The sequence below is a fragment of the Vulpes vulpes genome, chromosome 3 (assembly GCF_048418805.1).
Source record: "Vulpes vulpes isolate BD-2025 chromosome 3, VulVul3, whole genome shotgun sequence".
NCBI lineage: Eukaryota > Metazoa > Chordata > Mammalia > Carnivora > Canidae > Vulpes > Vulpes vulpes.
The window spans coordinates 111,306,321-111,550,709 of NC_132782.1; the positions used below are offsets into that span (position 1 = coordinate 111,306,321).

Genomic DNA, 244,389 nt, shown 5'->3' on the forward strand with positions numbered 1-244,389 from the left:
GAAATGGCAGGATACCTGCACCCCAATGTTTATAGCAGCAATGTCCACAATAGCCAAACTGTGGAAGGGGACTTGGTGTCCATCGAAAGACGAATGGATAAAGAAGATGTGGTTTATGTATACAATGGAATATTACTCAGCCATTAGAAACGACAAATACCCACCATTTGCTTCCACGTGGCTGGAACTGGAGGGTATTATGCTGAGTGAAATAAATCAATCGGAGAAGGACAAACATTATATCGTCTCATTCATTTGGGGAATATAAAAAATAGTGAAAGGGAATAAAGAGGAAAGGAGAGAAAATGAGTGGGAAATATCAGAGAGGGTGACGGGATGTGAGAGACTCCTAATTGTAGCAAGGTATTAACATGAAGACAGTTGGGAACTTCCTGGAGGAACTTATCCTCTGCCTGCCTAGGTCCTGGTCAATGGGCTGCAGGTTATAGGGACATTCAATTTTTTTAAAAGATTTTTTATTTATTTATGAAAGAGAGAGAGAGAGAGGCAGAGACACAGGCAAAGGGAGAAGCAGGCCCCATGCAGGGAGCCCGACTTGGGACTGGATCCCAGGTCTCCAGGATCAGGCCCTGGGCTGAAGGCGGCGCTAAACGGCTGAGCCACCCGGGCTGCCCCTAGGGATATTTAATTTTATCTACAGTTCATTCTGCCTTTGTTCCCCACATCACTTCCAGATTTGCCTTTTCCAGACATTTGATATAAATGGAGCTGATGACGGAACAGAAGTATAGCTGAGGACAATGCACAAGCTGAAACCTTGCAAACTACCCCCCACCCCCACCCCAAAGTGTGTGACGTTCCTCAGCAGCTTCTGGCTGCCCTAAAGCTAAGGAAAGGGAATACAAATAGTTAACTGATGGAGATCGCAGTCCCCCAAGACCGGAGCCTCCCTCAGTTTACAAATGTCTTAGTAATTTACAAGAACAAAGCAAGGAAGCTTCCAGAAGGAAATGCAGATAGGATTTAACTTTCTTATAACCTGCAGCCCATTGACAGATACTTAAAACAGGCAGAGTGAGTGTAAAGTTCCTCCAGGAATCTCCCAATTATCTTAATGTTAATGCTTTGCTAGAAGGCAAAATAACCTCAACCTGACAATCTGACAATCGCAAGGCCTCCAGTATCCTGTGAGTCTTTAACAGATGAAAACCCTTTTGAAACCTTCGTTTTCCTTACCTCCCCCAACTCCGAAGTACATAATCAGCCACCCCTCACCCCTCACAACCCAGGGCAGCCAGTAGCTCTTCCTGCCCAAGGGTCTCTGTGCTTTAATAAAATGACTATTTTGCACCAAAGACCTCTCGATAATCCTTTCTTCTTGGTGGTCGGCTCCAGACCTCATCCCGCCAAACCTCACTTCTATTCCACAACTACATCAGAGCCATATAACAGAACTTTTGAGGGTGACAGAAATGTCCTAGAAGTGGACGAATGTATGCTGAGATATCTCTGTATTGTAGTACTAAAAATCATTGATTTGTACACTTAAGACAGGTAAATCTTATGGTATGTAGATTATACCTCAATAAAACCATTGAACAAAAACCAAGACCTTCCAGTGGCTTCATTTCCACTTTGGCTGAAATCCAAATGAATTTTCCAGATCTCCCACCTTGGCCTCTCCCCACGCTCTGCTCCTCACCAGCTCAGGGATCTATCAGGCCCACCACCTGTGAGGCTCTGGTCCCTGATCCTCCCTCCACAGCTGTCCTCCTATCCCTTACGTCTCAGCCTAAATGGGTTTAGAGAGGCCTTCCCTGCCACTCCCAGTTCTTTCTAGGTCCTGCTTCTTCCCACCACATTTGAGTTGTTTGGTGTCTGTCTTCACAAGGACAGGACTGGTCTGTTTGATCAGCATCTAGCACAAAGGAGGAGCTCAATCTGTTGAATCCACAAGTGACTGTGGAACCCAGATGAGGAAGCTGATAGAAGACAAAGATACCTAATGAAGGGTAAATGTGAGCAGAGGAGAAAGCCCTCAGTTAGTCACCTGGCATGGCTAGAACTGTGGGTTTGGGCTTAAAAAGATACACTGCGGGGGGGCAGCCGGGTGGGTCAGCGGTTTGGCTCCGCCTTCAGCCCAGGCCTGATCCTGGAGTGCCACATCGGGCTCCCTGCATGGAGCCTGCTGCTCCCTCTGCCTGTGTCTCTGCTTCTCTCTGTATCTCTCATGAATAAATAAATTCTTTAAAAAAAAAAAAAAAGATACACTGGGACATATCAAAAATGTTAAGAGCTTATTTGAGCAAAAATTGATTTGAATCGGGGAGTACCAAATTGAAGTGGACATGAGCCAGGGGAAAGACCTCTACTGAGAAAGTAGGAAAGCGAAGAAAGGAAATTGATTGCCTATAGCTTAATGCCTGTTGGCTGTTAGTTAAAGCTGTTTGCAATTGCTGTTGAAGCTGTTTGCAATTGCAAAACTGTTAGCATTTTGATTTCATATCCTTGAGGCATTTACAGGCTTAGGCTTTTACAGTCTTAGGCTTCTTTTTTTCTTAATTCTTTATTTAAATTCAATTTAGTTAACATATACTGTATTATTAGTTTCAGGAAGATTTAAGGGTCAAAATTCAGGGGGGAAATGATGAGGGAACGTAAGGCCAGCTGCACAAGCTGGTGATACTTGGTAGCCCTCCCACACCTCCTAGGTGGGATATGTGTGACATTCCTCAGGCACTCCTGGGTGCCCCAAGCATTTTTATCAATAACATAGCTTCCAGAAGGAAAAGTAGATACAATTAAATGTCCTTACAACTTGCAGCCCATTGACAGATACTTGAAGTGGGCAGAATATAATGTTCCTTCAGGAAGCTCCCAACTATCCTAATGTTTTTTTTTTTTTTTAAGATTGTATTTGTTTATTCATAAGAGACAGAAAGAGAGAGAGAGAGAGAGAGAGGCAGGCTCCATGCAGGAACCCAGATGTGGGACTCTGGAATCATGCCCTGGGCCAAAGGCAGACACTCAACCACTGTCCCCACAACTATCTTAATGTTAATGCGTTGCTAGAAGGCAAAATAACCTCAGCTTGACAAATTGCATGGCTTCCAGTATCTTTTTTTTTTTTTAACTTATTTTAGTCACAGAGAGAGAGAGAGAGAGAGAGAGAGGCAGAGACACAGGCAGAGGGAGAAGCAGGCTCCATGCACCGGGAGCCCAATGTGGGATTCGATCCCGAGTCTCCAGGATCCCCAAGCTTCTGGTATCTTGTAGGTCCTTCTGGTATCTTGTAGGTCCTCTTTAACATATGAAAATCCTTTGAAACCTTACTTTTTCTTATCTCCCCCAACTCCCAAGTATACAATCAGGCATTCCTCAACCCCGGGGCAGCCAGCAACTCTTACTGCTAAAGAGTCCTGTCCCTACACTTTAATAAAACCACCATTTCGCACCAGAGACGTTTCAAGAATTCTTTCTGGGTCGTCAGCTCCAGATCTCATCCCACCAACCTCACCTATATTCCAAAACTACACCAAGGAGTAGAATTCAGTGATGTATCATTTGCATATAACACCCAGTCCTCATTACATCAAGTTAATGCCCATCTTGGTTTGCTTTTGTAGGCAGTGTTTTTTTTTCCCCCCAAAGATTTTATTTATTTATGAGAGAGAGGCAGAGACAGAGGCAGAGGGAGAAACAGGCTCCATGCAGGAAGCCTGACGCGGGACTTGATCCTGGGTCTCCAGGATCACACCCTGGACTGAAGGTGGCGCTAAACCACTGAGCCACCCAGGCTACCCTTGTAGGCAGTGTTAAAATAAGTGGGGATCCCTGGGTGGTGCAGCGATTTAGCGCCTGCCTTTGGCCCAGGGTGCGATCCTGGAGACCTAGGATCGAATCCCACGTCAGGTTCCCGGTGCATGGAGCCTGCTTGTCTCTCTCTCTCTCTCTCTCTCTCTCTCTCTCTCTCTCTCTCTGACTATCATAAGTTAAAAAAAAAAAAAAAGTGGGGGGATCCCTGGGTGGCTCAGTGGTTGAGTGGTTCAGTGGAGCCTGCTTCTCCCTCTGCCTGTGACTCTGCCTCTCTCTCTGTCTCTCATGAATGAATAAATAAATAAAGTCTGTAAAGAGAGAGAGAGGTGCCTGACTGGCTTGGTTGTAGAGCATGCAACTCTTGATCTCGGGGTCACGAGTTGGAGTCCCATATTGTGTGCAGAGATTAGTTTTTTAAAAAACAAAAAAGAGAGACAACAGGCGTAAAACGGAGTAACATATGCCAAGTCCCATGTCAGCCAACCAAGGCTTAATACTTGATTTAACTACAGTTTCAGCCTCTTCCAGTAGTGACACCTTTAACCAGCTCCCGGAAGTCATCTGCATGGTGGGCCCCAGCCCTTCCCTCAAAGGAAGGTGACTTTGCTTGAAACAACCCATTCTTTGTCTCATTCCCTTTCTGCCTATTAAAAGGGTTTCATTTTGTACAGTTCTTCAGAGTTCCTTCCTATTTGCTAGATCAGAGGCTGCCTAATCCTTGAGTCATCAAATAAAGTCAATTTGATCTTTACTCAGTTGCATTTTGTTTTTTTAACAGCAGCCATGCCATAAAGTCACATCGATCTAGATGGCCTCCTTGTTTAATTAAGGTTATAGGCTGCTCAGCAAATGGGGAATTTCCATGGCACTTACGTGCTTAGATATTATGTGCTTGTTACGTGTTTGGCAAAGGAGTGACAAAGTTGGGAGGAGACCGCCTGTGCCTACGTCTCCCCATTGACATAGAGAAGAGAGGACTCCCGGGGGCAGGGAAGCTGGTGGCAGGTCTGGGCTTGTTTGCTAAAGACTTTTGGGAGCCTGGATGTAAAGATTAAAAATACATAATTCCTTTACATCAATATGATGAGGAAGCAGAAGGCAAGCTGAGGATAAAGCACAAATTGACACCCTGCAACCACCTGACTCCAGGAGGGAAAAGCGTGACCTTATTTCAGGAAACTCCCAACTGTCTCAATGTTAAAGCTTTGCTACAGGGAAAGACAACCTTAGCTTGACAACAGCCAGGTCTCCAGTATCCCAAAAGTCTCCTTTAGCAGATGAAAGTCCTTTTTAAAAAATCAATTAATTAATTTAAAGATTTTATTTACTTATTCATGAGAGACACACAGAGAGAGGCAGAGACGCAGGCAGAGAGAGAAGCAGCCTCCCTGCGGGGAGCCCGATGTGGGACCCGATCCCAGGATCACGATCTGAGCCAAAGGCAGACACTCAACCACAGAGCCACCCAGGTGCCCCTGAAAGTCCTTTTAGACACCTCCCTTTGTCCTTACCTCCCCAGCTCCTAAGTATGTAATCAGTCATTCCTCACAACCCCAGTGCAGCACCTCTTTCTGCCCAGGGGTCCTGTCCTTATGCTTTAATAAAGCCACCGTTTTTGCACCAAAGACATCTCAAGACTCTTTTCTTGGCCATCGGCTCCAAACCTCACCTATGTTCAAAACTACATCAAAGGTCCTAAGAGATCAAGGCTGAGGGCAGCCCCGGTGGCTCAGTGGTTTAGCACACCTTGGGCCGGGGGCCTGATCCTGGAGACCTGGGATCGAGTCCCACGTCTGGCTCCCTGCATGGAGCCTGTTTGTCCCTCTCTCTCTCTCTCTCTCTCTCTCTCTCTCTGTGTGTGTGTCTCATGAATAAATAAATAAAATCTTAAAAAAGAGAGAGAGAGAGAGAGACCAAGGCTGAGAAACTGTTCCAGAATCAGTAAGACCAAAAAGGCAGGACAAAAAAAAAAAAAAAAGCAACTCCTGGATTAGACCCTGGATGTGGGAAAAATAGCTCAAAAGGACATTATACAGAAAACTGACAAATTTGGGGCACCCAGGTGGCCCAGTGGTTGAGCGCCTCCCTTGGGCCCAGGTCATGACCCCGGGTCACAGGATCAAGTCCCACATGGGGCTCCCTGCAGGGAGCCTGCTTCTCCCTCTGCCTGTGTCTCTCATGAATAAATAAATAAAATCTTTAAAGAGAAAAAAAAATTCGCAAATTTGAGTGCGAGCTGTGGATCAATTAATAAACTCCATCAACATAAAACGTCCTGCTTTTACTTAGCCTGTGGTTATGCAGGAAGGTGTCCTCGTTCCTAAAAGAGACACCCAGTACTACCGGGAAGGATCCGGATGCCTGCATCTCGGTTGCAATTGGTGGGGGGGGGAGGAGACCATGCGAATGAAGTTGAAATGATCAACTAAATAGGACAAAAATTAACAACTAGTAAGGGCAGGAAGAAGATATTTGAGAGTCCTTTGCCATTATTCTTGGAACGTGCGATAGGTTTGAAATTACATATGCAGGAAAAGCTCTCAGCACCACCCCAGCTCCATGAACTTTCAGAAATTAAAAAAAAGAAAGAAAAGAAAAAAAGAGAAGAAAAAGAAAAGAAAAGAAAAGAAAAGAAAAGAAAAGAAAAGAAAAGAAAAGAAAAGAAAAGAAAAGAAAAGAAAAGAAAAAAGAAAAGAAAGAAAAGATCCATAGTAAATTATAGGACAAGATCTCGCGATATCCAAAGGAGCCCGAGTTCGGCCGGGGTGCTACTAAGAGCTTGAGTCACGCGGGGCGGTGCCACGTGATCCGAGGCCCGGTTCCAACATGGCGGCCTCCATGGGTCGCTGGCTCTTCCTCCTTGCGCTGCTCGGCTTTCTCCAGGAGGCGGCCAGCAGCCTCGGCTCGGGGTGAGTAAAGGTCTCCAGGGGTGAGCCTGGCTTCGGGGGAGGGGGACACAGTCCTCCGAGCTCACGCCCGCCCTATCCCCGCAGGGCCTCCCGCGACGACGACCTGCTGCTGCCCTACTCCCGGGCGCGCGCGCGCCTCGCCCGGGACTGCTCAAGGGTGCGCGCGGGCAGCCGCGAGCACGAGAGCTGGCCCCCCGCCCCGGCGGCCCCCGGCGCTCGCGGTCCGGCGGTGCGCACCTTCGTTTCGCACTTCGGGAGCCGCGCGGTACCCGGCCACCTGACGCGGGCGGCAGAGCCCCTGCGCACCTTCTCGGTGCTGGAGCCCGGTGGGTCCGGGGGCTGCGCTTCCAGGCGCCGCGCCACCGTGGAGGAGACGGCGCGGGCCGCCGGCTGCAGAGTCGCCCAGAACGGTGGCTTCTTCCGCATGGAGACGGGCGAGTGCCTGGGGAACGTGGTGAGCGACGGGCGCCGGGTGAGCAGCTCCGGGGGGCTGCAGAACGCGCAGTTCGGGATTCGCCGCGACGGGACCCTGGTCACCGGGTGAGGAGGCCGGGAGCCTCGTGACTGTCGAGGGCGGAGGACCTGAGATTGGGGTTGTAGCCGTGGTGCTGGGCTCAAGGTGCCTAACGAAGCTGGGCCTCCGTTTCCATTCTGCAGACTGAGGGGAGTAATACTTTTCCAGCGCTCGGTCAACTCCCGGTGTCGCTGAGCGCTCGCAGTGCGTGAACATGCAGCGCGGTGAACACGCAGACAGCCCTTGTCTTCACGGAGCTCTCTCTCTCTCTCGTTACTTGGACGAGTAAATAAAAGGCAGGGAAAATAATGATAAATCTAGATTAAATACAAGTAAAGAAGCAAGGAACAGGGTGAACCAATGTAAGTGCAGTGTGGGTTTTAGGGAGGGTCAACAGGAAAGGCCTGAGAAGGTGAACTCTGGGATGAGACTGAACATTAGTCGCAAGTTTAGCCAAGGTCAGAACTGGACAAGGAGCACTACGGTCAGAAGGAACAGCAAATGCTAAGGCTCAGAGTTGCATAGGGGTTTTGTGTGTGTGTGTGTGTGTGTGTGTGTGTGTGTGAGGGGTGGAAGGAGCAGAGTATCCGAGGATGGCAGGACTGACTGGTTATTTAAAAACATGCCTAGGGGCTCCTGGGTGGTTCAGTGGGTTAAGTGACTACCTTCCTTCAGGCTCAGGTCATGATCTCAGAGTCCGGGGATCAAGCCACATGTCTGTCTCCTTGCTCAATGGGGAGTCTGCTGGTCCCTCTCCCTCTACCCCTCCTCCCACTTGTGCTCTCTTTCTGAAATACATGGGTAAAATCTTTAAAAAACAAACAAACAAACAAAACAGCATGCTCTATTCCTGGCTGGAGACTAGGTTGGAGGGACCAAAGTAGAAGCAAGGAGACCAATTAAGACTCGTCAGCAAGGGCAGCCTGGGTGGCTCAGCGGTTTAGCACTGGCTTTCGCCCCGGGGTGTGATCCTGGAGGCCCGGGATCCGGATCAAGTCCTGTGTCGGGCTCCTTGCAGGGAGCCTGCTTCTCCCTCTGCCTGTGTCTCTGCCTCTCTCTCTCTCTCTCTCTCTCTCTCATAAGTAAATAAATAAAATGTTAAAAAAAAAAAAAAAAAGTCTTCAGGCCTCAGGTGGTAGTTTGGCTAGAGTGATGGCCTAGGAGGTTGAGGGCCAGTGATGAACTTGAAATCTGTTGAGAATCGTGGTTTAAATTACTTTTTAAAAAGATTTTATTTAAAAAAAAAAAAAAGATTTTATTTATTTATTCATGAGAGACACAGAGAGAGACGCAGAGACACAGGCAGAGGGAGAAGCAGGTCCCATGCAGGGAGCCCGATGCAGAACTCCATCCCGGGACCCCAGGATCATGCCCTGGGCCTAAGGCAGGCACTGAACCACTGAGCCACCCAGGTGTCCTTCGTGGTTTAAATTAGATGAGGTAAAAGTACCTAGGTGGCTCAGCGGTTGAGCATCTGCCTTTGGCTCAGAGCATGATCCCTGGGATGGAGTCCCACATCGGGCTCCCCCGATGGAGCCTGCTTCTCCTTCTGCCTATGTCTCTGCCTCTCTCTGTGTGTCTGTCGTGAATAAATAAATAAAATCTTAAAAAATAATAAATTAGATAAGGTATTAACTGGGATGCATAGACTGTTTACAAAGGCTACACTCAGGATCAGGATGGTTCCTGGGACACCAAGAGGAATCAAGCAGCCAACCTGAGGAGGGGGGGTAGGAGGGAGCCCTACTACCTGCAAATGTCCCTGCTGGTAAGTGAATGTCATGCCTTTTCTTTGTCCAGGTACTTGTCTGAAGAAGAGGTGCTGGACACTGAGAATCCATTTGTGCAGCTGCTGAGTGGGGTCGTGTGGTTGATCCGCAATGGAAGTGTGTACATCAACGACAGCCAGGCGGCTGAGTGCGATGAGACACAGGAGACAGGTCTGGGGGCTGGGTGTGGCATAGTCTCGATGAGAACCAAGATCGATGGGCTGGTGGGGAAAGCTGTTCTTAAGTCTTTGAGCAAGTACTAATTTAGGTACAGGGGACCCATGGGAATTATAGCAAATAAGGTCCTTGCTCTCAGGGAATACCTAAGAGAGAATGGGTATGTAATTTGCTGGAAGTGGTAAGTGCTAAGAAAGAAAAAGTTGTGGGAGAGGGACTAGGTAGAGGAAAGGAACTGTGAATAGAATCCCGAATCCCTGAGGGTAAGGCCCAAACCTGTATGTTTTAACAAATCTTTTGGGTAATTCAGTTTGAGAACCACTGGGATGTGGAATACTGGGATGGGAAGGGATACTATGGCCCTGATGTGGAAATGGCTGCTTTAGACTGGGCAGTCAGAGAGGTCTCACTGAGGAGGTGCCCTAGATTGGAAAGAGCACACCACAGGAGGAGCTGAGGAGAAGCACAGTCCCAACCCGAGGGAACAGAAGGTGTAGGAGCCCTAAAGCAGAAAGTGGCTACAGGGTAGTGAGAGAGGAGCCCCTGGAGATGAGGTAAGAGAAGCCGATGAGGGTGGCCATGGTGGGCCTTGGATTTTGTGCTGAGAACAGTGGAAACCATTAGAGAGTTTTCCTCAGGAGGCTGATGTCACTTAATTTACACCTAAGGGGGGCCATCTGGCTACTGTGGGGAGGCTGAGTGGGACGGGGCAGAGAGGAGGCAGGACGACATGTCTAAGCAAGACGCTGGATGGCGTGGACCAGGAGGTGGAGAGTGGCATTGGACTGGCCAAAAATAGGCAGAGCCCAGGAAGCTTCCCACAGAGCCAGGTGATCAGCCAGGCTTCTTCTCTTTTAGGTTCCTTTAGCAAATTTGTGAATGTGATGTCAGCCAGGACAGCTGTGGGACATGACCGGAAAGGGCAGCTGGTGCTCTTCCACGCAGACGGGCAGACGGAGCAACGGGGGTGAGTGCCAGGAACTGGGAATGCCAGGCCTGGGCTGAGTCCTGCTTTGAAGAACTTCAGCCCACGGACAGCTGAATACATAAGAGGAGACAAAGAAGACCCCTTTGCCAGGCCTAAGTCCCGGTCCTACCTAAGAGCCCTTTGGACTCCCACCTGTTCCCTGGGGATGTTCATTGTCTATCTGTCCTCTGCCTTCCCACCCAAAAGGGTCCCTAGGTCTCTCTCACTTCTGAGAACTCCTTGTCCTCTACACGCTTCTTCTCATTCTCTCCAACTTTTGGCCTCTGCTCTCCTGAGCCCCAGATAGGAAGTAATTACAAAGTTAGCAGGAGAAGAGCTCTGTTACGGTCGCAGCTCTGCCATTTGCTAGCTCTGTGGCCACAGATAAGTCACTTAACTTCCCTGAGCCACAGTTTTTTTTCTGTGAAGAGTGTGTTAGTTTGCTATTGCTGTGTGACAGACAAGCACGAACAGCACCCATTCGTTAATCACAGTTCTATAGGTCGGAAATCTGGGGGGCTCTCCTGGGCCTTCCGTGTTCCAGGTATCCCATGCACGAAATCAAGCCATTTACCAGGCAGGACTCTACTCTGGAGCTTCATAAAAGAATCCTCTTCTCCGCAACTTCGGGTTGTTGGCAGAAGGCGCTTCTTTGTGGTTGTTAGGACTAAAGTCTGTGTTTCCTTGCTGGTCGTTGGCCGGGAGACCCTCAGCTCCTTCAGGCTGCCCACATTCCTTCCCATGCGTGTTACCTGCCCCCATCGCCAAGCCAGCAAACATGTCCAGTCCCTTCATCCCCTTTGCATTTCCAGTCTCTCACTTCACATTCTGCCAGCAGCCAGGGAAAGGTCTGCTTGTAAGAGCTCTTGTGACTCCATCGGGCCCACCCCGATAACCCAGGACAGTGTCTCCCCACTTGCAAACAGTTGAGCCATTTAAACACAGTCATGGGAGTGATCTTTCATTATATTCACAGCTTCCGAAGGTGAGGACGGAACATTTTGGGGGGAAGCTCATTTAGAAATTTGTCTGCCACGGTGGGTGGCGTAATACTGTCCACCACGGAAAGTAAGACCAGTTAAAGTGGAAATGGGGGTTGGACATAGTCAGCATTAATGCTCTTGTGCTACAGCATTAACCTGTGGGAGATGGCTGAGTTCTTGCTGAAACAGGACGTGGTCAACGCCATCAATCTGGATGGGGGGGGCTCTGCCACCTTCGTGCTCAACGGGACCTTGGCCAGTTACCCGTCAGATCACTGGTAAGCATGCCAGAGCCCCATTCTTCAGGTCGAAATCCCAGCCGGTCCTCAGCTGTCTCGTTTAAATGTTGAGCACCTACTGTGTGCCAGGCTTGAGGATTCAGCAGTGAGCAAGAAGAGCCAAGATCCCTGCCTCTCACTAATTAAAGGAGTGTTGGTTCTATGTAGTGTAGCAGTACCACCCACACCAATGAAAGGGGGTTGATAGGTCAGAGCATAATGGAACCTGAGACCTGAAGGTGGAAGAGGTGGCAAGGCTGGGCCAGGAGAACCTTCTGGGCTGTGAGAACAGCATGGGTAAAGGCCCTGTGATTGGAAGAGATTGTCAGGGTGAGAAGAACCTATAAAAGGCTGGAGAAGGGGCAGTGGAGAGCAGCAGTCCTCCGGGGCTATAGGACGGGGGAAGGGGGCGTTAGCTGGGGATGGCCAGAGCCTTGGCCTCTCTTCACACACCATGTCCCCCTGCAGCCAGGACAACATGTGGCGCTGTCCACGCCGCGTGTCAACTGTGGTGTGTGTGCACGAGCCCCACTGCCAGCCGCCTGACTGCAGCGGCCATGGGACCTGTGTGGAGGGGCGCTGCCAGTGCACGGGGCACTTCTGGCAGGGCGCTGCCTGCAACAAGCTGGACTGCGGCCCCTCCAACTGCAGCCAGCATGGGCTTTGCACAGAGAGTGAGTGGGGTCTCTGGGGAGGCAGCTGTAACTGGGGCTCCCAGCTCTCATGGCCCTGGCCCCGCCTGGGCCCTCACCTGGCCGTCTCGGTCTTGTCTTGGCAGCTGGCTGCCGCTGTGAAGCTGGATGGACGGGGTCCAACTGCAGCGAAGGTAAAAGCCACCAGGCCAGCTGCCTCCCCACCCCAGGCTGCATGGGGAGAGGGGGAGCGGGGCAGCCGCCTTTATCTCCCTCCCTTTATCTCCTGTTTCTTGCTCTCACCTGACTGTGAATCACTGCATCAGTGTTCTGCAGCAGCCACAACAAATTCCCCAGACTGCATGGCTTAAAACAACAGAAATTTATTCTTTCACAGTTCAGGAGGCCCAAACTGCAAAATCAAGGTGTCTGCACTTGGGAGGGCCCACACTCCCTCTGAAGGGTCTAGGGGAGGCTCCTTCCTGCCCCTTCCAACTCCAGGTGGCTCCAGGCTCCCTGGCCTTGTGGCTACGTCACTCCAGTCTCCGTCCTCACACGGCCTTCCCCCGTGTCTCTCCGTTCCCTTACACGTTGCCCAGGTCATTGGATTTAGGGCCCACTCTAAACCCAGGACGCTTTTATCTCTTAGGATCTTAATTGTATTTGCAAAGACTCTGTGTCCAAACATAGTCATGTTCAGATTCCAAGAATTAGGACATAACTTTTTGAAGAGACACATTTCAACCCACTGCAACCATCCAGAGTTTCAAATCCTTCAGGATTTTTTTTTTTTTTTTCTTTAATAAGTGAGAGAAATGAGCCCCTCAGCCTGACCTGCCCAGGTGCTCCTGCTGCTCCCGGACTCACTGACAGCTCTGCTCCTCCACACCGCAGCGTAAAGGCCCTGTCCTCAGGGCCCTGCCTGCTCCACCCCATCCAGGAGTCTGCTGCTGCTGCCCACTTGCTCACATCCCTCCTGCACTTGTACATCCACGTCTGTTCTGTGGCTCACCGGCCACCTGCCCATCTGGACAGGAAGCTGCAGGAGGGCAGAGCCTCAGGGCCTGCCATAACCTTCTGTTGGAAGAATGAGTGAACCTGCAGGGCCACTTGGGGTGACTGATGTGTTTTCAGTCCTGTTGGCCCTAGCCTAGGAGGGGCCGGGCTGCATGTTGAGAAGACACCTCTTTCCCCTGCTAGCTTGCAGCAATGGCTCCTTCGGGGAGGACTGCGCCATGAAGTGCCGGTGTCAGAATGGAGCTGCCTGTGACCCAGTCCGGGGGACTTGCACTTGTACTTCCGGCTTCACTGGAGACACCTGTGAGCAGGGTACGCTAGGTGGGCCCCATGTCTGCCAGGAGGAAGCACCACCCAGGGGCACACCTGGGGCACATCCTGTCAGTGCAGAGTGAGGCCCTGCCACTGAGACCTCCACATCTGCCTCCCCTCCACAGAGTGTCCCCTCGGCTGGCACGGGCCAGGCTGTCAGAGGCCTTGCGAGTGTGAGCACCAGTGTCCCTGTGACCCCCAGACTGGTAACTGCAGCCTGGCCCAGGCGCCAGCCCTTAACAGCATCCTCTCCCAAGGTATGGCTTTTCCCGAACCCCCGGGGGCAGGAGCAGGAGGAGGGCACACTCTTCTCCCTGCATGTCAGCCTCTCTGTGGTGTTTTTTTTTTTTTTTTTCTCTGTGGTGTCTTACAGTGAAGCAATGTCTCCGGCCATCCCAGACCACCCTGAGACCAGGAGAACTCTCCCTTCTTACTGGGTAGGAGATTCAGTGGGACTTGGGGCGGGGATGGGAGCAATCCCCCCTCCCTCCACCTGTGAGGTATGGCCTCTGCTCAGGGACTAGGCAAGGCCAGGGGGTGGCAGAGGGGCACCCAGGTGACATTTCTCCCAATGTAAGAGCAGAAAGAGTGACAGCTGATGCTCACAGTCACCAAAGTCATCCTGGGAGATGGTGAGAAGGACCCTGGTCTCCACCCCAGTGGGAGTCCAGAGGGCAGGGCATCGGGTTCCTTTCCCTGGACATAAGACTTAGGACTTATTTTCTCAGTAGCTGGCACAGAAGTGTCCCAAGGAGCTCACGTCATTTCTCAAGCACCTCTGTGTGCTCCTTGTGCTCTTTAGCTCTGTTTTCTGGTGAGTTGGTCTCCAACTTGACCTCTGGGAGTGTGTACTGGAAAGAGACTGCCGGGTTCCAGCTCTAGAGTTTCTGCTTCAGTAGGGCTGGGCTGGAGCCTGAGAATCTGCATTGCCAGTGCTACCCCAGGTGGTGCTGATGCTGCCCATATGGGGACCTTGCTTTGAGAACTTCTTTTCTTGTGGTTCTCACCTCATGGCCCAACCCTGGGTACCAGCCCAGCCCCACCCTCGTTGAAGGTGGCAATCAGATGTGGGTATGAATGAAAAGCTCCTGGCATCCTAGGGGACAGTCTCATTACTAACGCAGATCCCAGGTCCCTCCTGGAGGTCTTGACTTGTGACCCTGGGGTGAGGCTCCAAAGGCCCAGCACCACATGTGAAGAAAACCCCTGGAAACGTACTTTGAGAATGCACCCAGAGCAGTGGCAGTGGCTCCCAGGAGCACTCTGCTCCCAGTCTTAAGTTCAGTCTCTTTGGGTGTGAGACTGTGAGCCCCTCCTCCCCGGGGCAGACCGGGAACCTATTGACAGCTGCTGGCAAGGGAAGCGGAGCTCGGAGGGGCTGACGAGCATGCCTCCCAACAATGTGCTTGTGTCTGCTTTTGCGTTGAGGGCTTCAGCCAGAGTGTCACATGGAGAAGGAAAACAGGATTATTGAAGGACCCCGCCAGCTCCACAGGAAGGAGGAGGGGGTGCAGTTCTCTCTGCTATTTCTGCCTTGAGGTTTCTGGAACAGAGACCAACAATTGTGATCAACATGCCCTGGAGCACAGGATGCAAACTTATACCTCTTGTGGTGTCATCATAAGATCCCCAACTGTATTTTATTTGGCCTGCATAATTTAAAAAATTTAAGATAGATGTAGCAACATCTGAAAATCGGTAACAGTCATGTGAAAATTTTTTTCGTGGTTTCTCTTGAAATGTCAAGAGATGTGGCAGGGCTGGTCTGCCATCCCACGTGGTGACCATCACTCCTGCTCTCCAAACATGGCCCTGCCAGGTCCACTTTGCTCCTGGACAGTCTTTGTGTTTTCCCTGGAGGCCCCTGACTCTGCCTCTGTTCTGGCAGAGGGAAGAAAGGGAAATCCTTCCAGCACTTCCCCAAAACCCCCTCTTTAGGCTTTCTCTTCTGCACACAGGACCAGCTGGCTGGCCCTCACCCTGGGCCTGGTTTTCCTTCTGCTGATCAGCATGGTGGCAAACGTATCCTTGCTCCTTGGCTCAAAAGCAGAGCGAAGCCGGCACCTGGACGGAGCCTATGTTTACCACCCACTGCAGGAAATGAATGGGGAGCTCCTGGCTGCAGAGAAGGAACAGCCGGCTGATGCCCACAACCCCTTTAAAGACTGAAGCTGCCAGCTGCCCATCATGGCCTGCTCTGAAAGCTGTTTTTGACACGGTCGTGATTTCTGCAAGGGGAATTTCAAGGCCACTGACCATCTATCTGGGTGATCTCAGCCGTGGTACCAAGCCAAGCTTCTGATAGCACCTGTGCCTCTACCCCTCACGTGGCCCGGGGCCCTCACCTGGTTGCCTGCCGTGACACGTGCAACCCCAGCAACGCAGTGCTCCCCAGAGAGAGACTGCCTCCTTCCCTGCCTGCCTGTGTCTGCTGCCTATGAGGCCTGTCCCCCGAGGGCCTGCTCCGCTGCCAGAGAGACTCCAGCCTCCTGAGGCTGGGGCTGCTAGCGATGGAACTCAACCAGGACCATGCCATGACCGGGGCAAGGTCCGGCCAGCCCCATTGGACAGGGATGGACTAAAGAGACGATGGCCACGTCACGGGACCCTTTTCTACAGACTTCATCACAGAATTTGCCAATTAAAATTTTATTTCCTATCATGGAACGCTCCTTGGAAGAGAGAGAGGATGAAATCATGTTTACAAGCTTTCTATTTTGGCATCCTGCTGCAGAGAGAATTTTTTTCTATCACTTGAATAAATCAGTGTAATAAAAGGAGCCCCCCGGGTGGCACCTAAAGCCTGAATTGTGGATTTCTGGATGTGCATAGGTCTTTTTTTTTTTTTTTTTTTTTTTAGATTTTATTTTATTTATTCATGATAGACACAGAGAGAGGTCGAGACACAACACAGGCAGAGGGAGAAGTAGGCTCCATGCAGGAAGCCCGATGTGGGACTCAGTCCTGGGATCTGGGGATCACACCCTGAGCCAAAGACAGACACTCAATCACTGTGCCACCCAGGCATCCTGGGATGTGCCTAGGTCTTAACAGGTGGGGTTACTTCACCTGGATCTGGGGTCATAGACAAGCAGCCCAAAGCACTTCCAGCTCCCTGATCTGTTTGTTTAATCCAGGGCTTCTCACTTTATGGTGCACACGAGTCACTTGGAGATCCTGTTAAAATGAAGATTCTGGCCCCGGGGTCGGGTACGGGACCCTGACTTTCTAATAAGCTCCCAGGTGAAGCCGAGACTGGGTGTCTGGACAAATGTTTTGAACGGAAGTGGTTTATTTTTTTATTTTTTTAAAGATTTTATTTATTCATAGAGAGAGGCAGAGACACAGGCAGAGGGAGAGGGAGACGCAGGCTCCATGCAGGGAGCCCGATGTGGGACTCGATCCTGGGTCTCCAGGATCACACCCCAGGCTGCAGGCCGTGCCAAACCGCTGCGCCACCGGGGCTGCCCCGGAAGTGGTTTAGTCTGCACCATTACTTAATAGAGTTTTAGTTAGTTACCAGCATTTTAAAAGTCAGGATATAAACAACTTCAGATTTCTGATTTTTTTTTAAGAGGGTGAGCCAGCAGCCCTTGCCAACGCCCTTCTAGGGCAACGAGATGCTAGAGATGAGAACCCCTGGTCCCCTCCTGGGCCTGCCTTCTCCAGGTCATCATAGCCCCAGCGATCTGTGGCCTGCCACCCTGTATCTGAGGTTAAAAACCTGTTAAAAACCTGTGGCCAGGAAGGGTCTTCAGGAAATGTCTGGCAGCCCCTTCTCCCCCCACCCCCCATGACTGCATATTACACTGCTCAGCAGATCTTTTGGGATGAGTGATGAGGGAGGTACTGTAAGCTCTCGGCAGGTCCTCAAAGAGATGCACATTATGAACTGAATGTGTCCCCGCAAGATTCCTATGTGGGAGCCCTAACGCTCTGCTCTCTGCCCTCCCCCATCATGTGCTAGTATGAGGAGGTGGGGCCTTTGGTTTAATTAGTTTTCCCTGAGGTTGTGAGGGTGGTCCCCTCGTGATAGGATTAGTGCTTTCACAAGAGGAAGAGACAGGAGACCACCCTCTCCACACGCACAAAAGAGGTCATGTGAACGCACAGCAAGCTGGCAGCTACAAGCCAATAAGTGGGCCCTCACCAAAAATTAAATTTGTTGGCACCTTGATTTTGGACTTCGAGCCTCCCGAACTGTGAGATTTAAAAAAAAAAAAAAGATTTTATTTATCCATTCATGAGAGACACACAGAGAGAGGCAGAGACACAGGCAGAGGGAGAAGCAGGCTCCATGCAGGGAGCCCGATGCGGGACTCAATCCCAGGGCTCCAGGATCACCCCCTGGGCTGAACGCGGCCCTAAACCGCCGAGCCACCAGGGCTGTGGAAAGAGATGTTTATAAGCCGCCCAGTGTATGGTATTTGTCATAGCAACTTGAGCAGGCTAAGACACGGAATAACTAGTACTTACCTGGTACTGCATAACCAGTCCAAAACTTGGGCAGCTTAAAACAACCACCAGTTACTCCTTCTGAAAAAATAATAATCTTTCACGATTCTAGGGTCAAACTAGGTGATATTGTTGATGTGGGCTGAGGTCAGTGATCTCAGCTGGGCTCATTGGTAAGTCTGCAACAGCTAATGGGCCCACTGGGGTCTGGTCTGGGATGGCCACAGCTGATGACGGCTTCACCTGGTGCCTCCTCCTCCCGGAGGCTGGATCAGGCTCAGGATCCAGATGTGGATGGGGATCCTGGAAGGGCCTTTTGAAGCTTTCGCTCAGAACTGGCATGACCTCCTTTCCACCATGTTCTGTTAGCTGGTGCCCAAGACCCCCAGAGTCAGCCCCCACTCACCTCTTAGTAAGGGGAGCTTCAAAGAGACATGAGTCCAAGAGCCTAATTGAGCCCATCCTATATCCATGGACTGTACTGCTGGTCTGGTTTCACCTCAGGAAGAATTTGATTCAGAGAAGTGAAATAGCTCAGGCCAGTTTCCCAGACTCCATGTAGAGTTTGCATGACTTCCCGTCTTGTTGGGCTGGCAGGATCAAGGGGGATTGGGAGGCACCAACACAATGGCGGCGGACCCCCCACCTTGTGGCCCCACCTCAGAACGTTCCTGTTGTGCCCAAGATTGCGAATCCGAGAAACCACCAAGGAGTCGACACGGATGAAAGCACACGAGGGTTTATTAGCAAGCTCGAGCTGGGTCCAAGTATACCCATCGCAGCGGAGCAGGGACTTGGACCTGGAGGTGGGTTACAGCTAGATTTTTATGGGGTGGTCTAGGGGGTTTTCAGTAAGGGTGGGGGAGTTTCTCAAGCTCTTAGTTCCTCATTCTGATATGGGGTGTGCTCTGCGGGTTTTTCTTGGAACTGACTAGGGCTACAGGCCGCAGGGTGTGCTTATCTAGGGGTCAGGGGTGGGGAACATTTTCTGAATTTCTTGGGTCCCACAGTTCCACCACCAGCAGATCGCCCAAGGATATGTCATCAGGGGGAGCCTGGACCTCCGCAGGAAACCTGAACCGTACTTACCCAGACCCCATATAAGGACCTGGGCAGTTACTGCCCCAGGCCGATTCCACCAGTAATATGCCTAATACCTATCCCCCTCCCCTCTTAAAAAGCCCACTGGCAGGGCAGCCCGGGTGGCTCAGCAGTTTAGCGCCTGCCTTCAGCCCAGGGCCTGATCCTGGAGACCTGGGATCGAGTCCCACGTCAGGCTCCCTGCATGGAGCCTGCTTCTCCCTCTGCCTGTGTCTCTGCCTCTCTGTCTCTCTCTCTCTGTCTCTCATGAATGAATAAATAAAATCTTAAAAAAAAAAAAAAGCCTGCTGGCCCTCCCCTGCACGGGACTTCCGTGCTCTCTCCCTCCCTCCCCTGCGGGGCTGTGGAACCATGGAACCTCTCTGAGACCATGTCCCATTAAAAGCCTGTTTCGACCCACTTCGCCTGGCCTTTCTATTCCATTTCACTACTGATCGGATTAAACTGGACACTAGGTGCCGAAACCGGGGAGGAGATCGAGGCCCCTGCTGGTGGGGAGCCTCTCTCCTCTCCCTACCACAACCCTAACTGAACCCAGTGCCCGGAAATACCGGGTAAGTTGCCCTGATTCTGTGCCTCTGTCCGGGTGGTCCTGCCTGAAGCCGTGGCCGTGCCAGGGCAACTCCACCGAGCCACCGGGTGGCCCTCCGCCAGTCCCTGGGGATCAGGAGACGTCCTCATCCTCACGGTGACCTCGGCTTCTGTCAGTGACCCTGAGCTGCAAATGGGGACACTTGTTTTCAGCCTCTGGGTTACCCAGCAGGAATCCTGGGAACTGCCCTTGGGTTGTCTACCGGCCAATTTCGAAACTCTGGGGTTCTCACAGGATCCCAGAAAACGCCGTCTTACCAGATCCTTATGGATCCGAACAACCTCCATCACCGCCAGGGTAAATCATCTGAGGTCCCTTACATTCAGGCTTTTTGGAACCTCTGCTCTCACCCCTCCCTCTGTTCCCGATGTTCCACTGCTCCAGTCATTCTGGTGCAGGCGCCACCTCCTTCTGCCCCTGAAACAAAAGCCCCTGATGCCTATCCTCCTTCCCCCCTCTCAGAACCTCCCGAGGGTCTCACTTGTCCCCCAGTCAGGGGAACCCCTCCCTCTGCCCTCTCCCTATCCGAAATCCCCTGCCCCTCTCCTCCTTCTCCTGCCTCCCAATCACACACTTCTTTACCCGTTTCTGACCCTCAACCTTCAAGCTCTTGCCTCCCCTCTGACCTCGGGGGCACAAGATCCCACAAGGTCTCCTCCTCCCCTGACCTGGCCTCCCCACTGCGAGAGGTGGCGGGAGCTGAAGGGGTTGTTAGGGGCCACGCTCCTTTCTCGCTCCAGGACCTTTGCCAAATTGAAAAACGGCTGGGCTCTTACTCTGCTAATCCAGGAATCAAGGAATCAAGGAATTCCAAGATTTGGCCCAGGCATAGGACTTGACTTGGCCTGATTTGCATGTTGTCCAGCCCGCAGCCCTTGCATGGAGGCGAGGGAGTGTATTGTATTCAGGCCACTGCCCGAGAACATGCCAGGGGGCCGTTAGACCGATGCCGGGCATCCGACGCCGTGGATCCGGACGTGATCATCTGGGGTGGCTGCGGCGCCGGCGCCGCGACGGCGTGGCCATTGTCTCCTCGCTGGCACGGGGGTGGCCTCTAACAAGGCCATCAACTATGATAAACGGGGAAGTCGTTCAGAACCCAGATGAAAACCTTGCCATTTTCCTTAATAGGGTCACTGAGGCCTTAACCCAGTACGCTCGCCTGGACCCTGCCTCCCTGCCGGGACTACTGTCTTGGCGACCCATTTTATCTCTCAGCCCTCCCCCGATATCCATAAGACATTAAAGAAGGCCGAGGAGGGTCCCCAAACTCCCATTCCCAACCTGGTGAAAATGACATTTAAAGTTTTTAACACCCGAGAGGAAGTGGCTGAACTGAAGAGGCAGGCTAGACTCCAGCAGAAGGTCCAGCTCCAGACCCAAGCCTTGGTGCAGCTCCGCGGCCGGCGGGCTCGCTTCAGATGCGGCACCAAGGGACACTGGGCCCGTCAATGTCCCAATCCCAAGAAGCCAACGCAGCCACGCCCTCAATGTCGAATGATGGGCCACTGGAAATCCAACAGCCCGGTCTCGGAGGATCCTCGGTGCCTCCACGCGGAGGAAACCCTGAGCCAGTAAGTCCGGCCTTCCAACTGCTCGGGTTGGACAATGACTGGCGGGGCCCAGACATACATCAATCCCTACACATTGGTCCCAAGGCCTTACACCAGTTCCTAGAACCCCTTTTCCACTATCCACATCTCCGAAAGGTTATTGGAGAGGTGCATTAATCTTGTAAACCTGCTCCACTGTAAACGCTCAAGGGGGAATTCGCAGGCCGGGACCCAATCACCAGCTCTGTGGCCACCAACCTGGCGAGGACTGGCAGCTTGACTTTTCCCACATGCCGCACCATAAATGCTTTCACTACCTATTAACCTTAGTGGACAACTTTACAGGGTGGATAGAGGCTTTCCCCACAGCTCGGGAGACGGCCGATGTGTGGCCACCATACTCATCGAACACATGATTCTGAGATTAGGCTTCCCGCGGACCCTACAATCTGACAATGGCCTGGCTTTCATCTCCAGCATCACCCAGCAAGTCTCCGAGAGCCTAAATATTACCTGGAAACTCCATATCCCGTATCACCCCCCAGTCTTCGGGTAAGGTAGAGTGGGCCAACAGCCTTCTCAAGGAACATCTCACCAAACTTACCCTTGAAACCTGCCTGTCCCGGCCAACCCTCCTCCCACTGGCTTTAACAAGGCTCAGAGCTACCCTGAGAGGGCTGTCGGGTCTAAGTCCCTTTGAGCTTCTCTACGGGCAGCCATTCCTGCTCACTCAAAATCTTCCATCATCATCTCCTCCTTTCCTATCTTGCCTACCTTACCTAATTCTTCTAAGAGCCCTCCTACGGGCCCATGCGGATTCAGTCACCCCTACTCCAGGAGAACCCACACCAGATACTCCCCACTCTCTGGCCCCAGGACATAGTGTCCTACTAAAAGAACTACACCCAAAAGCTTTACAGCCTAAGTGGACTGGTCTCTATACGGTGGTCTTTACAACCTCCACGGCCGCCAAACTCACAGGACACCACCCGTGGGTACACATCTCTAAATTAAAGCGAGCCCCCTCGCAAGATGTATGGACGGCACAACCTTTGGGACCTACTCAAATACAACTTTCGCGCCATCCTCCTCCTGGTCCTATCTCCTAGTCACTCCACCACTGACCCTGGGTTTAGGTGGAGGTTTGTTTGCTTTATTTATTTATTTATTTATTTATTTATTTATTTATTTATTTTATTATTTATTTATTTATTTTTGTTTGTTTATTTATTGTTTTACATGACAGAAACCTGGGACCAGGGAATCCTGTCTCACCTTATTTCTACCCCTGATTGTCAACCTTTAGGTTGCCAGGCTAGCATCAATTTCACCTTTGATAGATTTTACTCCCTCCCTCCACCTGGTCCTAATCCTGGTTCTGATCCAATAATCTGTTTCACCTGTGATCAGACTCATCCTAACTGTCAAAATTATTGGGTCCAAACTAATGGGGGCTGTCCTTATTCTTACTGCAATATCCATCATCTTTGTCAGGGCCCTTTCACCGGTCCTTCTACGGCCCATCATCAACCTTGTAGTTTCTACCAACAGTCCAGCAAATATGCCCTAACTGTTCAGGACCCTTGGGACCCCTGCTGGGCAACGGGGGTAATGGCGAAACTTTACCGCTGGGGTTGCTCCTCCTACCCTACTGCCTCCCTCCAAATCTAGATCATACATAAGGGTCTTACAAAACCAATCTACCCTAAAAGATCAAGCTGACCCCATTCGTGCACAGGAACAACTTCTCCAAACCCACCTACAGACTAACCCACCTCAGGACCAGGACCCCTTCTCCTGGGTAAAACTTACCCAACAAGGCACTTCCCTTGCCAACCTTCCTGGCACGGGCAATCTGTCCCATTGTTTTATCTGTGCTGCTTTAGGCAAAACTCCCCTTGTGGCCCGTTCCCTCCCCAATGCATTCAGCCCCACCAGCCCCACACCCACACCTCCGGGTGCCTCATCCCTCTCTCACTAATGTTCCCCTATTTACTGACCCTCTTAATCATCAATTCCCCTTCTGTTACTCCACCTAACTCATCCCTTTGCAGAGTCACCCAGTCATACATCACCTCTCATCACACTCCTATCAGTGGTTTCTTTTGGTGCAATGGCACCCTATCTAAATCTCTCAATACCTCTGCCTCCCTCCTCTGTCTGTCTGTCTCCCTAGTTCCACGATTAACTATCTATAGTCAGGCAGAAATAGCCCTCCTTACCAGCCCTCCCCCCAAAAAACAAAAAAGGGCAATCTTTCTCCCACTAGTTGTCGAGGTCTCCCTGGCCTGAACCCTGGTGGCCACGGGATTGGGGACAGGGGCCTTAATCCACTCTGTAGGTTCCACCAGGGACCTATCTGAAAGGCTTTGAGTGGCCATCGAGGCCTCGGCTGAGTCTTTGGCCTCCCTCTAACACCAGATAACCTCTCTGGCCCGGCTGGCCCTCCAGAACCGATGCACCTTGGACCTCCTCACCGCAGACAAGGGAGGAGCCTGCATGTTCCTCAAAGAAAGAGTGCTGCTACTACATCAATGAAACAGGTGTAGTCGAGACCAATCTCCACACCCTCGCCAGAGTTCGTGAGTCTCTCCAGGCCCGGTACCACCCTGGCGGCCTAACTATGCCCCAATGGTGGCAGCCCCCACTAACCACATGGCTCCTCCCCCTCCTAAGCCCACTCCTAATCATCGGCATACTATTAATGGTGGCCCCTTGCATTCTCCAATTCATCCAGGAACAAGTTTGGGAAATGTCTCGAGTATGTGTCAACCAACTCCTACATCCCTACTCCCGCTTGCCCACTTCCGCGGGACCCCACTTCGCCCCTATATCAGCAGGAAGTAGTCAGATCTGAACAGACGCCCTATAACAACAAAAGGATAGGAATGTTGTAGGAATGTTGGGCCGGCAGGATCAAGGGGAACCGGGATCCAGGGGAATCAGGAAGCACCAACACAATGGCGATGGACCACCCACCTTGTGGCCTCCACCTCAGAACATTCCCACCACCAGCAGACTGCCAGAGGACATGTCATTGAGGGAAGCCTGGACCTCTGCAGGAAACCTGAGCAGTATTTCCCCAGATCCCATCTAAGGGCATGGGCAGTTATTGCCCCAGGCCGATTCCACCAGTAATATGCCTAATATTCATCACCCCTAGGACAACCAACCCCTTCCCCTCCCCCCTTAAAGAGCCCACTTGCCCTCCCCTGCGCCACTTCCCTGCTCTCTCCCTCCCCTGCGGGCTGCAGAACCTCACCCCCCCCCCCAGAGCACCTCCCATTAAAAGCCTGTTCGACCCACTTTTGCCTGGCCTCTCTATTCCATTTCACTACCGATCCGATTAAACCGGACACGTCTGTCTCCCTGAAGTTGAGAACTTCCATGCTAGCCTCCGATACTCCCTCCAGCGTGCTGTGTCTTGGTCCCACAGTAGGAGCTACAGGCCATGTTGTCGGTACCCTTGGGCACGCTGAGCCTACACCTAGTGAACCATCCCCGAAGGCCATGCTGCCCACGGCCAGGCTGCTGTAATTTCTACCTCTTGACTCACCCTGTTTGCTGGGCTTGTGACCCAGGTTGGAGGGATGGGAGGTGTGGCGTTCACAGTGTGTCTGGGAACCTCAGGACAGCTGCTTATCCACGGAACTAGGCAAATGCTTCAAGTTTTAATTCCTCCTTCCAGAAATGTAAACAACCAGCTGAACTTGTGTTTCAGCTCCACCTGGAAGTCTCATTTTGTGTTTTGCTCTCTTTTAGTGCACAACTGGTCCTTAGGCTGCTTTGGTGTTTTGCTCCCAGTGTTCAAGGGTAGGATGTAGTGACAAGAGCTTGGAGGAGTTCCCAAACACCTTTGAATCACGTTTGCATATTCCTAAGACACAGTTCCTGAGCCCGGCTGCAGGTCAGAGTGTATTTCCCCAAGAATGTTCTCAGAGAATCATATTGCAGATGTCCAGATCCTGTCCCAGAGGGGCAGGGGGTCTGGGAATCTAGAGGAAGCACCTCCAGGGGTTCTGAGGCAACAGGCTATAGAAACCCTTGTCCTGAAAACTCTGACCTCTGCAGAGTTTTCTCTGTCCTTGGCTGGGCTGGCAGCTGAGCTGGGAATGTTACAGTACTGTGAATGGGCCTGATGGATTTTAGGCCAGAGGGAGTGAAGAAGGTCCATTGTGGCGTGCCGGAGCCGTCCCTGGTTCAAGGACTAGGATACATTCACCCTCGCCGTTTGTGTGAGGTTATGTATTGTGCCTTCCCAACACCAGTCCCTCTTCTTTTAGTAGATGTTCTGTCTTTGGATCCCTCCCAGCAGCAAAACCTGAGATAAGAATATGAGGGCAAGTAGTTTATTTGGGAGGTGATCCCCAAGAAGCCCTGGTGGGAGACAGGAAAGTGAGGTTGGGTAGGAAAGGCAGCCGATACATAGTACACTAGTGAGCATCTCCCCACTCTATCACCTGGGGTCTCTGGGAGAATGCAGAGGACAGCTTGGGATTGTGCCTCTTGTGGAGTGTTTGTCAGCCAATATTCTCTCTCATCATGGGTTGGGGGCTTCTCTTGGGGGTTAACTACCTGGCAGTTCCAGCCTGCCCTAAAGAGGGGCTGAATTCTGTTTCAGCAACCAGCAGTAGCTACCAGAAGCTTGTAGTTTCTTGCATCTGAGATGCCTCCCAGTGGTAATGAGAAAGCCCAGAGAAGGTAGGCAGGACACTGAGAGCCATGGCTGTGAGCCTCCCTCCCATTGCCTTTATGGTACTATCTCTCCCCATTCTCCATCCCTCTGGTTTGGTTGGTACCATCCCCTCCAAGTCCCAGATGTCATGAATAAATGGGTCAGAGATAGTCTGTCCCAGTGGGCCCACTAGAGCCCACCCTGGAACTTCTGCTAGAATTTGGGGAAAAACACATCCACCTGCCAGGTTCTGAACTATGTGGAGAAGGAGAGTGAAGCCAGTGTGGAGAAGAACCAAATCAAGGGAAAAGGGACATTGTTTAAACCCCTAGATCCAGCTATGCTTGAAGCCAGTATCCTTCTTGGACCAATTACACGGACCATTTTTGCTTGAGGCACTTTGTGTTATATTTGGGGGTCTTTGGCTATCCAAAAAGTCTAACAGTCCTAATGTACTGTTCCTGGAGAGGCACATTTTGGACTCAGGGATTTGCGGAGCATAGATGGGACATGGAGCAGAGGCAGAAAAGTGTTTTGAGATTCTGACGCTTACCTCTGGTGGTGGGTAGAGACACATGTTGACACAAATATGCAAGAGCTCAAGTCCTCAAGCTTCGGGATTGCTAGTTGGGGTTTAATGTGGAATAGTTCTGGGGGCATGAGGATCCCCTCCCCACCTCATGGTAGTGATGGAAGACCCCTGGGCACAGAATGTGGACCAGATGTCTTGGTGGCCCAACTTGGAATCCCTAGAGTCTTGCATGCTGTGCAAGTTGCCATGGTAACACACAGCTGCTGGGATGCTCTTTATAAAACTCAAGCATCAGGAAAGTCTCCAGGAAAAGGTTCAATCCTGGGCTTAACAAGTGGGCTTTCAAAGGCTCTTAGCCTCAATATGGGAACAATTCAAGCGTGAGGCCTGAAGCTGTCACTGGATTTGCAAAGGGGTCTGTGTGTCAGAAAACTTTGGGTTCCAGGAAACTCTTAAGTGAGAGGTTTCAAGTTATGCTTTTTGGGGACCTGTGTTCCTCAGGAATGCCTTGGCAGGGGAGGGGAGCACTGAAGGCAGGAGAGAGAAATGGACTGGAAAAGAAGTTTGGAGGCCACAGCCACCTCTTCTGTCCCTGGGAACCACCTGGCACTTTTCCTTCCGGCTCCTTCCAGGCCCAGCCCAGACTCCCCACTAGTGCTCTGAGACCTGCCTCCGTGGAGGCCCCAGAGGTCTGCTTTGGACCTGACCCCTGGCCTCAGAGGAGGTATTGGTCCCAGAAGCAGCCTCTAGGCCACAAGGGAGCCCTGGAGTGATCCACCCTCTCTGGGCCCCTCAAACCCAAGGGGCATCTGGGGAGGCAATTCTGCCCAGGATAGACGTCAGCAGTGACTCATGGCTCCGACCTGATCCCAGCTGGCCTGCCCCAGGGACCTCTGTCTTTCTCAACACCCACCACATGCAGGAATCAGTCAGCTGTCCTTTAAGAGCTCTTGCCCGCAGTTGCAGAGAAATCCATGGAAAAATCCCAGAAAGTAAATATACGCACTGTACTAAAGCAGCCAAGGGCTGCTTCCTCCCCCTCAATTGGATGTGTTGGGAAGGGCTGGGTAACCAAAGCCAGTATAGACAGGTGGCTCCAGAGCAGTCACATAAAATAACCACACCTCCTCTGCTCCCCCAAGTGGGATCCTTGCCCTCCTGCTCTGTGTCCCAAGGAAGCTCACTGGAGGGACAGGTGGTGCCGCGGACAGGGCCCCCACCCAAACCCCAACCTCAGGGCTCTGGCTGTCCTTGGACATAGGGCTAGGACTTTGGTCAAACTCCAGGGAACAAGGCAGAGTTGGCCCAGAAAGGTGGACGGCAGGGCTCTCACCTTCACTTGGACACCTGGCAAGTAGAATCCAGGAACCCACCCTCAAGGTTCCAAGTCGGCAGAGCCGGGGGATTTGCATTTAATGCCATTGATAAACTACACATATCTATTTATGCACGAGATGCACATGCAATGATTTGAATAATGTCCCCCCCCCCCCCCCCCGGAATTAATGTCCACACAGAACCTCAGAATGTGACTTTCTTTGACAGTAGTCTCTGCAGATGTAATCAGTTAAGGATCTCAAGCTAAAATCCTACTAGATTTAGAATGAGCCCTACATCCAGTGACTGGTGTCCTTACAAGATGTACAGAGAAGCACCCATCTGCAGATAAGCAGAGATGGGAGCGATGTAGCCACAAGCAAGGAGCTGGAAGAGGCAGGAAGGATCCTCTCCTAGTGTTAGGAGGAAACGAATACCTGCAAACACCTTGATCTCAGAATCTCAGACTTCCGGCCTCCAGATCTGTGAGGGAATCAACTCCTGTTATTTTAAGCTACCAAGTTCGTGATAATTTGTTCGGGCAGCCGCACCCCTAGAGAACTACTACCGTGTATCTGTGCTTTATATGTAACGTGATTTTTTTTAATGGGCTCCCCTCCACCTCCGCCCAAGAACCAACTTGCAACCCTTTGAGGGTGCTATCACTCCTTTTGAAAATGCTTTTGAGTCTTAGAAACAACAGCGCAGAGTAACAAGCCCAGGGAAACCTCCAGGGTTTAAGGAGGTAGACAGTTGAGGTACATCCACACTTGAAACGTTTAATGCTTTCGGTTGGAGCAAATGATCAGGCAAATAGGGAACATCATGTTTTACTGGCTGAAATCCAGTGCGGGGAACAGAATTACAGTATTCTCATCCAACAGTTCATTTTACAGGAGGAGCAATATATTCCAGAGTGCAGGGTGGGGGGAAGAAGTTGTCAGAAACCCCTTATTTCAGCCTGTACGGAGAACATTCTCTAGCCAGTTGGAAATAACCACTCTGAATGATGCTCTTCCAGATTAGTGGATTTGCCCAGAAAAACGCAAGCAGTTTCTAAATGGGAAAGTAAGAGGGAAGGAATAGTCTGACACCCACTTTCCTCCAGATGCACGTGGTGCCGAGCCTTCTGTCCCATGAGAAACAGTGACAGGCGGGCATCCTCAGGAAGGAGTCTGGAGTGTTTGGTTGGGAAGCCTTCGATCATCAGGATAACCTGTGATGTTTATCATGTGCTTTCTGTGTGCTGGGCACTGGGTTGTGGACTCTACAGCTGCTCTCATTCGTCCCACTACAACCCAGTGAATGAGGTAGGCACATCCCCATTTTACAGATGAGGAAACTGAGGCACGGGGGAGTTAAGTCATCTGCTGGGGGTTACACAGCTAGTGAAAAGAAGGCTGGGGTTTGAACCCCGCCCCATCTAAAGTTTAAGACCCAAGCTCCTAAAACACAGTGCATGGGCAGGATCCTTTGGCTTGTGGGTTGTTTCTGTCCTGGTCACAACAGGTTAATGAACAAGATGGGGAAAGACCAAGCCAAAGGGCTTCCAACCCTGAGGTCTAGGGAAATACAGAAGCCAGGAACTTGGCAGCCCTTCCTTGGATTTTTAATTTCACGCCTCCCAAAGGTAGGAAAGACCTATTGATTGCTGGAGCTTCAGCTTAGACCCCAGAGACCTCCAGCAAGGGAGGGGGATGGCAGCAGATGCCAGCATGGCTATTTGCTGCTTCTGTGACCCAGCCTCCCTTGTCCTGGGGTGACCTGCTCTCTCCTATCCCACTGTTGTTTCTGGAAGAAATGGCAATCACAGGACCCACAGCCCCTTGGCCAATACATCTGTAGGAGCGACCTATTGACTCAAACAGGGCCAGTCAGAGCCTTCTGCGGGATTTGAGATGGAAAGAGAATTCTCTGAGCCTTAGAGATTGTGGTTGTAGGCTTGGGGCTGCTGGCAGCCACCTTTTCCACCGGGTGGAGGAGAGGATGAGACCAGTGTGAGAAGAGATACAGAACCAAGAGGGCTGGGTGAGGTTGAGAGGATGAGCACACGAGCCTGGGGACACTGCGCTCCTGGATCCAGCCATACTTGCAGCAAGAAAGCCCTTAGCCATCCCAATGGAATTCCCTTCGTTGCCTAAGTCAGTTTGAGCTAGATCTTTCTTAAAGGAGAAAGAATGAGCTCTCAGGGGGAGAACTGAGAGGGTCTGAGGCTGGACTGTTCACAGCAGATACAGGTTCCAGTTGCCAAGCCATGTATAATCCCAAGTCAAGGAAAGGCTTCTCCATCCTTCCCTGGTGCTAGTCCTAGACAATTAATATGATTAGTGTGTGGGGAGTGCCAGGGCAGCTTACCCCAGAATGCTTCTAGGGCACACCTGGGTTTTAGAAAGCAAACTAGAAACTCATCTAAAGACTGGTGAAAGTATCTCACAATCCTGACTGATAAATACCTGGTGACGTGGGAGCAATTCACTTGGAGAACGTCTCCAGGCTCCCCCTGTCTCATGTGTACACACACCTCGATGTGCACACACACACCTCGAAGCTGGATGCAGTTTGGATTTTGTTCCTGTACCTGAGGAACAAACAGGTGGATGAGACTCCCTCTCTGCAAGGAGAAAGATGTCTCTGACAAAATAACTCCTTCCCTCTGCTCCAGGTTTGGGGTGAGGTTGGTATGCAAGGAAGTCCTTGCTCTCCTTGCTCCATCACGTCGAGACTGCATGGAAGCATGAAGCCCATGGTTGTAAACCTACTCCTTGGGCAAGGCCCCGTAACTCTGGGTATTGACCAGAGATGACCCCAGCTGTAAGCAAGGCTATGAAAGAAGACTGACATTGAACCATCTGGCCCCACGTGGCACCTGGGGCTGCTGCTGACAGAGCCATATCAGTGAGGTCCCTCCCAGCCAGATAATGTGACTGAGTGAGGTGGACTGGTTGATAGAGAGGTGAGGATTTGGGGTGGTCCCATCCAGGGACACAGTTGTATTGCCTTTACATGGCAAAAGTGGCCCCATTTTGTCAACAGTCCCAAATGCCTGAGGGAAGCCGGACAGCCTGATTTCTGTGTGAAATGCCCGTTTTTAAATCCTTCTATAGGCGGGACACCTGGGTGGCTCAGTCAGTTAAGCATCCGCAGTTGGCTCTGGTCATGATCCTGGGGTCCTGGGATCGAGCCCCACGTTGGGCTCCCTGCTCAGTGGGGAGCCTGCTGCTCCCTCTCACTCTGCCTCTACCTCTGCTTGTGCTTGCTTTCTCTCTCTCCCTCTGTCAAGTAAACAAAATATTTTTCAAAAATCTCTCTATAGGCAAAAAACAAAAGCCAGATCAGACTGCAGGCTGCCAGTTAGTAACCTCTGACTTGTTGCCTTTTTGGAAGCCCAGGAAAGGAAAGAAGTATCCAAGGATACCCAAAAATCTGGAACTTAGGGAAAGTCTGTCAATATTGAAGCTGGTTCCATGGGTCATATTTGCCCCGGGGCAGACACAACAGAGTCATAACCTCCTCCTCCCCACAGGGGAGTCCTGATGCCAGGACTGGATCCTGGATCCAGCCTTACCTGAAGCAAGGACTCCTAGACTGGCCAGTTACACGTACTCATGACTTGTTACCCTTTTGTGTGAGTCTCTGTGACGTACAACCAAAAAAGTCATAGTCAAACAGCTCCAAGGAAAGGAAAGGGCTTCCAGAGGAGTTTAAAGACAGCCAGAGCCACTTCATCACTGCCTGGGCCTCTTCACGCTCCTCAAGTCAGCGGTGGTCAGGTTGACTTCCTAGCCAAGTGCTGGGAAAACGGATTTCCGGTCCAGGTGGGCTGCTCCCCACAGAAAGTGAAGCCTGTAACTCCTGTAAATGCTCGTGATACATGTCATGGGACACACACGTCTTGAGACACAGGACATCGCTAAGGAATCAGCTGTGAGCACAGTCATTTCTGCCTACCCAGCGTTCTTTCCCTCTTCTTTTTGTGGGGTACCCCAGTATTCCTAGAGGCAATCCCTTTATGCTTTACAAACTAGTTCAGGTACAGGCATGTGGTCCAGGTGGGCCAATCGTTGAGACCCCATCCCCACATGGTGATGGGTCCAGATCGGACACAGGACCTGCTGGCCAATCAGTGTTCTCGGGTCTCCTGGAAACTGTCATTGGTGCAGTGTGGGATCCAGATGGGCTGATTAGACTCAACTCTGGGAGCTCGGATGGGACTTTGTGGGAGAGAGGTTCTCTTCTGCAGCTGAGCTGGTGGGAAAGGGGGAGCCTAACGGTGATGGGGCCCCCTGCATGGGGAGGGCCCCTGAGAAGGAGGCTGCCCCAGGAAAGCAGAGCCAGAGGTGGAGAGGGGATGCTGGGCCTGATGACATTCCTGAACTCCCAGACCAAGCAGACCCACCTGTTCCTGGGCTTTTCCTTACAGTAAGCCCACAGGAGGTAATTCTGTCCTTGCATCCTCAAGAGTGCACGAGCTGGATCATTGCCATTGGTTCCAGATGCCCCAACTTAGTGTCCACTCCCTGGGCTGTAGCCCCCCCACGGTCCCGGACCCCCTGGACACTCGCAGACGTGGGAGGCGAGCGGGCTGCCCCACAGGGCTCAGTCCCAGCTATCTGGAGACCAGGGGGCTGCTGTGGGAGTGGCCTGAAGAGGAGGAGGTGGTGGCGCTGAGCTGGGAGAAGCCGCTGGTGCAGGATTCCAGGCTGGACATGGAGCCCCTGGGGAGGAAGGGCGTCACACGCACATTACCTTCGGGTGGTGACAGAGCCCTGGGGCCCTCACACAGCAGTGGAAAAGCTGGTGATGCTGCAGATGGGGCCCCAGGGCTCTTACCACAAGACTGGTAACCACCCCAGGCACAGAGGGCAAGTGCAGAGGGAAAAGCAAGTGAAGTTATGAAAAACGAGGCTCCACCCATCCTCCTGCCCCAGCCCCTAAGATCCCAGCCTGCTACGAACCTGCAGGGGCGAACCTGCAGGGGCTCCCCTGAGCCAGGGATCTAGCATGGCCCAGAGGGTGCCCCACAGCCTGCCAGTCCCCAGCTCTATCCCTAGCCCCCCCACCCCCACACCTCCTTTCAGCTTCTCTGATACGTGCCTCATGTTTTGGAATCTGTGCAGGTCTGCACCTGCTGCCAGAAGCACTTTCTCTCCTGACTGTTACCTTCGGTTAACTTCTACTCCAGACTTCAGAGCAGCGCTGTCCAGGAGAACCTTCTGTGAGCCCGGGCACATTCTACATCAGCTACGTGGGGCTACTGGGCACACAAAATGTGGCCTGCGCAGCGGAGGAACTGATTTTTGGCTTTCATTTAGCTGTAACAGCTAAGTGTCATTGCTATGTGTGGCTAGTAGCTACCTGCTGGCCAGCGCAGCTTTAGGGGCCTGGCTACTGGGAGCCTGGTGTGGAAACCAGCACCGCCAGCACCCTCTGCAGCTTGTTAGAGCTGCAGAGTCTCCCCGGCCCCACAGCTGCAGGGTCTGCATTTTGACAACCACCCACTCCCCCCAGGCTATATGTGTGTAAGCCACCTAGGTCTCAACTCCAATGTCACTTCCCAGGAACCCCTCCATATCTCCTGCCCATCCTGTGCCAGGCCCCTTGTCCTGTGCCCTGACAACATGCTGTGCTGAGACCTTTGGCACCTCCTAGCTGTGTGACCTTGGGTGAGGACCTCAGGCTGGAATACCTTCATGGCATCCGGTACTGGTTTTTTTGTTTTGTTTTGTTTTGTTTTGTTTTGTTTTGTTTTGTTTTAAGATCTTATTTATTTATTCATGAGAGACACAGAGAGAGGCAGAGACCCAGGCAGAGGGAGAAGCAGGCTCCCTGCAGGGAGCCCAATGCAGGACTCGATCCTAGGACCCTGGGATCACGACCAGAGCCAAAGGCAAATGCTCAACCGCTGAGCCACCCAGGTGTCCCTACAGTACTGTTCATAATTACACACATGTGTCATGTGGTCTCCTGGTCCTTGATGGTAGACCTGTGTGTCTGGACCCCTGGGATCCAGCCTACTGCCTGCCTACTGGGGACAGCCAGGGACATGCCCTTGAACTGGTTCTCTGTGAGCTGTTGAAGGTCCGGGCAGCCAGGCTGGCCCACACTGACCAGTCCAGACAGGCTGGCCAGCAGCGTCTGGCCCACCCTTCAGCCTACCTGCCCTCCTGGAGGCAGCAACCCCCAGACCCTTGTGTCTACAGTGTCTGTCTCCGGCATTGGTGCCCAGTGGCCAAAACAAGCCGTTTACCGCTGGCCCAGTATCTCCCACACTGAGCTGCATGCACCCTTAGGATACTTGGAGCTCCACCTGCATATGGATACAGATGTGACACCTGCCAGAGCCTCAATTTGACTCCATGGTAAATAATACAAAGGCTTCTTTTTAGAGGGGAACTAACACAGGGGTGCCTGGGTGGCTCAGTTGGTCTGACTCTGGATCTCGGCTCAGGTCTTGATCTCAGGGTCATGATTTCAAGCCCCATGTTGGGCATGGAGCCTACTTAAGGAAAAAAAAAAAAAGAAGAGAAAAATAAGGAAACTAACACAGATACTTCATGAAGCAGGATGCAAAATCATGTTTGTTTTTAAGAGATAAAATGTAAAGCCTTGAAGAAAATGCCTACTCCATCTCCTCACTCTCTGCTTCATTTTTGCTATCAAGTGCTCACTGTATACCTCAGTGAAGGGCAGGACTGATGACAACCTGCCAACCATTTCATCCTGATGACAACCCCATGACGTAGGGGTTTCAGTGGTCCCCGTTTAACAGATGGGGAGGCTGAGGCTCAGACAGCTTAAGTGACTTGCCTAAGGTCACACGACAACCAGGAGGTGCTGGAGGTCGTAACCACAACACCTACCTGCCTCTCTGAAAGCAACGCCTGGGGAGAGGTGTCGCGAGACACTATTCTGCAATGTTCTAGGACGGTACAACCCTGTTTAATGGGTTTCTAGGAGTGAGAAGAGGTCCAAATAGGAGGGCCTTGGGCTCCCCTCCCCACCGCGATCTATCTGGTATGCGGGGCTTCTGTCCAAAGTTTCATTTGAAGGGGAGGTTCTGTGGCTGGAGCAGCATTTGGACATAGTGTTTGATCCGATTGCTCACACATGTACTGAACCACTGGAGAATTTTAACAATCCCAGTGCTGGAGCCCTGCCTGGATAAGGTCAAAGGCGAGTAGGGGAGGTAAATCCAATGCCTCCAGCCCAGAAGGAAGGGGCCTCAGAAGTGCTGTGGGCCTGGCCTGGAGGGAAGTAGGGGGGCCCCTCCTGCCCAAGCTCCCTACTCCAGCCCCGCCTACCTGAAGTCCTCAGATGCCAGCACCTCGTAGTAGTAGAGGAGTTTGCACTTGGGACCGGGGCTATGCAGGGCCGTCAGGACGTCCTCCACACCCGGGAGGCTGCAGGCCACATTGCCAGGGGGGCTATGCATTTGCCACTGGAGCAAGTAGATGCCAGGCCACCGGGTCACATGGGAGCCCTGCAACACAGGAGCCCTGCCTGAGGCTCTGGTCCGCCTGGGGATGGGAGCCCCTTGCTAAACCAGTCCACCAGCAGGACTTCTTCCAGGGCTTCCCAAAGTCATCCTTGACCTCTCTGCTGTTACCCCTTATCTCTAGGGGCTGAGAGCCTCCCTCTGAATCTGGTGAGCGTGGAGGCCTGGGGTGAGGCTGTGGTTGCAGGACCACAAATACAGCTGGTTAAATGCCTGGATTTGGTGGGGCTTTTGTTCTGCTGCCCTGGGAGGGATTTGGGCAGGGAACTGGCAGGTTGGTTAGAGTTAGCTGAGGGCCTGGACAGTGAGACTGTGGGTATTAGTTGTAAGAAAAGCAAGTTCAGGGAGGGCTGGGGGCGCTGGTGTGTGAGGTCAAGACAGCCTGCTGCCCAGGGACCTGTGGTGAGATCTGCTCACCAGAGCTTGTTGGCACACTGTGAGTGAGTGAGTGAGTGAGTGAGTGAGTGAGGCAGGTGATAGAAGACTTGCAAGCTCTGGCCTCGTGGAGAATGTGAGTAGCAAGGGGGTTCATGTTCCAAGCCTCATCTGAGTTCTGTCCCCAGACATGGAGCGTCTCTGCTGCGTAGCTTCTGGAACTTACACATCAGAAATCACTGGGAGAGGGTGAGGGATGCAGAGTCTAGGCCTTGTGCCCAAAGGTTCTGAGTTACACTCCTGGCATGGGGCCTGGCAATCTGCATCTTTGACAAGAGTCCAAGGGATTCTGAGGCTGGGGTTCTGGGGTCCCCAGAGTTCTGGATCTGCTCAGTCTTTTTCCCCGACTGTCCCACAGGGTCCCTGAGGTCAAAGGCCAGATCTAGTTCATCTAGTTTGGCGCTCCTAGAATAACTGGCACACGGTGAACACTCAATCCTGCGCGATGAATGACTAAATGAACAAAGGAATTCAAACCTGGATGCTCTCCCCTTCCCGGCAGACGAGAGGGGCCTCCACACGGCTGTAATCCACACCTAGGACCCAGCCTTTGTCCGTCAGCTGCCCGCCAGCCCCGGCCCCAGGCTCCTGGGGGCCAGGCTTGGGCACCTGCTTGCTGTGATACAGGCTGAACACCACATCCCCTCTCAGGATGTCAAAGTCCCAGGTGATGACTGACTCCCCCTCCAGAATCTCCACTGCAACCTGCATGGGGAGGGGCACAGTCAGAGTCTGGTCTGGGATCCTACCTGGGGAGCTGGGATGGGAGGTCAGCTGCAGGAGGTACTGTGGGTGCCCACCTGGGTCCCCAGTCCTCATTGTGGGGAGGATGGGCCACTGAGGCCCCAGCCTCCACTGTCTAAGAACAGCTCTGGGCAAATGGACCTGCCTCTGTCTGAAATGGCTGGGAGGACCCACCTGTCACGGGGTGGGTGACCCACAGCCAAGGACTGACATGAGGGTACAGAAGGCCTATCCATCTGTCATGCTCTGCATAGCCCAGTGCTTCACTGCAATCAGGCTGGGTGAGCCGTGGCTGCACTGCCCCTGTGCTTACATCCTTCCCCACTCCCATCCTGTCCCTTTGCTCCTTACAGGTTTCTCTTGAGAGCTCACCCTCAACGAACCGCTGGCACAAGAACTCTTGTCTCCGGCTCTGCTTCAGGGGACCCTGACCTAAGACAACACCCCAGCCCAGTGGCCCTCCCAGGCCAGGTCCCAGCACCTCATGGGGGGCCCCTCGGAGCACGCTGGCCGACTGGTAGGTCTCTCTCCACTGCCGTAGCTGGTCCGTGTGCTCCTGTTCCTCTTCCATCAGATAGAGGGACTTGGGGACCAGCCCTCCTTCGGGGACATTACACTGAGAAAGACAAAAGTGGCAGGTCAGGATCCAGCCATGACCCTGAAACTGCAGGTGTAACAGCGACCCCTTAGTGAGTAGGGTACAGGGTTTCCATGACCTCATGTGCTCTCCAGAACCACATGTAGTTGGAGCTATTATTCTGTGCACGGAGAAGGAAAATGGAAGCTCAGAGAGGTCAGGCCACTCGCCTGAGGTCCCACAACAGCAAGTGGCTGAGCCCGGGCACAAACCCATGTTTATCAGGCCCCCCCAGGCTCAAGTCTCTTATTACCATGCTGGTCTTACAGGCCCATTTGCTAAGCATAAATCACGTATGCGTATCTCAGCAAGTTGAGACAATGGACAAGGTTGGCAGAAATTTCTGGGAAATGCCTTTTATTTTTTACTCAGAAATCATGTAAGGTTGGAATTTGGTGTTCTGTTAGAGAAGGGAGAGGGGCCTGGCCTCCCGTAGCCAGATGAGAGATGACAGTTGTGACGCAAGGTCACCCATTCCTGTGTCATCTCACCCCCAGGGGGAGGCAGTAAAAGGGGTCTGTGGCTGCCTCTCCCTGAAGCAGTTGGCCGATCTTCCCACTCCGTGGGGCTGTGGGTTGGAAATAAATCCCTTTGGGCACACCAGCTCCATGGTCCAGGCCACTGGGATGTTTGAGTCACCTCTCCTGGCAGCAGAGGGCGCAAAGTCAGCAGGTGAACTCTGATGGCTGCCTAGCAACACACTGAATGGGGAATAGCCAGGTAAACCTTTGACAGGCCTGGTCTCTGGGCTTTCAGAAACTTCCACGTGGATCACTGTGCCTGAAAGAACCAAGGTCAGGCCCCTCCTTTGGAGAGGACTCACCTCTCTTTGCAGCAGCTTATTTTTAAAGATTTTAGTTATTTATTCCTGAGAGACACACAGAGAGAGGCAGAGACACAGGCAGAGGGAGAAGCAGGCTCCATGCAGGGAGCCTGATGCAGGACTCGATCCCAGGACCCCGGGATCACACCCTGAGCCAAAGGCAGAGACGCTCAACCGCTGAGCCACCCAAGCGTCCTTTGCAGCAGCTTCTAAAACAAGCCCTGCCCTCCCGAGAGAGAGAGAGAGAGAGAGAGAGAGCACGCATGGCCTCTCCAGGTCCCAGCCCCCCCAAAGCCGGTCGGCCCCACTCCAGCCCCCCGGACCTCTGCAGCCTGGCCCAGCCATCTCTGCTCCTCCCGAGGCCACAGCCCAGGGCTTGCACCCGCACACTCACCACACAGTCTCCCCCAAGGAAGTCGGGGATCACGTCTCTGTCCAGGTAGTCCACGAGGCCTCCGGGGCCCTGGTAATTGCTGCCACTGTAGATGAGGAATTTCTGCCTGGTGTTCTCGTTGATAAAGGGGCTGATCTGAAGTGAGGGAGAGGAGACAGGATGGAAAGGCTTTGTTTTATATTGAGATGTCATTCACAGGACAACCATTTTATTAAGTTTTCGTTTATTGAAGTAATGTCTATGCCCAACGTGGGGCTCGGACCCATGACCCACTCTCACCAGCGTCCAGAGCACCGGGAAGACGCGAGGGGCTCGCACAATGAGCAGCCGGCCCAGGGTCTCGGGGTAATTGTCCTCGACCACCTCGATCATACGCAGCAGGGCCTTCACCCCCGGCCGCCACAAGTGCCGCATGTTGAGACCCTCCAAGTCCACCAGGCAGGTCCAGGAGCTGCAGCAGAGACAGGCCACTCACTGCGGCTTGCTCTGCCATTGCCCAGGGCCCCTGACCCCCTGGGGGGGGACTCCGAGGCTGGCAGACAGGAATGGACAGGGAGGCTCAGGAAGCAGGGCTGGGAGTAGAGGGGCAGGAGCCACGGGACACTCTCGTGGATCCTACCGCCCCTGACCCTTGGCTGGGGAGGCCCTGCGGTGAGGAGGTTCGGTGTGTGGCCTCTGAGGCTAGGCACCTGAATTCAGGTGTCACCTCCATCCCCGAGAGCTGGGTGACACGGGCAACTTCCTCATCAAGACAGTGGCCGTGACAGTAAGAGTCCTCATCTCAAGTAGTTGTTAGGGTTAAATGAGATAGTATGTGTAAAGCTCTCTGTGGGGACAGGCCATAGCTCACACTCAGAAAGCGGGTTTTGCTACCAGATGGTGAAAAGGGGGTGCCTGGGTGGATCAGTGGTTTGGTGCCTGCCTTTGGCCCAGAGCATGATCCTGGTTGAGTCCCACATCGAGCTCCCTGCATGGAGCCTGCTTCTCCCTCTGCCTGTGTCTCTGCCTCTCTCTCTGTGTGTCTCTCACGAATAAATAAATAAATAATCTTTAAAAAAAAAAAAAAAAAAAAGCAAAGGAACTTAATCTTCCCAAAGATCAGGCTACTCTGGAATAAGAAGCTGCAGCCTCAGGATGCGCCTGGACTGGACAAGGACAACAGGAATCCGGGATTTCAGAAGCACCCACTGCGGAGTGTTAACACACGCATCTGCGGGGCCCTCAACGGTCGTTGTCCCTGATCCACACAGAACCCCCGGGACTGGTGATGTTGTCCCCACATGACAGATGAGCGAGCTACAGTTCAGGAAGCTTCAGTACACCGCAAGTGCTCACGTGGGAAACTGAGTTCCGGCAGAGGAGTTTGGGGAAGTCGGAGAGGGGTGGGGGTTACTGGATGTGCAGAGACACCTGCAAGTCCACCTGCCTGGAAGACAGAGTCAAGGTGGTGCTTGGGGGTGGGAGGCGCAGAGCTGCCTCGGAAAGCAAGGTCCAGGGGGCGATGTGGCACAGGGGATAACATCCTGGAGCCCGAAGCAGACAGGAGCAGGTTCAAATCTCGGCGCTGCCACTTACCCACTTAGCAGCAGCCTTGGCTGAGCATCTGAGCCTCAGTCTCCTCACAGGAACAAGAACAGTCCCTGCCTCACAGGATCATTGTAAGAATTCAGTGAGGACCTTTCTGTAAAGTACCCAGCATGCTGGCCGGCCCAGCGTCTATGCCCAATGGACCTTTGCTGTTTTTACTATTTCAGGGGAATTGGCTCCTGGCGGGGGTTCTTGCCTGATAGGACGGCCAAACTGCTTTGTGTTCCCTTCACATCTCTTCTGTCCTTCCTCGTTGACAGAAAGAACCTGGAAAGCGGAGAATGTGCTGGCAAACGTGCACTTGGCACGTTTGCTCCACCCGCGGGCAGCCCTGGGATCCAGGGAGCGGGGGACCCCGACTCACATGCTTCAGCAGAGCCTCCTCCCCCACGGCCTTCATCAAGCCTTTGGTGTCCATATGGCCAAGGCGCAGGATATAGAGGGGGCGGCCGTCTTTGTAGGCGAGGAGGCCGAGCAAAGAGAAGGGACATTATTTCAGGGGTGCTGGTGAGAGGGCAGGCCCAAACCTCTCCTCAGAGAAGGCTCCTATGGCTCAGCCCACCCCTCCCATCCACATATTTACGAATATGGATTTACATTGCAGAGGAAATGGGGCGAGGGGCGTGCAGCAACTCTCTACATGACCTTAGCCACTGTTCTGAAAACTCGTCCTAAAACTGAATGTTTATTTTAAAGCTTTTTTTTTTTTTTAAGATATGAACCATTTTATGAAGGAGTTTGGAGAGAGTGGATAATGTTGTCTCTTCGCTTGCTGTCAACTAAAGCAAATAGGAAAAAGAAGGAAGTATCTACTAATACAGTCAATTCTTATTATTCAGGGTAGTGATGTTTTGGGTTTTTTTTAACATTTTATTTGAGAGAAAGAGAGAGAGCACAAGCAAGGGGCAGGGAGAGGAAAAAAAGGGGGGGGCAGGGAGAGGGAGAAGCTCAGCAGGGAGTTTGACACAGAGCTCGGTCCCAGGACCCCGGGATCATGACCTGAGCTGAAGGCAGATGCTTCACCGACTGACCCCCCAGGCACCCCGATAGTGATTGTTTTCTAAAAGTTACCTAGAACACTGAATTTGGGGAATAATGATGCATCCCTTCAAAGGAAAAATATGGAGTAAGGTCCCTGAGAGGCTCTAAACATAACATTTCTGTCAACTGATCTATACATAACCTTGTCCTGTGTGTGTTTCTATTTAAAGACACCTTATGGAGTACATACATGTACTGTTGATTGATCAGCATCAAGCCAAAACAAAAAAAAGAAAACAAAGACAACAAAGACAAAAAATCTATTGAACAAGCAGCACCACACTCAAGCCCAGATGAAGCTTAACTAACGCACACATTTTCTCCATGAGACACATCACAGCCTTCCTGTGCTTGGGAACACCAGTCAGCACTTCCACACTTCGCCTGGGGGCCATTCTAAAGAGCAAAATCACACACACACACAACCACAAAAACGAAAAAAAAAAAAAAAGTAGTGGGGGCACCTGGGTGGCTCAGTTGGTTAAGCGTCTGCCTTCAGCTCAGGTCATGATCTCGAGGATCTGGGATCTAGCGCCTCATCGGGCTCCCTGCTCAGCCAGGAGCCTGCTCCTCCCTCTGCCTCTGCCTGCCGCCCCTCCCTGCTTGTGTTCTTTCTCTCCCTCTGTCGAATAAATAAATAAAATCTTTTTTTAAAAAAAAGTAGTACTAAATTGACTTTAAAAAGGACTCTTGTTAACTTGTTAACATGTAAGAGCTGAAACAAAAAGGCAGAGGGACATCCTGTTCAATCTCAGCTGGGGGACACGCAGGTCAGACAACTGATTTTTTGCCACTCTGTCCACATTCGTAATTGATCGGAGAAGCACCCTGAGTATTGACTTGGGGGGGGTTACAAATAAATTTTAGTGAGTAGGCAAATTCACAAATATGGAACCCATGAATAATGAGGAGTGACTGTATATTAAAATAAAGTGCTCCAACCGGCGCTTCAGGAGTCAAGCACTCACCCTAATCAATAGATATGAATTTTTACATAAAGGGCATTGAAAAGCATAATGGGCACCTGCGTGAAGGGCAGCTTAGTAAGAAACCAAGGGAAGTTATTTGTCGTGAGTTGAATAGCCTCCTCCAAAAGTTCTTGTGCACCCAGAACCTCTGTATGTGACTGCATTTGGAAATAGTCTCCAGATGAAATTAGTTAAGGACCCTGAGATGAAATCCTACTGGATCAGTGGGGGCCTTAAATCCAGTGACCTGGGGTCTTCGTAAGAAGAGAGGACACAGAGGGGCACCCAGATGGAAGCCATGTGAAGACAGGCAGAGATTGGGGTGCTGTGGCAACAAGCCAAGGAAGGCCTGGAGTCATCGGGACCTGGAGGAGGCGGACAGAGGTTCTCCCCTAGAGCACTGCAGGGAGCATGGCCTTGCCCACACCTTGATTTGGGGCTTCTGCCTCCAGAACTATGAGAAGATACATCTCTGTTGCCTCAAGCCACCCAGTTTGTGGTAATTTGCTACAGCAATCCCGGAGCACAAACGCATACTCATGCAGCCCTTAGGTGTGCGATCCCAGTGATCAAAAGCAAGGGTGGGCTAACCCTGCCACTGCGTGAGAAATGCCATTTTGAGCTCAGATGTCCATTCCAGCCCTACCTTCCTCATGGCTGAGTGAACCCCAAGTGCATCTCCAGATACCCAGATGAGTCCAAGAGGAAAAAATACGAAGATGCCAACATGAAAAGTGGCTTCCAAAGCGTCTTTGGAAGTGACCAAAGTGTGCACTGTGCATTCTGTAGGTAAAGGGACGCACCTATGTCCTGGTAGTGCCAGCCGCCTGCATAGAATTCCTCCAGGAGGGCAGGGGGTCGCCAGGTCTGAAGGAGCAGATCCACCTGGTGCTGCTTTCGCCAGCTCAAGGACTGGCACAACATCTCCCGGGCTTTGTCCAGGTGGAAGTCCCGAGCCCGCAGGAACCGAAGGATGTGCTCATCTTTGGGAATCTAAGAGAAGGAGAAAGCCTGTGGAATGGTGTTCCCTAACCCAGCCCACAAAATTATGGAAAACGAGTCTCCTGTCTTATCTGCAAAATACTTACCGGGAGAAGGACCATACGGTTAATCACGACGCTGTCAAGGATGAGCTGTGGTGAATATCTGTGAGTTTTGGCTGCCAGACGTTCCTCCCTCCTCACGTATCTCTTTTCTTTTGGGGGAGCTGCCTTTCCTCCCCACGCCCCAACACCAATCCTGGTTTTACCCGGTGTGGCCACTCAGCATGTGTCCATTCCCGTGGTCTCGGCGGTGGCACAACCCGATAAGAGCACTCAGACAATTTAAATCAGAAGAATGGGTCCTGAACCCCTTGCTCTGCAGTGACAGAGGTGAGCCTGCAAGCTACCAGGGCAGCCACAGCTCCAAGCTCAACAGGGCAGGGAGTCTGACGGGGATGCAGCAGAGAACTAAACAGATACAAGAGCTCAGAGGTCCCAATTGTGTGTGAGTCCTGGTTCAGGACACCCCTGAGACAGGTTGCGTGGCCCCTTGTGCTAGACTCAATGACATCTCTTCAAAATTCATGTCCACTCAGAACCTCAGAATGGGACCTTATTTGGAAGTGAATCTATACTGATATAATTAGCTAAAATGAGGTCATGCTGGAGGTGGGCCCTCTACTCCAGGAGGGGAATTTGGATACACACACAGGATGCACAGAGAGAAGGCAGCCACGTGATGACAGAGCCAGGACTGGAGTGCCACATCGACAAGCCAAGGACCGATGGCAGCCACCAGGAGCCAGGAGGGAGGAGGCATGGCTCAGATTCTCCCTCAGAGCCTCCAGAAGGAACCAACCCTGCCCACGCCTTGATTTCAGACCTGGCCTCCAGAACTGTGAGAATAAGTTTCTGTTGTTCTGAGCCACTCAGTTTGTAGCATTTTCTTTCAGCAGCCCTGGAAAATTAATACACCCCGCTCAACAGTTCCATGAGCCAATAAATATTCCTCTCTATTTCTTTGCCTTGACTCAAGCTGCATTCCTTTTTTTTTTTTTAAGATTTTATTTATTTACTCATGAAAAACACAGATAGAGAGGCAGAGACACAGGCAGAGGGAGAAGCAGGCTCTCTGCGGGGAGCCCGATGTGGGACTTGATCCCAGGGCCCCAGGATCACGCCCTGAGCCGAAGGCAGAGGCTCTACCACTGAGCCACCCAGGTGCCCTCAAGCTGCGTTCCTACCACACGTAATGCAGAGTCTAACTGATACACCAAGGTGACAAGCTAAGACCCTGCCAACTCTCCTTCCTTCCCTCAGGCAAATATCAACAGGCAGGGAAACCCAGCCCCAGTTAAAGCTCCCCTATCCTGCTCATACTGAGCCAGACACAACTCTAGGCACCTTATGCGGACTGTCCCTTGTAATTCACTCCAGATGGCATGTGCTACCATTATCCCCCTTTCACAGATGAGAAAACAGAGGGCAGACAGGTTAAATCACAGCCCAACATGAAACTACCTCCCTTATCTGCCCCACCCCGCCCCGCCCCGCCACAGCATGAGGAGGGGACAGGAAAGAACTGCAAGCTCAAAGTTCCTATTCAACAAAGGTGAAGGGCAAGTCCATGCTTGGGACCTACATGCATGATGAACATGCATGTATGGGGCTTAGAGCCTGGAGCCACTTTTGGTTGTCACAAATGGGGGAGAAGAGCTCCTGACATCTAGTGGTGGTGGCCAGGATGCTGCTCGGCACCCTACAGGGCACAGGACAGCCCCACCCCATAAAGAACTGTCCAGTTTCAAATGTCAACAGAGCAGAGGATGAGAAACCCCACGATCAGTGGTACGCACAGCGTGCATTATAGATACATGAGACAATACATATAAAAAGAAGGCAATATAGGGGAGCCGGGTGATGGGCACTTGAAGTAATGAGCCCTGGGTGTTGTATGCAACTGACGAAGCACTGAATTATACCTCTGAAACTAATAATACAGTTATATGTTCATTTAATTGAATTTAAAGAAAAAAAGAAGGCAAAATAGAGGTTTCCAGGATTGCTAATTACATCAGCTTATTTACCTGTCCCCTGCCCCCATGCCTGAGGTGAGTAGCCATCATTGGATGTGTTCTCTCATAGATCCCAGCTCTGCACCCACCTTGCCTTTGTGGGTCTCCTGCAACCAGCGCCGAAGCTGGATCAAGCAGCTCTCCTGCACAGGCGTGAGATGGCCCAGGTACCTCTCAATGTAGTCTGCATCCAGCTTGTCCCCTGCAGGAGAAGATGGGGAGGTCAGGACCAGAGGGCAATGCCACTCTCCTCACCAGGTGGTCTACCCTTTCTGGAACCCTCACCTTACTGGCCACCTCGGATCTGAAACGTGGAGTACAGTGGCCCTTTCACCAAAGAGCAGCCGTGTGGGCTCCACACGCTCTGGTCTTGCTGACCCATTTCTGAGGTGATTCTGAAAACTCAGGGTGGGGCCAGCCCAGATCTCACTGTGGCAAGTGATTTGTCCTTTGACCCTTGGAAATCAAGGTAATTCCCATCCCCTGGAGTTGTCCTGCCCTCTGAAGATTATTAATAATATGTGTTCATGTTTCTAGACATGCATCATCTCAGTGAGCTCTCCCAACGCCCCTGTGAGGCAGACACACTACTGTCCCCACTTCACAGAAGACAAAACTGAGGTCAAGAGAAATTAAGTCGCAAGTGAGTGCATGCGGTGCACCCAGCATAAAAGAGATGGTACGTAAATAGGATTCTTTTTGCCTTCCCACTTCCCGGCCCCCTTGTGGGTCTGAGGCTTTTCTTAGACCCCAAAATACAGCCCGGGAGCTGCACAGAGCATTCCCAGTGTTCAGTTCCATCCTACACGATTGGGCTGTTTGGGGTCAGCGTGTGCAGGCATTTAGAGGCTAGGTTCCCACCTGAGGTCCCGGCACCCACTCTTAACTATTGGGGGTGGCAGGTGCTGGTGTGGTGAGGCTCATAAGCATGTTAGCATCTCAGCAGTGGGCAGACGGCCCACAAAGAGCTGCCCCCGTGGGCACACCTCATTTTTTGTGTGCACAGTAAGAACATAAATGGAATGTGTGCACGTCCAGCAGCAGGACCCAATGGTTCCCTCTAAAACAAAAAAAAAAAAAAGTCCAGGGCTGGAGATCAGTAGGCATCTGGGTAAACAGAGGCAGGAGAGATGCTGGTGGGGTGGGGAGCATCCAGACCCCCAAACACCTCAGAGTGGTCAGAAGTGGACATGCTGGAAGACGGGAAGGGGGTATGGAGAGGATGAGGGAGAAAGCACGAGGGAGGCAGGAGATACCAGCCTCCTTCCGGCCTCTATGCAGCTGTGAAGGCCCCTTTCTCCTGAGCACAAAGGCACAGTGATCCACAGCAGGGCGGAAGGGGCATGACTCTGCCTCTTGCCAGCCTTCCTGAGCACCGGCCCTGCTGGTGGACAGAGCAGACGGAGAAGGAAGGACAAGCCTGATGCAAAATGAGGGGGGCAGAGGGCATGACCACCCGGCAGTGTGCACAAGAAGGGGCAGAGTTTTAATTTTTAAAATATTTTAAAGTGCACGTACCACAGCAGCCAGCTAGTGCATGTAGTTGGTACAGAGTAAGTACTCGTTGAACAAATGAATTTTGTTCTCCCCAAACACTGCCCCCGATGTAGTAGTGGTTCCATGGCATTGTCTCCAAGAAAGCCAAGCCCTACACTTCAGTGGCCCCAGAGGAAAAACCGAATCATCATGAGCACACATGCATATGGTTAAAACTGAATTCATGGGGTATGTATAGTTTTGTGTCCTAGGGTTGGTTTTTTATTTTTCTAATTTTAACATTATACTGTGAACATTTCCCATGTCAACTAAAATCTAAAATATGACAAAAGGCTAATTGCCTTCAATGCGAAGAGCTCTTACAAAGCAGTAAGCAATCAATGGGCAAATAGGAAAATAGACACAGTTCAAGAACAGAGATTCACAAAAAAGCAATACAGAGTCACTAAGCACAAGAAAATAATATTTGGCCCCACTCACCTACCAGTGGTCTCTTTCTGCTTTCAGTTTATTTTTAACAATTAATTTTTTTATTTGTGAGAGCAAACTCATGAGCAAGTGAGGGGGGTGGCGGTGCAGAGAGGCAGAGGGACATGACATGGGACTCGATCCCAGGACCCTGAGATCATGACCTCAGCTGAAGGCAGACACTTAACTGATTGAGCCACCCAGGCACCCGTCAGTTTAAAACATTTAATAATAGTCTTGTGGAGAGCTGGCATGGTGTCAGGAACAGACGCAGCTACATACCTTTAGTGGGAACACTGGTTACTACAACCTCTCTGCAGGCCTAACTGGTAAATCTGCCAAAATTTCAGCTGCATATAATCTTTGACCCAGCAATTCTACTTTAAAAATTTTATGCTACATATATACTCATACAAATATAAAACAACCTTAGGTACAAAGATATACATATTATTTATATTTTTAAAAAATGAGAACCGGGGCACCTGGTTCTCAGGTGGCTCAGTTGGTTAAGCACCTGCCTTCAGCTCAGGTCATGATCTTAGGGTCCTGGGTTTGAGCCTCGGGTTGGGGAGCCTGCTTCTCCCTCTCCCTCTGCTTTTCCTCCTGCTTATGCCTGTTCTCTCTCTCTCTAATAAATAAATAAATAAAATATTTTAAAAAATAAAAATAAAAAACCGAGGGCCTAAATGTCCATCAATGGAAGATTAGCTAAATTAACTGAAAATAACCAATAATCACTAAATGTTTATCATGCAACCACACCATGAAATACTGCAAAGTGCTAAGACAAATGCAGTGATACAGAAAGCTGTTCAAGCAACATTGGTAAATGAAAATAAGCAAAACATCAAGTAGAATGTATAACATGCTCTCATTCATTCAACATAAACTATACACGTGTGCATGCCTGTATACATGTGTGTGTGTACATGTTACATACGTATCGATGCCTAGATAGTTCAGGAAATACAAACACAAAACTATTGTTGCCTCAAGGCAGAAGAAAGGAGTCTTATTTCCTAAATTTACATCTTCCAAGAAGTTTGAATTTTTTTTCTACCATCATCGTGCATTACTCATAAAATTAAAAATAGTAATAAAACCAGAGAAAAGGGCAGCCCTCAGGCACCAGATCAGATCAATTCCTGATTTAGAAATAAACCAGCTCTGGCTCTTGGGCTGGAAAGAAGAGAGGATGAAGCAGCAGGAAAGGGAGGAAGCTGAGTCATTCCAGGTCCCAGACCCACTCCCAAGGGGATGCGCAGCAATTCTCCCCCCACAGAGTGAGCAAACCTTAAGGGGGCTTCCAGGGACTGGGTGGTTGGGGGCGGGGGTCAAGGACACGGACCCAGCCAGCTGGCCTGAGCCGCAGGGACCTACCGTCTGTAATGACTGTCTCAGGAGCAGGGCCTGGGGCGCTGCAGGGCCTGTCAGCCTCCAGGGCGCCAGGATCCCTCGGCCCAGCCTGGGAGCGGGCGTCCTCCTCGCGGACCGGGGCAGGCGTCCACCGGGGAATGTGAGAGGTGCCCTGGGAGATGAGCTCGTTCAGGTAATGCTCAATCACCTCCTTCCCCTGGAAGCCAGAGAGACCAGAGGCACATGAGCACCAAGGCTGGAGAGCGGGATAACCGCGTCAGCCTGGGAGTCACCCCTACCTGGCCGCAGTCCCAACCCTGACATGTGGCTATTGAGCAGTTGAAATGCTGCTGGTCTGAAGGGAGATGTGCTGTGTCAAATATGAGCTGCATTTCCAAGAGTTTATACAGAACAAAAAAATGTAAAATAATTCATTAATAAGTTTTCTGTGGATAACACATAGAATAAAATATCTTGCTGAAGGAGTTTCACCTGTTTCATTATATGGAAAGTCTTCCATACTCAGTGATGGGCCAGAGATCTTTACACAGCAACCTTTTTAACCAGGAGAAAGCATCCCAGAAAGCCCTCCCTCTGTCCAGAGTTTACCACACAAGCCCCAGACATCAGGGAGCATCAGGATAATATTATGGTGCCTCCAATATGGGCTGAGTAGTTTCCACTTATCTTGTGTGTTAAGGTCATTATTTGGACACCCATTCTATGGATGAGAAGACTGAGGCTAAGGAAGGTGAAGGATCGATCTTGCCCAATGTCACTTGGGTTGTCAGGTGACAAAGTGGGTTCTGAGCCAGGACAGCAGGCTCTGAGGTCTATGTACCTTCCTCCTGGTGACTGACGGAGCCCACCCCTTACCCTCTTGACGTTGGCTGTGTACTGCTTCATGGCAAGCTTCTCCAGGGCACTTTCGAAGCCAAAAAAGGACCGGATGTCGAGTGAGGCAGATTGCTCAAAGCACGTCCACTCTTCATTCTCAGGGTGGACCTGAAAGCCAGGCAGGGGTGATGACAAGGTCTCAGTGCAGGGGACGTCACGCCCTCCCTCGGGGGGCTCTCTTGGTGATGTGGGCCTAGCCAGAGCATGCAACGGACAGCATCTCACAGCCTGGCAACACCGGAGGGTGGGGGCAGCAGCCCTGCTCAGAGAACAGTTCGAAGTGTTAGAAAACAAAGAGCCTTCTCTTGAAGGGACCAGAGAAAGTGGGTCTGGTATCTGCATGCCTCTCCCTTAAAAACTGTTATATAAAAATATATATATATATATAAAAATTAAAAATTAAAAAACTGTTGTATTTATTTATATTTAAATGTAACTGTTGTGTTTATTAATATTTATATATTTAAATGAGTAACATATTTGATATATAATTATATATAAGCAAGTTATGCATAAACTAGTATATATTTTAGATATATATTTTGAAGTATTTATTATATATTTTTATATATTATATATTATATTTATTTTTATTTATTATATTATATTAATATATTTACTTTTATTTACATATACTATTTATTAAAATTAACATATATATAAGCAAGGACAAACTTGGTTGACACAGCTACTATGCAGACCCAGGCTGCATACTTCACAAACATGGGGGCAGAAGCATTACTGTGGGCAGAAGGAGTCTGTTAAATATGCAGATGCCTGAGCCAAATGGGTCCAGTGTGGAGCCTGGAAACCTGCATTTCCCAAGTAGCCTTGGTGATGCTGATTCAGCTACTGGCTAAACTCACTCTCAGAAATATTGCCCTAAAAGTGACTTATTGAAAAACTGCCACCCACACTTTCCTACAGGTAAACATCTGAACATCCTGGGCCCAGCTGCCAGAAGGCCCTAAAGGAAGCTGGATGTGTGGAAAGAAAAAGCAGTGGGCATTTACTGAACACCTGCTGTATATAAGGCACCATGCCAAGTGCTAGGGACCAGAGAGTTGAACAAAGCAATGCCCCCCTATGGAGGAGGCTTCCCCTGAAACATCTCTAATGCACCAGAGTTACGACGCTTGACTTAGCATCATGAAAACCACCACTAGAGATCTAGCACAGGCTAAGGGGGCTTTACCTACATTATCTCTTTTGCTCCTGCCAGCACCTGATGAGGCAGGTTCTGGTGGCAGATAGGCAAGGGGTGGCCTGGGAAGGGGAAGCAACTTGCCCAATTTCATTCAGCAAGAAAGTGGCAAATGCCTCCAGACTCCTCCAGCCCCTGGGCCAGCAGGACCCTGTTCCTATAGCCCCCATCCCCAGACTTCACTCGCCTACTTCAGGGTCTTCACACATGCTGTTCCAACCCCAGAACTCTATTCCCAGCCCTCTCAACTGTCAGCTCTCAGCTTCAGTGGCTACTCCTCAGAGAGGCCGGAGGGACACTGTCACCTAAGACAGTGCCTCTCCCCTTCCCTTCCCTAATCCTGTCTGCTGGACCCCTTCTTAGCACTTGCGACAAAGCTGTAAGAATATGTTGACTTTTTTTTCCTGTCGGTGTTCCACCGGAATGGAAGTCCTTGTGAGCGCAACAGTCAGGCAGACTTGTCCACCCCTGGGTGCCCTGGCAGTGTGCCTGGCACATAGTAGGTGCTCAGTGTAGACCGGAAAACAATAGCATTCACTCTTAATTATATTAAGAGGTAACACACATAGAGGGCTTAGGGCCAGGCACTCTTCTAAGGGGTTTGGATACTTTACTTCCTTTAAGTCTCAATACAACCCAAGTGTCAGGTGCAATCCTTAACCCCATTTTACAGAAGAAACTAAATGAAGGCGCGTTTTTCATGGAGGAAGGAAAGGAAAGAGAGAAGAGGAAGAGGGAGGCATGTTGCTGGATTTCACCAGCAAAATACAGAGTGCCACATTTGAATTTCAGAGAAACAAAGAATAACATTTTGTTAAGTATGTCCTGAGCAATATTGGAAACTACTTAAACGAAGACATAAGTATCAGCTGTGTATCTGAATTGCAGATGTAAGTGAGTGTCCCAAGTGTCCCACATCTTTTGTGACAAGTCCTGGGGGCAAGGGAGGGGGGGTGATGCACGGAGTGCAGGGCCCAGGCGCACCGTGTAGCTGCAGTTCTCATTGACCATGACGCGGCTGGCAAAGGTCTCGTTGTGGGCTTCGATGAGGAGGGTCCTCTCCCTCCAGTTCAGCACGTTTCTCTGCACGAAGACCACGTGCTCAACGCCTGCAATCTGCAAGGGAAGGGACAGCGGGGGCCTGCAGGACATGGGGCCTCCTTGAGGCCCTGCGCCTGCCCACCCTCTGGCCGGGATCCCAAGCCCTGCACTGCGCCCCTAGACCCGCCTCCCACCCCCGCCCCCGCACCTGCCCTCCAGCCCTGGCCCCAGTCCTCAGCCTATCAAGCAGCCCCTAGGCCTAGGGCCTTGGCAGACAGACGAGCCGGTGACCCACACTCCAACCCCAGTAGCTTAGGGGCAACTACACTCCCACACATTCAGTCCACCACCTGAACCCACCCCAGGTCCCCAGGTCCCTGTGCCCCCCACCCCTCCCGTTCTGCTCCTCCGCGGGGTGTCCCCTCCTCCCCACCCACCTTCCGCAGCAGCCGGGGAGCCTCCACGCGCAGCCTGCAGCTCCGCTCCACCACGTGCACCGCCCCGTCGGCGCTGCGGGACTCGCGCAGGACCTCGCTGCCCAGGAAGACGGGGATCTGCGGGCAGGTGGGGAAGCGCTTCTCGTAGGCCTGGGGGCAGAGCCGGAGTGAGTGCCAAGGGGGCTGGGGCCAGGGGGGCCTGCTGCCCGCTGCAGCCCGGACCTCAACCCTCCTCCCTCCTGCTGGACTGCCTTCCTGGCCCAAGGTAAGAGCAGTGGCCACTGCTGTTTTGCCAACAAGGCATCATTTTAACACCTGTTTCAGAGCCGTGACACCCGGTGCGTGAACAGCAGTTTGGCAAATCACTCTTTGGCTCTGCATTTGAGATTTCACCCTCGGAAGAGTGGGCTTGCCTGGGGGCATTTTAAAAGAAGGCGTCTTTCAGAAAAAAAAAAAAAAAACCACTTGACATAATCTAAACCTCTTCATGACAAAAGCACTGAACAAACGAAGAATAGAAGGGAACTTCCTCAAGCTGATAAATCACAATCAACATCATACTCTATGCTAGAAGATGGAATACATCCCCCCCCTCAGATCAGGAACAAGGCAAGGATGTCCACTCTGGCATTGTCTATTCAACACTGTCCTGGAGGTTCTCGGCCTGGCAGTTAGGAAAGTGAAAGAAATAAAAGGCAACCAGCTTGGAGGATGAGAGTCTGCGCCCAGTTCCAGAAGTGCTGGGGTAAGAGCCACTGTAGGGTAAGCCCGCACGCATGGCTGACTGTAGCCAAGCGGGGTCTGCTCCAAGTGCCTGTCACAGCCCACGTGCCAGGCAATCGGGATCAAAGCAGCTCCAAAAATAGTGCAGGCATCTGAGGACAGCACCTCCTCTCCCATCCCTCAGGGCTCCTCCCAGCTCAGAAGGGCAGAGGCGGGGGTGGGGGGTGGGGATGGAACTCTGACTGGTGCCCTTGGTATCACCCCAGGGCCCACAAGGCCAGCCCACTGTGTCTTCCTGCCATATGCTGAGCCTTGTACAGACACAGCAGACACAGCAGGGTTAGAATAAGGAGCCCTTGTTCCCCAGGGGACAGTGCACCGGGGGCAGGCATTTGTCCACTGGGGAGGAAGCTGCATAGCAAAGTGAGCAGATCCTGCGGTGGTGGCCAGCGCGGGGTCTGAGGGGGCCCAGCTCCTCCTCCCCCCAACAGAGGCAAGTCCTTTCCTCCCGTAAACCTCTTCCACCATCTGGAAAATGGGCACATACCCATTGTGTTGGCCCAAGTTGGCCTCCCTGAGTATGAAACCAGCTTGGCTACGTACGCAGAGCCTGGCTTGTTTAAAGCAATCAGAATTTTCTCTCCTCCACGGAATAAGACCCAAACATAGCCAGACACGGGTTTGCAAGAACTGCACACGGCTCCCTACCAGCTATATCTGAGTAATCCTTTGCCACCAAATGTAGAAGGGATCCAGAGGAGATGGCCTGGGCTCACCTCCATGATAGGAAGAGGGATGCTGACATGTTTTGAAAGTATGTGGAGGGGAATCTGGTGCATGCTTGAGAAATGGGCAGGCTCAGGTCATGTCGTTGCTACTTTCTTACTCAGTGACCTTCTGAGCTTGTTTTCCTCATCTGTAAAATGGGTTGGTGAGGAAGTCACCAGATGGTGTCTCAGAGCAGTTTGCACACAGGGAGCCCTGATTGTGCTCCTCCAGCTGTGTGCTTTCTTCCACTTAATCCTCTGGATGGCATCCCCATTGCACAAATGAAAGAATGGGAACAGAGAGGCCCAGTAACTTACCCAAGGTCACACAGTGAAAACTGGTGAACTTGGATTTGAATCCCAGTGTGGCCCAGTCCCTGTTCCCTAAGGAAGGTTTTGCTCATTAGCCAGAATGTTCTTCTGGGTGGCTGGGACACAGCCAGGCATTGTCCCCAGGGCCAAGTGGTCACGATTTCCTCCTTCTCCACCATTAGGACTTCAACTCCTGCAAGCCCATGGGCACACTGCCCATGAGTGTCTGCACTTCCTCTAACTATTCCACAGGCTCTCCTTTTCTCCAGATGAAATGACGTACTCAGAACAGGCCTGCGAAGCCCAGAACATGTCCCCTACTCCATACTGTGGCCCACCAGCCCCCTTCACTCTGCCCCAGCCAGGCTAGCCTTGCTGTTTCTAGAACACATTTTTATGGCTTCCATTGGGTGCCAACCCTCCTCCCCACCACCCACAAAATTCATGTGTCCTACCTCGTATCTCTGAATGTAACCTTATCTGGAAATAGGTCATTGTAAGTGTAACTAGGATGAGGTCATACTGGACTGGGGAGACCTCTAATCCAATATAACTGGTGTCCTTATAAAAAGGGGAGATTTGAAAAAAAAAAAAAGCGGGGGGAGATATGGTCACAGACACTCATACAGGGAAAACACCACGTGAGGATGAAGGCACAAGTCTGGGTTATTCCTCAACAAGCCAAGGAATGCCAAAGATTACCGGCAACAGCAGAAGCTAGTAGAAAGGCATGGAACAGATTCTCCCTCAAGCCCCAGAAGGAACCAACCCCGCCAACGCCTTGATCTCAGACTTCTAGCCTTCAAACTGTGAGGTAGAAAGTTTCTGCTGTTTAAGCCACCCGGTTTGTGGTACTTTTTAATGTCAACCCCAGGACACGAATGCACCTACCATCTCTTCCTACCACACGGCCTTTGCACAAGCTGTCCTCTCTTCTTGGACCACTAATTAGTTCACTTGACAGTGAAAGAGGAGGGAGGCCTAAGTAACTGAGAATTCCAGACAGGTTGGAGACCTGGATCAGGGGCTAAGGAGATTCTCTAGCTTCAGGGACTCATCTGTGCTGGTCCCTCCTCCTGGGACATCTTCCCCCACCTCCTCCTCAGCAAGGCTGTCTCTTCCTTCCCTATACTGTCCTTTGAGCCTATTCATTTCCTTGATACCATTTATCACACCCTTTAGCCATATCCTAGCTTGCATGTGGCATGCCGAAGGCCTGGGCTGCATGCTTTTCCACGGCACTGACCTCATACGTGCCTGTCTCAGTTCTTGGCACACAGTAGGACTAATAAATGACCACAAGCAAAGAAAAAAATAATTTAAACTTAATCATCCAAAAAGCCCCAAGAGGGACGCCTGGGTAGCTCAGTGGTTAAGGGTCTCCTTTGGCCCAGGGCGTGAATCCAGAATCTGGAATCGAGTCCTGCATCGGGCTCCCTGCTTCTCCCTCTGCCTGTGTCTCTGCCTCTCTGTGCATCTCATGAATAAATAGATAAAATCTTTTTAAAAAATAAAGATTTTATGTATTTACATGAGAGACACACACACAGAGAGAGAGAGAGAGAGAGGCACAGACATAGGCAGAGGGAGAAGCAGGCTCCATGCAGGGAGCCCGACGTGGGACTCGATCCTGGGTCCCCAGGATCATGCTCTAGACCGAAGGCAGCGCCAAACCACTGGGCCACCCAGGCTGCCCCTAAAATCTTTAAAAACAAAACACAAAGTCCCAAGAAAAGTGGCCCCAGAGGGGAATGACAGGCCGTGGAGACAGAGCATCCAACTGAGCTTCACCAGGCTGACTTCCTGTTGTAAGAGACCTCTAGAGTTAGAAGAGCTCCATCTGGAGCCCCCAGATAACAGTGGAGGGCAGAGGGCGGAGGGCTGGTCAGCAGCAGACAGCTGCTTGGACACAACTTGCCCTAACCCTGAAAGGGAAGATGCTACTTCCCTTAAGTAGCAATGACGGAGCTATGCCAGGCACTGGGGCGGGGAGTGGTCAGAGCTCAGGTCCCATCTGGAAGGCAGTTGCTCCTAAAGAGTCCAACCCAGTGTCCTATCTCCTGCCGGAGAGTCCCCAGGGTTGTGCGGTCCAGCGTCAGACATTGTTGCTACTAACATTCACAGGGCGTTCACTGCATCATCAGCGCCCCAAGATGGAAACTAGTATTCCCCCATTTTACAGATAGGCAAATGCAGGCTTGGGAAGGCATTCCACAGTCAGTAAGTGGTGGGTCTGACCCAGACCCCAGCCGTGAACCACCCTATCCTGCTTCTTAGGGGACTATGGCTACATCACAAGTGTCAACAGTTTGGAAATGCTGAGACTTTCTGGCCTAAACCTGTGAGCCAGGGGGACCTTCGCCTTTGGCACATGGCAGGGTCTTACAGAACCAGACAGTCCACAGGACCCTCCCTACAGGCTCGTGTCCCCACAAATCAGGCCTGAGCTTCCCTGTGCTGAACAGGCACAAGGTTTGGACCCCTCAGGGACACAAGGTAGCAGAAGGATTCAGTTACAGCCCTCTGCCAGGTGGCTAGAGAGGGACACCCAAGCCTCCTCACTCAGAAAGGAAGCTGGTCTGAGGCCCAGAACCCGCCCATGCAGGGCCGCAGCTGGGGTAGGCAGGGACCAGTGGAAACTTCCGTTGACTGCCCTCCCCTGGGCCTCCATCCTGTAAAAATCCACAGTGACACACTTAGGATGCAGAGATGGGCAGCTGGACTCCTGGCCAGACTTGCCTACCTCCCGCTGGGTGACCTTGGACACGGGCAAGTCCTCTCTCTCCCTTTTCAGGCTCATCTGTAACGTGGAGTAATTCACTCGCAATGAGCACTTGGTTGTATCCATTTCCTTTATTTGTGCGTCATAACTGCTGACAAGAAGTCATCGGCCCAGGCAGTGAGATTTTTTCCCTCCCACCAAATCCTCGGGGCTTGTCAAAATGACATAGTCAACACTCAATAGACATTTACATGATGAATAAGTGAATGACAGCATTCCGTACCCATTAAGGGCATGGACTCTGGGGCTTGGGTCCAAATCCCTGCTCTGCTTCTTACCAACTGTGTGGCCTTGAACGAGTCATCAAGCTCTCAGTTCCTTAATGTACTCATTTGTTCAAAGGAGAATAAGAAAAGTAACTACCTTGCTGAGTTGTGGGATGTGTGGGGGGGAATGAAGGAGTCCGTTTTCGTAAAGTGCTGAGAACAGTGCCTGGCACATGGTTCGTTCTACATAAGCATTTGTTAAATAAATTTAAATTTTAAAAAAGAGTGAGATTCTATAAAGTACAGAAAAGCTATTTCTGCTAATCACTTGACAGCTGCTGCCTCCTCCCCCCCGCCCTTCCTTCCTGCTCTTCCTCATGCAAATTCAAAAAGGCTGGAAGCTGCTTACCCCAAACCTTCCACCAAGACTGTGGAAAGAAGATCCTAACTGCACTAATGTACTCTGACCCGGTACTTTGCCTTCTTTTCCATGCTGCAGCCTGGATTCGGGACACTGACCACTGTGACCTCATGCAAGGCACACGCCTCCAGTCACACTCCTCAGGAGCCTTCCTCAATGACCCCCACCTGCCTGCTGCAAGCCTGGGAGACGCCCGACCGAGACAGACGAGTATCGAGTATCAAGTATCGATATTCTCATCTCCCCCAACTTCTTTTTATTTTTATTTTTATTTTTTTTAATTTTTTTTTTTATTTATTTATGATAGTCACAGAGAGAGAGAGAGAGAGGCAGAGACACAGGCGGAGGGAGAAGCAGGCTCCACGCACCAGGAGCCCGATGTGGGATTCGATCCCGGGTCTCCAGGATCGCGCCCTGGGCCAAAGGCAGGCGCCAAACCACTGCGCCACCCAGGGATCCCCCCCCCAACTTCTTTTTAAACTGAGATGGGGGCAGCCCTGGCGGCTCAGCGGTTTAGTGCCTGCCTTCGGCCCAGGGCGTGTCCCTGGAGCCCTGGGATTGAGTCCCACATCGGGCTCCCTGCATGGAGCCTGCTTCTCCCTCTGCCTGTGTCTCTGCCTCTCTCTCTCTCTCTCTGTCTCTCAAGAATAAATAAATAAAATCTTTAAAAATAAATAAATAAAAATAAACTGAGATAGAGAGACGCCTGGGTGGCTCAGCAGTTGAGTGCCTGCCTTTGGCTCAGGGCATGATCCTGGGTCTGGAATCGAGTCCCACATTGGGCTCCCTGCGTGGAGCCTGCTTCTCCCTCTGCCTGTGTCTCTGCCTCTCTCTCTCTCTCTCTCTCTCTCTCGTCTCTCATGAATAAATAAATAAAATCTTAAAATAAACTTGAGATAGAATTCTCATACCATAAACTGCACCCATTTAAAGTGCCCATTTCCGTGGGTTTTAGCACACTCACAAAGTTGTGCCTTCATCACCATCATCTAATTCCAAAACATGTCAGCACCCTGAAAAGAAATTCCCTACCCATTATAGTCAACCCCTAGGGTCCCAACCCCGGCCGTAGGCAACCAGTAACCCTCTTTTGATCTCTGCAGATTTGCTTTCTCTGGACATTTTTTTTTAAGATTTTATTTATTTATTCATGACAGACACACACACACAGAGAGAGAAGCAGAGACACAGGCAGAGGGAGAAGCAGGCTCCATGCAGGGAGCCTGATGTGGGACTTGATCCCAGGGGTCTAGGATCACACCCTGGGCTGCAGGAGGCACTAAACCACTGCTCCACTGGGGCTGCCCCTTTCTCTGGACATTTTATGTGAGTGGAATCATATAGTATGTGGCCTCTCGTGTCTGGCTTCTTTCACTTGGCATCGTGTTTTCAAGGCTCATCCACCTTGTGGCAGGGTGTCAGTGTTTCATTCCTTTTCACAGTTGAGTAATATTCTACGGTATGGATCTCTCAACTTGGGCCAGGTTGCTAGCTAGAGCTTTGTGGCTGAGACATCAAACATCTGAGGGCAGCAGTGTCACCCCAGCTGATGAAGGGTAGCAGGCAGGGTAGAACCAGGGCAGCATTACACTGGAGCCTTTTGACTGCTGTCTACAATCTATAAAAACATGTATACCTGGGGGGTCCTATAGCTGAACAACCTGCTGCTATTTCTAGTCAAAGCCAGCTCGGGAGATACAAAAGATGGAGACAAAGGGTGAGAAGGACCCTCCAGCCAGGACACCTGGATACAGCGAGGGGGCAAGGCTCAGGTTTGATGGCATGTCAGAATCAGAACACAGGGTTTAGATGCTGCCTCTGTCACTTGCCAGCTGGGTGACCTCGACTTAACCTCTCTGAGACTCAGTTCCCTCAAAAAAAATAAAAATAAAAAAGAAGAAGAAGAAGGAGAAGAAGAAGGAGGAGGAGGAGAAGGGAGAAGATAATGAGAATGATCGATGATACCTACTTCATAAGGACTACAGTAAAGATTCAAGGGAGATATTATGTTTAAGGGACTGAGCACAGTGCCAGACATGACATCGTAGATTTTTTTTAAATGCTAAGAGAATCTTTTTTTCCAAAGATGTATTTATTTGAGAAAGAGAGAGAGAGAGAGAGAGAGAGAGTGTGTGTGTGTGTGTGTGTACGCACACGAGCATGAGCAGGAGTGAGGGGAGGCAGAGGGAGAAGCGGACTCCCCGCAGTGAGCACAATGCAGGACTCGATCCCAGGACCCTAAGATCATGACCTGAGCTGAAGGCAGACGCCTAACCAACTGAGCCACTCAGATGCCCCCAACATAAGAGCTTTTTTTAATGGATGAGAGTAAATCAACAGGGACTTGAACAGATATTTGTACAGAATCATTCACAACGGCCAAACAGCAGAAACGTCCCAAATGTGCATTCAGGGATGCATGGATAAACAAAATGTGGTCCATCCATACGGTGGAATATGATTCAGCCATAAAAAGGAAGGAAGTATTGATACTTGCTGCAACACGGTTGAACCTGAAAAACATCACACTCAGTGAAGGAAGCCAGACGCAAAGGACAAACGCTGTGTGGTTCCGCATGTATGAGGTCCCTGGAATAGTCAGATTCGTGGGCAGAGTAGAGGGTGCGTGCCAGGGGCTGGGAGGGGTGGCCAGGGTGGGGGGTTGGTGTTTAAGGGGGGCAGATTGTCAGTTTGGGAAGATGAAAGAGTTCTGGGGATGGATGGCAGGGAGGGCTGTACAACACTGTGAATGTGCTTCATTCTGAACTGAACTGTACTGTACACCTTTAAAAAAGGTTAAAATGGGACATTTTGCATGATATATATTTTACCACAATTTTTTAAGGTTTTATTTTATTCATGAGAGACTCAGAGAGAGAGGCAGAGATACAGGCAGAGGAAGAAGCAGGCTCCATGCAGGGAGCCCCATGTGGGACTCGATTCTGGGACTCCGGGACCACGCCTTGAGTCAAAAGCAGATACTCAACTGCTAAGCCACCCAGGTGTCCCCACCACAATTTTTTTTTTAAAGAGTGAGCCATCTCCTTGGTGGCTTTTTTTTTTTAAGGATCTTTTAAATTTATTTATTCATGAAAGACACAGAGAGAGAGAGAGGCAGAGACACAGGCAGAGGGAGAAGCAGGCTCCATACAGGAGCCTGATGTGAGACTCAATCCTGGGACCCCAAGATCACACCCTGGGCCCATGGCAGGCCCTAAACCACTGAGGCACCCAGGGGTCCCCTCCTGGGTGGCTTATAACCCTACCAGGAACGTTGATTGTGATTTGGAGTAGCCTATCATGTCTGTGTTTGTTTCTAGTCAACACCTCGTCTCTATGTCTGTTTTCTTCGCCACTGGATTCCCCGGCGTCCTTGTAAAACCCCTGGGAGACCGTAGACACCCGGGCAATGTTTGCTGAAGGAGGGAAGGAAGGAGGAAAGAAGGCTGGGAGGGAGGAAAGAGCAGGTGTTGAGGAAAGAAAGCAGGAAGTTGGACCCATGGACATTTGTCCACCTGGAAAAGCAGGTGGAGCAGCCCAGGACCCCATGTCACCGTGAGTGGGCTCCGTCCGCACCTGTGCCCAGGTATCGCTGTTCATGCTCCACCTGCACAGAGCAGGTGCCTACTGGCAGGCGAGTACAAGCCTGGGTGGTCCAGTCTGTGGTCGTGAGCACCGTGCAACTGCCGCTCTGGACCAGTGAAATCGGCCCTGAACACGGGGCTGGGAACAGTTCTGCCTGTTTTTTTCAGTTTCCTGGTCCTGAGGCTGTAGCACAGGGTGCAGTGAGTGGGCCCTAGGTATTATCTGCTCCTGTTCTTTTTTTTTTTTTAAGGTTTTATTTTTATTTAAAGATTTTATTTATTTATTCATAGACACAGAGAGAGAGAGGCAGAAACACAGGCAGAGGGAGAAGCAGGCTCCATGCAGGGAGCCTGACATGGGACTCGATCCTGGGTCCCCAGGATCACACCCCAGGCTGCAGGCGGCGCCAAACCGCTGCACCACCGGGGCTGCCCTATCTGCTCCTGTTCTATCCCTTCTTCGCACGAATCAGATTTGGATGTCCCTTTGCCCCGGGCCAGGACTGTGTCTCTGCCTCGTGAGGTCACACCATCAGAATGCATGGCCTCTCCAGCACCGGGGTGGGGGGGAGACCCACAGCCTGGCCAACCCACCCAGCAACTGCGCAAAAACCTGCTGTGGAGTCTCACCCACGCATGGGGAGCAGGGTGGAGGAAACTCTCCTCCTCTGAACACACTCTGTGCCCACAAATTTCCAGGATCAGCTGGTGCCTTTGATGCTTCAGGGAGGGACTGGGAGGCAGAGAGGCCAGCCCAGAGCATCTTGACATTTAGCGGCATGTCAGGACCTTGATGGGAAGGAAACACTATTTTAGATTTTTCAAGTGTCTTAGGAATGTACCCAGCTCCTATCACCTCTGCTTCCCCGCGTTCTCCTGGCCTCTGGGATGGAAAACCCCCTCCAATCCACTTAAACCCTAAATCTGATCATGTCACTCATGCTTAAACCCTTTCAAAGCTCCCAAGGTCCTTGAACAGACAAATTGACCCTGCCAATCACTTTCTAACTCACACTGGAGCCCCAATGAGCCACATTTATTTCTTCAGAGAGAAGGTCTCCTCTGCACACAGTGGGCCCTCCTGCCCTTGGCAAGGCTCAGCCTGAATGACCTAAAAGATGATCAATGGGCCTGTCCCCGTGTTCCCACAACACCCCGTTCATTCCCTGTTAGGAATCATTCTAGGGATGCCTGAGCGGCTCAGTGGTTGAGCATCTGCCTTTGGCTCAGGTCGTGATCCCGGGCTCCTGGGATTGAGTCCCATGTCGGGCTTCCTGCATGGAGCCTGCTTCTCCCTCTGCCTGTGTCTCTGCCTCTCTCTCTCTGTGCCTCTCATGAATAAATACATAAAATCTTTAAAAAAAAAAAAAAAAAAAAGGAATCATCCTACATGGCACTTGCCTGATTCCTTCTCTCTCTCACTCTCAGAAACACACACACACACACACACACACACACACACACACACGCATGCACACACCACTGCAAACTCTATGAGGGCAGGAAGGGATTGTGTCAGGAGAACCAGAACACGATGGACACAGTCCCCACCTTCCTGAAGCATACTTTAATGAGAAAGTCCCATATAAACAAGCAAGGAAGCAGACCAACAGAATCATGATGCATTTCATAAAGTGCTAGGAATCAACTATGTGGTAGCCTGTACACCTGGCATGCTGCTTAGCACAGTGAAACCCAATAAATATTTGTAGGATGCATACACGAACACGTGTGTGAATTAACATCTGCATAAATTAGTCCAAAATTTCCTTCCAAAATCATAAGATCACTTTGCTGGGCTGTGGGTCACCTCTGTTCTCCTAGCCCCAATCAGAACGCGTCAGGTCCCTGTAAGTAATCCAGGATGGAAAATGTCTGTCGTTTCCCTTAATCTGTTAGCAACAGGATCAGATGATGGGCTCCAGGGAACTAATTTAAACTCATTTAAATAAAACCCCTGCTGCTTTATTAAAACTACATCCATAACAACGGGTCCAACTGTAAGGGCCCTGGCCTGAGCAAAGCCGCAAGGACTTACCTCTAGATGCTGCTCCTTATTAATAACCCATTTGCTAAATTACAAGCTGTTTATCAATACAAAAGGCCAGGTCTTTAAATATTTTAACACTTAATTGCTGATGATAGCTCTCACCTCCACAACCCTTCCTCTGTGCGAAAAGCCTATTGCTAAGGAAATTCTACTCCGAGCCATCTTCCTTCTTTAGATTTGCAGAATCTGAGATGAGCTGAAGTCACGGGGCCTGGGAGTCCCACTGGGATCCTGGGGCATTGCCCAGACAAGGGGCAGCTGGGTCACTGGTGGAGCGGCCTGGGCCACTGGTGCACAGGTGTTTACTGAACGTCCTAGCCAGAGTCTGAAATGTCTGCCTGTGAGCACAGGCTGCGGGGTCAGATTTCCCTAAATTCAGGTGTCTGCCATTTACAGATGATGCCATTTACTGAGCATAATGGGCTGAATTGTGTCCCCCCCCAGGAAAGGTAAGTTGGTGTGCTAGCCCCAGGCACCTCAGGATGTGACCGTATTTGGAAAAAGGGTCTTTACAGAGGTAATCAAGTTAAAATGACGTCACTAGAGTGTACTTATAAGTCCAATATGACTGGTGTGCTTATAAAAAAGGAAATCTGAGGATCCCTGGGTGGCGCAGCGGTTTGGCGCCTGCCTTTGGCCCAGGGCGCGATCCTGGAGACCCGGGATCGAATCCCACATCGGGCTCCCGGTGCATGGAGCCTGCTTCTCCCTCTGCCTGTGTCTCTGCCTCTCTCTCTATCTCTCTGTGACTATCATAAATAAATAAAAAAAAAAAATTAAAAAAAAAAAAAAAGGAAATCTGAAAAAAAGAAAAAAGAAAAAAAGAAATCTGGACCCAGAGGCACACATACACACAGAGGAAATATGCCACGTGGAGGTTGGAGCTATGCCGCCACAAGCTGAAGAACTACCAGGAGCCCAGAGTGAATCCCGTTACAGATCCTCCCAAAGCACCTTAGGAGGAAGACTGGCCCTGCTGACACTTTGATCTTGGACGGCTGGCCTCTAGATGTCTGTTGCTCTAAGCCACCCAGTCATTGTGGTGCTTTGTTACGCAGCCGGAGCCAATGAACATACTGACCAGCAGTACCCTCTGCAAGCCTTCGATTCCCAACCGCCCCCCCGCCCCACTACAGCCAAGGCTGCTCTGAAAGTTCCTGCCTCTGAGTGTGCCTCAAGCGCTGGGCACCCAGAGCATTTGGTAGGTAACTGCTGCCACCACCCCCCACCCGCCTGGAAGGTCAGGGTCTGTGGGCTCTGGCTGTGCTCTTCTTTGTGGGGTCCTGATGGAGTGCAGACATTCAGGACACAGTCCTTGTGGAAACCACTCATTGGGCCCAGATGCCACTCCAATGGCTTGAGATCCTCAGCTCTGAGAAATGGCAGACTCATGCTTGGGAATGTAAACTCTGGGGCTGAACTGCCTGCAGTTAAGTCCTCACCTGCCTCATGTTTGCTTTGTGGCCTTGGGTAATCCATTCATCCTTCCAGTGCCTCAGTTTCCTCCTCACAGAGTGGTGCCACCCGCAGAACACATCTCTTGGGGTGCTTAGGAGAAACAAATGACTTAATATTCGAATTGGCTCAGAACAGTGTCTGGGACCTCATAAGCAATGCGAATATGTCAATTAAATAAAATTTAAAATGGAATTTGCCTCAACCCACCAAATAATCACTGTTATTAATGGCGGGGATTTTTTTTGGAAGGAATATGTCAACACAAAACATGTCCATCGGTGTGCGTAGTGGTGTTATCTGTGATAGCCCAACACTGGAAACAACCCATCCACTGATGAGTGGAAAACAAATGTGGGGGACACCTGGGTGGCTCAGTGGTTGAGCTCTGCCTTTGACTCAGGACGTGATCCCGGAGTTCTGGGATCGAGTCCCACATTGGGCTTCCTGCATGGAGCCTGCTTCTGCCTCTGCCTATGTCTCTGCCTCTTTCTCTCTGTGTCTCTCTTGAATAAATAAATAAAATCCTTTAAAAAAAGAAAAGAAAAGAAAATGAATGTGGTCTATCCAGGCAATGGACTATTACTCAGCTTTACCTTGAAAACATGATGCTAAGTGTGAGAAGCGTGTCACAAAGGGTTACAGGTCCTAGGATTCTACTTACATGAAATATCTAAAATAGGCAAGTCCACAGAGAAAGAAAGTAGACTAGTCGTTATCAGGGGCTGGGGGCATAGAGATGGAAGAAAACTGCAAATGAGCACAAGGTTTCTTTATGGGGTGATAAAAGTGTTCCAAACCTGACAGGGGTGATGGGTACACAACTCCACGAATACTAAAAACCACTGACTTGTACTTTTATTTATTTATTTATTTTTTAAATTTTTATTTATTTATGATAGTCACACACAGAGAGAGAGAGAGAGAGAGAGAGAGAGAGAGGCAGAGACATAGGCAGAGGGAGAAGGAGGCTCCATGCACCGGGAGCCCAACATGGGATTCGATCCCGGGTCTCCAGGATCGCACCCTGGGCCAAAGGCAGGCGCTAAACTGCTGCGCCACCCAGGGTTCCCTGACTTGCACTTTTAAATGGGTATGAGTCATAGCTCAATAAAGCTGTTAGAACAATAAATAATAACAATAAACCCGAATCATATTTCACCAGCATGAACAATATGCCAAGGCCCTATCCGGGCACCCCTGTCCCTTCATCCTATCCTCACTTCCACTCTCAGAGGAGCAGCTGAGAAACTGGAGCAGGGACCCAGCTGATGGATCTGGCTCTTAACCACCATCCATCTGGGAGGAGAGCCCAGACAACCCAGAATCCATTCACAACAGGCTGTAGGCCTGACCAGAGAGTGGCCTCTGACGCTCAAGTGACCACTGTCTGAAGTTCAAGACACCGTTTTTGTGTTATATGCATGAAGACCTCACCACCACCTTCTGGGACCCTACATACAAAGGGGCCAAAGACCCTCTCCAACCTTGGGTACACAGCTACCTCCATTGTCTTCATTGTTTCCTTCTGTTTACCAAGATAATACAAGCTCACTGTTTTGAACCAAATAATACAGAATACAATCAGGAAAGAAGAAAGCCTTTGCTTTCTTCCCTGGAATCCCACCTTCAGAAATAGAATTCATGGCAGGGGATTTGGCCCAACGAAAGAGACACCCCATTCACTGGATTAGGTAAATTTTTGAAATGAAAGAGAAAAAAAAAATTTTTTTTTCGGTAACTTTTTAAGCTTGGTCTAGAAAGGTTGACTCAGTGCTATTTTATAACCAATTCCTTGAGCCCAGTGTTAGTCATCTGAGTTCATTGCTGGTGGACTTCTGAAGCAAGGAATGCTTCAATTCTCCAGTCAGTTTTGTTAAGCAGAAAAACCAAAGGCCATCTCATCTGGTCACTCGGATGTACCAAGAATAGCTGAGTCCATCTGAAACTTCCCTGGCATCTGACCCAAACTGAGGGCAAGTGTTTAGCTGAGAAACAAAGACAGACATTAAGTGCAGAAAAACCCTTTTGTGTCCACACAGCATGCAAGTTATGTTGAGTTATGCAGCTATTTTGGGGACAATGATGTTTTGTAAACAGTCGGCAAAGTGGCTTTGTCGGTAACATTGCAGAGGTTTGGGGCCCTTTCACCAACAAGGATTGTATGGAAGATAAGAAAACATGGGCAAGGCTGTCCCTTTGAAAAATACAAATAAATTAATGCAGATACAGATAATAAGTATCTGAAAACCTTTGTTTCCTACTCCCACAAGCCTCTATGCATCAACACTTAGGGACTGTTAACAGCTAGGGCAGTAAAAGGAGTCCTGCCTTCATTTATGAAACAGGAAGCTTGCAAATTATGCTTAACATACTCTAGTAAAATCAATGTGAATAATTAGTCTTATTAATACAGACTCACGTGCTACTTTAGCCAGCATGTTCTATTTTAAAGTGCAATAATTGTAAATATTTTTGAGAATCCTAAATATGTTAAATTAAATTTACATTTATTAAGCTCATGCAATAATAAAACAGTGTTAGTTTTCCATTTTACAGTTATTTGTCTCAGCTTCATGGTAGAGAATCACAGGTCCCTGGATTGTCCCAGAATGGTGGGGACAGTGTCTCTCTGATTTTAAATGAATGAATGAGTCTTAGGGTCTTAGAAAATGTGAGCTGCCTGGAGCCTTAGACAGAAGACAAGTATTTATATTTAGCTTACATTTATTGTCTATTTGGTATGGACTAAGCCCTGTGTGGGGCACCTGCCCCCAACACTTTATTCCCCCTATATTACTATATATATTTTTAATATATATTTATAACCTATATATATAAAACCTTTAATCCTCATGACAACCCTATGAAATGCATATAACCATCCTCATTTCACAAATGAAGAAACCAAGGCTTAGAGAAATTCAGTGACTTTTCATTAGCACACAGCCGGACCAGAGCAGAGCTGCAGCAAGGACCCCACACTTCTGACTCTTCATCATCCCCTGGTGTCCCACCCTTATTACGAATGAGGGAAAGTCACACAGCCAGATGCGGCAGCAATCATAACAGTAACAGCATTTGGCCTGTGCCAGACCTTGCACTGGGAGCTTTGCATATATCAACTCATTTAATCCATGGCACAAAGCCTAGATTTGGGAAACCACATACTCCTCATTTAGAGATGGGGAATGGAGGCTCAGAGAGGTTAAGTAATTTGCCCAAGGTAACTCAGCTGGTCACCACAACCCCAGGCCTGCCCCTGCCTCATAGTCTGGAATCATCTGTAAATAACAGCACATGTATGAATGGCTCCAGATGCTTCAAAATCCATTATGGGATTATAAACACATATAGGTATATTTGTAGAATAAGGAAGGACACATGCCCACAGAGGTACCCATTGATATGAAAGTCCTTGAATCAAAGGCTGAATTTAAGCACCCAGGCTGGGACGGGGAGGATGCAGATGGATGCCGGTGTTTCTTGCACTTTCAATACAATCATTTATAACACCCTGTGGTGGAATAACAGGGACAACCACATTTAGTGAGTGCCGACTGTGTGCCAGGCGCTGCACCAGAGGCATTACACAGTATCTCATTTACTCCTAACACAACCCCATAGCATTGCCCCCATTTTCCCCCATGGAAAGGGACTTCTGAGAGGCAGAGGGATGGTCTCAAGAAGGAAAGTTAAATATGCCTGTTGACAGCACCTGCTGCATGGTGCAAAGACCATTGATCCAGGAGCCCAAGAGCTTGGGAGCTCATTCTAGTCCATCAACTGACTGGCTGCCTGACTTAAATAGTCAGTCTGAATACATCCTGAAAATGACTGCCCTTGCTGCACACTCACCCCCTCTCAGCTTCCTTGAGGAAAAGGAGAAGGGGTGTGCAAGCAGAAGGAGGACCGTGGGGGGGATGTTGTAAAAATCATGGCTCCAGAGTACCCCCTGCATTGGTCTGAGCCCTGGCTCTGCCTCTTCTCAGCCACAGAACTTGGGACCACCCCACCTCTTCACCTGTTCAAGCTTCAGTTTAGCGAAGGTAAAATGAAAATCACGAAACAATGTAAGTAAAGACGGCCCTGTAAAACCCTCGGTGAATGGTTGCTACCATCACCATTGTTGGTATATGTACCATTATTATTATTAGCATTACACAAAATGACAGCAGTGGCTTGCCCCACAATATCCTTGTTTTCTGTCAGAGGAGCTTGAGATGGGAGAACAAGTCTGTTTCATCAAGGAGAAAGAAAGAAAGATCTTGTGATTCGGTCAGTGGGCAAGGATTCCAGAAGCCGTGGTGAAGGCTGGGGTAGCCGGGTGGAGGGGTCACTAGTGAGAAGCTTGACCCACCAGGTCAGTGGAACAGCTCAATAATTCCTTCTCATCTGGGGTATCTGAGGGTCTCCCTTTCATCTCTGCATAGCTGACCTCCTGTATCCCTCTAACCATCATACAAGGGGCTGGGGAATCAGGGGTCACTCACCGCCATGACCAGCTCAAAAGGGTACTTGTAGATGCGGACAGGAGACTGGTACTTCTGCACCATTTTCTCACAGGAGTGCCAGCAGAAGCCACCCAGGCAGGAGTGAGCAGAGCCTAGGTAACAGGTGACTGGTAAGGTAGTAGCTTCCTCCACAGAAGCCAGAACCCTGCCCATTGCTTCCCCAAGCAAGGGGCAAGCCTTTCCCCCTTAGGCTCCACCCACACATTTCTTCAGCCCTCCAAGCAAGGGGGCTGATGTGATCACCAAATTACTATGAGCCAGGACCCAAACACCTGCCCTGTCCATTACCCACTGCACCAGATCACACTCATCCCTCCAAGAGCGATCAGGACCCAAACTTTCCTCCGTCCCCACCTCTTCACACTGAGGCCCCCAGGAGCACCCATCACTGCCACTCACATGGAAACACACGTTTGCAACTCTTACACTCCCACAATTCACCACCCACCCCCGCACCCCGCAGCTCGCCACAGACGTCCTGACACCATAGACCCTCAAATATCATTGCACCTGCCCTCTCATTTTCCTCCAAGATACCGTGACATACACACAGCCTTCACTAAATTTCACATGCACTGTCTCTGTCGCACACAGGCACACACATGCACGACCCACCTCCTACACAGGACTGCCCTTGCACACACATGCAACTTCGCACACACACACTCAGCTAGCTCCCTGGAGCTCACACCTACCCAACTCCATGCACGCACACAATTCCCTTGGTGCGCACAAACGTCCACACACTCGCACATGCACGCACACACGTATGCACTCGCAGGCCCCCCGCAGCCCTGCTCACCGTCGCCCTCGAAGTCTCCGGGGACGTAGCCCCGGGAGCAGTACGGAGCGGACTCCGCCGGAGCCCCCCGCGGACGCCTGGCCCGGAGCGCAGCGTCTGGGGCGAGGCCCGAGCGCGGCCGCCCAGCCCCGGGCGTCCGGCCTCACGCTCCCCGGGGCCCGGCCAGTCAGGGAGGGGCCAGCGGGGCGGAAGCGGGACCTGCCTGGCGGGAGCGCTCCAGGACCTGGGACAGCGGAGAACCCGGCCTGGCCCCGCCCCTTGGCTGGCCCCGCCCACGCCGCCCTGCTGTGGCCCCGCCCACCTTTACCGGGCCCCTAATTGGCCCTCCCTGGCCACGCCCCCAGGTTTAGCCCCTCCCCTCTTTTTACTTATCCCCTCTCGGACTACGCCCCAACCCAGCCCTGTTTCAGATTGGCCACGCCTCCTGTAGGCCCCGCCCCCAAGCTGGTCCCTCCCCGAAGGCCCCGGGCCGCGGACACCGCCCAGCCCCGGGAAGACCCCGCCCCGAGGCTCCACCCCCAGCCTAGCTCTGCCCCCACCAGGACCTTGACCCGCCCGGTCCCTCCCCTCTTGGTAAAGTCTACCTTCCCCGTCGGGTCGCCGCGGTCGCCTAGTCTCTGAGCCCCGCCCCTCCCGTGGGGCTGCACCTGGAGCCCTACTGGCTCTGCCGCCCTGCCCCGCCCAGGCATCATTCATTCACTTTGCATGGGTTTACAGAACACCCTACTAAGTGTCAGGTCCTTCCGGGTGCTGTAGACTCTTTGAGTGAACAAAACACGAAAATCCTTGCCCTCCTGTAGCTTGCATTCCTGGGGGGGACAGACGTTAAATAAATAAGGCAAATATAAAGTATGTGGGATGGTGAAAAACTCCAAGGAGAAACAAGTGAGCAGGGAAAGGATTCAAGAAATGAATGAAGCGAGGGTACTATTTTATTTTATTTATTTTATTTTATTTTATTTTATTTTATTTTATTTTATTTTATTTTATTTTATTTTATTTTATTTTATTTTATTTTATTTTATTTTATTTTATTTTATTTTTTTAGGACGAGGGTACAATTTAAAACAGGTTGGGTGGCAGCCCGGGGGGCTCAGCGGTTTAGCGTCTGCCTTTAGCCCAGGGCCTGATCCTGGGGACCCGGGATCAAGTCCCATGTCGGGCTCCATGCGGGGAGCCTGCTCCTGTGTCTCTGCCTCTCTCTCTCTCTCTCTCTCTGTCTCTTAATAATGAATAAATTAAATTTTAAAAAATAAATAAATAAAATAAAACATGTTGGGGGGCACCTGGGTGGCTCAGTGATTTAGCATCTGCCTTTGGCTCAGGTCGTTATCCCAGGGTCCTGGGATCAAGTTCCACATCAGGCACCCCTTGAGGAACCTACTTCTCCCTATGCCTGTGTCTCTGCCTCTGTGTGTCTCTCATGAATAAAAAATAAAAAATAAAAAAAGGATGGACTGGGGCCTTCCTGAGCTCTGTGCCTGTGCCCAGACACACCTACCGAGAGCTCAAAGTGGAAAATGCGGCCCAAAGTGGAGTGAGAACCTACCTCCCACCTCCTCCAGCTCAAGGGAAGAGAACTGCTAATAAATAGCACTGCCCAGCACGTGTTACCTATTAGGAGCGCTGTTCCATTGCTGACTTCTCCTACCAAACATCATCCTCCGTTTAGCTCACACCTAAATCCATCTACCTTCTCAAGACCCCTAGGGAACCGACTTTCCTTCCTGTTCCCTATCTATTCGTCATGGGAGAGCCAAAAGGCTGGCTCTGGGCGGCCTTGGCATCCGTGTGTTCATTCATGGGACACTTACTGAGCACGTGCTATGTGCCAGCACTGGATGACTTCACCCATTCACAAGGGGAAATCAGACAGACACACCTGCCCTCGCGTGGCCCACCTTCCTGGGCAGGCAAAAGGTGTGACAACGCTGCTTAGCAAATACACAGGCCTTTGCAGCCCTATGATAACCAGCCCTTGTTCGTTCCCTTTCTAGACTGTGTCACACTCGGTAATCGTTTATTCGTTCATGTTATTTATTTGTGCGTTACTGACTGTCCCGGGAGACTGAGCTCCGCGAGGCAGGGACCATTGTCTGTCTTATTCACCTGCCCCCAGGTCCCCAGCATCTTTCTGGGCACCGGGCGCACAGTAGGTGCTCGGTGCATTTTCTCAGAAGTTAACCAAGAATGGAAACGGAGCGCAAAGTTGCCATCGCTGCCACAAGGTGGCGGCAAACGACAGTCCACGACTCCAAAGGTCCTCACTCTCAGGGATCGGATTGTTGGGAGAGGTGGGGTCCAGGGTTATGTCGCTGGACCCCGAAGGAAAGTCGCAAGGCTTGTCCTGGGCTTCGGTCCCGGGCGCGTAGTGAGCGTGGACACTTAGCTGCTGTGGGCACGAAGTAACCACAGAGCGGGATGTTTCCTTTCTTTCTTTTTTATTTTTTTAAGATTTTATTTATTTATTCATGAGAGGCACAGAGAGAGGCAGACACAAGCAGTCTCCATGCAAGGAGCTCAACGTGGGACTCGATCCAGGGTCTCCAGGATCACACCCCGGGCTGCAGGCGGCGCTAAACCGCGGCGCCACCGGGGCTGCCCTTAGGGCTCCCTTCAAAAGGCAGATTCCCGGGCACCGCTCAGAGGAGACTGGGAATCTGCCTGCGTAACAAGTACCCCCAAGTGACTCTTCTAAGGGGACGGGTCTAGTGGTGCTGGCTGGCAGGCCTTGGGGTGGGGGGTCCTTCCAAGCGCGGGGGGACCCCGGAGCGCCCCGGCACTGAACGCCGCTCACAGGGCGCGCGCGCGGCGGGGGGAGGCGCCCCGGAGCGGGGGAGGGGGGCTCTCCAGGGCTCCTCCCAGATGTGGGCGTGCCCCCCTCCAATGCACTCCCTCTCGTTCTCGCGGAATCTTTTTGGCTACCCGCCCACACACGTGTCTCTTTTGCCACAGAAGGTGACAGCTTGGAGGAGCAGGAGCGGGCGTGGGAGATGCAGGGAGCGAGCCAGGAAGAGCCCCGGGAGCAAAGGAGAGGCCGGGAGGCTGCGGGGGAGGCCTAGGGTTTTCTCGCTCCTACCATCAGCGCCCCTCTGGTCCCCCACCGGTGAGGATGCGACCCTGGGCCCCGGTGGGGGGCGGGGCGACAGCTGGGTGGGTACCGAGAGCTCAAAGTGGAAAATGCGGCCCAAAGTGGAGTGAGAACCTACCTCCCACCTCCTCCAGCTCAAGGGAAGAGAACTGCTAATAAATAGCACTGCCCAGCACGTGTTACCTATTAGGAGCGCTGTTCCATTGCTGACTTCTCCTACCATCTACTGAGCACTTATTTGCCACGGACTGTTCCAGGCACCCTTCTCAGGCTTTACAAACATTTAATCCTCAAAAACAACCCCTGCAGTGTTGAAAATGTTTTGGAACTCTTTGGAGGGGGTGATTGCACAACATTGTGAATGCACTCGACGCCACTGGATTGTGCACATCAAAATGATTAATGTCCGGTTAAAAGGGTTAGTGGTTATGTTGTATGATTATCATCTAAATTAAAAAAAAAAAAAAAAAAAAAAAAACTTGCGCAGCCCGGGTGGCTGAACGGTTTAGCACCGCCTTCAGCCCAGGGCCTGATCCTGGAGACCTGGGATCAAGTTCCACATCCGGCTCCCTGCATGGAAGCCTGCTTCTCCCTCTGCCTGTGTCTCTGCTTCTCTCTCTCTCTCTCTCTCTCATGAATAAATAAAAATCTTTAAAAAATAAAAAATTTAAATTAAAAAAAAACCTTTAAGATCAAAACCATCTTGGGACACCTGGGTGCCTCAGTGGTTGAGCGTTTGCCTTCAGCTCAGGGCATCATCCCAGGATCCTGGGATCGAGTCCTGCATGGTGCTCCCCACAGGGAGCCTGCTTCTCCCTCTGCCTGTCTCTGCCTCTCTCTCTCTGTGTCTCTCATGAATAAATAAATTAAATCTTTTTAAAAAATCAAAACTATTTTATTTTTTTAATCAAAACGATTTTAATCCTCATTTTAAACATAAGGAAAAAAATTAAAAAATAAATAAACATAAGGAAAACTATGGCACAGAGAGATTGAGTAACTTGCCTAAGGTTACACCGCTACTAAGGAACTCAAACCCTGGACTCTAATTCTCCAGTGCCTCCTTCTGCCCTGGACTGTAGCTTAATTACCCAAAAGATATGATTTTCCAGCCAGGATTGTAAAGATATCCAGGCACCTGGTTCTGGACTAAGGAGGTACCAGAAAGATGGGCTGATTCTGTAGGATCTCCGGGGCTGGGAGGTCAGTCCCATGGGCAGGACCTTCAACCTTTGCTGCTTCTTGCTTGCCCTGCAGGAATAACCAAGCCAAAGCTGCCTTCTGGTGAGGTAGGTTTTGAAGACTCCCAAAACCACCCCTCATCTCTGAATAGCTCCTCCACAGACGGGGCCTCTGCCACAGGAAATTCAGCCATTTGTAATGCATCGTTTGAGTAAGAAACACTAGACCCAAGCGCAGATATGCTCAGAATGTGTCCTGTACGGAAATGTCAGTATGGTGTCATAGTACAACACCAAGGAACTGGTGGGGTGAGGAGGGGGTTGAGAGTGAGGAGGTCCGAAGTCTAGACCCTTGTGGGAACACAGTGGCCCTTGATCTGGGCCCTGGAATAACATGAGGGCCCTGGGACGATGCTTAAGCTGGAGAGGATGGGGCATTTTTTAAATCGTGGTTAATATACATCAAATGTATCATCTTAACCATTTTTAAGTGTACACTTCAGTGCTTTTTATTTTTTTAAGATTTTATTTATTCTTAAAATATTTTATTTATTTTTTCATGAGAGACACAGAGAGAGAGAGAGGCAGAGACACAGGCAGAGGGAGAAGCAGGCTCCATGCAGGGAGCCTGATGTGGGACTCGATCCTGGGACTCCAGGATCATGCCCTAAGCAGAAGGCAGACACTTAACCACTGAGCCACCCAGGCACCCCTTTTTAAGATTTTATTTAAATATTCATGAGAGACACAGAGAGAGAGAGAGGCAGAGACACAGGCAGAGGGAGAAGCAGGCTCCCTGTGGGGAGCCCAATATGGGAATGGATCCCAGGACCTCAGGATCACGATCTGAGCCAAAGGCAGACACTCAACCACTGAGCCACCCAGCACCCCTGCCACTCTGCTTTCCACACATCTCATTTGTCCCAGGGCTGCCTCTTAGTTCCTCTCTCTTCTCAGAGTACAGTGCAGGAGGCTCCTGGATTTGGGAATCTCAAGGGCTGTAGGGGTCCTTGGTAGGGTGGCCATGTACAGGGGTGCATGCTGTAATCCACACCACTCTATGCAGGGGTCCCTGTCATTGGGCAGCTCTAATGGAACAAGAGGCTGAGTCTGGAAGGGCCTGACCCAGGAGGCTGCCCAGCCAGGCACTCTGCACCTAGACCCCCAGCCCATCCCCAGGTCTCGTCACTTCCACACAAGCTTTGGGACTCTATCAGGCCCTGCAGGTGGGGTCAGGGTCCAACGGTGAGTAAAAGGCTGTCTGAGCCCCAGGAGCTCTCAGTGAGGAGGGACGACAGAGGGAGCAAAGGTAGGGTGCACCAGGAGTCAGTGTGGCGCTCGGGAGGGGGCTGGGTGGCACAGTGGTGAGCAGCAGGTGCTGCAGTCAGGTCAGCCTGGGTGTGAATTCTGGCCCTGCCCCCTTTTAGCATCCCTGCAGTGCATATGGCTGGAGTGTCCCCTCCTTCAAAGTGGGGATACCATGGACACTGTTTGGTCTTAAAAAGGAAGACAATTTTATCTGATGCTACAACGTGGGTGAATCTTGAAGATGTGATGTTCAGTGAAAGAAACCAGTCACAAAAGGACAAATACTGTGTGATTCCGATTGTATGAAGTACCCAGAGGGGTCAGATTCATAGAGACAGGAAGTGGAAGGGTGGGTGCTGGGGGAAGGGGAAGGGACACGGGGAGTTAATGTTTAATGAGGACAGAGTTTCAGTTTTGCCAAACGAAGGTCGTGGGGACGGGTGGTGGTGGTAATTGCACAACATCATGAGTATATTTGGTGCCGCTGAACTGTACACCTAAAAGTGCTTAAAAATAGTAATGTTTTTTTCCCAAGTTTTTATTTTAATTCCATTTGGTAAAATCTAAGTTTTATATTATGTATATCTGACCATAATAATTCAAGAAATCCTGTTGGGGAAAATTATTATTTTTTTAAAGTAAGGGGTAAATTGTATCAGCTAGGAGAGAAGGACTGTTTTCCAGGGGACTTCCTGGAGAGGGTGGCCTTTAAGATGGCACGGCATAGGAATGTGATAATTCTGCTTTATTAGAACATAATCCTCACACCATACAGTTCACCCACATACAGTGTACGTGTCAGTGGTTTTTAGTATATTCACAGAACAATGCAACCACCACCATCGATTTTTTTTAGAACATTTTCATCATCCCAAAAAGAAACCCTGTAACCTTTAGCAGTCACTCCCCATTTACCTTCCAAACTCCTGGCAACCACTGATTTGCTTTCTTTCTCTATGGATTTACCTATTCTGGACATTTCATATAAATGGAGTCACATGCGACATGGCCTTTCGTGACTGACTTCTCTCACTGAGCATCATGTCTTCAGGATTTTTCCATGGTGTGACAGGTATCAGGGCTTCATTCCTTTTTATGGCTGAACTGTTTTTACTCACAACATTTCTTTTAAAAAAATTTATTTATTTATTTATTTATTTATTTATTTATTTATTCATTCATTTATTTATGAGAAAGAGAGCAAAAGCAGAGGGAGAGGCAGAGGGAGAGGGACCCTGGTGTGGGACTCCATCCCAGGACCCTGAGATCATGACCTGAGCTGAAGGCAGAGGCTTAACTGACTGAGCCACCCAGGTGCCCCACTCTCAACACTCCTGACACCAAACGTATGGGGTTTTTCTGCACACCAACAACCAGTTCTCCAAATATCTGGACAGCAGTTGGGTATCCTACAATTCAACTCAATTCTGACATGAATTACTTGCACACACCACAAGGCTGTCAAGAAGTATCATATAAGAAACTCCCCCTGGGGCTGTATCTCCTCATTGGCCTTTGGGGGGCCACCAGCATGCCGCTCCACTCTTTGGGTTTCTATGGTAGGAGGGTGTCCAGGGTGGATGTGCCTGGGAGTGGAGGGAGCAGGGGGGGCACTCCCCAGCCTCTACCCTCCTGCTTTCATCCATGACCTTCCTCAGACCCAAGATTACCTTGATGGTAGCACAAAGTCCCCCCTTCGGGCAGGGAAGGAGGAACCTCATGTATTAATTTCCTACTACTGCTCTGGTGGCTTTTTTTTTTTTTTAAGATTCTACTCATTTATTTAAGAAAGAAAGAGAAAAAGAGAGCACAGATGGAGAGTCAGAGGGAGAAGCCAGCTCCTCCCTGAGCAGGGAGCCCGATGTGGGACTCCATCCCAGGACCCCGAGGTCATGACCTGAGCTGAAGGCAGATACCCAACAGACTGAACCACCCAGGTGCCCTTCTAGTGGCTTAAAAAAAAGACCCACCCATGTATTATCTTACAATTCTGGAGATCAGACATATGAAATCAGTCTCACTAGGCCAAAATCAGAGTGTTGGCAGGATTTGCTCCTTCTGGAGTCTCTGAAGGGAGAATCCATTTCTGTGCCTTTTCTGGTTTCTAGATCCTGCCTCCGTTCCTTGGCTTATGGCCCCTGCCTGCATCATCACATCACATCTATCTCTGGCTCTGCTGGTCACTGTGCAGCCGTCTTTTCTCAGTGTGTCTCTATGCTGCAAATCATCCCCTGTGTTTTTCTTATAAGGACACCTGTCATCGGATACAGGGTCCACCCTAAATCCAGGACAATCTTCTCTTGAGATCCTTAACTTAATTACATCTATAAAGAATCTTTTTCCAAATAAGATCACATTCCTAGGTTGCGGGAGGTTAGGACTTGGTCTTACCTTTGGGAGGGGGGAGGCACCATTAACCCACTGCAGGGCCCACCTTGTGGCTGTACCTTGGGTCGGTTTGCCTCCTCCTGGTGCATTCTCCTTCTTGCCCCTGCTTCCATGGCCTGGGGTCACTGCAAAAGCAAAGTCCCTGCATACAAGCTCTGTGCTTGTGGGGATCAGGACCAGGACCAGGACAGCTATGGCCTCTGACTCCTCTAGGTTGGAAGGATGATGCATTGCCATTGCCCTTCAGCAAATTAGATGTGACACCAACTCCCCATCCTAGGTTCCTCTGGAACAGTGCAGGTGGGAGCAGGGATGGGAAGAGTAGGAGGTGGGATCTGAAAAAGGTTGGACCATGGTGTTAGAGTTGAGTATTCCAATATTAAGGGGTCAGCCCAGGTCATGATTTTGCCCCCCAGATTGGGGTCACATAAAAATGCTGGGCAGGTTGGCCACAGGCACCAAAATCTAAGCTTGGCCCCATTAACAAAGCAGACCCCAAGGGACCCCCCCCCACACACACACACATTCACCCAGCTCAATTTCTGAGGCCCCTGCTGCCCCTGCCTGGGGGAGAGCCAGGGGTCCTGGGATGTCCACTTCTCTATGCCTAGACTCAGTCTAACTCTCTGGAGCCACTTAAAGCAATAGCCAGGAAGCTATGCAGCTGTTTGAACTTAATCACATGGATATTAATATATCATATATTTATATAAATAATGATAAATATGAACAATAAAATAAAAAATTCACTTGCACTAGCCTCATTTCAAGTGCTTGATAGCTACATGTGGCTTAGGCCTCCCATGTACACAGAATATTTCCATCATCTCAGGAAGTGCCATTGGACAGGGCTTCTCCAGAGTCGCCCCTAGACCGGCAGAGGCTGAGCCCTTTCCGGAGAACAGGATGGACTGGACGAGGGCGGGGGCCATCAAGGGGGTGTTTGTCCAGAGCCAACTGGTGTTGACTCATCAGTCCCGAGGTCTGGGCCCAGGCGAGGGATTAAGCCTGAGCCAGTGACCAGAGAATGGCCCGGGAGGGCAGCGCAGGGAGGCTTGGCCACCCAGGTCCCTGGCAGGAATGTTTGACCTCAGCAGAGAGAGTGAACAAAAGGCCCAAGCATACCCAGATGAGGCAGGCTGGAGGATACAGGGGGGCAGCTCTATTTGACATCACAAATGGCAAAAATGCAATATGCAGTCGTGGGTCACTTCCTTTTTTCACTTAATACACCCAGCGCTTCCCTCGTGAGGCCTACAGACTCCCCCTCCCCCCCACCATGTACCTGTCTCCTTCCACCTGATGTCTGATGTCTGTCTCAACATGTGTCAGCCACACGCCCCTCCTTGGTGGGCATTTAGGTTATTGCATTTCTTTAAAATGTGTTGTCTGTCTCCTTTTCTATCTCTTTCCCTTCCAGGCTGGGAATATGCGGGTTGTATCTTGTTAGCTGCTGTGTCCCCCGGGGCTGGGCATACAGTAGGTGCCCAATAAAATGGATGGGTGAATGTGTGGGAGGCACTGTGGAGGCAAGAAGTCGGTATCCTCCCCGGAGGGGTTAGGGGGAGCCTGATTCCTGTGGAAATGTCAGTGATGCTTGGGAGTACGATGAGGGAACCATGGTCCCTGCAAGTGAGGATCTCCCTCCCCTTCCTTACCAGGGCTCCCATCGCCCTCAGCCTCCCGTCTGACCACTTTTTTCACAGTGTCTCCAGGCCCCTGCTCTTTGTCTGCCTGGGATGCTCCATTGCTGGGGACAGAGGACAGGAGCCATCATCCATCCATGGATGGCATTAAACTTACCATCCCCCACCCCCATCCCTCTGCAGCAAGCTTCCTGAGGGCAGGAAACTGTGTCTGTTGTACTCAACCTGGTATCCTGAGTGCCTAAAACAGGCCTTTTCACATAGTAGGTACTCAACAAATATGAATGAATGAATGAATGAATGAATGAGTGGACACCTTCTTTTCACCATAGTTCTGACTCAGGACCTCCTAACCTTTGGTCAGTCCTCTGTGGACCTTCCCTGAGACCAGTGTCGTGCACCGACCCTCCTGTTCATTTGTTCAGCAGTGACACCGAGCGCCTACTCTGTGCCAGGTACCCTGCTGAATGGTGGCAGACATAGAGACAAGGGCACTAACTCAGATTGCAAGGGTTTTTAAAAAATATTTTATTTAAAATTTTTTTTTAAGAATCTATTTATTTATTCATGAGAGACACCGAGAGAGGCAGAGACAGGCAGAGGGAGAAGCAGGCTCCCCACAGGGAGCCTGATGTGGGACTAGATCCCGGGACGCCGGGATCATGCCCTGAGCTGAAGGCAGACGCTCAACCACTGAGCCACCCAGGCGCCCCTTTGAAAAAAATATTTTAAAGATTTATTTATTTATTTTAGAGAGTGAGAGAGTACGATTGGAGGTAGGGGCAGAGGGAGTCTGCTTGTCTCCCCACTCAACAGGCAGCCTGACATGGGGCTCCATCCCAGGACCCTCAGATCATGACCTGAACTGAAATCAAGAGCCAGGCACTCAACAGACTGAGCCACCCAGGTGCCCCAGGTTGCAGGGTTTAAATCCTGAGTCCCCTCCTGATCACCTTGAACAGACACTTAACATCTTGGGGCCTCTGTTTCCACACCTGAAAAATGGGAAGAGGAGGAGAGCCAGTTCATCATTTTTGTCGTGGTCATGCTTTCACTGTTGGGTGCTGATGTCAGAACCCATGGGTTGTACCCTTTGTTGATGTCTGCCACGTGTCAATCTAGAATCATAGACGGAGCACTAAGCACAGGTCCCAGCACATAGTAAATGCTCAGCAGAAGTAATGACAATCACAACTTTGTCATTACTACATGTCGTACTTCACATAACCTTTTCGAGGCCCTATGGAGCAGATGTCAGAGTATTCCTATTTTGCCGGTGAAGCTGAGGCTCAGAGAAGTGAAGACATTTTCTCAGAGTCACATAGTTAGGACACAGAGGAGCTAGGATTTGACTTTTTTTTTTTTTTAAGATTTTGTTTATTCATGAGAGACTCAGAGAGAGAGGCAGAGACACAGGCAGAGGGAGAAGCAGGCTCCATGCAGGGAGCCCAATGTGAGACTTGATCCCAGGACCCCAGGATCACACCCTGGGCTGAAGGTGAAGGTGAGTGGCTCACTCAACCACTGAGCCACCCAGGTGACCCTAGGATTTGACATCTTAACTCACTGGCTCTTCCCCATCTTAGAGATGGAGAAACTGAGGTTGAGAGAAGTTAAGCTGCTTGCCTAAGATCACACAGCTGGGTGCATGGCACAGCCAGGATTTAAACCCAGGTTGGCTTCAAGCTAAAACCTGATTGGATTTTGTGTTCTGCGCTTCTTGGCCTAGCTTGCCCATCACTCAGGCCCCAGGCTCTGGAGGGAATGGGGCTCTGACCTTCTGACCTGGGCCAACCCCAAGGGCTGTCACATCCTGGACACTGGCCCCAGAAATGCAGCCCTACCGGTCTGGGCAGCATGAGCCCTGGCAGGGCCCTGCAAGGTGGGGTGGGAGGAAGTAAGGTTGGGTGTTTAGGGGAGGACTGGAGTTTTGGGGTAGGGTTGGGCAGCCTGTCCTGCGGGGATCCCAGGCCTGGCAAGGCCTGTCTGGTCCCACCCAGCTCCGCTCTCTGCCCTGACAGCATGATCTCCTCACTGGGAGGCCCTTACGGCCTGGCTGACAGGCCCAGGGCCGGGCTTAAAATGAGGTGTCCAGAGAGAGGGAGCAGGTTGTCCTGGAAAGCTCTCCAGGGTTCACGGTGAGCCCTGGATCTGCCAAATGGACTCATTGGCTAGTAGCAGGGTCAGAGTGGGTAAGGCAAGGTCTAAGAGGTCCCCTGCAGAGCTGAAGGTTAACCCCTCAGTGGTTGGGTCCTGGGGGAAGGGCCAGGGCTGCTGGGGGCACCAGGGCCTCAGAGTGGCCGCTGTTCAACCACTGTCAGGAGCTGACCAAGTATTTTGACAACAGACTCAGCTGTCGCAGGTACACGCTGGCATCTGGAGGGAGCTGGCAGGAGGGTCATCTGAGTGGCAGCTCTCCGGGAGGGCAGCAGGGTGGGGCTGCCTGGCAGGCAGTGGGGAGATGGCCAGGATGGGGCAGCCTGCCAGGGGCCCCCAGCGGGTAGGGGCCTGAGGCACATTCTTGGGGGATGACTTGGCAGGCAGAGTGAGTGACTCACCATGGACCCCCCCACCCCACCCCCGCCCCTGCCGGGGTCCAGCCTCCTCTCTGGCCCCAGGGGTGTTGTGGGGAGCTCACCAGGCCCCCAGCCCAGGACTGTGTGTGAGTCAGCCCATCTGGGCTGGAGAGCCAGCATGATTTTTCCATCCCTTGCATTGTTCTGCAAGAAAAGTAAATACATGTTACAAAACACAGGGTGAAGCTGGGCCAGTCCCCTCCTGTCCCCTTGAGGAGCGGGGAGGAGAGGGGCCTCCATCCAGGTGTTGGGCACACATCGTGGGACCCTGGGTCTTCCCCATCTTATGGATGGGGAAACCAAGATCCCAAAAGGCTAAGCCACGCCCTCAAGGGCACACAGGTGGGTTTGTGGCAGAGCCAGGATTCAAAGCCAGGTTGGCTTCAAGCTACAGCCTGTGGGCTCTTTCCAGGTGGGCTTAGACCAGGGCCCGAGCATGTGCTGCAACTGTCTTTTCTCAGCGGGGCTCCTCAGGGTGGCTTCAGCAATGTGGCCAGGGGTGGGGGGACAGCAGGTGTTTGTGATCGTGCAGATTCCTGGGCCCTTCTCCACCCACCCAACCAGGGGACTCTAGAATCTGCATTTTTAAGTGCTCCTCGGGTGGGGTATGAGGTCCACAGTTGGAGACAGGAGATGGCTGTCCACAGGATGGGAGGAGGAGGCGCCGTGGTAGGGAGCAGGCCGCTGGTCCCACACACCCCTTTCTCTGGGGCTAGGGGAATGCTGCCCTTCTTGTTTCAAACTGGTTCACAGGAACACCCCAAGCCAGTGAGTGAGTGAGTGAGCACCTCTCTAGCTGCTGTGGAAACAATGACAGCAAACAAGGAGGGTGTGGGTGACCCTTCAGAAGGTGGTGGCCTCCCGGGACTCAGCAGCCGGGCCCAGGCTGCAGAGGGGACGGCGTTCAGGGACTGCGGGTGGCCTGGTTGCCAGGGAACTGGGTGGCCCTGCAGGTGCCATCTCCGTGGGTTTAACCATCAAGCAAACCCCAGGAAAGCAAACACCCTCCCCCGAACCCCCACCCCCAGTCGGCAGGAGGATGAGTCACTTGGCATAAGAGGGCTCCGCGGAACCAAACAAATCCCATCTGCCCAGAGGAGGATGCATAGGGCCAGGACACAGCTCCCACCCCATCCGGCCTGCCCACAGACGAGTGTCGTGCACACGTGTGTACACATGTGCTCACACACAGAGCCGCACCAGCTTCAAGTTCAGCTTTTAGAGAAAGGGGGGGGAAGGGATGGTGAAGCACAGCCCAAATTCCTCCCTGAATCTGCTAATTCTCCCCAGCTGAGTCAGCAGGAGGCGGGGAGGGTGGAGGTGGGTGGGGGTCCAAGTGCAGTGCTGGAGCAGGCTAACCCAGGAACCAGCTCCACTGGGCACTGGGCTGCTCAGGGCCTCAGTGCCCTGCCCTGGAATATGAGATGAGAGAGCTTTGCCCCAGGTGGGGAGGGCTGGCCTGCTTCACCCAGTGGGGGTCCTTGGGGAGAACCAATCAGCTGAGGCATGTTGGGCACATGCCATATTGCCTGGCACAGAGCCTGTCCTCAATAAACGAGAAGTGGCATTAATATCATCAGTGTCATGACTTGTTATCAACAGCCAAGCTGCAAGCAGGCTAACCTGGAGGTTCCTAGCCTGGTCTTCTTCCCAAAGCCAATCATCACTCTTTTTTCTTTTCTCTTTTCTTTTCTTCCTTTCTTCTTTTTCTTCTTCTTCTTCTTCTTCTTCTTCTTCTTCTTCTTCTTTTTTTAGATTTTATGTATTTATTCATGAGAGACACAGAGAGAGAGGCAGAGACACAGGCAGAGGGAGAAGCAGGCTCCCTGTGGGGAGCCAAATGGGGGACTCGATCCCAGGACCCAGGATCACGCCCTGAGCTGAAGGCAGACACAACCACTGAACCACCCAGGTGCCCCTTTTTTCTTTTTATTTAGTTATTTGAGAGAGAGAGAGAGAGAGAGAGAGAGAGAGAGAGAGAGAGAGAGAGCAGGGGAGGGGCAGAGGAAGAAGGAGAGAATTCCAAGCAGACTCCACACTGAATGCAGAGCCTGCCATGGGGCTCCATCCTATGACCCATGAGATCACGACCTGAGCCGAAACCGAGAGCCAGATGCTCAACTGACTGAGCCATCCAGGCGCCCCCAACCATCACCTTTCTAAGAGGCATGGGGAAAGCAGATTTGGAAATAGTGAGACGTCTGCAGTTTTGACACAATTTGGAGTTCCTGTGACTGTTTGCACCCCTCAGCCCCACAAGCATCAAGCCCCCAGCTACAAATGTACCCCCTCCCATTTATTGAGTCCTCACTAACTGCAGCGGGCATGCTAAGCACTTAACACATGGGGGGCTCACCCTCCAAGGTTGATGCTATGGTTGTGTGCCCATTTCACAGATGAGGACAACTGAGGCTGAGAGAAGCAAGATGACTTCCCACAATCACACAGGGAGGAGGGACCAAACAAGGATTCCAACCCGGGTCTCTCAGGCTGCTCCTCCCCATCTTTGGAGCCCTGATAAGGCTCTTCTTCCCAGAGTCATCCAGGTGTGCTTTGTAGTTGTAACTCTGTCTCAGTTCTTAGACCATCAGTAGAGCAGCTTCCTGCTTCGGCATAGGTTCTTCTATGCCCAAGCTTTGAGTCTTTCATAATCTTTACCCACCAGTATTTCCCAGTCCAGTAAGAAGGTCTGACCTTCTGATAGATGGGCATAAAGCCAGGACTGGGGGGAGCAGAGGAGAGAGGACAGCAGGGGAAGCTCTGGAAAGAGGGAAGGCCAGACTTGGGTCATTTAAAGATTTTCTTTATTTATTTGAGAGAGGAGAGAGAGGGCACAAGCAGGGGAAGCAGCAGCAGGAGAGGGAGGCAGGCTCCCTGCTGAGCAGGGACCCCCCCACACACACACATGGGGCTCCATCCCAGGACCCTGAGATCATGACCTGAGCAGAAAGAAGACACTTAACTGACTGAGCCACCCAGCTGCCCCAAACGTGGGTCATTTTAAAACAAGTTTTAAAAAAGCAACTGAACAGGCAATTCAACCACATATAAAAAAATCAAGAGATTTTAAAAAATAAAAACATAAAAAATAAAATCCAAGTACTGTAAAAGGGTATACAACGAGAATTCAGATTTCTCTCTTGTCCCTGCTGAGAGGCCTCATAGCTAACAGGTTCTTTGGATCCTCCCAGAAGCTTTCTGTGCATTATACACATGTATATTCTCTCCCTTGCACTTTGCTTCTGGTGTCTGACCACGTGTGTCCACATCTGCCCCTCATTCTCTTCCAGCTGCATGGTCTCCTGGTGTGGACCCACCACGGGTTATTTAACCACTCTCTCCCCATGTCCGTCAGGGGGTCTCCAGGGCTGTCTCCATAGCAACCATCCTGTCACCAACATCCCCTAAAGCATCCCATCCCCCCTTAGCTCCCATGTGAGAGCCCCCCTGAAGGGATAGGTAATAGAGGGGAGTCAGGAAAGGGTTTCCAGGCAGAGTTGCCACATGCCCAGGAGGGATCAACAGGGTCTTCTCCTGAGCCCCCGGCTATGACCCACTTGGGCTGCGGGGAGGGGGTTGTGGGTGGGTAAGCTCTGTGCTGCGTTCAGGTTCTGCAGGCCCCGGGTTCCCTCCCCCGCTCCCACTGGAAAACCTGACACCTGTTCACCAGTGCCAGCTGGCTGGATCTGAGTCCTTTGGTGACTTCCAGGTCCCATCCCTTGAGAAAAAAAGCAACTTTGCTGAATTTATTTTTCCCCCTTTTCTTATAATTGTAGCGGAACCAGGCAGCCAAAGCTGGGAGAATGTTAGTGTCTGATGATCCAGTGGATGAAGGAACCCATTGGAAGCAACAGGCCCTCCCCAAGAAAGATGCACATATGGACACACACATTTTGAAAGAAGCTATGAGGGCAGCCCGGGTGGCTCAGCGGTTTAGTGCCGCCTTCAGCCCAGGGCCTGGTCCTGGAGACCTGGGATCAAGTCCCCTGTCTGGCTTCCTGCATGGAGCCTGCTTCTCCCTCTGCCTGTGTCTCTGCCTTTCTCTCTGTGTCTCTCATGAATAAATAAATAAAATCTTTAAAAAAAGAAAGAAGAAAGAAAGGAGAAAGAAAGAAAGAAAGAAAGAAAGAAAGAAAGAAAGAAGCAAGCTATGAAGAGTCACAAACCCCCATAAGCCCGCCCGTCGACACCTCATTAAGATTGCCCTAGAGTCTCTGTAACACTGATACTGAAGTCCTTTGGTGGCAGAGATCAGGGCTAGTGTAAAGGGCACTGTTTCTCAGATGCTCTGGGGTCTAGGGGCAGTAAAAGCCTTTGGGAATCAACTTCCATGCCAATGTCCTTATTTTATAAATAAAAACATCTCAGGCAGGAACTGGCCTGAGGACTAGGATCCCCTGCCCACCTCCCCTGCAGACCTCATTGCTCCTCCTTTCCAGCTGGGCTCACACCCCAGCCCCACCGCCCTCTTAGGTAGCACCGAGCCTTGCCAGCCGCCAGGCCCCCTCGGGCTTGCTGCCAGACTCGGTTCACTGTCCCTTTTCAACTGGCACGCAGCTAGCCCGGGTGCATGGCGGCACACAATTTAACCTGGGCATTTGCTGGCAGTATTCTGTAACGTCGTTAATTTTGAACCAGAATCCAGCCACTTTTATGACCAGCCATGAAGTATTTCTGTCCTGCGGGGGCTTGGAATTATCAAAGGGTTTTTTTTTTTCTACCCCAGATGGCCGCACTTCCTGCACATTCGAGCCAGGCGCTTGTGTGTGAATTCTCAACCCTCAGAGGGCAGCCCGGTGGCTCAGCGGTTTAGCGCCGCCTTGGGCTCAGGGCCTGATCCTGGAGACTCGGGATCGAGTCCCACGTCGGGCTCCCTGCGTGGAGCCTGCTTCTCCCTCGGCCTCTCTCTGTCTCTCTGTGTCTCTCATGAATAAATAAATATCTTTAAAAAGGGTTAGAGGGATGCCTGGGTGGCTTAGTGGTTAAGCCCCTGCTTTCCGCCCAGGGCATGACCCTGGAGACTCAGGATCGAGTCCCGCATCCGGCTCCCCGCATGGAGCCTGCTTCTCCCTCTGCCTGTGCCTCTGCCTCTCTGTGTCTCTCATGAATAAATACATATTTTTTAAAAAGGGTTAGGACTCTCCTCCTAACCCTTTGGGCTGTGGGCAGTTGTTATCAGTGTTTGCCAAGTAAGGAAACCGAGGCAGGGGGCGGTAAGAAGTCTTGCCAGGTGTCGGCTGACCCTCTGTGGTGGCGGAGGTGGGGGGATCCGAATCAGGCAGGCGGGCTGCGCGGTCTCTTTGCTGGACTGCGACCCCCGTGGAGTTCAGGCTGCCCTCCCCCGTGCACCCCCACCCCCCCCCAGTCTCCGCCACACGTGCACGGGCCCCGCGGGGGAGGGAGACGCGGGGGGCGGCGGCGAGCCGGGCGGGGTTCCTCCTGCAGGGGGCGCGCGGGGCCCGGGGCCAGGTGTGCCCGCCCAGGCGGCCTCGGCGGTGCGGGCCCGCGAGGTGGGCGGCGTCCCCTGGGCCCCGGCTGGGCGCTCCCCCGCTGCGCCCCAGGGGCCTGGAAGCCCCGCCCCGCCCCGCCGGTGGCCCCGCCCCGGGAAGGTAAGCGCCACCTTCTCCGGAGCCGCCCGGGGAGCCGCGGACCGCGGGCGCCCCGCCCCCCGCGAGTAGGGACCGCGCCGCGGCCGCCGCTCCGCACTAGGGGCCCGCGCGCCGCCCGCTCACCTGCGCCGCCCCCGGTGCCCCGGTGCCCCCGGCGCCGCTCCCGCCAGCGCCACCATGAACTCGCTCTTCAGGAAGAGAAACAAAGGCAAATACAGCCCCACGGTGCAGACGCGGAGGTGAGGGGCGCGGGCGGGGGGACCCGAGCCCCGGCTGGGTCCCCTGCACGGCGCACGACCGAGCTGCAAGGAGGGGACCTCCGCTTCCCGGGGCCGCCCGGCGCCGGGGCTCTCCTGGGCCGGAGCCCGCCGGGGCGGGGGCAGCGGGCGCGGGAGGACGACCCCCGAGGCAGGGGCGCCCCGCCCGGGGGCTCAGGGCGGGAGGGAAGCGGGGCGGAGCGCGCGCAGGTGCTCGCGGCTCGCTGGGGCCGCGCCGCGCCGGGGTCCCCGTGCCACCTGCGGCCCCCGGTAGCTGCCGCCCTGCCTTCCGGAGCTCCGCCAGGAACAACCCGCGGGTGTGTGGGGTCGGGGGGGGCGCCCCCGTTCCCGCGCCGGGGTTTGCGCGGGGCCCGGGCGTCCTCGGAGCTCCGCGCTGCAGGACTTGCCAGGGCTGCGCCCCACCCCCCGGCCCGGCAGCGCCGCGTCTCCGCCGCAGGTTCCCAGGCGGCCTGGGAGGCGATGACATGTCTCGATGTGTTTGCGTTCACTCGGCGGTGGCCCACGTCCTTTTGATAAGCCTAATGTATTCACTTAATAACCGGTTCAGGGAAGCCGCCTGCAGATGCTGAGATTGAGGGAAGGGGCCGGACTTTGAGTCTCGCAGATATGAGGTGGGGGCTCCTGGCTAGGGAGAGTGCACTTTACCAAGCTTCATTCAGGTGGGAGACTCAGCAAACTGCACTGCCCACCTGCTTGGGAACATCCACCCTAATGTGGCCTCACGGTGGTCCTCACTCCTGTCCAGGCCCAGAAGAAGGTGAGAAGACCCTGGCCAGGGCTTCCAGCATTCTCCTGTGGTCCAGCCCAGGGAGACCTCTCAGACAGGTGCAGGCAGGCCTGGGCACTCCATTACTGTGAGTTCTAGCTTTTTCCAGAAACTGCACCACCCTGTGGATTCAGAGTCCCCATCTCCCCTTTGGGCTGTTTGAAGCTCAGAGGCATTTATTTTCCCCCTCTAGAGTCCCCCACTCCCCCAGCCTCCCCAGGCTTTCACAACCCCAGAGATTGGGCAGGGCCCTGCATGCTGCTCCTCTGTGGCTGAGTCCAGCTGGCTCTCAAACCTAGCTGGGGTCCCGTCCAGTCCCGGAGCTGTTCCCTGGAGCATTGCACAATCACACACTCTGTGCCAGCCACGGAGGGCTGTTCTGTTCTCTCCCCACCAAGACTTGGGCCCCTCCAGTCCTTTACACATGCACACACCCACACACCAGGAGATGGGCCAGGCCTCACCCTGCCCTCTGCCTCCCCCATCCCTCCAGACCCCAATCCCTCCAGCTCTCTGTCCTGTTCCTCTAATAGAAGGTTGGATCTAACAAGGTGGTGATGAGCTCATACGAGCTGGGAGGATCTTGGCTTTCCCAGTAGAGGATAGGAAGGAAGGAATTCCCATCCTTTACAGCTGTGTGGACTCCAAGGGCCCAGGGTGGCAAGGAATCAGGGTCCTCCCCTTCTCTCTCCCCCTTCCCCCTCCCTGCATAGTTCAGCCCAATTGGCTGACAGCCATTGATTCCAGATATCAGCTTTGAGGTTTCTTTCTCCAGGAAGACTTCCCAATTCTCTCCCCGGGATGGGATGAGATGCTCTTCCCTTGGGCTCCATGGCCTGGCACAGGCACAGCCCTGTATAGGGCCTAGGTGCTTCCCTACCTGATCTCCCCAGACCAGTGTGTCCCTCCACGTCTGCCCCTCAGTGGGGACAAGTGTATAGCCTGGGTTGTGGGCTGGGGGACAGCTTCTTGCTCCATTCTCCCAGCAAGAATCTTTTGAGTGTTACCTGGTGCCTAGCACTGTCCTTCTAGCTCTACAATGTGGTCACTGGTCATGGGGGCACTGACCCTTGAGAGTTGCTTTTTCATCCTGAGTTTCTTGGGGGCCTCCTTTGTCTAAGGGAGGGTGGGGTTGCCAAGCAAGACAAGGTGGGTGGGAGCTCTGGCCCGGAGAACAGAATGTTTCCCTTCTGATCCTGGCTCTGCCACTGCTGCTGTAGGCAAGTCAGGGGCCTCTCCCAGGTCAGCTCCCTCATCCGCAAAGCAGGGACGGTGCAAATCTATCTCCTCCATGGGGTCTTGGTGGGGAGCAAATAAATGTGACAGTGGACAGAATGCCCTTAGCATGCAGAAAGTACCCAGATGGAGGGGCAGCATCACTGCCTTCAGCTGAGGGGCCCGGGGACCCAGAAGCCAGGCAGCCACAGAAGAGCCCTCTGTGGAGAAAACTGCCCCTCCCTGTTTGTCAACCTTTTAGCATCTGAAACTGAGGAGGGCCAGGACCCGGTGAACCCCGCTGCTCCTGTCACCCTGGTTCCTAATAACAGGTGTGGGAGCTGATGTTCACACCTGAGCTAATGACAGGGTCAGGCTCACTGCGGCTGAGGTTGGGCATCCAGCTCAGCAGGGAAGGTCCGTCCTGAACCACGGCTGAGACTGCAGCCCCTACCAGTTGCCCCTTCCTGATTTTGCAGCCTGGGAGGAGCTGCTTGGCCTCTGAGCTGGTGTTTTCGCCTGCGTAGAAAGGGCATAAGCATAGTTCCTGCCGGATGATATTGTTGGCATGAAAATTGAAATAACACAGGGAAAGAGTTCAGAGTTCTAGGAGGCCTCGATCTACGGTGGCTGCAGTGGTTAGAACTATTGAAGAAATGCAGAGAAGTCACTCACCGTGCACCTGGGATTGGATTGGATGCCAATGGACAGGCTGTGCACTGTACACCTCCAGGGCTGCCATTCCCGGGGTGGGGGGTGGGGGTGGAGGAGACATTGACTACCTCCTTGTACTTGATGGATTTATGCTTAATTACTAGTGGTTACAGGACTGTGTCCTGGCTGTAAGACATAGAGCTGGATGGACAAGGTCTCTAGCCCCATGGCTCAGGTGCCATTGTCAGGGGACTGGTCTGCAGTAAGAGCTGTCAGGGTTACGGTGGAGACCTAGGAGGTCAGGCTGGACTTCCTGGGGAGGTATCCGACCTGTCCTGGGGAGGAGTGGAATGGTTAAAATCCAGCTCTGGGGTTGGACTGAATCCTGCCTCTGTTTGATTTTGGCAAAGAAATCCGACCTCACTGAGCCTCAGCTTCCTCATCTGTAAAATGGGACTAATTTTGCCTTTCCACCCAGACCTGGGTCCCAGTAAGCACCCAGCAGCCTGGCCTCACCTCTCAACCTCACCTCGATTGCATCCTGCAAGAATCACCTTGCCTAAACAGTGCCTCCCTGTGTGAGAGGCAGGGTCCCAAGGCATTAAGGGCTGGGGAAGGGCTGCGTGGCCTCCTGGAAACAAGCTGGGGTTCCCTGAGCCTCTTGGTGGTTAAGAGCCCAGAGTCTGGTGTCAGCCAGGTGTGAGTTCAAGCCCTCGCTTTGCCCCTCCGGACTGTGTGACCTTGGGCAGGTCACTTAACATCTCTGAGTCTTAGATTTTTCATCTGTGAAGTGGGAGTGATGAGAGCACCGGTGAGGTTGCTGGGTGCGCAGCCCCAGACCTGGTTCACAGTGAGTGCTTGGTAAACCATAGCAGCCAGGACGAGTAGTCACACACTAGTAAGGGTAAAGCGAGTGCTAAGCCCCGAGCCGACCAGATAGCTGGTCTTCTCTTCCCCGGGTGGGCCAGGAGGCCAGCTGACTCTCATCCATCACCTCGGCATCCAGGTGGCCCCCCCGCAAGCAGACCCAGGGAGACACACCTGCACCCAGGGATCGGTCAGTGACAGCTGGAAAGCCTGAACAGTCTGGGAAGGGCTCTGTCTGCAAGGCCCACCTCCAGCCATGTGGGTGACTTGTACTGGAGTCGTCCCTGAGGTCATTTCTCCAGCACCTACTGTGTGCCCAGCATGGCCATGGGTGCTAAAGTGTCTCATCCTGACGCAGTGCCAACCTGGCCTTGGTGTCTCATTTCACAGACGGTAACACTAAGGCTGAGAGTAAAGTCATTCACCTCAGGCTCATAGCTCACAGGTGGTTGATCCTGGGGGCCCAGGAGCCCCTGGGAAGGGCAACTAGGTCTTCCCACCCACTCCTGGGTCTCCTCTGGAGAGGACTGCCCCAGGCCAGATGGTGGAGTCACTGGCTTTTGTATTCCCTGACTCCGCCCCAGCAACCCTGTCTGCTTCCCCTCTCTCTGGCTTTGCCCTCACTTGCCCAGCCCTTCTCTTGGCAGAGGGAAGGAGACCTGATAAATTAGATTCAGAACAGAACAGCACGGAACCTTTAGAATGGCTCCTAATGGTGGTGTTTCGAGCATTGTCAGGGGCAATCATCTGGGGACAGGAAGTTTTGGGGGAGAGGCTTAGTCCAATTCATACCATTTAGCCAATGCCCTAAGGAGGGTAAGGGGCACCCAGAGGGCCCTGGCCACCGAGGCGGGGGATGGGGATGGGGGTGGGGGTAGGGGTGGGGGTGGGGAGCTGCCTTTAAGAGCATTTCCAAGGCTCCTTGTCAAGAGGGGAGGACCTGGGCTTCCCAGCTCCCTTCTGCTCCAGCCTGCCTGTCCCAGCCTGTCTGTGGAGGGGGAAGAGGGAAATGGCCTCTGGTCTTTGTTCTCCTGCTTTAGGTGGCCCTTCTGTGTTTAAAACCCTTTGGGGGATCCCTGGGTGGCTCAGCAGTTTAGTGTCTGACTTCAGCCCAGGGCGTGGTCCTGGGGTCCCCGGATGGAGTCCCACATCGGGCTCCCTGCATGGAGCCTGCTTCTCCCTCTGCCTGTGTCTCTGCCTCTCTCTGTCTCTCATGAATGAATAAACAAAATCTTTAAAAAAAAAAAAAAAAAAAAAGAATAAACCCCCTTGGGCCTAGGGTGGGAGGCCTCTGGTGCCCCAGGTGGAGCCAGCCCTGCGTTTCCCTCCACTTAGGCCTGCCTGCTGAGCTGGCTGCCCAGGCCCTCTTGCCTGCGTACTTGCAGTAGCCTCTTCACAGTTCTTGCTTCCACCCCGACACCTTAGTCCCTTCTCCCCCTGGGCTGCCAGGGAGCTCTTTGTAAAATGCAGATCTGCTCCTGTCCCCTGCTGCTTAACCCTGTGCCAGGGTTGCCTCTGCTCTCAGGCCCTGGTTGCTGCAGCCCTGCACACAGGAATGTGTGCCCCCTACCCTGTCCTTTCCACACTGCATCCAGGCACATGGCCTTCGTCCACACTCTTCCTCCTACCTGGAATGCTCTTCCCATCCCTCTTGGCTCATTTCTCCTCCTCTTTCTTGGTTGGTCTCTGTTCCTTAGGGAAGTCCTCCCTAACCTCTCGTCTTGCCCATCTCCTTGGTCCTTAGCTCAGCAGCTATTTGACTCTGGCCCTTTGGCCAAGTGGGGATGGATGTCTGTCTCCCCCCTAGAGACTGGCTGGTGTAGCTCACGTGCTGAACAAATGAATGAATGAGTGAGGATGATCTGTGGGGGACTGCTAGGATTCTCTCCCTCCTTAAACCTCTCACAGAGCACACACGGCTGTGTGCACACGCACGCATTCCGACCAAGAAGGTGGGGGTGGGACAGAATGTGAGCTCCTGAACAGAGAGTGCGGCTGACCCCTGACCCCACCCAGCCACCTTCTTCTGTGTGCTCAGTAAACAGGCGCGATAATGCAGGGTGATGAGTGCTGAGACAGTGGAGGCAGAAGGGCCCTGACCCAGCCCCAGGGCTTCTGGAGGACCACCAGGAGGTGGGTGGATCAAGGGAGCACCGAGGGGGCTGAGGTGGGGTAGAGGGGGATGAGGCGGGGTAGGTGTGCAGCCATGTGCATAACATAAGCCTGAAAAGTCATCAGCGAACAAAGCCAATGAAGGATACGAAGAGTATGTTTATGCACATTTTAAAAAACATTCATTCAAAGCAACATAATGTTTCAGGATGCAGACATAGGTATGTAGTGAAAACATGAAACACTTGGGAGGAAACCAGCAGCTCCAAAATTACCTTGCCCCAGAGGAGGGGGCTGCGGGGATAATGAGTGATAACGTTATATTTCTTTGTAAACAAAAACTAAAGCAAATATAGCAACATGGGAACATCAGCTAAGTCTTGGTGGTAGGATTCTTTTCTGTACTTTTCTGCATGCTTGAGCTAGATCATGAGTTTTCAGGTCTTTTAAAGTGAGGAGTGGGGTGGACAAGGAGAGTGGACAGCAGGAACAGTGTGGGCTGGAGCCTGGAAAGGAGCCTGGAGTCCTGTGTCCCAGAGTCCAGTCAGTAGTGGGAGAAAGAGATGGTGAGCCCGGGAGGACCGGTCCTGAGGCCAGAGGAGCAAGAATGGAAGACAAGCAGGATGGTGCTGGATCGGGAGACACAACTGGGAAGTCTCGGGAAGGTGGCAGGGGTACTGGGAAGGGTATAAATGTGTGAGAGGCTCAAGGCTGAGTCCTGGCGTGGGGCAGCTGCCAATGATTATGTTGTATTTCTTAGATAACGCTACCCTGACCTCTCTTCCAGGTGAGGCTCAGAGTTTCTGTAGCCTGCCCGAGACTCGGAGCTGCCCTAACATGGGCATTCTGAGCTGCGAGCAGGCAGGCTGGCCACCAAGTGTCCCAGCTGGCCACCTGGCCCACCTGCCCTGGGCAGAGTGTTTCTCAGGTCTTACAAATGAGCTGCACACCCAGCTGCTCCCTGGCTCGCTGCTCAGCCTGCTGCCTGCTGACCCCGAAAGGCTGCATGGCTGCAGAGAAACAGTCGTGTGTGGAATTTCTTGCTGCTCCAGTGGCCTGGGCTCAGATTTCAGACTCATAGCTTTTATAGTTTTCACTTCTCTGTCCTGGGCATGGGGACATATTGGTTCCAACTGAAAGTTGAGGGAAGGTTCTAGGTTTGTGCCAGGAACTGAGAGGGCTCAGTCCTGCTGCCCCAGATAAGGAGCTTGACTCTTCCCAAGTATAAAATGGGCAACCCAAGCTCTCATGTCACTGAGGGGGACACCGAGGCCCAGGAGCAGGTTCCGAGGGCATGGTGGGTAGAATAGAAAGAGCCTGAATTTGGGAGCCGCAGACTTGCCCTTCAGGCCCAGCTGTGCTGCGTGTGAGCTATGCCCCTGTCCCCTGTGCTGCCGGCCACATTCCCGCCCCTCTCTCGGCTTGATGAAAGCAGGGACTTTGCATGTCATGCAGTCGCTCCATTACCCCAAGAATGGTGCCAACCACATAGGAGCACTCAGTAAACAGTGGTGGAAGGTCTGTTTTGAATCTGTGGAATAGGAGGGGTGGAAGCTTGTGGAGGTCTGGAGACAATGTGTGTAAAACACCAGGCATGTATGGAGATTGTGCTTAATAAATGGAGACTGGCACTCCTGGTCTTGAAGCCAGGATGACGTCTTGACCCTTAGAGGCACCAAGACTGGCTGCAGCCCTATTTAAACCTTACAGAAATCTTCAGGACTAGCACTGATGTTACCCAAGGCAGCTTGAACTTCTGTGTGGGGGGTAATGAGAGCCCGAAAGCACACGCCTGACACGGGCCTGGAGGTAGGGTGGCTTTGCTGGGCGGAAACAGATTAGGCCGGGAAACGGATCTGTAGTTACTAAGCCAGCAATCTTCTCTGTTTAGGATATACTTCCTCAGGATTAATAGCTGGGTGTGGAGGATTTTACTGTCTAATTACCATGGAAGTTTCTAGTAAGGAGAGTATCAGTCAATTGACCAATCAATCTGGTATTTACTGGATGCTTCCTGTATACTGCTTTCTTATAAGACTTTCTTCCTGTAGAGATCTGGAGATTCTTCCTCAGTCTGCTCCCTGTAATCCTGTGATGCATTACTGTGGTTCGTTTCTGGATTCCCAACCCTGGCTACACATTAGAATCATCTGGGGAGCTTTAAAAGAAATGTCCAGGCTCTGTCGCAGGCTGATTAAGTCAGAATATCTGGGGTGTGGCCCACACTTCAGTCTTTGGATGTGTAGCCAGGAGTGTGAGCCCCACGTTCACACTGATTACTTTGATCTGTCTTGTTCTTGAGGTACGTGCAGCTTGCTTTCCCTTTTCAATAGCAGCTGCCTGGTCTGTTGTGCTATATTCCCTTATTCTCAACTTGCCTGTATCATTCTGTTTCAGGTATGTGTCTTATAAAATGGCACAGAGCTGGCTTTTGTTTTGTATTTGTATTCTCACCTGAGAGTCTTAGCTTTCAACAGGAGAGTTTAACTCATTTATGTTTATTGTAATGACTGATGTGTTTGGACCTACCCCTGCCATGGTAATTTGTAATTCCTATTTATCATGTTTCCTTTGGCTTTTTTTCCTGCATTTTATTGGATCAAGCTATATTTTTACAATTAAGTTAGGATATAAAGTCTGATTAGGACACAGTGGATGAAAATATCCTGACCCAGGCAATCTGGATCTTTGCAATTATAGTCTTCAGGGTGTTTTTCTTCATCCTGCTTATTAGGTTGTAAGCCCTTGGACTTATCTGTCTTGGGGGGGGTGGGTGTGTGGTGTGGGCAGTGCCCTTAATTCCAGGCCTTGCATAGGTTTGGAGTTCAGCATGTGAACTCTGATTTCAGAGGTAGGTAATGAAGAAGGGCCTGTCCCCAAGGCCTGTAAGAGGGGCAGAGAGATGATAAGGAATTGGGGGCGGGGGTGAAAGTTTATTTGGCAGTGATTGACTATCTAGAAAACTGGCTAGGGTGACAGCAGTCACCAGTCTGGATGCTTACTAGTCCAATGGCCCCAGGCAAGTTGCCCTCCTTCCCTAGGCTCAGTCTGTTCACTGGGAGCAATAATAGTACCAACCTCGAGGGGTTGTTATGAGGATCAAAGTGGAAACATGTGTCAGGTACTGGGGCAGGGTAGAGCCCCGGGAGATGTTCCCTCTGTGCTGATTCTTTCTCCCAAAAGGCCTCCTCAGAGGGACAGATTGGGATCCCCTCATGGTGGCATCTTAGGAGAATATCTGAGTCAGTCACCACCACTATGACTCAACCACTGGGATTAATTGTACCAAGGCGGATGCCAATGAGATGTAAATCACTGGGCCTCCCCTGAGTGGTGAACGCCTTGCTGCTTCGTCCTGTCTCCCTGATGTCTCCCTGTCATTTCGTGAATTGGTACTGGTCACCCTTGTTCTGAGAAGGTGGCTCTGGAGCCTGTCCAAATCCTGGCACCACCACTTCCCAGCTGTGTGACCTTGGGTGGGTTTCTCATCCCTTCCAAGCTGCAGTTGTCTTCATCCGGAAAATGGGGGGATAGGAATTGTGGCCATGCTATCAAATGTCTGCTCAGTTCCATAGCTATTTGTTGAGCCCCAAGCCTATGCAAGGCCTGGAATTAAGGACAATGAAGGGCTCCCTAAAAGATGACTGTCCTGGGGCGCCTGGGTGGCTCAGTCCGTTGAACGTCCAACTCTTGGTTTCGGCTCAGGTCATGATCTTGTGGTCGTGAGATTGATGAGATTGATGAGATCAAGCCCCGTGTCGGGCTGTATCCTCAGTGCAGAGTCTACTTCAGATTTTCTCTCCCTCTCCCTCTTGTTTACTCTTTCTCTGTCTTTCAAATTAATGAATAAAATCTGAAAAGAAAAAGATGAGTACATCCTTACTTATCCAAAAGTTTATAGCCTAACAGGCAGGATTAAGAAAAGTCCCCAGTGGGGGCACCTGGCTGGCTCATTCGGTGGAGCACAAGACTCTTGACCTTGGGGTTGTGAGTTCGAGCCCCACGATGGGTGTAGAGATTACTTAAAAATAAAATCTTTAAAAAAGAGAAGGGCCTAGGGACACCTGGGTGACTCAGCGGCTGAGCGTCTGCCTTCAGCTCAGGGCATGATCCTGGGGTCTGGGATCGAGTCCTACATCAGGCTCCTTACAGGGAGCCTGCTTCTCTGTCTGCCTATGTCTCTGCCTCTCTCTCTCTCTCTGTGTGTCTCTCATGAATAAATAAATAAGATCTTAAAAAAAAAAAAAGAAAGAGAGAGAGAGAGAGAGAGAGAGAGAGAATTGCCCGATGACTGTAAGGGTGCCTTTCTCCCAGGACTCCAAGATTTCAGTGGGTCTTGTGAAGGGACCAAGTGGGTGATTGGCACCTAGCAGGTGCTTCGTGTTTAGCCATCATTTTCTGAGTGCCTACTGTGTGTGCCTTCGCGTCAGAGGCAGGGCAGATGTCTGGGAGGGACAAAATGGGGGCCAAGGGACGACTAGCATCAGAGATAAGCCTCCCACCAAGTCTGGATGTCTCCAAGGAGCTGCTTATGCCCTGGCTGGCCCTAGAGGCAGGCAGGACCCAGAAGAGGATGACCCTGGCCAGCAGGCAGCTGGGGCTCTGCTGTGGGCTCTGGGAAGGGTGAGGCTGGTTCTGGGGAGAGGTGAGCACTCCTATGCATTCCAGACATTCCAAAAATGATGGCTCCTGCCCACCCTTCCCCTGCTCCTGTGCACACCCACTGAAACAGAATTAACCCCAAAAGGGAGGGACAGTAGACGTGACCAAGAGGGAACATGGGGACTGACTCAGGCCTGGAAGGCGAGGTGGTCCTGGCTGAGGAGGGAAGGCGGTTCCTGCTAGACGTGCCCTGTGCCCGCCGCTTCCTGTCTCTACACACAAAGCTGAGTTGTGATGGATGGGGGACAGAGCGGTTCTGGGAAGACTTATGGCAGGGCTGCAGCACCCCTCTGGGGTGTGATCTCTTCCCCAGAGTGGCAGGTCACGAAAGAGGCCAGGGCAGGAAAGAGGCTGTTCTCCTCGCCTAAGGAGAGGGATGGCTGGGAGCAAGCCAGATGCCCCTGGCTCTGCCCTGTGGCTTGTGGGCAAGGATGCTCCAGCTCCAGGGGCATGGGAAGGGCCCCCGGGTGTGGTTTACCTGGCACTCTACCCCCAGGCTCCATGCTCTGCTGGGTGCAGCTGGGAGCTCTGGATTGTTTTGAAGTCAAGGAGCCAGGAATCTGTAGACCTGACCTGGCCTTGGGACAGGTGTCTGGACAACCTGTGTAGGTCTGGTAGAAGGGTGGCAGAGAGCACAGGGATGATCATATACTGAGTGTCCCTACGTACCAGGCTCTGAGCAGCACCCCTAGATGCTCTGTGCATCTATGGCAGAACTGATGGGCTGAGAGCAAAGTGGCCAGAAGCCACAGAATCACCTAGAACTGCGCCGTCGTACTTGGGAGCCACTAGCCACATGAGCTGAGATGGGCTTCGAGTGAAAACTACATGCCAGGCTTCGGAAGGCATAAGATGAACAAGGAATGCAAAATAGCGCATTAATAATGTTCTGTCGACTACCTGTCAGAATAATTTCTTAGATATATTAAGTCAAACCACAAATTATATAAAAATTAAGTTCACCTGTTTCTTTTGACTTTTCTTTAAAAAAAATTTTTTTTAAAGATTTATTTATTTATTCATGAGCAACACAGAGAGAGTCACGCCCGGAAAAGGATGTTACAGGGCCCGTCATCCCACAAAACTGGCTTAGCACCCTTTTTTTTTTTTTTAAGATTTTATTTATTTATTCATGAGAGACACAAAGAGAGAGAGAGAGAGAGAGAGAGAGAGAGGCAGAGACACAGGCAGAGGGAGAAGCAGGCTCCATGCAGGGAGCCTGATGCGGGACTCGATCCCTGGCCCCCAGGATCACGCCCTGGGCCAAAGGCAGGCGCTAAACTGCTGAGCCACCCAGGGATCCCCTCTTGACTTTTCTCATGCTGGAAAAATTTAATTACAAATGTGGCTGTCGCAGCCTCTTTCTATTGGACAGTGGTGACCTTAAACACAAAGTAGGACAGTAGGAACCTGGGGACGTTTGCCGCCTGTTAGATGTGTCTTTCTGTTTGCCGCTCCACAGTAGACACCATAACCCTATTTATGGCTGAGGAAATTAAGGTAGGCAGGAGAAATAGCACGTTTGGTTACACCAGACATGGGCGCAGCTCACTGCCTTGTTGCTGGGATGAGGATTGTGCTGGGCGCTGTGGACGTGGCAGTGAACCAGATAGACCAAGGCCCAGCAGTCCTGAGCCTCTGTGACGTGACTGCCACATCCAAGGTACTTTATAAGGATTATCTCCTTGAATTGTGTCAGCCCTCTGGGGTGGGGCAGATTCTTATCTCCGTTTCACACACGAGAAAATAGGCAGGGAAAGGCTAAGGAGCCCACCCAGGGCAGAGCAACACCAGAGTCTACGTTCTTTCTCTGTGCCAGGATGACTCAGTTTCCTTCCCTGCACGCAGGATAGAGAGGAAAATGGGTCAACTCGTTCCGCATGACTTGGGCACAGAGAGCTGAAGGCAGCAAGGGAGGCTCTCGCTGCCAGGTGGAGGGTTGGCCATTCATGGAGTCCTTGAAGGGCCTAGGTCTCTCCTGGAGGTAGGAGGCCAGGAAGCCGGCCCTTCTGGTGGCTGCTGAGCTTGGGACAGAGATAGACAAACTGAGTGGATCAGTTGGGCATGTGGTCAGTAAACCAAGTCTTAGCCAGGGTGGTCCTAGAGGTGATCTACAAACAGAGACACCGCCCCACCTCACCCCAACCCAGAAGTCACAGCCAGTGCAAAGGCCCTGAGGCAGAAAGGGCTGGGCACAGGGTTGAGATCTGGAGGTCCTGTGGGCCATGGGCAGGAGTGTGAGCTCTCTTCTCAGAGCACTGGGGAGCTCTGGCAAGTTCCAGGCTGGACAGTGGTAAGATCAGGTGCACTGTTGAAATGTGCTGCAGCTGGCCTGGGCGGCAAGGGTCTGGGCCCAGGCAGATGGTTGGGGGTGGCTGTTGCATTGGTCCAGGTGAGACGTAGCAACCCCGAGCAGGCTGAGACCACAGGGCAAAGGAGGGTAGACCCAGCAGGTCTGTTCCCAGTGGAACGAGGGAAGGGAAAGGCTGGGATCTGGGCGGTTCTGGGTTCTGCTTGAACAACCAGGTAGACGGGCCCTCCCTGCCCTCCCCTTCCGCGGTTTCCCTCCCACAGACAGGAGACAGTGCTCAGGACGCCAGAACGCCTGTGCTGGAAGCCTTACCCTTCGAATCCCACAGCTGATTCTAAGCCCAAACCCAAGGCGGTGCAGTGGGACAGAGCCTGGGATCCGCATCCTCCCAGTGGCCTCACTGCCCAGGTGTGCGCCCAGCCTCTCCCTGCAGGGATCGGAGAGACCTTTCCAAATACTGAAGTTACCTGCGAATTTCCCATGCCCGGGCGAGGTGATGTCCGAAAGGAGGAGCCACAGCATGTCTTGGCTCGCATGAGGATCAGTGTGAATGGCACGGTGGCCTGGGGTCTTTAATTTTTAATTTTTTCATTTTTTTTTTTAGCTCCCCGGTGCCAGTGCAATCTGCCTTCAGTCCTCGGCTGCTGGCTTTTGTCACCCCCCGGACAGAGACCCCACGTGGCAGCAGAGAGCCTAGGCTCTCCATGTGGCAGTGCCCTCTCATTCAACCCTGGCAGAGCCCCATGGCATGCATAATGGGATGCACCCCCCCCCCCCCCCGTGATGGACAGGGAAACTGAGGCTCAGAGAGGCTGAGCAATTCACAGCTTGGGAAGGACTGAGTCAGGATTCCCCTCCAGGCCAGCTGCCTTCCGTCTGGGTGCTTGAGCACCAGGTCATACCGCCCCTCCAGCTGTGAGGAAGGGCAAGGAGCACCTGCACAAAATAAAGCAGGAAGGACTGGGCAGCAGGATGGGGGGGTGAGGGTCCCCTGAGATGCCTCTGTTCTTTTCCTGCCCATCTACTCCCTCTGTGGTCTAGATGACCCGGGTTCCACCTCCATCCCCACTTCTCCGGAGGCGCCCGTGTTGCTGCTGAGCTCCTGGGTTTGAGCGGCCACCAGCAGAGCAGGTTGGGCTGTGGTTATTGAGTTTCTACCTCCTGGTGACAGAACGGGGTACCTGATGCCGTTTAGAGCTCTCAGGCTCCCTCCCTGCAGTGTCCGTGCTCTGACTACATCCTGGGGACACAATGAGGCGCCTGTTCCAGGCTGGCGCCTGCAGGCTCAAACCCAAAAAGGCCTTGTTTGTCCCTCAGGGTGTCCTCACACCCAACCCAGGGCTCTGCGGAGATGCCAGGCAGCCCTCTGGCCGGGCTGCACCCCATTTTCCCCAACTAGCACCAGGAGTCTCATGTCAACAGGGCTCTTCATCCTACTGAGGACAGGACCCTGGCCCTCCTGGGTCCGTGCCAGACCTCGGCTTCCTCAGCCCAGGAGAAGAAAATGAGGGCTGGTTCTCTGGAGAAATGGGCCCAAATCTGCCTGGAACCCTCCTCCCCCGCTGGCTTGTGCACCCTGCACAGCAGCAGCCGGGCTGGGTTGGGTGGGGCCGAGGGAGCCGTCGTGGGGACAGGTGAGTCCTGCATCCCACCAGCTTCTACTAGGTGGGGTCTTAGGTCACAGCACCCCACCTCCTCTTGCCTATCCACAGCTAGGTATCCTGGATGCCATTCCCATCACCAAGACGTCCCGTAGGGGTTTGCTAGAAAGCCCAGGCAACTGGAAGGAAACTTTTCTTTAAAAACTAAACTAGAGGGGCACATGAGTGGCTCAGTGGTTGAGCATCTACTTTTGACCTAGGTTGTGATCCCTGAGGATCGATTCCTACGTCGGGCTCCCTGACGGAGCCTGCTTCTCCCTCTGCCTGTGTCTCTCTGTGTGTCTGTATGTCTCATGAATGAATAAATAAAATCTTTTTTTTTTTTTTTTTAATTTTTATTTATGATAGTCACAGAGAGAGAGAGAGAGGCAGAGACACAGGCAGAGGGAGAAGCAGGCTCCATGCACCGGGAGCCCGATGTGGGATTCGATCCCGGTCTCCAGGATCGCGCCCTGGGCCAAAGGCAGGCGCCAAACCGCTGCGCCACCCAGGGATCCCCAATAAATAAAATCTTTAAACAAAAATTAAACTATAAATTTGTTTCCAATTCTTCAGTCTCCCCCTAATGTCCTTTCTCTGTCCCACAACCCCATGTCGCACTCTGCGGTCACATCTTAGACTCCTCCAGGCTGACAGTTCCTCAGTCTTGTCTTTCGTGATCTTGACACTTTTTAAATTTTTTTTAAGATTTTATTTATTTATTCATGAGACACAGAGAGAGGCAGAGACACAGGTAGAGGGAAAAGCAGGCTCCCTGCTGGGGAGCCCAACGCGGGACTCGATCCCAGGAACCCGGGATCATGCCCTGAGCCAACGGCAGGCGCTTCACCCACTAAGCCACCCAGGGGTCCCAGACCTTGACACCTTCGAAGAGGGCTGGTCAGGTGTTCTGTAGGCCGTCCCTCGGTTTGGGCTTGTCTGCTGGCTGCCAGCCCTGAGATGGAGGTCATACATTGAGAAGGGCTCCTTGGAGGCAATCTGGTGTCCCCCCTGGTACCGGGTGTCAGGTGTCCCACTGTGTTGATGTGTCTTCTCCCTGGGGATGTTAACCTTCTGTCCTCTCCATCGGGAACTTACTGATATTCAGAAGAAACCTATTTTATGGACCCAAATGCAAGCCGGAGTCCACAGGCAGAGCCCATGCACAGCGGAGCAATGTAAGGGCTCAGGTGCCTTGTGACTGGCATGCCTACGGGGGCGGGGGGTGTAAAAGTGCCATAAATACGTGTTGTGTGCATGAGTGCTCATCCTCACCATCTGTGCTGAGTGATTCGAGGTCCCTCGCTGAACGGTACTTCTTGACTGTCTCCTGTCTCCTGCCAGGCACTGGTTTTCTGCCCTGAACCCCAGGGTGGTCTCTGAAACTCAATTCTTTTTTTTTTTTTTAATGTTTTTTTTTTTTTTTTTGCGTGAACATTTTCCTCTTCTCAAAGACTTTTTTTTTTTTCATTTTTTTTATTTATGATAGGCACACAGTGAGAGAGAGAGAGGCAGAGACATAGGCAGAGGGAGAAGCAGGCTCCATGCACCAGGAGCCCGACGTGGGATTCGATCCCGGGTCTCCAGGCTCGCGCCCTGGGCCAAAGGCAGGCGCCAAACCGCTGCGCCACCCAGGGATCCCCTGAAACTCAATTCAAATGTTTCCAGGAGGGCCCCCTGACTTTTCTTCCACCCCCCTCACTTAACTACATGGGATGGACGATTCCCATTTTATAGATGGTAAAAGGGAGGTTCAGAAACAAGAAGCTCACACCGATGGCAGGTGCGGTCAGGATTTGAACCCCGTCTGACTGCAGGCACCAGCTGCCTCCTCTGTGACCTTGGGTGGGTGCCTTTGCTTCTGAGGGCCTCAGTTGGCTCATCCGTGTAATGAGCAGGTGGGGCTGGATGACTTCCAAGCCACCCTCTGGAACCAAAGGCCACTGCCCTGAGAACCTGTGTCCGTGTTAAACTTGAGTAAGTAGAGGAGGGCCGGGTGTGTCTCTCTACCAGCATGTTGCTCAGCCCTACCTCCCTCTCCAGGGTGGGGGCACCTTGGCTTTCCCGGCTCTGCGGGTGATCGTCGCCTCCGGGGTGGACAGGACTGGACGGCGGTGGTGGGGAAAGGTGGTATCTTGGTCTCCATCAGTCGGGCTCATGCCCTGTCTGGCTGCCCCAGTGGGTCTTATTAGTGAGATGAAAAGCTGGACTGGCCAGGCCAGTTCCCAGCCGTTTTGGGATATGCGCCCCCTCCCTCAGGTTCCTGACCTGCCCACATTCCTGCACTCCTGCACGCCTGGCCAGAATGCAGGGTCCTGTGGGGCGCCTCATTCAGGACCCCAAACCCAAAAGAAAAAAAAGTGTGCTAGGACTGTGGCCCGGAGGCCTGTATTAGAACCCCAGTTGTTGTTTTCTGGTAGTGGGAGTTGTGGTCAACTCATTAAATCACTCAGTGCCTCAGTTTCCCCATCTGTAAAACTGGAAAACAGTGCAACTTCAGCAGTGGTAGGATTAAAGGAGTTAATCTTTTTTTTTTTTTTTTTTTAATGTATTTATTCATGAGAGGCACAGAAAGAGGCAGAGACACAGGCAGAGGGAGAAGCAGGCTCCATGCAGGGAGCCCGATGTGGGACTCGATCCTGGGTCCCCAGGATCACACCCTGAATCAAAGGCAGATGCTCAACCACTGAGCCACCCAGGCACCCCTAAAGGAGCTAATCTATATGTATGTGACTTGCTTAGCACTGGTGGGCACATGCTCAACTCTGTGCGTGTTAACTAGTATCTTCTAGGCAGCTGGGTGCCTGGAGCTGGTCTAGCCTCCTGGAAAATAGATACAAGGCAGGAAGAAGGCTCAAGGGGGTGGGGGAGGAAGAGACAAGCCCCATCACCTAGAAATGGCACTTGCCAATTTTGGGGATATCAGCTTTTTTTTTTAAGATTTTATTTATTTATTCATGAGAGACAGAAAGAGAGAGAGAGAGGCAGAGACACAGGCAGAGGGAGAAGCAGGCTCCATGCAGGGAGCCCAATGTGGGACTCGATCCCAGGTCTCCAGGATCATGTCCTGGGCCAAAGGCAGATGCTCAACCACTGAGCCACCCAGGGATCCCGATATCAGCTTTACTGAGATACAACTCCCATACCATACCATTCACTCATTTAAAGTACACAATTACATGGTTTTTCGTATATTTATAGAATTACCCACCCATCACCACAACCAATTGTAGAACATTTCCGTCACCCCCAAAAAGACACACCCCACGCCTGTCAATGCTCACTTGCCAGTCCTACCCCCAGGGCCTCGCAACTAGGAATCTGCTTCCCACTTCTATGGATTGGCCTATTCTAGACATTTCATGTAAGTGGAATCATATAGGATGCCTGGGTGGCACAGCGGTTTAGCGCTGCCTTCAGCCCAGGGCCTGATCTTTGAGACTCGGGATCGAGTCCCACGTCGGGCTCCCTGCATGGAGCCTGCTTCTCCCTCTGCCTGTGTCTCTGCCTCTCTCTCTCTCTATGTCTTTCATGAGTAAATAAATAAAATCTGAAAAAAAAAATAAGTGGAATCATACTATACGTGACCTGTTGTGCCCCACGTCTCTCACTCGGCATAATGGTTTTGTAGCTCACCCCCACTATGTCAAGTGCAGCTGCTTCATTTCTTTTTCTTTCTTTCTTTCTTTCTTTCTTTCTTTCTTTCTTTCTTTCTTTCTTTTTTCTTTTTTGCTTCATTCCTTTCTTCGCCGAGTGACGTTCCATTGCGTGGATATTCCACATTTTGTTTATCCATTCATCGGCTGATGAAAGTTTGTGTTGTTTCCACTTTTTGGCTATTGTAAATAATGCTGTTAGGAACCTCTGTGTTTCGTTCAAAGTTTTGTGTGGACCTATGTTTTCGTTTCTCTTGGGTAGGTACTTAGGAGTGGACTTACTGGGTCATGTGGCAACCCTATGTTTACTTTTTTTTTTTTTTTTAGGATTTTATTTATTTATTCAGAGACACAGGCAGAGGGAGAAGCAGGCTCCATGCAGGGAGCCTGATGTGGGACTCAATGCTGGGACTCCAGGGTCATGCCCTGGGCTGAAGGCAGGCTCTAAATCGCTGAGCCACCCAGGGATCCCCTATATTTACCTTTTCAAGGAGCTTCCAGACTGCTTTCCAAAGCAGCTGCACCGTTTTTACAGTTCCCACCAGCTAGCTAGGAGTGAAGGTTCTTATTTCTCCATAGCCTTGTCACCAAATCGTTATGGCCTGTCTTTTATTATCACCATCCTAGTGGGTGAGACGTGGCATCCTACCTCACAGGCTTGTAATGAAGATTAAGAAATGAGTGGAAAGGTTGGCATGTGGAAAGTAAATACAAGCTCATACTATTCTGGTGATGGTGCTTGTTGCTGTATGTTTGCTTGTGATTTTCCCAGCACCCCTGTGAGTAGCTGTGAGCCTAGTATTTGATGAAGTGGCCTCTAGAACAAGACTGTGTGAGCAGAGTCCTGGCGCCCCATCCACACGGTGTATGACACAGGGCGAACACCATGACATCTCTGAGCCCTGGTTTCCTATAAATTATCTGTTAAGGGGCACACAGACCTCCCCCAGGGTTTAGGAAGAGGATGCTTCTATGGCAGGGCCTATAAACATATCTGATGTCTGATGAAGCATGTGCAGGAAATGTCAATATTTCCATGATACCTCGGTGGTCATCCCTGTCAACAAATGGAGAAACTGAGGCACCTCGAGGCTAAGGTGCTTGCCTGAGATGGTCCAAGCAGGAAATGGCTCAGCTGGACTTGGAACCCAAGTGTCTCTGGCCAGAAGGGTTCTCTCTCACGGAACCCTCCTTTGTTCTCTGCCGGGAGCTCCAGGTTCCTGGACTGGCTGTCTCCCCTGCTCCTTGGTCCCCTTTCTGGTGCCGGCCTTTGGCTGGAATAATGGGCCAGCCAAGGTGGGGACCAGAAGATGCTTTCCTCACTGCTCCAGCCAGTGAAGGGGGGCTGGTTTGGGCCCTGCATCGTAGGGTGGGCCTGGGCTGAGCCGGGGGCCCCCACCTCAGCTACACTGCAGGCTCCCGATGATGCTCCAGCAGTCATGGGTTAAATATCTGGTTTGAGACTCGCCGCATCTGCGTGCAGCAGGCCAGGCTGAGCGGCAGTGGTTTGGTGGAGGGGAGGGGCCGGGAAGGAAGCCCTCCCATTCTCCATGTGGTCTGACCTGCGGGGGTGGGGGGTGGGGGGCGGGGGATGTGGGCTGTGGGCTCAGTCCATGCCCTGGCAGCCCAGCCTTCACCCTTCCTTCCTCGGATCCTCCACACACAATCCCTTCCTCTGAGCCTTCCCTGCATCTCTCCAGCTTTCTGCACTGCAGGACTGCTCAGAGCCTCTACTGGCTCATGGACTTCTCGAGGGTCCAGGTGTTCCGAGCTGCCTTGACCGGCAAAGCCTTCATTCTGGGAGTGACTTACAGGACTGGGGTTCCTGGGCCCCCACTTTGGGAAAAGCTGTCTCCTTGACTGACTGGGCAGAGAGTATAGCTTGGGTCTTGTTCCTCTCCTCCCCCCCACCCCCCAGCTTCTGCACAGCCAGGCCTGGCACAGAGCAGGCTTTCAGGGTTTGAGATGTGGATGCCCAGACTCACGGGTTCTGTTTGCCGTGCCTCCCAGCTCTCCCCACCCCCATACCAGCAGGACCTGCTGCAGCAGGACCTCAAACTCTGCAGGGTATCAGGGTCGCCTTGGAGAACCTGTAATAACAACAGCAATACCTTTTTTTTTTTTTAAGATTTTATTTATTTATTCATGAGAGAGAGAGGCAGAGGGAGAAGCAGGCTCCCTGCAGGGAGCCCAATGTAGGACTCGATCCCAGGACCCCGGGATCATGTCCTGGGCCGAAGGTAGACACTCAATGGCTGGGCCACCCAGGCGCCCTGTCAACAGCAATCCTAATACGGCTTCCTGGGCCCAGCTCTGGAGATGTGGATTCAGAGGGTCTGGGTTAGTGCCTGGGAATCTGAATGTTTTGTGCTACAGTAGGTGCATCCCAGGCCTTGATTTGAGGAATTTCACTCTGAAGAGGTGGGGGCCCCCCTCTGCCTGAGGGTCAAGAGCTCTGCCCTGGCCCACCCCACCTGGTTCCTGGACAGGCCCAGGAACCACCTTTTTTGTGGCCTCTCCTCACTGAAGCCTTCTGCCCATGAACCCCAAACTCTTCCTCATTCTTCAGGGCCTAGCCACCACCACCTCCTGCAGGGAGCATTCAGTGACCAGTCCCAACCCCTCCCAGCCAGGCAGGAGGCTCCCCTGGGTATCCCCTCGCCACCATGGCCTGTCTCCATCTGTGACTATTTCTGTAAATACTCATTTCCTCCCCATCTAGGGGATGACCTGTCGGTGGGTGAGGCTTTCTCTGTGTGCCATGCTGGGCCTGGCATTTAGTAGGTGCTTAATGAGTGTAGGTAGAATGAAACTTCTGAGTGCTTGGCTGCTCGGGCTCTGCCTTGGAGTCAGTACAGAAGGGTTTTCAATGGAGTTTGGGGAATTAGGTGCCAATCTTGACCATTACTGGCCGGCTGGGTGACATTGGCCAAGTTGCACTCCCTCTCTGGTCTTTGTTTCTTCCTCTGTTGAAAGACAGCAACAACAGAAGTAGGGCTGGACACCCCTCAGCATGACCCTGTGAATACGGTAAAACCCACTGAATTATAGGCTTTAAAACGGTGAACTTGATGGTATGTGTATTATAGCCCAATAAAAAATATGGAAAAAAAAACAACTCAGTAAAGGCACTGCAAGCTGCCTCGTTTCTGCGGCTTTGGCGGTGTCGCCCAGGGTTGGGGCAGGCGACGGGGTGGGCAGCCAGGCCCCCTCTGAGGCTGCTGGGGCCTCGGCCACCCCGCTGGCTCTGGCCCACTCCCTGTCTTCTGCCCGCAGCATCTCTAACAAGGAGCTGTCGGAGCTGATCGAGCAGCTGCAGAAGAATGCCGACCAGGTGGAGAAGAACATCGTGGACACGGAGGCCAAGATGCAGAGCGTGAGTGTCCCCCGCCCCCCACCTCTGCACCCAGTAGTTCTTCCCCGGGAGGGGTTGGATTCTGTTCCTGGGGAACATGTGGCCGCATCTGGAGACGTTTGTGGCCGTCGCAGTGGGGGTTGTGGGGTGGACGGGCATCTGGTGGGTGGAGGCTGGCGATGCTGACCAACCCCCACAGGGCCTAGGATGCTCCCACCCCCAGAGTGGTCCAGCCCCAAATGTCAGCAGCGTGGAGCTGGGGAGACGGTGTTACTGCTTATAGTGTCAGCCACCCACCCCGGGGGCTAAGCTCCTGCAGCTTATGGAGCCCCGTCTGGAGGAGAACCTTGGTCTCAGGAACCAGGTCCTGCTTAGCACTCCGGCTTTGCCACTTACTGTGTGACCTTGGGCAGGTCACCTTACCTCTCTGTGCATGTGATTCCCTCCAACAAGGTAAAAGTGATCATCCCCATTGGCTGGGCCGCTGTAAAGATTCAGTGAGATCATTCAGGTGTATCGAAGGGCTCGGTATTATCATCGATGTCTTCGTTCTTGCACTTCCCCTGCCGCTCAGACGCATGTGCTCCAACTATTTTCAGAGGAGAGAGAGGAAGTTGCTGGGCAAATCATGTTCCCTGTATCTCCTTTTCCTCTTCTTTTTTTTTTTTTTTAAGATTTTATTTATTTATTCATGAGAGACACACAGCGAGAGGCAGAGACACAGACAGGGAGAAGCAGGCTCCATGCAGGGAGCCCGACGTGAGACTCGATCCCGGGTCTCCAGGATCAGGCCCTAAACCACTGAGCCACCCGGGCTGCCCTTGCTTTCCTCTTCTGTGACAAGCAGCTCAGCCGCATGGTCTCCTGAGGAGTCTCTACAATGAGGGATGCTGAACTCCACTCACACCTGTGAGCTGCCAGGATGGTCATCCCTTTGAACCCTCCCCAGGCCAGTGCGGTTGAGCTTAAACCCATTTTGTAGCTGGAGACACTGAGGTTCAGGGAGAGCGAGGTGACTCATCAGTGGCAGAACTAGCCCCCGAAGCATCCCGGAGGTGGGGTTGCCAGATTCAGCAAATAAAAAGACAGGGTATCCTGTTAAATTTGACTTTAAGAACACACATAATTTTGTCTCCTAGAGGGATAGCCCATGTAGTGTTTGGGATATATTTATGCTATGAATTATCCTGAAATTTGAGCGTGACTGGATGGTCTCTATTTCATCTGCATCCCTGTCCAGGAGGTGACCGCGAGGCAGGTCCAGAGGAGTGGGGGACAGAAGGGGGACAGGTCATGAGGGAGCTCAAGGCCTGGCCCAGCTGTGGCTGCCCACCCCACCCCCCCCCGACCACACAGGTGTCCACCCACCTGAGGAGGGATGGGCAAGGGGTGGCACAGCCGGGAGTGAGAAAGGAGGTGTGGGGAAGTGGGCAGGAAAGGTGGGTGGAGCCCTCTGTTCCCGGCCAGGGGCCCTCCCCCGGCTCCTTTCCAGCCCTCCCCTGGCTCCTGCCACCATCACCTGCCCGGTGCCCCGCCGCCCGCTCAGTCCAGGGCCCAGCTCCTCCGCACAGTCCTCGCTCCCCTCCTCTCATGGCGTCGTGCAATTTTCTTTCCTAAGTGAAAACAGCTTTTTGGGTGTGTCTGTTCTTGTCCTAATAAAAGTAATATGGGTTTGTTGCAAATATTTCAGAGCTGATAAACAAGTATAACAAAAGCAAGTTGGAATCGTGTGATTCCACCGCCAGAGAGAGTGCTCAGCTATTAACATCTCGGCGTATCTGTTTGACCCTTCTCTGGGCACACGTGTGTGCTTGCGTGTGTGTGTGTGTGTGTGTGTGTGTGTGTGTGTGTGTGTGACTGGGGTCTAGGGCTCTCATTTTTATTTGCTTAGAGTAGTGACTCACAGTAACAAGGATGTACTTGGGGAATAATTTTAAACTGTTTTTTAAATTTAGATGAACCAACCTGAAAATAGAAACTGTGCTTTGACGACCATATGGACTCCTCTTTTACTTTCTTTTTCTTTCCTTCCACCCTTTATCTTCTCAGAAGATGTCTCTATTCATTACCTAAAAGTTCTCTTGAGTTTTCCTGTTTTCTTAACATTAAAGTGAGATTCACGTAACATAACATTCACCACTTACAATGTGCAAGTCAGTGGCCTGTACTACATTCGCAGTGTGGGGCACCCACCACCTCCTTCTAGCTCCAAGGCATTTCTGTTCCCCCAAAGGGAACCTCATACCCACCCCCCCTCCCCGTTGCCCCCTGTTCTGCTTTCTGTGTCTATGGATTTAGTTCTGCATGTTTCATACAAACAGAATTATACAATATATAATCTTCTTTGTCTACCCAGATTTTAAAATATTTTATTTATTTATTTGATGGAGAGAGAGAGAGGACAAGTGGGGGGAGCAGCAGGTGGAGGGAGAAGGAGAAGCAGGCTCCTTGCTGAGGGATCCCTGGGATCATCACTTGAGCCAAAGGCAGATGCTAAACTGACTGAGTCACCCAAGCACCTTTCTATCCAAATTTTTTATTAAATTTTATTAGTTTTTAAAGATTTTATTTATTCATGAGAGATACACAAAGAGAGTCAGAGACAGAGGGAGAAGCAGTCTCCTTGCGGGGAGCCCAGTGTGGGACTCGATCCCAGGACCTTGGGATCATGACCTGAGTCCAAGGCAGATGCTCAACTGCTGAGCCACCCAGACGTCCCCCTCTATCCAAATTTTTTTAATCTTATTTATTTATTCATGAGAGACACAGACTGAAAGAGACAGGCAGAGACACAGGCAGAGGGCAAAGCAGGCTCCCCGCAGGGAGCCCCATGTAGGACCCGATCCCAGATCCTGGGACCACGACCTGAGCTGAAGGCAGACACCCAACCACTGAGTCACCCAGGCGTCCCCCAAATTTTTGAACATGCAGAAAAGTTGAAGGAATTTCACAGAGAATATCCATATCCCTACCCGCCCAATCCCACAAGTAACATCTGTTGGATTAGCTTTATCACTCATCTGCCCACCAGCGGGTGTGTAATTATTAGATACATCAGCCCCTAAGCGTTATATTTACTCATAAAACCTTTTACTTGAGGCATAAATTCTGTAAAGTATATAGAAAGTGGCCACATTTAGGGGCATCTGGGTGGCTCAGACTTTGGCTCGGGTCGTGATCCCGAGGTCCTGGGATCGAGTCCCACGTCAGGATCCCCATGGAGAGCCTGCTTCTCCCTCTGCCTGTGTCTCTGCCTCTCTCTGTGTGTCTCTCATGAATAGATAAATAAAACATTAAAAAAAAAAAAAAAAAGAAAGCGTCCACATTTGAAGGGCCTTTGCATCCATAGTTACCCACATAACGGCTGCTCAGGTCAAGCCAGAGAGCATTTCCCAGAGAGCTGGCCCGTGACCTTCCGATCGATACTCCCCAGAGGTGACCGCCGTGCTGACCTCTCGCCATCCATCGAGTTGCCCCTGTGAGCTCTTGAACACCTACGTGGCGTCCCTCGGCTTGATGTTCTCTTTCTGGTTTTGGCTAGCGGGTTTCGAGAGGGCTTGCGTTCCCACACAGCATTTGCGTGAATGAGGTAATGATTACTTTGCTTCCCCTCCTGCAGAATTAGTCTCTGACACTAACTGCCCGAGAGCTGCAGATCAGCTGGAAATGATGGAGTGGCTGATGTTCCATCTAGGCCAAGAACCCTGAGGCTTTATTGTATTTTTTTTTTTTTTTCTTCCACTGGCCAGCCCCACCCCGGGGTGGAGAGAGCGCCCAGCCCCACCCCGGGCCTCCCCTCCAAGCCTCTCGGGGCACCAGGCCCCACCTGCCCCCCAACCTCCGTGGAGCTGGCCGGGGAACAGATGGGCCGAGCGCCTTCTCTTCTCCCAACAGAGGGGTCTGGTCCTTACTCTGGACCAGGAAGCACATCACCTCATTCGCTTCTTTTTGCTTTTTTTTTTTTTTTTTAAGATTTTATTTATTTATTTATGAGAGACACACAGAGACAGAAGCCAAGACACAGGCAGAGGGAGAAGCAGGCTCTTATGGGGAGCCCGAGGCGGGTCTCGATCCCAGGACCCCGGGATCACCCCCTGGGCCGAAGGCAGATGCTCAATGCTGAGCTCCCCAGGTGCTCCTTCTTTTTGCTTTTGCAGCAGGTTTATTAGGTGTATCTGACGTATGATAAGACTTCTGCTGCCCTGCTTGCCCGTTCGTTGTCTTTCCCTAAACAAGCAGAGGGGGATCCCTGGGTGGCTCAGCAGTTTAGCACCTGCCATTGGCCCAGGATGTGATCCTGGGGACCTGGGATCGAGTCCTACATGGGGCTCCCTGCATGGAGCCTGCGTCTCCCTCTGCCTGTGTCTCTGCCTCTCTCTCTCTCTCTCTCTCTCTCTCTCTCTCTGTGTGTGTCTCCCATGAATGAACAAGCAGAGACCCTGGCCCTTCAGCAACACAGACCGTGCCTCCCAAATATCCACCTGCTCTGTCTACTCTCACCATTTCTGCAGCTGCCGCCCCCGACCGGCCACCATGAGCTCCCACCCGGCCTTGTCACACCGCTGGCCGCCCTCCTGGCTGTGCTCTTGCCCTGTTAGAGCCCTGAGGCATTGCCATTAAGGATAGATGGGGCCTCGTTGCTTTGCACGTCTCCCACCTCCCTCCCCAGCCTGCCTTCCTGCCCCAGGACCTTTGCACAGACTGTTTCCTCTGCCTACAACACTCTTTCCTTTCATCCTTGGTTCTTAGCTTATGTCACCACCTCCGAGGAGGCTCACTCATCCCCGGATCTAAAGCAGGTCCTGCTGTTGCACCTCCGGTGTGTTTCCTTGATAAACACCGACTTGTATGGACTTGTATTTATCTCCGTGAGGTTTCTGTGTTTATCTGACCGGGCTGGGCGGAGCCTTGCCTGTTCATTCAGAGCCCCCACAAGTGGGTACGTGGGCTGTTTGTTGAAGAAAGGGGGAGGAGAGGCGAGGTGGGCCCAGGGAGCCCCTTGCTGGCCCTCTCCCCCAGCCCCTCCCACCCCAACGGTGCCCACTGAGTCCCCATCCACTGTACCCCTTCCTGTCTTGACTCTCTCAGGACCTGGCCCGGCTGCAGGAGGGCCGACAGCCTGAGCACCGGGATGTGACCCTGCAGAAGGTGTCGGACTCAGAGAAGCTGCTGTATGTGCTAGAGGCAGACGCAGCCATTGCCAAGCACATGAAGCATCCCCAAGGAGACATGATTGCCGAGGAGTAGGTCCCCCCACGCCAGGCCCCTGGGACAGGGCAGGAGGGCTGTAGGCCGCTCAGTGTTCCGGAGCCCAACGCGGGGTTCACCAAGGGGCATGTGCCCAACGCTGTGGTTATCCTCCCTTCTCAGGGAGACTGAGGCTCAGCACTGACGTCCTCTGTTCTGGTCCCAGTGTGATCACAGCTCCCTGACCAGCACACTCTCCCATTCCCAGCTTCCCGTGTTCACCACACCCCCCTCAGCTCAGCTGTGGATAAACTGGCACCCAAAATGCCTCCCAGCTCCTTCTGCACTCCCCACCCTGGCAAGGGCAAGGGTCTCTCTGTGCCATCCCTGTCCTGGCCCAGGCCACCCCTTTGGTTACTGCTCCATGGTGGGCTCTGGGGAGCAGTGGACCTGCTTGTTTCTTCCAGAACCTTCTATGGTTCTGGGCACACAGTAGGCCCTGGGAATACATCGATAGGAGAAGAAAGGGCAAGGGAGGATGTTAGTGATTGGATGACAAGGCCTGGGTCACTGTGTCCTTCCAGGCCACTGAGCAGAAAGCCCAGGGGCCAGGGTCCGGGGTGGGAGGTCCCTCCTGGGGGAAGAGGGTGGGCAGTGGGGCTGCCAACCAGCCCCGCCAACCAGGATGGATGCTCTCCCCACTCAGCATCCGTCAGCTGAAGGAGCGCGTGATCAGCCTCCGGGGGAAACACAAGCAGATCTACAACCTGGTGGTGAAGGAGGTGGACCCGCAGGTCAACTGGGCAGCGCTGGTGGATGAGAAGCTGGTATGGCCCAGGCTGCAGCTGTGGGCAGGGGGTACCCCGCCATCCAACGGCTTCCACGGTCCCGCCTCGCAGAGGGTCACGCTCCTGATGGTGCCCGACGTCGGCACCAGTGAGAAGAGCACGGCTCAGAGGTGTAGCGCCTGGCCCAGTGTCCCCCAGCCGAAGTGGGCTGAGACTGGGCGCCTCCCGGGAATGCTCTCCAGCTCTGGTTGTCGGGGCCCAGGCAGGCTAGCCCGTCTCCGGGTGGTGTGTCCCCCGACCAGGCCTCTGTTTCCCCATCTGTGAAATGGAAATGACAACCGCGGGGGCCTCTGAGGTTACAGTGAGATTCAGTGAGATGACACGTGTAGGGCGCGGTGGCAAAGGTGACAGTCTCCCCCCCACCCCGCGTCTCTCCCGGGGCCCCTCGGCTCCCTCCTTGGTTCTTGGGGTGGCTGGGCTGCGAGTCCGGGGCCCTCGCCCACCCTCTGTCACAGTCTCTCCGCCCACTCCCCAGGACAAGCTGAGCGGCCAGGGCTTTGGGACGGACCTGCCGCTGGTGGATCACCAGGTGGAGCAGCACAATATCTTCCACAACGAGGTCAAGGCCATCGGGCCGCACCTGGCCAAGGATGGTGGCAAGGTGCGTGCGGTGGTGGCCTGGGCCTGGGCCCCGGGGAGGAGGGGTCACGCCTGTGGCCTCCCTGTGACCTGCAGCCCGGCTCTATCCGCAGGAGAACAGCGAACTCCAGGCCAAGTACCAGAAACTGCTGGTGAGAACCCGGCCCCCGGGGAATGGGAGGGGAGAGGGTGGGATGTGGGGGGATGGGGGGGACAGGAAGTGTGTGCAGTAAACATTTCTAACAGAATGAAAGGGGATTGCGTGTGAAGGAGATTGTACCCTGAGCCCCCACCTGAGAGGTGCTGTGGTTTGCTCCTGGAAAACCCTAACAGGTCCCCTGGATACAGCCCATCCTACAGTTCACTTCTTATTTCCTCACTAGGCACCATCTGTGTGCCAAGTACGATGCCCTGCGCTTTATAAGCAAAAGTTTTTGATTTCCCTTTTTTTTTCTTTAAAGATTTTATTTATTCATTCATGATAGACACACAGAGAGAGAAGCAGGGACACAGGCAGAGGGAGAAGCAGGCTCCCTGTGGGGAGCCCGATGCGGGACTCGATCCTGGGACCCTGGGATCACGTCCTGAGCCCCTGAGCCGAAGGCAGCCGCTCCACCGCTGAGCGGCCCAGCGGCCCAGGAACGGGTTCCTTGTAAGAGCACGCGGTGATGCGTAAACGCTTCCTGCCACAGCTGGTTCAGACGCCTCGGGTGACGGGACGCCGGGCTCCGGAGCCAGGCGCCTCCATCCCTCGGTGGGGAGACCTCGAGGGAGCTACTTGCCCCTCAGACCCTCGGTTTCCTGATAGTATGATGGAGCCCTTGGAGTCCTTGTCGCCTGGGCTGGGCTCGGCTGCAGTGGGAGGAGGGCCCCGCGGGGTCCTGGTCCATGTAGGCCTCAGCTGCCCTCCCGCCCCCTCACCCCGGCTCCTCCCTGCCCCACACCCTGCACCCCTCCCGCGGGAGGTGGTAGCGTTTGCTCCTGCGCCCCGGCCTCTGCACGTGATGGAGATGGAAGTGGAAGCTGTGGCTGCTCACACATACCGAGCACCGTGGGATAGCCTCGGTGCCCTGTGAGATCGCCGCTGCTGTCACCCCCACTTTGTGCCTGGGGAAACGCACGTCTCCACGGAAGAGTTCTGTGCTCAGAGCCAGGAGCGAAGCCCGCCACTTAGGGCACTGGGGACGGCTGCTGAATGAATGAATGAATGAATGAATGCACTTTGGACGGTCAGGTGACTCGTCCAGGGGGCCCGGCGGGAAGTGTGGAGCTGGGCCTGCGCTCGTGGCCAGAGGCCCAGGGGGAGGGGTGCACGGAGGCTTCAGCCCCCCCCCACCCCCGCAGGCGGCGTCGCAGGCCCGGCAGCTGCACCTGAGCTCGCTGCAGGATTACATGCAGCGCTGCACCAACGAGCTGTACTGGCTGGACCAGCAGGCCAAGGGCCGCGTGCAGTATGACTGGAGCGACCGCAACCTCGACTACCCCAGCCGCCGGCGCCAGTACGAGGTGGGCCTGGGGGGCCTCAGGGCGCGGGGCAGGGGGGCGGGGCCCGGGCCGCCTGCTGGGCGCTGAGCACCCCCCATCCCCGTGGCCCCCATGCAGAATTTCATCAACCGGAACCTTGAGGCCAAAGAGGAGAGAATTAACAAGCTGCACAGTGAGGGTGACCAGCTGCTGGCCTCTGAGCACCCCGGGAGGAACTCCATTGAGGTGCTTGTGCCCTGGGGGGGGGGGTGCCTCCTCCAGGGGGACCTCAGGGCAGCCTCTGCTGTGGGCCGCCTGGACCCAGGCAGCCAGCCCCCGCAGGGGGGGGGGGTCCTGCATCCTGCGTCTGTCTGCCTGTCCCTCATGCTGTCTTCCCTTCCTCCGTCTGACCCCATCTCCTCACGATCCCATCCTTTGCCACGTCCTGCCATTGCCCCTGGACCTCTGAGCCCAGGCGGTACCAGTAGTTTCCCGGGGCTGGTGTCACAAACGACCGCAGCCTCGGTGGCCTGAGACAGCAGGAACGTCCGCTCTCACAGCCCGAAGGCCAGGGGTTCGAAATCACGGTGTTGGCCGGCTTGTTCCCTCCCCAGGTTCTAGGACACGCTCGTTCCTTGCTTCTGGGGGTTGGCTGCCGGCAGTCTGTGGTGGCGTTCCTTGGCCTGGGGCTGCGTCCCTCGTATCTCTGCCTCTGTCTTCATGTAGCCTCCTCCCCTGTGTGGCTCTGTGTGTCACCTCCTTTTCTTAGGAGGACACCAGTCAGCGGACCTCAGAGCCCACCCTAAATCCAGGATGATTTCACCTTGAGATCCTTATTCAGTTACAGCTGCAAAGACCCTATTTCCAAATAAAGTCACATTCTGCATTCTGGGTGGACATGGATTTGGGGAGGGGAGGGATACCATCCAACCCTCTACAGTGCCTTTGTGAACATTTTATTTTATTATTTATTTATTTATTTATTTTAAAGATTTTATTTATTCATGAGAAGCAGAGAGAGAGAGGCAGAGACATAGGCAGAGGGAAGAGCAGGCTCCATGCAGGGAGCCCGATATGGGACTCGATCCCGGGACTCCGGGGTCACGCCCCAAGCCAAAGGCAGATGCTCAACCACTGAGCCCCCAGGCATCCCTGTGAACATTTTCTTTTTCTTTTTCTTTTTTTTTTTTTTTCCTGTGAACATTTTCAAAAGCACTACTTTGTCTGGGGAGATGCAGCCCCTACTTGTCCCTTGTGCAGTGCACAACCCAAGTACCCGTACATGGCATCCCTGCTTGGCTCCTCACCGTGTCCCTTGTCTCCTCCCATGCCCAGAAGGAAGCTGGCTGTCTCGGTGGGAGCCACAATCAGGGAGATGCAAGGTGCCCCGTCCCCCACCATTCAGGTCCAGAATCCTGCCATTCATCCCTTGGCATCCCAGGCACCTGCCACGCAGTAACCTGCCCCCACCCTCTTCTCTGGGCAGGCGCACATGGAGGCTGTGCACGCAGATTGGAAGGAGTACCTGAACCTCCTCATCTGTGAGGAGAGTCACCTGAAGTACATGGAGGACTATCACCAGGTACCCGCAGCCCCAGAGCATCACTGGGAGCGCTCGGTGCCCGCCCGCCTGCCTCGTGGCCTCGGCGCCGAGCCTCCAGGAGCCTCACGGGGCTGCCTTCCCAAGCCTGCTCGTGCCCTTGCTTTTGAGGGCGTACGTGGCTGTGCCCCCGAGCTTGCCAGGCCCGGAGAATCGGACTCACCTGTGGGGCCCAGGAAGGAGTGTGGGGTTTTCCTTTTGGTAAAACATGTAATAGGAAATTTGCCATTTTTGCTGTTTTTAAGCGCACAATCCACTGTCATTTACGACGTTCATGGTGTCATGCAGCCTTCACCTTGGGAAGGTTTATAGGACTTTTCTGTCCCCCCACACACAGGAATTCTGTGCCCATGAAACGGTCACTCCCTTCTCTGTCCCTCCCCCAGCCCCTGGTGGCCTCTAACCTATCTTTCTGTCTCTGAATATTTTCCTACTCTACGTTTTGTGGAGTGGACTCATGTGTTATGTGGCCTTTTGTGTTTGGCTTCTTTCACGTGACCCTGATCTGTTTGAGCTTCATCGATGTCATGGCATGAATCAGAACTTCATTCCCTTTTATGGCTGAATCACATGCCATTGTGTGGACAGACCAAATTGTCTTTCTCTCCATTCTTCGCTGGTGGATGCCAGCTGGTTTCTGTGGGAATGTGTATTTTTATTTTTTTATTATTTTTTTTATTATTTTTTTGGAATGTGTATTTTTAACAAGAGCTGGGCACCTGATTCTTGGGACTGGGGACTCTTGAGCCCAGGTGACACTCTAATGTAACCCCTGGTTCAGTGTCTGGACCCCGCTGGGCTACGAGCTTCACAGGGATCTCAAAGTCCTGTTCATTGTTACAGCCCAGGGGACAGCTGAGTGATTTCTGAGTTGATGGACGAAAGAACGGGCAAGAGAATGTTCTAGAACAAAGTGGGGAGGCTTGTGTTCCGTGTACCGGGACTTTGAAAGGTGCAGCGTGACATCAGGGTGTCCCTAGCTCAAAGAGAGCAATGGAATGGAAAAGAGCTTAAAGCTTTAACAGCACCTATGTATGGACACTTACTCTGTCCTAGAGGTGGCATCGTGTGGACGGGTGGGAAGGACCCGGCCCAAGAGGTCCCCAACTGGGGAGGGTTGGGGGTTGTGTCTCTGAGCGGTGGAGCTTGTAGATTCAGGGCGAGTCTGGGTGGGCATGGGGGGCAGCCCTGCCTAGGGGTGGGCGTGAAGCCACCGCAGGATTAGCCCCAGGTGTCCCAGTGGTGTCCTGTCCGTAATAGGGCTATCTGGTCTCCCCTAGTTCCACAGAGACATGAAGGACGCTCAGGAGCTGTTGCACAAGGTGGACTTAGACCTGAACCAGAAATATGGCCCCGACTTCAAGGACCAGTACCAGATTGAGCTGCTGCTGCGGGAGCTGGACGTGAGTGGTGGGCCCACCAAGGGCCTCTCCGCACCCCTCCCTGCGGCTCCCACCTGGGGATGGGGGGTGTGTGGTCTCACCTGGGCCCTCCCCCCACTGCATTCAGGACCAGGAGAAGGCTCTGGACAAGTATGAGCATGTGGTGCGGGGCCTGGAAAAGCGAGGGCAGCAGGTTGTACCCCTCAAGTACCGCCGGGAGACGCCACTCAAGCCCATCCCCGTGGAGGCACTCTGTGACTTTGAGGGTGACCAGGTGAGCTGCTGCCTGGGGGCCCCAGGCTGGGCCCAGATCTGCCCCTTCCAGGTCAGGACCAGGTGAGCTGCTGCCCAGGGGCCCCAGGCTGGGCCCAGATCTGCCCCTTCCAGGTCACTGAAAAGTCTCGGGAGTGACAAGGCTGGATGCAGGGCCTCATATGTCTTTAGGGAAACTCTGTCCGTCTCTGCAGTTGGGGGTCACTCTCTGCCGACCCCCCGGGCCCCCTGCCCAGTGTCCCACCCACCGCCCTGACCTTCTGCTCTACCAGCTTAGTCCTGTGTCCTGCCTAAACCAGTCACTGTGGTTGGCACATGCCATTCTCGTTGGCCAGGCCTGCGTCACATGCCCACCCTGAGTAGTGGGGGGCAGTTCTCCAAAGGGAAATCCAGGTGGGTGCTGAGACATCAGATCCTACGCATCCCCTCGTGGCTGGACGGTCCCTACTCCCTCCCGTGCAGTGTGCTGGGGAGGGCCAGAGACGCGGGCTAGGATCAGGGGGTGGGCCGAGACGGCGACTGGGCCCCGGGTCGCTGGCCAGGGCAGGTCTCTCCGCGCCCTCTGACTGGCCTGCCCCTGCCAGGGCCTGATCTCCCGGGGCTACAGCTATACCCTGCAGAGCAACAATGGGGACAGCTGGGACCTCACAGACAGCTCCGGGAACAAGCTGACTGCCCCTGCCGTCTGCTTTGTGATCCCCCCGACGGACCCCGAGGCCCTGGATCTGGTGGACAGGTACGGGGCACGCAGGGAGCCAGCAGGGGCCAGTCCCACCCGCTGGGCCCCTCGGGCCCCATGCACAGCCCTGGGCATCCTGACTTAGCCTCAGGAAGCAACTGACACCCCACACCTGCACCCCCTTGGGGGCTCAGGTGGGACGGGGAGCAGACCCCGTTGGCCAGGCTGACTCACTGAGTGTCTGTCAGGCTGTGGGTGTGGTCAGTGAGCAGTTTCTCTGAACGTGCCTCTGGGCCTTTGCCTGTGCTGTTCCCCTACCTGGACACCCACTAGAGGCCCGGCTGGTTGTGTGGTCACCTCTTCTGTGAAGCCTCCCCTGACTGTCCACTCGCCCTCCACCCTGGCTCAAGCACCCTCTCCCACTGCACACTGCCCTTCATTAGAACGTTCTGGGTGTCAGTCTGGGAGGCAGGTGGGCTCCTTGAGATTTACTGTCTCCAGAGCCTGGTTTGGTCCCTGGTGCAAAGTAAGTACCCAAGAACTCTGTTAAATGAGTGATTCAAGGAATGCCTTCATTTATTCATTCAGCAAGTATTTATTGAGCACCTACTGTGTACTGCTACCTCAGGAGTAACGTCTTGGTGGGGAAGACAAAGGCATAAACGATAACTTTAAGCGGGAAAACCCGGTGTAAAGGAGAGGACAGGGATCCCTGGGTGGCGCAGCGGTTTGGCGCCTGCCTTTGGCCCAGGGTGCGATCCTGGAGACCCGGGATCGAATCCCACATCGGGCTCCCGGTGCATGGAGCCTGCTTCTCCCTCTGCCTATGTCTCTGCCTCTTTCTCTCTCTCTGTGACTATCATAAATAAATAAAGATTAAAAAAAATGTTTAAAAAAAAAAAAAAAAAAAAAGGAGAGGACAGACAAGGAAGGGAGGGTCCACCCGAACCCAGAGCAAAGAGCGAGCAGCATTATCACAAACTTGCCACGTGTGCCAGTTTTTAACATTTGATGGGCCTGTGACTGCTCTGGGCCATCTGCCCAGCCACAGTCCAGAGTCCCATGGTGTGGGTGTGGGGGGCGGTGGGCTGCCCCGGGACCCCAGCGCATTTCTGCACTCACAGCTTGGGCAGCCAGTACCGGAGCGTGCGGGAGAAGGCAGCCAGGAGCAAGAGTGCGCTCCAGCAGCGGCATGAGGTGCTGAAGGCAGAGAACCCTGGAGGTGGGTGCTGGGGCCACCGTCCAGGGCTCTGGGTGGACAGGGGGGAGGGCATGGCAGGAGGCAGGCAGGGCAGCGGTGGGGGAGGCCAGGCCAGCCCCAGAAGTCCCAGCTGACCTCCTAGGCCCTGCCCTCTCCCTGTGCCTAGTGCCCCCCACTCCAGCTCCCCACTACCACCTGACTCTGCGATTTCCTTCTGGCAGACCCCTCTGACCTTCAGGGGCGGCATCTGCTGGCTGGCTTGGACAAGGTGGCCAGAGACCTGGAGTGGCAAGAGAAGGCTGTCACGGGGATCCTCCGGCCGCCGCTGGAGCAGAGCCGAGCTGTGCAGGACAGCGCGGAGCGGGCCAAGGACCTCAAGGTACCACCAGACTGGTCTCATCCCCATGGGGGCCTCCGTCCCGAACAGGGACCACCTGCCCCATGTAACCGGAGGGCCTGAGTGACGGCAGTGAGGGGGCCGTTCTGGGCTGATGACCGAGGAGGGGCCTGGGCCCTGGTGCCCCAGACACGGCCCCAGGAGAACGGGCAAGCGAGGCTCATGCTGCCTCCACATGGCTTGTCACCTGCGGCCCTGTGGCAGTATTGAGGACACCAGGGACTGGCCGAGCACCTCACCACCCTGCCAAGTGGGTGTTAGAGCTCCTTGCTGGCTGCTTGACCGCAGACCTCCAAGTGTTCAGAAACGGGGCTGGGACCGGAGGAGGATGGGCACAGGGGAGGGGGCATGGCTAGGCCCCATCATCCCTGCCGGAGCTGCTTGCAAAGGTCACCTGCGAACGGGGTTTGGGTGGGGGGAGGGAGTACCCATCTACTGGGGTGGCCCCCAGAGATGAAATCATCTACATGATGTGCACGGAACAGTAGATGCTTGATAATCACCTGTTAACTTCCACCATTCTTGTGGGTCACAGCCCACCAGCCCACCATACCAGGATTCGGGGGATGCTCATTATGGGCTGGATCCCTCGGGGAGGGGGTGCCCAGGCTTCCCCGACAGTTTCCTCTGTCTCATGAAGCCCCTGGAAGGGAGGAGGCTGCCGGACCATGGCCAACTCCAGGGGTCTGGTCCCCACAGAACATCACCAACGAGCTGCGGCGGATCGAGCCTGAGAAAGTGCGCAGCACGGCTGAGTGCGAGGAATTTGTGCAGGCGCTCCCGGGCAGCAGCAGCACGTCTTTGCTGAAGACCCGGGTCGAAGACACTAACCGCAAATACGAGCGCCTGGTGCAGCTGCTGGACTTGGCCCAGGAGAAGTGGGTGGCAGGCGGGCAGCGGGGAGGTTGGGCGGGATCACAGAGCCAGGCAGGCACCCCTCATGCCTGACCCATGTCCTCAGGGTGGATGTGGCCAACCGCCTGGAGCAGAGCCTGCAGCGGGGCTGGGAAGCACTGGCCACGTACGAGAACCAGCTGACCCAGGACGACACGGTACCTGAGAGTGGCCATGCCCTGGACAGCAAGAGGCAGGAGCTGGAGGTAAGTCTGGGGCCTCAGGACCCCAGGAGCCTTTTTCTCCAGGTGCTCCCTACCCACCACCTCTGAACAGACAGGAACTGGGCCCCGAGTACCAGGGCAGAGAGTCTCCGGGTTCTGAAAGGCCGCAGCGCGCCATGTCAGAAGTGGCAAATGGAGGCCCAAGACACAAATCCCAGCTGCTCATGGGCTTGTGGAAATGAGGTGCCTGATTTTAAAATGAAGTATCTACACCAACTGCCCAGATGTCCAGTATCTTAGACGAGCAGATCTGGCCCCCTGGGCCGCCAGGCTCTAGGATCAGGTCAGCAGGAGTGGAGCAGCGATGCCTCCAGCCCAGCATCTGCTTTCTGGGCACAGTTGCCACCGGGCTGCTTTGTGCATCCACCTGCCTGACTGCGGGGGACGTTCGAGTCTGTGAGTGCTCGGGAGGGCCCTTACTCACACAGCGCTCACAGAATCCTTGCTCCGTGCAGAGATCCTCACCTCAGAGCTGTGGCCTTGCCCCCGGACAGCAGCGGGTCCTTCTGGTCCTGGGCACGATGTTGCAGGGCACATGCTGCCTACTGCTGGGTTTTCACATTAGTTTTCCTGGGCTGTGGTCATTGTGATGAAACAGAACGTTGCAGAAATGACCACCAGGTTTAAGGGGAAATGCAGAGGCAAAGCCCTAGTCCCTTCCTTCGCCCAGGCTTAACCCGCCCCGCCCAAGGCAGGAGGCCCCAGGCAGTTTCGGGCAGCGTCGCCCTAGCCCCTGGGAGCTCTGGCCACAGCACCCTGCCTCTCCGCCCCGGCAGGTCCTGGCCTCCAAGCTGCAGACGCAGAAGTCCCTCCTTGCTGAGGTGGAGCAGAACCTGCAGGCGGCCAAGCAGTGCTCCAGCTCACTGGCCAGCCGCTTCCAGGAGCACTGCCCCGACCTGGAGCGCCAGGAGGCGGAGGTGCACAAGCTGGGCCAGCGTTCTGACAATGTCCATCAGCAGGTTGAGCTCAGGTGAGGGGGCCGCGGGCGGACGGCAGCCTCCACCTAGCTGGTCTGCTGTGAGGCTGCCGAAGGCTGTTTATTGTCTAATTTTTTTTTTAAAGCAATACATTGCAAAGTAAAAAAACTCAAGGTGGGGCGCCTGGGTGGCTCTGTGGGTTAGACATCTGCCTTTGGCTCAGGTCATGATCCGGGGGTTCTGGGGTCGAGCCCCATATCGGGCTCCCTGCTCAGTGGGGGATCACTTCTCCTTCTCCCTCTGCCTCTCCTCCTGGTCATGCTCCCTCACGCTCTCTCAAATAGTCTTTAAAAAAAAAAAAACCCGAAACCCTCAGTGATTGTAACGACCAGCCCCTTTCCCCCATGGTAAGTCTGGCTGCCAGTCTGTGTGCCCTCCCGAGATAGTGAGGAACCGGCGTAGGTAGGTAACACGAATGATGATACACCACCTCCACCGGTCGGTCGTGCTGTTTCCTGTCCTACACTTTGTTGGGGTCAGGCGCCCGTGTGCCCTCCTCTTCTCTGTTCCGGAAGAGCTCCTATTGAACAGATCCTCTTCCTTAAATGCTTGGTAGTGGAGAAGCCACGCAGGCCTACAAGCCATTTGTTTTTGGTGTGTGAGATTTTAACTACAAATGCAACCATTCTGGGTCATCTAATTCTTGGAGCAGGTCCAGTAGCTTGTGTCTTTGAAACAGTGTGTCAATCTCAAGTGGATGGGTTTATGGACAACAGGTTGCTCATGATACTCTTATCCTTTCACGGTTTCCACATGAGGGGATGCCCCCTCCCTCATTCCTGACGTCCTATCTTTTCTCACTTTATTCTCTTTTTCCTTCCGGACTTTGTGAGGTTCAGTCCACTGACCATTTCAAAGAACTGGCTTTGGTTTCAGCCCTTTCTCTCTTGTTCTGTCTCCTCGTTCACTGGCATCTGTTCCTTACAATTTCTTGCTGCTTTATTTTTTCCTGATTATTACTTTGAGAGCTTCCTCCTTTTCCAATAAAAGCACTAAATACTGCAAGTTTCCCCCCAAGCACCACTTTTGCTGTGTACCTCAAATGTTAATGTTTTTATTTTCAGTGACATCAGGTTTCCTAGCATTTCCTGTGGTTTTTCCTTGGACTTGTGGTAAATTGAGGTCCTGTAATACCCAGCGGGCATCTCTGCCAGTCACTACGCATGGACCTATCTGTCCTTGACAGAGGCCACAGAGTATTCCAACCTTCCATTCCATAATTTTGTCAACCACCCTCTTTTGGGGAAGTAATTAGGTTATCTTGTTAGATTACAGTTGATCCCTTTTAAATGAGTGGAGATAATGTCTTTAAAAGGGTATAGGAGGCAGCTGCTGACTGTGGCAGAGGCCTGACGGGCTTTGCCTCCATAGGGCCCAGAGCCTGCAGAGCGCCAGGGCCGCATATGAGGACTACCGCAGCGGCTACGACCACATGCTCCAGTTCTTGTCCCATATCCCCAGCTACGAACCCCAGGAGACAGACAGTCTCAGCCAGATGGAGACCAAGCTGAAGAACCAGAAGGTAGGGTGGCTGCCTCTGTGCTCACGGCCTGCAGCTGCACGGGGGGCGTGGGGAACATGGGAGGTCGGCAGGCCCACCCATGGAGGGGAGCAGGGCAGTGGCTGCCGCCTGCCCTGGTGGAAGAAGGGGAAAGGCCTGGCAGAGTTATGTCTTCAAGGGGCCAGGCCCAGCCTGCCCAGCAGCATGTAATTCTAAGAGTGGTCTCGCTCCCTCCTCGGTGCCCAGCACGGGGCTTAGCTCCCCATGGACCGTCCACGAAGGCTGGCTGAATGAGTAAATGGTTGCAGCCACACAGGAGGAGCCCTCATGGTGAAAGGTCCCATGTCCAGAGTTCAGAGTCCTGGTTCCTTGGAAGGCAGCAGTGTCTTGTAGGGACAAGGACGCTGGATCCCAACAGCTTAGGTTCAAAGCCACGTTCAACCCCTAATAGCCGTGTCCCCATGGGCAAGTCACTGAACCTCGCTGTGCCTCGGTGTCATAAACTGGAGACAATGATGGTACTTACCTCACAGGGCAGCTGGAAGATTAAATGAGTTGATCTAAATAAGATATGGGAACAGTGCCTGACATCTCGAAGCACCCGGTAAACATTTGTTTCCCAGCAAAGACGATCCTCCTCCTGACCCTTCTTCACAGGGCTGGAGAACTGCCTTCTGCGACAAACAACTGTACACAAGGAAGCCATTCATTAGACTTTGTATTACAGAAGAATAATTTCAGATTCTAAGGAATCCAGCTACTCTATCAATTTTTTTTTTTTTAAGATTTCATTTATTTATTCATGAGAACATACAGAGAGGAGAGAGAGAAGCAGAGACACAGGCAGAGGGAGAAGCAGGCTCCACTCAGGGAGCCCGATGTGGGACTCGATCCCGGGTCCCTAGGATCACACCCTGGGCTGCAGGCGGCGCTAAACCACTGAGCCACCAGGGCTGCCCTCTATCAATTTTTTTAAATTTGATTTTTAAAGTCTCTATTGTTTTACAGAACCTGCTGGATGAGATAGCCAGAAGGGAAGAGGAAGTCCACCAAGTCTGCACCCACTCCCAGCAGTACCAGCAAGCTGTCAAGGTGAGCCGCGAGACTCCTGCCTGGAGTGCAAAACAGCAGAGCCTCTTCCCTCCCTACGAGCTGGACAGAGAAGCCCTGGGCCCGGCAGGCTGTCCTGAGGCACTGCTGGATCCTGTAAAAGGGCATGACCCTTAGGAAAACAGTATGGTACCAGACACTGAATACCAGAAAGGGGATTTCTGCTCGAGGCAGTTAACTGGGAGAATTTATCCTCAAGGAAAAAAATAGAATAGAGGATAAATAATCGTTGTAGCAGCATTATTTACAATAGCAAAAGAGAAAAACTAGAATTCACCTACGTGGCCAATAGCAGAGAATTGGCGAGGTATCATTCACCCACTGGATGGATTACAAAGTTGTCAAACTGACAGAGAAGGGGGCATCATCAAGGTGAGATACAGCTTACAGTGCGACGTTTAATGAGGGAAGCAGAGGGCCACACTCTGGGCCTGGAGGGAGCACTGTTTAGGGCACAATGGGCAAGTGCTGGCATACTGTGTGTTGTGTCCTATGTTCAGGGACACAGCTCTGTACTGCTGATGGACCGACAGTTCTCAAAACCTGCTGGCAGTTGATGCAGCTGCGTAGACCTCTGCAGTCAGCCTCAAGGGGTAGAACATTTCTGACTCAACTGCCTCTGTCTGCTCTCAACCATGTCTCTCTCTCTCACCCAGGACTATGAATTAGAAGCAGAGAAGCTAAGGTCCCTTCTTGATTTGGAGAATGGAAGGAGCAGTCACGTGAGCAAGAGAGCCAGGCTCCAGTCCCCTGCCGCCAAAGTGAGGGAAGAGGTGAGCTCTGTGGGCTGGGCCTTCTTGGAGCTGCCAGGGCCTCTAGGGAGCACAGCATGCAGGCCTCCAAGATGTACACCCAACAGGGAAACTTGGCTGAGAGCCCTCCTGGGTGCAAACAGGTTCAGTAAGAAAAGAGAACTGTTCTCGGGCAGCAGTGCTGATACACCTAGAAAGACAGGCTGCCGGAGGTTTCTGGGCCAGAGCTGTGGATTTGGAAGGCTTCCCACCCCCTCCTCCTAAGTACACATGGAAGACTGATGTTACTAGGTCCTTCTACACATGAGAACATTAAACCACAGAGATGGGGACTTAGTCGTCTTCTACATCCGGTTTTTCCAACAGTTTAGACTGCAGTCCAACTCCAGGTAGCAAGAGGCCAGAGGCCACCCACTGTCCCCAAATGCCAGACTATCAAATACTGTCCAGCTCACTCTTGCTTAGACTTTTGACTCCTGTTTGTTGACTGCTCTCCTGTAGGAAGCAGCTCTTGTTGCCAAGTTCACAGAAGTCAACGCCATCAACAGACAGAGGCTGCAGAATCTGGAGTTTGCTCTGAGTCTCCTGAGACAGGTAATGGATCTCAATAAGACCTTTTTATTTAAGATTTTATTTATTTTAGACAAGAGAGAGAATCCCAAACAGACTCCACACTGAGCTCGGAGCCCAATCCCACGACCCTGAGATTACTACCTAAACCAATATTAAGAGTCAGATGTTTAACTGACTGAGGCACCCAGGCGCCCCTTTTAGTAAGACATTTTACTCAAAACTATTCCAGCAGGTGAAAAATAAGGCTCATTCTGCTTTAAAGAAACAGTCTGTAAGCTAGTGGCACGGCCCCTTGCTAACATGGCTGGGCAGCACAGTCCAGGCACTGGCCCACATCAGTGCTTCTGTTGACATGAATGTGACATGTATGCCATCCAACAAACATATGCTGAGCGCCCAGGAGCAGGTAACTTCTTTTCAGAAGCCTACGTCTGTCTGTCCACACTGTGGAAAATGAAGTTGCACCACAGTGAATGCTCTCTCTGTACTAAGCGCAATGTGCAGCAAGCAGAATAGGGGACAACTATTTGTGCAGGAGAAATGCACATGTCTCAAAGATGACTGCTAGCCTCTAGGAGGAACAGGATCAAAGGCAGGAGACTGTGGTTCCACTTCACACTCTTCTGTGGTTCTAAGATACGTTAAATTTTTTAAGTGGTAAACTACTCATGAACTCAGCACTGAGGGAGCCTTTGGGATCATAGGACAGCCAGTCTGACCTGCTCATAGGTGACCGAGGTGCACCCAGACCAGCTGGGAACAGGCCACAGAGCATGCAGCTTTAACCATGCACTGTCTCCTCCTTCCCAGCAGCCGGAGGTGGGAGCGAGCCATGAGACACTGCAAGGGAGCACACCAGGCTCCACAGTGGAGGAGACATGGAAGGTCCAGAAGGAACTGGATGAGGAGACTGAGCGCAGACAGCAGCTGGAGAAGGAGGTCCAGAGTGCCCAGGAGGAAATCTGGGCTCTGCAACATCGGAGCCCCCAGGAAGCAGTGATAAAGAAGGAAGTGTTGAAGAAAGTACCAGACCCTGTGCTCGAGGAGAGCTTCCAGCAGATGCAACGGACACTGGTGGAGGAGCAGCATAAGAACCAGCTGCTACAGGAGGAGCTAGAGGCGCTTAGGCTGCGGCTGCACACCCTGGAGCAGGAGACCAGGGACGGGGGGCAGGAGTACGTGGTCAAGGAGGTGCTGCGCATCGAGCCAGACAGAGCCCAGGCAGATGAGGTCCTGAAGCTGAGGGAGGAGCTGGAGGAGCTGAGGCGGCAGAAGGGCACCCGGGAAGCAGAGGCAGCCCTCCTGCAGCAGCGCATTTCAGCCCTGGCTGAGGAGAAGAACCAGGCACAGGAGAAGGTCACCGAGAAGGAGGTGGTGAAGCTGCAGAATGACCCCCAGCTGGAGGCAGAGTACCGGCGGCTGCAGGAGGACCAGCAGCGGGAGGGCAAGCTCAGGGAGGAGCACGAGGAGGAACTGAGTTTCCTCCAGGACAAGCTCAAGAGGCTGGAGAAGGAGCGGGCCATGGCGGAGGGGAAGATCACAGTGAAGGAGGTGCTCAAGGTGGAAAAGGATGTGGCAACTGAGAGGGAGGTCGGCGACCTCAAACGCCAGTATGAGGATGAGGAATCCAAGGCTCGCGCCAACCAGAGAGAGAAGACTGAGCTGCTCCGCAAGATCTGGGCCTTGGAGGAGGAGAATGCCCGAGTGCTGGTGCAGGAGAAAGTGCGGGAAATCGTCCGGCCGGACCCTGAGGCAGAGAGGGAGGTGGCCAATCTCCGCCTGGAGCTTGTGCAGCAGGAGCGCAAGTACCGGGGGGCCGAGGAGCAGCTGAAGAGCTACCAGAGTGAGCTGGAGGCACTGAGGAGGCGGGGCCCCCAGGTAGAGGTCAAAGAAGTGACTAAGGAAGTCATCAAGTACAAAACTGACCCTGAGATGGAGAAAGAGCTTCAGAGGCTCAGGGAGGAGATTGTGGACAAGACAAGACTCATTGAAAGGTGTGATGTAGAAATTTACCAGCTGAAGCAAGAGATCCAGTCCCTGAAAGACACCAAACCGCAGGTGCAGACCAAGGAGGTGGTCCAGGAGATTCTCCAGTTCCAGGAAGACCCCCAAACCAAAGAGGAAGTACAGTCTTTAAGGGCCAGGCTATCGGAGGAGCAGAAGAAACAAGTGGATCTGGAAAGGGAGAGGGCCTCCCAGGAGGAGAAGATCAAGCAGAAGGAGGAGGAGCTGTCCCACGTGAAGGAAAAGGTGGTCCAGCAGGAAGTGGTCAGGTACGAGGAGGAGCCTGGCCTGCGGGCTGAGGTGAACACCTTCACTGAGAGCATAGATGCAGAGCTGCGGCAGATCGATACCCTCCGTGGGGAGCTGCGGCGGCTGCAGCGCAGGCGTGCGGAGCTAGAACGCCAGCTGGAGGAGCTGGAGCGTGAGAGGCAGGCGCGCAGGGAAGCCGAGCTGGAGGTGCAGCGCCTGAAGCAGCGGCTGGCCGAGCTGGAGAAGGAGGAGGGGGAGGCCCGGGAGAAGGTGACTCTCAAGCAGAAGGTGGTGCTGCAGCAAGACCCCCAGCAGGCCCGGGAACACGCTCTGCTCAAAGTCCAGCTGGAGGAAGAAAGGCACCGGCGGCAGGTCCTGGAGAGCGAGCTCGAGACCCTGAGAAAAAAGCTTGTCAACCTGGAGAAGATGGAGGTCAAGGAGAAGGTGGTCTTCTCTGAAAGTGTCCAGGTGGAGAAGGGCGACACTGAACAAGAGATTCAGAAGCTGAAGAGCAGCCTGGAGGAGGAGAGCCGGAGCAAGAGGGAACTGGATGCAGAAGTGAGTCGTTTGGAAGCCAAGCTGTCAGAGCTAGAGTTCTGTAACTCCAAGTCCTCCAAAGAGCTGGACTTCCTAAGGGAAGAAAACCACAGGCTACAGCTGGAGCGACAGAGCCTGCAGCTTGAGACCCGGAGGCTCCAGTCAGAAATTGAAATGGCAGCAACAGAAACACGAGACCTGAGAAATATGACTGCGGTGGACTCTGGGACAAACCTGAACTCCAGACTGTGGTCCCTGGAGAGAGAACTGGATGACCTCAAGAGGCTCTCCAAAGACAAAGACCTGGAAATCGATGAGCTGCAGAAGCGCCTGGGCTCCGTGGCCGTCAAGAGGGAGCAAAGGGAGAACCACCTGCGACGCTCCATTGTGGTCATCGACCCTGACACGGGCCGGGAGCTGTCCCCAGAGGAAGCCCATCGGGTCGGTCTCATCGACTGGAACATGTTTGTCAAACTCAGGAGCCAGGAGTGTGACTGGGAGGAAATATCGGTGAAGGGTCCTAGTGGGGAGTCCTCTGTGATCCACGACAGGAAGTCTGGCAGGAAGTTCTCCATTGAAGAGGCCCTGCAGAAAGGCAGGCTGACCCCGGCTCAGTACGACCGCTATGTCAACAAGGATATGTCCATCCAGGAGCTGGCCGTCCTGGTGTCTGGGCAAAAGTAAGCACAGCTCAGCCCTCCCATCTTCTTGGAAGCCAGTGGCTGGCTGTCTCCTACCCAGTAGCACCATGTCTTCTCCTCCTTGGCCCCGTGCAGGCTCCTGACCTGTGCCCTCGCTGTCATTCAACCTGGGTGAGGGACCTGATTCGTCCTCTAATCATTGGACAACCGTGATATCCCTCTTCTGTCCCTTCTCCTACACACTTCCATCAATAGACTCTTTGTGTGATATCTGGAAGCAACCCAAAAAACTAAAGCACATGACACAGGACAACCGAAGCAGACAAGCCCACTCTGCGCACTGGCCTTCACACCCCAGGTGGGGGGGACTCTAGGGCAGAAAGGCCTCCCTTCCACACACCTTTCTGTACATCAAAGGACTGGGCCCCTCAAGGCTGCTGACCTACATTCACATTCCCCCAGGGTGCTGGCTGAGAGCAGACTTTCTGTCAGAGGCCTCCTGGTGAGATAGATCTGGGCTCCAGGCCAGAAAAGGTGCAAAGAAACCAGAACAGTGTTTGGCCTTCGGTGCTAGAGTGAAGGCTGTCAGCCAGACTGTCCCAGGGGAATGCACCATCAGAGAATGCGTTGTGGTTCTGAAATTATTTTCATAAAGGACTCTGTTGCTGTTAGCCTTAGCTTCAGTACCTTACAAGTCTTATTAGCTCATTGGTATTTAGGTATACTACACACTTGATTTTCACCAAATGAATTTTAGGTTCTCTGTTATCTCATATATTATGTAACAAAATGGGACTAGGGAACTCTATTTATAGTGCAAAAATAAACACCTGGTGGCTTGATTCTAATTTCAGTGTTTCTTCTTTTGCATGTGAGGCTTATTATTTCCCCTGCTCCCTCTTGGCTTTTGGCCAAAATGGATATTCCACATATACCAGCTCCTGGGGGAAGAAGAATTAGTTGCAAAAAAAAAAAAAAAAAAAGTAGAGAATGAGAAACAATGTTTTGGAAACCTTGAAACAATTTATTGAGTTGCTTTATACAAGATTAACAATTTCCATACCACCCCCCAACACCAACATAGTCGCGCCGCACAAAAGCCACAGCCCCTCTCACACCTCAGGAGCGGCTGCACCAGGGACAGCCCGGCAGCCCTGCAGCCCCAGGCCCCGCTCTGCCTGCCGGCCCGCCCGGCCATGGCTGTGGAAGTCATTCACTCTTTCGTTACCACAAATAAAGCATAAACAAGAAAAAGAAATCTCATAAACTCCCCATCAAAGAAACGTTTCCCTGAGGCAAGAGGCATCACTAGATTCCTAAAAATGAGGGTATTCTGCTCCAGCTGCACACTCAGTGGTACATGGGGAGGAGGGAGCGCTGCAGGGAAGGGACCTTGGGTGTCCTCGGGTGGAGAAGCCTGGAGAGTTCCCACTGCTCCGTGTTCACGGATGGCCTCTGCGGCTCTGAGCTCAGCAATACAAATCTCTTCTTTGGCTCTTTTGCTACTACCTAAGACTATTCTGTAAACAAACTGGAAACCCAAGATGCAAAAAATAGATATAATGAAGGGATAAGGAATCCACTCTAGCCCGATGTGAAACACATGTTGGTTCTTAACGTTTAAAAAAAAGGAAAGAAAGGAAAACAAAAAAGAAAAGAAAAAAAGAGCAGAGGCCTAGCCGGACAGCTGACAGAGGTCTTGCTCCGCTGGAAACCAGGCAAACCTCTGCATGACTGTGAGTTACTGAGCGCTGTACCCTGGAAGGCAGGAAGCAAGAGAGCTGCCTGTGTCCACACAGGTGTACATTCTGAGGAGGCTGATTACTCGTAACATATTTGCAACCACTTAGCCAAAGCAGTCAGTTCAGACACACCAGGTGGTACACACTTCACAGGACAGGCAAGGGCTTTGACCATCCTTGTGAAGCAGCCACTGGCTGAGTGTGCTCCGGGATAGCTGTCCTAGTCTGTCTCTGATGCACTCTCCGAGCTTACTGGCGCACCACCCTTAAGTCAATGCACAGCCCTGCTGCTTGGAGAGCTCCAGGATGGCAAGGCTTATTTCTACATGGCAGATGCTTCACAGAGGCCTGTTCCTGCAGCTCTGCCTGAGAATGGTTTCTAAAGAAAACAAACTGGAATGTCTGTGACTTGGAACCCCTCATATCCTTGGCCCTCAAAAAGGTGGAGGGCTTTGGGGCTCTGCAGTCCACCTGTATGAACTCTGAAAAAAACAAAATGGGGGCCCTGGCTGTTGGGACCTGGGATTTGGGGGCCCAGATGACCTTCAAGTCAGGACAGCAAAGATCATGATGTGCATCTGTAAAAAACTCAAATTGGCTATGTCTTAAATACAGACATATCTTTTAAAAAAGTCTTCATCTGAGATCCACTCAGAAGGCTGAATGGACGTGTGTCTAATTCTGCTCCACCATAAAGGCACTGGAATTATGTCTTACTATAATATGACATGCGAAAAGCAGTCCCATTCTATCCAATGCATTAATGGTAATGATGAAATCTGGACCAAAATAAGTGTCTTTAAAAATCCTGTCACAACTATTGAATCTACAAAGGTCTTTTTTTCTGAAAGAGCTTCATTGTCATGTTCAGCAGAGAAGCTGGCCCCCACCACAACGAGCAAACATTAGGTGTTCTGAGTACTTTTCAAAAAAAAAAAACAAAACAAAACAAAACAAAAAAACACAAGTCTCCCAGCTGTGTGTTAGCCTGGATTTTTGTCCCGTTGAGCACAACGGACATGGGACGGACACCATGACCATCCAGGGATCCTGCTGTGGCCAGAAGGAGTCCCTGACCAGTAGGGCACTATGAGGTACTGTGACCAAATGCCAGGGGTCAGGTGGATTTAGAGCACGTGTGCCAACTGCTCCACCCTGACACCAGAGCTTCGTACATGACCCAGCGCGCACCCCAGCCCAGAGTTGCCCCTCCAACGATTGTCCATGACAGAGCCGCGGAGCCTGGAGCACCAGGCCAGTCAGTGCCTCTGGAGAAGCCCAGGGCTGCTCCCCTAACAGAAGGCACATCACAGTGCCAAGAGACGCTCCACTTAGCACTCACACCTTCTCCAGAAGAGAACCAATCGGCAGAAAGAGCATAGTGATTATCCAGTTTCTGAGACCTACTTGTTCAGCTTCTGCCCAGACCTAAGTTAGTCGGGCCTTTCCTCTGAAGAGGTCACAATTTCCGTGGTACACCAGGCCCTTTTCCATGAAGTTGAGAAGCATCTGTAAAAGAATAAGCAAACAAACAAACAAACAAACAAAAAAAAACCACACAAGTCTTTCAGGATCTCAGATTCCCTTAAGGTGGCAGTAACAAAACCTCAAGGGAATCACTTAAATAGCAAAAGCCCCTGAACGCTGAGTGTTCTAGGGCTCCAATGAGCCCAAAAACCCTTGACAGAGAATGAGTGCATTGCTACTTGCAGCAGCTTGCAGTGTGCATGGCTTTCTGAGCACTGTGAAGGCAGCTGCTTGCTGCATGCCATGCGACCAGAGCGGCTTCTGTTCTCAACTGCCACCACCATCCCCTGGAACGCTGGACTCAACATTGAGGCCTAGAGACCATGCTGCACTCAAGCAGCAATGAGCACTCTCTCAGCATCAAAACCCTCAGGTCCTACAAAGACAAGTTCAAAGGCACTAGCATTCTGAGTCTGCAGGGGAAAGAAAGCAAAGCAGACACAGGCACACAGCTGAAGTAAGCATGCAGCATTTTGTTTACAACCACTCTATGTAATCCTCCAACCCTAAGAAGCTTTAAGAGACAGAAATGGCACAAAGAAGTTTTTCTTTTCTTTTTCTGAAAATACCACAGGCCAACACCCATGTTTCCAATGGCTTTTCAATTATTTTGTTTCAAAGTGTGACATTCCCCAAAGCAAGCAGAGGCAATGCCATCTTTCAAACCACAAACTCTCACCTACGTGGCTCTATGACCCCCACATTATCCTCTTAGCTACAGCAGCAGCCACTAGTTTGCAGGGTAAGTCCACTGCAATTACTGCTTCTCTAGAGGAAAATGGGAGTCACTGTTGGTATAGGCTTAGCCCCTTGCTTCCTTTCTCTAAAGCAGCAAAATTTCCAGTTTGGAAATTTTCAATCCATTCTTATACCCAGACGGCCTCTGGCACTCACTAGGAACACATCAGCCTCAGGACATGGGGGCCAGAGACCCACAGCAAATCTGGAGGCAGACACAGATTGGGAGGCATCAGGCCACAGGTATGCCCTGCCAGGCAAGCTCCCTGTCTTCCTTCCACCCCACTACCTGTGCACCAGGGCTACCCCAGGCTCAGCTTCCTGAAGAATGGCTCTGCCATGACTGATGTAGCCTTCCTGGTCCTCTCTGGAGCAGGTCTATCATAGTAAGAATAGTAGGCCAAAACCAAAATCCCATGAAGCTTCCTGCCAGTGTTCCATTAGGTACACTTGAGAAGCAGGTTCCATTCTGGTACAGGGTGAGACCAATCACTTACTATGTACTATGAAGGTTACCAGCTGGGGCATCTGTGCTGCATACCACACCCTTTTTCTGAAATCCACTGATCTACGGAGATGAAAAGCAGGAAAAGAAATGGAATACTGCCCCAGGTCCTGCTGTGCTCCTGAACATCTGCCTTCACCCCCGAACTTAACTGAAAGTTGCTCCTGTCTGGCACACATGCTGGCATCACAGGTAAAGGTCCCTCCTAAAACATTGCCACTGTGACCTCACTGCTGTTTGGGGTCTCCCTTTCACTTAAAGTTTTGAGAGGCTTCTGTTAGCTGGCAGCACCTGGAAGGTGTAGCAGCTTAAATGCAAACGCTTTTCAGTGCCCCAATTAGCCCTTGGATATTAGCACCAATGTAAGCACCAAGTTTAGCTAGGGAGTTCCCCTGCCTTGAACACAGGCCACTACCTCCTCCCCTGTGATCACACAGGGTGAGGTTGACCCAGTGGCAGTTCCAAGTGGGGAACGAGGGGAAATTTCAAAGTGGAAGCCTGTGTCAGTTTCTGAGTACCCAAAGAGCCAGAGCCTTGAAGGACAAAGCAGGACAACACAGTAACAACGAGGTGAAGACACTGAACTTCCTGGCAGCAGACAAGGCATCTAATGGGTGGGGAGCAGAATAGCACATTGTGTGCGTGGCACTCTGATCACCTGGCAATTACCTGGCAGACTTTGCGGGATGTGGGTGGACACGGCAGCGTGTGGGAGAGGCGCTGCACGGGGTGGGCTGGAGTGCAAGCCAGCCAGGAGACCTGAGAAAAAACAGGAGGGGAGAAAAGAACAAAACACACACATTGAAGACAGGAACAGAAAAGCTGCTTTGGTGGTTGAGATCCCAGACAACCTACTGGACAGGTTCCGGGTGAGAACCCCACGGGGAGGGGGCTCAGCATGGTTCCCAGGAACTCTGCCCATGGTCACACACCAAACAAACACAGGAACCCAGCACATGACAACAGAACTCATCAATCATAGCACAGGCACTGGGGAACCTTCTGTCCCTCCAGCATGACGAGAGGAAAGCAACACTTACTATGGTTGAGGCCGTGGTGGAATGTCCCAGGAGCAGGACCCGTGACAATGGCATCCTTGGAAACCCCTGCTTTGGCAGAGGATTCGGCGCTGAAGGAGAGCACATGGAGAGGAAACTGGGAGATGATCCCCAGGGAGTTGGAATTCATGGCTCCAGGCAGTTTTGGGCTGCCGGACTTGTACGATGCAGACAGCAGATTTAAGGGCGAGGAGCTGGCCAGCAGCACAGCCCCACTTGTTCCTTTCTAGGAAAGGAAACACAGCATGGTCAGAACGCCAGTCCTGCCGCAGCTCACTCACAGACCAGAGCTGGTAATGGATGTGCAGGGTGGGGACCCACTGGTAACTAACTATCCCTTAAGAAGGTGAAGGTGCCCCCTGCTCTGTCGCTCCAAAGGAAGGAAGAGGAGTCTCTGACCCAGCATGGAATGGCTCCCAGGACAGTGTTCATTTAAAAAGCCGGGTATAAAATATGCCTTTGTGCGAGAAAGGAAGAGTATCTCATGTAGACAGCAAAACAGATGTAGGCATATACAAATGCTTATGTGTCCATCTTTATATACATAAAACACATATTTGTATGTGTTGATCTTTGTTCTTAGAGAGAAGCAGGAAAAACCTGAAACTAAGAAATATAGTTACCTTGCAGGGGTGGTAGGAGCAGGACACAGGCAGATGAGACCTTGCTGAACATAACTTTCTATAGTTTTGTCTTTCTAACTACATAGTCTTTTTTTATATGTTGGAAAAATGAAAACAACTGCTCTCTCCCATGTTCCCAACCTGCATCCAAACTTCTGTAATTACCCACACGCAAGCCTCATGAACCACTGTACTCTGTCAAATTGCCTTATCTGACCTACAGAGTCCTTTAAAACCCAACCAAAACAATCACTCTTCCAAGATACTCATATTCCTGGGGCATGAACATCTCCACAAAACTGATGATCTGAGAGGTAACGCCATTTTCATTTACTTGTTTGGACAGAAGGACAAGTAGGAGGCTATGAAATATGAAAGTAGTTTAACGGCTCATTCTATGCCACCCAGGATCCCTGCAAACCAGTCCTTTCCTTCTGCTCATCCACAGGAGAAGTTTCAGGATCTCCTGGGATTCCTACCACCAGAAAAGTAAAGACCTGAAAACAGGAAGCCCAGTCCTCCTTCCAATTTCCGGGCTCACTGTTCCTACCTGACCTTCAGTGTCAGATCTCATTCTCCGACCAGGGCAAGGCAAGCGGCCCTGTCCACAAGACCCATGAGGGGTGGGCTGCTGTGCCAGGACACTCACTGGCAAGGAGGTAGACGATGTCACGCTGCTAACTGCGCTGGACTTCAGGGAGGAAGTCAGTAGCTTTGCCACTCCCTGGGTCCCACCGCTGGAGTCTCCATTTGGACCACCTGGAGGGGCCACCAGGGTCAGCTTCTGGGAAACAGGTGGTTTTTTCACTGTCCCAGAGCCTGGGACAGGTCTGCTGGCAGACTGTCCTGTGGAGGGAGGCTGTACACCGGGGAGCAGGTTCCCGGAAGTAGAGCTCTGGACTGGTGTTCCTCCAGAGGAAGAGCTGCCAGAAGAAACCCCATGTTTAGAGACAGAGCTGGCGAAGGGACTATTCTTATAAGATGGCCCTGAAGAGCTGGCTGAGTGCTGTTTTGCTGGATGGCTCAGGGTGGTGGAGGACGAGGCTGGGGTCTTATGCGAGTTGCTGCTGGAGGCTGGTGCGCCTCCTGAAGAGGCCGGCGTGGAGGGATGGAAGCTCTGGCCTTTGGTTGCTGTCTTCACAAGCTGGAGGAGGGAACGATGGCACTGTGGGGAGGAAGGCTTTGGGCCCTGGAGCTTATTGACAAAAGGAGCTGGAGGTGTGAAACCCTTTTGCTGTTGAGTGCCTGCATGAAAAACTTTGACTTGGGGGCCAGGCACAGGAGCTGCTGCCTGGGGTGCGTGAGACGTCCGTGGCAAGCCATGGTGCTTTGCTTTGGACTGGTGCACTTCTGACAGGCCCTTGCTGAGCGTGGCCTGACAGGATAGCTCTTTGTAGCCAGAGCTCTCTGGTTTTTTCTCCTGAGAGGACTGCCCCAGTGCCAAAGCCTGTTCAGCCAGAAAATTAAGGGGAGACTGCAGAGAACTAGAGGTTGGCGGGGCAGAAGGGCTGGGCTTTGGAAAGTTCCTCTTCTCTTCTGAGCACCCGACACCCACCATCTTCTCTGCAGGTGCCTTTGAGGGTGCCGGCAGCGGGAACTCAGAGCCCCCACCTGCTCTGCTGTTCAGTACAGCCAGTTCCTTAGACACCACCTCCAAAGAGGAGGCTGAATTACGGATCAAGTCCCCATCCAACGAGTCCTCCAGGTTGATAGGAGCAGGATTAGCAAGGCTGCCAGACGCCTGGGTTGAGAGCTCCCTGTTTGCAGCCCCAGTGCTCAGGCCTCCTCCTGGGTGTTCTGAAGGCAAAGGCAGGGGGCCACCAATCTGGCCTGATGGGACGGAAACCTTTTTATCAGGCTTAGTGGATGATTCCTAAAGGAAAATAGAAATTCTGATGTTTAGAAATGTCCAACAATGCCAACACTGGCCTTGCAGTGAGGATGCAAATGTGAGAACACCATGAGGCCCAAAGATCCAGGTTTTCTTGTACAATCACAAAACAAGAGAGGAACAGAGCAGTTGCCGTGCCTGCTTCAACTTGAAAGTGCTAAACTCCTTCACCTTCTCTGGTTCCTAGTTGGCTGGCTTGGCTTACCAAGCATACTTTCTTGCTATGTACATACTCACCCGCAAAGAAACCTTCTCTCTTTTTTTAAATTATTTATTTATTTATTCATGAGAGACACAGAGAGAGAGACAGAGGGAGAAGCAGGCTCCATGCAAGGAGCCTGACGTGGGACTAGATCCCTGGTCTCCAGGATCACATCCTGGACTGAAGGTGGCACTAAACCGCTGAGCCACCGGGGCTGCCCAAACTTGCTGTTTCTGAAAAAGTAAAAGGCTCAAGCAAAGAGATGGCCTCACACTGTGTCAGAGTATTCCCAGTTGCAATCAGAAAACGAGGCATGGCATGAGAATTGTCTTAAGTTAGCTTTCTTTTTCCTCCTTGGTCTTCTCTAGCATCTATCTCCTCAGCTCGGTGCAAAGGAAAAGTCCTGTCATAGGAGCGGAAACAGGACCTACCCCATCACTCCCACATCCCAAGTGCTTAATGCAGTTTGTCTTAGACACTGTAGGAGCTTCACAGATACTTAAGAATATAGAATTGACACAGCTTATTCTCACGGACTGTTTATATATGATCAAGGAGACTATAAAGCCTCATGAGCTATTAAAAATTTTGGTAAAACAGCAATTCTTACTACACTGAAAAGTTTCTGCAAGGTCTAATATGGTTTTCAGTCTCTGTTCTCTAGCCACTGTATTACCTTCCATCTCTGCCAGGTAAATACAACAAAGCCACCTGCCCTTTCCAGTGCAGCTCCAGGCTAACCTGCACCTGGCTAGCACTGTTCTGCCATGAGGAGTATCCTCACGCTAGAAGACTTTCACATCTGCAGGGGCTCTTCACTCCTCAGAGAGCGGTCAGGAAGACTTCATTTGAATCCCACAAACACCACCAACAACCCAGAAACGGTCTCCTACAACTAAGGCTGGAAGGCACTAAAGTGGCCCAGCTCAGGTCTCTGCCCTGCCAACCTCAGGCCCCTGCAATGGGCCAGGCTGCCTCTTGGTATAGCCTGAAGAGTACCATCCTGAAGAGCTGTCACTCAGTCCAGCACAGCTCAAGGAGCTGCTCTGGTCACCTGAGAGGTTTCATATGAATGGCTGAAGAAAGAGGAGAATTCATGACCCTGAGTAGGCTGACTCACCTTCATCTTGATTTTGGAAGAGGCCATGACTTTCTTCTTGGCCCTGTTCAAAGGAATGAACACAGAAAAGGGTTAGAGGAGATCCACAAAGGAAATGAAAATAACAGTAGTTCTTGAGAAAGTACTGAGACACTCACAGGATTGACGTCAGATGCCCATGGCCTCGTCTGCTCTCCTTAAACAGAGTCCTGAAACAGAAAGAGAACACTAAGCAGTCTGCATAGACCCCCCTGAAGGCAAGCACTCTGCTTCTAGAGCTTTCCTAGCATCCCTGGTACTCAGTGACTATTATGCCTTAAATGTCAGTGGCCTGGTGAGCTTAATTCCTAGTGAGAGAGTCTAAGTGGCTGCACTGGCGACTCAAAAGCAAACAGTCTAGAGTGACCCCAAAAAACTATGGTTCTGTCCCAAAATTTCTCATAGTGATTTCTCCCCTAAAGGCAGAAGTGATTTCCTTGTTGCTGATTCTCATTCCTTTTAAGAGTCAAATGTGTAATGACCACAGTTTCTCTTTTTCTAGTGAAACACAACAAAATTTTCTTTATGCACCTCCCCATACACTTTCAGAAGTTCAATCTGTAAAGAAAAGAGCAAGTCCACCTAAAGAAGGGATACAAAGAAAGGCTCCATGACTTGATTCTAGTAAGATGGTACAGTAGGAGGCACCAGGAACTGTCAACCCACCTGGACAACTACACTAATAGAATCTAAAATAATTATTTTAGGCATACCTGGGTGTGGCTCAGTCAGTTAAACATCCAACTCTTGATCTCAGCTTAGGTCCTGATCTCAAAGTTGTGAGACCAACCTCCGTATTGGGCTATATACACTCAGCACGGAGTCTGCCTGAGATTCTCTCTCTCCTTCTCCCTCTGCCCCTCTCCCTGTTCACACATTCGCACTTTCTCTAAAAAAAATAAATCTTAAAATAAGTATTTTGGAATTCTAGAGTATGTTGAAGGCTTACAACTTATAGGGGAGGACCTGAAGAGTAAACTGCTGTCAATTCTAGCTCTTAGCACAGTTGCAGCCTCCTGTCCCCAGCCCCACGTCAGGCAGCTGCACACGTGTCCCCAGAACAGTTTGCCCACAGCTTGCAGGAACTTGGGAGGTCCTCCAAGTACTGGGAACCTCTGCTCTGATTGCTGCTTTTCATCACAGAGGTACAGACAGAGATGGGCAGCCACTGCTGTCTCTCCCCACCCCATGGCAAGCCCCTGCCCCTTTGGCTGAGGTGACTTCCAGTGGATTTGAAAAACTGTTGTCCTTTTCCCTTCTTCAATGTTCACTTTCTCACTTTTAGGAGACAGATATTTAAAAACAGAACATTCAAAACAACTGCATATATGGGGGAAAGTGAGAGAGCGACTACCCGTGCCCAAGCAAGGGCTCAGATAAGACCCAGGAAGACATTAAGTTTACATCACAGGCTGATCTCAGGTAGAGAGACTACCCACAACATTCACAAAAACAAAAATATACAGAATGGGGGCAATAGTTAACAATACTGTATTGTATATTTGGGTTTTTTTGTTTTGTTTTTTTTTTTTTTTTGTATTGTATATTTGAAAGTTGCTGGGAGAATCCATCTTTTCTTTTTTTTTTTTTTTTTTAAGTAGGCTCCAATGTGGCGCTTGAAATCATGACCCAGAGATCAAGACCTGAGCTGAGATCAAGAGTCAGACACTTAACCAACTGAGCCACCTAGGCACCCGGAAGATAAAAGTTCTCATCAAAGAAAAGAAAAATTGTAACTATGTGAGGTAAACGATGATCCCTAGAGACTTACTGTGGTAGGCATTTCACAAACATCAAATGTAAAACCATTATGTTTTACACCTGAAACTAATTCTACGTTGTATGTCAATTATATCTCAAAAAAAAAAAAAAAAAAAGATAAAAATAATAAGAAAAAGTAAACCTGGGGGAAGTGAGAGAATCTGATTTCTGGAGTTACCACATTCAATTCAAATCTAGTGTTCCACACACATGCATAGAAAAAAAAAAATAAGGCAAACAAATACGAAAGTATAGGCTGTTCAAGGGAAAAAAAAATACCCAGAAACTCTCTCCAAAAAAGATCTAATGGCAAATATATTAGACAAAGATGTTAAAGCAATGATCTTACAGATGCTCAAAGAACTACAAGTAGATGTGGAGAAAGTCAAGAAAGATTGTTGTGAACAAAACAGAAATACCAATAAAGAAACAGAAAACCTAAACAGAAACCAGGAAGAAATTCCAGAACTTAATAAAAGTATAATAACAAAAATGAAAAATTTCCTGGACTGCTCAAATACAGATGTGTGCAAAGAGAAGATAATGGAAATTACCATTTCCATTACAGAACAGAAAGAAAAAAAGGAACAGAAAGAAAAAAAGACTGAAGAAAAGTGAACAGACCACAGGGACATGCAGGGCACCATCTCTTGGACCACATGCACACCACATGCTGTAGAAGTCCCAGAAGGAGAAGAGAGGGCAGAAAGGGGAGAGAGAATAGTGGAAGAAATATTGGCTAAAGTCCCCTCAAATCTGATGAAAAAGATGAATATAAACATCCAAGATGCTCAGTGAACTCCAAGATGAACCCCACAGAGAAACATTGTAATCAAACTTTTAAAACAAAAAGAATCTTGAAAGCCCAAAGAGAGAAGTACAACATCACTTAAAATTATTAGCAGATTTCTCATCAGAAATGTTGGAAGGCCAGAAGATAGTGGGCAAATATACTCAAAGTGCTGAAAGAAAAGGGCCAACAAGAATCCTATATCCAGCAAAACTGTCCTTCAGAAGTGGGGGATCTATGAAGACACTTTGAGACAGACAAAGGTTGAAGGACATTGTGACCATTGGACTGCTCTGCGGGAAATGCTCAAGGGCGCCCTGTGCAAATAAAATGACATCAGACAGTACTTTAAAACCATGTGAAGAAATAAGGATCTCGAAAAAGTAAATATAAGGGCAATTATAAAAGCTAGTTTTCTAAGGTTCCCCGAGTCTCAGTTAAGTGTCTGACACTTGATTTCAGCTCAGGTCATGATTCCACAGTTGTGAGATGGAATCTCACACTCAGCAGAGTCTGCTTAAGATTCTCTCTCTCCCTCTGCCCTTCCTCCTATTTGCATGCACACGCGTTTTTTTTCTCTCAAATAAAATCTTTAAAAAAACAAGCTAGTAATCTCCTAACAGTGGTTTGTAACTGAACTTTTTACTTTCTACATGATTTAAGAGACTAATATAAAGAAAAAAATAGCAATTATTAACATAAAAGCTAATATTACTATAACTTTGGTTTGTAACTCCAAATCTTGTTTTCTACATAATCTAAGACAGTAAGGCATTTTAAAAAATTATTAGCTTATGTTCTGGGGCTCACAATGTATAAAAATGTAATTTTGTGCTATAAGCAACCAAAGCAGGGAAAGAACTGTATGGGAGCAGCGTTTTTATAGGTCATTGAACTTACAGAAGCAAGCCCTTCTTTATCAGTAATTACTTTAAATATGAATGGATTAAATTTTCCAATCAAAACAAAGACAGACAGAATGGATAAACACACATGATCTAACTCAATTCTGTCTAAAGGAACTGACTTGAGACCCAAAAACAAAAACAGGTTGAAGGCAAAAGGATGGAAGAAGATATTCCACACACACAATAATCAGAGAGAGAGCAGGGGAGGAAGCTATGCTGGTATCAGACAAAACAGACTTTAAGGGATCCCTGGGTGGCACAGCGGTTTAATGCCTGCCTTTGGCCCAGGGCGCGATCCTGGAGACCAGGATCGAATCCCACGTCGGGCTCCCAGTGGCATGGAGCCTGCTTCTCCCTCTGCCTGTGTCTCTGCCTCTCTCTCTCTCTCTGTATGACTATCATAAATAAATAAAAATTAAATAAATAAATAAATAAATAAATAAATAAATAAATAAATAAATGAAAATAGCTATTCTATTTAAAAAAAGAAAAACAGACTTTAAATCAAGAAAGATTACAAGACAGGGCATGGGTGGCTCAGTGGCTGAGCATCTGCCTTTGGCTCAGGGCATGATCCTGGGGTCTGAGACTGAGTCCCACATCGGGCTCCTCATAGGGACCCTGCTATGTCTCTCCTTCTGTCTCTCATGAATAAATATATCTTAAAAAAAAGATTATAAGACAAAAGACATTATGTATTAATAAAAACTTCAAAACAGCAAGAAGACGCAATAATTATAAACATTCCTATACTGGAAGCAAAAACTGACAGAAATGAAGGGTGAAATAGACAATTCTACAACAGGAGTTGGAGAATTCAGTACCCATTCACAATAATAAGTAGAACACCAAATAGAAGACAAATAAAACAGCAGAAAAGTTAACACAGTAAACCAACTAGATCCAACAACATATACAGTACACTACCCAACAACAGATCATTCTTTTAAAGTGTACATGGGACATTTCCGAGGACAGACCATATATTAGGTCACAAAGTAAGTCTCAAGAAATTTAGACTGAGGCACCTGGGTGGCTCAGTCTGTTAAGCATCTGCCTTTGGCTCAGGTCATGACCCCAGGGGTCCTGGGATTGAGCCCTGAGTCAGTGGGCTCCCTGCTCAGCAAGGAGTTTGCTTGTCCCTCTCTCTCTGGACCCCCATCACCACTCTCTTTTGTTGTCTCAAATAAATAAAATCTTTTAAAAAAAATATTTAAAAAGATAGATACCATACAAACTATCTTCCCTCACCTCAAGAGAATGTAGTTACAAATAAGTAACATAAGAAAAACTGAAAAATTCACAAAACTGTGGAAATTAAACAACACACTTTAAACTTTTTTATTCATTTATGTATTCATGATAGACACAGAGAGAGAGAGAGAGGCAGAGATGTAGGCAGAGGGAGAAGCAGGCTCCCTGCAGGGAGCCCAATGTGAGACTCCTCCCAGGACCCCTGGGATCACAATGGAGCCAAAGACAGATGCTCAACCGCTGAGCCACCCAGGTGCCCCAACAATACCCCTTTTAAACAATCAATGGATCAAAGAAAAAAAGTCACAAAGGAAACAAGAAAATACTTAAAAGACGAATGAAAAGGAAAACACAAATATACCAAAACTTACAGCTCAAAGGATGCCAAGGGGGTACTATAGCTATAAACATTTATGTTTAAAAACAAGAAAAATCTCAAATCAACAACCTGACTTTACAACTTAAGAAACTACAAAAAGAACAAATTAAACCGATAGCAAGTACAGGGAAGGAAATACAGAAGATCAGAGCATAGGTAAATGAAACAGAGAATAAACAGAGAAAAATCAGTAAGAGCAAAAGTTGGTTCTTCGAAAACATCAAGACAATTGGCAAACCCTTAGCTAGATGGACTAAGAAATGTTCAAGAGGATACTCAAATTACCAAAATCAGGAAAGTGGGGACATTACTACTGATTCTAGAAAGAAAAAAGGATTCTAAGAGAGTACTATGAACAACTGCACACCAACAAATGGGATTACCTAGCTGAAATGGACAAATTCCTACAAACACAAAACCTACCAAGACTAAATCCCTAAGAATTACAAAATCTGACTATACTTGTAACTAGCAAGAGGGCTGAATCAGTTATGAAAAAACTTTTGACAAAGAAAAGGCCTGGAAATGATGGCTTCAGGGTGGATTCTACCAAATATGTAAAGTACTACTACCAATCCTCAAACTTAAAAAAAAAAAAAAAACCCTAAAGAGGGAATACTTACAAATTCATTCTATGAAGTTGACATTACCCTGATACCAAAGCCAGGCAAAGATAGCACAAGAAAATTACAGAGCAATATCCTGTAAATAACACTGATGAAAAACTTCCCAACAAAATACTAGCAAACAGGATTCAGGAGCATATTAAAAACATTATACATCACAGACCAAGTGAAATTTATGTCTGGAATGCAAGGGTGATTCAACATACAAAAACTGATCAGTGTAATATACCACGTGAACAGAATGAAGTAAAAAACCCCACATGATCATTTCAACTGATGCAGAAAAGGCACAGGACAAAATTCAACACCCTATCATGATAAAAACACTCAACAAGCTTATAATAGGATTACTTCTACATAATAAAAGCCAAATATGAAACCCCCCAGTGAACATCATAATGGTAAAAAGCTGAAAGTGTTTCTTCTAAGATCAGGAAAAAGGTAAGAATGACTGCTTTCACAACTTCTAATTCAACACAGTACTGGGAGTTCTAGCCAGAGCAGTTAGGCCAGAAAAAGAAACAAAAGGCATTGAAACTTAGAAGGAATAAGGTGGGCTCCGTTTGCAAAGATTATCTTTTATGTAGAAAACTCTGAAGATTCCAGAAAGTTTTAGAATAAATGAATTTTGCAAAGTCTCAAGATGCAAAATCAACACACACAAAAATCAGTTGTATTTCTGTACATGAAAAGGAAATTACAAAAATAATTCTATTCACAACAGCATCAAAAGAAAAAAACAAAAGAAAAACTTAGGAATTAACTTCACCAAGGAGGTAAGAGACTTATACAATGAAAACGACAAAACACTGCTGAAAGAAATTAAAGACATAAATAAATGGAAACACATCCCGGGGGCACCTGGGTGGCTTGGTCGGTCAACCCGTTAAGTGTCTGCCTCGGCTCAGGTCGTGATTCCAGGGTCCTGGGATACAGCCCTTCATTGGACTCCCTGCTCAGCAGGGAGCCTGCTTCTCCTTCCCTCTCCTTCTACTCATGTGCACACCAGTGTGCTCTAATAAATACAATCCTTTAAAAAAAAAAAAAAAAAAGATTTCTTTATCTATTCATGAGAGACAGAGAGAAGCAGAAACATAGGCAGAGGGAGAAGCAGGCTCCCTGTGGGAAGCCTGATGCAAGACTCGATCCCAGGATCACAATCTGAGCCAAAGGCAGATGCTCAACCACTGAGCCACCCAGGCGCCCCAAATAAATGAAGGAAAGAAAAGAAAAGAAAAATAAGGAAAAGAAAAGAAACACATCCTATCACAGACTGGACAACTTAATATTACTGAGTTGTAATCTCAATACTAGCTAAAGCAATCTATAGATTCAATGTAATCCCCCAAAAATCCTAATGACTGTTTTTTGCAGAAATAGAAAAATCCATTAAAATTCATATGGAATTTCAAGAGATTCTAAAAGCCAAAAATAATCTTGAAAAAGAATAGAGCTGGAGAATCACACTTTCTGATTTCAAAATTTACAAAGCTAGATTACTGGATTACTATCCAGCATGTTATTGGCATAAAGACAGATACACAGATCAATGGAAGAGGACAGACAGCTCAGAAGTAAAACCCTCACATATGGGGTCAAATGATTTTCAACAAAGGTGTGAAGACCAATGAAGGAAGGACAGTCTTTTCAACTGGTGCTGCGAAAACTGGATATCCACATGCAAAAAAAATGAAGGTGCACCCTTTATGTAATGTCATATACAAAAATTAACTCAGCTTCATGACACTGGAGCTGACAATTGTTATCTTAGATATGACACCAGATATGTCTACACAAAATGTAGACAAATTGGACTTCACTAAATTTAAAAATTTTGTACACCAAAGATACCATCCACAGAGTAAAAAAGTAACTCACAAGATGGGAGAAAATATTTGGAAATCACATCTGTCAAGGGATTAATATCCAGAATACAGAATATTTGTTGCTCAACAACAAAATATTTCCAATTGAAAAATGGGCAAAAGACTTGAATAGACATTTTAAGAAGGTATATAAATGGCCCATTAGTAAATGAAAAGATGCTCAATGTCACTAATCACTAGGAAAATTCAAATCAAATCTATAGGGAGATACCACCTCAGGTCCATTACGACAGTAGCTACCACCAAAACCCCAGAAAATGTCAAGTACTGGTGAGGAGGCAAACAAGCCCTTGTGCACTGATGGTGGAAATGCAAAATGATATAGCCACTATGGAAAACACTCGTGGTTCCTCGAAGAATTAAACATATAATTATCACATGATCCAGCTATTCCATTTCTAGGCATAAACACAAAAGAACTGAAATCAGGGTGTTGAAGAGGTATTTGTACACCCAATTTCATAACAGTATTATTCACAATAGCTAAGAGATAGAAGCAACCTAAGCATCAACTGATGCATGGATAACCAAAATGGGGCTTACACATACAATGGAATGTTATTCTGTGCCTTAAAAAGGAAGGCAATTCAGTAATGTGTAATAAAGACAAATCCTTGAGGATATTATACTGAGTGAAATGAACCAGTTCCACAAAGACAAATTCTGTAGGATTCCACTTCTTTTTTTTTTTTTTTAATTTTTATTTATTTATGATAGGCACACAGTGAGAGAGAGAGAGGCAGAGACACAGGCAGAGGGAGAAGCAGGCTCCATGCACCGGGAGCCCGACACAGGATTCGATCCTGGGTCTCCAGGATTGCGCCCTGGGCCAAAGGCAGGCGCTAAACCACTGTGCCACCCAGGGATCCCCTGATTCCACTTCTATGAAGTACTCGGATGAGTCAAAATCATAGAAAGTAGAACAATGATCACAGAATCGAGGGTGGGAGGATGTGAAGTTATTGTTTAATAGGTAAAAAACTTCAGTTTTAGAAGATGAAAGGAGTTAAAGGGATGGATGGTTATGGTTCCACAACAATGTAAAGGTATTTAAGATTTCTTTTTTTAATTTATGTATTCATGAGAGACACACATAGAGAAGCAGAGATATAGGCAGTGGGAGAAGCAGGCTCCCCAAGGGGAGCCCAATGCGGGACTCTATCCTGGGACCCCAGGATCACACCCTGAGCCAAAGGCAGACCCTCAACCACTGAGTCACCCAGGTGTCCCTGTAAATGTATTTAAAACCACTGGACAGGGCAGCCCGGGTGGCTCAGCGGTTTAGCGCCTGCCTTCATCCCAGGGCGTGACCCTGGAGACCCAGGATCGAGTCCCACGTTGAGCTCCCTGCATGGAGTCTACTTTTCCCTCCGCCTGTGCCTCTGCCTCTCTCTCTGTCTCCTGTGTATTCTCATGAATAAATAATAAAATTAAAAATAAGTAAATAAATAAAACCACTGGACAGGGCAGCCTGGGTGGCTCAGGGGTTTAGCGTCACCTTTAGCCAAGGGCCTGATCCTGGAGACCCAGGATCAAGTCCCACGTCAGGCTCCCTGCATGGAGCCTGCTTCTCCCTCTGCCTGTGTCTCTGTCTCTGTCTCTCTCTCTCTCTCTCTGTCTCTCATGAATAAATAAATAAAATCTTTAAAAAAAATGATGGTAAAAATTATTTTAAAAATTAAAAATAAATAAAACCACTGGATGGTGCACCTAAGAATGATTCAGATGGTAAAGTTTTATGTAAAGTGTATTTTCCCACAGTGGGGGAAAGGGGAGAGCACAAGCTCCAGCCAGCTTTCCTATCTGTGGACGGCAGTCATAGTTCCTTCACACAGAAAGCTACACATTACAGAAGTTCAGCCCTTAACTCCAATAAGCAGTCAGCCTGATCCTCGCCAAGTAAGACTTCTGTTCAGAACAAGAAGATATTTCCAAGATGAATCTACCTCTCAACTTCAATGGGGAGCCATTATCTCAAAACAGGTAAGGGCAGACTGAGGTGAGATGTGCATACTCCAATTCAGAGCTGAAGTGGGACAAAGCATGACAAAGACAAAACCCCAAAGATAACTTCCTTCGTCAAGGGAAGAATAAGAGCCATTCACAGCAACCAGTACACCCCTAACCACTCCAGTAAGGCTGGAGTTGACTCAGCTAGACGGTGACTCCTGAGTTAAGGGACCCTGTTGGCCTGGCAGAACAGAAGCACTCAAATATTTCTGTACTGCAAGAACGCTCCACCTCATCACCACACTGACCATACTGGCTGCTCACGGCCCTCACCTGGCCTGCATCCAGCCTTTGGGCCACAGAGGTTTGACCTCAGCATCCAGAAAGGCCTTCACATAGTCCTCCCAAGACTGGGTCTTATTGTTCCTCTCCAGATCGTAGCTCTCCAGTTTTATCTTCACCACGTGGCAAAGCAGCTCCCTGAGGGGTAGACAGAAGTCAGAAACTTCAAACTACGCCAAATGCTACTTTTAAGGTTTCAATCATGTGCTTTCAGCAGCCCTGATTAAAGTAAATGATTCTAACCTTCATTAGAAACACAGGAACATGCTCAGACACTGGCCCCACAAACCCTCCAATGAGGCAAGGTCCCAGTTTGGGCACACCTGATTTCATCATTCCACTGGAACTTCTTCCGGGGTCCCATTATCCTCCTGCCCCCCTTTTCCTCATCTTCTTCCTCATCAGAGCACATCCGTTCCCTCTGCTCCTTGTCCTTCTCCTCTTCCAGCATCCTATAGTGTGAATAGGACCAATGGGACCCTAAGGTCACTACCACAGAAGAACTACTTCCTCCCACATCCACTGCCTCCCCCCTGCCCCAGGCTTCTAAGAGAAGGTGAAAATGCTGCAGAAGAGCGAAAAGTCTCATTTACAAATGTAATAATGGGGAAAAAAAATAAAGAAAGAAAAAAGAGAAGAGGCAGAAGGATGTCATGTGAGAGTGATGGAACACACTTACTTAGCGACCTTGGCTTGTGTGTGCGCCTGACATTCATCCTGGTACTTGGCCATCTGCTCTGGCATTGCCCTTCCAATGGCTTCCTTAAGCTTCTGGAGAGGCTCCTTCAGACGTCCCCCCTGCAGAGAGTAGGACATATCATAAGATTGGTTCATGCATCACTTCTTAACTGAGGATACACTACTAGTAATCACACGAAGGCAGGACAACAGCAGATGTGCATCTGTGAAGGCTCAGTCACCTTCTCCTAAAGCCAAGGGACTGCACTCCACAGTCACCCACCTGTTCGTAGAGGTGAAGTTTCCGAGCACGTTTGACCAGGGTGTCCTTGCTGCAGGGCAGGAATGAAGCAAGATAGGCATAGACCCCAGAACGGATTTGGCTACTCAGCTCTCGAGTTTGCACCTCTATGCTGAAGAAGAGAAGAGAGTCATCAGGAGCCCGCAGCTCACTGGAGCTTCTCTCATCATGAGGTCACCCTACCGCAGAGAGGAAAACCAAGAGCCAACAACAGATCAAACCTTATGCTGTCGGTCACGCACTGTTAACTAAGTGACCAGTGCAACAGATCCCCAGCAGTCACCAAATCAGAACTCCCACACCTGATAAACTTGGCTAGGTCAAGGCCCTCAGGTCAAAGACAAGACCAACTCAAAGGTAGTCAGGAGAACAGAACCGAGGAGAACAAGCTCTGAAGTACTAAATTTCACCAATAAAAAGAACATAAGAGCTTTCAAAATGGAAAGTGGGATCCCTGGGTGGCGCAGCGGTTTGGCGCCTGCCTTTGGCCCAGGGCGCGATCCTGGAGACCCGGGATTGAATCCCACGTCACGCTCCCGGTGCATGGAGCCTGCTTCTCCCTCTGCCTGTGTCTCTGCCTTTCTCTCTCTCTGTGTGACTATCATAAATAAATAAAAAATTAAAAAACAAAAAAACAAAAAAAACAAAATGGAAAGTGATTGAGTTTCTTTGTGTAGACAGGAAATACTTTCCAACAGTATTTCCTTTTTCCCCCAGTTCTATCCCTAATAAGGAGGTGAGGGAAATCCTCACCCCTCCAGGGTCCCCATCTAGATGAGCAGAAAAATATTTGTCTTCAATCCCTTGATCTATTTGGCAAGCTTCAGTAGGCTATTGTTGGCACAAATCTCTCCTGTGTGCTGACCCTCAGGTGCTCTCTATAGTCCAGGCTTCCTGACCCAGGAGGCCAATCCCCATCCCGGTCATTTGCTAGAATATCCTCAAGCCTTGACAACTGTTCTTACATGTGCAAAATCCTCAGTTGTTGGGCAACAATCTTCCTCTGCTAAACAATGCAAGAGAGAAAGAAGCTGGTGAAAAGCTGGAAGGACAGATATCAAGAACCTGATTTGGATTTATATGTGCAGTTTTTTTGCTTTTTAATCTCATACATACAGAGTAACATCTCAGAGGTTCAGGTATCTGGGAGATGTGCCACAGGATATTTATACACCCTAGCCTTGGGAGCAGAAGTGAGAGCGAGAGGAGAATGATCCCAGGAGAGTAGGCTCCTGTGGCTCTACCAAGTTAGCTCTTATTTTTCTGGATTCTCAAAGACAGGCAAGCAATACTTTTTCTCTCTCTAATCTCCTACTTGCGAAGAAATCCTCTTCCAAATGGCCATGATTATTATATGCAGCGTTCTAATAACACCCGCTGCCTAAAGTTAGTAAGGTCTGTCATTTCCTGGAGACAAATATTTGTTGTACCCAATCCCCCTTTAAAAAAAAAAAAAGCATAAACAATAAAACCATTTCTTCCTCTCATAGGTGGCCACTGTTAAGTAGTTCAAGCAGCGCTCATTTCCCCTAGCCAGGCATGGTAACAGCAGATCCAGAGAAACCAAAGATACTCACTCTAAGAGGGTGCCATTAACATCCTGGGTGAAGAACTTCTGTCTGCTTTCTCCTTCAGCAGCTCTGGCGGCCTGGTTCACAGCAGACAGTAACATCGTTAGTGCGCTCTCCCCACAGGACTGCACACTCACCCACAGGCACCAGACCAGTCAGTCCCTACAGAATGCCTGTCAACCTGATAAAATCCTCGCTGTGCCCTTCCCTATTCAGCCCTAATCCCAGATTAAGTTCACCTATGATCACTATGCGCTCCCCAACTGGTATATCCAGCTTTCTCAAATGCTGCTAAAGCATCTATGGACTGTCCATTCCTCCCAGGACTGGAGACAACAGTCACAGGAAAGACAATCATACAGAGTCAAAGCAATCAGGATGTATTTGATTCAACCAGCTAGTTAACTCCTGTTAACTGTAAATCAGAATTTCCATACGTCCACAGTACAGAAACAATTAAGAACTCCAACAAAATTACAAAATTCAAAGGCCCTTATCCCTCTCACCCCTAAAAAATAATAAAGTGCTGCTTTAAGCATTTAAGGACATTGTAACTCTTGGGAAATCCAGAATCTACTTACAGTGTATCACAAACTCTGTTACCCAGACCATCTGAACTACTAACACACCTTTCTACTACTGACACAAGTAGCACAACAGGCTACTATATCGTCTTCTGCTTCCCATGAGAACACAGCAGCACCCTGGATGGCAGCCAGGGCAGGCAGCCAGGAGACGGAGTACGTAAGTCAGGAAAGCAATCACGGCAAAAGTCTGAACCATGGGTTCTCATATTTGGCTTCATGCTGGAATTACCTGGCAGCTTTCCCCACTCTAGAGCAATCGTATCCAAATCTCTGGGAATGAGGCCCAGGAATCTGTTTCTTTAAAAGGAACCCTGGTAACTCTAATGCACAGAGGGGATTGAGAACCGCTGATCTAAACCTAAGAGTTGCTGGTCCAAAGGCTTGAGGCAAAATAAAATATCTAAAATCAGGCTTGATATAGAATAATGACCTCAAACAAAAGCAATACAATGATTGTCTAAAACAAATGATCAACTTCTCTGAGATTGCAGAGACTGAGAACCACCTTCCAACCTTCCCATCACCCTATTTGCCTTCCCTCATCGTACCCTCTGGGTCCTCTTCCTACCTCTGCTCCCTCCCTGTCTTCTCCATTAACTCCTTACCAGAGATAGAGCTCAAAGTTCTATCTAAAACTATCTTCACCCAATACCTTTTCCTTCACAGCTTCAAAATAACACATAATGCACATAGACCTCTAAAATCTAAACGTCTTGCCCTATACCCTTTTTTCTAAGCTCTGGATTAGACTTTCCAGTTACTTCTGTGAATGGATGATTCTCTGGTATGGATACTCAACTTACCCAAAACCAAACCCACTAGCTTCTGCTCCTCTTTCTGTATTTCCCACTTCTAATAACTACACTCTATTCTCCTGAAATCCTTCCACTTCCTTCTTTAAGCCTTTAGGCAGCTCTCTCCAAGCCCACAATCAAACTGAAACTCCTTTATGTGGTATTTATGATTCTGCAGGATCTGGCCCCAGCAAGCCACTCCAGCTCTGGTCCACCATGCTCCAGCAGGTACCAGCCCTCCAACAACTCTTTGTCCATCCTCAGCTCTGTGCCCTGGCTTCCTATAAAGGCCATCTCTCTACTGAGCCTGGCCAAATCTGTCCCCTCCAGTCTGATTCCTATGTACCCCAAGAAGCTTCTCTCTTCAAAGCTGGCTGTCCACCTGACAATTTGCTTGGCCACCCAAACATCACAGAGCTTACCTCATTCTACTCTGTCCTACAGCCAGGTGTTTACACTGTCCATGGGCTTGTCCATTTATAGCACAAGCCCATGGAGAACAAGAAACAAATCTTATTTGCCAATTTATTTCCCACAGCTGCCTGTCATGTAATAGTTAGTAAATGTCACCTGAGTGAATTAATGAAGGAACAAACAGGTTTTACTGAAAGAATGCAACCAGAGGAAGAAAGTTGGAACAGAACTTGCAGAGGATATGCAAAACTCAAGCTTCTGCAGACCCCTGGAAGTAGGGAGAGAGAGAAGTGCAAAAGTCCAGGATGAAAGGGGATGAAATGGATGGATGGGTGGAAATGAATAAGGGGCATGACTTTGAATCCATTCATCTGCCAATTTCTTACATTTTCAGGATTCAGAATTCGGCACTTCAAATGATTTTAGCTTGAGAGAAAATAAAACTGAGTCATTCTTTTGCTTAAGCTTACACACTGCTACTTATAAGATCCAGAAGTACTTCCACATTAATTCAATCTAATTACTTTGATATGTATTTCAAATGCCCACTATTTGTCAGGCCTATCAACAAGCTTAGGGTTTCTTTCAAATTTTATTTTTAGATGTCAGCTGGTTTTCCAATGTGTCAGAGGCTTTCTAGCTATATACTTTTTAAGAAGATTTTTTTCTGATTGATCCTTTTGAATTGTGTAGGCCATATCCCTGAGGGTCTGGTTTTATCCTGAAGATAATTAGTCAAGTGCTATATTTTTATTTTTTTAATATTTTATTTGAGAAAGACACACACAGAGAAAGAGACAGAAAGCTCACAAGCAGGGAGAGGGATAGAGGGAGAGGAAGAGAAGCAGACTCCCAGGTGAGTGTGGAGCCCAATTATGGGGGCTCAATCTCACAACCCTAAGATCATGACCTGAGCCAAAACCAAGAATCAGACACTCAACTGACTAAGCCACCCAGGCGCCCCTCAAGTGCTGTATTTTTAAATAAACTTAATTAAAAGAACAATTGGATTTATATGATAGTCTTCCAGAAATAAGTGGGGTTCCTCAACCCTAAGAAGAGACAACCTTGCCTAAGGAGTTGTATAAATTGATCCTAGATTAATTAGGAAATTAAGTTAAACCAAACAGCTCAATCATGCTGATTTATAATAGTTCCAATAGTCCTTTAATGAGGTGTTTCAATTATAATAAAAGCCACTTGCAGCCTCTCAGCACCTAGATCAGAACCTTATATACTGTGCCTGTTTTTGCTGGTATAATTCTCTTTTTAGAAAAGATCAAACAGGTTAGGTTTGGTTTTTTTTTTCTACATTTCTGTCCTTGGATCCAGGTCTCCCTGGATTTGTGATGCAGGAATTCTAAGTCTATAGGAAGGTAAACTGTGAACAGGTAGAGTAGAAGACTGGATTACAAGGGTCTCTGTTTCTTTTCTCAGTATCGTTCCCATTTTATGCTTGAGTCTCAGACCTGGGTCATCTGTATGGACCAGGCTGAACAGTTGCTAAACTACATCAAGAGAAGTAACCTGAAGGTGGCAACACATCTGAACTTTTCAACAACCAAGAAAAAGGCACAATTTAAGGCATATTAAGTGAAGGCAGGGTAAGGCTATCAAATCAAATCACTGGATACCTTGGAGCCCATAAAAATGTGCAGTACAAGGGAACAGGAAATGAAACACGAACTAACATAAGAAGAAAACAGTGACCTTTGTTTAGACATCTACCAGGGCAGCCTTCTTGGTGTACCTCTCTAACATACATAAGTTTTCAAATACATTTTTTCAAAGTTTTAAGCATCACATCTAGTTAGAAGGTAAATCTGTTCTTGCTTCCCACAGCAAAGATTGTTCTTGAAGGGACAGATACATACCAGATTAGAATCTGTTTACGGGACTGTGATAGGCAGCAAACAGGACCTCAGATCCCTTCCCTCCCAGTACATGCATTGTGCCACAGGGAGGTGGCCTCTAATTTCCCAACCCTCAAACCTGGTTTGCTCCTGTGACTTGCTTTACCAATAGAGTGGGAGAAGTGATGTCAATGCATAACTTCTACGGCTAGATCTTATGGGCCTTGCAGCTTCTACCTTCATTCTCTTGAAATGTTGCCCTGAAACTGCCATGCCCTGAAGAAACCCAGGATGAAAGATCAGAGGAGGGAGAGGCCGGATGTCCTGGCCATCTCAGCCATCCCTGTGGTCCAGCACCCAGCCAACTTGCCAGCTGAACATAGCCCCAAGAGTGAGCCAGGCAGGACCAGAAGAGGAACTGCCCAGCTACCCAGAGTCAGGAGAAATGAACTGCTCTTTGAAGCCCTAAGTTTTGGGCACTTTTTCAGATAATAGTAGAAACTGATCCATGTATCATCTAGGGCCAAACTTTTAAATGTAAACAATCTTATAAAAATAAAGAGGAAAAAAGGATAGTTAGAGGAATGAAATATAAAGTGAGAAACATATAACACTACTAATGTTACAGTTATGTACATCAAATTTAATTTAAATTTTAAAAACCAATGTCCAGTTCAAGATTGAGGACAGGATTCCTTATTAAGGATCTAAATATCCATGAGTGGCTTCTGGAATTGTATGCAAGTTTTGTGTATGTGTGCATTTTTCTCCTGGGAAGAATAGCTTTCCCAGGAGATTCTCAGTGAGGTCTGGGTTTAGAGCACTTGTGCACACATGTGGGGAGGCTCCAAGTGCCCAAGCACAGGCTCTGGTGGGAATGGAGCACCTGGGGATCCTCTGGAATGGCATTAAGTAACTTTCCAAAAATAAGCCTTCTTTTCCATGCAACCATCAAAAGTGATGAGGGGTTTATAATAATATTTATTAAGTGAAGAAAGCAGGAAACAATTATTGACAACTATAATTACAACTCCATAAAAACATACACAGAAGCTAAAAAAGAATAAGCAAATTGAAAATAGTTTTCAGATTGGCAGAATGATGGGTAATCCCCACTTTCTACGCCATTTCTCAGAGTTTCTTAACACTTTTGTAGTAGAAAGGCCAGGTGATGACTAAAGTATTGATTTCACATATGAACACTGTATTTTCAGTATGTCAATTTGTCCTGGTTACCACTTCCCACCAAAACCCAAGCTACCTTATCTATGGGATCCAGAACCCTGTCTCCATTGTCCCAAGAGATAACTTGGCAAACACTGAGGAAGCACAGCTTGCTCAGAGTCCATCCAAATGGACTCCAGAAACAAGGCTTTCTTGAATCACAACCCAATGCTGTTTCATGTTAAGCCACTTTGTTTCCACTGAATTTGTCCATCTTTCCCAAGAAATTGAAATAATGAGTCTAAGTTATCAGACTAAAACACTGCCTATGGTGGGGGTAAGGGACACATCCAAGAATGGTTTTGACATTTCTCTAAAGAAACGACTGGCTACTGCCACATATATCTAACTCAACTTACTTAACAAGACTTTCAGATGCTAAAAAACAATTTGATAACAAACTGGAAGATTGAGAAGAACAAGGAGTAATTTTTTAAAACATAAATTCTAAGAGCAAACAGAACAGTACGCTCAAACATGCCAAGTTCAGATTCAACTACTTCCACCTTAATGTCCTATTAAGGTATACTCTGAACCCCTGACATGGCACAATTCATTTAAATCATCACATTCAAAGAGAATACTGCACATGGGCTAACGAGGAAGAACTAAAAATCCAAGTAAGACATTTGCTTTACTTTGTAAGTTGTGCTTAAATATTTTTTGGAAACAAGAAAATCATTTGTAGCAGTGGTTAACATTTCATCCTGCCCTAAAACACAAGAGATATTACACACCTAACAGTGATTCTGAAATCCTAGGAGAATCACTGGCTTAATACTTAAGCTACAGAGTATAAATGCCACCAGAGTTGCACCATAAGTCATGATGCCCAAGGTAAAGCATTTTTTTAACTAAAAGTCATCATAACTAATGACCCATGCTTGGTTTATGGTCAGCAATACATTACTGAATTGACAGTTCTTAGCCCTCTAGAAATCAATTCCCAATCGCCAACGGCTGCTATCACTCAAAGACTTTTGCTGTTTTTTTAATGGTTCACGGGCAATATTAAGGTTCACTCCTTTTCATTTATCACACCTTAGGCATTCCTGTACTTACTACCTAACACTGATGATTGGCAAGTCCAAGCAGCAACTGAAATGCAGTGGCAATTAAGCACACACACTCTATGTGTAATATTCATCTGCAAGCTTGTGTGAGTTTTCCAAACCTTCAAAAGATTACTAAAATGACGGATCTGTGCCTCAGCTGCCTGCCACCAACATTAATATCAGTCTATTGCACCAAAGGAAAGATATTTGTGGGGAAGGAACCGATAGGCAGGAAATAGAAAGAGAGAAACTCTCCCCAGAAGATTTTTCCAGGAATGAAAGAACCACAAAAAGTCTAAAAGTGATGCCTGATGCGCAGAGTGTATAGTTTCCTCACATGGGGGGAGAAAAGAGCTCGGAAAACCTTACACTGAAACTGCCAATTCACTAAGGGTTGCTCTGGGCAGCGAGCTTCATGTGGTGCAGAACCAGCGTCAATCTGCCCAAACCGCTTCCAGGAAAGCCCGGCCACTCTGTGTCACCATACCTGAGCCAGCTCCTTAACGCGCTTCTCCAGGGGTGCAGGCAGGCCTTCAGGGAGGGAAGAGGGCTGCCTGAATTCCTGGTCCAGTCCCACCCCAAGGGAATCGCTCTCATCATCCATATCACGGAAAGGGCTTCCTTCTGGAGACTCACTGAGCAGCTGCTCCAAGTCCAAATCAGTCAGCGAGTCCATGGCAGTGGCCGCCTGGAGCAAGTCGTTGTCAGAAGTGGAGCCAAAGAGCGAGAGCAAGGGGTCAGAGGTGCCCTCCAATTCCCGCAGGCCCTGAGTTTCCGCCGACGAGACGGCTACAGGTTTATGGTCTTCGTCCCTCTTTCTCTGAGCCTCTTTCTCCTTCTGAAATTTCTTTAGCATCTCTTTAACACTCAAAGCCCCAGAATATTTCTTTTTCTTCTTCTCCTTACTGGCATTGAGGGCTGTGAAGCTGCAAGCAAGGAGGAAACTGGTTAGGAGGGCTGCAGTACACCTCAAAAGGGAAATTCACGAGAGACTGCCCCTGCTCCCAGCGCAACTGTCTCCAGGAACCTAGTCACAAGGCCACCCTGTTACTCCTCCTCCCTCCTCTTGGCATATGGAGCTCCTTCTTGCCGGGACCAAAGCTTGAGATTTAATACAGGTTAGCAAAAACAGTGTCACAGAACGCTAAATATCCGATGTGTTTTTAAAAACCACTGCCAGGCTGAAATAAAAGGTTGCGAAAAAGGGGATGGGGGCAAGAGAAATATTTAAAGGGAAAAAGCAGGAGCAGCAGAGAGCAGCAGCAACTTGAAGAGCAGCTGGGGTGAGATGAAGAAAGCAGGACCACAGAAGACAAAGGGTCGTGGCAGAGACGGAAGGAGAAGTGGGGCAGAGGAGGGGTGCCCAAGAGAACAAGGAACATCAGCAGTCACAAAGTGACAGAAATAGCTGCCAAAGCTGACAGAGGGACAGAGAGAACTCCAATGTCTGACACACAGAGATGTGAGAGCACTGACTGCCCACAAGGGCACCGTGGGAGGCGTGAGGGGGAACGGAAGGCCAGGCCCTGCTGCCTCTTCTGAAGCTGTGAGGAGGAGGGCGCGTCAGCTCCCAGGTGTCCTGCCCTAATAGTTCAGATTTATCCTAGCAAAGCAGCTGCTGCCTCTCACCCGGCTTTGGAAAACTTGGACTTTTTCGATTTCTTCTCCTTGTCATAAGTGTCATCTTTTTTCTTCTTCTTTATCTTCTCACCACCTTCCTTCAACTTCCGCTTCTGAGAATTAAAGACAAGGCACAGTTACACGGCTCCCTAACTCAGGGAGCAAGTGCACTACACAGCACTGGCCTTGCTCCACCCAGGGTACATCCTGAGAGCTGTCTTACTTCCTTCAAGAGCAACAGCTTCCAGATTGGTCCCGGACCACAGACCTGCAGCAGGTCAACACAGTGTTCCCACTGACAGTGTCTCCTGGAAGCACCCAGGGCTGAGGCAAGAGGCCATTCTGTAGCCTGAAACTTTTCTCATTCAAGTAAGCTGTACGTGGGCCCTACCTCTTGTTTTAAACACACAGGCAGTGGTAGGCTGATTTCAAAATAAACTTAAGGCTAACTTGTTTTTGTTGGGGTGACAGCCCTGGGAACTGAAGTCCTCTACATGTCCACAGAAGAGACACAGCAAGGTTGGTGCAAACTCCCCTCACTCCACAACCTTCACTGCCCCAGTCCCCACCCTGAGACCACCTTGAGAAACAAATCCCTGCTGCGCCTGCTGGGAAACAGGCGTGGACACCTCCAGGTTCACAGCATCTCCCCACAGTACAGGTGTGAGAAGTGACCTGTCAGTCTCAACACGGATCATGCCTTTCCACCAAGCTCCTGAGCCATCCTAAACCAGGAGACATTCTGGCAAGTCACCTACTGATCTTATAAAGTCATATAAGAAAGCACTTCTGAAATCCAAAAACAAGTATTATTCTAACCTTTGGAGATTTTTTCTTCTTTTCTTTAATGAAGTCATCCTCAGATTCTGATGCTTGTCTAAATTGCAGGGTTCCCGAATTAATGTAAAATCCTCCATACTTTGTAGTCAAAGAAGCAGGAACAAGCTCGTCATACTGAAGGGGAAAAAACAAACAGTCAGCTCCAAGTTCTGGTACAACAGTCCAAAGGTGCAGAGTGGGTCTTGACAGAGCAGATGTGACTGTGTTCTTCAGTCACTTCTCAGCATGCTAAGACCTGCTTCTGGTCAACCATGAATGTCCTAGCTCAAAGGTGTGTGGACAGATTTGGTCATCATTTTCGGTGAGGGAACTATGGCCTGATCAAGAATGTCACTTCCCCTCTCTCTCACCAGGACAGCTTTCTCTTCACACTGAGGGCATGCCCACGCTGACTCGACTCCACCTCCAGGCCATCATTATTAGTAGGAGCTAGGGTGGGGTAGTTTCAGTGGCATTTTCAGTAAAGACTTACCGCCTCAGAATTATCGATGAAAGAGTCAGATTCATCGTAACCGTACCCCATGTCAATTAGGTCCTGTATCCGATCTTTTCTACGTTTCTTTCCACCCTAAAATTTAAAATAGGTTATGCATTTTTTCCATGTGTAACTGTAGTAAGAACATACAGCATGAGGACTGCCCTCTTAATAAATGTTTAAGTCTCAAGCATGTTAAGATCAACATGCTTTTTTTTGCTACATGGAATTAATTGTTGCCTTGAACTCCAACTAGTGACTAAAGGTTGTAAATCAGTGGGACACTCTCTCACACACAACCATACACCCACCCTAAACCCCATTCCCTGAAGATCTTTTAAATAGAACAGATTTGTATCTGCATAAAATGGCCTAAGACTTCTAGAAGAAGGAATGAAATGGCTTTGTATGCTTTGTTTCAAAACATTTATTTTAAGCATAAATTCTAGGAGTAAAAGGCACTTCTTGCTCATTCATCCATTTAGCTTCACACGCTAGAGCCTGCCACATGTATTTTCTGTACCATAATGCATTTATCTAATAATTGCATTTTGTTCTCGCCAACCTCTGTACTTGTTTAGATGATAATCCACTAAAGGAACATAAAAATGTCTGAACCTCTCCCACTCAACGAGGCTGTTTTGTTGCCCAAGAGAGGAATCTTACATATTTTTCTTCAAATTTCCGGGCAAGGGCCTCCACTTTATGCCTTTCTTTTTCTTCATCATTGAAAGGATCTGAGAGATCTTTCTTCTGTATAAAGAGACCATTCCACAAAAATAAGAGTCACAAAAAAATTCCCACAATTCCATTCATAATACCTGCAATGACTACTCAACACCCATAAACTGCATAATAAAAACAACTCTTTCAAAAAAGACAAGGTAAAATACACACTACCATCCCAACAGTATTTACTCCAGTTGCTTAAGAAAAAAAAGTTTCCATTCATGTAATTCAACAAAACTTAATTAAATGTCTACAATTACCCACCATAGCACTAGGTCTTAGACGGCTCCAAATATGGCAAAGGGCCTTTAGTCAGGGAGAGACACAGAGAGAGAGAGGCAGAGACACAGGCAGAGGGAGAAGCAGGCTCCACGCAGGGAGCCCGACGTGGGACTCGATCCCGGGACCCCAGGATAACGCCCTGGGTCGAAGGCAGGCGCTCAACTGCTGAGCCACCCAGGTGTCAGTCAGGGATGCTCAACCTGTATAGAACTGTGTTTCAATATAATTTCCTTCATAACCCTAAAAATTATTTTATGTATTTAAAAACATTATTCTAGGAAGGCCCACAGGCTTCACCAGACTTCTAAAGCAGTCAATGAAAGAAAAATAAAAATAAAAAATAAAGCAGTCAATGGTTCAAGGAACGTTAAGAACCTGCTGAAAGTATAGTCCAAGTCCTTGAGAGCTATTCTGTCGTATTGGTTAGAAGAGTGGTATGAACCTGCACTGCCTTCACTGCCACCAAAGAAATCAAAACCAGGTTCACAGCATTCCCTTTCCTTGGAAGCTAATCTTGATGGATCAGTAATCTCGTCTTTCCTCCCAATGTCAATACTCGCTCCAAATATTTTCATGTGGTTTTCCAAAGCTTATTTCTATTCTGTAAACTTACTGTTGTGTTTTTCTCAACAAGTACATTTTCCAGAGTTGGACTTTAAGCTTTTTTGACAAGGAAACTTAATTTTAATAAAAGACTCCCATCCCAATACATTTAAGACTTCAGAATAGACCAAAATCATTATGACCCCACCCTCCCCTCCCTGCCCACTGGAATCCCATCCATTCATGGAAGACAAGTTAAATGAGATATTGTGGAACGTACATACATATAAGGGTCACAAGTGAGTGGTCTTTAAAACATGCATTCATTTGTACCTTCTAAGTTTCCTATAATGATCACATATAACTCAAGTGACTAAAATCATTCTAAGAAATTCCACCAATCTAAAGCAGTACTGGATACAATGTGTATTCTCTCATGTCTGGACAAACAGTAGTTGTCCAAAAAGTACTACTTCCTGCACACATGATGGTCCAACTCTGTCCAAACAAAGCATCTGGGATGTAAGCTTTCTGCTGTCCAAGCCCTACAGGGCTTGTATCAGACCTAGACAATTGCCACATTGTAACTCCTGTTACCTGTGTTGGCATAATTCTAAAGTACCAACAAGACTGAAAGTCCCTTTGAGGTTGGAATAGTAGTGGCTTTTCCACCTTTATATTGTCCTCGGCATCTAGCACAGCGCCTTTACGTTATAAGAAATACATGCTAAATGAATTAATACATGAATCTGTCAGATTACATATTACTTTGAAAACCACAGAGTAGACACAAAGATTCTGGAGTTCTGAATCTGAAGACCAGGAATCCCTTGAAATTGAATCCAAAGTTCTCTGTGTATGCTCCATACATTTTTCTGCAATAGAAGACATTTGGATCCCCCAAAAAGGTGAAATCAGAGGACTAGAGTTCTAATTTCAGTTGACCTACTGATTTGGCTTGAACCTACAAAATAAAGACTTCAACCAATCCCTGCTACTGTCTCTTCCTCTCAAGGAATGAGATCCCATTTCTACTTTGAAAAAGGAATCTTGAATGGATTTGAAATTATTTTTTTCTCATCTTATCCAACTGCCCTCATACACAAGGTTGATCCTTGGCACAAATTTATTGGCTTTCATTCAGCTAATCAGATTTTAATCAAGGAAAAACATTTTTATCTGAGCAAAGAAAGTAGATGATCCTCCTAACCAAAGGCACTCACCCTCAAGAGCACAACGGTGAATTTGAATGAACAACTGGCCACTGAGTTATGCTGCTAAAAACTGTACCTATGTGATCTGATTCTACCCTCAAACACCCTGTGAGCCAGGTATTAAGCTGATCCTCATTTTACTAAGAGCCACTCTAGAGATCAAAATACTCCAAGTGTGGAATCCTACCAACCTTTGCCTCAGAGCCTAGCATAGTGCACCATAGTAGGGGCTTGTGCTCTTCACCTATTTCCTACTCATGCTGTAGAATTCCATTTAGGTAAAATACAAAAATGTGCAAAACTGAACTAAGCTGTTGAAAACTAGGGCAGTGGACCTGGGTAGTATTTTGGAAGGGCAGGAGGAGGGTTTCTGGTGTCCTGGAAAATATTACATTTCATAATCCAGACACAGGTTGCAAGGGTGTGCTGAGTTTATGAAAATGCATCAAGCTGTGAATTTGTCATATATGCACTTTTTCTAATGTATTTAATTCAATAAATAGTTTTCAAAAAAATTTACAATGAAAACATCAGTGATAGCTGAAGCTGGTGATGGGTACATAGGGGCTCATTATATTTTTCTCCCACTCTGCATGTTTAAGAAGTTCCATACTAAAGAGCAAAGCAAATCTGTCAGGAAAATAGATAATTTTTAAAAATATTTAAGAAATCAAACTGATTCTCAAAAGATCTGAAGACTACAACCCAATTTCGGCAAACAAAATACAAAACAAAAAAACAAAAAACAAAACCTCCCACAAAAATAGGTTTCTATCCAACCAGGGAAAGAAACTATCCAGAATCTCACTGTTCAGAAGAGCTGAGAAGTCAATGTCTTAAACACCCACCATTTGCTTCGACGTGGATGGAACTGGAGGGTATTATGTTGAGTGAAATAAGTCAATCAGAGGACAAACATTATGTGATCTCATTCATTTGGGGAATAAAACAATAGTGAAAGAAAATTAAGGGGAGAGAAAATGAGTGGGAATTATCAGAGAGGGAGACAGAACATGAGAGATTCCTAACTCTGGGAAATGAACAAGGGGTGGTGGAAAGGGAGGTGGGCGGGGGGTGGGGGTGACTGGGTGACGGGCACTGAGGGGGGGCACTTGATGGGATGAGCACTAGGTGCTATGCTATATGTTGGCAAATTGAACTCCAATAAAAAAATAAATAAATTTTTAAAAAAGGAAAAAAAAAAAAGAAAAGTCAATGTCTTTTCTTGTTTGCCTTACAGTAGGCAGAGTAAGATTCTACTGGAAAAGAAAAATGTCCAGCACAAAATTCTAGTGCTGGAACAGCCAGAGACTGGTCACGTTGACACACATATAATTTTGGCATGAAAAAGCTTATTGTTGGGATCCCTGGGTGGCGCAGCAGTTTAGCGCCTGCCTTTGGCCCAGGGCACGATCCTGGAGACCCAGGATCGAATCCAACATCAGGCTCCCAGTGCATGGAGCCTGCTTCTCCCTCTGCCTATGTCTCTGCCTCTTTCTCTCTCTGTGTGTGACTATCATAAATAAATAAAGAAAATAAATAAATAAATAAATAAATAAATAGCTTATTGTTGATTATTAGTCATAATTCATATTAGTCTTGGATGCACAGTGTTTTCTCTAGCATAAATCAGGACAATGGTTTGAGAAAGAATTCTATCCGTTCCTGCTCAGAGGCAAAATCAGCACACCTGTGACTGCTCTGGGCTGAGCACCGTGATCTTGGATAGCCAGAGCCTTTCTAGTCTTGCTTCCACCCTCCAGAAGTCCCATTTCCACAGGATGTTCCCTGTGTTTTATCTGCAGACCCAGTCTGGGGCTGCTGGGGTGTACCTTGTCTGCGGGTTGAAGGCCTTTCACCTTCCCTCGTATGTTCTTCACCAGCTCTGGGTAGAAGAACTCTGGGCAGCGCTTGTGATCTGGCTCAAAGAGGGTGAGTGTAATCCGAACAGCTGCTGCAGCCGGCTCAGAGTCCTGATGCTGTTCTGTTCCCCCAACCTCCTCTTTCCGGGATTTCTTCAAAAATGCAGGATTCAGAGAACCTGGGAGAGAGGTGAACTGGACCCTGTGGGGCTCCGACATGGCTACCAACAAGTCTTAGCAGGTGTCACTGCATGGCTTCTGTTAACATTAAAAGAAGGACCAGGTCAAACCAAGATGATAAAAATGATTTTTCCTATTGAGCTATTCAGATTTAAGCTTAAAGAAATTCAAGAAGAATCCACTGTTAAATTGATCTTAATCACCACTTACTGTTTTTTTCTTCAATAATATTTGCTTTAAATATATCATTTTAAAATGTGTAAATCACCCCAAATACTATCATTCAGAAATAACCAGAATTCAGCATACTTCCAGTCTTTTTTTCTCTATGCCTAGTCAAGAGTTCCTTGATGTTAGAAAATCCATGCTGATGGAGCCTTAAAGAATCCTCAAAATTGCAAAGACCACTAGAGAATAATGTTTTTCATTTAATTTAACCTTTTCTTTTCTGGCTGAGAATAATCTCTTTCTTAAGATCTCTGTATTTCCATCACGAGCAGTACACTTACATTTAGGGCCAATCTTTACAATGAGAAAAGTTTTTAATAGCTCACAGAAGGTACTGCCTCCTCTGGGTTAAGTAAAAAACCAGCGTCTCAGGAGAGTGTGACTCTCGACTCATTTCCTAAGACACCAACCTTTCTCCACCTAAAACTGGCCCTTAGCAAAGTGAAAAATTATGACATGCCAAAGACCTTCAAAGTTGCTCGGAAATGGTCAAACAGATTGCAAAGCCCAGAATACCAAACGTTTACATAATACAAATATCCAAATACACACACACTATATATATACATTTTGTGTGTGTGTGTGCGCGCGCGCGCGCACGTGCATGCGCACACTTCAGGTATAATCTTACATCCTACTTTCTTAAACTCACGCTCTAGTATGAACTTTCTACCATTATAGTAAATAAAAATATTCACTGCATCCTTATTTATACAGGAAAAATAATAAAAACCACCTCAATTTCCAGCATTAAGGGAATGGTTGAAAACAACTGCAGCTTTTAAAAATTGATTTATTCTTACAAATCTATAAATTTTGATATATTACAGATATATAATGCTGTCATACAACTACTTTTTCCTATTTTGTTACTGTTTAATTTTGATTACAGTGAAATATAAAAGAAATGTTTCACACTGGGCAGTCCCAGTGGCGCAGCGGTTTAGCACTGCCTGCAGCCCAGGGCGTGATCCTGGAGACCCGGGATCAAGTCCCATGTCGGGCTCTTTGCATGGAACCTGCTTCTCCCTCTGCTTGTGTCTCTGCCTCTCTCTCTGTGTGTGTGTGTTTCTCATGAATAAATTTTTAAAAAAATTTTTTTAAAAGTCTTTAAAAAATAAAAAGAAATGTTTCACACTGAATTCTCTAACTTGGCTTCTTCTCAGCAATAATCACTAACCTTTCTTTCCACTGCTGACTTGGCATATATTATATAGTAATGTATTAGGCATTTTAAGATCTCTTACTGAAATCCAACCTGTTAATCTAGTATATCTAGAGATTCTTTAACCAATACTATACTGTTTTGAAAAAAATTTATGGTATTTTAATATCTTCAATCAAAAGTTCATCTTTATTGTTGTTCTTTTAAAAGTAGTAGTTATTCCAGCCTGTTTATTATTTCAGGTCAATTTTAGAATAATGTTGACAAGTTCCCCCAAAAAAGTTCACTGTATTTTGACAGTAATGAATGATTAGCAACTAATTCAGGAAGATTTATACTATCACATATATCCACTTACAAGAATCTCTACTTGTATATACATAACATTCATTTTTTTCTACCATGACCAAAAATTGTGATTGCTAAGATCAGGAAGTAAAATACCTAAAAATGAAGAGTTAGAATAATTCTAAATAGGCAGCAAAGTGATTAGCAGCAAAACAGGTTGGTAGTGCAAAAAACCATCGTGCACTAAAATGCTGGAAAGAAATTCTCCTAAAAGAAGCTTTCAAGGCCCTGCACTAAAATGCTGGAAAGAAATTCTCCTAAAAGAAGCTTTCAAGGCCCTCAGGACATTCATGATGCACTGGGTTGAGAAAATAAATTACAGCTGCATTTACAGCTGAAAAAGGAGGTTTAAAGGTCCCCCACTGACACAAGCAGGCAATTTCTCACCAAAGGAAGGGAACCTCAAAGTTAACAGGATGTAGGAAGTTCACCCTGGAAGGGACAAACAGGTCTCTGTCCCAGCAGTAATTTCTTTTTTTTTTAAGATTTTATTCATTTAAGAGAGAGAGGCCAAAAGCATAAGCAGGGAGAGCGTCAGGCAGAGGGAGAGGGAGAAGCAAGTTCCCCACTGAGCAGGGAGCCCAATGCAGGGCTCAATCCCAGGACCCTGAGATCATGACCGGAGTCAAAGGCAGACACTTAACTGATTGTGCCACCCAGGTGCCCCTCAGCGGTAATTTTTATAATGTAACCTTACCATGGTCCAAATTTTAGACAGTGTAACTTTGTTCACCTAGATGGTATAACTGCTTCTCTCAGTTGTGTGACTTTAGAAAGAGAACTGGAGAATAAACGTAAATCAAACCTATAACATATCAACACTTGGTAGGTTTTGCATTAAATTTTATAATCATCATAAGAATTCCTTGCTACTTGTTACTAAGTTATTTGAAAAGTTTAAGAAAATAGGACTGACCTATGAGACTTATTTTTAATCTGAAATGCTTAAGAAAACCTAAGTTTGAAAGTGTTCATTTAAATCTCATTTCTGCATCTAGCAGACTTAACAAGAGTTACATCTTTAGAAAGATTTTACCATTAGGCTTATAAATTCACCATTTTAGATTTTTTTTTTTTTTTTTTTTTTAATGATAGGCACACAGTGAGAGAAAGAGAGGCAGAGACACAGGCAGAGGGAGAAGCAGGCTCCATGCACCGGGAGCCTGACGTGGGATTCGATCCCGGGTCTCCAGGATCGCGCCCTGGGCCAAAGGCAAGTGCTAAACCGCTGTGCCACCCAGGGATCCCCCATTTTAGAATTTTGAAGTATTGGGAACCCTGGGTGGTGCAGCGGTTTGGCGCCTGCCTTTGGCCCAGGGCGCGATCCTGGAAACCTAGGATCATATCCCACATCGGGCTCCCGGTGCATGGAACCTGCTTCTCCCTCTGCCTGTGTCTCTGCCTCTCTCTCTCTCTCTCTCTCTCTCTCTGTGTGTGTGACTATCATGAGTAAATAAATAAAATCTTAAAAAAAAAGAATTTTGAAGTATTTATTTAAGAGAACAAGCATATAAAACTTTAAATGCATGGGTGGCTCAGTCACTTAAACATCTGACTCTCCATCTTAGCTCAGGTCTTGATCTCAGAGTCTTGAATTCAAGCCTCACATTGGGCTCCACGCTGGGCATGGAGCCCACTTAAAAAAGCAAAAACAAAAAACTTCAAATGCAGTTTAAAACATTTAAGGGGGGCAGCCCTGATGGCGCAGCGGTTTAGCGCTGCCTGCAGCCCAGGGCCTGATCCTGGAGACCCAGGATCCAGTCCCATGTCAGGCTCTCTGCATGGAGCCTGCTTCTCCCTCTGCCTGTGTCTCTGCCTCTCTCTCTCTATGAATAAAAAAATAATAAATAAATAAATAAATAAATAAATAAATAAATAAATAAATAAATAAATAAATAAAACATTTAAGGGTACGTAACACTGCAAAAAGAGTTCATTGTTTAGGGGAATGTAATCTTTTAAGCTGGTACCTTAACTGAAGCTTTGTCAAGGGACAAGTATTTTTATTTTTAAAGAACTATTCTTACATTTGTAAGTAAAACAAGATTTGGGAGTAAAACCTTAAAAGCGTAAGAAAAAAATAAGTATTTAAATACTCATTTGTAACAAGTCGAACATCACGCTACATAAAAGCACAGTTATCGTACACACAAAAACATCCCTCCTAAAAACCCTCAACTGGTGTTACCCAAGAAACAGTAGCCTTCTTTTGCACCTTGGTTTACTCTCAGGAATTAAAGTTTTTGTTGTTGTTGTTGTTGTTGTTGTTGTTGTTATATGTTCTCTTTACTGTATTTTCAAACTAATTATCAGTGAAACAAAAAAAGCTAATTTTGTAGGCTGATTTTGTAATTATTAATCTCCTTGCTGAACTCATTCAATAGCTTTCCCTTAACTTTTACCCCTCCCGCCAAACAGGCTGTCCTGTCATTCCCAGAAATGAGAATTTTGCCTTCTTTCTGAAACATCTCTTATTTTTGTTTCATGTCTTATTGCATTGGCTAGAAGTTCCGGGACAACACTAAACCTACATTCTTCGCCACGTTTGGACTCCCATGGGAATGCCCCGAGGTCCAATGTGATGTCGACTTAAAATTCATATATTCTATCAGACCGCTGAACGTCTCTTTAAATTCCTCAAACATTTAAGAGTCTGTAAAATTAGGAACAGCGTGTGTGTGTGTGTGTGTGTGTGTGTGTGTGTGTGTGTCGAATTTTACGAAGTCATTTCCTGGAATCTCAAAGGTGCTTCCAATTCCTGGCTTGTCCGGAGGACAATACAAAACAGTATAAATGACAGCTCCTGAAACTAACGGGCCGGTACGGTTAGGGAAACTGAATTCCAGGAAAAAGGCTGCGGACAAGCCAAATGGCACCACCACCACCACACCACCAAAACAAAACAAAACGTGCTCACAACCAAAGTCTACAACAACAACAACACCTACAGGGAGACGCGTTAAGGATCCACCACCTTCTCAAGCAGAGAGCCACTCATGAGAAACAAGGTCGACAACACCGAGGCTATTGGGGGCCTGCGACCGGGACTGGGAGCTTTCCAAAAAATTGCTATTTTGTACCCGGGGGACGGGGGGAAGGGGGGGGGGTTGAGCTCCGCGCTGGGCTGCTGTAAACAGTTCCCCATTCAATGCCCTGGCCTTCACGGACTCCCAACTACGCGAGCATCTGCCTTCCTGTTGTCACAACAGCCAGCTCCCAACTTCTCTAAAAGTGTCAAACTACAACGAGGCGGACGGGAGAGCCCGGTCCCGACAAAGACACGCACCTTTGTCCCCGGCGCGACGCAGGCTACGGCCCCACGGGCCGCACTCGTCCCCCCGCAGCCGTCCTCATGCCGGCCCGGGCGCCCGGGCTGCGGCGCCGCTAGCGGCCGGCCCCCGAGCCATGCCTCCCGGCGGGCGGCCGGCCCGCGCCGCGGCCCATGGCTGGGTCCCCGCGCGCCCGGCGCAGCCTCGCCGGCCGTGCCGCCGCGCCGGCCCCGGAGGAAGCGCAGAGACGCCGGCTCCACGTCGGTCGAGCAGCTCGCGACCTCGGGCGGGCGGCCCCGGCGCCCCGGGAGAACTTGAGGCGGCGGGTGCGGGCTCCGAGCCGCTCCCCGGGCGCCGGCCGTTAGAAAGCGCGCACCGAAGGAGCCGTCAGACCCCCGGGCGAGGCCGCGCAGAGCCCGCCGCGCGCGGGCGCGGGCCGATGCTGGCTTCCAGGCCGCGCCGAGGTCCGTCAGGGCAGCCCCGGTGTGGCGACGCGGCCAGCCCCGGCGCGGGGCTAACGGCCGCAACGGAAGCGCGGACGGGAGGGGGCAGAAGGCCAGAGCCCAGAGGCGGGGCGGGCCGCAGGGCCGGCTCCCTCGCGCGCTCGGCCGGCCGCGCCGTCACCGCCGCCTCCGCCGCCTCGGACCGCGGGCGCTTCGTTGTCACGAGCCGGAGGGAGGGGGAAGGAGCCGGGAGGCTCCGGGCTCCGGCGCGCCGAGACCGCGGCGCCTGCGTCACGTGCCGCCGGGCCGGCCAATGAACTGCGGCGGGCGCGGTGACGTCAAGGCAGCGGCGTGGCCGGTGACAGCCGGCCCCCGTCACGTGGCCGCGCGCACTCCAATGGGCGGCGCCGGGGCGACTTGGTGTTCCCGGCGGCCCGTGCGTCGGCGGTGGTTGGGTGGTAAGATGGCGGCTGTGAGTCTGCGGCTCGGCGATCTGGTGTGGTGAGTCCGGGCGGCCAGGGCTAAGCGAGGTGCGCCGGGAAGCTCCTCCACTGGGCGCGGGGTTCGCGGCCGGCCCCGGAGCTGCCTTTCTAAGCGCTCCAGGCTGCGGAGAGAGGGCGAGACGAGGTGCCGGCGCCGGGAGCGACGCCGGGCGGAAGGGGCAGCCCGGCCCCGGGGGACTGAGGCCGAGAGTGGCCGCGGCGGGCCGGGCTCTGAGCCCCGAGGCCGCCCGGGGGAGGGCTGCGCTCCGCACCTGCACGCCGGCGGCCGCCGCGAAGGGAGTCTCCGGCGCCGCACGCCTCCCCGCGGACGCCGGGTCGTTGGGGTCTTGCTGAGGCTCCCCCCCCCCGGGAAGCGGGCGAGCCGGGGAGCCCGCGGGGCCACCTCGCCTGGGCAAGCCCGTCAAAACTCGCGTTGCGATGGAGCCGACCTGTGCGGGCGACTTGGCCCGGGGTGTCGAAACCGGACTGCTGGCGCTGCCCCGTGAAGAAATGGAAGGGGGACTTCTCCTTTACAGCCGAAGGCTTGGCAGTGACCGCTGCCTTCTTGGGTGCCTCTCGTGGTCTGCTTCCGTGTCCTAGACAACCGCCCGAACCAAGACTGACCGTCGCCGCTTCCCTGGAGCGACGTAGCTCACTTCTCGACCCAGAGGAAGGTTTCCATTAGCATTGTGTCAGAGCCGGGCTGGTCTCGCGGTGAATTAAACCAAACTTTGTAAGGGGAAGTCTGTGTTTACAGAGCAAACTACGGTTCCCCCCACCCCCCGCCCCAAGCCCCCAGTCCTGGGGAGGCTCTAGACCAGTGACTCCTGGTTGGTTTCGTTTGTTCTGTATTCCTTGTCGCCGCAAGAATGCACATACCTTATTGCACTTATGCATTTCGTTTCTGAAGAGTTCGGGCTTCTTGGGTCCAGCTGCGGAAGCCAAATTAAGAACTGCTGTTTGCCAGCTTTTGTTTTGGCACTTGAGGGTGCAGGTGGAGAGTTAGGAAAATACATTTCATGTTGAGTGGGTTGAAGGAGATGGACTGGCTTTTCCAGGGCAAATGCTGACTGTGTGTTTTCTCTAGGGGGAAACTCGGCCGGTATCCTCCTTGGCCAGGAAAGGTGAGTGTCTTGCTACTAACGGAAGACGTCTGAAGTTGGGTTTGAGAAGGTGAAGAACGTAAAATTCATTCCTCTCTGTTTCCGGCATTTAGCTAAACTGGACTTAAGTAACACAATTTTTTTCTCTCTACTCAATTTGTTTAGAAAAGACAGTGCAGTATAAACCAGGTCATTTAATCTGCAGTAAATGCTTATCTCTTGAACCAGAGATGGTTTTGGTGAAGTTTCTTAATCCTGGAAATCAATTCTAATTTGAATTTTAGCCTTATTCTTAAATGTAACAAAAGGAGAAGAAAATAAATTCTCCAGGAAGAGCGGAATCTAAATGTAGGTTAGTGAAAAGTCAAAGTATTTTTGTCCCAACTAAGTTTAAATCTTCTTTCCATGTTACCATATGTGCTGCTCCAGTGCATCTTTGCAGAAGTTGGCATTCCAGATTTTGCATGAGGCGATCCGTCATAGCTTTCCAAATGTTCTGTTTTTAAATTCTTGCTAGGAGCCCAGGAAATGTCTTTAGACTGTCTCTTTGCAATATGGCATTTTCATTGCCTCTGTTGTTCTTCATTATTATTATTACCTGTCTCAACTTTTCCTGCGCAGTTGTTTTTTTGTTTGTTTGTTTATTAAAGCATAATTGACATACAGTGTTGTAGTAGTTTCAGGTGTACGGCATATTCATTCAGTAGTTCTGTACATTACCCAGTGCTTACCAGTAAGCATAGTCACCACCTTATTATTTCACTGAAATATTTTTAAGAGTGTTCTGTGCATTTTTTCAGGGATGACAGGGTCACATGGTTGAAGGGGATTGATATTGATCTTAGTTTTAACTGCTATTAAAACAGGGCCATTGCAGTAGAAGGGGTATTCTACTTACTGAACACTGCTACGTGGTACATGTAGGGAACTAGAATTTTTGCACATTTCCACACATCTCAGTAGAAACGTGCCAGATTTGGACAGGTACTAGATCCTGGGTTCATTTTAAACATACTCCTTTTGTTTTATTTCATTTTTTTCCTACCAACTTAGAGGTGTGAAAAACCTTTTTCCGCCTTTTACTCCCCAGATTGTTAATCCACCCAAAGATTTGAAGAAACCTCGTGGCAAGAAATGCTTCTTTGTGAAGTTTTTTGGAACAGAAGATCAGTGAGTAGTGCTCTTCGGGAGTTTCACTTTCCCTTTGTTTGGGCGTTGCCCTGGATCTGAGCTGCTTATGAGAATATTCTAGGGACCCTAGTTCATTTTTACTGTAGTCTGTGAGAATGGCATATTGTTCTGGCTTTATACCTAAATGTATCCTTAGCTCATAGGAATTGTTCTGTGGCCAGTAACAATGTCAGTCAGGTGAGAAATAGGATTCTTTTAAATATGATAATCACAGTAATGTCATTTCTCACATCTCTTTATCCAATCCCATAGTAGTACCTTTTATAAAGACCACGTTCAGCTCTCTTTTAATGGCTGTTTATTATTGTGGTTCATGTGTGAGATACACAGTGAAATCAGGACCTTCCCTTGAGATTCTCTGATAGGCCATATAGGTCACAGTAAAGAGGAGAATACATATTTACCTGAGTTTCCAGTGATTTGTTCAGCTCTCTTGTTATTACATGGTTTTGGTTTAAGTGTAGCTAGGTGGTTTAAGTAGCTGTACTTAGGATTCTTAGATTAAAATGTCTGTGAGTTTTCTGAAGAATCTAATGCTAATGGTTAAAATAGATATTTCTAGGGATCCCTGGGTGGCGCAGCGGTTTAGTGCCTGTCTTTGGCCCAGGGCGCGATCCTGGAGACCCGGGATCGAATCCCACATCGCGCTCCCAGTGCATGGAGCCTGCTTCTCCCTCTGCCTGTGTCTCTGCCTCTCTTTCTCTCTCTCTCTCTGTAACTATCATAGATAAAAAAAAAAAAAATTAAAAAAGAAAAAATAAATAAAATAGATATTTCTAGAAAGTGATATATTCTATAGCAAAATCTGTTATAAGCAGTGTTCTTCATTCATTCAGGAGTTTATATGCCAGAGTCCTTAGCCTGAGTTAGAGTTTAAATGGTGTGTCTACCTTCACCATGCAGGTGTGCCAATATACCCAGTTCTCTGTCATAAAATAATTTAGCAGCCTTTTGATGACAGTATTCAAGGGAATCACTGACCCACAGCTGTGACAGCCACAGACACTCTGGAAGCAGGAATGTTCTGGTAATGCCAATGACATTACAAGAAAGATTGTCCCTGTGTATACATGTGCTAATTGTACAGCACACTTTGAATTGTTGACACCAAAAAGAGCTTCCTTCAGAGAAAAGCAGATGTTGTGGTCCTTGCCTTTCAGGAACTCAGGTGACAAGACATAAACATTTCAGATGGGAATAAGTGCAGAATGAGTGATACAGGTGACTATTAAAGGATTCTAGAACAAGGAGACATCAGTGGATAACAGGCAGGTCAAAGAAGGATGATAGAAGAGATGGGGTTAGAATCTACTCTGGAGGATGGATAGAATTTGAATAGGCAGGAAGAAAAAGGGTGTGCAGGCAGTTGCAATACTGTGAGCAACTGGGTGTTAAGTTGGATGTGTGAGCAGAATGAGGCTTCCCACCTGGGTAAAGAACTGTTCTTGAGAATAACAGGAAATATGGTTGACCCAACTTGATTAGCTAAACAAACATATACCAGTCTACAACAAAAGTGGAAACTCATGGAGAGTGGGGGCTTGATCAGATTACAGGAGGCCTGAAAACCATTGTGTTCCCTTTTTTTTTTTTTTTTTTAAGATTTTATTTATTTGGGATGCTTGGGTGGCTCAGTGGTTAAGCATCTGCCTTTGGCTCAAGGCATAATCCCAGGACTCCGGGATCGAGTCCCACATCAGGCTTCCTGCATGAAGCCTGCTTCTCCCTCTGCCTATGTCTCTGTCTCTCTGTCTCTCATGAAAAAAAAATTTATTCATGAGAGAGACAGAGAGAGGCAGAGACACAGGCAGAGGGAGAAGCAGGGCTCAAGGCAGGGAGCCTGATGCAGGACTCGATCCTGGGACTCCAGGATCATGCCCTGGGCCAAAGGCAGGTGCTAAACTGCTCAGCCACGCAGGGATCCCTGTGTTCTTATAATTTAAAAAAAATCCTGGAAGGATTTTCTTCCTTATACTTTATGAATTTTCTTATTTTTATGCAATGAGAATATGATTTTTTAATCATTAAAAAAAAAGTAGAAAAAAATGCTGTAAGGTCAGAAGAGTAAACTGATCTCTCTGTATAAGAAATACAAGTGAGACAGAAAATTGGAGTTGAGTGAATTTCAGCACTTAACCAGGCACACAAGTGAAGCCAATGAAAAGGATGCACTTCCTGAACATAAAAGTAAGCTATTGGGGTTAGTAGTGGTAGTGATGTGATTTCTAGCTAAAGTTCTTTGTGAAGATTCATAAGCAAGTGAGTTCAAGGCAACTATTAGATATATAGTATCTTTAAGCTTGCTAAACTCCCTTGGTAGAATTCCACTTAAAAAATTATTTAAAAATTAAGTTGTCACAGGACCAACACATTGTCTTCTTGTGGCTAGGCAGATGACAACAAAAGGAAACAAAGGGTAAGGATCTCCGAGCACTTCCTGAAGGGAGAAGGGTTCTCAGCACGTATTATTTACTATCTTTAAATTATCTGAAGGTAAAGTGTCTAGGGAATTATTTTGGGGAAAGAGCTCTGGATTCATTACTGGCGTACTGTACATTCAGATGCCAGTCGCACTGCCCTACAATTTGAGCAAGCTGTTTTCACCTTTTTAAATTTTCTGTTATTTTGACAGAGGTGGGGGAGCACATGCAGGGGGAGAGGGAGGAGCAGAGAGCCCAATGCCGGTCTCTGTCCCAGGACCCTGAGATCATGACCTGAGCTGAAGGCAGACGTTTAACAGACTAAGCAACCCAGGCGTCCCTGTTTTCACCTCTCTAAGCTTTTGTGTCCTTGCCCACGTGTGGGATGATTTTCCCTACCTCACAGGAGAGAAGTAGTGCCACTTGTTCATCAAACAGCAGGTGTTGAATAAAGTCCAGGTTGAGGTGGAGATACACTACAGAGAGAATAAGCTGGTAAGAATCGGGTGGCTTCAAGAAAGGGAAACTCCTGAGAGAGAAGGATTTGTGTTTGAAAAGGAAAGACATCTGAGAGTCAGAAATTCCTAAGGATTTCAACTGGGTCTGTTCCTTTGACCAAAAAGGCTTCCCACACCAAACAGTAAATTGTTGTACTTTTTTTTTTTTTTTTTTTAACATTTTTCCACCTTGCCAGGAGTGCAGTGTGCAGTTGAGTCCATGCTCCCAAAGGGATCTGATGGAACTAGTCAGGATCAGAAAAGGGGACCAAGTCCCATCAAAGAGTAAAATTCTTTAATAATGTGAAAAAGACCACAATCTGTACTGATGAAATGATGGATGGCCCTAAGGAGGTCAACACTGACTTATTCATAAATCAGCAGACATTTCGGTAAGGGTCACTATGAGTAGAACAGGTGCTATGGTGACTATGTTTAGGGCATGCATAAGAAGCATTATAGGAAACAAGACATTTGACAAGTGCTTTCCGTGGGAAGTACAAGTGGATTTTTAGAGATGAGAACTGCTTTGTAAAGGGCAAGGCCGTAGGTGGTTCCAGAAGAAAGTGGGCTTTCCCTCACCTTTGATGCTTGATATCAGGGAGAGGAGAGGGGTTATTGATTACAGGGTCCTGATTTTGGTGGATAAGGCCTGACCCCATGGGGCTGCTCCTGAATTCCTAAGCAATACAGGATTCAGTGAGAGACATTCCTTTTCAAAACTGTATGTTATGACAAAAACTATTTATAGATACAATTTTTTATATATATATTAGCAAGAACCTTTATTAAAGATTGAAAAGGATAGGTCCTTAAGATAAAGATTTCAGTTCTCTAGAAAAGTAGTTTTTCTCCTTTTCTCTGCTAAAATATCTTGACAAGTTATGTTGACATCCTGTTGGGAAGAAAGAAGACCAGACCTTCCTTTTTTTTTTTTTTTTTTTTTTAAGATTGTATTTATTTATTCATGAAAGACACAGAGAGAGAGACACAGGCAGAGGGAGAAGCAGGCTTCCTGCAAGGAGCCCAATGCAGGACTTGATCCTGGATCCTAGGATCACACCCTCAGCCGAAGGCAGACACTCAACTGCTGAGCTACCCAGGTGTCCTGAGGACCGATCTTAACAAGCTGCCTCTGGAAGGGGAAGAACTGAGTGAGATGGCTGGATTCAGCTCTCCAAGCCTGGATGACCACTGTGGATGAGGGCTACTTGTGGTCACTTTCCACTTCATGGAGATATAGAGGGAAAAATCACTTTAGGGTAACTTTGACTCTATCACATGACCACACCCACAGATGAAGTTTCAGGTACCTGAGGGCCTATCTTGGACAGGGAGTTGCTCATCAGGATAGAAACTGAGCTCAGGGTTTGAAATTTTCATCAGTGGCCATGGATGGCAGAATGGAGGGAGCTCATGTAGTCCCTGAGTATTCAAAAACCCCAAGACAAACCGTTCAAGAGAGTATTGATGGCAAAAGAGGATAGATTCCAAATGAGAGATTCCAATGAGATTCCAAACTTGAGAGTTTCTTTAGCAGCCTTCATACCTGATCCTACAACAGCCCTTCTGGAAAACGGATAAGACTTTTTAACAGATGTAGACACTAAGAGTCAGGAGATTTGTGGAGTTAGTGATAAGCTGTCCAGGATCCCAACCTGAGATACTTTTTATATCAAGGGAGATATAAGGTATGAAGTGAGTACTAAAGTAACTCTTGGAAAAAAAACCTGTGGCTTGTAATTACAAGCAGATCGGAGCCATCGGAGCATCCTTCTTTCTTTTCGCCTGGCACTTGGTTGGCTCACTTTCTCTATATCGAACACTGTAGCAATTGGAGAAGAGAGCCAACTGGATGTTGAGTGCACTGCTCCAGGTATTTGGACTGAGCCAGCAGTGTCCCTCTGCCAGGGCTGGGCAGTACCTGTCCTAGAGAGCACTGAGTAGATTTTCCTCTCCCAGCACCAGTATCCATCCTACAGGTGACTCGCCTCATGGCTGAGACAGTGGACTCCAGGAGCAGGTGTCATAAGCCAGAATTAAAGAATCTGGCACAAAAGAAGGGGCTAGCCATATTGGCATAGGCAGCACAGCTTGAAAGCCGTATCCAGCATTTGGGAATGTTTTCAAGTTTTGAAAACAGAATCTTCTAAATCTATCTTATCTGCAAGTCTTTGTTGATGTCTATATGATAATCATTGCTTGAAATTAACTGACAAACTCTTATTTTCTTTGTGGCTTCTTTTTTTGGAGGGGGGGGTTGTTTTTTGATTTGTGGTTTTTTAGGTGTCGATTTCTGAACAGCTTAGACTTGGACCTGTAACAACTCAGTAATCCTTAGCCTCTTTCAGTGGTTTCAGGCAGGGCAAGCATACAAATCGTTTGCTCAGTACTACTCACCAAATTCTAGATGGAGAAGGAACGATATCTTCTCACCCCATCTTTGTTCTCACCTTTGGACTCTACTGACACATTTGTGTTCTCCCTCCCACCCCGACTCCCACCCAGGTCATTGTGTCATGCAGTCTGAAACACATATTGAGAGTTTTAGAAATTGTTTATAGACCCTTGTTTAATATGATATATATGGGGTATGATTTTAATTTAAGAGCAGGTCAGAATTATGGAAATTTTTGAAAATGTAAGGTGTTTAATTTTGAGCAGAGTGTGTAATCTGAGAGTAGCTTATAGTAGAAGGTTTATATTTGCAAATGAAAAGAATTTACAGGAGGTGTATTGGAATACCAGGGTAAGTTTGCTGCTCCTGGCTGTGTTACAGGTGCAGTTACACCTACCACCTGGTAGTTGCTACCCACTTGAGCAAGCCCACAAACAAAGAAGTCATGGGGGCAATCCCATGAGCAGAGCAGCCCATGTTCCATGGCAGAGGCCTTCATTGTTGATTTGTTGTTGTTTTTAAAGATAATACATGTTTACGCCTGCCTCCCCCACCCCTCCAATTCAGGTATAAACTATGAAACAGTTCCATTCATCCCTGTCCCTCAGCCACCCAGTTACCAGCCCATGGGCATCCAGTTATACTAGTTTCTTATAATATGCCCCTCCAAAGATATTATGTGCAGAATCAAGAAATTACATATTCCTTTTTACTTGTTTTTATGTAAGTTGATAGCATACTACACACACTGTTCTGCACCTTGCTTTCTTCCACTTAGCCAGATATCTTAAGGGACCATCCATTTTGTTCTTCATAATGACCTCACTGATTGCCACTACAAACAATAGGATTAACTTCCTTGTATGTATATGTAAAAGCAAGGGCTCGTAATTTACACACCACTTGACTAAGCTTAATTTTTCTGACTCCAGCCCAACAGCAAATTGGGCAGAAAAGGTCCAGCTCCATCTAGGCATCAGGAGGATAATAGAAGGGAAATCACAAGTCACAGCTCATATCACAGAAAGACACAGAAGTCATTTTAAAAGGTGAGGGGGGTGGGGAATCTCTGGGTGGCTCAGCGGTTTAGTGCCTGCTTTCAGCCCAGGGCGTGATCCTGGAGTTCCGGGATCGAGTCCCACATCAGGCTCCCTGCATGGAGCCTACTTCTCCTTATGCCTGTGTCTTTGCCTGCCTCTCCCCCCCCCCCCTTTCTATCATGAATAAATAGATAAAATCTTTAAATAATAAAAATAAATTTTAAAAAAGCGGGGACACCTGGGTGTCTCAGTCAGACATCCAACTCTTGATCTTGGCTCAAGTCTTGATCTCAGGGTCGTGATAAAACAAAAAACAAATGTACAGACAACAGCAACAACCCGAAAAGGCCACCAAAGCCTTATAACATTTAACCCAGAGACCAACATTCCAGCCCTCCTGAACATGCTTGGAAGGCATCATTTACTCAGTGATTATTTATTGAGCACGAGTTGCATGCCAGACCCAGCTGATAGGCCTCAGTGTACTAGAGAATGGTGCATTATTGAAGCTGTGGCTGAGAAGTGTACTCTTTAAGGAGACTGAGTTAGCCTTTAGAGAAAAACTATTCAGATGGCTAAAGTGATTTCAATTTGGCTTGCTTTCAAGAGGTAATCCTCCTAGGGCTCTGGTGAGCTGGCTTTTTATTTACCATTTTTCTAATGGGCACAGTGCTTCAATAATAGGCTGATTTCTTAGCTAGATTAATATTTCTTGCATTTATGTTTTTGATATTTATACTGTCCATTTGCTTAGCAAATTTGTCATTTTTAAAAAATGGTCAAAGCGGAAAATTTCGTTCTAGTATTCAAATGCCAGTCTTCAGGATGAATGGAATTTTGACTGTACCATTCTTCTGGCAGAAATTAGTAATCCACTTAAAATGCTTTGGTGAAAAAATAGGCATGAATTATTGGTGCCTCCTCCACAAATGTCCTTACCTATCCACGTCCTCATACTCAGAAGTTCATGTGGGGAGAGGGAGGCAGAGATTAGGATGCCTTAGACTGTATTGTCCCATCTTACAGGGCTCCATAAAAACCACCCCATTGGTCTTACACCAGAACTTATGTGAGTCTCCGCTTCTAACCTGAAGCGCAGCGAAGGAAGAGGCATGTCTAAAGCATGTGGCTCTTTAAGCTTTATCGCTGGTACTTGTGTCATCTCAGTAGGACAGCTTAGCCTGCTTTTCAGGGCATATCTGGCTTTGCATCTGCTCTGGTGGTCTGTCCTTAGAAACCCTAAATGGGAAGAGAAGCAGGAGGGTCCGTTCAGTGGTATACCTTCCAGGCAACATGAGGTCAAAATATCATTCCATTTTTCCTCTCCATAGAATAGACCACTTGACTCTATCAGTCAAGTTTCAGACTTTTAAGATGAGTTAATCACTAGAAGGTACCTGCTTACCTCACCTGGTTGAAGCTTTATGCGGTGAGACAGTGTCTGAGGCCTCGTTCATCATTCCATTCTCTGTGATTTTGTTTACCCATAGATAACATGCTTAGCTCTCATTTGCTGTCACATTTGCAGGCTCATAGTCCACAGCTATTGTGTTTGTACATATCCATTGTCACAATTATTAGCATAACACTCAATACATAGGTGGCCATTGGTGGGTTGTTCACACTATTTTTATGTACAGAGATTAGTGCTTTTTCTTTTTTCTTCTTTTTTTAATGCAGGGCTTGAACTCACAATCCTGAGTTCAGGACCTGAGTTGAGATCAAGAGTTGGACGCTTAACTGATTCAGCCACCCAGGCTCCTCACATTTTTACTATTATTAGTGAATATTCTCTAGCTTTCTTTAAAAGAAAGGGCCCTGGGATCCCTGGGTGGCGCAGCGGTTTAGCGCCTGCCTTTGGCCCAGGGCGCGATCCTAGAGATCCCGGATCGAATCCCACGTCAGGCTCCCGGTGCATGGAGCCTGCTTCTCCCTCTGCCTATGTCTCTGCCTCTCTCTCTCTCTCTCTCTCTCTCTGTGACTATCATAAATAAATAAATAAAAATTTTTTTTAATAAATAAATAAAAAATGAAAGAAAGGGCCCTAAGTATGATAGCTCAGTTTCTCTATCCTTAACCTGACTCCTTTTCCAGAAGGTTATGCTATGAAACCTGTGAGTTTTATACAATAAAAATGTCTATAAGTTAACTGATACCTCACCAAACCTGTAAAATCTTCTCCTTTGTACTGGGAAGCTGAATGTCATTTAGGAAAACTACAGGAAGTGAGCTGGGGCAAATTTGTTCAGGTTAGAATGGTAGGACAGATATCTTAGAAGTGACAACTGATGGCTTTTTTACTTGCATGTGTTACACATTGATGGTAGGAATTAAAAATTAAACAGGGTATGTTCCACCATTAATCACAAGCAGAATCTTGTTTCAAAATACCTCCTGTTACAACTGCTGCCCTCATTCCAAATTATTTGTCATATTTTGTCGGTTTAGTGGCCACAGACATGGTCATTTATGAACAAATATCTGTAAGAGCAGATTTCAGATGCTGCATTTCTTTTTTCTTTTTTTAAGATTTTAGTTATTTATTCATGAGAGACATAGAGTGAGGCAGAGACACAGTCAGAGGGAGATGCAGGCTCCATGCAGGGAGCCTGATGTGGGACTCGATCCCAGGACTCCAGGATCACACCCTGAGCTGAAGGCAGATACTTAACCGCTGAGCCACCCAGGCATCCCAGACTGCAGATCTTTAGCCGTGGGAGCATCCCTGATTCTCACTTGATTGACAGGTTGTCATTCTGGTTTGGGTATTGACTGGGCAGTGATGTTGCTGTGGTCAGTAATGCTTCCTGATGCCCAGGTCCATGAGGGACTCCTGTGATGAGAATGGAAGAACATCTCCAGGCTTCCTCAGCCCTGCAGAAGTATCAGGCAATGTGTGGTTTAGTGTGGACAGCTGGTGAACAAGAATAGACATAAATAGCCTACAACATGTGGAGGATGGTCTTGTTTTGGTGGTGGTGGTTGTTGTGCCTGACTTGTTTCAGGGAGACATACTTTTATAACACCCCAAGAGTTTTGGGTGGTTGATAACATGTTTTGAAAACATGGCAGGCCTGTTTCAAAGTCCAGTTAAACCAGATGAATATCTGCATTCTGTTGCAGTGAGGTATTTGATACTTTCTGCCATGGGCATTGTGGATCATACTCTTTCTGTGTGTATTTTCTGCCAGTGCTTGGATCAAAGTGGAACAGCTAAAGCCATACCATGCACATAAAGAAGAAATGATAAAGATTAACAAGGGGAAAAGATTTCAGCAGGCTGTGGACGCTGTTGAAGAGTTCCTCCGGAGAGCCAAAGGGAAAGACCAGGTAAGAGACTGATTCTTGCTTTATTCCAACATCAGACTGGTTATTTTGGCATAGTAACTAACAGATTAAATATTGCCCAAACCCAAAGCTCTTTTCTTATGAAATGCCAATGGAGAGAACACTACTTCAGTTCTAGGGTATCCGCGTTTTACTTGTCAGCTTGAGACTCCATGCATGCGGTGGTCTTTTCTAGAATAGATGCTGTTCTTAGGAAAGTCACTTGGACTCAGGAGAAGTAGCTCAGCTTTTGAGTACAACACAGGCATTTCTCCTTTTATATACTAGAGATTAGGAGCATAGCTTCTCAAGTATATCCACTGCCTGGGTGTAAATCCCACTTTTCAGCTTTGGGACTATAGGCAAGTGATTTGACTTTTTTATCTGCTTCTCCAAATATCAGTGGGAGCAATAGCAGAACCTATTTTGTAGGGTTGTTGTGTGGTTAGCGTATATAAAGTGCTTCTCCTAGGGTGTGGCTTGTGTAAATGGCAGTAGCAGCAGCAGTGGCTGCTGTGGTGGCTATCATTGTTATTATTAAACTTTCAGACATCATCCCACAATTCTGCTGATGACAAGAATCGGCGTAATTCCAGTGAGGAGAGAAGTAGGCCAAACTCAGGTGATGAGAAGCGGAAGCTTAGCCTGTCTGAAGGGAAGGTGAAGAAGAACATGGGAGAAGGAAAGAAGAGGGTGTCTTCAGGCTCTTCAGAGAGAGGTTCCAAGTCCCCTCTGAAAAGAGCCCAAGAGCAGAGTCCCCGGAAACGGGGTCGGCCCCCAAAGGATGAGAAGGTTTGTTTTACCTCTGCAGCTTCTGGGATTAGTGACTTTCTTCTGCATATGAAAGAGTTGAGCTCTACAGTGTGTCTCAGCTCAGAGTGAACATAGAGACCTGTGCTAAGCACTGCACTAAAAAATCCCGCAGACCAGGGGAGGGACACAGCCTGGATGCACAGGCCTGAAATAGGAACACAAGGCAGCAAAGGATCTTGCATTCAACTAGATGGTTGAGGCAGAAGAACCGTCCACCTGAGTTAGCATGCAAGGGCTGGCATTGGGAGGGGCTCAGGAAGAAAGAGAGGAAGGCATTCCAGAGACCACGGGCCCAGCCTACGTGGGGCTTGATGTTGCCGTGGATATTCTCATTACAGGTAGAGGACAGGGAGGAGAGCAGAGAGCTAAAAGTGGGTTGTCACTGTATTGTGGAGGGCCTCGACATCTACTAAAGCAGTATTTATTGTCATGGAGTCAATAGGGGTCCACGATCACGTTGGAACTGGGTGTCAGGGTGACAGTGTGCTCTAAGCTGTATGTTAGAAATGGCGAGGGCAGAGAAGAAAGGCTAAAGCTGGTCAGAAACCAGCCAGGTTTGCATTTATAAAGAGCTATTCTGATAGCAAATACTGAAAGGAATTGCCCGAGAGGCACTGCAGAGGAAGGGCTCATAATATTTAGCAAATGGTGACAGAGGAAAGGGGGAGGGAGAGGATTTCAGATTTTTGCCTGGGAAATGGTAATGCCTTTCACAAAAGCATAAATCAGGTAGGATTGGCTTACAGAGTAAGAGAACTAATTGTATTTTGAGTGTGATGAATTTGAGATGATGATGAGACGATAGGGGGCCTTGAACTAATGTCAGGGTGGGATGTAGATGTGAGAGCAAATAAGTAGAAAGTATGTTGGAGAATATGTACAAAATCTAACTGTGTGGCACAGTGGGATTGGTCTTGAGAGAAAGTAAGGAGGGAACAGAGTGAAGGGCAGGAGTCTGCTTTGCAGGGAGAACGTCCACAGGTCAGAGTTGGAAGAAGTCATCACAGTGAAATAAAGTGGAAATAATGTACTTTTCACCTTCCTGAAAAGATTTGGGTTAAGTCTCAAAAACCAAGGATAAAGAATTCGAGGTGGAGGAGGTAGTCTGTCCCAACACAGAAGAGGATTGTTAGAACACAGTCAAGGGGTCGGGAGCCAGATGGCTGGCAGAAACAGTTGGTGATAAGGCCATGATGAAACACTAGACCTCATCAGATTAAGGCCTGCAAATTCAGACACCAGGGAGACCAGACAGGTCATGGCAGCAAGGGGAGCTGGCGGAGGGTCCACAGCCCTGACCTACCTCTGCCCTGAGAGCATTAGGTATGGCAGCAGCTGGCACTCTGGTGAGGTCATACTCTGTCTATGGGGTTCCAGTCAACTTTTGCCCGATTGGTTTTTCTCAAGAAAAGCTAGAAATACAGAGTTTTATGTCAAACATTCCAGTCTTAAACCTTACAAGCTAATTTAAAATTTTAAAATACTTTTATGTCCAGAGGAACATCTTTAGGCTAGATTTAGCATGTAGGCTGCCACTCTGTGACCACTGTGTTAGGGAAGGTCCTTCTCACCGTCCAATGACCTGAGACAGAGTAGAGAGAGTGACTGGTGGTCAAGACAGCCCTGGCTGACGGTAAGCACAGAGAACCACCAGCCAGAGGTGGAGAAGGTGGAGAAAACAGCCAGCCATGATGCAGGAAGAACTTCTCAGGGGGTGTGATCTAATTAGATCAAATTGAATTGATTTCCTGGGGATCCAGAGGCATCTGAGCTGTTGGGTTTTATACTGCTCTCCAAATTCCTATTTTCTGTTTTCTAAAGCCATGGATCTCACCAACTCCTTTGCTGACCCTGCAGAGAAATGACATCTTTTTGAAAAAAGGAAAGTGTACAGGAGAGATGAGGAGGAGGTCTGAGTCTGAACTGTGACTCCCTAACTTGCTGCAGCTATGTGATCTTGCCCAACTATCTTTGCCTTGGTTTCCTCATCTGATCATTGGGAATAATAGTGATACCTGTCTCTCAGGTTTGTTGTGAGAATTAAATGAGTAACAAGAGCAAAGCACCAAGAATGGTGTGCCTTGCACTACACATTTGATGAATGGCTTTACATTTGTCAGTGTCTGGCAGTAGCCTGTTGTACAGTGAGAGCATAGTGGTTTTAGTGTAACCTGAGGCCACCACCAGGCTTACTGCAGGGACTCTTCTCAAAGGCTCCCAGGGAAAAGCAGTCTGCCCTTGAGTCTGAATTATTAATCAGAGGATAGTAACATTTCTGCTGCTATTCTTGGAGTTAGGTCCCTAGCCAAGAGCCCTACTTGCTGTTTACCTTTAGCAGGGTCCTTTCTAGTCTCCTTGCTTGACCCAGTCTCTAGTGAAGGATTTGTCACCTGGAGAGGAAGGAGTGTGGCCAGTGGTACAGGGTGGACACAGCCATTTCGGCTCAAACAGTTGGTCTTTATTAAGTATATTCAGAGATGTAGGGAATCTGGGCTTGGAATTTTGTGCATCTTCTGATCTAATAGGTTCTATGGTCTAAAAAGTGTTGCTGCAGTAATTGTTGTTTGGCTGTCAAGCTTCTTTCTGAAACAGCAGTAGCCTAGGCTGATAACTGAGCAGAATCCTGGATGATTGCCATTCTGAGCCACAATCCCCTGTCCCATAAGGATTAATGGAAAAGGCTGACCTTTTGACGCAGAGACGTTAGTTTCATGGGTACAGAGAAAGGCTGGGTTCATGGCTCAACTCCAGTGTGAGAGCTGTGCTCTCATCCTCTCTCAGGGGCTCTCATTTCCAAGTCCTGGGCTGAGAAGAACTACAGCTCTAGGCACACACCACCCTGACAGAACAGAGCCATCAGTCCTACGGCTGGTGGTACAGAGAGTGATGAGATGAGGTAGGAGTCAAAGCCTTTTGTCAGTGCCAGATGGAAACTCGGTGCTTTCCATCTCACTCTGTTTCTGTCCTGGGCCTTAAGCAGGTCACTAGAGCTATGCTGCCCCAGCTGCAGGGGACAGATACAAAACATGTCCATTTTGGCAGGACATTCTTTGGGACAGAACTGCACTAGGCCTCTGTTTCCCCAGAGCTCTTTATTCAGAAAATGTTGATTGAGCAGCTCCATCATAAGCCAGATGTCTAGAGATAAAGCAGCATGATAGAGAGGGCCTTCTCGTGTTCACTTCTTTAGTAAATAGCGAACACCTAATAATCTGCGCCAGGCATGGCTCCCAGCATGGAATACGGAATAAACAAAATTGTCAAGGGTCTTGCTTTCATTGAACTTACTTATAATAGCATCAGCATCATGTTCTAATGGCTCAGGGAAAGCACCAGATAAGGTGACATTTCTGCATGTGAGCCATGCTGAAGTGAGCATGTGAGCCAAGTAGATAACTGTTGGAAGAGCATTCCCAGTAGTGCAAAGGCACTGAGGCAGGGATAGGTTTGGTGTGTTTGGGGAATGGATGGAGGGCCAAGGGGGTGCTGGCAAGTTGGAGAGTGGTGACAGAGGAGAAAATATAATAGGACATGAATTTGGAGATTATTGTGGAGTAGGAGTTGTAGAACTTGTAGTGCCCTGTAGGCTATAATAATAAAGCCTTTAGCCTGACTGTGTGAGACAGGAAACCAGTTTTAGGCAGAGAAGTGGCATACTTCGCTCTGGCTGCTGTGTACAGTCTATAGACTGCAGGGTTCCAGAACGGAAGCAGGACGATCCCTTTTGCTGTAGTCCAAGTGATAGCTGATGGCAGGAGCTTGGATGTTAGCAATGGGGTGGCAAGAAGGGGTTGCAGATCCCCAGTTGTAAAACCATAATCACTGCTAGCAGATAAGAGGATGGTAAAATCAAGAAGGACCACAAAGATCTCAGCCTGGTAGAACTGAGATGCTTTTCTAAGACTTCAAAGACTGTGGAAGGAGCCATTTGGGCAGGGAGATCCAGAGTTCAGTGGGACGTGTCAGGATTCCCTTTAGATATCCAAGTAGAAATGTCTGGAGGACCACCATGGCTGGAAGATCACACATGTGGAAAGGAAATAAGAGGTAAACTCTGTGGAGGTGACCAGAACACAGCAAGTGTAAAGTTGAAGCAGCTCCCTGCCCAGGATGGGTGTGGACCAGGCTGTTGGTTAGGAAGTGCACCCCATTCCACTGAGTCCTGCCCTGGCATCACCCTGGGGAGAGAAAGGGACTCTTGGCTCCCAGCCACCCTGGGTTCGAAGTCTGGCTTTGTCACCTGGTAGCTAAAACGCTGGGCACATTTCCGCATTGGCACCATGTGGCTTTCTTAGTTTTTTGTTTTGTTTTGTTTTGTTTTTTGTTTGTTTTTTGAGATTCCCTCTGAAGCCAGTACTGTTTTCTTAATGTTTGCTTATGGCCATAAGGAATTTTTTTTTGACTTGCTGACAATGCTGTATACCATAGTTGGACTTTCCAGAGACATTGGTCCTTGCGAAACTTGGGCACAAGAAGACAATTTGTTATTTCAAGAACAGAGAAGAAAGGCTGGCTCCCTATTGATGAGAATTTGCCTGGTTTTCCCCGATGAACAGTCAGAACCGTGCCTGGGGACTGATTCTGAGACTGTGGAGTTGCTAGGGGTTTCGTTTAAGGTCGAATGTAACTGAAGGAAGCAAAACAGTGAAGAGGTGCTCCCCGATGTGGTGCAGGAAGACATCTGCTACTGAGCTGCCCTCAGTGTCCTGACAATCTGCCTTTCCCTCTGTAGGATCTCACCATCCCTGAGTCTAGTACCGTGAAGGGGGTGATGGCTGGACCGATGGCCGCGTTTAAATGGCAGCCGACTGTGAGCGAGGTAACAAGCTCTCCCACAGGCCAGGACAAGTCCAGCCTCCAAGCTGGTTTCCTGGCCTGTGTGAGGCTTTTCCTTTCCCCATTTATAAATTGCAAGACAGTACTGAGGTGTTAGGGGGAGAAGTGCAAGTCTCCACCCTCAGGTGCTCACTGTCGAGTTCAGTGTAACTTCTTCTAGATGCTTTGATACATCCCCTCACCCCCACTCAACCATCATTTATGATAAAGAATTATATACCCACATCGGGTTTCTACTGTTGGGAATAGGGTTGGTTTTCACAAATGTGGGATTGACCCACAAATTTTTTTCACTTAATGCTATAGAGACAGCTTTCACTGTTTACACATGTAACTCTGTAGCCCCACGTGATTTCATCCTTGGATCAGATACCCCCGTCCCCTGCTGGACCTAATTGTGAAATCCCTTGAAAGTCCTGCACTCGTTGCCCTGTGTTTGTTTATGGTAATCCTCCATGAGACAAGACACTCAAAGGTCTGGTACCAGACACAGTAGACTAAAATCCTAAGATTAGGAGAGTCCTGAGGATTGATTTGGCTTCATCTGCTGGTTATCCAAAGGGATTGGTAAATGCTGTATTTTTAAAATACCGTTATGCCTCTTAAATATTTTCGTGAAGTGTTAGTGGAATAATTTGCATGCCCACCTGAAAAAATTATCTCCTCTTTTCCACCTGTAAACAGCTTCCTTGTAGCTGGAGCAGGGGTTGTTTATAAAAGGCTTGCACTATTGATGGGAAAGTGCTTCCAGGCATTTGTATAGTCAAGACCAGCTGCCAGGGGTGTTTCAGCCAGAGAGTGCAGTTATCAGGCAACATGACCTCTGGTGGAAGATAGGTTATTTTACTGAATCATTTTCTGGTTTCAGCCTGTGAAAGATGCAGATCCTCATTTCCATCATTTCCTGCTCAGCCAAACTGAGAAGGTGAGTTGGTCTTTGACATTCTTGGTCCTTCATCAGGGGCTGGCCTGAGGGAAGAAGGTGGCTCCATGGAACCTTAACCTACGGGTCTGAAAACTTAGGCTTTACCTCTACCACTGCCCAGAGCAACTAGATAAGTCACATGGAGACCCTCTCATGAATCAGGTGTTATTAAGGTTAAAAGTAAACCAAAGAAAGTATATAAGATTCAGCAGCTGTGCAGTTGAGATATTTGTGGTTGCCTTAAGAGTCCAGGGCAGAGAAGCCAGACCTTGTGAGCTATTGGCACTTGTGAGGTAGCCCATGCTGTTTGGTGAGATGTATTCTCAGGCTTGTAGTACAAACAGTATCTATAAACCATCACGGTGTAAAGGGAAAGCTTCCCAGAGTATCTGCAAGGCCCTAAGTTAGGCTGAACCTCGATAGGACCTGATAGCCTGTAGCTTTGAAGTTGAACAGACCTGGGTTCCAATCCTGCTTGCACTGACTAGCTTTTTAATTCTGAGGGTATAACTTCACAGGAATCTGATCCTTAATATCATCATTGGCAAAAGAATCTTGCAGAGTTGCATAGATACTTGAGAGGTAGTGTGTGTTACATTTCTGATGTGTCATCTGGAGTTGAATAAAGTCAAACGGCAAATAGGTTTTCAATGTTAATGCCACACTTTAGGCCTGATCTCTTAGGGAAATTCTAACAGAGACCAGTTAAGTGTTCAGTTTAATAAATGGTCTTTTTTCTCCTTTATTAGCCAGCTGTCTGTTACCAGGCAATCACAAAGAAGTTGAAAATATGTGAAGAGGTACGTAGGTTCCATGCTTCCCTGTTTTTTCTCTTCCACTGGGGCCCTTGCCATGGGCAGACTGACCTGATGAGTTGTGCTTCCTTTCCCTAGGAAACTGGGTCCACCTCCATCCAGGCAGCAGACAGCACGGCCGTGAATGGCAGCATCACACCCACAGACAAAAAGTAGGACCTTTGATAAAAAGGCTTCTTGTGGCTCTAGTTCTGTTAGGGAATAGGGGCTAACCCCAAGGGGTCTCTTTAAGAGTTGTATCCTAGCCATTGCTAGGACTGAATGGAAAGAAAGAGGGAAAGTTGTAATTTTTAATGAGTTGCCTGAGAGTAATTTGACCTACAGTAGACCGAGGTCCTATAAGTACGTGGTGGGGTTGCCTTCAGAGCTCACTGGTGAGTCTTTGAGCAGGAGAACACTGAGTTTGGTGGTTCTCAGGCTCTCCCTTCCCTCGAGATCACCTGGAAGGCACCGACTGCTAGGCTCCATCCCCTGGAATTTCTTAGTCAGTAGGTCTCAGGTAGAGCCTGAGAGTTTGTATCTTGGACACCTTCTTGGATGTGCTGCTGCTGCCAGTCAAGAGACCACACTTTGGGAACCACTGGCTTAGGAGAACAGTGATGAAAACCCTGAGACTGGCTGTGGTGGGAGCAGGCGGCGGCGGGTAAGAGGTGAATCACCATCATCCTGCCTTCCCTGGCTCTCCCTGCTGTGGCCACCCAGTCCTGCCTGCATACCTGCCAGCAGCTCTCTGCCCAGTCCACGCAGGTGATTGAGCCTTGACTGTGGTCCCCAAAGCTTAGCTTGTGCCCGTGCACACCCCTGCCCTTACACTGACAGTATTTGCAGTCCTATATCTGAAAGTTTTAACAAGGAACACTCTGAGTAAGGTGGCCAGGTCTGAATTTTTTTTGCATATTTCCCGAATGGTTCTTTCTCAGAGTAAGAACAGTATGTCTTTTACTTTGTTCATAATTTTTTCTGCTGATGAAATCCCTAATCTAGTTACTTTGGGCGAATAGCCCTGGATAGAGTGGAGAAGGCAGAGGCATGTTATATGCTAATGAAAGAGGAGATGAATGTCACCCGCTGATTTAAGAAAGATTGTGTTGATTTTTAACAAAAAAAGACAAGGATGCGGCTGAAGGTAGAGTCCATTTCTCTCACCTAAGACCTTTGTTACCCCGCTAGTCAAGTCCTTTTATGATACGAATGTGAAGCCAACTATAAAATGAAGCAGCTGTATGGCCTACTTGGTATCCTGGAGCACCAAGAAAAGAGAAGTAGTAATCTGCCATGATTCGAGTCATAGGGAAAGCTTAAACTACCCAGATAGCTGTGAGTGACAAAGCTCCTGGGTTCTGAGCTTTGGCCGGAAACTTAAGAAGATGAGGGTGCCATTTGGTGAGGAAGGTGGTGGGTTCTATTTTCATCATTGGATTCAGGCTGGGACAGAGAGCATGTGAGAATTCATATTCCAGCAGGGAAGAGGGTGATCTTTTCGGTATGAGAGATGAGAGCCAGTTTGCACAGGTGGCTATGAATATGACCCCAAGAGACCCGAGAATACAAAAAGGGTAACTCAGGTGAGGTGAAGGTGGACAAGCTGCAGAGAGGATCTGGAGCTGAGAGAAACCCAAGCCGAAAACCAGGACACCACATAATAAGAAATGAAGGAAGAGGCATTGGTTAGCTATATCACATGCAAGAAGCGGAGTGCAGGAACCAAAAAAGACCTTTGGGCAAGATAAAATCATCTGTAAAAGCAGATAGAAATAGCAGTAGTAGCCGTCAGCCCCCAAACTCTCAGCATTGCAGGAAGAAGCAGGCTACAGGAAGTGAAGGTAAACAGAACACGTGTCCTGGACCCTGAGTTCAGAACCCTGAACTCTAGTCTCCAAAGATGAGAAGGGGCCTACAGTTAGAAGGGCATGGTGGAGAACAGCAGATAGGCCAGTGGAGAGCAGTGACAGAGGTTCAGGAGAAGGCAGGAGAAGATGACTCCAGGCTTTGAAGAGGGTCAAGGCCCTTCTCTGCTGACAGCAGGAAGAACACAAAGGTAGTATCAGGTGTAGAGCTGGGAAGGGAGATGAAGACTGTGATCCTGATTTCTACAACTGGAGAAGTTGGCTGGCTCTGAACACATTGCTTCAGTTACTTGTCATGGATTCTGATGTGCTTTAAAGTGGCATCTGAAAGCTTGGCATTTGGGGCAACCGATCAGGAAACTGCTGCAGGAGCCAAAGACAAATGCCTCCTCTCTTGATGTAATGGAATTATAGGCTCAGACGCTCGATCAAAATAAGGGAACAAGTTGGAAGACTTACCTAAACCATATGAGGCACACTGCTTTCTGTAGCAGGCAAAGGTTTAGAAAAGCCCATTTAAATTGAGGGACATTTCTAACCAGTGGCATAATGAGAAAAGGCACGATGTGCACAACTGCTGCTGGCTCTGCAGTGGTACTTTCAGCTGCTGACTGGAGTTTCTGGTGGATGAGGTCCCCACCCTGAACCCATCAGTATCTCTCTTTTTCAGGATAGGATTTTTGGGCCTTGGCCTCATGGGAAGTGGCATCGTCTCCAACTTACTAAAAATGGGTCACACAGTGACTGTCTGGAACCGGACTGCAGAAAAAGTAAGCATTCATGGTGGTGCTTGTCAGGCAGGGTGGGACGGAGCCTTAACCTTGGAGTTGGAGTGACTTAAGGATAGTAATCTTCCTGTTGTTTCTGCTCAGTGTTCTGCATGCATAGACCAGGAAGCCAAGTTCTTAGTTCAGGCAGGTAAAGGTATAGGTATATAAGCTTAGGGTGTTTTATGTTTCTAAGATTTTATTTACTTATTTGACAGAGCACAAGCAGGGGAAGTGGCAGAAAGGAGGGAGAAGCAGGCTCCCCGCAGAGCAGGGAGCCCGATATGGGACTCAGTCCCAGGACCCTGGGATCATGACCTGAGCTGAAGGCAGATGCTTAATCAACTGAGCCACCCAGGTGCCCCAGGATGTTTGTTTTTTTGTTTTTGTATTTCAACTTTTTATTTAAATTCTAGCTTAGTTAACATAGATGGCAAAATTGGTTTCAGATGTAGAATTTAGTGATTCATCATTTATATATATTACCCAATGCTCAACACAAGAGTCCTCCTTAATACACATCACCCATTTAGCCCAACCCCTGCCCGTTTTCCTCCATCAGCTCTTAGTTCTCTATAGTTAAGAGTCTCTAAGTGTAGAATGTTGTTATAAAAAAAATAAACGTTTAAAAACATACAAAATGAAGTGAAAATTCCTCCTTCCCTGCTATTAACTGAGAGAACTTACATTGGGTGTTTTTATCCTCCTTTTTTTTTCCTGGTGTATGCAAGTATATGTGTGTGTATATTAGTATTTCATCAACAGTGTGTAGAGATAGATTTGCTTCTCCCTTTTTAATGGCTGCAGTGTATCCTGTCATTGAGATTGCAGTAGAGCATTCCGCAGTGGTGGTGATGTCCAACATCTGCACTGTCCAGGGTTTAGCCACTAGCCACATGTGGTCCTCAGCACCTGAATCATGACTAGTATAACTGAAGAATTGACTTCTTGATTTTATTTCACTGAAATGTAAATAGTCCCCCGTGGCTACTAGCAACCAGTTCAGGACAGGCTTAGAAATTCTTTTTTTTTTTTTTTCTTTTTTTTACTTTGACGTTCTTAACCTAGGGGATCCCTGGGTGGCGCAGCGGTTTAGCGCCTGCCTTTGGCCCAGGGCGTGATCCTGGAGACCTGGGATCGAATCCCATGTCGGGCTCCCGGTGCATGGAGCCTGCTTCTCCCTCTGCCTGTGTCTCTGCCCCTCTCTCTCTCTCTCTCTCTCTGTGTGTGTGTGTGTGTGACTATAATTAATTAATAAATAAATAAATTAAGTAAGTAAGTAAAGTAAGTAAGTAAGTTCTTAACCTAATGTGGTGGTCCACCACTTCAAGGGTCTGTGCATGCCCTGAAATGGGACTCCAAGTCCGAATGTGCACCTTGTAAGGGAGAGAGGCCATGGCTCCTCCCATCAAGTTCCCATCACAGAAAAGGTGAAGCACAGCAGTCTGAGTACCAAGAAACTAAAGCTCTATACTCACCTGGAGCACAGGAAGAGATTGAGGAAGGACCAGCCTGTTGGGGGGCAGGCATGGCTGAGCATGTGCTTATGAAGTGACTAGGTGAGCACCCCTTGTGCAGCTAGGTACAGCTGAAAGGAGAGTGGTTGCTGAAGGAGGTGGCAGGGCTCATGGGTTTGAATTAACAGAAATGTCTTGGCAAGATTTAAAAAAAAAAAATTCATCCTAGTGAAACAAAGGTCTGTTTAATAGTAACAGGGAATGGGTTGATGGGGAAAGGGCACTGAAGACTATGCTAAAGGGCTTGGGCTTCAGCTCCTGAGCATTGAGTACCTAAGGCAGGAGTGAGATCTCCGGTCCCATCAGCAGGATAGGTTGTGATTCAAGGCACAGTAACCAGGAAATACAGACATGTACAGTTGCAGAAGCTGGGAGAGTCAGAAGGTTTCCCTTATAAGTATATTCCCCTTTGATAGAAGTGCCTCTGGTCAGCCTGTATCTTGATTGGGAATCCTATATGTTATATAAACATGGCCATTCTTTCCAAATTAATTTATGGGAAAGCAGAACAAAGCAATTATAAACCTGGGTTTGGAATCTAAATCCAAAACCTAAATCCAAGTCACAGCTGTCTTGCTCACCCTCTCCAGCAAGACTGTTAACCTTCCTAAGCCTCAAGAGTTCTCATCTGTAAAATGATGACAGCAAAAACAAGAGTTTAGAGGCATGTGGGTGGCGCAATCGATTAAGCAGCAACTCTTGGTTTCAGTTCAGGTCATGATCTCAGAATTCTGGGATCGAGCCCCACGTCTCTGTGCTCAACATGGAGTCTGCTTAAGACACTCTCTCCCTCTCCCTCTGCCCCTACTGCTCATGCTTGTTCGTTCGCTCTCTCAAATCTAAAAAAAAAAAAAAAGGCAAAAGATTAAATGAGGTGATGTACTTGGCACTGTGCTTATTAGCACATTTAGTAAATGTCATCTTTAAAAAGCCATGTAATGGGTGCCTGGGTGGCTCCGTCAATAAAGCATCTGTTTATTGGTTTTGGCTCAGGTCATGATCTCATGGTCATGAGATTAAGCCCCACATCGGGCTCCATGCTGAACGTAGACGTTGCTTAAGATTCTCTCTCCCTCTCCCTCTGTGAACCACCCCCTTCCACTCATTCACTCTGGCACTCTCTCAAGGAAAAAAAAACAAAACATGTAATTCTTTGACAATCCCCATGTAATTTTTTTTAAAGAATCTCAGTAGAAAATTATTCCCTGGTTCTTCTGGAATAGTAAATGGGAAACACATTTGCACTTTAAAAAAAAAAAAAAGGTAATGAGATCTCTCCCAAGCAAAGTTTAAAACCTAAAAGGCTAAGGTGCACATGGACTATGATAAAGGCTCACACCCATTGAGTAGACTGGACAACTAGGACTTCTTCTGATAGAGGTGGCTCCCTGCAAATCAGTAAGATAGGAGAAAGATCAGTAAGTTATATTCAGGACAACTGATTAGAAATTCAAGGAAGGAAGGAAATCAGTCAATCAATTGGGGATCCCTGGGTGGCTCAGCGGTTTAGCACCTGCCTTTAGCCCAGGGCGCGATCCTGGAGTCCCGGGATCAAGTCCCACGTCGGGCTCCCAGCATGGAGCCTGCTTCTCCCTACTCCTGTGTCTCTGCCTCTCTCTCTCTCTCTCTCTCTCTCTCTCTCTTTCATAAATAAGTAAGTAAGTAAATAAATAAATAAATAAATAAATCTTTAAGGAAAAAAAAAAGAAATTCAAGGAAGTACTGATCTCCCTTCCTACCACCTACTAAAATAAATTCCCGTAGATTGAAAGGTACACCAACTGAAAGTGCTTATGGCACATGTAATAGGGAAAGGATAGTATATTGATTTTATTAAACACATTGATAATTCCAAGGTTATAAAAAAATAATAACCAAAGGTATTACATTTAAAAGATTCAGTAATCAAAATACATCAAATAAGGTGATGTTGGTTTTGGCTGGTTAAATCATCAAGTAGGACAAAATTTTTATGTTTTTTTATGGGTGCTTGCTTGTTGTTTTTAAATGATATACTCAGTGCTGGTGATTTGAGGCCTTGCTGATGATGATCATTATAAATTAATGCAGCTCCATTGGAAAGCTATCTGTCTACATTTATTTAGAACTTTAAAACTAGGGATGCCTCAGTGGCTCAGTGGTTGAGCTTCTGCCTTTGGCTCAGGTTGTGATCCTGGGGTCTCAGGATCGAGTCCCTGCAGGGGGACTTCTGCCTATGTCTCTGCTTGTGTGTGTGTGTGTGTGTGTGTGTGTGTGTGTGTGTGTGTGTGTGTCTCATGAATAGATAAATAAAATCTTTAAAAAAAAAAAAGAACTTTAAAACTGTTTGGAAACTGTTTTATTCTACTTTCAGAGACCTAAATTTAATACATAAAAGTACTGTATGTGAAGTTATTTGTTGGAGTCATTTATAATTAAAAGCAGATATCTAACTGCAAGAGAGCCATTAGGTAAATTCAGGTGTATATCAATGGAATATTACAAATATTATAAGTACTATATTAAACACAAACATTATAACAATATTTATGAAAGACTACTGTATGGGTGAATGTAAATCACACAATACCAAAGTCAGATACAAAATAGTAGGTTCACATTATTTTAATTACTTTTTTAAACACCTTAGAAAAGAAATTATACTGAAATATTAATGATGTTTTGTTATGAGATGTTCTGGGTAATTTTAATTCTCGAAGAAAATTTAATGCTTTTAGACCCCCAGAACCTTGCTGGTAAGGAATGCCAGCTTCCCAGCCCCAGCCCCACTTCCCCAGCACAGTGTAGATAGCCCAGAACACTGGGCAGGTTTTGCCATAGCCAAGAGAGCACAGAGGGCTGTGAACACATACTGTTTACATCCTGTTCTTTAAACAAGAAACCTTCAGCAGACACTTGTTTTGTGTTTACTGTGAAGTAGGACATCATTCTAGGCACCAGGTATGAAAAAAACACAAGATGGTCCTTAAGGAGCCCCATTCACTTCCCTCAGAAAGTCGGACCACCAGCTCTGGTGTCCTGGCTCCTAGCCTCAGCCTCTGGCCTTGAGAGACCAGCCAGGAGGACTGTGCAGCGTATCTCTGGTCTGGCTGGTGTGTTTGTTGTGCACTGCCTACAGCTCACATTAGGATCTGTGACTTTTGCAGTGTGATTTGTTCATCCAGGAGGGGGCCCGCCTAGGAAGAACCCCCGCTGAAGTCGTTTCAACTTGTGACATCACCTTTGCCTGCGTGTCAGATCCAAAGGCAGCCAAGGACGTAAGGATCCCCTCCCTCCCCTCAGTGTCTCAGATTGTGGCGGGGAAAGCTGGCTGGCCTCCCCCCTTGTCCTCTGACCATGAGTGAGTGTCTATAGCATGTTGTATTTCCCATCTGGGGCCATCCCCCGTTGTGAAAGGTATTTGCCTAAATTAAATACAGATGTCCTTTAATTCAGAATAAAGAATGAAAACAAACCCCCTGAGATCTATGCTGACCATCCCTGTGTACTCTTACTTGGTTCATGTGCGAAGATCCTAGGTTTAGCTATGGCTATATTTGTATCTTTTAAAAGTTCAGGTACAGTAGTCATCTTGTTAAACTGGCAACTGATTTAATCCAAGTAAATCTAAAAAAGCCTAAGAAAATACTGAGGTTTTAGTAAAAAGCACACTTCTTTTTTTCAAAGATAAATGGGAACATACTAAAGGTATTATTCTCTTAAGCTTATTTACTTGCTGCCCCCTTTCAGCCTTAATATTTAGCTCCTAATCAAGAAATAAGCCAAGAAAGCAACAAGATTCTGACCTTAGGTTTCAGGGGCCCCTGGGTGTCTGGCTGGGAGCCTGGGCTATTGCTTCTCCCTTGTGTCCCTACAGCTGGTGCTGGGCCCCAGTGGTGTGCTGCAAGGGATCCGCCCTGGGAAGTGCTACGTGGACATGTCAACAGTGGATGCTGACACAGTCACCGAGCTGGCCCAGGTAGTGGCCTCGTTCATGCTGGTCCTCTAGCATCCTTGCTGATTATGCCTGAGTGTAGGCAACTCGGTTACTCTAGAAACAAAGCCAGAAGGGGATGAGAAACCTGTAGCCTTGGGACTAGCCTCTCTTTACTCTGCTTTCAAAGCCACAGCTAGTCTGAACAGCCTTGAGAGCTACCCGACTGGGCTGGACATCAGTTCCTGTATTTGCCAGCCCCACAGTGAGAAGCAGTCCAGACTGCTAGCAGGGCCTTTTTGGTTTAAGCAATCATCTACAGTTGATAATATGCTTCCCCCTGACCTGCTGGACCCAGTGAGGAGGTAGTGACTTATGGCCCCCAAGTGTTCTAAGAGTGGCTGAAGTCGGGGAAGAGCAGTGTCTGGAAGAGGTGTGGTCCACAGGCCATTGGCATGGTCATGTTTGGTCATTGAAAGAAATCCCAAGTCAGTGAGAATCCATAGGGAGACCCCGCAACTCCGTGTACTGCATGTGATTCAGACATCTTTTTGGGGCCTCACTGTGAAAGGCCAGGTGTTCCCACTTGGAATCCCTGTGACAGGCAAGGCCTTCAGAAACTATGACTTTCCTTTCCAGGTGATTGTGTCCAGGGGGGGGCGCTTTCTGGAAGCCCCAGTCTCAGGGAATCAGCAGCTGTCTAATGATGGGATGCTGGTGATCTTAGCAGCCGGAGACAGGGGCTTGTATGAGGACTGCAGCAGCTGCTTCCAGGCAATGGGGAAGACCTCCTTCTTTCTAGGTAACATGCCTGCCCACCTCTCGGGCCACTGCAGGCCTGGAGGCTGGGTGGGCCACATCCCCTCTAGACTGCACTGATGACAGCGTCAATCCCGCACGGCCTCTCTGCCTGGGGCCCCCGTGGGAAGGTTTCCTTTGACTTTGCACAGTCAGTGCCTGGAAGGAGGAAGAGCCCGAAGGGTCAGAGCCAGTTCTGTCAGGGGCAGGTGAATGGGGCCTCCCCTGGGTGTAGAGGTGGGTCCGAGCAGGGATGAGGGTGGGCAGAAAGTCCCTGCCCTCAGAATTCTTGGGAAGTGACCATGATTCTCTACTCTGGCCAGGTGAGGTTGGCAACGCAGCCAAAATGATGCTGATCGTGAATATGGTACAGGGAAGCTTCATGGCCACCATTGCTGAGGGGTTAACCCTGGCCCAAGTGACAGGCCAGTCCCAGCAGACACTCTTGGACATCCTCAATCAGGGACAGTTGGCCAGCATCTTCCTGGACCAGAAGTGCCAAAGTGAGTTGCCTTTGGCCTCTCTTCTTGCATTTAAGTTGTGATTAGAACTGTGAAACAGAGCATAGCTGTCAGAGAGCATTCTCTTCTTCAAGGGTTCACTGGGTATTCACTGGGCTAATCAGCCCATGTCCTCTGTCAGAAGGGGTCCAGAGACATTGTGGGTGGGATTTGGGGCCACTGGCTGGGAACCAGTCTCTTCAGTGTCCAGAAGGGAAGAAATGCTAGTTATTAAGCCCTGACAGTATAGCAGATAGTTTCTTAGAGTTCATTTAATTCTGTTATGTGGCTTCCCCTCTTTAGATATCCTGCAAGGGAACTTTAAGCCTGATTTCTACCTGAAGTATATTCAGAAGGATCTCCGCTTAGCCATTGCCCTGGGAGATGCTGTCAACCATCCTACTCCTATGGCAGCTGCAGCCAATGAGGTAACTATAAGAGGCCGGGCACCATCTGGCAGCTTTCCCTTTGCTTTTACTATTCCTCCCCTCTTTGCTTTGTGTCTCACCCTTTTAGGTGGAAGCTCAGGTCATTGATTCTAGACAGGAGCATTTAAAAGCATCTATTTCCTTCTGAGCCATGCTTACTTCCCTTGTGATTTCTTTGACCTGTGGCTTAAAAGTGTGTCAGGGAATTGGAGTTGCCCTACCAATCTAATGGTTATTGATTACTAATGTATCTCTGTTGTGGTTAGAAAACACATCCTGGGAGTGCCTGGATAGCTCAGTCAGTGAAGTGTCTACCTTGGACTTGGGTCATGATCCCAGGGTTCTGGGATCAAGACCTGAGTTGGGCTCCCTGCTCAGTGGGGAGCCTGCTTCTCCCTCTTCCTCTGCCTGCTATTCATGCTTGCTCTCTCTAATGCACGCTCTTCTCTCTTGAATAAATAAAATATTTTCTTCTTTAACTTTTAAAAATAAAAATAAATAAAAAACATCCTGTGTGAGATTTTTAACTCTAAATTTATTCGGACTTTCGTTGTGGCCCAGCAGCTGGTCTGTCTTGGTGGATGTGCCATGTACACTTAGGAAGGTTCTGTTCTGCAGTTATTGGGTGCTGTGTTCTGCAGATACCAGTTAGGTCAAGATTGGTAATGTTTTCTCAGATCATCTTTACTGGCCTTTTTCTCTGGTTCTTTCAGTTGCTGAAAGAGGGATACTAAAATCTCCAGCTTTGATTATCTCATGTCTGTTTTTCCTTTTAATTCTATTATCTTTGAAACTCATATGATTGGGTCCTTAGCCATATGTGATGGTCATGTCTTCCTGATAAATTTACCCTTTTATTATTATGAAATATCTCTCCTAATCTTTGTCTTGAAGCCTATTGCCTGGTTGGTTTTACAAGAGCTGCTCCTGTTTCCATGGTATGTCTTTTTCCAGTCGTTTACTTTCAACTTGTGTCTTTAAATTGTGTCTTTCCTATATAGTCTGTCATTGGGGTTGCATTTTTATCCATTCTGACAGTATCTGCCTATTAATTGGAGTGTTTGGTCATTATTATTGTTTGAGTGGCAACAAAATGCCTACATACACACTTTTTGAAAACAGTTGGGTTTTGGTGGGGAGAGGTTTATTTGTTTGAATAAGTGTATTTAAGTAATCTGTACACATGACATGGGGCTTGAACTCATGACCCTGAGATCAAGAGTTGCATGTGTAATCTATGGACTGAGCCAGTCGGGCAAAACAGTTGTTTAGAAGGTCAGGTTTCTCAGCCTGATAGAAGGGTAGCCTTATAAAAACAGAGCAACAGCGGTTGGGCACCTGCCTTTGGCTCAGGGCGTGATCCTGGAGTCCCAGGATCGGGTCCCACATCGGGCTCCCGGCATGGAGCCTGCTTCTCCCTCTGCCTGTGTCTCTACCTCTCTGTCTCTCTGTGTCTTTCATGAATAAATAAATTTTAAAAATTAAAAAAAAAAAGAGCAATACTTCTTTACTGTAGAGTTAAAATAAAAACCATACATATTTTGCGTAAAACACATATACAAAATACATAAATTCATTTATTTTAGAGGCTGTATCTTCTAACAACTATAAGAGGATAAACATTTTCTTCTTCTTTTTTTTTTTTTTTTTTTTTTTTTTTGAGGATAAACATTTTCATTCAAGTTAAATAGAAGTCTCAAATGGCTTGTTCCAACAAAGAAGTAAAACCACAGTTCTCTTTTCAGACCTGACTTTTCATGGTGTATAATCTCCTGTCCCTTCCTTGTCTGCCTGAACATTTCAGAGAACTTAACTTCACTTTTTCAGATTGCAGTATAGTTTCAGGATCCTCCTGTTGGTTTTGCCTTGGATTCTCTCTTAGCAGTGGACTTCTGTGTATTTTGTATATAAATTTTTTGTTTATTGTCTTTAACTGAAGTTACTTCTGAAGGGTTCTATGCATGTGACTTGTGTTGGCAGCTTTCTCTGTGAGGTGATTTCCAACTTGGCTCTGCCCTGACTCTACAGGATTTGTTGGCTTGAAAACAGACATTTAAAAAAAAAAAAAGAAAAAAGAAAACAGACATTTTGGTTAATTTCTCAGTGGAGCGTGGTGCTTTCTGGCCATTTGGAGGATGTGAATTTAGGCTCCTCGTTGGAGTTCAGTGTTCAGGATCTTATGGTTAACTAGTCCAACGACGTTTAGTCTTTGTCTTAAAGTCTATTGATGTGTGATTGGATTTGGAGCTACTGTTTTATCATTTGATTGCTGTTTGTCCCTTCTGGCTTTTGTCTGTCCCTCTTTTTCTGTTGTCTTTTGGATTATTTGAATATTTTTTAGCATTTCATTTTATCTATTGTCTTTTTAATAATGCATTGTTTCTCTTTTACCTTTGCTCTGTGGATTGCAATGTGCAAGGATATGCAGTATCCTTAACTCACAGCCTGCTTAGAGTTAATATTATACCTCGTCACGTAAAACATAGATCCATTTCCTTCTCCCAGCCTCCCTCCCCCTTTAAGGCAAGGTTTCTCAGCCTGGGCACTATTGGCATTTTGTTGTGGGAACCGTCCTATGCATTGCAGGATATTGAACAGCATCCCTTTCTCCTCTACCCACTAGAGGCCAGCAGCACCCCCTCAGTTGAGAAGAGGTCCGTAGACATCGCCACATGTCCCATGGGGCAGAATAACCCCAGGTTAAGAAGCCCTCCATCGTTGGATTTTTTTTTTTTTTAATTTTTTTTAACTTATTTTGAGAGAGAGCGCGCATGTGCACAAGTCAGGGGAGGGGAGGAGCAGAGGAGAGGGAGAAGGACAAGCAGATTCCACACTGAGCCCGGAGCCCAAATGGGGCTTGATCCCACAACCCTGAGATCACGACCTGAGCCAAAATCAAGAGTCTAACACTCTGAGTCACTGACTGAATCACCCAGGTACCCCAAGAGAAAACCTTGTTTTAGGGTACAGATATCCTGTGTGTTACATCTGCCTTTGTTTCAAACCTACCAGTCAACGTTAGAATGTTTTAAATAGTCATGTGTATTTTTTTTTAATTGAGAGAAAAATTAATTTTATATTTCTCTAATTTACCATTTCCACTGTTCTCCATTCTTTTCTGAAAATTTGAATTTCTCTCTGGTATTTTTTTCCTTTCAGCTAGAAGAACATTCCCTATAATGCAGGTCTTTTCTTGCAATGATTAGTTTTCTTTTCCCTGAAAAGGTCTTTATTTAGCCTTCATTTTGAGTTGACAACTACACTTAAGCTGTAATGGGCACTCCATTATGGAGGCTTCAACAGCTGACTCTGTGGAGGGAACCTTGTGTTCAGCTGCATTTCCTCAGTGGGCCTGGACACCACACTGCCCTTGTTGAATGGCTTTCTAATTCTCTTCACACTCATTCACAATATTGACCTAGTGGCTCTGGAGTGGCTGTCGGCTGCCAAGCACATTCTAGGCTCTGGGGACATGTGGAGGGACAACTTGTTCCCTTCCTTGTGGAGCTGACACTTTAATGGAAGGAAGCACAAGATAAGCAGATAGATATTTAAACAATCTCTGAAGGTCAGAATTATGAATAAAATAGAGTAAGGAAAGGTGATGAGGATTAAGTGGTATAGCCACTGCTTCAGATAGCTGGTCAGAAGGAAGCACAAGATAAGCAGATAGATATTTAAACAATCTCTGAAGGTCAGAATTATGAATAAAATAGAGTAAGAAAAGGTGACGAGGGTAAAGTGGTATAGCCACTGCTTCAGAGAGCTGGTCAGGGAAGGCCTGGGAGCTGACTGGGAAGGAGCCAGCCATGCGGAGGAAAAGGCATCCCCTGCAAAGGGAACAGCACGCATAACCATCTAAAGAAAAACACAGGAAGACCCTAGAGGCAAGGAGGGGCATGATTATAATTACTAACAATGCTCCAAGCACTTAACCTGTTTCACTCCATTTGATCTTCCTGATAAACTTGTTACTCCATGACTTCAAGGAGTAGTGGTGAAGACAGAAACTGAGGCACTTGGCTCAGGATGGAGGGGTAAGGGCAGTGGCCAGGAGTTGCACCCAGACAGCCTTGACTCCAGAGTCTGCCTGCCTGACCACATCTAGAACTACCTCCAAGAAGCAGATTGTGTCTTTAAGTCAGCTCTGTGGCCAGAGACTGAGCCCATCATCTCCTTTTTTTCCAGGTATACAAAAGAGCCAAGGCACTGGACCAGTCTGACAACGACATGTCTGCGGTGTACCGAGCCTATATACACTAAGCCCTCGATACCCTACCCCTGCCCCCCAAACTTCCCTCTGACCCCTCCTCCTCACATGGGGTTGGGGTTCTGGGACTTAATCTGGACCAGTCCACCTGTCTCCATCTCCTTTTATACAGACTTTGAGACTTGCCATCAGCACAGCACACAGCGTCACTCCTCCCCTGGAGGTCCTGGGGAGGGGAGGGGTGTCAGCAGGATTGGCCTTTGGGAAAGCTCTTGAGCTGGGCACTGGCCCCGGACTAGGTGGCTGTGTGTTCACACACACACACACACACACACACACACACACCACACCCTCTACACACCACACACTGGCTCTTGCCCCAGGATAGAAGCTGCCCAGAAACTGCTGCCTGGCTTTTTTTTTTTTTCCTTCTGAGCTTGTCTTATCTCAGACCCTTTCCAGTCGAGGAACTAGAATCAACAGTGAGAACTGGAAGCCTTTCCACTGCTTCCTTCCCTCAGAGCAAAGAGGCTGTGGTTATGTCCACATCCCCTGCACGCGAGAGAGGCTCTGGGCCAAGATGAGCCAGCACCGACTCCAAACAGGGTCCTCGTGGGCCCTCCAACCTCAGGTGACCAGCTGATGAGGACTGTCATGTTTAAGCTACCAGTGTGCAACCAACTCTCCATAAATGCCTTTGTGAACTGAAAAGAAATTGGCAAAGTTGAGAAACACAGGGCTCTGGCTCTCTGGGGAGAGCAGCAAATTGCCAGCATGTTAGGTGAGCCTCACAGAATCCTGTTCTCACTGCTGTTGAGCACCTGTCCCAGAAGTCACCATCACTGCAGAGCCTTGGGCTGGGATCAGACTTGCTTGCTTTGGTGGAGGTGGAGCTCACTCCTCACCAGGCTCTTTTAGTATTTGGATTTGCATTCCAGCCCTTGGGAAGGGGATCCTGAGGGCCACCAGGGAGGAGTGAAGAGGGAGGAGAGAGGGGTTCCTTCCTGTTTCCCGTTATGCTGCAGACTTCCACCTGGTTCTGAAGAGCCACTCTGGATCCCTTCACAGCAGTCCCACTCTCTCCAGCCTGCTCCTGTACATGTTCCCCACCTGCCCACCTCTTCATTCTCCCTTGCTCCTCCTCTTCTCATGGAGACAGTGTTTCTTTCTGTCTGTCCTTTGGCCCAGACCCAGCCTGACCAACGACGGACATTTCTTAGGCTCAGCTCTTGAAACCGGAACGAGTGTCTTCACTTCAACCAGAAGCATGGTCTTCGATGCTTCCAGAGCCCCAGGGTCTTTCGGGAGGGAAGAGAACTGGGCCTGACCCAACCTGAACTATCTGACCCTAGGAGGTTGGAGCTAAGACGTCCTTGAGACCCTAACATTTCTCCTTGGATAGGGGACCAGACCGGCTTCAAATGTGGCGTAAAAACAAGGAGAAGTCACCTGAAGGATGTCAACGTTTTCTCCCTCTTCCATGGGTTGCATTTTCCAAAGTCACACTTTGCAGGTCAGCATTTCTAGTGAATATATAGAATGAGACCACACTGGTGTGGGCCTCTCCCCCTCACAACCATGGCCCTTTCCCACTGATCAGAAATCCAGGCTAGGGGGAGGGCAGGGAAGATGCCTGCAGGTTTTTGGCATAACTTCACTGGGATTTGGATTTCTTTTCTGTCTGAACACAAAGCCTGTTCTAGTCCTAGCTGGACACTGGGGGGGGGGGGGGGGGGGGAGATGCTGTAATGAAACTGGTTAGTCAATGTTGTCTTAATATTGTTGACGATTCTGTAAAGTTTCTTTTTATGAGTATTTCTGTTTAAGCTATTTCACCTTTGTTTTGAAATCCTTCCCTTTTAGGAGAAAATGTGACACTTGTGAAAAAGCTTGTAAGAAAGCCCCTGTTCTGCGAACCTTTTTTTTTTTTTCCTTTAAACCTTTAAATGACAAAAATCTTCTAGGTAATTAAGGTTGTGAATTTTTATTTTTGCTTTGTTTTTAATGAACATTTGTCTTTCAGAATAGGATTGTGTGATAATGTTTAAATGGCAAAAAAAAAAAAATGATTTTGTGCAATTAACAAAAAGCTACTGCAAGCAAAATAAAACGTTTCTTGGTAACACAACTGTGACTGACTACCTGGGCAGTGAGCACCGCCTGCGCCCAGACTCGAGCGGGGGGCGGGGGGGGGGGGAGGGCCGCGCTGGGGCTGCCGGCCGGCGCGCGGAGGGCGAGGCCGGGCGGGGACAGGCTGCCCCGCCGGCCAATCGCCAGGGGCGGTGAAAGCCGGGCACCCCGCCGGCCAATCAGTGAGCGCGAGCGGAGGGCGCCCTATCAGAGCCGGGGAGGGGCGGGACAAACGGCCGCCGCCCGCGTCGGAATGCTGAGGTGGATGCGGCGCCCCTAGCGCAGCTCGGAGGCGGCGGCGGCCCCAAGCCGTAGGCAGCTTGACCCTGGGCGGCCGGTCGGCGGCGGGGGAGGGGCTGGGCCCGGGCGCCGCGGGCGCACTCGCGGCCGGCGGACCCCGCCTCGGGCGGGCGGCGGCGATGGCGACGGCGATGGCAGCGACGGCGGCAGAGCGGGCGGTGCTGGTGAGGCGCGCGGGCGGGCGGCGGGGGCTGCGGGGGGCGGCGGGCGGCTGACGGCCGGGCTGTCCCCGCAGGAGGAGGAGTTCCGCTGGCTGCTGCACGACGAGGTGCACGCGGTGCTCAGGCAGCTGCAGGACATCCTCAAGGTAAGGCTCACCGCCCCCCGCCCCCGAGCGCCGGCCGGGGCCGCGACGCGCAGCGGGCACAGCAGGCCCTGCCCCGGGCACCTGGCGGCCGGTCGGGCCCCGCTGCGTAGTTGCCCACCTAACCACAAGCAGCTGTGTTTGCGGTGGGAGGGGGGGCGGAATGAGCCCCGGGCCAGGCGGTCGGGGTCGCGCTCGGGGTCGCGCTCGGGGCCGAGGAAGGCTTCCTTTGGAGCTGTGGTCTCAAGGTCTCCAGCATCTTACCTAATCTCTCGGGGCCTCCCTTTCGCAAGAACGAGGTCACACTACCGGCCTCACGGGGCTGTGGTGAGGATAAGCCAACTCCTAGAAATGTCCAGGTATTGCTTGTTATGGCCAGAACTGCAGGTTGCCACGACTAGCGTCGTTCCCTGACTCTGCTCCCCAGCCAGGAGGCCACCTCTGTCCTATGTCCCTGAGTTGGGCAGGAGGTGGGTGTTCAGGGAATGTGGAAGGAACAGCTATCCGTTCTGGTAGGACCTGAAACTCAGGTGGTGGGGGAGGGGCTGGGGAAACAGGGAAGGTGCCCCGGAGGCTGGATAGGGTGTTCGAGTGAAACTAGCCCACCTTGTTCTTTCCCCTGGCCAACCCAGGAACGGGGCTTCTGGAAGGACTGGGTGGTGAGCCGGCTTGGGTGAACTTTACCCTACTCCCCTCTGTCCCTGCAGGAGGCCTCTCTCCGCTTCACTCTGCCGAGCTCTGGTACCGGCACCGAGGGGCCTGCCAAGCAGGAGAACTTCATCCTTGGCAGCTGTAGGTGAGCCAGGGCTGAGCAGAAACGAGATGGGTGACACCTGGAATGCCCTCCAGGAGAGGCCCAACATCCAGAGGGTGCACATGTGCTGTGGGACCGGCTGGGCCATCCTGTGACAGCCAGGAGCAGCCTGTGGGGAGGGCTAGGTGGTGGCAGAAGGCGGCCACAAGCAGTGCTCTGACCCCCGTGTGTTGCAGCACAGACCAGGTGAAGGGTGTGCTGACTCTGCAAGGGGACGCGCTGAGCCAGGCGGTGAGTCCCCCAGCCCTCTTTCCCTTTCCCTGCTGCTGGAGGATCCAGGGGGGAAGAGTATGGGGGCCTCCTGCTGAGCTCTGCCACCAGTTAGCTCTGTGACCCTGGGCAGGATCTTGACTTCTCTGGGCCTCAGTTTCCTCATTTGTAAAATAACAACCCACCCCACCAAACCTCTTCATGGAATTGGCGCGTGGCTTCAATGAGAGGGACAGGAAGGAGGATGCTTTGCACACAGCCCGGCCCTGAGTCTGGGCCCAGTGAAGCGTGGGCAATGGCTGGATTAGGCTGGCCCCAATTCAAAGTGGAATCCGCCAACATCTGAGCTCCCGTCCGTGCCAGGCGCCAAGATGTGGGGGAAGGTGCCTCTCTTCCAGTCCACTGGCCTGGACCCATGGGTCCTGTCTGCCCACAGTCACACCTCCCCCCGGCCGAGGCCACCTTCCCTTTCTCTTTTCCCTTTCATTTCTTTGTGGTTTCTCTGGAGCCTGAGTTCCTGTTTCCTGACTTCCCTGTGCACACCCCAAATGGCCAGACCTCCTGCCCCGTGGAATGGCTGGACCTGAGCACACACACCCGTCTCTGCCCCCTGCTCCAAGGCTTGGGGTGGCCGAAAGCAGGAGGGTGTCCTTCTGCTTATACGCTCTTGCCCGTCAGGACGTGAACCTGAAGATCCCACGGAACAACCAGTTGCTGCACTTTGCCTTCCGAGAGGACAAGCAGTGGAAGCTGCAGCAGGTAATTGGGCCCTTCCCCAACCAAGGCTCAAGCCACAAGGGGCAGGCAGGGGCAGGCCAGAGCAGCACAGAGGCCTCCCGGGGCAGCCCTGGGGGATTTCAGGCCGCAGCAAGCCTGGGAGGCTGTTTCCTAGCAGCAGAGCTGGGGCAGGGAGTGCTGCGGCTTGTGGGAGGTGGAAAACCTAACCTGTCTATAGGCCCCTGGACCCCCATAGGAACCATGGGGGTCCTTGTCCCCTTCCCAGAGCCTCCTGGGGCTTCTAGTGGCTCCTGGGGGCCACATCCATGCTCCCTATCCACTCCTGTGTGGTTGGAACCTGCCCCTTCCCCCCTCACTGGACCAGCTGGTCTTTGCCCCAGGACCTTTGCCTTAGAGCCCTCTCTCCCTGCTTTTCTCATCACTTGGGTGAAAAGAGCCCCCACACACACACCATCCTGCAGACTCACCCTCTTTGTGCAAGTCACTCAGTGTGTTGTTATCTTGTGCCTTTACTCTGCTGCCATCTGTTCTCTTTTAGAAGGTGAGCTGTGTAGCGGCAAGCCTGTCACAGTCTGTGCCGTTACGTTTAGCACCCAGTCAGGGCCTGGCTTTTGGAGGGCCCAGAGCTGATAGCTGGTAGGGATGGGTCAGGCAGGCGGTAGCCACCCCACCCCTCCAAGGAGGATGGCCCCTCAGGTGAGGGCCTGTCCTCTAGAGCCCCAGAGACTGTGACTGCTCTGACGTTGGCATCTCATCTTCCTGAGGCCCTACCCGCTGACCTCTCGGTGGGCACTGTTTTCAGATCCAGGATGCCAGGAACCACGTAAGCCAGGCTATGTACCTCCTTGCCAACCGGGATGAAAGCTACCAGTTCAGGACAGGAGCAGAGGTCCTCAAGGTGAGCTGCTGGAGGGGACAGGGGGGCACACCCCCCACCCCCGGCCCTGACCCTGGACCAGGCCCCTGGAGAGCTCTGCGCCTACATCCTCAGATACAGCTGATGATCAACCTATCACCCCTCAGTGTACACATGTCCATCCAGCCACAGTCAGATGATTCACAGCCCGGGTTCCAGACTCAGACCTGGGTTCTGATCTCAAGGCTTCCACTGTAAGCTGTGCAATTTCAGGTCACTGCCTTAGCCCAACTGTGCTTCCTCACCTATAAAAGGGGACCTTGGTGTAGTGACTATCAGATGTGACGATGCAGGTGAAGTAGCCGCTGACAAATGCTCAGTGAACAACAGCTGCTAGTAGTATTACTGGGCATAGAGAAACCCTTGTAATTAGCAAAGTGAATTCACGGGGTGTGGCGGGAAGAGCTGAGCTTATGTGCCCCAAATTCATGCTTTAGCTCTGTCCCTGACTGGCTAGGTATCTTCAGGTGACTCACCTACCCTCTTTGGACCTCTGGGTCTTCATATGAAAACTTAGAACCAGGTGGACTAAGGTCCCCCCCAGAACTGTGTCCACCTCGGGTGTAGGAAGTGCAGCCCCCACACCTCCCCTTTCCCGGTCACCCCCATCCCCATGGCAACAACTGGAATCAGTGAAAATTGGGGCTCTACGGAGTCTAAGCCAGAGCGTTGGTCCGTGGTAAAAGAAGTTTCAAATGGTTCCACTGTCTACTACCATGTGACCTTACCTCTTTGGAGCTTCTCCTGTGAAAATAGGGCTAGTGTCCACCTTAAGACCTCAACTTAGCCATCCCACCGTCTTCTCCAGGAAGCCTTTCCTGGCTCCTCCTTTGCCTGCACCCTCATCCACAAAGCCCTCATGCCCTTGAGACTAACTCCAGGAATCTTCCATTCCCCATTGGACCAGCACCCAGGATCCCATGCAATAAAACCTCCTGGATGGAGGGTCAACGGTGCAGACGTCCTGCCCTGCCCCAAATATCTGCAACTTTAACAAGTCTCACACTGGGGAGATTCAGCCCTCAAGACTGTCATCACCAAGGGCAGGAGCTGGGAGCCACCGTGACTTTGTCACTCCCTGGTGCGGGACGTGGGGGCTGCCCTTGCAGCACCTGTGACTGGCCCCCTCCCCACAGCTGATGGATGCTGTGATGCTGCAGCTGACCAGAGCCCGCAACCGCCTCACCACCCCAGCCACCCTTACTCTGCCTGAGATTGCTGCCAGTGGCCTCACAGTGAGTACCTTAAGCCAGCCCCTGCTCCAGGAGAGGGACTTCCCACTGAGGAGCCTAGCTTGCCCCTGGGAGGGACATGGGTACGATGGGGTCCTGGAAACCCCAAACTGTTGTAAGTCGGAGTTCCTAGGTCTATGCAGTTCTCTGGGATAAGGTCCTTGGCTTCCATCTTGCATCCCCCAAAGACCCTTGGTCTGGGTCAGTGGTTCCCAGGCCTGGTGTAGGAAGCTACTTGGGGCACCTGGGAAGAGTCTGGAAGCTCCAGTCCAGGGGCCGGGGATGGGGTTCCCTAGGTGGTTCTGGGGAAGCTGTGACTGCCTGGCCCTCATCCTACCTTGTCCCCAGCGGATGTTTGCCCCTGCCCTGCCCTCCGACCTGCTTGTCAACGTCTACATCAACCTCAACAAGCTCTGCCTCACCGTGTACCAGCTGCACGCCCTGCAGCCCAATTCCACCAAGGTGAGGGGGACCCCACTTGCCCCCCCACCCCCAAGTGCCTTGCAGCCTCTTCGGCCTGACCCAGTCTGGTCTCCTCTGCTTAGAACTTCCGCCCAGCTGGAGGCGCCGTGCTCCACAGCCCTGGGGCCATGTTGTAAGTATGTTGCCCTGGAGAACCCCGCCCACCACAACCTTCTGCATCTTGGGGCCTGGGGGGCCAGGCTGGTCGGGCCACCCCCAGGGACCCTCCTTCTCCCCCCAGTGAATGGGGCTCCCAGCGTCTGGAGGTGAGCCACGTGCACAAGGTAGAGTGTGTGATCCCATGGCTCAACGACGCCCTAGTCTTCTTCACTGTCTCCCTGCAGCTCTGCCAGCAACTCAAGGATAAGGTGGGCCGTGGGACTGCAGGGTCGGGGTAGGCCTCTCAGACAGGTTGGGCCAGCCAGGTAGCAGGCTACTAAGCCTTTTTGTTTCGGAGGGATTCCAAGGGCTCTTGTCATACCTCCGAAGCACCCAAAATCTTAAGGTCCATTGTGCTCTTCATGCACACCATGCAGATGGGCCGCAGTGTTGCTGAGCATCAATACCCTTTCCGTGACATAGTGCCCTTGAATGATCTTGAAGTCTCACCTGGGTTACAGGGTACAGCAGGGGATGAGCCCCCTAGCACCGCCACTCACCATGTCCCCCCACCTCTCTCCTTCCCCCAGATCTCTGTGTTCTCCAGCTACTGGAGCTACAGGCCGTTCTGAGCAGAACACCCAAGAGCCTGACCCCCAGGGAAATGGCCCTTGTCTCCCTCCCCTGTCCCCCCAGGAATGTTGGCCAGAGCCAGAACCGGGCAGCATGGGCTATTTATTTCCCTCTTTTCCCCATCCTGTCCATCACATTTGCACAAATGGAAATGAACACTGGAAACGCTGAAAGACAGGGACACTGGCTTGCTTTTCATTTTGCAGGGGTGGGAGCGGGGGGTCGGGAAGGTGGGCGGTCAGGGAGGCAGAGCCCAGAGGTGGCCCACGTTCCAAACCCTGCCTTCCTTGCACAGTGGCAACCTTTGGACCCAGGGTGGGGCCAGGCCCAGGGCTCTCCTTCCCCATCCTTTTCCTGCCTTCTGAGCTGCCCCAAGATGATGAGAGGCAGCCCGTGGAGGGTGAGGAGGGGGTGGCAACCCTAAGCTGTGAGCTGGGAGGGCAGATGGAAACCGCCCACCATGAGCTGTGGTGCTCTCACATTTATTTGCTCCACATCCCTGACAAGGCCTCCAGGAAATAAAGATCATCTGACTTTACCTGGAGCGTCTGTCTGTCTGTCTGTCTGTCCGTCCTGAGTGAGTGGGGCCCAGGCTGGGGATCCCTGATAGTTGGCAGCTGGGTGGGATACCCAATGACTGAGCCCCTGGCCTCACCGTGCCACCTTTCGAGGGGTCCTCCAGGCTGCCAAGGAGCTGAGTGAACAGGGGGATGAGGTTTCAGCCTGGGGGTTCCGGTCCCTGACTTGGATGGGGCCCAGCTTCTCCTCCTGTCAGCAGCTGCTGTGTGACCTGGAGCAGGTTATTTGGGGTCTGGGAACAGTCCTGCTGGCCGAGAGCTGTGAGGGAGCAGGTGGGCATCTGGATAAAACAGGGAGTGCCCACACTGCCCGCCCCTGGCCGGGAAGCTCAGAAAACACTGCAGACTCCGGCTCTGGACAAACAAGGCGTTGTCACTGCTGCCCATCAGGACCCACGGGCAGGGGGGCTGGGGGCTGGCTGTGTTAAGGCTCCAGGGCCAAGTTATCCACTCCCCTGGGGTGTACCTGCAAGAGAGGCATGCTGGTGTGTGCCCCACCAGCCCCTCTCCCCGGGAGCCCCAGCACCCTCCTCTCCCCAGTGCAGTTCCAGGCTGCCCCTGGCGTCTGCCCAGGCGGGGGGGGGGGGGGGGGGGGGGGGGGGGGGGGGGGGGGGCAGTGGGGCTCACTTGCTTGGAGCTCACCTTCTGGGGTCTGGAGACACGGCGGCTGCAGCAGCTATAGCAGCAGCAGTGGATACAAACAAGCAGCAGAAAGAGCAACACGGTGCCTGGAGGTGGGACAGGTGTCCGGAGGTGGGACAGGTGTCCAGGTATGGCCCTCAGCCAGGTCTAGGACAGGAAGCTGACAGGGGCCAGAGGCCAAGGCCACACTCACCAAGGAAGATGAGGAAGATGATGAGGGCAGCGGTGTCCCACTTGGACTGGAACAGCGTATGGCTCCTCAGTTTTCCCAGCACTTCCTGGGCTGTGGTCTCCAGCTCCTTCCCCAGGTCTTCCGCCAAATCCATCTCAGCTCCAGGCCTCTGGATGTCACCTGCCCTGGCCCCCCAGGGGCACCTCAGAACCCTGTTCTCTGGGGCTGGGCCACATCCAGGCCTCCCGCAGGCCAGCCCCTGCCCTGCCCCTGCTCCCTCCCACACCGACCCTCGGCTCCTACCCTGTCTCCTCCCGCTCCCCCCAGAGGCCTCACCCCCCCAGCCGCGGAGCTCCCCCAGTCAGGCAGGTCCCAGGTCCTGAGAACACCAACTACTTCCTGCTTCCTGATCCGTGATAGTTGCCACCGGAGGCCCTTGCTCCTTGGCAACCAGTCCCACCCTTCCCACGGTGGGGGGCGGGGGGGTGGACTCCAGAGGGCGGGGCCTGTGCCCTAGCAGGTGTGCTTATAACCTCCCAACAGCAGCAAGTGCTGTGTGACCCAGGGAGGTAGCCACGGACCCGAAAGCCTCTTATTTGGGGATTTTTCACTTTTTTCTCAATAGACCAAACCAAGCAGCCTGGAACACAGTGTGCACTGGGGTGCTGTGGACTTCATGAGTGAAGGCTGGAGGGAGGGTGGGGAGGGGTACGTGGTTTCCATTCCACCTCCCCTTCCTGGCCAAGTGGGGAGATACTAGGAGTCTTTGGTGTCCTTGTTTTCCCTATTCTAATCCTCACCATAATCCTTAGGAGAAAATGGTTATCCTCTCAAATGAGCTCTTCCCCTACCCCTACCCCCGGAACCTGGGGCCTGGGGCCCCGACCCTGACCGGAAGGGCAGTTCTCACTCTCCCTTTGACATAGATGCATCCAGGCCCACCAGGGCCAGAGACTGCTCAGCACTTGAGGTTGGCCAGAAACTAGGTGGACACAATTTCCTGTGCTTGTGGTCTAGCCGGGGAGAACCAATCAGCTAGTGTTAGGCCCCGCACCAAACACTAGACGTGCTTTACCGGACTTGTCCTTGCCGTAACCCTCATGTGACTATTACTGTTCTTCCCACTTCCCGGTATGAAAAGTACAGCCTTCAGAAGTTTGGCAATCAACCCAAGTCACACACCTAATGTACTCCTTTCCTATTGCTGCTGCAACATACTACCCCACACATAGTGACTTAATCCAAATTTATTGTCTTAGGGTCCTGGAGGTCGGAGGGTAAAACAGGTTGGTGGGGCTGTGTTCCTTCTGAAGGCTCTAGGGGACAATCCATTTCTTGCCTTTTCTAGCTTCTTGTGGCCACACACATTCCTTTATTCATTCCAGTCTCTGCTTCCATCCTCATGTCCTCTCTTAAAAGGACCCCTGTGATTACACTGGCCCACAGGATGATCTCGCCATCAGAATCCTTAGTGACATCTGCAAAGTCCTTTTGCAGCATAAGGTAACATATTTGCTCAAGGTTCAAGGGATTAGGATGAAAACATCTTTGCGGGGCCATGATGCTGCCAACTGTACCCAGAGTGGCCAGAGAAACCGGAACTGGGACCCAGGCATTCAGATCCCAGAGCCCTTGACCACCATATTGTAGGGTCTCCTGTCCTGGGTCCCCTTCTCATACCTTACAATCCCTCTGTCCCATTCCAAGATCTCAGATCCCCATTGCAGAGGCAGGGTAGTTTCAAAACAACTGGAGTGTTATTGCAAAAATGGGGATCCCACCACTGTGGAAAGCAGTTGGGTAGTTCCTTTAAAAGTTACACGTGGGGACACCTGGGTGGCTCAGTGGTTGAGCACCTGCCTTTGGCCCAAGGCGTGATACTGGAGTTCCGGGATCGAGTCCTACATCGGGCTCCCGGCATGGAGCCTGCTCCTCCCTCTGCCTGTGTCTCTGCCTCTCTCTCTCTCTCTCTCTGTGACTATCATAAATAAATAAAAAGTAAAAAAAAAAAAAGTAAAAAAAAAAAAATTTAAAAAATGTTTTAGGGATCCTTGGGTGGCGCAGCGGTTTGGCGCCTGCCTTTGGCCCAGGGCGCGATCCTGGAGGCCCAGGATCGAATCCCACGTCGGGCTCCCGGTGCATGGAGCCTGCTTCTCCCTCTGCCTGTTTCTCTGCCTCTCTCTCTCTCTGTGACTATCATAAATAAATAAATAAATAAAAATTAAAAAAAAAAAATAAATAAAAAATAAAAAATAAAAAATGTTTTAAAAAGAGGGATGGGGTTCTCAACCGTGGCCCAGTCCCCCACCACTTGGCCTGGCTGAGTGGGCAGGAGGCCCTCAGTCTGCTCCTCTCCCTGCTGACTCTCAGCCTTTCTGTCCAGACCCCTGGTTGCCTTGTTTCTTGTTTTTCATTCCGATTATGAAAGTAAGACTTTCCCCTGGTGGGGAGGGGGAGGCGAAACTTCCTCATTAAAGAAAATCTGGGAAATTCCAAGCCACTGAAACACAAAAACCACCATTAGAGCCCTCAAACCCAAGTAGAGCAATGATGGGGAGGCCATGGCCAGGCGTATTTCAGGTGGGTCAGACCCCTGAGACTCGGATCCTGCTCCCAGCCCTGAACACCCACCAGTGTGTGACCTTGGGGCACAATTCCTGACCCTCTGTGCCTCAGTATCCTCTTCTGTAAAATGGGTGTATACATAGTATGCCCCTTCTCAGGGCAGACTGAATGGAATAATTCATATAAGCACTTCCTTGGCCCAATGAGGTGTTCTAGAAACATGCACTGGCTGGCCATGTATCACCCAGTTTGAGGGTAGGATTGCCTCCAGCCTTCTGTGTATACATTTGGGCTCACCTGCCATGCTTGCACTGCTTAGATCACTTTACCCTGGGCTTTTCCCAATCAACATGGGCCAAGAGCACCTTGCAGATGACCCCTGATTTCTGCAAACCTGATCATCATCCTGCTTGCAATGCTAGTGGCCACCCACTGAGGCTTGCTTTTTTTTTCTTTTCTTCCCCAATTGTTCAGAATCCTACCGCCACTCACATGCAATGGCCTTGGGGGTCGTGTGTGTTGGGGGGGTGTTTTCTCCTCAGAGAGGCTTATTTTTTCTTAGGGGACATTTCCAGGGGACGAATCTCCTTCAGCATAAGGCCAGTCCACAAATCACCAATACTGTCTGGTCATCCACGCATAACGTTCCCTTTTGCTTTTTTTTTTTTTTTAATTTAAATTCAACTAATTAACATACTATATATTACTGGTTTCAGAGGTAGAGCTCAGTGATTCATCAGTCTTATAACACCCAGTGCTCGTCACATCATGTGCCTTCATTAATGCCCGTCACCCAGTTACCCTGTGTCCCTAGTCGCCACATTCTCATCTGCATTGATGAGGAGCCCAGACTCCTATATCCCTCAAGAGCTGTGGACTCGTGGCTTGAGAGATTTCTTTTTGGGAATGGAAGCATGTTCCAGGGCAGCCCCACTCCCAGCTTCAAGTCTTGGAGGTAAAGTTTGAACCTCTGTTATCAAATGTGCAGGAGCTGAGGGGGAGGATAGCAGGGCATGGGTAGAGAGGGACAGAAGGCTAGTTCAGGGCTCAGGAGGGTGGAGGTGAGTGGGTTGGGGCGCACTTAGTGGGTTCCAGTGGGCAGAGCAGGGGCAGCAAGCCACCTCGTGCTTTGATGAATAGTTTTACAGACACACAGCCGCACCCCTTACCTGTCTGTGGCTGCTTTCCCGCTAGGACAGCAGGGCTGGACGGTAAGGGGCAAATAGAGACGTTATGACCCACAAAGCTCAACATCTTTACTATCTGGGCTTTCACAGAAAATGTTTGCCAACATCTGGGACCGAGGACGGCTTCCGTGCCGGGAAACAGGTGAGGAAAGAACTAGGTAAGCAGAATGTGGAATATGAAATGTCTTGTCAGGGACACACTAGGGAGGGGTGAGGACTATGGCAGGCTGGCAAGCTCATGGCAGCTAATGAGGGCAGCTCATCAGCCATGGGCTAGGCCCAGAATTGCCAGGGCTTACGTTCTGTAAGACACACTGGAAATCCAGGTGCTCCTGCGAACAAGAAAAGAAGCCTTAGAGGGTGAGCACGTGGACTCAGATCCCACCCTGCCTTTTCCTCACTAGGTGACCGTGCACACCTGGCTCAGGCGCTCTCTGTAAACGGAAGGTAGTAACCGCACTGCCTTCGTAGCACTGGGATGATTATTAAATAAGCTACCATCCCAGGGCCCCAAGAGCAATGTTAGGCACAGACTACGCGTGGGGTAAATATGTCCTAAATCAATCTTTTGATTTTTCAATGCTGGCGATTTAAAACTGTGGCACCAGCAATGGGCGGACCAAAGACCATGCATGGATGTTCTGCTTTCCTGCTATGGGTCACAGGTTGGCTTCTCCTCACAGAGGGGTTAAGGGATATGATGAGTTTGGAAGTCAGAGGGACTGGCTGAAGCCCGCTTGGCCCAGTTAGGTGACCTTGGGCAAAGGAACTGCCCAGAGGCCCTGGGCTCTTGTCTGTAACATGCGACCAGGGTCACTGTAAGGATTTAGGCTAAGGTTCAGAGAGGACCCCCGGGGAGCTTACCTGTCCCTGCCCTCAGCTCCCTGCTGGAGAGGAGCCCACCCCAGCCCCCATGAGGGGAGAGGGGTGGAGTTCAGATTCTTCAGTTAACTGTCAGCCTGTGCCTCCCCCTCACCACACGGACGGACAGCGTCAGCCAGGACAGGGCAGCCCCCCGAAGCTCCCTCAGAGACCCAAGACCATCAGGTGCCACACAGAAGTTGCTTCTGTCTTTCTGTCTGTCCCCGTGGGTGCAGACCCTGGGTTTTGCCAGGCTGGCCACATTCTGCAGGGGGTGCAGGGAGGGGAGTATCTGAGCAAGGATCCTGCCTGGGCCATGGGTGGGGGCGGGGAGGAACAGATGCGTGGGCTTGTGCATCTCAGGAGGGGGTTCAGGCTCCCCTGAAAGGCAGCTCCTCCAGGTACCTCACACCAAGGCCCATGAGCCACGGAGCCGCGGAGGATGGGTAGATCAGAGGGTATAACCTGTGACAGTGCCCGGCAGCAGAGCTCAGGAGCCAGAGTCCAGAGATGAGAATTCAGGGGGGCCCCCTCTGGAGCTCCAGTGACCCCCTTCTCCCCACTCACCTGAATGACAGGCATTGCTGTGCCCTTGGCCCCATGGATCCCCTGAGGCAGTCCCCCTCCCCCGGCTCATCAAGACCCTCCAGCCCCAGGACCCCACCCTGCGAGATGTTTGATTATGTGGGCATCGAAGCTGTGCTGGACCAGCTGAAGATCAAGGCCATGAAGATGGGGTTTGAGTTCAACATCATGGTGGTGGGTGAGTGAGGGGTAGGGCCTCACAGGAAAGAACAGAGGATGGAACCTTGGGGGCCTGGGCATGTCACTTCACTCTCCCCATCTGTAAAGTGGGTCTGATAACAGTCACAGTTGAAAATCTGTAAAATGCTGAGGCATTAAAAGACAAAAATCACCTGTGAAGCCCCAGCCAAACCCAGACCGAGCAATAAAAGGGGAGACTGTGGCAGGAAGTGGTGAACACCCAGACCCAGATCGTGGTCCCAGCCCTTAACACCTACCACTGCGTGACCTTGGGGCCGGGTTCCTTACCCCTCTCTGTCTCCTCTCCTCATCGGGCTTAGCACAGAGCCTGGCGTTCAGGAGGTTCTCTGGAATTGCATTTTTATAGATGCAAAATTAATTTCACTTAACAAAACACTTTCTTTTCACAAAATAAACTAGATACAACAGAACATGAGATGCCAGAGTGTGTAGCACCAACGAAGAGTATTATTCTGAGGCGGTGCTGTCCAGTAGAAACAGAACAGGAGCCATATAACGTAATTTTAAAAATTTCCAGGAGGGCAGCCCCGGTGGCTCAGTGGTTTAGTGCCGCCTGCAGCCCAGGGGGTGATCCTGGGGACCCCGGATTGAGTCCCACATCAGGCTCCTTGCATGGAGCCTGCTTCTCCCTCTGCCTGTGTCTCTGCTTCTCTCTCTTCTCTCTGTGTGTTCTCATGAATAAATAAATGAAATCTTTATTAAAAAAATAAAATAAAATAAATAAAAATTTCCAGGAGCCACCTTTTAAAAAGTGAAGAGGAACAGGAGACATTCATTTAATTTTATTTTTTTTTTAAGATTTTATTTATTCCTGAGAGAGACAGACAGAGAGAGGCAGAGACACAGGCAGAGGGAGAAGCAGGCTCCATGCAGGGAGCCTGATGTGGGACTTGATCCCAGGACTCCAGGATCACGCCCTGGGCCGAAGGCAGGCGCTAAACCACTGAGCCACCTGGGGATACCCGAGACATTAATTTTAACCATTTATTGTATTTAACCCAGAATATTCCAAAATACTATTGTGACTATGACACGTCATCATCCACATAAAAAATTGTCTATGAGAACCTTTGCTTTCTCTTTGGCACACCCAAATGTGCAAAATCTGGTTTGTATTTTCCACTGATGGCACGCCTCAATTGAGCTTTGCCGTAGCAGCCACGGCAGGAGCCACGTGTGACCCCACTCCCACCCTGTAGTGCACAGCACAGCCCCTGATGTCAGTTTTGCACACAAAGGTGTGTCCTGCTTTATGAGGCAGGCCACTCCCTCCTGCCAGGCGTGGTCCACAGAGTTTGAGAAGCTCCTACAGCAGGGAGAGTCGACCATCTACAACCACAGAGAGTCCGGGTATCTGACCACATAGTGTCACACAAGAGAAGCCAGGCAGGAGAGAGCTCGTGCTGTGTGATTCCCTAGGATGAGGGTGAGCAGAACCACTCCCTGCTGACAGAATTCAGGAAAATGACTGTCCCTGGAGTTGGGGGCTCATAGTTACAGAGCTGGGGCATGAGTGGGCTTGGGGGGACCTCTGTGTTCCATCTCTGATAGGCTGCTGTTTAATTTGTGAAATGTGGGAATCCCTGGGTGGCGCAGCGGTTTAGCGCCTGCCTTTGTCCCAGGGCGCAATCCTGGAGTCCCGGGATCGAGTCCCACATCGGGCTCCCGGCATGGAGCCTGCTTCTCCCTCCTCCTGTGTCTCTGCCTCTCTCTCTCTCTATGTCTATCATGAATAAATAAATAAATCTTTAAATAAATAATAATAATAATTTGTAAATAATAATAATAATAATAATTTGTGAAATGTGTTGAGCTGCCCATCAGCATGAATGGATAAACACAGCATGGTCTGTTCACACGATGGAACATTCCTCAGCCATGAAGAAGAAAGAGGCACCAATGCCTGGTACAATATGAATGAACCTTGAAAACACGCTAAGTGGAAGCACCCAGACACAAAAGGACAATTTTTTCTTTTTACAAATTGTTTTTTAAAGTTTTTATTTATTCATGAGAGACACAGAGAGGCAGAGACACAGGCAGAGGGAGAAGCAGGCTCCCTGCAGGGAGCCCGATGTAGGTCTCGATCCCAGGACCCCGGGACCACACCCTGAGCCGAAGGCAGAGCTCAACCACTGCGCCACCCAGGCGTCCCCAGCAAAAGGACAAATATCACATGATTCCATTTATATGAAATGGCCTGAATATTTAGATCTACAGAAACACAAAACATATCTGTGGTTGCCAGGGGTGATAGAGTGAATAGGAGAGAGAATGGGAAGGGACCGCTGATGACCCTGAGGTTTCTTTTGGGGTCAACGCAAATGTTTTTGTGTGTTAAAAAACAAAATTCAGGGGCACGTGGGTGGCTCAATCAGGTGCCCAACTCTTGATCTTGGCTCAAGTCTTTTTTTTTTTTTTTTTTTTTGGCTTAAGTCTTGATCTCAGGATCATGAATTCAAGCCCTGAAAAAAAATTTTTTTTTTCTAATTCAAACTAGTAAATTCGAAGATCTAACTGGCTTTATTACACGATTCTTTTTTAATATTTATTTATTCATGAGAGAGAGAGAGGCAGAGGGAGAAGCAGGCTCCATACAGGGAGCCCAACATGGGACTCAATCCTGGGACTCCAGGACCACGCCCTGGGCTGAAGACGGCACTAAACCGCTGAGCCACCCGGGCTGCCCTATTACATGATTCATAAATCGGGCACCAACCCATCCAGCAAGAATAGAGGAGTTCCAAGGAGTTGTGCAGCATGGAAGTTCTTTTATAAGGGGGTAGGGGGCAAGGAAGTTATTAGCAAAAGGAAAGATTGTTCCAGGCAAGGTTGCTTTCTCTTAGGAGACAAGAAGAGGGTCTTAGGTGGATTAGCTCATCTTCCTTTGAGGGATGCAGAGGCCCAGTTGACATTACCGGTTGCTGACCCCAAACTTCCTGAGCTACCAATTAAGACTGTGTTTCTGGGGGAGGTAGGAACTGCAGCTGGGTAGATGCTAACTAAGCCTTTGTTTGAGGACTTGGCCTAAGTGATGCCATTTGGGGTCTGTGGTCGTCTTTATAACAGGAGCTTGACAGAGCTGGTGGGTGCACAGCACTGCGACTGTACTAAAACGCCACTGAATTGTCGGCTTTATTTATTTTTTAAAGATTTTATTTATTTATTTATTTATTTATTTATTTATTTATTTATTTAATTTTTTTTAGATTTTATTTATTTATCTATGAGAGACACACAGAGAGAGACACACACACACACACACAGGCAGAGGGAGAAGCAGGCTCCATGCAGGGAGCCTGATGTAGGACTCGATCCCGGGACTCCAGGATCACACCCTGGGCCAAAGGCAGGCACTAAACCACTGAGCCACAAAGGGATCCCCGAATTGTTGGCTTTAAATGGTTAACGGTTAATTTTTTATCGTGTGAATTTTGCCTCAGTGGAAAGGAGGGGTAAGCCCTGAGGGGGACCCTGAAAAGTGGGGGACCCACTCTTCTGTAAGTATGTGATGCTTAGAAAACTGTTCACCTTCTAAAGTGATGTAAGAGCCTGAAAAGCACGGCCTCAGATGTCCACCCCCGTGGCTGTCCTCTGGTTACCCCCAGGGCAGAGCGGGCTGGGCAAGTCCACGATGGTGAACACCCTCTTCAAGTCCAAGGTGTGGAAGTCCAACATTCCAAACCTGGGGACGCCCACGCCGCAGACACTGAAGCTGCATTCCGTGACGCACAGTGAGTGGCTTCCACCCCCACCCACTCCTGCCCACCCCACCCCACCTCACCCTGGCCAATATCTCCCACTCTGCTTCCCCCCCACCCCCAACAGTCATCGAGGAGAAAGGCGTGAAGCTCAAGCTGACAGTGACCGACACACCTGGATTCGGAGACCAGATCAACAACGACAAGTGGTGGGTCCCCAAGGGGGTGGGGTGTCGAGCCCGAGGTTGTCCCTCTCCCTGCGCCCAACCCCCCCCCCCCCCCCCCGCCCCAGCCTCTGGGAAACAACCTAACCCGGCTGTGGCATCTTTGAGCCTCAGTTTGTTCATCTGTTTAATGGGTGTGTGCAACCATCCCTCCAAGATTGAGGGGAGTTAAATGTGCAAAGGTCAGCGCTTGCTGCCTGGCATGTAGTAGTTGCTCAGTAAAGGCTACAGGATAACAGGGACTAGAAGCCCAACTCCAGAGTCAGCACCATGGGGTTCAACCACTTTCCAGCTATGTAACCTGGAAATGCTCGTGGCAGCTCTCTGCACCTCAGTTTCTATCTTTGTAACTTGGGGATGATGGCACACATCTTGCAGAGTTGTTCTAGGCTCTCAATGAGAGCCAAAACCTGTGAGAATGGTCAGTAACACACACACACACACACACACACACACACACACAGTCAGGACTGGCTGCATAATCTGTGGGGACCCAGTGAGACAAAAAGGTGAAGACCCTTGTTCAAAAAGTATTAAGAATTGTAAAACCACCACCACAGAACATTCAACTAAGCTCAGAGCCCTGTGGGACTGCTCTGCCCGTGTTCCCAGGAAGCCAACCCTGCACACAGTGCCTCACAGAGCACTTACTGTGTGCGAGCTCTGTTCCAGAGCCGGGGATACAGCGATGAACAAGGCAGACGGACATCTCTGTCTACATGAAATGTACATCGTCCCGGGAGGGGGGCAATGAACACAAGAAATCCGCTATATACAGCGTGAGCCTAAACTCTATCATCCAAGCGGGACCATTTCTGAGAGCGAAAGGGGTAGGGAGCTGTAGGGGGATCGCAGTTTTAAACGGAGAGATCAAGGAAGACCTCCCGAATAAGGAGACAGTTGGACAGACTGCCAGGAAATGAGAGAATAAACCATGTGGCCGGGGATCCCTGGGTGGCGCAGCGGTTCGGCGCCTGCCTTTGGCCCAGGGCGCGATCCTGGAGACCCGGGATCGAATCCCACATCGGGCTCCCGGTGCATGGAGCCTGCTTCTCCCTCTGCCTGTGTCTCTGCCTCTCTCTCTCTCTGTGACTATCATAAATAAAAAAATAAAAATTAAAAAAAAAAATAAACCATGTGGCCTTGCAAGGGGAGAGTATTGAAGGCAGAGGAGAATGTGCAAAGGCCCTGAGGTGCGTTTGTTCTCAGAAGGCTGGTATGGCTGGCCATGTGTGAGCGACAGGGAGAGGAAAAGGGGAGGGCAGTCAGGAAGCAGCAGCGGGATGATGTAGGGCCTGGTAGTGCCACGTAAGGACTTCGGCTTTTCTTTAGCCACTGCCCACTGAGCAGAAAAGGGATATGCTCTGACTCCTATTTTTAAAAAGCTCTTTTGGGGTGCTGTGTTGACAATAGCCCATCAGGGGAAGAAGGGACCAAAGGAGAGGACTCAGGAGATCCTTGTGGCAATGGGGCCAAGCGCCCGCAGTGCTTTGAACAAGGCTGTGACAATTTCTCTTTTAATACCACACCCCTGCAAAGTAGGCACCCTTACTGATCCCATTTTAGGAAGAAGGAAGCTGAGGTGTCAGCTTGAGAATGGTAGGGGCCTCTCTGATGATTCAGGGGAGTAGGAGGAGGGTGTTTGGGAAACCGAGAGCCTTATGTCGTACAAGACTAGAAGTCCTGCATCCCAGGCCAACTGGGGTGATTAGTCTTCCCAGCAAGGGGCTGGGGCGGGCTCCTAGGAGTGGTTCTGAGGTCGGCCGTCTGCTGCCCCAGCTGGGACCCCATCCTAGGCTACATCAATGAACAGTATGAGCGGTACCTGCAAGAGGAGATCCTCATCACGCGCCAGCGCCACATCCCCGACACCCGGGTGCACTGCTGTGTATACTTCGTGCCGCCCACTGGGCACTGGTGAGATGGCAGAGCCAGCTGGGGAAGGGCCACCTGCCTGGGCGGGGAGGAGGGGAGGAGGAGGAGGAGGCCCCAGCTCGGGCTGCGGGCTGCGGGCTGCGGCTGGCACCCCCTCGCTCAGACACTCGCCGCCACCGCCACCACCACCTCTGCCACCCTGCCTGAGCAGCCTGCGGCCCTTGGACATTGAGTTCCTACAGCGGCTGTGCCGGGCCGTGAACGTGGTGCCTGTGATAGCCCGGGCTGACAGCCTGACCATCGAGGAGCGAGAGACCTTCAGGCAAAGGGTGATCTGGGTGCCCAGGGCTATGGGGTTGGTGGGGGCAAGGAGGAGGCACAGTGCCCAGGATGAGATGAGGTCATCCACGTCCCCAGATCCAGCACAACCTGAGGAGTCACTGCATCGAGGTGTACCCACAGAAGTCCCTCGATGAGGACACCAATGACCGGATCCTTAACAGCAAAATCCGGGTAGGAGGCCATGGGGGGGTGGGCAGGCTGATGGGACTGAGGCTGGGTGATGTTGTTCCCACTCATCCTTTCCATCTCAAGATTCATCTCTAACAGCTTGGGGCGGGGTGGCGGGGAGTTCACATACTCCCAGCAGGTATGACTCTCCATATAGCCACAGACTTAAAAAGTGAGCAAGAAATAGGTCATATTGACAACCCACAGAATGGGAGAAAATGCTTGCAATGATATATCTGATGGGGACTTGTATCCTGAACATATAAAGAACTTTTACAAATCAACAACAAAGGATAACCCGATTTTGAAATGGGCAAAAGTGGTTGTGGTTTTTTTGTTTTGTTTTTAGTTTTTTATTTTTGTTCTTTTAATGTAGGCTCCACATCCAGTGTGGAGCCCAGTTCAGGGCTTGAACTCATGACCCTGAGACCCGGAGCTGAGCTGAGATCACTTGTTGGATGCTTAACCAACAGAGCCACCCGGGCACCCCTGGGTAAAGGTTTTGAATGGACATTCCCTGAAAGAATTTGAACAAATGTCCAATAAGCAGGTGGAAAGATGTTGGTTCGTTATCGCCAGTCCTAAGAGAAACACAAATTCAAACCACGAGATACCATTTCATGCCCACTAGGATGGCTGTTATCAACAGGACAGGCAACCCCACGTGTTGGTGAGGACCTGGAGAAGTTGAACTTGCACAGCGCCGCTGGCGGGAGTGTCAAACAAAATACTCCCACTTTGGAAAATAATCCGGCTGTTCCTGCAAAGGTTAAACGCTAAGTTACCAGAGTACCCAGAAGTTCCACTCCCCAGAGAAAGGAAAACCTATGGTTACCCAAAAACGTGTCCACAGATGTCCGTGGCAGAAATATCTGTAATAGTCAAAGAGTGGAAATGATGCACATGTCGATGTGGATGAACGTTATCTGCTATATCACCGCAATGGAATATTCTTCAGCCTTCAAAAGGAATGAGAACGTGCTACCACCATGAATGGACGTGGAAAATATCAGGCTAAGTGAAAGAAGCCAGATGACAAAAGGATAAATATTACATGATTCTGTTCTGAAGTGTCCCGAATAGGCAAATCCTATAGATTCAGAAAGTAGGTTAGCGGTTGCCAGAAGCGAGGGGGGGGGCCAGGGGGAGGGAGTGGGGGTGCAGGGGATGGGGAGTGACTGCTCATGAGAGTAGGGCTTCATTCCCAGGCAGAGAAAATGCTCTGGAATAAGATGGTGGTGATGGTTGCACAGTCTTGTCAACTGTGCCTTTATTTTATTTATTTTTTTTAAAGATTATTTATTCATGATAGACATAGAGAGAGAGAGAGAGATTGGCAGAGATACAGGAGGAGGGAGAAGCAGGCTCCATGCCGGGAGCCCGATGTGGGACTCGATCCCGGGACTCCAGGATTGTGCCCTGGGCCAAAGGCAGGCGCTAAACCACTGAGCCACCCAGGGATCCCCTCAACTGTGCCTTTAAAGCCACTGTACCCTTGAGAGGGTGAGTTTTGTGGCACGTGAATTTAATCTCAACAAAGCTGTTTCAAGACAGGAGAGAGGCAAAAAATAGCTAATGTCTTCTTTTTCTCCAAATCAACTAAATTCCAACTCCAAGCCCCCACCTTGCTGTCCTTGAGGTGCGTCCACTGTCATTCTGTCTGTATCCTGCAAAGGACCCTGGTGAGGCCTGGGATTCATCATCCGTTGACCCCAGGCCTTGACTCCCTCCCCAGCAGGTAGGTCCTACTAGCCTGTGCTGCAGCCTTACACTGCCTCATGGCCATTTGCCTTTGTGCAGTGAGCAAACCTCACATCTGGACTTGGAGGCCCAGCTTCCCATCTGGTACCCAATGTCTCCACACATTCCCTCTTTCCTGTCCCCACTGGTGCAACAAACAGAATTTCCTGTGAAACATTCAGAGAGCCTTGACCTTCACCAACTTCTGCTTTTGGGTCCTGGGGCCTGTGAAGGCAGCCACCCAGCCGCAGCTGGAACAGAACTGGAACTACAAGGAAAACCAACCCAACACCTCAAAACCATTCAGATGCCTAACATTCATGGAGGGGTTGCTACAAGCTGATGCATAATAAGCGCACAATAGATATCTGCTGTTGTTAGCATCAACTTTGTTCGTCATTACCAATTAATTCTTGGAAACAAATACAGACCCGGGGTGGCACTTTGGGGTTTAGGAATGTGAGTCTCCAAGTCTGGCCACAAGTGAAGTGAGCAACTAGAATTTGCAACAGGGCTCAGCAAACTTTTTTTTTTTTTTTCAAATGGCCAGAGGATGGTAAATGTGTTAGACTCTGTGGGCCAGGCAGCCCTGCACGATCCCTGCCGTCTGCTGTGGCAGCATGAAAGCAGTGTAGACAGGCTAAATGAATGGACAGGCTATGTGCCAACAGACATTCAGGAAAACGGGCACGGGCCCGATCTGGCTCATGCGCCGTAGGTTGCCAAGCCCTGGGTTACAAAGTTGTGTCTCTTAACCCTCATGAAAACTGATGATGGTGATTGCAGTTCCTGTTTCCCCGGTAAGAGATGGGACACCAGCAAGATGATAAGATTAATGTGATTCAGGGTAACCTTCCCAGACATTTACAAAGCCCTTGTGTATGCTATTCTGACTCCCACTTTACAGATGAGGAAATTGAGCCATTTATCAGATTTGGTGTCTTTTGATTTTTTTTAAGATTTTACTTTTATTTTTAAAAGATATTATTTATTCATGAGACACAGAGAGAGGAGCAGAGACACAGGCAGAGGGAGAAGCAGGCTCCATGCAGGGAGCCTGATGCGGGACTCTATCCCAGGACCCCAGGATCACAACCTGAGCCAAAGGCAGATGCTCAATCACTGAGCCACCCAGGTGCCCTAAAGATATTATTTTTGAGTCATCTCTACACCCAACATGGGATCAAACTCATGACCCCAAGATCAAGAGTCACACACTCCACCAACTGAGCCAGCCAGGCGCCCCATGTCTTTCGACTTCAGATCTCTGCTCCTACCACTTTCTCTCCCTACAAAAGACAGTGTGCCTCTCCCACCCCACCACAGCGGCTTCTCTCCCCACCACCCAGGCAGGGCCAACCCTTCTGTTTCATATCCTCCTGCAGGACCGGATCCCCTTTGCCGTGGTTGGGGCTGACCGAGAGCACCTGGTGAATGGGAAGTGTGTCCTGGGCCGGAAGACCAAGTGGGGCATCATTGAAGGTTAGTGCAGGGACCTTGCAGGGAACGTAGGTGAGGGTGGGGTGAAAAGCCAGGCACATCCTACTGCCTTTGGCGCCCTCAGAACCCATCACAGGGCCCAGAGTGGGCAAGCCCACAGTCAGGAAACAGACAGACGTGGGATCACGTCCCTCTTTGCAGCTGGAAGGCCTCGAACAAGTTACCCAACTTTTTGCACCTGTTTCCTTGCAGTAAAATGGGCACCATGATAACAGGAATGTCATGGCCAGTCGCCTTGTGCGGTGAATGAACCACACATCTGCACATGGAAGTGTTTGGACAGGGCAGGCCACCACTTTGCACAATGCCCAGCACCCAGAAGATACCCTGTGCACTCACCAGAATTTACTGTAGGCCTACTATGTGCCGGGCAGCCTATATGTGGTTCCCGAGAGCAGGACTGACAAGGTTCTTGTCCTCATAGAGCTGATGAGACAGTGATAGGTGGGAGAAAGTGGGGTGGGAGACAGGGCCACGTGAGGGAGCTGAGGGGGAGACTGGGCAGTGAAGGAGTAGCCAGGGCTCAAGCCCCCAACTTATCCATATAATTACTAAGAGAATATAATATACACAGTGCAGACGGTATATAATGCAATACAGTGATTATCAATGTACAATACTAAATGATAAGTGGATCATTGACTCAACCATTGGTAGGGAGCCACCTGTGCCAGGCACTGGGGACAAAGCAATGAATGAATGAGTGAATGAATGAATGCGAGGTGAGATCAGAGCGGGGATTGTGGGGAAAGGGTTGTGATGGACCCTGAGGGTGCACAGCATGCAGTGGGCGCTGACTGGGTGCTCATCAGGGGCGGGGCAGGGGGGACAGGGCCAGTGCTCTGTGTCCTGTCTTGCAGTGGAGAACATGGCACACTGTGAGTTTCCCCTCCTGAGAGACCTGCTCATCCGGTGAGGGCGCAGGGAGCCTGGTGGCGGGGGGGCATGCAGGGACCCCAGGGGGGCTGCTGTGGCAGCCGGGGCTCAACCACTGCTCGTCTCCCAGCTCCCACCTCCAAGATCTGAAGGACATCACCCACAATGTGCACTACGAGAACTACCGTGTCTGCAGGCTTAATGAGAGCCACCTGCTGCCTCAGGGGCCTGGCTGGGTGAACCTGGCCCCGACCCCCGCAGGCCGCCTGGCCACCCCCCAGTCCTCGAAGGTGTGCCAGCAGGCCCAGGACGATGCCAAGGACGAGGCGTACTGAGCATCGGGGCATCCGGGTCCTCAGGACTCCTGTGTCCTTGGCAGCCCCCAGCACACACCTGTGTACCAGAGCATGTATTAAAGTTCGACGTTGCTTTTTTTTGAAAACCTGTGCTTTGAAAAAAAAGGCATCCTATAAATGATTTCTTTGAGCTATCCTCCAATAAAAGTCTGCTTCTTTTCTTCAATAACTGTGAGAACCCAGGCCTAAGGGGGTCCTGAAGACCTGGGAGCACCTGCCACGGACCACTGGCCCCTTCTGCCCCAGAACTAGAGCCAAGTTCCAAATCAGGCTCTGCCCTTGCTGCCGACCCTCGTTCCTGGCACAGGGTTGGCCCTGTGTCATACACCCTTAAAAAGTCCCCATCTTCGGCTATCTTCCTCACACTCTGTGCCTCCCCTTCCTGCATTCCTCTTTGCCCTGTGCTGGCAGACCAGCACAGACCAGCACAGACCAGCACAGAGCAGCACGGGGAGGAGATTGCTGTCTCTGCTCAAGCAGGCAGAGGAAATGCATCCTTCCCTCTGCTTCTCTGCTCTTTTAGAGCTCTCAACAGGTGGATGATGCCCACCCCCATTAGGAAGGGTGATCCTCTTTGCTCAGTCTGCGGAATTAAATGCTGATCTCTTCCCGAGGCACCCTCACAGAGGCACCCAGAAATAATGTCTTGCCGGCTCCCTGGTCATCCCTTGGCCCGGTCAAGTCGACACCTAAAACTAACCATCACAGGAGCTAAAAGGTGCCTCCGGCACGATGCCCTCCTTGACTGACATACTCACTGCCCACTCTATATGTATGACATGGTTTGTTTTCAGGCCAGTGTCCCTATCAGGCTGGGAGGTCTTTGTAAGTAAGGATAGAGCTATATCGGCCTCATCCTGGACAGGACGGCTGTTAAATGCACAAACTCTAGAGCACCTGCCTCAGAGCCATTTACCCTACAAATTCACAAACCTGCCCACCGGGCTTGAGGAACCCCTGGGGGCAGTGGGGACCCATACCATCCACACCCAACATCTCAGAGGCACGTTGCCGTACAGGGACAGAGCACATTCCTAAAGTTAATAGTAGCCACAAGCAATCTGGCGATGTCTGCAACCCAGGCACCCTTGGGCTCAGCAATTCACATTGCTTAGGGGGGTGCCTGGGTGGCTCAGTTGGTTAAGCGTCCAACTCTTGATTTTGGCTCAGGTCATGATTTCAGCATCCTGTGCTCCTGGCTCGGTGGGGAGTCTGCTTCTCCCTCTCCTTCTGCCGTCAACCCCTCCCCCGACTTGCACTCTCTCTCAAACAAATTTTTTTTTTTTATCAAACAAATAAATTTCATTTTAAATGAAGAAAAAGAATGAAGTAAAGACAAACACTGGGCAGTCTGGGTGGCTCAGCGGTTTGGTGCCGCCTTCGGCTCAGGGTGTGATCCTGGGGGCCCTGGGATCGAGTCCCACGTCGGGCTCCCTGCATGGAGCCTGCTTCTCCCTCTGCCTGTGTCTGTGCCTCTCTCTCAATCTGTGTCTCTCATGAATAAATAAATAAAATAATTAAAAAAGAAAGACAAACACTGTATGATCTCGCGTATATGAGGAGTCTTTTTTTTAAGATTTTATTTAAAAAAATTTTTTTTAAGATTTTATTTATTCATGAGAGACAGAGAGAGGCAGAGACACAGGCAGAGGGAGAAGCAGGCTCCCCATGGGGAGCCCGACGTGGGACTCGATCCCCGGTCTCCAGGATCACGCCCTGGGCCTAAGGCAGGTACCAAACCGCTGAGTCACCCAGACGTTCCTTATATGGGGAATCTAAAAGAACTGGATTCATAGAAATGGAGTAGACTGGTGGTTGCCAGGGGCTGGAATGTGTATGGGAACGGAGATACAGGTCAAAGGCTACAAACTTTCAGTCATAAGATGAATAATGTCTGGAGATCTACTATATAGCATCGTGATTATAGTTAACAAGACTGTATTGTATACTTGGAAGTCACTAAAGAACAGATCGTGGGGGCACCTGAGTGGCTCAGTAAGTGAAGCATCTGCCTTTGGCTCAGGTCATGGTCTCGGGGTCATGGGATGGAGCCCCACGTCAGGCTCCTGGCCCACAAGGAGTCCGCTTCTCCCTCTGCCTCTCCTTCTGTGCTTGCTCTCTCTCCCTCTGTCAAATAAATATGTATAAAAAATTTAAAAAATAAAAGAACAGATCTTAAATGTTCTCACCACACTCAAAAGAAGATAACTATGTGAGGTGACAGATGTGCTAATTAATCTTATTATGGTGATCATTTCACAATATATATGTGTATTGAATCATTACGTTGTACACCTTAAACTTACACAATGTTACTTGTCAATTATATCTCAATAAAGCTGGAAGAAGAAAAAAATTGAGGCAGCACTATAATCATCCCTGTGTTAATTCTACTAGCAGATCTTTAGGGCCCAATACAGATCTAAGGGTTCAGCAGGGAACAAAAACAAGTCACTGCCCTCAGGGGCTTGCATGTAGGTGGGACAAGATCCTAATAAACAAAACAGATACATAATAGGGGCATGTTGAAGAGTGATGGATACTCCGACACCAAGGAAGGCATTGAAAGGGTATAGGACAGTCCAGGGTTTACGATCGGAGGAAAGGGTTAGGGAGGCCTCACTGGGAAGGGAACATTGCGTAAAGATGTGAAGGAGTAAAGGAATAAGCCACAGAGATAACTGGCGTCCTAGCATTCCAAACAGAGGGAAAAAAAGCCACTGCTAGTGCAAAGGCCCTGGGGCAGGAGTATGCTAGACACGTTCAAGAAATTGCAAGGAGGCCTCTGTGGGTGGAGCAGCATGAACCAGGGGACAGGGAGAGCACAGGAGGACACGAGGACGGGGAGGTGGCAAAGAGCAGGCCCACAGCCTGTCAAATTTGAGCGCCTGACTCTATGCAGATACAGACTGATTGCCTGAGGACATGATGAGAGGAACACAAGGAGCAACACAGGATAGAGCGGATGGCAGCACAGGAGACATGAACAGCTCTGTAAAGATTCTGATGACCCTGGAACAAATGGTTGCTTCTGGGAAGGTCAGCTGCGCTGGAGGTCAAGAGTGGGAAGGAGATACTTAATTTTTACTCTGGTCTCCTTTTGTACTGTGTGAAATATGAGCTCTTGCCCTTCCCCGAAAGTTAGGATCTGCAGCAATCTAGGGTCACCAGTGCATGCCAAGTTAGGATCTGCAGCAATCTAGGGTCACCAGTGCATGCCAGTGGAGCACTTCCTCCGATGACTTTACCTCCAACTCTGAAAGCTTTGTGCCCAAATCACGGTCAGTGCAGATGCTTAGTTATGTACCCAGGTACGGCCACCAGCTGGGTGAGGGCTGAGGCCTCCCTCATCTGACACCTCATGGGATTTTCCAGGCCCAGCAAGTGAGGGTCCTGCCCCTATCCCCCATTTAAACATTATTTATTTCTTTATTCATGAGAGACACAGAGAGAGGAGCAGAGACACAGGCAGAGGGAGAAGCAGGCTCCATGCAGGGAGCCCGCTGATATTGTTTAAAAAGCACATTCAAACACAGTTCAGGGGCGTCTAAGTGGCTCATTCCGTAATTATCTGTCTTCTGCTCAGGTCATGACCCCAGGATGGATCCCTCGATCCCAGGATCCAGCCCCACGTCAGGTTCGCTGCTCCATGGGGAACCTGCTTCCCCCCTCTCCCATTGGCTGCCGCTCCCCCTGCTTGTGCTTTCTCTCCGTTAAATAAATAAAATAAATTAATTAAATAAATAAACAAATCAAATAGATAGATAAATAAGTAAATAATTAAATAAGTAAATAATTAAATAAGTAAGTAAGTAAGTAAATAAATAAATAAATAAATAAATAAATAAATAAATAAATAAATATCTTTCTTAAAAAGGTCACCATGCTGGTCATGAAGATCAAGGCAGCCTCTCTTGGTAGAATTTGAATTTCATGAGAACAAGTGTCTCCTGACCATTTCGGTAACCCCTGCGCCCGGCAGGTGGGAGGACTCAAGAGGCTTTGGAAAATATATATGAACGGTTGTGAACCTGTTACAGCCTCAAACGGCTAACGTCCCCATTCACAGATGTGGAAACTGAGGCTCACTGGTCAGGAGGCGCTAGCCAGGCCTCAGGAACCTGGACACTCCACCCTTCAAGGCCCTCGCAGAGCCGTCTCCCACGAAGACACCCCCCCAAGGCAAGGCAGCACCCCACAGCACCCCAGGGGCACCCAGGTTTCCGCGGGCTCCGCGCGGTGCGGGGCACTCTGGGAAATGTAGTCCGGTCCGCTTTCCGGCTCCGGCGACTTCCGCTTCCGGCAGGCACGAGCTTCGCGCGAGGCTTGGGGGAAATATGCGTGGGGACCGCGGGAGGAGCGGCGGGGGACACGGGGGGCGTTTGCGTGGAGGGACGCTGGGTGCCGAGCTTGCTTAGTCGGCGCCCGCTGTGTGCGGTGGGCGTTGCGGCCGCCGGGGCAGAGGCGGGACTCTAACCTGAGGCCCCTTGCTGGCCTCCCGGGGCGCGCCCCAGGCTGGTGTTCGGCCCCGGAGGACGAGGAGAAAGCGTCCGGTGTGGCCGCCGAGGGGCCGACTTTAGGCTGCCTGGGGTATTATTCGGGGCTTTCGCCTGGGACTTGGGGGGCTCTGGAGTCAAAGACGCAGGTTCCAGCCCCCTATCTGTCGGCGACTTCCGCTTCCGGTCTGCGTGACCCTCCTCGGGTTCAGTACTTCACTCTGGGGGCTTCGGGGGTCACCTGGAGACACCACGCCGGCCATATTGTTACTGAATTAAGAACAGAGCAAACGTACGTTTCCAGGTGCTCAGGCATCGGTGGCCAATGTCATTATGACAGAAAGAAACCCGCGAGGCGCCGGGGTGGCACGGTGGGTCATGGACCCTGGAGTCCCAGGAGGGAGTGGGCATCGCGCGCCCTGCTCAGCCGGGAGTCCACCTCTCCCTTTGCCCCTCACCCTACTGGTGCACGCGCTCTCTGAGTAAAGTCTAGAAAGAAAGAAGGAAGGGAAAAAAGAAAGAGGCAGGACAACCTTGGGGCTCTGCATTGACCTGGAAGGTGGACGGAGGCAGTCTTGGCATCCCTTGAACAGCTTCTGCCTTTAGAAAATGAGAACCCCAAAGGGCACTTCCTGCTTCTGGAAAGCATTCTTCCTTTTTTTAAATTTTAATTTAAATTTTTAAAGATTTTAGGGATCCCTGGGTGGCGCAGCGGTTTGGCGCCTGCCTTTGGCCCAGGGCGCGATCCTGGAGACCCCGGATCGAATCCCACGTCGGGCTCCCGGTGCTTGGAGCCTGCTTCTCCCTCTGCCTGTGTCTCTGCCTCTCTCTCTCTCTGTGTGACTATCATAAATAAAAAAAAAAAAAAATTAAAAAATTAAAAAAAAAATAAATTTTTAAAGATTTTATTTATTCATGAGAGGCACAGAGAGAGGCAGAGACGCAGGCAGAGGGAGAAGCAGGCTCCACGTCCTTTTGTCTGACAGAGTGCATTTGCCCTGGAGGTGGTGGCAAAGATTCCTTGACCAAACTCTACTTCGGCTCCTCTGAACTCTTCTCAAGGAGGGCTTGACTTTTAGACTTCTGTATTCACTTCTGGTTTGCCCAATTTTAGCAAGAATCCAGCTAAGTCAGTTCAGCCAGAACTCCCACCGTCATATCTGATGGGGTTGCTCACCGTCCAGCATCCCCCAGCATCTGATCGGGCTGGCCTGCCCTCAGCAAGAGTCCTACTAGGTTAGTTTAGCCACAGTGCCTCCCGTTTCCTCTTACTAATTTTCCATCCTCCCCCAGCTGGGCTATATAAAGCCCCACTCTTCCTTGTATTTGGAGTGGGGCCTGGTATCTCTCTGTCATCACGCACACCCCCTTGTAGTGTTCCTGGCACCTATCTCTGGTTGGATAAAGCCTGCCATGCCATTGTTTGACAAGTGGCATGAGGAACTTTCTCCTGAACAGTGGCTGAGAAAGAAGTGCATCCCCCAGCTGTACCTTTCTCACTCTCTGTGTATGACTCTGTCTCTCTCTCACACAGGCTGCCTCTCCTCTGCATGGTTGGCTTCAGTCCTCAGTAGGGCTAAATAGATTTTTGAAGGAAGCTGGACATTCTACCTCTCTCTTCCCTTAGCTTTGGCCTCCTGCCCTTTTGGAGAAAGCCATTGAAGAGCACTGAAGCTAAGGAGATTCTGGCTTCCTTTATGGCCCAGGTGAACTACTGGTCTTTTTTTTTTTTTTTTTTCATCTACTTTTTTAGAGAATGAGGGGAGGTGCAATGGGAAAGAATCTCAAGCAGACCCCTTGCTGAGCGTGGAGCCAGGTGTGGGGTTTGATCCCACAATCCATGAGATCATGACTCAAGGCAAAATTGAGAGTCAGATGCTCAACCACCTGAGCCACCCAGACACCTATGAACTAATGGTCTTTTTGTAAATACTCTCCACCGAAAAGAACTGCATCACTCTCTCCCCTCCTCCTACTGCATGTTTCTTCCTAATATTCACCACCTGTGTAATTTTATTTGTTTGTGGGTGCCAGACATAGCCCAGAAACGTGTTGATGTATTTTTTTTTATCTCACGAGATTTACTTACTCATTTTTTTTTTTAAAGATTTTATTTATTCATTCATGAGAGACACAGAGACATAGGCAGAGGGAGAAGCAGGCTTCCCGAGAGGAGCCTTTACAGGACTTGATTCTAGGACCTGGGGATCATGCCCTGATCCAAAGGCAGACACTCAACCGCTGAGCGTCCCTCTCACACAGGATTTAAAACCAACTTGAGTTTACATTCAAAATTAAAGGAGTTTTCATTTGAACATCCAGCTATCAGATGTCTTCAGTCAGACATCTGGTTGGCAGCATGGGGCTCACGTTCCCCTCTACTCTGCATGTCCCTGACCCCAGCTTCCATCAGCAGCTGCTGTTGTGCCAGCACTGCTGTTTCTTGTAGTAGGGAGAAAATCTCCATACTTGTGTCACTTTCCTACATGACAGTACAAAAGATGAGGGACACTTATTTTAAGAAAAATAGGAGAGAACAAGTGTCTTTGTGAATAGCATGAATATTCCAGAATGTTAGGTATGCAAACTGTTGAAAGGCCAGTCTTGCCTCCCTCCCTGGCTCTAGTCTGCAGAGGGTGATGGTCTAAGGACCAAGGAGAATCATGCGTCATTCCAAGGACTGGCAGTGTTTAAGGGTCTGGCTGTGTTCTCTGGACTGAATCGTATCTCCCCAAAGCATAGGTTGAAGCCCTAACCCCAATGTGACTATATTTGGAGAGAGGGTCAGTAGGAGGTAATTAAGGTTAAATGAAGTGATACAAATGGCACCCTGACCTGATAGGATTGCGGCCTTACTCAAAAGAGGAACCTTATTAAGAGGGATCACTCTCTACCTTGTGAGGACACTGTGAGAAGGTAGCAGTCTGCAGGCTGGAAGAGAGCTCCCATGAAGAACTGAATCCACTAATGCCTTGATCGTGGACTTCCAGCCTTCAGAACTATAAGAAATACGGGTGGTCTAAGGCTCCCAGTCTGTGGTGTGCTGTTACAGCAGCCTGAGCAGACAAAGACCCTGTTCCCCAAAAGGAGTGTGTGAATCTTCACCCCATTCTGAGTGATGCCTGGGCAGACGACAAGCAGGAGAGTTTAGCAGCTGTCATCCCTAGGAGTAAGGATTTCCAAGCATGCCTGGTGGTCCTTGAATTCCCTTACATCCCCCATACTCCAGCCTCCTTTATCCTGGAGGCAGCTCTTCTCGGAGGGATGGTCATGCTTTTTTTGCAAGGCTGTTCTTACTTTGCCTTTCATTTAAAGGCCTGCTGGCTGTAGAGATAAGACAAAGTTTCAAATGCTGGGTGGTTGAGGGTGTAAACAATGGCTGTCTCCTGCCTCCCCGTTCATCTCCTCTGTCTCCAATTTAATAATGGAACCAAAACACAGGCCAACTCCAAGGAGAGATTTCCCAGCATTCACAGCAAGCACTCTTTGTCCATTATTCTTTGTGTTAGTGAAAATTGTAACAACACTAATGTTTACTAACTGTTCTTAGGTTTCACCCTAGAGTGAAGTGTTTTAATATACTAGATCATTTAATCCTAGTAAGAATCCTTTGGGACACAGGTACTGTCCATCTCCATTTATGCCGCCATTATGTTTATGAATCAAGTTTGTATAGGGCTGGGCAGCAGAGGTCAGTGTCTGAAGGACAGATTGCTCCCACCCCTTTATTCAGTCATTCAGCAAATATTTATTGAGCAACAACTATGAACCAAGCAGATCTGCCCACTGTGTTTAGAAAGTCAGAGATGGTATTATGGCCCCAAGTGGCCACCTTGAGGCAGGACCAGAGTCATTCTAGAAATCTTTGAGATGTTTGTTCTAAGGCAAGGCTCTGATTACCTGGCTGGTGTTCAGGAGAGTGGTTGGGGCAGCAGGCTCTGCAATGGACCTGCCTGCATTTGCCTTGGCTTTTCCACTTTCCTAGCTGTGTGGCCTTGAGGAGGGCTGTGTACATTTCTGAGCTTCAGTTTACTTAACGAAAACTTGGGTCATAATGATATCTATATGGGAGAGTCATTGTGAAGATGTAAGTAGCACAGAAAAAAAAAAGAAAAAGAAAAATCCCATGGACTTAGGAAGTGCTTAAAAAACATTAGCTTTTATTATCAGCTCATGGAAGTCTTAGAAAAAGCATAGGGGTACCAGGTGGCTCTTGGTTTTTGGCTCAGATCATGATCTCAGGGTCCTGGGATCAAGCCTTAGGCCACAGGCTTGGGCTCTGTGCTCATCAGGCAGTCTGCTTCAGGATTGTCTCTCCCTCCCTCTCTCTCTCTCTCTCTCTCAAAAAAACAAAAACAAATAAACAAAAAAAATTGTAATAAAATACCCATTATATATCAGTTTTGGGGCATGGTAACTCTGATATCTTAGATAATTTAGTCAAATTACCTAAACTATTTGATTTGTATATTGAGCTTTTATTTTTTTCTTTATTTTATTTTTAAAAGATTTTATTTATTTATTCATGAGAATACACAGAGAGGAGAGAGAGAGAGAGGCAGAGACACAGGCAGAGGGAGAAGCAGGCTCCACGTAGGGAGCCGGATGTGGAACTTGATCCCAGGTCTCCAGGATCAGGCCCTGGGCTGAAGGTGGCGCTAAACCGATGAGCCACCCGGGCTGCCCTTTATTTTATTTTTAAGATTTTATTTATTCATGAAAGACACAGAAAGAGAGGCAGAGACACAGGCAGAGGGAGGAGAAGCAGGCTCCATGCAAGGAGCCTGACGTGGGACTTGATCCCAGGAATCCGGGATCATGCCCTGAGCCAAAGGCAGATGCCCAACCGTTGAGCCACCCAGGCGTCCCATATATTGAGCTTGTATTTCTCAGTCATTTGGACATTGAGAAATTGGTACCAAAGTTGACAATTTTTGGAGGGCTTGATTGTACACCTTTTCCCCTATCACAAATAATAAGACCAAATGTGAGCTGAATCAACGCCTTGTATGTGGTGATGGAACTGTGTCACCATCTGAAGCCATCTTCCCCTGTCTTCAGAGAAGGGTACATGTATGCTGCAAGCTTCTGTATGAGGCTGCGAGCTTCTGTATGAGGCTGCCATTTAACTCAAACTGTTTTGTAGACTCCATAAACACCGTGAAAACAAGTTACAGTTATAAGTATAAATATAAATAGTGGTATGCGTGTATAACTATAAATACTTTTCATTCAGACTGTGAACAATGCTTGGGGCCCTGGTGGACCCATGGATCTCATACAGGAACTCTGCAGCATCAGGCATCCAAGCCCCACACACTGAGACCCATGTACTGCATCTCAGGGTGGCTGCAAGTCATGAAGCTAGAGTTGACGCTTAAGGAGCATTTGTTATGCATTGGACATTGTCACAGGTGCTTTACAAACATAATCTCGGGACGCCTGCGTGGCTCAGCATTTGAGCATCTGCCTTCGGCTCAGAGTGTGATCCTGGAGTGTGATCCAGGATCAAGTCCCGCATCGGGCTCCCTGCATGGAGCCTGCTTCTCCCTCTGCCTCTCTGCCTCTCTCTCTCTCTGTGCCTCTCATGAATAAATGAATAAAATCTAAAAACAAACAAACAAAAACCATAATCTCATCTAATCCTGTCCCTCAACTCTGAAGTTGGAACTATGGCAATCCCCATTTTACAGGTGAGAAAGGTAAGTCATACCTAGTTGATAAGTGGCAGAACCAGGATTTGTATTGGTTTGGGTGTATGTGGAGGCCCAAATTTATCCTGATTTACATTTGTTAGGGACTACATGGTTTGTGTATCCCCCAAAATAGAATTATAACCAAAATCCTAGGGGCACCTGAGTGGCTCAGTCAGTTAAACATCCACCTTTGGCTCAGGTCACAATCCCGGGGGCCTTGGATCCAGCCCCACATCAGGCTCCCTGCTCAGTGAGGAGCCTGCTTCTCCCTCCCTCTCTGCCTCTCTTCCTGCTCATGCTCTCTATCTCTCTCTCACTCTCAAATAAATAAAATCTTTTTTTTAAAAAAAAGATTGAAACCCTAAACAGGGATCCCTGTGTGGCGCAGCGGTTTGGCGCCTGCCTTTGGCCCAGGGCGCGATCCTGGAGACCCGGGATCGAATCCCACATCGGGCTCCCAGTGCATGGAGCCTGCTTCTCCCTCTACCTGTGTCTCTGCCTCTCTCTCTCTCTCTCCATGTGACTATCATAAAAAAAAAAAAATGAAACCCTAAACAAACACAAAATCCTGAGCAAAACAGAAATTCATCCTAACTTAAATCTGTTGGTTGTAGTTACTGAAAATTGCCCAGAGAGGAGAGGGCCACAGCTATGTTAGCCAGACCTTGGTCACTACAGACTCGCTAGCTTCTGTAGATATGGTTCTAAGGAGGGATCCCTGGGTGGCGCAGCGGTTTGGCGCCTGCCTTTGGCCCAGGGCGCGATCCTGGAGACCCGGGATCGAATCCCACATCGGGCTCCCGGTGCATGGAGCCTGCTTCTCCCTCTGCCTGTGTCTCTGCCTCTCTCTCTCTCTCTCTCTGTGACTATCATAAAAAAAAAAAAAAAAAAGATATGGTTCTAAGGAAAGATGCCCAGTCCTCACAGCTAACCAGGAGGCAGTCAGAAAGGGGAAGGTGTGGCATGGCTTTGAAAACGCCACTGTCCCCGCCACACACACACCTCTTCCGCTCCCCTAGACACAACCCAGCACATTCTGCAAGGATGATTGTCCCGTTCTACAGAACCTGCTGATATTCCCTCAGATTCCCCACCAGCCTCTTCAACTTTCCTTTTTCCCTCTCTCACTTTATTTGTCCTATCTTCTTGCTCCCCTGCTACATGCTGCCTGTGACTTGTTCCAAGTGCCCCCTTGGAACATTCTCCTCCCAAAGCAAACTGAGTGGCCTCTTGTTTTGGACTTAAGCACCAGTTCTCTGGAGAGATCTACACTTCGGTGTTAGTTCATTCTACCATCCCCGTCTTCCTGTCTAGCAACCCCCTGCTGAAGGAGAAACTGAGGCATAGGTGGTCCTGCCTGTCTTCAGGCTCCACCACAAGGCTATGGAGACCTGGGACACTCCTGAAATCTGCCCTTACAGATGCCTCCCACCCAGGGAGGGGCAGTGTCCAGAAATTAGTCATAGGCAGCCCAGTGTCTTGTTCTGCTCCATGTGTTCACAATGAACACTGATGTTGGACGTAGCGGGGGGAAATGAAACATGAAAGAGAATGGAGAGTAGGATGGGAAGAAAAGCTAGTGGGAAGACAGGGTAGGGTGCTAGGTTTGGGGATGCCAGAGCTGAAGGACTCAGGAATCTCCTGGTGATGATGTTAACATCAGTGATGATGTTAATGGAGCACTCAGGATGTGCTCGGCAGGTAATTAACCCTCACCATGACCCCTTACCTGCTTAGAGGGCCAGGGGCTTAGTGTCCCCCAGGCTGGACAGCAACATCAGGGACCATCTGTCTAGGTCACCGCCTGTTCACAGTGCCTGCTTGGTACAAAGCAGAGCTCAATAAACATTTTTGATTAGATTAACAAATAAAAGAAATAACCAATTGGTACAAAAAAAAAATTGGTACCCAAGATGCCCTAAGCAAGTAACTTTCTGGGTCTTCATTTCCTAGTCTCTACAATTAAGGAGGTGGACTAGATGGATGCCTGGGTTCCAACCTCATCCCAGCTCTTCACTTACTGTCTATGTGTGACCTTGACGGAATATATGCCTCTTTTCTTCATCTATAAAATATCGCTAACAGCACCTACCTCCTATGGTTGTTGTTGTTGTTTTTTAGATTATTTATTTATTTATTCATGATAGACACACAGAGAGAGGCAGAGACAGAAGCAGGCTCCATGCAGGGAGCCCGATGTGGGACTCGATCCCGGGACTCTAGGATCATGCCCTAGGATCATGCCTGGACCGAAGGCAGGTGCCAAACCGCTGAGCCACCCAGGGATCCCCTCCTACGGTTGTTTGAAAATGAACC

General features: G+C 50.0%; 8 protein-coding genes across 20 annotated transcripts; 5 read left to right on the top strand and 3 right to left on the bottom strand.

Annotated features, from left to right (window-relative positions):
* Positions 1-6,564: 6,564 nt before the first annotated feature.
* NAGPA (N-acetylglucosamine-1-phosphodiester alpha-N-acetylglucosaminidase) lies at positions 6,565-16,143 on the top strand. Of its 3 annotated transcripts, none has more exons than XM_026003064.2 (11): positions 6,565-6,686; positions 6,771-7,226; positions 9,001-9,140; positions 10,005-10,113; positions 11,246-11,374; positions 11,843-12,048; positions 12,153-12,200; positions 13,207-13,335; positions 13,461-13,592; positions 13,709-13,772; positions 14,138-16,143. In XM_026003064.2, the coding sequence occupies exons 1-11, from the start codon at positions 6,604-6,606 to the stop codon at positions 14,151-14,153; spliced, it is 1,512 nt and encodes a 503-aa protein (XP_025858849.1). In that variant the 5' UTR covers positions 6,565-6,603; the 3' UTR covers positions 14,154-16,143. The 3 variants fall into 3 exon arrangements, with proteins under 3 accessions (XP_025858849.1, XP_025858848.1, XP_025858847.1); XM_026003063.2 differs by having other exon boundaries at positions 14,764-16,143; XM_026003062.2 differs by having other exon boundaries at positions 15,294-16,143.
* A 12,176-nt stretch (positions 16,144-28,319) lies between these two features.
* On the bottom strand, positions 28,320-69,494 carry SEC14L5 (SEC14 like lipid binding 5). Of its 3 annotated transcripts, XM_072753950.1 has the most exons (17): positions 69,262-69,371; positions 68,439-68,551; positions 63,933-64,038; positions 51,646-51,795; positions 51,152-51,283; positions 48,943-49,071; positions 48,091-48,283; positions 44,832-44,944; positions 42,488-42,677; positions 40,040-40,128; positions 39,872-39,942; positions 38,368-38,539; positions 38,089-38,223; positions 36,716-36,850; positions 35,968-36,195; positions 34,862-35,040; positions 28,320-32,275 (listed from the first exon to the last, which is right to left on the bottom strand). In XM_072753950.1, the coding sequence occupies exons 3-17, from the start codon at positions 63,939-63,941 to the stop codon at positions 32,167-32,169; spliced, it is 2,034 nt and encodes a 677-aa protein (XP_072610051.1). In that variant the 5' UTR covers positions 63,942-64,038; positions 68,439-68,551; positions 69,262-69,371; the 3' UTR covers positions 28,320-32,166. The 3 variants fall into 3 exon arrangements, with proteins under 3 accessions (XP_072610051.1, XP_025858845.1, XP_072610050.1); XM_026003060.2 differs by lacking the exon at positions 63,933-64,038 and having other exon boundaries at positions 69,262-69,494; XM_072753949.1 differs by lacking the exons at positions 63,933-64,038; positions 69,262-69,371 and having other exon boundaries at positions 68,439-68,846.
* A 17,610-nt stretch (positions 69,495-87,104) lies between these two features.
* Positions 87,105-132,496, top strand: PPL (periplakin). Of its 2 annotated transcripts, none has more exons than XM_026003058.2 (22): positions 87,105-87,299; positions 108,498-108,597; positions 113,665-113,819; positions 114,470-114,590; positions 115,087-115,212; positions 115,304-115,342; positions 116,535-116,696; positions 116,793-116,900; positions 118,141-118,236; positions 119,535-119,657; positions 119,764-119,910; positions 120,494-120,645; positions 121,713-121,810; positions 122,011-122,168; positions 122,886-123,064; positions 123,148-123,286; positions 124,081-124,274; positions 125,653-125,803; positions 126,791-126,874; positions 127,549-127,665; positions 128,146-128,238; positions 129,028-132,496. In XM_026003058.2, the coding sequence occupies exons 1-22, from the start codon at positions 87,238-87,240 to the stop codon at positions 131,689-131,691; spliced, it is 5,268 nt and encodes a 1,755-aa protein (XP_025858843.1). In that variant the 5' UTR covers positions 87,105-87,237; the 3' UTR covers positions 131,692-132,496. The 2 variants fall into 2 exon arrangements, with proteins under 2 accessions (XP_025858843.1, XP_025858844.1); XM_026003059.2 differs by having other exon boundaries at positions 129,031-132,496.
* Positions 132,497-132,651: 155 nt separating this feature from the next.
* On the bottom strand, positions 132,652-172,394 carry UBN1 (ubinuclein 1). Of its 2 annotated transcripts, none has more exons than XM_026003057.2 (18): positions 172,218-172,394; positions 166,981-167,268; positions 163,047-163,133; positions 162,378-162,473; positions 161,885-162,019; positions 161,075-161,178; positions 159,933-160,371; positions 153,525-153,595; positions 151,930-152,059; positions 151,648-151,766; positions 151,292-151,420; positions 150,960-151,106; positions 141,192-141,242; positions 141,055-141,097; positions 138,491-139,714; positions 137,201-137,444; positions 136,830-136,919; positions 132,652-134,899 (listed from the first exon to the last, which is right to left on the bottom strand). In XM_026003057.2, the coding sequence occupies exons 2-18, from the start codon at positions 167,227-167,229 to the stop codon at positions 134,850-134,852; spliced, it is 3,408 nt and encodes a 1,135-aa protein (XP_025858842.1). In that variant the 5' UTR covers positions 167,230-167,268; positions 172,218-172,394; the 3' UTR covers positions 132,652-134,849. The 2 variants fall into 2 exon arrangements, with proteins under 2 accessions (XP_025858842.1, XP_025858841.1); XM_026003056.2 differs by having other exon boundaries at positions 138,392-139,714.
* Positions 172,395-172,988: 594 nt separating this feature from the next.
* On the top strand, positions 172,989-208,598 carry GLYR1 (glyoxylate reductase 1 homolog). 5 transcript variants are annotated; one of them, XM_026003051.2, is made up of 16 exons: positions 172,989-173,144; positions 174,213-174,249; positions 175,319-175,398; positions 184,966-185,104; positions 185,651-185,893; positions 190,647-190,733; positions 191,619-191,675; positions 192,425-192,475; positions 192,569-192,642; positions 195,008-195,107; positions 199,786-199,878; positions 200,478-200,579; positions 201,174-201,336; positions 201,656-201,835; positions 202,136-202,260; positions 206,449-208,598. In XM_026003051.2, exons 1-16 carry the CDS (start codon positions 173,041-173,043, stop codon positions 206,521-206,523), a joined length of 1,710 nt encoding a protein of 569 aa, XP_025858836.1. In that variant the 5' UTR covers positions 172,989-173,040; the 3' UTR covers positions 206,524-208,598. The 5 variants fall into 5 exon arrangements, with proteins under 5 accessions (XP_025858836.1, XP_025858834.1, XP_025858837.1 ...); XM_026003049.2 differs by having other exon boundaries at positions 173,010-173,144; positions 199,768-199,878; XM_026003055.2 differs by lacking the exon at positions 172,989-173,144 and adding an exon at positions 173,662-173,858 and having other exon boundaries at positions 199,768-199,878.
* A 232-nt stretch (positions 208,599-208,830) lies between these two features.
* ROGDI (rogdi atypical leucine zipper) lies at positions 208,831-214,846 on the top strand. Its single transcript, XM_072753952.1, has 11 exons — positions 208,831-209,064; positions 209,136-209,207; positions 209,912-210,000; positions 210,195-210,249; positions 210,907-210,987; positions 211,769-211,864; positions 213,019-213,117; positions 213,463-213,576; positions 213,660-213,709; positions 213,818-213,944; positions 214,266-214,846. The coding sequence occupies exons 1-11, from the start codon at positions 209,020-209,022 to the stop codon at positions 214,305-214,307; spliced, it is 870 nt and encodes a 289-aa protein (XP_072610053.1). The 5' UTR covers positions 208,831-209,019; the 3' UTR covers positions 214,308-214,846.
* Positions 214,393-216,128, bottom strand: SMIM22 (small integral membrane protein 22). Of its 2 annotated transcripts, none has more exons than XM_026003048.2 (4): positions 216,037-216,128; positions 215,722-215,885; positions 215,529-215,614; positions 214,393-215,352 (listed from the first exon to the last, which is right to left on the bottom strand). In XM_026003048.2, exons 2-4 carry the CDS (start codon positions 215,852-215,854, stop codon positions 215,311-215,313), a joined length of 261 nt encoding a protein of 86 aa, XP_025858833.1. In that variant the 5' UTR covers positions 215,855-215,885; positions 216,037-216,128; the 3' UTR covers positions 214,393-215,310. The 2 variants fall into 2 exon arrangements, with proteins under 2 accessions (XP_025858833.1, XP_025858831.1); XM_026003046.2 differs by having other exon boundaries at positions 215,722-215,880; positions 216,037-216,105.
* A 4,767-nt stretch (positions 216,129-220,895) lies between these two features.
* Positions 220,896-232,028, top strand: SEPTIN12 (septin 12). Of its 2 annotated transcripts, XM_026002974.2 has the most exons (9): positions 220,896-221,076; positions 224,708-224,833; positions 224,928-225,009; positions 226,804-226,941; positions 227,111-227,228; positions 227,317-227,412; positions 230,535-230,631; positions 231,510-231,561; positions 231,656-232,028. In XM_026002974.2, the coding sequence occupies exons 1-9, from the start codon at positions 220,914-220,916 to the stop codon at positions 231,858-231,860; spliced, it is 1,077 nt and encodes a 358-aa protein (XP_025858759.1). In that variant the 5' UTR covers positions 220,896-220,913; the 3' UTR covers positions 231,861-232,028. The 2 variants fall into 2 exon arrangements, with proteins under 2 accessions (XP_025858759.1, XP_025858758.1); XM_026002973.2 differs by lacking the exon at positions 226,804-226,941 and having other exon boundaries at positions 220,914-221,076.
* The last annotated feature ends 12,361 nt before the right edge of the window (positions 232,029-244,389 follow it).

Coding starts and splice junctions, on each gene's coding strand:
- SMIM22 (XM_026003048.2), bottom strand. CDS start 215,854: ATGGATTTGGCGGAAGACCTGGGGAAGGAGCTGGAGACCACAGCCCAG. Junction 215,615..215,721: donor CATCTTCCTCATCTTCCTTG/GTGAGTGTGGCC, acceptor TCCCACCTCCAG/GCACCGTGTTGCTCTTTCTG. Junction 215,353..215,528: donor GTGTCTCCAGACCCCAGAAG/GTGAGCTCCAAG, acceptor CCTCTCTTGCAG/GTACACCCCAGGGGAGTGGA.
- ROGDI (XM_072753952.1), top strand. CDS start 209,020: ATGGCGACGGCGATGGCAGCGACGGCGGCAGAGCGGGCGGTGCTG. Junction 209,208..209,911: donor AGCTGCAGGACATCCTCAAG/GTAAGGCTCACC, acceptor CTGTCCCTGCAG/GAGGCCTCTCTCCGCTTCAC. Junction 211,865..213,018: donor CAGGAGCAGAGGTCCTCAAG/GTGAGCTGCTGG, acceptor CCCTCCCCACAG/CTGATGGATGCTGTGATGCT.
- SEC14L5 (XM_072753949.1), bottom strand. CDS start 68,612: ATGGGCAGGGTTCTGGCTTCTGTGGAGGAAGCTACTACCTTACCAGTC. Junction 51,796..68,438: donor CTTTTGAGCTGGTCATGGCG/GTGAGTGACCCC, acceptor CTCTGCCCCCAG/GCCTACGAGAAGCGCTTCCC. Junction 38,224..38,367: donor TCCCGGTGCTCTGGACGCTG/GTGAGAGTGGGT, acceptor CCCTCACTTCAG/ATCAGCCCCTTTATCAACGA.
- SEPTIN12 (XM_026002974.2), top strand. CDS start 220,914: ATGGATCCCCTGAGGCAGTCCCCCTCCCCCGGCTCATCAAGACCCTCC. Junction 230,632..231,509: donor CAAGTGGGGCATCATTGAAG/GTTAGTGCAGGG, acceptor CCTGTCTTGCAG/TGGAGAACATGGCACACTGT. Junction 231,562..231,655: donor CTGAGAGACCTGCTCATCCG/GTGAGGGCGCAG, acceptor CTCGTCTCCCAG/CTCCCACCTCCAAGATCTGA.
- PPL (XM_026003058.2), top strand. CDS start 87,238: ATGAACTCGCTCTTCAGGAAGAGAAACAAAGGCAAATACAGCCCCACG. Junction 122,169..122,885: donor AGCGGGCCAAGGACCTCAAG/GTACCACCAGAC, acceptor TGGTCCCCACAG/AACATCACCAACGAGCTGCG. Junction 123,287..124,080: donor GCAAGAGGCAGGAGCTGGAG/GTAAGTCTGGGG, acceptor CCGCCCCGGCAG/GTCCTGGCCTCCAAGCTGCA.
- UBN1 (XM_026003056.2), bottom strand. CDS start 167,229: ATGTCGGAGCCCCACAGGGTCCAGTTCACCTCTCTCCCAGGTTCTCTG. Junction 152,060..153,524: donor GTTAATGGCACCCTCTTAGA/GTGAGTATCTTT, acceptor TCTCTTCTTCAG/CATAGAGGTGCAAACTCGAG. Junction 151,421..151,647: donor ACACAAGCCAAGGTCGCTAA/GTAAGTGTGTTC, acceptor TTCACACTATAG/GATGCTGGAAGAGGAGAAGG.
- NAGPA (XM_026003062.2), top strand. CDS start 6,604: ATGGCGGCCTCCATGGGTCGCTGGCTCTTCCTCCTTGCGCTGCTCGGC. Junction 12,049..12,152: donor GCATGGGCTTTGCACAGAGA/GTGAGTGGGGTC, acceptor TTGTCTTGGCAG/CTGGCTGCCGCTGTGAAGCT. Junction 13,593..13,708: donor TAACAGCATCCTCTCCCAAG/GTATGGCTTTTC, acceptor GGTGTCTTACAG/TGAAGCAATGTCTCCGGCCA.
- GLYR1 (XM_026003049.2), top strand. CDS start 173,041: ATGGGCGGCGCCGGGGCGACTTGGTGTTCCCGGCGGCCCGTGCGTCGG. Junction 195,108..199,767: donor GGAACCGGACTGCAGAAAAA/GTAAGCATTCAT, acceptor TGACTTTTGCAG/TGTGATTTGTTCATCCAGGA. Junction 201,337..201,655: donor GAAGACCTCCTTCTTTCTAG/GTAACATGCCTG, acceptor TACTCTGGCCAG/GTGAGGTTGGCAACGCAGCC.